Below are 288,358 nucleotides of genomic sequence, written 5' to 3'. Positions count from 1 at the left end.
TTCAGGCAACACTACCGGGTCCATTGAGAGACTAAATTCACAAACATTTCAGAACAACACTACCTGGGGATATCTTCCTAGACAGACAATTTTGCTGGACAGACTGAATTTAAAAAAAAAAAAAGACAAAAAAAAAGAAAAATCTCACAATGTCACTAGTGCTCAAGCTAGCTTTCTTTGAGTTAGTTCACATATCTGCCAATGCGCAGGTATTGCCTTGGCCTGTAAAATTCATGCACGAGACCAGGACCTCAACATTTTATTAGAATTGCTTTTGTAAGGTCAAATCAATCGGAGAGATTCGTATGTGTTTCCACCAGTTAAGAAGCGCTGGGGGTGTCTGGGGCACTTGGCTCTACTCTCCTAGCTAACATAACAGAAACCCAGTATCTGATCTTCCTAAAGGAACTGAGTCACGGTTTCAAAAAATCCATCCAAGCTTTATTGCACACACCTGCACTAAACACTCAGAGGTGTGTTCTGCATATGTACCTTTGCCATCTTCTCAGCATCTTACTCAATATACGCTTCCCGAAAATACCCAGCTGGCGCAAGCACATGCATTTGGAAGCCAGACCCTGATGCAGTGTGGCATCACTCCAGGGAAGACAATTTACACCGGCTGAGAGTCTGACCTATATTTACCTGCTTAACTTAGGGCACCCTATAACTCTCTGTGCTCATTTGCAAAAGCCTGACCTGTTGACTACATCACTGTGCTCAAACCTGCTAGGAAAACTCATTTTTAGTTCATTCCCACTGAGTACATAATCAAGTCTTTGCCTCTACTGTGCAATAAGGGGGGAAAGGGGGAAAGAGGGGATGTATTTTTTTTTTTTAAGAGGTGTGATGTGATTTTTATTGTATGACTATTCACCTGCTTTCTGTGACCTCCTAAGCATATTTAAGAGGGAATCTGACACTGGGACCAAACATGAGGCTGGGGGAGAAGTAAGCTAACAAAAACCACATGTGCTCAAGCATTTTGCTTTGCTTTGCTAATATTGAAGAGATTTGTTTTGCTCAGTAAAGCACTTGCATTTCAGCTCAGTCCTGCAGGGAAAAGCTAATCCTCGAGTTATGGCAATGCAGCCAGTTGATATGGGGAAGGAAGGAGGGGGCCAGAGAACCATGGGAAGGAGAAAGAAGATTCAGCATTTTAGCCTGTCTTGACTCCGGGTTCACATGAGAAGAGGTGAATCTGCAGCTGTCACGCTGAAGGGAAATGCAGTCATTTATAAACCCAGGGAAGTCTCCTGGGAAAGAGAAGCAACAACAACAAAAAAAAAAACTAAAAAAACCCCAAAAAAGAGCATTCCTTAAGACTAGAGTTAAGGACAGGTTTTTCCCACCACGAGACAGAGCCAATTCAGCCAGACCAAACTCTGGTACTATTCTCATTGCAGCTCTGGCCAGATTTCCTTCCTGCCCCAGCAGGGGCAGATGCCACCAGCCTTTTCCACATACTCTCTCTAGGAGAAGACCTCCTCTAGTGTGAGAAGTTCCACCATCAAAGCACGCAAATTTGTCCCTTTGCAATCTCTCTAGCTTCCAAAAGATCTCATGGGAATAGCTACTGTCCAAAGTGGCTGAACGCTGAGAAAAACAAAATACATCTTGTGCTTCCTTCCCTCCCCCTGTTCTGAACATCACTTTCACTAGAGGTTTGACTCATACCTCTGCTGTTGGTGAGCATGCGAAAATTTTTGTCTGTGCAGCTGAATGGGGAACAGTCACTGTGAATATATATGGTTTGATACTGGTAACTTCAGATATTTCAACACATCTCAGAGGCGAGAGAGAGAAGCAACACTGAGTACTCAGGAGGTTATCAACCACAGCAAACAGCAAATAACTCAGAAAAGCATTTGATCAACACAGAGACAGAAAATTGTATACCAAACTCGTCTGTGACCTACAGGGCAGAAGAACTCAACTTGCAAGAGGGGCTCATGGGGAAGGAAAAAAAATAAAATAGCCAGCAGGATTCCCAGACTAAAATAAAAGCTACAGCTGCCAGCTAGTTTGTTCACATCAAATAACCTAAGTGGGCTTTCTGGTTGTCTCTAAACCACATTTCATGAGGAAAAATAAAATTGGGATAAAAATACAGTTACTTTCTTACTGCAGCTCCTTGGGTTCATTGTTTCTGTGACCTGCCAGTGAGAAAGATGTGATGGGAATGCTCCTCCTTGTGCTAAGTGCACTGGCAGCAAGTGCTTAGCTTGGCAGGGGAGCCAGGGTTTCACCAAAGGGCAAATTATACCCTGCTAATTGAACCAGCATCATTTTAGAATCTCCCCATGAGCCTGTCAGGTTTGTGCATGGGCAACTGAGAAGATCTTAATGGACCTGGGAGGCTGAAGCAAATAGGAGGACCAGGCAAGAGCAGAGAATACGGGACACAACGGGAGGGTATCAAATCCTTTTGGGTTAATAATGCACCTTCCTGGGATGTGAGGCAGAAGCCCAGGACTCCAGGCTGTGTTAGTTAATTACTGTACAAGAGAAAATCTCAACAAGGCTCCCCCTGAGCGCAAGGCTTTTACAGAAAGAAAAAGAAAAAGTAAAAAAAAAAACCCTAACCCTCCCCAAGCAGTGCAATTAATACATTTGCTGCAGCTTTCTGTCACGTTCCCCACTCAGCTCCAGTTGCCAGCATCTGTCTGAAATGAGCCGCTCCGTGAAACCAGCAGCCCCGCTTGGTGAAGAGGCAAAGGATAAGATTTCAGGAAAGGCTGAAGCCCACTGTTAAGGGATTCGTCCCAGATAAATTGCCTGTCAGCTACAGCTGAAGTACAATGCTGGCTGCCCGTCTCTTGATGAGTAATAGCCGGACTTTACTGAGTACAGAGGTACCTGACTTCCATGGAAACCAAAGTTTAGTTCACATCTGAGGAGTAAAATCCAGTTCACTTACTCGTGAGAGGAGGTACCTATGTGAAACAGAAAAGGGGATTCAAAGGAGTAACGCTGCTTTTGCTTCTGTATTATCTCTGCTCTGTAAGGGTACAGGCTGAAATACAACAGCAATACCTGGGTTACTTAATGTTGGTAAAAGCCCCAACAAAATCAAGTATGTGCACAGAAAGGCAATTCCTGTTTCAGAGCACCAGGAATAAGAGTAGACAAAACAGATAAAAAAGATTTTTTTTTTATCACCTCAGATGTACCCAGTAGAGGATCTGAGGCCCAGAGAAGCTAAATGACTTGTCCAAGATGAAACAAGGGGTTGGAGGTGGATCTAGCATATAAATGCATATGTTATTTGAGCTTGTTCAGTATTCTGACCATGCTTTCTCTCTCATATGTTAACTCATAAATAGGCTTGGGCGTATACCTCATAATACCGTTTATTACATACATACATCTTCTAGCATATGCAACCAAGCTCCTTATGGGATTTGACTTCTGTGTTTAATTGGCAGGCTTGTTTGTGGAGCTAACAGGTGCATTAGAAATGAACAGAGAGCACATTCTCACTTCACGAAATATGTGCTGCAAACCACGTTACGAGAGACCTAAGCCAGGGAGCAAACGCAAAACCATCCAGCACCATCCAGTCCCTCCCGATCCCCAAGCGCCCAGTGACGAGCACCATGCCCTCCCAACCAACAGCCCGTGATGCCCTCAGGCTGCCCACACATGCGCTCGAGGAGGGGATGAATCATTTGCACCATCTTTTCCCTACCTCTCACACCTTTTCTGCTCAGTGCTTAATCTCAGTGAATAAGTAAAAGTGCTTTCATACTGGATTCACTTTGATTGCAGGAAAGAGAAACGTACCCAAAGAAAGAAGGAAGAATTTGGAGCAAAGTTGTGGCTGACATGGCGTATCTGCATCATTGGTCGAATGTTGTTCCTGACTCCCTGTCCCTTTCTGGCTGGTGTGTATAATGAGGGCAAGGAGCATCCCATGCTGCCAGTCTGTGCAGACCCACTTATTAACTCAGAAGATGCATGCTTGTGATAGGGACTGGAAGGAAGAGCGTCTTCACCTTTTAATCACTTCCTCCAACTCGTCTTGATACCGTTACCTTGTCCAAGAAATCTAAACTGAAAGTGGCTGATTCAAAACTCCTTTAAAGGAAGAGACGTGCTAAACCAGCTGAAAAATTCCCTTGTCCTCACCTTTCCAAAGTGATTTTTCTTTTTAAAAGTCATTGCTACAAAAAAAAGAGAGTGGCTGAAATGGAAAGAAATTATCTCCATTGATTCAAAATATTCTCCATGGAAAATTTTGGGCCAAAGAAAAGGTGACATCTCCAAAACATTCCTGTGACTGAAACCTTCTCTAACCAGCCCAGATGACAGTGATGCCTACAGCAGTGTTTAAAATTAGACAGGGTAACAGGAGTGCTGCTACTGTTGTTGGGAACTGTCCTACAGCCAAATTTATTTTACTCTCAGTATGTTTTTCCTGATGTTCAGCCAAAGTCTGCCCCTTTGTTTCATTGTTAAACACGCCTGTATCTCTTTGTACCACTTAATGCCTCCCCTCCTGGGAGTTTTTGCCCTCAATAATGTATAGTTTATTTATTATTATGACTCTTCTCACAAATTTAATCATGGCAGTGGGTGAAAAGGGTTGGGACAGGAGGATAAAGCTTATTATGTGTTTTAAGCCTCATCTCTCACTCCTGCTGAGAGGTACTTTCCCATCTGAACAGTAAAGATCACCAGTCTGACACAGCAGCTTTTCAACAGATCCAGGAGGGAAACCAGCATCTCATGAAACCTGGGACTACGTCCTACTCCATAGGATGAGATGATACACTCTAAAAGGATTTTGCCCTGTGCAGGACTCAAGCCCTTCCTTTTTCCCTCGAAAATAAGCTGCAGATAACTGTGTAAGCAGTCTCCTATTTCCAGGATATAGGCCAACGTACTTGGAGTTGCTCCAGTTCCTCTGCTGGAAGCTCACCTTAGATTAGACCCTCTGCACACACAATGCACAAAGAGAAATTGGATTGTTAAAAGCACAGAAAAGATAAACACCAGTTTTGGAAGGTCCCCTAGTGCTATTCAGGATTCCTTCCCACATTGCGGTGTTCGATTTTTAATACACATTCTTCTCTTTGCTGAACCATCCAACTGCTGTTCAGGAAGACCCAATTATGAAAAAGAAATCATGCCACAAAAATATATGGTAAATGCACACAGAAACCTTATCACAATGGTCCCAGGCTAGTCACATCTTCCCAAGATGGTATCATCTCTAACTGTATTACGGTTGTCCAAACCATACTGCTGGTCCCAGCTAGATTACAAACTCTTCAAGGCTTGAATCAACATCATCTAAGTTTGTGCAGATGCCAGCAAACTCTCTCCCTTGGACAGAAGCCTGACCACACACTTTATCCACCACTGCAGCCCCCAGCATTGTTTCTTTTGGGGTGGGCAGCATCGTCTGACCTCAATGCTCATTCACATCAGTAGATCCTTTAACCCAAGGCAGAACTTGCAGGATTCAGTCGACAAGGCCAGTCTTTCCTGACACTGATTTTCACAAGGGGGCCCTAAGACAAGGATAACATAGCTGGGCTTGCAAAAAGAACGGGATCCAACAATTGCCAGTCTCCCAGGCATTCAAATCCTCGTTCAAGAAAAGCATTTCTCAACCTTTTAATTATTTTTTTTCTGACTCAATTAGAAAGCTGCACTCATTTTTTCCCTGCCTTTAGCAACTCACTCTGGTTTCTCCTTCCAAGGTAAGTTGCAGCATAAGTTGGCAAGCCCCATTAACAGGAACAAAAGCATAGTCTGTGATCCGAGAGGGGTTTGGACTTGTGATTTACTCTGAACACCACTATAGAGAAGGTCTTTCCAGGTGGGTTATATTAGACTGAGAGATACTCTCTGCATAAGGAGGGTAGCTGGTATTTAAAGTGCTTAAAGCTACAGGATGGCACCAACCAATTGGTCAAATAACCCCTGAGTCACCAAGCACAAAGGAGAGGTTTGTCACAGAGGTGGAAGTCTCCTTTCTGAGTTTTGGGAACAGCTGTATGAATAGAGTTCCTCAAATGCCTCCATCGGCACACAGAAGCAGTTATTTGCTTTCTGGCTTTCTTAGAGGAATGCAGTTGGTTTTGGCTCCTCTGTCCTGTCTGCTGGGCGAGGAACCTGATGAGGAGCAAAACCCAGCCAGCCTGGAGCAGCAGCGCCCCAACCACCAGGTGGGCCAGCCCCAGAGCCACCTTCGTTCCTGCCAGCCTGTCCCAAAGTCAGCTTCCAAGGTTCATACGTACAGAAAAACTAGGGGAAGGTACCTCAGCGTAGCAAGGCTGTTCTGGATGCTTTTACGTTCTCTGTGAAGCCCTCAGGGTGTTGGTAGCCCAAGGATTTCTTCAGCAAATGGGACCCTTTTATGGGAAAGTCTAGACTTCCTAATGACCTTGGGAAAGCAGCCAAGTCCTCCTCCACCCAGCCAACACTGCCTCCCGGCTGCTGTCTCAGTCCCGCTGCCTGGGGAGCCCTTCTCCAACCGCTTCCCCATTCTGCAGCTGCCTTTGGTCTTCACTGTGGCAAACCACTTGCTTCATAGACCTTTCCTCCCCTGATATTCCTTACCTGTGTGGCTAACAACCCTTCCACACCTTCATCACCAAACTTGTACCCTTGGAGGTACTATGCTTCACTCTGCTGACCAAATACATTTCTTTAAAAAAAAAAAAATTCAAGTAACTAATCCATTTTCCGACTCATTTCTACATCCACCTCTTAACACTTCCTTTTTGCCAGTATTAGCTACACAGTCAGCCCAGCTTCCACCGCTGCTTTCCTCTTCACATAGGGCTCAGCCAGAAACTCACACCACTCCCTCCATATGCCCAGGTAGGTATATTTTATTCCCATTTCACCTCCTTAGCAGCACACTAGATCCATTTCCCAGCAACAGCAGGAAAACAAAAGCAACCAGAATGCAAATAACCCCTTTGCAATCTTCCCATCACCACCCTTGACATTTCTTTCCCTATCTATGGGCTTCTAGCACAAACCACACAGAGCAGAAAAGGTGTTGTGGGTGTTCCCTTCGCACATGTACAACATGACAGCATCCTCATGTAAACCCCTCTGCACTGAGTGGTCGTGACACCCACATTTAAGGAAGGAGGAAGCCCTCCCTGCCCTCCCCCCCCCCCACCTCCTGGCTGTGAGGCTGCTAACCACTACACACAGATCCTCTCTCTCCATCTTTACACCTGCTGAATAGCTCAGTTCAGACCAGGAATCCAGTGTTTGACTTTGGCATTATTTAATCAGAGGCGCAACTTTCTTTGGCTCCTCTGGCACTGACACACAACTCTTGCATTATGTTCCCTAATGAAGGCCACCTGAAGCCCCAAATGGTGTCTGAACACAACACAGTGCTCTCTTTTCACGATGGGCTAACAAAAAAAAAAACAAACCCTCTGAGTATTTCTCGCTCGCAGATAAACTTGGCCATCACGCTAAGGAAATTAAAACAAATAGAGCCAGTCTGTCAACTGGAACGCTCTGCCTGCTGCCTGCTCTGGCTGTTACTTTACATGGGTCTTAAATTAAATGTCAAATAGTGTTTGGCACAAGGGCCTTGTGGCTGCCCTTAGAGAAAATCTGACACCTTCACTAACTGTTTCCCACTGCTCTCTACTGCTTGGCTAGGGGTAGGGGAAGTACAGACTGTCTCATAGCTCCCTGTTTTTTTTCCTTTAGTTTTTTCCACAAAGAATGCATGAAAACAAAGAAATTTCTTGTATTTAATCAAAGCGACTGCAAGAGGTGCAGTGCTTAGTAGCATCAGGCACAGTTTGGGGCAGTTTGTTGGTTTTGGCGTCCTGGCACTTCCACCCCCCTTAAGCTGACATGACAGACGTCCAGCAATGCTCTCTCATCTCTGCCCACTCCAGTGCCAGTCCTTTTGACTCTGGGCTTTAGCATCTTATAGCAAAACAAAAGCGTAATACCATTACTTCATCAGGTCAGCCTGCCACCTTGCAGTGCCAATACACCTGTGCCAAGCTGCTGAGACCCCCCTGCCACAACTTTACCATCACCTGGCTCTTCCTTTCCACTGCATCCCCAGAAGATAAACCATGATAAAACATGCACAACATACTGAAGACCTCCCCGTGAACTGGCGTTCCTTACTAACACTAGGTTAGGAACAGGGTTGTCACTCACATTCCCATGAACTGGGCTTCGAGACAATGGTCAGGTTATTATAGCTAAACAGCAATGACAGCTGAGCCACAGTAACTCTCCATGAGCACACACGGAGCCAAAGGGAAATGGAAATGGGACTGCACTCAGCTCAGACCACCCAGGCTGCCTACACCATGCCAGTCTTCATGCAGGGGTGAGTCTGTCCCTCTCTGTCCTTAGCTCTTGCTATTCTCCAGGCTGAGACACCAATCCAAGCAAACCTATTGATCTGCAAAGATGCAGTATTCCCTCTCTCCCATCAGGAATCATTGAGAAACAGAAAGCATTTAGCAGGACTAAATATAAGTACCTACTCCCCCTGTGAGGGAGGAGGTGGGGATCAGCTGCCCCAGCACCAGGCACTGCAGGACTGTGGCTTACCCGTACCCCAGCTGGGCAGCCCTTCTGCCAGGGGAGAAGGCAAGAAATGTGCCGAGACGTGGCTGCTTCCTTGCTGGACATGAAGAGTTTGCAGCTGCAACAGTCACTGCTTCACATGCCCTCAGTGCCAGCAGGGCCAGAGAGCCCTGGGAGAGCTTGATTTTCCTTCTACCCCTCATCCCTTCACCCCTGGGGCACCAAAGTCCTCTCTTGACTATGCTACTTTTGAAGAATTTAAGCCAGCTCAGAGAGGAAAGTGTAAGCAGGCAAAAATTGTCTATCTGGCCCCCAGGGGCTATGGTTCATGGAAACAGAGTACTTGTTGTGACAGGGCCAAAGCAAAACTGAGTTATTCGTTATGTATCTGGACAACAGAACACACCACTGAGCTGATCTTGCTGCCTCGTGTTTGTCTCTTATACCAAAAATGCATTTTTCTCCCAGGTCTGGAAGTTACCAGCCACAGATACAGTGTGGAAATAGCCAACTGCCAATAGCCACAGCAATATACAAGTATATATATATTTTTAAACTTAACTGAGGACCGAATACACTGTTCTTCATACATACCTTGAACCCAGCTTGGGTTCACACATGCATCTTCTCCACCCCATCGCTTTACTCCCTGCAAGAGGTTCCTGGCAGCACCAGTGAGGGCTTCAGCTCCACCACTGTGCTCTGGGAGGTTCACACTGAGCTTGGAGTGCTGCTGTAAGGGCTGTGAGAAGATGAGCCTTTCCCATGGACTTGTTACTATTCCATGTCTGCACCCAGCTGGAGCCAAGAGCTGCAGAGAGGAAAAACAGGAACCAATATATTTATTGTTTTAACCCTTCACCTCCCAGAAAAAAAATAGAAGAGTAATTGCCTGTGGTTTGAGGTGAAATTTGGGCAAAGGCTAAAGGAATGTGAAGGGGGGGCAGTGAGTGGAAAATATGAGAGAACAAAGAATGGGTATTTTCTAGTATTCCAATAAAACTGTACTAGTTTAATTGAGTCCTGTGTTGATCACACTGGCTGACAGAACTCATACACAGTGATGCTGTTACTAGATCTGTCCTGAATTTGTCCCTGCCCCTGTGGAAGAAGGAAAAATTGTTAGCGATGGGGAGGATAAGGGGCTCCTCCTCATTCACCAAGACAAGAAATCCATGCAAAGCTAGTGACATTCAGAGGCTCAAGGGATGTGTGAAACCGAAGGTGCCTGCAGGCATAGGCATAAGAAAGCGGCTCCAAACTCTGCACTTGGCTGCAGCATGTTAACAGGGCTGCAGATTACAGCAGCCCCAATTCACTGTCAAGAGGGGGAATCTGAGCGCTTAAACTAAGCAGAAACACAGCTATGTAGTCGATAACAGCTTTCGTCTAAGCATCTTAGCTAATATGCGTATAGTAAGTATTATGCTCCAAATTGTAAAATTGATGCAGAAAAGTTAAGCGACAATATCTAAAGGTTCCCCAGCAAGTTCTCGGAGCTGAGGAGGGAGCACAGACTGGTAGTCACCTACCTGTGGCCATTAGCCAGCACTTCCCCGCCAAGGACAGGCTCAAGAGCCATACCTTCTGTTCAGCAGTATTTTGCTGTAATGGAGAGGTAGCACCAGCATCCTCAAGTACCACAGTGCTGGCTGGCTGGAAACACAGTAGAAAATAAATATTTTCTTCTTCCTTCTCCCCCCCCACCCCCCTCCTTAGCAGCATGTCGCTCTCTGTGATGTGCTCTGCTGATGGGTCAAGCAGAGCTGGAAAGACTGTCAGTACTTCCTATGCAAAAGGGAAGCCTAGTGGGATAAAAGAGATGCTTGATCTCTTTCTCATACTTACCTCTCCCACCGTATTTTCCAACACATAACTGCTTGTTCTGAATGAACTCCTGAACCACTGCAAGACTTTCTAATTAATTTCCTACATGCCCTTGAGGCCTTCCAAGGCTTAAAAGAAAAAGGCCTTCAAAAATGAGCAAAAATAGTGAAGGAGGACTTCCATCATATGTAGTACACTTATTTGCAAACTGTTGTGCAACTGAAGTGCTGCCTGAGCGCAGCAGGGACCGAAGGAAGTGTGCCGTGAACTGTACCCACTCTATTTGGTGTCAGTATGGACACGCACAGCTGATGTGCCCCCTTGCCTCGCTAGCCGACCAAGCTGCTGGAGCTCCAGCAGGGTCGAGACAGTGGCCACCTAAATGACTCCTTTTTGGGAAACAGTAGGCTTGTCAAAAACAGGGTTAGAGGGGCAGAGCTGTGGGTGTGCTACATAGGGGGTGGTCCATGTAACCTATCCCTCCCCACCTCCCTAAATGCAGTCTCCTCTTAGTTGAAAAGATCATCTTGACTCCAGGCACTTTGCTCAACCAATGACAGGACACTAACACAATTGATATTTTCCCCATAAAATCAGTTACCATCAGATATGCAATGCAGGAGCAGGAAAGAGCGCTCCAGCAGCATCCCCTGCAAGCCCCGCCGCTCCAGCTGCGAGGATGCTCTGAATGATGCAGCAATTTTCATATCACTTTTCCATGATAGCAGCGAGTGCTGTTGCACAAACAGAGGGTCACCACTGGAATGCAAGTGTGGGTAGAGGAAAGTTTGAAAAGGAAAAAAATATCTCTCCCGCCACCAACACTGTATCTGATAGAAAAGAAAAACAGGAAGAAGGATGCCAGCTGTTTGGATAGCTGTTCTCAGTTTAATGTTTCTTCCAAGGTAAATATACTCTCCTAAAGGAACAAGATTATAATAGGGTCTGTGAAAATTTGCCTCTCAAAGCACTAGAAAACCCAAAGTACTGTGTCCTGCAGCCAGGAAAGAAAGGCAAAGATAGAAAATGCTGCTTGAGGGCTACAATATATTAAGATCTGACAGGAGAAGAGACATCCCACACAGCCAAGGAAGAGTCATTGCAAGAAGAGCCAACAACAATTACTGAGGTGATGTCTCAGTCTGTAAGACACAGGACTGGAGAAAAGCTTGGAGAGCTCACTCACTCGTATTTTGCAAGAGAGCACCCCTGATCGTGTTTCAGCGTGCTCCATGGGACAGTTGGCAACCCACAGCTGGACCAGACTGGCAGAGTTCCACCAGAATTTATACAGCCTTGCCCATTGGCACCGGCCAGCCGAGGGCCTGGCCACGGGGACTGAAGGCATTTATTGCTGTGCAAGGTCAGCCCTTTTACCACTGCAACAACAGACAAGCTCAGAATCCAAATTCTCTCCTAGCACCTATGGGCAGCAAAGGATTTAACTGGAAAATGCTAATCCCTTTTAATAAGATGACCTTTTTGGACTGTACTTTACTAGTTTTAATGAGACCGCCTGCAAGGGTTGGTTGATTGATTTACTTGCCTGGTGCTCTTAGACTCAAATTTATTATAATTAAGTTGTTAGTTAAAGAAGCTTGCCTTGCTCACCATCTCTGGGACCTCAGCTCATTATTATTACACTCTCACATGCATCTCACCAATCATTCCACATCTAGAAATTAATGAGAGATTGGCAACGCTGCTTCTCTCCTCTCCGCCCCCCTGCACACTGTCCCTGCAATGGTTACTTTGGCAGGAGAGGGGCATGAGCAAATGGAAAGGCAGGACAGAGGACGGGTTTCTGTGCAAAAGCGAAGCGCCTGACTCACAAAACTGCTTGGAGCGGAGCGAGTACAGCAAGGGCAGCCTTCCAGATCTGCGCGCTGCCCGCTTTCACAGCACTCAGGGGCAAAGAGCTGAGTGGATGGTGACGATGCGCAGAGTCTGGACAGATTACTACAGGCTGGAGGAGGGACGACTGGAGAGTTATGCTTTTATTTACTTAATCAGTGAAACAGCTGTTTCCCCCTACCCTTGTCTTTAGAATAATGGGGCATTATGCTCTTAGTGCAATAAAGGGACTGCACTCGCACAATTACATCATGTCACCATGCAGCCAGGGATGAAGAATCATCTCAAGAAGAGCCAACAACAATTGCTGAGGTGATGTCTGCGAGGCACAGACCTGGAGAAGACATTGGACAGAGATCGCCCATGGTTTGCAAGCTCCACCAGAGGCCAAGGGATGGCAAAGTCAAACCTGCTTATGCTTCATTGCACTCCAGGGATGCAGTCCCAGAGCCTCTATCTATCGGGGAGCACCTGGTGTGTGTCTCAACCCCAGCTCCACTCTGAGCCGTGGCTACATTACCCACAGAGCCACAGAACCCCTTCGTTTCCCCACTGGCACCGTGTTTCTTCCACAGAGCCAACAGATGCATAAGCTTATCACTGCTGTGCTCAGCCTGGAGATACCTTGCTATCGAGTGTATGTGACATCCAGATTATAAACGCTTTTGGGCATACACTGTATTTTTGCTGGTCTGAGCTATACCTACCATAGTGCAATCTTAATCTGTGATTAGATTTCTTAGGCATTACAGCAAGCAAATAATAAAATTTTATTGTTACAATAATAATAATAACCTTATCTGCACAGATTTAAGCATGTGTTAAATAGCTTTTAATGCAACTATTGAGCCATTTTCTTTCTTTTTCTCTTCTCTCATCCTTTGGAGATGGAGTTGAAGTAGACTACCTGGTCCAAACTGTCTTCCTTTCACTTTCACCAGTCTGGGACTTGATTAGCAGTGGTCAATAGTGGAAGCTCCCCACTTGCAAACAAACCAGCCACCTTGCTGCTTTTGGCTGCATCAGAGAAATGGCCCCTACACACATACCTCCTTTCAAGCACTTGATTAACACTTCAGTAGGGCCTCACTACCACCAAAACCAACCAAACAAACAAAGAACCCATAGCTCTTTGTGAAAGATACACTTACATTAACACTACAGCCTTTTTTCAGAGACATTTGCCCATCTTCCAACCTGACCAGACACAAGCCAGTTCCAAAAGAGAAGTTGTATAACTGGATTATGCAGTGCCCTCTGCAAGCTAATAAATTCTGCTCGAGTTAACTGTGGCCACGTGGCATTTGGTCAGGTCAGCTCACAGCAGGTCAGTTTGGAGCATGGGTCGAGCAAGCACTTGTCGGAAGGAACTGGCTGGGTAAACCCTCCGAGCACACTTTGAAGGCAGATTAAGCCAAGCCACAAAAGGGCTTGCACAGTTCATCCTATGAGAGTCTGTTGGGGAAGGAGGACAGAATACACATGAAGTGTATGCTAACTTACCACACAGGGGCCAGACCAAGCAGTACCTTACAAAGTACCTGAAGAAATCAGATCTGGGGAATTGCCTGCAGAGGTGAGAAGCTCAAGAGCCCAGACTGACGTCCCTGCTCTGCCAGACCCAGCACGTTTTTGGTTTGGACATCCTCTGAATGAAGCGGTCAAAATCTTGATCCCCCTCTCTCTTCTACAATCTAGCCATGGGGCTACATAACCATTTTTCTGACCCTAACCAAGGTAATATTTTAATGAGACACTCTCGGCCATGATTAAGTCTGCAGACATGTTTATGCACCCTTCATGAAGAGACGGAAATGATCGGAATGAGTCATGACAGGTGATGGAATGATTCAGCCATCCATCCACCCGCTTTCCATGAACTGTATCACTTCTGACTGCAATAAATTGCCCATAGAAAAATAATGGGCTGTTAAATTCCAGGGCATCTCTCAAAGTCAGGGACTCATATTTCTAAGATGATATTTTCAATAAGCAGGTTAAAAACATTTGAAATTGGAAAAAGAAATCCTCTCTTGCACATTTAAGCCTAATGCAAGGACTAGTACTGCTATTTAATTAATTATATTTAACTTTATGGACTCCCAAGTCAGTCCAGCCTCAAAGCAGGCAAAGAAATACAGAGACCCACAGGCATGTGTTGCCAATGAATGTGGACAGGCGAAGTTCATAATTAGACTTAACTATCACACGTGTTAATGGCTGGAAAAGCTATAATTATGAGTTCATTTCTGTGCTTTATGAGATGTATTTACATGTTAATGACTATGACAAGTACAGGAATCAGTCTGGAAATGAAAATGTTTCTGCACAGAGGTAGTGAGGTACAACCAGGCTGACAATGTGCTAAGGACAATAAAGTCATCAGCAAGAAGGAAGAAATGTTTTACGGTCAATTATGTGATGAATATTCTGGATTTCAGAAGCTTTTATGGATGTCTCTTCTGATTCAAGATGAGATTTTGTGAGCGTGCTATAAAAAAGTAGTCACAAGTAATTAAATTTATCCTGACTGGTGATAGAGGGACTGTGAATGACTAAGTCTAGGGAAGGTACTGGCCCAACCTTTTTTGGAGTCAAAGAGGACTCATGCATTTGCAAGGGAGTAGGAAAACCTCCTTGGTGTTTATGAATGGGAAAAGAAAATCCAGAAAGTAATCTTCTGAAAACTATGACGGGTGGTGGTTCAAAATCCTCTTACACCATACTTGAGGTATATTTTTCAAGCCCTTTGTAGTTACGTCCCAGCCAAATTGTAACCTTGCTGTGGTAGCCTGCTTACTAACTCAGGTCAGCTCCTCATTTTCCTGTCAGGAAAAGCCATCAAATAGTGCTGCTGTATTTCTTTTAACAGCATGTCCTACCTGAGAAAGAGCAGCAGAAAAGATCGTGGTGCACCTCGGTGCCTCCTTCAACTGGATTCAGTATGCTTCACTTACAAGTGCAAGGCTTCACCGAGGATATGTCTGACCAACACCTCTTAAAGCCCCTTAAAATCTTTCATCTTATCTCAGGGCAGGGTTTAGCCCTTGCAGTTATTTCTTTGGTGAAAAATTCCCATTTCAGCGGTGGCTTTCACCTGAAGTCAACACATCCATCTAGCCGCTGTCCTCGCCACCCACCACTGTCATCGTCAGGTTTACGTCCAATTCAGCAGAAGAGATTTTCTGTTGACTCCACCACTGGAAGCAAAGGCAAACTTTATCTGTAGCAATGCTTTATTTCCATTCTGTAGGACAGGTTCTGCTGTAAGCCTGAACCATCCTCCCTTATAAGATATTTTTCAAGGCACACCTGAAATCCCTTTAATCTTACCCTGATCAGAAATAAAGCCCATGCTGTCTTTCCCTGACTATCTGAAAAGCAGCCTCACCAAGAGAGTTCGTGTCAGTCTCCCACAACGCGTGTAACTGAATTATGCTTTCAGAAAGTTGCTGTATTGATCTCTCCACTGATAAAAGAAGGTATATCTAAAGACATTTTTTACTGCTGACATGACTGCACAATAAGCAGGATAGGATAAAAAACATGTTCTTCCTTGCTAGCAGACAAAGGGAATCCCTTGACTACTCCCACAATGGAGAAAAGCAGATACTAATGTAAAACCAAAGCATTAATCATGTTTGATTAAGTAAACAGCAACTTTGCTACTGTGGTGGCCACATACCATTTGTAATATAGACTCTCTGATCCGGTTAAATGAAAACTAAATTGGGCTAAACAAGCAACTCTGCTGTCTGCTTTCAGGCAGATCCAATGGGGGAAATTCTGTTAAAGGTAGTTGTTTATCTTTCCAACCTAGCTGAAGTTAGTGTATATATTTGTATTTACACATAAATATGTATGTATATTAATGACAGACTATATGATGAAAACATGGGGTTGAACTGACCAACAAAATAAGCATGGGGAGAGGAGGGGAGGATCAGATCCCATCCCAGGAGGATCTATGACAGAATGGGATCTCCCTTGTGCAAAATAGAGATTGTGCCAACTTCTTCGTCTGCTGCCTAAACCGTACCGTGTCTTTAATCAATGCATTTATTTTAAATTCTCCCTGCACCTTGAACTGCACAAGTTCAGCCCCAACTTTGACAGATAAGAGCAACTCGGTACCAAAATCAAATCCAAATCGGATCCAAAACCAAGGTGTTTCTCTGCCCACAGACATGCTCACCCTTTCCTCCTCCAGCCCTTCCTCTATGACCTCCGCACCCAAGGCACCGGGGCACCCAGCAGAGGAGCGGCTTCCAGTTCACACTCAATGCCATGACTCAGAGACACAAGACATCCCACCTGTCTGTCCAGCTTCCCACACCGGTGTCCAGGCTTTGAGTCAGGGCTGCCACACACTCTCCCTCTACATCTTCCAGCCCCGGAGCAATGCCAAGGACTCCAGTCCGCTGAGGTCAGTGGAAATTTTCGCTTGACTTGAAGGAGTCTCCCAACCCTCAGTGGTGGAGCTGGGAAAAGAAGCCAAGCTGGAGAGACACTGACCAACTCAGGACACCTTCCCTTCTTCCAAAATCAGCTGCCAGTCTTTCAAAGAGTCAGCCATGTCTAGCTTCTCTTTCATCATTACTCCATCATTTTCTCCCTATTCTCCTCCACAACTATACTATCTCTTAAAAGCTTATAATCCTTTCATTCAAAGCCTGAAGAATTCCAGCTAAAGAAGCTTACTTCCCTATAAAAAATTGGGACCTGGAGAAGAAAGACTTTTTTTACAACAGGAAATGAAGCTATTAATGTTCTAATGACAAATTCACTTTCCCTTGAAAGCATCTACCTTTTTCTCTATTTTGACACTTCAGCATCATCTTCAGCAGAAAAGGTAAAATGCTACTATTCTAATTAGGAATTAATTTGTGGCTACTGTGCTCTGATGTAGGTGATTATAGATATAGCAGAGAACAATGAATCAAGAACCCACACTTTAATAGATGGACAGATGAAAAGCCTTCCTCCAGAACCTGGAGGACGTTGTGTTCACACATACTGGTCTTGATTATTTCTGCTGTAACGAAGGGAAGCCACACTGCCCAACAAGCATGGTGGTTTAGCTAATGAAATAGTTTTGGGCTTCAAAACAGGTTGAGAAGGACAAGTATCATCATATAAATAAATAATCCTCTTGGAAAAAAAAAAGCTGGCCCGGTTTCGACATCACTGATAGATAATTTCAGTCTCTCCAATTTTTCTAACATAAATTGCAGTTTTTTGGCAATTTTTTCCCCTCTTCATGTACATTCAGTTAAAGATGTTGTAAGATAAACTGCAAGACTTCTGTCAAGCTTTTCTTCAGCTGCCCCTCACCTCGCTGCCTGCTCTCCCCCTCCTATTTCTACCCTGCTAGCATCACCCTGGGAAAGGAGCTCTGATCTCAGGCTGAGAGAAAGTCAATAGCTGACAGCAAGGAAATAATCTGAGCCATTGATCGTCACTTCAGGCTTCAGATTCAATACAAACCAAAGGGGAGACACACGCTTATAAACACACACACAAAAGGGAGTGAATATATTAACTCCTGGTGTGCTACAAAGACTAGGAATTGCTAATGTGATTAATGAGCACAAGAAACACTGAAAAAGATGCACCCAGACAATAAAGAACTTGCATATTAAGTCATTAAAAATATATTTCAAAAGGCAGAGTCAGAGAACGAAATATTCATCTATAAGAATCAGATTTTCTATTCGAATGTCTAAATTCTCATGACAATATATAGGATATAAGAATGAAGTGTCTAAATACTCTCAGAGCTGGCCTAACTATTTCATGTCTGCCGAAGGGCAAAAGTGACAAAAAGTCAGTTTTGAGTGATACTCATCTCCTGAACTGAGCTGAAGTCTCTTACCAAGTTCCTGACCAAAAACATTAAAAAGAAAAGAGTTCAGCTCTGTGAAAGGATGTTGATAGCACATTTAAGCTTGCCAAGGATGCGCTGATCCTTGGCAACAGATTTTTTCCTGGAAAACAGCTACATCACCCGAGACGACGTGACTCATTTTTAAAAATATTCTTCATTCTATCATCAAATTCATCTTTTACAACTCTATTTTGCAGATTTGTATCTAACCCACTAGTGAGGCCTTTATTTTACATAAATCTCATTTTTCTATCAGATATTCATATAGAATTTCAGCAGGCCATCAGAAGCTGAACTACTACATTGAGACTATTGACTATATGAAGTATTCTTCATAATTAATTCACAGAGCATCCTGAAAACGAAGAGTCTCAAGGATATATTATGGTCAGGCAATACCCACCAACAGTGAAGATGAGTAGATCTTTTTTTTGACAAGAGTAAGCCAGTATTGATGAGGTAACACTCCACTTAGATACAATCGTATTTACTGAGCAATAAAAAAATATATAATTACTGGAATGATATAAAGCATCCTGAAATCACATCCATCATCCTAATACACATTGCCTAATTATCAGATCTAATTTTCAAAAAAACTGATACGTAAAGGACAACATGTTCTGTTCATTCTTTAAAAGTTTTTTTCATATGAAATGTCAACCCAAATATTTTTAATAGCATACACAAGAGGGGATAGCTTTAATGTCAGCTATAATTTATTATTACTTAAGTATAAAATAGTCATGTTTTAACTGGCACACAGAACTGGTAATGATTCTTCTTATCAATGATTAACTTTAATAGCTTAATTTATAAAATGCACCATGAAGATACTCCTGAAGTTGAATCTTCTATTAATTTGGACCATGACTGCAAAGTGTACACTAAATTAATCAGTGAGGGACATATCTGGAAAAGCCCAAGGATTTAGCTAAACAGTTCTGATATACTTGAAGTCTTTTAAGAAGTCTCTCCTGTGAGACTCCCTAATTCTTCCTGTTTCAGACTATGGTAAAAAGGAATAATAAGCATGCCTTGTTTCTGCAACAGAATTTACATAAATAATCATCCACATTCTGACTGAAGTTGAGAGAGAATTGCATTTCGGGTAAATATTTTGCCCTTGAAAGGGAGGCTGCTGGCAGCGTGGAGGGAATTGTACAGACCAAGCAGCAAGCAACATGAAATCCTTCAGAGCTCTTCCAAAGCGCAGAGGGATGCAGACAGGCAAACTAAAAGCAGTCAAGGGAGGCTCTCACATGTACTCAGCACCCAGCCAAAGCCCTTTCAGTTCCCTTCCCAACGAGGAAGCCTTCAGTGCTCAGGATCAAGTCCGGCACTGAGCTTCATGGTCAGCCACAGATGTGCTGCTCTCTTCCCTCCTCAGCCCCAGATTCCCTGCCCCCCGCCCCCCCGCTCCAGGACAGTCTCCAGTGGCTGCAAATTTCCAGATAAATCTGGATACAGGCCTAGCCCTTTCCCTTGGAACAGAGTTTCAATTAAATCCTACTTTCCAAAATGATCTGTGCGCGCATCTGTGTGTAACTGCCTCACCTGTGCTACAAATAACACCTGAAATTGAAAAAGATCATGAGTGATATTCTTGGCAGCGTTAATCACACCGCTTTATTGACATCAACTTGTATTATACTGATCTACACCATCTGGTCCCAAATCTAATTTGCTTTTCACTGTCTACTTGCCAGAGGTTTACTTTCAATATTTTTCTGAGCTGGCGGAATGAGAAAAGGCTGGTCTGCTTCATTTTTAATTTGTAGTCCGGCCGCCTCCTGTCAGCTTCACTTCTGTGAGTCCTGCCTAGCATAAAGTTGCTATATTTCTGATGCAATCAAGACTTATTTCTCCCAGTTAAAAAAAAGTAACATTAAAAAGAAGTAACTGCATTTTCACAGACCAGACCTTCATATTATGTTTAAGAGAAAAGGGTAACTTCCCAAAGGTCTAGCATGAGACACAATTTCCATCTCCCCGATCTTGGCAGCTGTAGGTTGCACTTAACTTTGACCGAGCGTGCTGGTTTCCGTGTGCGAGACAGATGTCATCTGATGCGACCCTTGACACCACTAACGTTATCTGTGGATTGAACCTTATGGAACAGGTTGGATATCCAGGCATCAGGGATCCATCTCTGAATCACCGTCCCATGAATCCACCTCTGAAATGGTCTCTAGCATCAGGAGTCTATGCAGTTCCCTGTCTGTTCATTTTCCAGTGTTATTTCAAATCTATGAGTCCATTATTAGTTACTGAACTCCCAAATTAATGCCTGCCAGTTTATCAGCCCAGAAGAAAGTCTATCCATGTTCTGTTGAATGCAACAGACGGTTTAGAAAACGGTTCATGTGAAATATTAATATTCCTTACATGTGAAGTGCTAGGATTAGGTCCTTCTATGCATATCTGAAGAGATTACAAGATAGCTAAAATATATTAAAAATTCAATTTCTTTCAGCATTTCTTTACCAAAAAAATCCACAATCCTTCTATTTATAGATTTTGTAATTGCTAAATCTAGAAGTAAGTAGACCTGTTTTTCAAAGCTAACTCAACCTCCTTCTTATGAATCTCCATCTTCTTTTGACTACAGTTATGTGAGATGACAAGGTTATGATCCTCGGTGCATTCCAACTCTCCTTCTGTAGGATATTATTAGCCCCTTTGTTAGCTAGGTCTTTCCTGTCAAAATGAGCTCATAAGAGTTTAAGCAAACTAGATCATCTTTATTAAAATGAGTTAAAATCACAGGAGCGAACCCACGAGGGGCTCTGTGGCAAGTAGCTGGGGACAGCAACCTCTTTAGCTCACAGACTCCAGCAGAAGAATGAATGTAGAAAATGGGCAGTTTAGTGGGGTTTTTAGAGGATGACTCATCTCCCAGTTCCAGCCTTCTGCTTGCATGGAATTGTTTCCAATTTGCCACAGCCTATCAAGCCCCTGAGCACTCCATCCTCCCAGCAAGAGCTCATTTAAAGAAATAAAAGAGCCAACCTCATAATCCTAGACATGCTATACAGTATGACTTGTCCTTGCAATACTGTTTTAATGACGCAAGTGCTTAAACTAGGCATGTAAATGCTTCTCAAGAATTAAGATGACAGGATCAGTACTCTAGGTCACACATCCAATTCTAAGCACCTCTCTACTGTTTCATTCTGTGGTGTATTGATCCTGGGCACTGTTGCAGACAGGGAGATTGAAAGCATGGCTTGTACTTTTCCCAGTGTGTCAAACATGCAGGGCTGTCTTCACATGGGACATCCCGTTTTACCTTTAAAAGCGATGCACAGCAACTCAAGGCTCATTTCCTTGCTCTTGGCAAAGCAATCAATTATGGGGCTGGCCAACATGCAATTCATCTTAGCAGTACGTGGAGAGGAAGGTGGGTAGTTGGGCCAGAGAAGGTCTGAATGAACTATCAGATTACAAATAGCCTGTGAAGACACACAGGTCAGCCTATCCTGTATTTCCAGCAAGCACTGGAGCCACCGGGCATAGCGGTGGGTAGGAAAGGGCATGCCCATAGTACCCTTAAAACACATCTGTCTTCAGGGCTGGGAAGGGATGTTAAACCTGGTCCAGCAACAATTGTAAGTCTCCCACCCGCTACTGAGGTAGTGATGTGCAGGCAAGACAAGCCATAAACAACCTCCTTTAAAGGCAAATCAAAGCAGGAGATGAAATCGGGGCTGTGAAATCCTGTCTGAAGAAGATCCTCTCCAAAAGAGCATTTACAGACTACCTAGCTCAGGCATCCAGGCATGACAGCATGAATAGGCTCCTTGGTCTGTACCTCACCTGCTCAGCTAACGATATCACTTTTAACTTCCACATTTAACACACCAGTTCTGTGGAACATGAAAGACCGAATGATCATATCTTACAGTAATAGAACCTGATAAGTGGGATCATTAACTTTAGTTTGCGTTCAACTCAATTATTCATGCCGCAGCTAAAATAATTCCTAATCTTTGGACCATCTACTAACTGAGCATTACCCAATAAAATCTGACCCTATTACACAGCCCCCTAGGGAAAGTTATTTCTGACAGCATTTTAGAACCATCTATGTGTTGCTTTTAGCCTCTAAGTTTAGAGATCAAAATGAAGCCTTTCCAAGACTACAGGATATATGCTGCTGTGCTTTGGGGTGAAGACTTAAGTGTTGTGGAGAAAAGCAGGTCAAAAATCTCATATCAGAAAAAGAAAGGAAATCTTTCAGGGAAATCAAAAACCAACACTAAATAGCAATGAAGTGAAACCGGCCTATCAGTTTTTTTTCTTGGCCCAGCTGAATCAAGGGTGCCCTGAACAAGTATATAGCAACTATTGCGTAAAGCAAACCTAACCTTAAAATTCAGTTCTCCTGAATAATTAGCAGCCTGATTAATTATCACCTCCATTCCGCAAGGTACTTAAACAGCTGAGCAATCCCATTAGCCTCCCTAGGACTACACAGAAGACTGACGTTAGGTGAACGTGTGTTGCTAGACCTTGTTGCAAAGTGAGGGTTTCACAACTAAGAAAAAGTCTGTAGGTTACCTATCCATCTTCCTAGGCTCTCAATCTTGTGAATATATAGGCACCCACATATCTCTACGCTAGAGTAGTGCCCTCCTAGTCAAGTAGAATAGATGTCCCTCAGTGTCCAAGTGACGAAGAAAGGAAGAAAAAGTGGATGAAGGAAAAACGTGGTTGAAAAGATCTCAGCTACTCAAGAGGTTTATCCAGCAGCAAGGAAGATCAATGGGCTTTACATCCCTCTCCTAGAGGCAAGATTTCATTTTTCGATTAAAAACTTCAACACCCACTTGCTGTATGTGAACAGCAAGTTTCTCCTGTGGCTAAAATTGATAGGATGCCATATGCTATAAAAGGTTAACACCAGTACTATTGTAATCCTTGGCCACAACTTTCATTTCCTTAATTTGCTGACACAGAGTAATGTAGGGCTGTGCTGTATGAGAGAATACTAAACAATCCAAGTTACAAATTTTCTCTGAATGTCTAAGTTGACCTTTGAAGCTTTCAATAAAAATATAATTTAAAAGAGGGGGAAAAACTGTTAACATGGAAATGGAATTACAGGAACAGGACCAAATTCATTCCTTTGACTTGGTATCTGCTCATGTTTGATGTCAGCTATATAATTAAACATCACAGCTTGAGCGAAAAAAAATATTTTGCTCCATGCTAAAAGCAGGCCACATATAAATGGTTTATTAACTGGAAAGGAATTGACAGCACTCAAGGGTTTGGGGATAGGCACAGTCATAGCACTTTGTTAATGATCTGAGCATCCTCCCTCTCACGCACAAGCCTAATTTCTCATTTAGGGCTGTTTTACATTACTCTGGGAGCACAAAGGGAACTTTGAGGGCCATTTTTATTTACACCTACCCTAGGATGCCATGCGTTGCTAGAGAGGTGAAACGTGGCTTTTGTGTACATGACAACCTGGCCTGTGGTATTTTAACAGAGAAAATCTTCAAGAGGAGCTGCCAGCACAAATGAGAAGTGCTCCCTCCAGTCCCACAGCCTGTCTTCGCAAAAGCAGAGCAGCAGAGGTTTCCAAATTAGGGATTAAATATGCCATATAAGAGGTAAGTATGGCTATTAATATTCTCCAGAGATCCCGGAGCAGACAGTAGTTGACATGAGTACTGTGCTGGTTTTGGCTGGGATGGAGTTAATTTTCTTCACAGTAGCTGGTATGGGGCTGTGTTTTGGATTTGTGCTGAAAACAGTGTTGATAACCCAGGGATGTTTCCGTCACTGCTGAGCAGTGCTGACACAGAGTCAAGGCCTTCTCTGCTCCTCACCCCACCCCACCAGCGAGCAGGCTGGGGGGGCACAAGAAGCTGGGAGGGGACACGGCCGGGACAGCTGACCCCAACTGACCCAAGGGATATCCCACACCATATGACGTCATGCTCAGCACATAAAGCTGGGGGAAGAAGGAGGAAGGGGGGGACGTTCGGAGCGATGGCGTTTGTCTTCCCAAGTCACCGTTAGGCGTGATGGAGCCCTGCTTTCCTGGGGATGGCTGAACACCTGCCTGCCCATGGGAAGGAGTGAATGAATCCCTTGTTTTGCTTTGCTTGCATGCGCAGCCTTTGCCTTACCTATTAAACCTCAACCCATGAGTTTTCTCACTTTTACCCTTCCGACTCTCTCCCCCATCCCACCGGGGGGGAGTGAGCAAGCGGCTGGGTGGGGCTTAGTTGCCGGCTGGGGTTAAACCATGGCAGGTACGCTTCCTCCTAATCCTTGTCAATTAGCGGCACTGCTTCAAGCACAAGGCGTGTGTGAAATAAGGTCAGAAAGAACAGGAAAAGCAAAGCAACCAGTCTTGTGACTCTTGTGATAAATGTAACAAAAGAGAGGCCCCATTTTGCTTTTACATCAAGCAAGAGGGAGCAGGAAGAAGAAAAGTGATGTTAATTCCCAGGGGCTGAGACCATGCCAGTTTCCTTGCAGGGAAAAAAGGTTTCTGCTTATTCAGGGAAAACCCATGAGTCAGGATGTTGCTGGATGAACCAAGTAACAGAGAAAAGCATCCTCTGGCCTCAACAGGGAACAAACAACTTGAGGGTCAATATCCCAATCTCTTCCTTTGAGCTCTTTGGTAAAGGCTGAATATGATCTGCTTGATTTTCATGACAAATTTTGCTGCTGTTCTCCAGTAAGAACAAAACTAGAAAGGGAAAGAAACACACATCGGACATCACGCAAGCAAGGGGGAAGCAACAGTGGATTCATTGACCCAAAGCAGCAGTTAATAGCTGTATTCAGTTGCTGCTGTGCAGAAAGGACCTGCCTTTATAGCAAAGAGCATCTCCATATTAGCAAAGCCTACTCTTAGCTGCTTAAATGCCGGTGTTTGTCAAACTTCCCTCTTGGATCACTGGTTATAAGACCCAGCACCACTCTTCTGAAGTTTGGAGATATTTTCTCCCAAATCCAGCCTGCTGCAGAAGCAATAAAGAAAACACGACTCAAAGCGAGATACTCACAGACATCCTTAATATTTGGCTTATGCAGGGGTCCACATTTTGTCACCTTTCCCTGACACCACAAGATGCACATGGTAGCACTCAGCTACAGCATGTCAAGGTACACCACCACACACTCTCTATGCACTCATACTGGATACAGACAGCTCCTCCAAATCCTCCCAGCCCCACAGCGACATATGGCAAGACAGTTTTTAAAAGCGCTGCCATAGTACTTAAATGCACCACGACTTGCTGTAGCAAGTCCGGCTTTTTATGTTCCAGTGGTAGTTAATTTTCTAAAGGTCAAATTTTACATGTTTATTTTGACTGGTGCCCTGCCCAATACAAAGACACAGCTATATTAATAGTTTACAAATTAAACACTCAGCTTGTTCTAGGAAACCATACAGAGTTTTGCTCTAGTTCATCCAGAGAGTGACATTTCATCCCAGAAAAGGCCAGGGCAGCTTCCCAGCACAGAACATCTGGTTGGCTAATACAATGGAGCACAGCACCTGCAAACACGCTCAGCGTTTGCTTTGTAACTATTTGTCCCCAATCCGTGTAAAAATATGTTTTTAGGCTGTTAAAGTTCATTCCTTGCCAGGGGAGTCTGGTGTGATAATGCAGCCTGTTTGTCTTGGAAAGTCCTCGTTTCTGGGCCATGTATGGCTAAGCCAAAATTTCTGGAAGGTGAAAGGGGGAAGAAGAGGTTTTCTTCCCTCTTTTTCCTCTCTACATCTTTTTTCCTAGTTTTTGCAGCTTTTTAGACAGTCTGCAGAGCATCTAGTGGGATCAGACTGAGCCAAACAGCTCAGTAAGAAAGAACAGAGATGGATTACAGCAAGGTCTGTGGTTTAAAATCCATCATCCAGGGGCTAAGGAAGCACAAACAAACTAATAAAAGCAGAAAATTATGAAATCCTGGCCTTAACGCCAAGCAAAATTTCTTTATTTAGGGCTCTCCTAATGGCTGAAACCGCCATCAAGTTGGCTCTGGGGGACAATCCCTCCTCCTGCCAGATCCTTCATTTGGAAGGGAGAAAATCCAGGACCCTAGCCAGCCTAAGGTGTTAGTGGGGGAAGGAGTTTTCAGGAGGGATAAGGCTGAGGGAATGAAAAAGTCTTATAAAAACTCCTGCCAAAAGGGAGGTGCAGGATTATAGCTGAAAGTTTGAGATATATTGGGTAGGCTTCAGTCTGTTGGCCAAATTCTCCACCAGCACATATAGGCTGCAAAAATACAACAGGGCTGACTGCTGAAAAATCCACCCAGTGGCCTAGAAGGAGCTTCCAGAGGTCCAGACCTGGCTGAAGATGTGGCTAGCACTGTGATATGTCACAGGCTGGAAAGCAGGGGACACACAAGGTAGGGAGAAAGGGACAGCAAGGGGGATGGATGAGCCAGCTGCTGTTACTGCTCCACTGCTGGCAGCTCTTGGCCACATCCCTTCATGGTCACAGCAGTCAAAGGCCAGTTTCAACCAGCCCTTCCTTGGTTTTATTTTCTGAGTTGTAAGAAACATTTTCAAATTAAGAAATAATGAAGAAATAAATCCCATCCCTTTTTTTTTTTCTCAATATAGGACATGGATTTAATCTGAGAAGAGAACAGACAACAGCATGGTGAGGATACCAGTGTCTGATGGCATCTTCCCAATGTGTCATTCTCAAACTGACAGACCATGTCCAAGAGGCCATTTCTCCTCCTACCCTGCTTCTTTAATTAACCCTAGGACTTGCTGACACTTTGTACCACTGAACACCTGAGTCAGCGGTGGCACAATGAGATTTTGTTATAATGGACGTTTAAGGGAATGAAACGCAACGCGGGATTTTCCTCCTGGCTCAGCCACTCACTTGCTGCATGGCCTTCAGTAAGTCAGTTCACCCCTTCATATCATAATAAGCCAACCCAGTTGAAAAATTGGGTGAGAAATAGGAATCCCATTGAAAACCAGATGCTACATTTTAGTTGAGATCCTTCTTAATAAGCAGTTACGTATGTTAAATAGGACAGCAATTTTAAGGTACACAGAAGGTAAGCTTGGCACAGCCTTCCCTCAAGAAGAATCCAGCTTATAAAACAGAGCTATTGAACAAGAGCTCCGGTTCGAGATGCCCTTGTGATAATATGAAGGCATGACCCCTCCCTCCTCATACACATGCAATAAGCCTGGACACCCCTCTGGTAAGGCCGTGCAACATCTGTGTCTCCCTGGAGGAAAAGGACTGGCTGGAGACCAGGACCTGCATAGATGACCATTAGAGCAGGAAAGAGCATTCACTAAACCACAGCATGTAGTAGAAAGCTTTAGGAGCAGCACATCATTTTCCCTTCTTACAGCCCATTATAAAGTCATTCTCCCTACCAGCAGTAAGGTTTATTCTGCTATTTTAAAGATCATGAAGAATGTTTCCTTCCATAGCTTTCTAGTTCCTTGTAACCGCCCTCCAACCCAGTCACACATCCTATCTTTTTTAATGTCTTTTTCAGGAGGTAAAAAACAAATCCCAGCACTCATGATTAAGAAAACCTAACAGAAACTGACCACACCAAATTCTGACATGACTTTGCATTAAAGGGGAATTCAGGGACTCCATTACCTTCAGGAGAATTCATGCTCACACAGATTAGATTCAATTCAGATTTTCACCTTCTGGATTCTCTCACTTGCTCTGTTGATGTCTTTAACAAGAGCTGAGGATTATTATTGCCATTTTCAGTCTGCATAGATAATTTGGAAGCCTGTGGGTTTTATCAATCAGGTAAAAAAATAAATACATGAGTAATCAAACCATACTAGTCTGCCAAAGTTAATCACACTTCTGGGATTGCATCTGGCTTTCTCCTTTATTTTATGCGGTCTCACTTTCCTCGCACCCACCAATACAGAAGCTGCAGCCATATATGAATGACAAAAAGTTTCCCCACATATACATGTACATCTGCCAGCACAGAGCGGCGGGTAGAGCTCCCTGCACCTAGCCATAATTCAGCAAAGCATCCATCCCATGGTTTCAGTTCATGGCATGGCACTGTCTCTGCTTTGTGTTGGGAGCACGAGCTCTTCTATGTGGATGGAAGACAAAACAGATTTCCAAGTGAATGCTTACTTGGGTTGCCAAATGTCACTTGAGATTAGATTCATACTGCAATTTGCAAAGACTCCACATCTCACTAGCCTGTCTTAAGCACTCGTTTCAATAATTGTAGATAAAACAAGGCAGGGTCAGAACAAAGTGCCAAATTAGTTGTGACATCCATTTTCAATTAAAAATAGCAGTAATTGAAATGTGTTTAGCTCCGCTGAAATATTCTGGGTTGGCAGCCTTCAGGAGAGATTCAGCATGGGCAATGACAGAGCTCATAGTCACGAAATTCCTACCTCCTTCCTAGCGTGCTTCAAACCTACCCTAACAAACCACATTGTTAAAAACAACGAGAAGATCCATTTAACACAGTCCTCGGACATCCCACAGAGACTGCTGGCCAGAGCGTCCATTAAAGAGGGCAAGGACAGAAGAATTACCCTTTTAGCCTTCTTTGTAACCTCTCTTTTTGTCTTGCCCCTGCTATCTTCCATTCTTCCCATCCCCTTGTCCCCAACAGGCAGGAGGAACTGACTTTTCAATTTCCAGCTCCTTCCTGAGCATATCTGCTGTTTGTCAAGCACAGGCATTAAAGTGTAGCACTCTTTTGTCTTACTCTAGTGAGCATGCTTTGGAGGCCTTATATGAAAGGTAAGTACATGTGTGCATTATACAGTCATTTTTCATAGCAAGAAAGACATCATAATTGAATAACATAAATCAGATATCATTAATTATATGGACAGATTCCCCAAACTACTGGCTGAAAGAAAGATGAAGGGGAAAAAAATAGTTATCCCTATAACAGAAATGAGTTAATGATGTATATTTCCTTCTTGTAATATTTTTCAAATTAGAAGTTTGCACAGAACTGGTTTTGACCTGTAACTGAACCATCCTCAACTTCCCAGGGACAGAAAACCTAGTTAAGGATTTCTCGCTGCTTCTTCCTTGTATTGTGAGAGAACCAAGCAGCTCTGGTCACCCCAGGACTTTACACATTACAATACAGAAAAAATTGACTTTTCCTGATGCACAGCATTTGCAGTCCAAGCAAACTGGAATAAAAGAAAGCAATTGTCATTAAAATATCTTGTATAAAACACAGCCTGGAGATGTAATGAGGGGCACAAATTTAAGAGCATCCACTCTCACTGGTACCATTTTGGTGAACTGACTGTATTTTATCTTTTGAGTCATGTCATAAAGCATGCCACACAAGGGAAAATCACTAGCTAAGCGGGTAAAGATAGACTTACATACAGTTCCAAATGCTGTGATAAATATTTAGATGAGTGACTATAGTGTTATAGAATACTAAAAACATATTTTAGGCTAATGTAAATGCATATATCTCTCTTCACTGCAGTACTACTATCTACAGATCCTTAAGCAGATAGACTGTATAGGTATTTTTCATGATGTACCTAGGTGTGGGTTTTGGCATACGTGCAGCTTTCTGAGTTTCAAAATTCCCCAACCTGCATTATTTCCACTTCTGATTTTAGTTTTCAGTCTCCCAGCCAGAATAAGACCAGCCAAACATTTAAATGTAAACTCCTCAAGATGCCTCATCTCTGTTATTTTCCAGTAAGATGTGGAAAATAAAACTCCTGTTTCTACTGGAGCCATACGGAGAGAGAAATATTTCATATCCCAGGCCTCAGGCAAAGCCACCAGACCAAGCTGGAATTACTAACAAAATCCATGGGCCAGGAGACAAGGTGGGGCGGAAAGATGAGAGCCCTCAACGTTCACTTTGATTCACCCAGTCTAAGGTCAAAATTTATTTCCCCTGCTGAGCTGGACACAAATGTTAGCAGATACTTTGGCATCGCTGGAACAGCAGCATTCTGAGGTCTCTGCAGCTGCAGGAGGTACTTACGAAAGGATTTGTCTCCCAGAGCAAGTGCAATGATCTTAATAGACTTTAATGCAGAGGGGGCAGAGAGGGAGTTCATGACCAGCAGAGATGGCGTTAGGGGATTTCTGTTAAAAAGATTAATTTAGGAGGTGAGTGGGGAATGGGAAGTAGCATACATATCCATATATCTCCGTACAATGGGGCGAAGATGGAAAAGCAGAAGTCCCTGACATGTTATTGGTGTGCTCAACGTTTCAACGGATTCATTCTGTTAAATCTTTTCACCCATACCTCCCAAGCAGCCAATGCACACTTTGGGGTGCCCCCATGATGGCCAGCCCAAACTGAGACATTAGAGGCTGCCAAAATCCTGCAACAGCAACTGAGGCAACTTCCTTCAGCCAGGAAAAGAATAATGTGCTTGTTCCTGGCCTTCTCATCCCTATCTCCCAGGCTCCACCTTCAGCTCTTAATCTGGACCTGGAAAATCCTGTGATGATGCACAAATCCACCGAGACATAATCCCTCCACCACTTTCTTCATGGGAAGAGATAGATTTGCACATAAAATGGTCAGAAATCACCACACAGACATAAGGACATGAGCAGGTCCATTCAAATCCAGTTATGTGACGTGCAAGCTAGTAATGTTAACTGCTATGTTCCTCACTAATGCAGGACATACATCACTAATAGTGTAATAATAATGAATAATAATGAATTCCACTGGCTGCAGAAGCATTGGAATAGCACAGATGGAAAAAATGTCTTCTTTTCCCCCAGGCTTGTTACACCTGCAAATATACCAAATTTAAAAACAATGATGATAATATTGGGTCCTAAAAGACATTTTTCTGATTCCATCTGCACAAAGAATGAAGCACTGAACATGAAGTTCACAGTTCTCCATTTTCTAATGGCACAGGAAAAAGATTAAATAGACCAAGCAGTGAAATACTACCTAAGCCTGTCATTTGACCAGTAGGGAACGCTGATATTTGCAGTGATCCTTCAGGTCTGAGCTTTCTAGCCCACTTGCATCGCGTTCCTCCTAAACTCTCTGCCTTGTTCCCTCCGGCTAAAAGGGCGGTTGCTAATCTATTTATGCAGGGCTGACAATGAAGGCAACCAGATCATGCTCAGAGAGAAAAGAGCAAAGGGCTTTTCAGCTCAAAGACCCAATATGGCGTGTTGGATGCTGTTGGAAGGCATCTGCAGCGCTGGCTGTATTTACAGAGCTGCTGAGTGTCGATGACCGGCTTCCTCCTGAACACGAGCCAAGCATCATGGGCATCTGCTATTAACGAGTGAGCAGACGATCCTAATGGGGCTCTTGTCAGGCTGAACAGTGCACAGTTTATTCTTCCTGCAGCCTCTGAGGGTGGTTACTGGATGCTGAAAGACCCTACTGAGCCGAGGGTGCCCACAGAAAAGGGGGAAGGAAAAGAGAGCATGAGGCTCTATTCCCTGTGCACCTCCACTTCAGGCAGGGTCCTAAATTTTTCCGTGTCTCCGTCTATTTGTAAAGTCAAGATGACACTGCACATTTCACAGAAAGGTGCAAGGAAGCCACTAGTGCCTGCAACTTTGATAAGCTCTTTTGACAGCAGGTACAGAGTAATATAACTCACCCTCCACAACTGTCTTGAAGCTCCTACACAGCATGTCCATATACAACACATTTAATCCTGCATTTTGATACGTTAGTATAAAGGAATGAAACCCTAAATAGAACAGAAGTGCAGGACCAATGGATACCTCCAGTTGTCAACAAAACTAAACTGCAGCAGGCACCTGGGAAGCCCAGAGGGACCTTCATGGTTGGCAACGTGAAATGTAATTTCTACTTAAGTCAACCAGTCGGTCCCTCTGGTCACAGGGGTTACTGGCATGAGGCCGATGTCACTGACAACCAATCAACACAGCACGCTCCCATCCACACGCCCAAAGCCATTTCCAAATAGAAATTACTATATGTTGTGCTGCAGGGATACGAGAAGGGAAACAAATGGCTCTTGCAGGCCTTCTGAGTGTCGTGGTTTAACCTCAGCCGGCAACTAAGCACCACGCAGCCGCTCGCTCACTCCCCCCCCGGTGGGATGGGGGAGAGAATCAGAAGGGTAAAAGTGAGAAAACTCATGGGTTGAGATAAAGGCAGTTTAATAGGGAAAGCAAAAGCCACACATGCAAGCAAAGCAAAACAAGGAATTCATTCACTCCTTCCCATCGGCAGGCAGGTGTTCAGCCATCCCCAGGAAAGCAGGGCTCCATCACGCGTAACGGTTACTTGGGAAGACAAACGCCATCACTCCAAACGTCCCCCCCTTCCTTCTTCTTCCCCCAGCTTTATATACTGAGCATGACGTCACATGGTATGGAATATCCCTTTGGCCAGTGTGGGTCAGCTGTCCTGGCTGTGCCCCCTCCCAGCTTCTTGTGCCCCTCCAGCCTGTTCAGTCAGTAGAGCATGGGAAGCTGAAAAGTCCTTGACTAGTGTAAACACTACCTAGCAACAACTAAAACATCGGTGTGTTATCAACATTGTTCTCACCCTAAATCCAAAACACAGCACTGTACCAGCTACTAGGAAGGAAATTAACTCTATCCCTGCTGAAACCAGGACACTGAGGAAGACAGAACAATTGTTAGCCAGTTGTAAAAACATTGGACCGATTCTGAGGCGGTTTCCCCCCCCCCCTTACACTTGTGTAACTCAGTAGTCCAAGCACAAACTTAACTGCATACTGGGCTCATACGTGGCCCGGTTCGTGAGCCATACATGGCTCATACACGGCTACTGCAACAAAACAGGGAAGTTACATGCAAGCCAGCAGCTCTGTAGCTAACCTCCAAACTGCATATCCACATTAGCACACAAGACTTTTGGCATGAAACTGGTTTTTAAGAAACTGGATTGTTAACATTTCAAGTTCCTCTAAAGAAACCAGGAAAATAAGCAAGTTTAAAAAAATAGCGGTGAATTTTGATCAGTTTTGCAGGTGTGAAGAAAACATAACACGGAAGAAAGAAACCATTAAGTGATGAATAAACCCCAGGCTGATAGAGAGGAAAGCAGAAGGAAGCTTACTACAGTGATGAAAACTTTTCTGCAGCTCCAGGAAAGGGCTTCAAATCTCTTAAGAGGAAGTTCTCTCCCCACACTTCTCAGACTACTCAGGTAGTTCTGTTAAACACTGTTTTAATACTTGCAAGTCCAACCTCAGCCAGAATTTGACAAAACAGGCAGTATTTGAGGCATTAAGAAACAAAAAGGGAAAAAACATTGACACATCGACTGAGGTTTTCAGAGACCTGAAGAACAAAACCAGAAGTGAAAAAGCCCCAATTCCTACCTCTTGAAAGAACTACATTTGATCATTAGTAGTAAAGAATGAAACAACGACTAAAGAGCACCTAGAATATTCTTAAAACGCGTATGCCAGCCAGGGGTAGTGTGGTGTATTCTGGGATTATTGTGCTGTGTGTGGGAACAGATTAGGTAGATTCATTGACTCTAAGGCCAGCAGAAGCAGCCTATTACCTAGAAAGCTAAATGCCCTCGCCAGTCATTAGAGTTCCTGCAGCTACGTCTAAACTTCTTTCAGGAATAGCCTTTTGCTTCAGCACCTCTTCAAAACTCATTTTGGGTTGGAGTCTTTGAATGTTTCACCAAACGTGTGGGAAATAATTGACTCCAGTTAAAACGTGAGCCCACCTCTGCTTAAGCTGACATCACAGCTGGGAATGAAGAACGGGAAAGAGACGCTTTATATTGTCTTTTTATTTGAATCCATTCAGCCATCCCAAATGACAAAGAGGGTCCAGGGAGGAAAAAAAAAAAAAAATAGAATCAGCCTTTATGAAAGATGTTTGAGTGTCCAGATTACATCTAAAGCCAGTCTCACTCTCACTTTCCATCGCGCATTACTGAAACATCCCTAGTTTTATGAGGTATCGACATTTCAGCTCATTAGTATTATTTAACACTGCAAAGTCAGCAAGGGCTTTAACACTAGCTCAAACCACAGAATATAAATAAGCAGCTTGCAGATCATCTTAAGGGCTACGTGGAGTCCTTTCCTTTTCATCCCCAGCACCTCTCGCTATCCACTGCTGCCGTGAACAGGGAAAATGAGTGCTTGGGATGGACCGAAGAATTTAGATTTATGCAACAAGCACCCATAACAGGGAACAATCCTGCTAATCTCTCCCTTTGGCCCACTGAGCCTCAAACAGAAGCACTAGGTACCAGACACTCTTTGTTCTTACAGGGAAAAAAATAGTTTGTTTTGTTTTTTTTTTAAAATCGAGTCAATCTTCACTTGCCTTGGCCATTTTTTTCCCCATTGCAGCCCTTTTACAAACTCAACCTTGTGGCTAACCGGAACCAGTCAAACAATTACACTTCAAATGTCTCTTGAAATCCACCTCCCTGGTAACCCAATAGCTCCCACTACTGACCTTCTAGAAAGAAAATTGATGTACTCGTGCTTACCCAAGGAAGTATATAACAGAGAAGGCAATGAGTCATTTCAACCCCCCACTTCTCATTCTGTATTTTGTTTCTGGAGCTAATTTTCTACCACACAGTTAATACCAACAGATAGTGGGACTTTCTTAACACCACCTTTCTTCACCCAAGCAAAGTGTTCTTGTAGAGAATATGTATAAAGTACACAGAAATTTAATATTACCAGTCCCACTATATTAGCCCATGGCTTATTTCACCACGTGGTTCCAAGCTCTAGTTAAAGTGCTGCTGATGTCTCACCAAAAGATTTTAACTGGTTGCTATCAGGACACTAAGAGAGAGGCACTTGTTCTAAATACTGGGTGTTTTTCAACCTCACAAAACAGTCCTTATTTTTTCTTCAAATTTTTTTTTCTGAATTTTGGACTTAATCCCTTTGATCTTCATAAGGGTCTGTTGGCCAACATTATACCTAGCAAGCTGTTTGTGGAACAATATACTAGCCCAACAAATTTAACATGAGAGAACTGGACCTAGAAAGGCAAACCACTCTCCAGTGATCAAAACTACCCTATATTTGCACTGTGAAAATAAAAAGAATCAAAGTGTTTGATACGGGACAAACAGCATCTATAATTCACTAGCTAGGCCAAGGACACACTTGCTAAAGAAAATAATTTCAGAAAAACGTTCATCTCATGTCAGATCTTTTCTATAAGAGGACAAATAGGTAATTAGATTTTTTTTTTCCCCAGCAGCCAAAGGGGACATCAGATTTTTCTTTTAGCTTCTAAAAACAATCAGTATTCTTCCATTGATGCTGGAGCTGTTCCACCGTGACACGTACCATACTCAGCCAAAATGTCAACAAATGCAACACAGCAGCTGCTAACATAATTTTATCTGTTATTTTTTCCTTCAAGAAATCTTAGTCTGTCTTTGTTTGTCCATCTGCTTAAAAAACCCCAACACAATTAACACCTGCCACAAGAGCATCCCAAACATTGTTCATTTTCTATGTTCCTGAATGAAGACCTGCCTGGAATTTGAAGGACAATCTTCATCTTTACACTGCTGCTCCACAATCAACCCTACCCCCATCTCTGGCCCAAGCACAGATGATGTTAAATACTATGGAAAGTACCTACGAAGGTGGTCAACAAAAAAAAAAACAAACACACAAACACAAGACACTGAACATGTCTTCCATCCTACACAGACTTTAGCTCCAACAAGGCTGCTCCTGCAACACCTAAAACAGGGTTACTGTTTCAGCTGGTGCAAGAAACAGCTTGGGTCTTGACATAAATTCCTCTGTGTCAGAGAGGATAAATAGAGAGAATGATCCCAGAACAACTCTATCAGCAGGTTGCAGCTGTGAGAAGGAAGATTTCATCTAGTCTGATCCCCACTGTACGTCCCTCAGCTGTGCTTGTTTATTTGGGCTCCACTCAGAGATAAGGAGTCAAGTTTAAATGCATATGTTTTATATAACCATAATGCAATGGGCCAAGCTATTTCCCTGTGGTTCAGGCCAGCAATCTGTTCCTAGCATATCATATTCCCATCCATATCCTCCAGCCATTTTATTGGCTGGTCTATTCCATATTATGCATTACAGTAAATGGACAGGGATTGAGGAATAGTGTTGATGGAAGGTGCATGGCACAGAGTTTCATGGCATCAATTGGAAAAGCTTTAGGAATGGCCCAGCTTCTTTGATGGAGCTGAGTTTACTTTCAATGTAGTACAGTGCTGTGTGATTCAGACTTGGAAAATGGCACCTATGAAACACCAGGATGAAGAGACAGGGGTTACTTGCTCTGCAAGACATTCAGTTTTACAATGTTTTTATTAGGAAGGTGGGAATTGGAAGTCTCAAGGACAAATCCCTCATGCAAAATGGCACACTTCTATCCAAGTGAGGAGAGGATCATCAAGGATGCACCTGGTTTCTCAAAGGGGCCAGATAAGTTATTTCACTACTTTCTGCCTCAACTCAGAGACTGGAACAGTGGACATACATGTGCATATGAAGGAAAGGAGAATTTTTTTGTTGTTTTTGATTAATGTTTACATAGCCCTTTCACATCCCACAGGAAAGGTGCTCCAGATTTGTAAAACAGTCCTAAAGACCCAACCACACAAACAGGAGCAGCATGTCAAGAAGCAATATCTTAAAGCACAGGGCTCACCAACCACTCCTAAACAAACCCATCGTAGGAAAAACAAGCAAAAGTGCTCTAATCAAAGTAGATTTGAAATTCAGCTTCAGCAGAGATAAGCCGTTCTGTCCAGCTTTCACAGCTACTGAATACAAACTTCTCTTGCATTCAGTTCCCTGCAAAAAAAAAAAGCCATAATTTCAATCAGCCACAATGACTTTTGTAAAGGTTCACAGCTTTCTATAGGAGGAAATGGATTCAGAAGAGATGCTCAGATTCCATTGGCCTCCATAGTTTTGATACAATTAGAGATGTTGAGAAGCTGATTGTCCCTTTGTTTCCCCTCTTTTTCTCTTTGTAGACTCAGAGAAGCATAATCCTGAATTGATAGCTTCTCCAAATGCTCAGGCTATGATTTATCAGTCCAGGAGGCTGCAGTGGAGAAGTAATTGCATTAGCACTGCCACTGATAAATAGTGCTTTCTTCAGACTTACGAGCCGCTGAGGGCTAATTACTCCTCAGATTCCAGATTCCGTTTGGCTTTAATCACAGGGTGAATCATCTCCTTCCAAAAATGGCAGATATTAATGGCAGCACATTTATCCTAATTAATCTTCCATGGGGAAGGCCTTTTCTTTTAATTAAAGACGTGAAAATGTGCAAAAATGACAAAAGAGCGTGTGGCCAAGTAAGGACAAGAATCAAAGCACCTCAGAGGATGGTGAGGATTGGTTTTACAAAGAGATAACATAATGAGCCATATTCATCCTTGGCATCTGGATTTTGACCTTATTAAGCTGACACATTGAGACAAATTCATCTTCAACACTTCAGCTAAGGGAAAGTGGTGTTGATGAAGGAATGGAGGGCCCACTTTTAGCATTTTTGGCTTCGTGGCTTAGCCATTAGTACTCAAGCCCCCCCAGAGAGCTACAGCTCAATAATGATATGCATAATGCAATATGATGAGATGCAAAAGCGAGAAAATCAACAGGTTATTTGGCTGCAGAAGCCTCCTGCTGCCATCTGTCTAAACATAAGACAAACACTAGAGCTCAAGACATAATAGAATCAAAGTTACCATCAAATCTAAGCAAAAGTAATGTTTCACTAAATGCTCACTAGTTCCTAAAAGATATTCTTGAGCCTATCAAACAAGTTAACAGGATATATTATATCAGCTCTTCTAAAGCTAAAGTTTGCTACTGGGAACATTGTTCACAGATACAGGCTCAGACGCCAGTCACTCTGCTGTGAACGAGATGCTGAGAATATGAGTTTCTCTCAAAGGCAGGCTTCACATAGGTTTTCTGTGGGCAACATGCAAAATATGTTCTGTGAAATATATGTTTCTGTGAATAATTGAAGATCCGGTCTTAGTTATGATGTTTTGCAGCATCAAGAATTCCTTTAAATTAGAGGTGAATCTAAGTGAATCTATGCTCATGGCACAAACCCCTCTTTGGACAGACATAACTTTTCCTATCCTGTGTCTCAGAGACAGGCTGTGGAGAAAAAAAAAAGTAGTCAAGAACAGCAAGAACAACTCATCAGTCAGCCTTATTACATTATTTGGAGTCAGTTGTCAGAGTGCTTACCACCCCTGTATGGTCAGCTGATAAATACTCAGCTAGGGTCTGAACAGTGGGGTTACAAAGAGGCAATTATTCTCACAATGTGAGCAGATAAGATGGTGGGATAACATTTTCTTTAAGATTTCTCATAGTATATTTAACTCAAGCTGTTTTGGTCTCAGCATCTCCAGTAATTGCAAAGACGAGACCCTTACACAGTGCTATCCCTGGGGATTTTACCTACATTTGTACCTTATGGCTTCCTTAAGCAAAAGGCCATTTGGGCTGCACGTGCATGTACTGCTCTTTTAGTTTAAAAAGAGCAGAAAACCCTGTTCAAAGACCCTCTGAAAGGAGACCAAGACATAAAACAGTTCTTGCCCTGACCTAGCATATTTTAAACATCACATCTTTAGTCTAACCTGCTGGTTAGATGCTGTTCCCAAGCACTGAGGAAATGTACCTGCTGGTACATTAAGTGAGACTGCAGTCGATACTTCTAAAGTGCCTGTTTATGCTGCAGCAGAGAGCTGATAAACAGCCTTGCTTCTAGTTTCTCTTAATTTAGAATTCATTACGTCTCTCTTTCCATGAAAGATAAACCAATAGCTGCCCTTGACAGCTGTTTTCTTTGGGGTCATTCTCTCTATCCACCCATCTACTCTTTCTTCAGGGGGTTTTGCTCACTGTAATGCTAGCTCTATCAATTTCATTCAATTCTTCCAACACAATCTACAGGGACTGAGGAGGACAGCAAAGCCAAATGCATTTAACCATTTGGGTACCAGGCATCAGTGTGAATTATGATAGTTAAACGAACTGCGGGCAACAGCAAGAGCTCTATCAGAATAAGGAGCATGAGAAAATGAGAAGATTATGCCAAAAGGTGAGACGCTCAGCAGGACGCCAGCTGGATTGACTTGAGATGCTTTATTTTGGTTCAGCTAGCGTTGCACCTGGCTGCAAACTCTGCCAGGTTCTCAGCTGGAGATTCAGTTGTGTTAGTGTGCCAGATATACACACAGGGCACATCCAGCCTTTTTAGAGCAATGATTACTTTCCAGGACTCTGATTTATACTCAGAAAAGGACAGATATGACTGTTTGAAGAGCATGAGAGTCCCCTATTAGATCAGTGGTTCATGTAGCCCAATGTTATTTCTCCAATAGCAGCCATAGGAGATGCTATTTACAGAATATGAAGCCTGGGTGATCCCTTCCTCAGCATATTCCACCAACACCCACAGCCATTGCACAAGGGATGTTAAAGAGAACATCCCTGCCTACTCCCTTTAGTATCCATTCAGAGACTAGTTATTTGTGAAATTATCTTTTCCTTTTCAAGCCTGCTGATGTTATTTAAAAAGCTCCCTCCAGTTGTTCGCTGCCTGAAGAAAGCTGCTCAGGTGGGATGCTTATGAAGGAAGGTAAAGATGAGCTTGGAAAACAAATAGGGCAATGGAAGATGAGTGGCTTAAACTATACCATCATCACTAGTAACTCAGGAGTATAGTAAAACGTTTCCCAGTGCCCAAAGTCTGAAAAACCAACCTGACACTGTACAGAGGGTTCCCAGGGGCCTGCTGAGGATTTAGTGTCTTCATTCCTATGGTGGCACCACACAGCTAAAACATTTAGACTATAAACACCTCAAAGAGGAAGCAGAGGCAGTAACTTTCATACTGCCCCTCTGAAAAATACCGTAATGTCCTTGGTAGAACTTTTCATGGTACTGTAAGAACATCGTGACTCCTCATTTTAGGAGGAGCATGTACTATCCATAGGTTTCTCACACTATTCATTCCTCAGCCACCTCTTCAGCATCACAAAAGATGGGATGTAGAAGAAACCCCCAAATTATTTTTCTGTTCACAGCTGAGCTCACTTCTGCTCATACACCGTGATCAACACTTGCTCACTGAAGCTATAAGACCTTCTATCTGAAAAACCCATGGTTAACAAGAAGTAATCTGTGATAAATTAGTGCAGAATGGCCAGAACAATATTGACAAACATTAGATGGTCAAAGTCCCAAAATGCTGATAGCAGCAATAGACTTTAATTAGATTTTTAAAGTAATCAGAAAACAGTGAGCATCAAAAGTCTCCCAACTACACTGGGACTTAAAAGAAGAACATGCTAGGTCTTGAAATGTGTTACATTCTTCAAGCTGAAGAGACTTCGATAAAACCACTACAGGCTTTATAAGCTGTTTTGTCAGCGACATCCCAGAACTCCCTCCTGCCATTCCTGGAACAGTTTATTCAAGCGTTTGTTCTCTGTCTGGTTGATTTAGACTGTCTGATGCTGGCTCTGTTCCCAGATCAGGTGATTTGAAATTTTACAGAGACACGGTGGACTCCAAAAAGCCAGTCCGTGACTTTGCACCAACAATCCCATGAGCAGTCTTCAATCTCAAGGGTTTATGGCTAAAGACAACTGGGGGAGCAACCTCGGAACTAATCCTGATAAAGTTTCTCTGGCAGCACTCAGTTCTGTCCCTGTGTTGGTCCTGACCTACAAAGAGGGGCACGGGGCAGAACATCGATGCGTCTGACTTGGGATCATTAGCCATAAATTGTTTGTGGCCAGATCAGAAGTCAGTGGGGAGTAGGAAAAAATCTTTTCTGGCCTGCCACTGTCTGTACACCAGTGGATCCACCTCTGACATTACCAAATCAGAAATGCTAGTCAAAAAATATCTGTTCCTCTCCATCCCACCCCCCAAAAAGTGAGAGAAATGCCACCAAATATCAGAATTGGGAATGGTATGCCAAACCCATCTCTGCAAAGCAAAATCCTGCTGCCAGAAAGCAACATGTGGGGAAAATGAAGCATTAACCGAGCCAAACCTGTCCACTCCCTCAATGAAAAGGGAACAGCTACTGTTTCTATGGTGGATGAGAAAGACATCTACCTTTGTATGGCACTGGAAGGAGACCGCATTCCCTGGCAGCAAAGCCTTCCCCTCTCCTCAGCTGTAACAAAAAGCCACCCCTCCCTCTCTCCTTACCAACCTCTCATTAAAGGTTCAAATGATCCCCAAGCAGAGAAATGTAATTAGGATCTAGCTCCTGGGAATTGCTATCAGTTTGCTCACACTGGCTGGCTGAACGTCTCCATCCGCCTGCCAGGCCATGATAGAGTTTCCAGTTTTTGCCACCGTACAGCACAGTGGCTCCCAGAGCTCAGGAGAAATACTGCCTGCGAGCCCCCAGCACAGCCCAGATTCTAGTGTTCTCCTGATAGTACAAACTGCCAGCCAGCATTTTTAATTAGAAAAGCAGCCACGATGGAAGAAAATTGAGATTAACCCCTTGAGTCACTGTCGTGGTTTAACTTCAGCCGGCAACTGAGCACCACCCAGCCACTCGCTCACTCCCCCCCCGGCCCCCGGTGGGATGGGGGAGAGAATCGGAAGAGTAAAAGTGAGAAAACTCATGGGTTGAGGTAAAGACAGTTTAATAATGGAAATAAAATACTACTAATAGTAATAATAGTAATAATAATACACAAAGCAAGTGATGCACAATGCAATTGCTCACCACCCGCTGACCGATGCCCAGCCAGTCCCCGAGCAGCGGCCCCCCCCGGCCAGCTTTCCCCAGTTTATGTACTGAGCATGACGTCCCATGGTATGGAATGTCCCTTTGGCCAGTTTGGGTCAGCTGTCCTGGCTGTGCCCCCTCCCGGCTTCTTGTGCACCCCCAGCCTTCTCAGTCAGTAGAGCATGGGAAGCTGAAAAGTCCTTGACTAGTGTAAGCACTGCTTAGCCAAAACTAAAACATCGGTATGTTATCAACATTATTCTCATCCTAAATCCAAAACACAGCACTGTACCAGCTACTAGGAAAGAAATTAACTCTATCCCAGCTGAAACCAGGACAGTCACCCTGTCCTGTTTCCCCACGGAGGAATAATCTTGTTTAGAACCTCCTTCCACTGACAAACTCTATCAAGTGCCATCATTCACATGGAAAAAGGAGAAAGGAAAATAAAACAGTGGATTCACACTACTGAGGCCTATTAGACCTCAAAAAGCACTGCACTGTGTAAACAATGACAATACTGTAAGGAAATGCTCTTCTTTTAAAGACAGGTGGTGAACAACAGCAATTCTAGAAGAATTCTTCAGTCCTCGATCATCCAGATGGACTGAGCCTGGAAAGCAGGAAATTTTTCCTTCCTTTAGAGCCAGGCTCTGTGTGACCTCAGTCATGTCATTTTGCCTTCTGGACCTCTTTCCCCACCCAAAGATGCAGGAATGGTTGTGAAAACTCAAATGTTCAGCCAAAGGTCCCAATGCGGTTACAGAAATACCATATCAAATGCCCAAATCATTAAAAAAAAAATCTCTATTTCTAAAAGCTCTTGTGTTGTTTGACAGAGAGCTAACCAGTCTACACTGTGGTTCCCTTCTGGCCTATTAATGTTTTTATTGCTATTAAAAAAATGCATTCAACCATGTCTCTAATACAGCACCATCATTGGTAACTGGGAGCACTGATGTCCTCCAGCTGTGACATTTTGCTCTCATGGCATGGATTTCATCCTCAGTTTCCTTTATCTTCAAGTCCTTGTGTCAGTTTTATTCCTCATGTTACTCCACTAGCCTGCCCTGTTATTTATGTTATCATGTGATCAACTGCTGCACTGCAAGCACTGTAGCGTGCTGATGCGTAAATTGATGCTTTTTGTTTTTAAAGGGTGGGCTGACTTTTCCTGAAATGCACATAATGAGGAATTGCCAGAAATAACCACTGCCCTTGCCCAGGTTCAAAATACAATTCTGTAAAATACTCAGCACGGGGTTTATTATATAGATCAGAACCTTGGCATTCACATCAAACCTTAATCTGAAGTGAGAGAAGGTTGTACCATTCTTCCATGGATCCATTTCTAAGATTGGGTAGAAAACTGATCTACAAAGGCTGTAGATCTTTTCTTTAAGAACAATTTTCTTAAGAGCAAGCTAGAATGTGTCCCACCATTGTGGGAGGTGAAGAAATGAGACTACCAGGATGAAATGTAGGTGGGGACATGCTAGATTGAGGATTGGGCCAGAGGTCAGGATGGAGACGTCTACTTGTCTACGGAGCAGTAGAGTTCCCATTACTGTGAACATTTTAAATCAAACTGCATGAGGTACTACAGCAAGCATGATTAGAAAAAACTCAGAGGGCAGAGAACTGACCCAGTTCATGCCTTCCTTTTGAAATGCCCATAATTAGGGTCTTCCCTTTACCCTATTATCCTTCATTTTATTATTTTAAACCATCACACCTATATTCTTCTCACTCATTCCTCTGAGTACAATTAAACTCTACTAAAACCACCACTTTATCTAACAAGAAAAACAAAAAAGCAACATTATCTGCACGTGCTACCCTCACTTGCTCTCTCTGCTCCAGCAGGTAGAAAAACACCACATTCAAATTGGCAGCCAAGCTGTTCACAGCTCTTTTGAACTATATCTTTAATTTCAGATGCATCTGGGTTCAAAGAAACATCAGATTCCCGTCTGCATTTTATATCTCAGGCTCAAACAAGAACTCTGGGTTAAGATGAGTAGATCCTTGCTCTATCTTTTGCAGGTATTCTTCAGGGCATCAAAGTTTCATTTGAACCGTTACCTTAGAGTCAAGAAATATATTGCTGGTGGATCTCCAGGGAAAATGGCACAAGTGAAAGTTATTAAGTGCACAGCCTCAATATTTGTCCATCCCTTCCCAAAGAGACACAAGACAAGGCTACTCACTTCCTGGACAATAACTGGTCAATCATTTTAAAGCCTGAGGGGGAGCAAAAGCACTAACTGTGGTATTAAAGCAAGGCATCGTTAACAGCACTGCGTGTTCATGGGAGCAACATAATGAAAAGGGAATATTTATAGCCAATATCAGTTTATGCAGTGAGCACGTCTGCACCTACCTCCACAAAGCCCGATTCTGAGGTTTATTATACTTAAAAAATGGTCAGACCTAGATTTATAAAACCTGAGGACCTTTATCAGACAGCGGCTGTGCATGGCATGTCAGTGTCTCATCCTGAACCGCCAGATACAACTGCTTCGCTGGCTGTACAAGATGGGCAGAAATCCTCCATTGCATCATTCCGGTCAGACAATAAACATGACTTTTTTGGTATTATTTTTCAAGTCTAACAGCTTTAAGCACACGCTCCACCCCTCCCCTTGCTCCCCCCCAAAAAAGAAAGCCTGCTTGTAACCCCCTACAGAATTAACATGCTACCTGCCTAGTCAGGAGACTCTTGGCTCAGTAGCAGCATGACCTCGCTCAGGAGAATTTTGCTAAGATGTGGCTAGAGAGCAAGTTGTCACCATCACCATACAATAGCATGCCCAGGTTCAGAGGGCTGCACAGGCCGGCAAAGTCTGAAATGCCAGTGGATTTGGTGATATTTTGCTGAGTTTTGGTTGTCAGAGGTGGAAGAGGCAGCAGGCACGTTGATGACAAGCCTGAAACCAAAAGCACAGCTTTGAAAGCACAAGAATGGAGAGCTGGTTGGAAATTTTATACATTTGGGCATTTATCACACCCGTAGTTGGTCGCTGGCAAGTTGTCAGCAAAATACAGAAGCACACTGGATTATTTTCAACCAGCTTATTTTTGCAGCCAGGAGAAGAGGACAAGCTTGACAATTAACAGCAATCATGTTCAGAACAGATACCAGCAAATTAACTCTGCTTATTTATTTTTTTTCCTCCTTGCCATGCAGTGCATCCTAAGGTCTGTGGATACAAGCAGAGAATAAAGTGGATGCTGAAGGGAAAAACACAAGGTCTCATTTACAGTGCAGTCAGGAGAACTGTAGGAAAGGGAGGATAAAGTATTATTGCAAACTAGCTGCAGCAGGGAAATGGCACAAGCCATAGCAATGCTGCTGATAAGGTATTTATTTAGAAATTATGGGAACAAGGAAGTTGGAGTTTTTTCTTAGTGGATTTTTGGGTTCTCAGCCTTTCATTTTATGTTTAAATGCTTTTTTTTTTTTACTCCTTTTCAGTGTTACTTCACAGACAGATTGAGTCAGTCATTCTAGCTGATCTGTAGCTACGTGTTTAGAGTTTCATAGGAAAACTCTTCCTTTAATTTGGGGGTAGGATGAAGGGAGCTGTTACAGGGGAACAGGATGGAAGAGGAGCTGGAATTTGTTCTTCACCATTGGGTCTCACGGAAGAGCTTCACAAGCTTTAAAGCCAGACATAACCACAGCTGTGCAACATGACAAACGCAGGCTTTGTTTCACTGAGCTCAAAGGCTGATCAGCTCATGCTAATTAGTTCAACAGCACAACTTTCCAGCTCTCAAAGTCTACCTGTCCCAAATGCCCCACTACCCAACATCAAAGCCCCAAATGTTTAAGGCCTTCAGGTGGACAATGCTAGAAACAACTGCAGCGTTGATTAACGTCGCACACTCCTAACACCCATAGGAGGGAGGCAAGTCTTAAAACAAAAAGAGAATCAATGCAACTGCAGTTCAGAGAACACCTTTCAATGTAGATTATCAAATAAGGCACTGTTCTTTGACTATTTTCAGCTGACAGACTTCCAGACCTCTGGTCATTTCCCCAGCAAGGACTTTGGACCACTGCAAGTAAAATCTCTTCACAATAGGCTGCAAGCTTAGGTAAACTGCTATTCCTTATTACCACCAACATTCATTCCTGGCACGTAGCACTTTTCAGTACTGTCTTCGGGGGAAAAAAAAAATCATGCACGATGAATCTTCTTGTGACCTTTAGTGTAAACTTCCCACAGCAAGAAGAATGCCTGAGCTCTCTTGGACAACGTGCGCACGCTCAGCCGGCACGGGAACTGGCTCAAGACACTGCTTTTTAGGCTTGCATCATTTATCAAGATAGGAGGCTGTCAGGCTCCTGCCTGACATGCACTGGCACAGGAAAGGGAAGCAGTGGCAGCTTACCTGAAGAAAATAATAGCATACGGCTGGGTATTTTGGCAGGAGAAAAAAATTCTACACAGCAAAATTCTCCTAATGAAAAATTGGAAATACTTGCTGAACAGAGGCACTCTGATTGAAGACCAGAGAGATCATTATTCTAACCCAGGGGAAGCATACCCTTGAGAGCAGTTTGGGTGGGGTAACTGGAAGAGCATAAAGAGAACACAGAAGCCTATGTTGAATACATTAAGAGATTTCAACCATTAACACCTCATATCCCCATTTCACTCACGTTCGGCCTCTCCCAAAGAACCTGAATTCCACCATGAACTGTAAGGAAGGAGGGGGAGTATCACCAAAGGACACACCTAGGTAAAAGTGTCCTTCCCCTCCTTGATCCTTTTTATATTTGTATAGAAAACCAAAGACTACTTTTCATATTTACTCAGGGAGTGAAGGCAGTAATCCTTCCCACAGCAAATAGCATCACCTGGAGCATCTCACACTACCATCTCACAAAAGCAGCATCAAACTTGGGAGGGATTAATGCTTTTCCTTTTTTAATTTACATTTACAATACAACATGAATCCGGAACTCCTTGGCTTATGCTCTGTACTTAAAAGGTTAAGTCATTTCCTTTATGAAGATGTTTGGGATGTGAAGAAAATAAATGGGTGCAATAAAAATAAAAAATAAATCAGCTCTTGCTTCACTGGTTAATGCATGTAACCTTTCCTACTGCCCCATTCAAACTCCATCCTCACAAAAGCTTTGGAGAGCAGAGAGGCAAACTTAAAAAGGGCAGTGGAGAGTGAGCGGAAGGGGAGAGGAAAGGAAGGAAAGATGAGTTTTCAGATGAGATCTGAAAACAGATGGGGAGTGACTGAGGCACAGACATTCATTGTTCTTGCAGAAATAGCTCTGAACAGATTATTAAAAGCAGCCCATCTTATACTGTCACACTGATGCACAGGAGTCTTTCCCAGAAAATCTAGTAGCTTTCTCCCCCATTCCCAGGTCACAGCTTTCTGCAATCAGTTCCACAAGTAACCACATCCTTTCCTTTGAGATCTTCTCTTCCCTTTTGCCCTGTCTTGTTCTGGACACAGCTGTGAGGGTGCACTCAACCTGCCTCACACCACCTCTTTACTACCCGACAGTTGAAGCAGTGGTTGTCCCAGGGCTTCTCCACTTTATTTCAGGACACCGGCTGGCAATCTAACAAGGTAAGCACATAGTGAAGCTTTCCCCAGTGCTTAGATGCACTGTTGGAATATAAGAACACGAGCATCAAATTTTAATTCTCTGTGTAATTGAGCACAATATATTTGACTCCTAAAGCATACTAACACAAGACTCAGATCTGCTTTACTAAGCGTGACAGCCTCCGATTTGACCGCCGAATCTTGCCTTGGCTTTGTGAAGGTCAAGACACATACATATTTTGCACACATGTGTTGTCCACCTTTCCTAAAACCAAACTCAGTTTCTCCTTAACTGGAAGCAGGGTTTTGATGGATTGCAGAAAAAAAAAAAATCAGAGCTCCTTGGTTAGGTTTGAGGGAACTCTGCAGATAAGACTTGAAAAATGTAGTCACCAGCAAGACCACGTAGACACTTGAGAGAAAGACATTCACCTTGCTTCATTAATTCATTCCTAAGGTATAGGTTTTGCTCAGATTCTTGATCAACTGCTCCATCAACCTGACTCTGTCAACCAGGATCTTGACACTCCTAAAAAAGAATAAATTATGGTCCAGGCAGGGAATTTGCTCACTATGCCTTCTAACATCCTGAGAAGGGAACACAAGCTGTGCTTACAAGTTGCTGAACTTATCACTCCCTGTGCCCTATGCTGTGCTTAGCCACTGGAGCACAGGTATAAATTATACTTAGTGGAACAAGGCCATGTACAAACATCACAATTTATTAATGGGGGATTTTGAAGTGACTTTCACTTGCTATAGGTGTAATGCCTAGGCCTGTTTCAGCCTTTCCAATGGAGGGCTACCTTTCTGAAAAGATTTAAAGCTTTTCAGATAAGATTTTCCTTCAACACAAAAGAGCAGAGCAAAGGACACATTCCCCCCTCTCCTCCCCCAACCACACTGATTATGATATATGGCAGGTGGTGAAAAGCAATTTCTAAGAGTATCAAATATGTTTTCACTCAGGTCCTCACTTGAGGAAAGCTGCATTGCCTGCCTACTGGCAATTGATTTGCCAGGTTCCAATTTAAGCAGCAGATTACCACAGTTAGCCAGGCATTTCACATGCCTTGCATGGTCACTTGTGTCAAAAACAAAGTCCTTTTTGAGTGTTCCAGAATACACTGAAGAGGTAACTTGGCAAGTATCAACAGCTTCAGGGCACCTTTGCTTGCCACATCCAAACATTGCCTTAGGTTTCTACTTAGTATCACTTCGTAACAATTTCAGGAATGCTCTACGGGTTTGAGTTTTAAAGCTCTCTGAGGAATTTTATCTTTTCAATTGGATAGCAAGTTCTACCACAAGATCTAGGGCTCAAGGTTTGCCATCGTGGATGGTGCCCTACAGCAGCCCTGGCACATAGCTGTGTACTACTAACTCATAGAAAAACAAAGGCACAGTATGTGGAAGACCAACTTTGGATATTGCTCCCTAAAATAAAGGGCTTAAATCCTGTCAAGACATTTGGATCTGCCAAGAGTGGCCTATGGGATCACAAAGGAATTGCCTCAGAGGCAGAAATACCATCCATATTTCTACCCTCTGTCCAAGCCACTGACCTCTCCCTTCATTGCATGTGTGACAGTAGGGATAAACAGAGCCACTGACATGTCCAGACTAACCCCTCAGATATCCAAACCTAGGCTAGGACCCTTTCAAGGACTATAGACACCTCAGGAGACATCTCTCTGGAGACAACACACTGAGAAAGAAATTTCAGCACCAGAACCTCTGTTAACTGCATTTTTCCTAGAGCTGCATTAGTCCGGGCCAGGACCTACCTGGGCAACTAAGCTGTGGAGCCTGCTGATCACCAACCATCTATGCGACTGACAGCCTCATACATAGTGCCAGTGAAGAAAGAGCTGTGACTGATGGTTTCTCTTGCTTGAAAATACATCCTAGCAGTGCTATTCGTTATTCATTGTACCATTTAGCTGCAGCTACACTCTGTATCTTGTGACCATCCCTGCCTCATGCCATCCACAGCTTTCATAGCACTACTGCTGCTTGACCCTGATAAAATCGCATCTTGCCTTTTCCCAGAGCATGTTGTAGCATAGAGCTTCCACTTCAATAGAAATCATCAGCCTCCACTTGAATAGCATTCATCACCCAGTCCCTTGGCTTAATATCACCCTATATTCCTCCAGTTCTAGACCTCTCCTCTCCCTGATCAAGACCCTTCTCAAGTACAAAGGTAAGAAACAAATTACTCTTAACTTGTGGCATCTCCCCAGAGATTTTTATTTCCAGAGACATTCCTGTGAGCATATGGGAAGGCTTTTGTAGCTTTTCCCAAGACTGCTGCTGTTCTTGTCAGAGAGAAGAAAGTCCTTCCCCAAGAAATTAGCTCTTCTGTAAATTATTGAATCCTTCACTATTTTTCTAAAGTCATTCAATGCTGCAAGTGCCAGCAATGGATTACATACCATCTCACGAACTGCCATAAAAATGGCTGGAAAAATCACCTTAAAATTGTGTCTGTCTGCCAGAAATCCTACTATCTGGCACCACTCAGCTGAGATCATCTTTTGCCTTAAGAGTTACTCTGGCTTTGTAGGGTTGCACAGGTACAGGGCATTTGCATATGGATACAAAGCAGTATTTTCCCTGGCTTTTTTTAATCTTGTTTTATTATTGACCCTGGTAAGCCTGAAAAATAAGGTCACACATTGCTCCAGATGCAGCAAGCTATGCAGAGGCCACCAAAAATCCTACAGAGTTCTACAAAGTTCTTGGCAGGAGGCAGAGGGTGTGTGCTCCCCCCAACCCAGCAAGGCTCCCTCTCCTCATGGTTTCTCATTTCTCACATCTTCACCTACCACCAGACTCAGTCCTGACTACTTTCACAGAGCCACCTTTGCCTCCTCTTCCTGACCACTGACTCTCCACTCTGAAGTGCACATTCCCACTGTCTATCAACCAAGCCAAAATGGCAATGATTTTTCTGCCATGAGCCCACAGAATTTTGAAGGAATTCTCCAAAGTCATGGGCTAAGCTAGAACTTGAACTAACACCTCTAAGAGCATGAGATCTGTGGACCAACATAGTCCTTCACACACCTTCAGAGCCAGGCAATCGCCACTTCAGTTGCTGACGACCCTTCATAACTGACATGTCATTAGGCGAACTCTGCAACTCTCTTTTCACCCAACCTGAAAGATTCAGATTTGTACAATGTTTTTTTTTTTCTCCAGCATAACATTTTAAATGCCTCCATAAGTTCTTGAAATGCATAGACAAGGGGGCAAGGTAGCCATCATTTTGGCATCTTTTTACTTGTTCTTAGAGAACAACAGTCTGTCTTCCAACAAAATAAACTGAAGAATGCCTGTATCTCATGGTGGCCAAACAAAAAAGCCACCAGGGCAAAAAAAAAAAATCATTAAAGCAATCTTCAGCTTTGCTGTGGGCAAAGCCTTTCATACAGCTTGCTGTAGACACCACTATTCCAGGGATCTTATTTTATGTCACTAACCACTCCAAACACATGCATGGACAACACATGTTGAACAAAATAGTCCATATGGCATCCCTTACACTCAAATGGAGACGGCTTTGCAGACGCATGCTCCAAGGAGGCAAGCTGGCTGCTGGGCAGGTCCATTGCTGACCTCTGATGGTCAGAGCCAGACTTACATGGCCAGGGACAGTCTCCAGGACAAGGTGGAAGGATCCCCCACCCTCATGTTCGTCACTCCTGTGGTTAAGAACAAGTAGCTCCCGAGCTGTTTATCTCAGTTAATCTAGTCATCAGTGACAAGTTCAGGGTGAAAAAAACAGCTTGGAGAAAAACACTGCTTTAACCCAACTGTCTCATCTTTGCAGAGACCAGTCTGAACAAAATCTTGGATCACAGGGCCAAGAGGAGGTTGTAAGTCAGTGGCAAGATCATCCTTGAAAATTGAGGGACCCATGCTCTGCTCAGACCTCACCCAACCACAGTGAATACGTTCACAACACACCAGTGCCCAGTTACAACACATGGGGGGACCTTAGCATCCAGTCTTCTGTCTGCTCAGCTACATCAAGTTCAACAATGACAGTACTGAAGCTACTGAAACCCTCCTGTCCCAGCAACCACAATTGGCTCAGGAACTCCAGTCCAGATACAAACACTCAAACTGGGATCCACCATGACTGATAATTAGACATGGCCATAATCAATGTTTCCTCACTGCAGAGCAACACACCAGAAGTCTTTAAATAGGAAATATGTTGTAGGGGGTAGGCACTGGAGAAGGGGTGAAGCATTTCAGACCAACTGCTCCCTCCCCACCCTGTTCCTCCCCCCTCCTCAAAAGTCATGGGAGCTAAAATAATATTTCTTTCAGCAAATGTCAGAAGGAGGAACTTTCATGACTCATCAGCTGTTGTTTTAGCCTGCAAGGGACTATAAATTACACTAATTAGAACATGGTATTTTTCTTGCAGTTATACAAAACACCGTCTCTTCCTGTGACATCTAAGAGCAGAACCATCAAGCAGGAACGTGCTCTGTACATGTTTTAACTAGAATCCATGATTCACTTGCATGAAAATCCTCCTAGCAGCAAATTGGTGAGAGCTGGCAGAGTGCATCAAGAAAGCTGTGCTGAATTATGAGAGGAGGGAGAGTAAATTAGTGGCCAATCAAACCTGTCCAACCAGAAAGGGAGCCATTCCTTACTGTCAGGGACTACAGCACCAATATCACTTTCACTCTGAGCAGAAAGAAGGTAATTTATGGGGTCTTCAGTTGCTCACACCATCAGTCTGTGTGGATAAGAAGTTTAGCATTTGTGACTGTGTGTTTTCTGGGAGCAGCTTATTTGCATTTAGTCACATACACACATGCACAATCTTAGACAAGTCAAACTGAAAAGCCTGGCTATAAGCTGTCACTTCAGTTTTCAAGCCTGAATTATCCCAGCAAAGTAAAAAGCAGAGATTTATTCAGAGCCCAACATCCTAAATCTGGCAATTACAACAGGCTCCTGCAGAGCCATTGCCCTGACTCACCTTCCAGCAAGACTCCTTCAGGGCCAGATGCAAAAAGGGTTTTTTCTGCCGCGCTTCTAGAGTGTGGCAGCGCATTATGGAGCCCCGGTCTATACATCCCCCAAGGTGGGCATGTATGTGAACAATGCACCCATAGAATAACTGTACTGATGAGGAGAGAGCTTCTTGCAGTGCCTTATTCATCACAACAGAGTTTGAGGGCTTTGGCTGATTTCCCCTTTCCAAGAAGGAGAGAACTGCCTGACCTATGAAGGCTGATGGGACTCAGTTGCCCACTGACTGGTGATGGTACAGCTGAGCCCAGGGCTATGGGGCAGGCTGGAGGTGGATCTGAAACAAGGAGAGAGACCACTATCCTTGGCCAACAAGTTATCGGCTAGATTTACTCACACATTTTTTTCCTCAAAAAGCTGTGCTTTTCTCCTGGAGAGAGAATGACCGTCCTCAAAACAGGATTCCCTGGTGTTTCACAACATTTTAAAGAGTTTATTAAGTTCAACACTAGTTTTATTGATTTTCATAAAAATCTCATGTGCCGCTGTCTAGAAGCAACAGAATATCTACATTTTGTATTGCCACCAGGCTTAACAATGTGAAAAATTTTGGAAAAAAATTTATTTTTTTTTTTTAATAAAAGAATACCATCTTGATTGCAAAGCCACCGCACAACCCAGAGCCCGAGGTGGGACTCTGCCTCCCTCCAGACTCCCGACACAAACACTACAGCAACGTTGTCTGCTTGTGCTTTGCATGGAGATTGCAGTCCAGGGGATGGAGGGGGACAGTGAGGGGCAGAGCCCTCAGATTAATGCTGTGCTAAGAAATAAAATTCTTTGGCACCAGCAAAACCCAAAGGAGCATTTCCCCAGCTGTTTGGAGCAGGGGCCTGCAGGGGTCCCTCTTACTGCTCCTTGCAAGCCACCACCGCAGCCAAAAGCAGCTGGAGAGCGAGTGCTTCAGGGCAGCTGTTATAACAACCTCCCCTCCCACCCCGAGTGGGGGGCACAGAGATGGACCCAGCTGCCTGCAGATGCCTCCCTTGGGACAGGCCCCACAAGCACTGGCTCCCTGCCCCTCCGCCCACAGGGATGTGCCGAGCTCCTCACCTGCACGCCACCTCTGCGGGGAAGAAACAGCCACATTTCCTTCAGCCTTTCTGCTGAAGTTAGCAACTCGAGGAGTTCAGCAGTATCTGGCGGACATCTGGCCACTTGGATTTCCAGACAATGACTCATACACACATCCTGGGACAGCAGAACCTGCAGCATTGAGAAGGGGTATTACCAAAGGTCCCACTTTCTCTTGATTGTGCAAGCTTTAATTGGCACCTGAGCTTCTTTTAGACCAGACAAGCAAGGGGCTAGTTTGGGTGTTAGAGTCACCCCCCCTGAAAACAGCCCCTCTGGCAAGGCAGCAATGCACCAGCAAGGGGAACCAGACAAGGGTCCGCAGGGGGATTGGAATATGCAGCTCCACAGTCCAGGGCATTACCAAGGGAGCAACAATATAAGCTAGAAAATGAATTCCTTAAACAGCAGAAGGATTCAGAAAGTTTGTTTCTGCTGTTTGCCATGAACCACAGCCCAGGTGCCACCCAGGCAAATCTCCTGGGCAAAAGAAGTAACCAGCAGCCTGGCCCAGGTTAGCAGAGAGCAGGCTCTTGCCCTTCACACTTTACTAACACAATACAGTTGTCCATGAGCTATCAAAGTTTGAAGAGCCCTAATCTAGAATAACACTTCTCAGCCAGAGGATTGTCAAAGACAAATAGGACACTGCTAGGTGCTGGAAATATCATTCCTTTAAGTACAGAAAATGTTGCTATTCCACTGCTGGCCAAGATCTACATCATCTTTTTGAAGCATGTACAAATGTAAATGGACCCAGCATTTTCGCACTAGGGTTTTTTAACTCTTAATTTCACAGTAAACATAATCAAAAAAGAGAGGAAAAATCTTTAGCTTCTGTTAAGGTACCATAATCCCAAAGAGACAGAGATATATTGCTCTGGAAGGTCTTTATACATTGTCCATGCCATGGCAGGACAGAGCAGCTGGAGGCACAGCCAGGTAAAACTATCTAAAACCCATGGTATATTTGTCCTGTCCACAGAGCTGCTGCTCCTCCTCAGACTTGGAGATTTCCAGCAATTCCCAGCAGTGCCTCTCTGCTCCTGTAGGCCTTGTCCCAGAAGAACAGAGCCCATACACCCCCTTGCTGCCCCCCAGTCCCACCCTGCTCTGGCAAGGGAGCACAGGTCTCCTCTGTGTGAGGCTTGCTCAGTAAAACAGACAGCATATGGCATCCCACGATCAGCCTCATGATCTCATCTTGTCTGACTGCTATTTTTACAGCTTGTTATTAATAAGCATAAACAAGGAATTTGAGGTGCTGTCATGTTGGATATTCACACGCTTACAGCCCAGATGGTGCTTTACTGAGATTACAGATTGCCGGGCAGAGGAGCACGCAGAGAGGAGCCACACACGGCTGCGCACGGGCTCTACTTATTCCCAGCTATGAGTAGGACATAGATGAGAGGAGAACAGAGCAACAGGCCCATCCTCAGGTGAAAGAAAATGACCTATTAGCAAAACCATAGCACTAGCCCTACCTTGGTGAACTGACGGAGGATGAACCACGATTTGCAGCTCCCACCAGACTCAACAAAACAAACAAAGCCCTCCCAGGGGGCTGGGTGGGTATATGTACTCCCTGAGCAGGAGCGTCAGCTCAACAGCTGAGCTGCATAACTTTCATTATTCCCACCCACCCTGCCAGCTATCACCTTCCCACTGCATTAGCAGAGAGGAGCTAAATCTAGGACACCTGTGGGTAGGCTTACCTGTGACTTTGCTCTCATCCTCACCAGACCTACTGAAAGTCCTCACTGTCTTCACGTCCTCTCCACCAGTAAACCCCAAAGCAGGGCTAGGTGGTAATTAGTGCAAGCTTCAGGCTTCACAGCGTGGATGGGAGAGAAGTCTGCTCCCGAGACCCAAGAGCAGGTCTGACCCACTGTTTCATGGGCTGAATAGACACATTTTATAAAGAATGTGAAAACATCAAAGACTTGTAACACAGATGCTCAATAGTGACTGCATCCATGCCACTAGCCAGGGTGTCGTCTGGAAGGGTTCACTCAGTCTAAGAGAGCACCAAGGTCAGATCATTAGATGAGTTCAAAGTCCACATTTCAGCCATCAAGTTCTTTTAGCTTGGATGGACACCAAAGCTGGTGTCCCTGGGGGCACTGCAGCCCTACCTTGACTGGTTTTCCCATTATACCTCTTCCTGCAGAGACTGCCCCAAGAGAGCCTGCAAGAAGTTCACTTTGACCGGGGAACAAAACTGGTCAGCTTGCTGACCTCGCGACCCACTGTCATTACAGGGGTCAGCCCTGCTCACATCATGTGCTCAAGTATTTTGACCTACAGATATGGAGAACAGAATCTCTTTGAAGTTAGCAATATCCAGAGGAAGAAGGAAAGGGGAAAAATGCCCTCCAACACATGTGAGGCAGCACACACGTGAAGGTGGCAGCAGCTTCTGGCAGCCTGACAGGCATGGAGGATGCACGCACACCACCGAGGCGTTGGGGTGGTTTCCACACAGATAAGCAAACCCCTCCAGTCACTCAGCCTGCAGACCAATCCATGGCTGCAGAAATGTCTGCTCGTGTGCTTCATACGACCTTGGCAGAAATATGGAGCTGGGGACAGAGTCATGAGGAAGGAGGCGAAACACTACTCACAGATGACAGCCAGAAGTAAGTGTCCTAGAGATGGGAATGTGTCCTTCTGACCTAACTGCAAAAGGGTGGGGAAAGAAAAAGTGCAGAAATGGGTCAGGGAAGGCAAAGTGTAAGAATAAGGCAATAGGAGGAGGAACAGGAAGAAGGTTTTAAGGTTATATATAAAGAGGAACAAGGCTGGCTGAGAAAGGCGGTGGGAATCGGCTGTTCCAAGCAGCCCAAAAATACCGTCCAGCTGCATGCAGCCACGGGGCCAGAGGCCAAGGCTGGGTGCCTGGCTGAGGGAGGAGGGGGAGATGTGGCTGGAAGGAGAGAGGAGGGGCAGAGAGGGCTGCCAATGCTTACAAGAGCTTTACAGACCTTATAAAACAGCCCGAGTTCTGGCTGTTCACTGGGCTCAGCCCGGCACACCGATGCCCAGGGTTGTTCCTGCAAAGCCAAGCATCCAAGCGTGATGGAGATGGGTGAACCCCCCCGCTCCTGGAAGGCGAACGTGCGGTGCAGCGGCTGAGAGCACATGTGTGTGTTGAAACCCTGCTAGTGCTCCCGCGTGGGCGGTTAACGGAGCGGTCCCTCCCTCCACCGCCTGCCCTGGAAGCGGCAGTGGAGGCTGGAAGGGCCTCTTGTCTTTAACGCCTCTTGCTGACCTTTACACGGGGCTGTGTGTGCTGCTGATTTATTTTACCCCACCAGGGACACTGCTGTAGCAATGCATTAAAAACCAGCAGCTTTCTGCTGCATGCAAGATACTCTGCAATTCGCTCTGACATCAAGGCAGCTTTGAGAAGGGGCCTGCATTGGTTTGGTTTGGGTTTTAATAAAACAGGGTGATGTGATTTTTAAACGGGCTCAGGGTTGCCTTTTTGGCACGTTTGGCTGATCTTTCCCAACTTCTACTAACTTCCAGAGGAGTGGAGGGACTCCGGCACCTTGCAGGACGAGGCTCCATGACTGCTCAGCCCCAGCTTTGGAGGATTTATGTCCCCTGCCTCTTCCCACTGGTCAGTCGGGTGCCTCTGCATCCTCTTCAGCCAATTCCCAGGCCTGAGAGCTGAATCCGCCTGAAGGGGTAGTTTCATCCCCAGCCCATCCTCCTTCTGCCTCCTCTGAGCCATGGTGAGGTTTGGGCTGGTTTCTCAGGGCAGCCATGCGTTGTCCATCCTTGTCCTGGGCAGAGGGAAAGGAGGGGGAGATGGGGACGTGGCAAAACCACATCGTGCTTTCGGCCAGCTGGTAAACCACCAGGGAAACTGAGGAGGGAACAGGACACAAGGACCTCTTGGCAAGAAGCTTCTGGATGAGTTTTGGCTATGGAGGACAGTTGAGGGAGTTGGTGGGCAGGGAGGAGACAGCATGGAGAGGAACAGGAATGATGAAAGGCTTGCCAAAACTGGGACCACAAGATAACCCTATTCCAGCTACCTGGCCCTAAAGAAAGGAGCAAACCTCAGAGGTCCCACAGCACTTTCCTCCCTTCCATCTCCAGCGCCTGCCCCACCATCCGGGGCCCTGCTGGAGAGCAGCTCCCTGCCTGCAGCTGGCTGCCTCCCCAGGAGGCCATCTCCTCCTCTCACCCAGCTGGAAAACACACTGGGGAGGGAGCTTGGTTTTGAAAACAGAAAGGAGTGTCTTAATGCACCATTGTTCAGTGGGTAATTGCTTCCTTTCTTTCCCTCACTCCTGGTAAAGCCAGGGGCGATTCCTTCTAGCTGGAGGCAGCCTCCTCCAGGCTTCTACTTAAGTCCTTAAGAGAGACTTTCCAAAGAAATAATTGCTGCCTTTCTACTTCACAGTCTTAACGAATATCTTTCGACCTCATTCCAACACTTAGTGGGTTTTATTTAGGTGATGAATGGATTGTCTTTTTTATTTTAGCTCCTGCAGTCTTTTCTCTTTCCTCCCTTTCTGATTCTTTTTCCTTTCAGTCCCAAAAAGGACATATACGTTTGTAAGGTCAATTCAGAACTATTCTTAGGATTCAATGTTGTGCAAATTTAAAATTACTTCCAGCAGTAATGTTTAACTCTGAAAAATAAGGTGTTTTGGATCAAATGAAATAAGACTTTTAAGTAAGAAATATTAGTTTATCCCCCAGTATATCCCTGCTTGATGCAGGCTAAAATTTAAATCTTCGCTCTCAAAGGATGAAATTGTCCATCAAATTCTTTACTAAAGCCTATAAACATCTCAGGAGGTGAGCAGGTCTCATCAGCTTAACACATCCAGCATATGAGGGGGAAACTTCAGAGAAAAATGGATTTAATAAAGCAAATATGGTTTCAGTGGATGGTCTCACTATAACAGCACTGACACAACCTTCTTTTTCATGCATGAAAGAACTGCACATTTGCATTCAGTGAGGACTGCAAAAGTGAAGATCAAGGAATACGTAGTACTTATCTACCTAGGAGAAACAACAGGCAGTAGTGATCTATGAGGTAGGACTGGAGCCCATCCACCAAAGCCAACCAGAGAGAAGCTGAAGCCTCCTGTACTTCCAAGAAAATCCCTCCATCAGCACATTATACCTTTAGTCTCCTAGTCAGAGTATATGTTTAATGTCTGGATTTTTCCCCAAGTTTCTTCTTTAGTCCCCAGGAGGCCAGGACTTTCTTCTTGCTGCAAACCACTGGATGATACCATTCCTTACAGCACCTGTGGGGTGCTCTGAAGAGAAAGGATGGCTGAGTGACAGTTCCTCACTGGTGACAGAGATGAGGAGGGAGAGATCTGGGGTGGACCAAAACAAGAAGAAAGTACAATGCAGACATACCGTATCATTTTGCTGCACAGGGAGATGTGCTTCTACCTGGTATCTAAGTACACAATTTGGATGGCTCCTTCACCAGAGGAAAGAGGTTGGAAATGAAAATTAAATGATCACAAGGATGCTTAAAAGAATGACTGGACTGACAGTCTCCAGCACAACTTGTTTTTAGGACTATCTTGGCACAGGACAAATAAGGACAGGCATAGTGACACCTGGCATTACAGGATTAGGTTTTTGGGAAACCCCATATGACATAAAGGTGAGAAAATGCTGAAGACATATATTCCATACAGTATAAGTAACCTAAAATCACAGATGCACTGAAGACTGAAAGGGAGAGATCTGTCCCAATTTTTTCCTAAAGCAGTCCTGAAGCCTGCATGCTATATGCTGTCACGGTGTAAGTGCTGAGCAAGAGCACCTGGGGTTTAGGAGCCCGTGAGTTGGCTAAAGCCTGCGTGAAAAGCAGGAAAAAAATCATGAGGATTCCCTACAGAGTTCAAGAAAGCCTCTGAACCCTTTCCAGCCAATACACAAGTTCAGAGTCAAGCAAATATTTCCCAACACCTCAGTCTGTCACTCTGGTTTTGCATCCTTATCGGCTGTGGATTGGCCACGTTGCATTCCTTCTGCTCTCCAAAAGGCCAGGAATAAAATACACAGGAATGGTTTGAATGCCTGAGATTTAAGCTCTTGCTTAAAGTTAAGCATGTGGTTAAGTGATTTGCTGGTGAATTTAAGCTCTGGAGCATTTTGCTGAATTGGGCCTAGTGGGTTTGTCCCAATGGAATAGTCAGATTTGTAGAAAAGCTAAAAAAAAAAAAAGTTCTTAAATAAATCACATTATTTCAGAAGTTCAGAAAAGTGTTGGGTTTTTTTATGCTTCAGGTATAGCTTTGCAGGGAGGGTGGTCTTATTTTATCAAGTGAACTCATCTTTGTTACATATACAGACAATTTATAACTGTGAATTGCACCGGCTCTTGCTCTTCTCCCTCTCCAATACACAACCATAGATAAGTGTTGCTCTGAGCGAATGTATTGGCAGAACAAAAGGTTCTTTGTGAACAATACATTTATTGTTCCAGTTTTAAAAAATAAATATCTTTTAAAAACATTAAAATTGAGCCAAGGGGTTGGGGGGAGGGGGTGTAAAGAAGGGATTTGTTTTCCTGCCATAACACCTTCTCAAATGAACATTATTGCTAAACAAAGACACATCAGAAGATGCTTTTAATTAAATTGATTTATGGGAGAATTCAATGGATTTCTGCCAGTTTACACCAGCAGAGAATTTGACCCTAGGTGATTTTGTGTGTGGGAGATATTTGTACTTCTGAGTTGGGGGCTTGAGGGGGATATTTGAATTTTAGATAGTCAACCTCTATTTGTGTTTATCATACAGCAAAACCTTGAGGTACCTTTACAGGTTGATTATACATTGTCCTTATTTAAGATTATTCTTTCTTTAAATAACAAGAACGTGAAAAAAAGCCAAAACTTATATAGCTTTGGTTGATATGTGCATTTTGGGGAGGCTGAGAGTGGGGAAGGGTACCACCAGCCTGAAAACTTTTCTTATTGTGAGCAATGTTGAGGAGATGCCAGTCTGGAGAAGAACATGAAAGCTTTGCATGGAAATACCTCTGCACGCCTTCTCTTCGAAAATCAGATTCAGTCTTCGGATGTTTTCCTCTGGCTGAGCATCTCTTCACATCTGGCAGCTTCTCTCACCCAGCCATCTCCCCAGGACCCTCCTGCTTTTTCAAAAGAATAAGGACTTATAATCCTCAGCAACCCCTCCCTCCTCCCTGCTTCAAGCCACTTTAGAAACCTCTGCCAAGAGCCTGTCTCTCTGGTACCGCAGCTGGCTAACAGACTGCGGGTGACAGCAGATGTCCTCTCATCTTTATCTGTACATCTGCAGGCTGCAAGTCCTGGAACCTCCTCTTCTTTGTGCCACTGTGAGATATTCATCTCATCCCAGGCCCATGGCTTGGGAAAAATGACATGAAAATGCAACCTGCCAGCACTGACTGGACTGACTGGTTAAGTCAATGTAGAAATTAGAAGAGCGGTTGCAGAAGGTCACACCAGGTAGGCCAAAAGCCAGCTGATGTCTTGAGGCGTGGGTATTTTCCAGCAGCTGCCTCCTTTCCTTCTGGTTGTCCTGTCTAACTTCTTCAGGAGAACATGAAATAACTCCCTGCTGCTCTCTATCCCTTGACAGTCATCTAAGAGCACAACACAGGTTTTAAGCAGGTACCTTGGTGTATTCCACTTTCCAGTCTTCTCACATATAGGATGCAGCTCGTGATTTGTGTCAGCGTCTATGTGTCTTTGCTGTAGACAAAGTTTTTTAAATGGCCAGTTAAAAGATTTAGGCTAAGGACATGTCTCTCTTTCCATAACCATACAGAAAGTTTGATCGCATATTTTCTCAGCACGAGAAACACTCCTCACAGTCTTCTGCCCTGTTAAGATCTTATTTTGATTGGGAAAAAAATTCTTTAAACCAACAGCATCTTCCTCAGGCAGCTAAAAGTGCCTTTGAGTTTGCTGGAGATTTACATACCTATTTATTACTACCAGCTATACAAACCATTCTTCCATTAACAGGAGCCCATCCATTGTTCTAGGCACCTTTTCACCATATCAAAATTGACAAGCCAACACCTATACCTAGTATAACAGTGGGCTGCTTATATGCTCATAAAGCAAAAAATACACAGGCTTTCTCCTTCTTACCAGCAGCCTCCTTTCTCCCCTCTCCTTAAATTTCTCTTCCTCTCATGCCTGGGAAAAAACCTGGGTCTGTGCATCACAAATACCTTTCCAGCAAAACATCCAAACAATCCATGGGAAGAGGCCCTGGACTCTCTTCTCGTTGCTGCAGCCAGGGTCTCATTAAATGGTGGAAAAGTAGACTTGAAAACCTTAATCTGTTGCTATACATGATTTGTGTATCACAAAGCAGAGAGAGCTACAGCTTTCAGGGCTGTCACAAAATCCCAGGACCTCCTCTGCACCTCCTCTTGGCACCAGCCAAAACATGCATGCACCAGTCCAGGAGGAAGAAGACAACGCTGGATAAGGTCTCTGCAAATGAAGGTCTCTTTTTTCGGTTGGTGTTTCTTCATTCCATTGTCCAGTTAACATGTCTCATCCACACAAAGAGGCAGCTTTGCTATTTTCTTGGAGTGCTTCCCAGCACGTTGGCTGCAATTCTCTGCTCTGTTTTTGTTCCCTTGTTTTGAACCGATGACGTGCCCCCCTGGTCTTCATCAGATACAACTTTTGTCACCCTATTTGATGGGGGTCTGAACCATGTGATCCTTTGCCTCACTGGAGTTAAAAGACTTTATGACTTGGATCAGTTCCACTCACTATCCCATGACTGATACAAACAGGGAGTGCGTTCACTTTCCTGATTTTTGGGCTTCTACTGCATGTCCGGCTCATTCACCTTCCTGACATTTAACTGAGTTTCCTCCCTGCATGCCGCAAAAGCAAGTGACATGATGACAGAAGACATACACACAAAAATACAGAAATAATCTATCGATCCTGAGGCTTTCAGAAATATATATGTGCAGAAGCAAGGAGAAAACGTTTCTTCTTTCCAACCTTCTCTGGAGCTGAGAGCAAGCACGCTGTCCATGAAGGAAGTACAGGCACCACAATTCTAATATCCCGCTATTGTCATGCCGCAGGGAAGCAGTAGATTTGAAGTACTCGTGTTTCTTTTTTCTGAATACTTTGTTGAGCCCTCTCTCTCTAGACGTTCACCTGCAGCTGGCAATAAGCTGAAAGCAGACCTGCATAGGTAATCTCAGCAAGATTTGTCGTGCGTGCACAGTCGAGTTTCGGGACCAATTTCCAGCTCTTTCACTCAGCTGTTCCTCTCTCCACATGACTGGATGTTCCCTCTCAGAAGTGACTCATTATAGAGGCATTTTACATTTTGGGGGGCAGACACAGCTTTTCATTACGTGTGTGTAAAACACTTAGCACAATGGGCTGTGATCCCTGTGGGTTGGCTGTAGGCTGCCCTCCAAAGCAAACATATAACACCACCACACATGCCTCCAACTCACATAAGAACCTGTGAATTTCTTTGGCACCAGAAGGTACCACGTTGAAGTGCAAAGCTCCAGTGTTTTAAAATGCCCCTGAATTTGGCCACGCATTCTCACAAGACCTCCACACATATGCACTTCAAGTTACACAGCCTGATCGGAGTCATATACAGTGAGGAAGAAAAGGAAATATGTCAGGGAGAAAAGTATAAATGTGTTCAGGACATGTATATATATATTATTTATATATATATGGGGTATGCAGCAGCCAAAGGACCGTTCTGCCTAGGCAAAGACCTCTGCTGGCCCATCCTACACCAGGTCTGTAACCCAGAGCCCAGCCGCCTTTGAAGATGTCCATGCAAGGTTGCAGGTGCTGGGATGGGGGTTTGGTAGATGCTTTCTTCTCCTGGTCAAGCTTGGAGGGGTCAGGGAGGAGTGGGGAACACTTCCCCCTAGATAAGGCACTCTATGAAGCTCTGAGGAGACCCCAGCCTGTTCTCCAGTGCCACTGCTTGCATGGTTCTTCCTAAACTACCCATTGAACGTACTCTGCTACCTTGCACGCTCCTAAGAGCTTCAGCGAAAAATGGTATTTTAGTTCATTTCCAGCCCGGGAAAGTTCGGTGCTGAGCAGTGCCAGCATTATCTTGAACACTATTCATCCTCCACCCCAGACACTGCTGCGTTTCCACATTTGTTTCTAAAGGATGATGTGTAAAGAGGATTTAGAGTGATTTTTACTGAATATACCCAAAAAGAGTGAGGCATCACTTTTGCTGAACCAAGTCAGGTTTAAATTATCTCACTTATCAATACCATTCTTATCAAGTGCTTAAGGATCACATCTCTCCTGAAAATAAGATTCAGCTTTACTCTGAGCCTTACAAATTGTTTAGTAATTTTCCTTTTTTTTCTTAAGGGCACAATAAGTAACTTAGTTTTTTACAACTGAGTACTATAAAAGTTTTAAAACAATTTTTTTTTTTTTTTTAAATGAAGCATCAAACTCCACACCCACTGAAATATTGAGTTATGCAATAATGCTGGAACCTCTTTCCTCTCTTTCCTCCAAATAATCGTTCAGTGAAATGGGCACGGTCCGGGAGCGCGCCGAGGCTGGGACAGAACCAGAGCTTTGCCAGGGGACGGTTCTGTCACGGTGTTTCAATCATCTTCACTTGCCAGTAACACCACTGTAATTGTCTGTTACATTTACATGCACAGGCCCTTCATCTCCCAGGACCCGAGAGTATTTTTGAGATTGTAAATAAAGAGATAAGCTCACCCTCCCCCATTGAAAGCAACCCTCTCTGCCCTGGATTTCTGCAGCTCATTAAAAGCTGTCAGCACTGCACAGCCCTCCCGGCGGCGGCACCGGGGATGAAGGGCAACGTGAAGCTGAGACCACAGATAGCATTTGCAGAGGAAGGGTATAGTACTCAGTACTGATGCTATGAAATCTCAGAGAAAGCAGAACCATTAAAGCAGAAGCAGAATTAACCAGGACTTCAACTTAAAAAAACAAGCTGTAGGTTAAAAAAGAGTTAAAGAGTATGAATTTTCATTTGGAGCAAATGATGTTCTTGGAATATATGAAACATCTATTACCAGGCATCAATTTCTACCATATGGCATATGTATTACTTTCCCTTCTAAACACACTTGCAGTTGCAGGCTCATACCTCGCATTCAGCTGTTGTATTGTGAGAGAAAAGTCCACTTTGATGAAATGCATCGGTCTGGCAAGTTGAAGGTGTTCAGATGGTGGTGTGGAAGTTCACTGAAACTCTCTGTTCTTGTTCAGCCTGTGTCTAAGTACTACAACACGCAGCCTGCAGTATATCTGAGAGGAGTGAACATCTTCAGCCAAATTATCACTAGGATTAGGCAAACTAATTCAACTCAGATAAGTTCTTCAAAGCTTTTCTAAAGCTCCAAGCAAGCTTTCAATGAGGATTTATTTTGGCAGGTCTCAGTCTCTTCTATCTCATGATCCTATGTTGCAATGGAAAAGAAAGATTTCAAGACTCTTTTTCCTGGCAGTTAAAATAGGAGGGAGGCCTCTCAAATTCATTTGCAATTTACAGGTTGAAACCATCTGATCTGTACGATCCAGTTGTTTTACATTTCTTAGCCTCAACAAGAAAATGCCTTGCAATATTGTCAGTGCAGCTGGAAGCAAAGACTGGTGGATTTTGCTTCTTAAGATACATCCAGTTTAACCTCTTTGAATGGATAAAATTAAGAAGAGTAGAAGTGAAGCAGAGCACAGAAATTCTGGACAACGGAGATCCAGCTCTGAGCAGGTGTTTTTGCTAAGTGAAAATACCACATCCAAACATGTCTCTTAGTGACTCAGTTTGGCCCATCTATACAGAAAAAATCTTGTGTGTTTTTCTCTGGATCATGCCTCTAAACCTGCTAAGTACCTATCCCTCGTTAATACGATCAGTCTTGTCTAGGACCCCTGTTACACTGAGATCAGATTCACAGTTTTGATGTGACCTCCTGAGGTTTAATTTCCTTCCTCCCTGACAGCAAGATCATAATTATTGAGGTATTAGCTGACATGCACTGACTGATTAAATCTAAAATAAATACTAATTGCAGACACATCATTAAAAAGGAGAGACGGTATCTGACTCAGATGCAAGCAAAGATCCACTCGTAGTTAAGGACGAACCCCAACTTGGTGATGAGTTTGATGGGACAGCTTGTTCTTGCTAACAGCGCAAGTCTGTAATAAAGGGGAGCCTGAAATCTATGTGATGGCACAAGTCTAAAAGCGTCCTGTCTCTGTGGGGCAACACACCAAACACATGCACATTTATTGTACAGCACAGCTGAATGAACTGCTGAAGTCCAGGATGACATAAAACAAGTCCTCTGCTTCTCAATCCATCACATGCCACATCCCCCGTGTACTGATACCAGGTCTATAAGGACAATATTCACCCTACAGGCTCTGCCCCTGCTCGGCTCTACCTCTGTACCAGGGTGGGCACAGGATGAAAGCCACAAGCATAATTTTATGTCACTTTTTAGACCTGTTTCCTCAACTCAAGTCTTGCTATATCCCTATGACATTTTCCGTGTAAATGTCAAGAGGTCCCAATCAGGAATGAAAAAAATCCTAGCACCTCTGACAGCTTGCATCTGGTCTTGCCTCATTTTTTTCCTGAAGCTTTTTCTTGTCTTTTGGTATGGAGTTCAAGCCCGTGTTCCCTTTTCCCTAAAACTGATCCAGCCACTTACGGGATTCTCAGTGAGATCATTCAGGAAATATTTCCAGTTGGAGGTCTTTGCTTGGGGATTTTTTTTATTTATTTTGTCCTGTGCTTGGCATCAGTTACGGGTGCTTTTCCTATTTTGGATGGAAAGGATATTAAGCAGTATTCCTAAAGGTCCTTTTGGCCTTTTTTTTTTTTTATTATTTTGCCAAAAAAGCTTTTGATGGAACATCCTCCCCTGGCCCCCAGTCTGACAGGATTCCCTGACCTGCCTAACGCTGTCCAGATTGAAGCATGAGAAACATTTCGAAAATGAACTATGCTGAAGTCTGGGAGTTATTAGCTGCCAAGAAATCCCAAAAGCTTTTAAACCTTGTTTGCAGCTGCAGAGTAGGAAACCTAGGTGCTATTCATAGAGGAATTCAACAGGAACTGTAAATTCAAGGCAACTTGCTGCTAAAATACAAAGGTAAAGAATTAAAACAGACTGAAGAAAAGAGCAACCCAAGCCACTACAATGCCAAAGTGACTGATTGAAAAGGAAGTCTGAAAACTTTCAGTATGCCTAGCTGGGATATAAAACTCAGACTGAGGTAAAGCAGCACATTCTCTAAAATCATGTGTCCTTTGCAGTCGGTTGTAGATCAGGGCTGAAAGAGGAGGCTGAAGAGCTTGTTAGCACTCCAGGATGGGAGATTTTTGTGACACACCTGGCACGGGGGAAGCGGGGCAGGCTGCGGGCAAAGACCAGACTCAATCAGTCAATAAACGTCTTTGTCAAGGAATCAAACACTTCTCAAGTCCCAGTCACTGCACTTTATTCGCTATAACATCAGAAAACTGCCTCTTCCCCATTAAAAAAAGGAAATGAGGGTGAATATTAGGTGGCTTCACAACTAAGAAGGGTTTTTGAAGAGTGTTGGCGCACAATAAAAAAGTCATTGGATTATGTTGGCTTAATAGATGGTGTTCATCAGCCAAGTGATGGCCATTAACTGGGTGTGTTCTCCCAGCCCAAGCTGTGAGGACGGGCACAACCACCGTGCCATGGGCAAGCGATCTTCATTTCACAAGGAGGCAGAGTAGGAGCAAGCGTACAATGAGTTACAGCAGGTCAACTTTCCTCTTCCAATGCAAGCCCCGTGCCCCTGGCCAGTGAAAAGCATATGTTATCCTCTTTCTCTGCTCTCCTGCATGCAGAACGGCTAGCAGCCTCAGTCAGCAAAGTAATAAACCGCGAACACCTTTCAGGGAATGATCTCATCCTGAACAAAAGTTAAATAAAATAACTTGATAAATCACTGTTCCCCTGTGTGCACAAGCACACAAAGAAATAGAGTCCTCCTGCATGCTGAAGTGAGCAGCTGCTTCAATTTTCGAGGCATTTTTAAGGGAAGAGGAGCTCGATTTTCAGATAGTGCCATAAGTGCAACCTCTGAAAAATCAGGTCCCGTCAAGTCGCCTTATGTTCAATCCCTTCAACAGAAGCATCCCGAATGAACTTGTCACTTGTCACCATCTCTTCCAAGGACTCCAGAAGGAGAGGCAAGACTCTCAAGGCAGGAGAATACTTTTGCACACCTGGCTTGTACTACTTTAAGGAAAATTACTCTCAAGAGCTAATTAAAATGCATTATTTTCCCCCTCTAGCTGTATAGATTAATCTATTTCATTTTCAAAATCTCGTTTTTTCCCATCACTTCAAGTATTCAGAAGAGATTACATTATTACAATCACAACTTGGCCTCAATCCCAGAATACAAAGATGAAGAGAGAAAAGGCTTTTGTTGAGCACCCACACTCACTCACACACACACATACCCCAAGCAGTCAGCGTAAGCGATTGGACAAAATAAAAGCACATTAATCAGCTAATGGGGGGGGATCTAAATTCTCACGACAGAAGCCACGAAAGTGAAAGATTTCTAGTGGAATGTAGAGTCAATACAAGAGAAAAAAGACCAGGGAGTCTGATGGAAAACTATGAGGCTTTTTTTTTTTTTTACCAGGGAAAAGCACAGATCTTGGTCTCACAGAAGCAATGAAATGGAAGAGACAATTTTTAATGGGGCTCAGCAGTGCCACTGGGCAGTTCAGGGAAATATTGCATCCAGGTGAAATCAAGGCCTCTGGGCCAGCCAGACCTTTCAGACAATCTGAAGCCCAAAGAGGTTAAAAAACTATTAATATAGTAGCTAGGTAAAGCAGTTCTGCAATGAAAGAGTTGCGAGGAAAAAAAATGAGAAAAACTACATCATATGTAAAGATGTTTCATTAGCGTGCAGCTACTCAAACTTCCCCTGGAAGAAACTAATCCCTGAGGTGAAGGGACCAGATTTTATGTCAGTTATGCCAAAGTACTTTCTTTAAAATTAACGTAAGCGCTGGGAAGTTCACACAGTTAGACAAGAGCAGAACTGCTGTCCCTACAGGATGCCTCCTCCCAGCGCTGCCGACCCCCCTCCACTGCAGATGTCTGGGGAGGCTTAGGCTGTGGTTCCACATCTATTAATATCACATCTGTTGTACGCCCAGATTTCGTGGCAGGACAGATTTGATCTGGATCATGCACAAACACATTTTTGTTGAATTAGCCTGAGCGCATGATATGATGTGCACCAGTTTTAAGTTAGTTGGCCACATTATGTCAGCCTGAAGATGATAGACAGTACTGGACTTGGCATAAAGGTTGCCAGGATAGAATTAAGTCACCAAAACAGTTGAATGCATTTGTACCAGCTTGTGAATTTGTACCAGATCAGGACTTTGCATCGCAGGCACCAAGCTCTTTTGATCCACTGCTGGGCACCTTAAATCCAGAAATGCCTCAGCTTGTGAAAGCAGACTCTAAATCCTAAACCAATGTGTGCAAGATAGTTGCCATTCTCAAAAACCGAGTACCCAGAAGTTAAGAAAGCAAGTTGGGGTTAGATCTAAGGTTTATAAGAGTCTTCATTTTTCTTGCTGAATCAGGGGCTGATCCCCTGTTGGCACAGGTTAAGGCAGGGATGCTGATGCCTGAGACATCATCGTGCCCTGACACCGCAGCTCCCCACGAGCCTACGGCTGAAGGGCTGTTCCGGGGTGGGGGCCGCATCTCAGAGCAGCAAAAATAAATAAATAAATCTCATTTTTATATTTCATCGGAAGGATTTGGGTTTTTAAATTATATATTTAGTGAAAACACAAATAATTCATGAGTGTTTTCAAATACATGAATAATTCAAGCTGGAACTGAAATAGCTAAATCATCAGGGCCATCATCCTCATAGAGGCATCTAGGATAGGTTATTTCAAGTACATTTCACTGCAGACTGGCACGTGCACAAATTCACTAATAAGCAGCTGCATCCATGCCTTTTAGCCTCCACAAAACCCAGCTAGTCACAATATCCCAGACTCGGGACGCCAGCCCTATAGCTGAGATGCATCTGAGCCCTAATTGAGCTATGGATTTAAGAGTAGGGACAGAACCAGTTTGAAATCCCATTTTATAGCTCCCCAAACCACATCTGAACCATGTGGTACGTGTGTGGCATTTAAAAACAAATTATCTGAACACCATACAAATGTTCTCTAATAGCTAACTCCAAACTCTAGCAACCAGCATTCTTGCATGCATATTTGTGGCTGACATTGTGTAGACTTTGAGGCATGTATATTTGTTAATTTGAATTCTGTGTATTTTGTGGGCAATGAGGGTGTAATACTGAAACCATAACTTCATTGTGAAAAAGTTTGCACTTTTTATATATATATATATATATATATATATATACACAGAAACCTGGAATGAGCTGGACAGTCAGATACATTAGCAGGAATTCTCAGAAGAAGAAAAGCTCAGCTTTTAAAGTACCTTTTAATGACAGTTTCCTTTACCTTGACACCAACAGATTTCACTTTTTTTTTTTTAACTACTTCTCTAATTTTGTTTTCAACATTTACTTTTAATTTCCAGTTGCATTTTTATTAAAAACTGCATTTTACATTTCATTTACCCTATTCGATCCAACAGCATCACTTAAGGCCACTCCTGATTTACTGATACAAACTGAAATCCTATGGATATTTTGTCAGGTAATCAAGGACATGTTTAGCCTCCTGAAAGAGCGGTAGTTTATCATTCAGGTTTTAAGCATAAAGCGTTTGCCAAAAACCAGTCCCTGCTTTGACATTTCACTTATTACTAATTTAATGCATAATGCCAAAACTGTATTCCAGTGTATGCATCATCCTACCTCCAGCCTCCCCCTTGCTCTGGCCTTTACACCATGCCTCATCAGCCTCATGCCAGGACGAAATTCAAAACTCAGAGAACTGCAAATTCAGCATCAGCTGAAAAGCCAGTAGCTGTTGTCACCTCAAGCTCTGCAAACTCTAACCCCAGAGGAAAACCAGCTCACAAAGAGCTCTGTGCAGGATCACAGCGTTTGTTCACCCAAAGAGCTCGGCCAGGACGAGGATGCTGTTAGACACCACAGTGCATAAAACCAATGGAGAGAGTCTCACTCTATGAAAATGGAGTTGAGCGTTCCTGGCTATAAGCATTTTGATAAAGGACAGTGTTCTGCTTACTGAAGTCTCGATGCATCATCTTCAAGATACCCTTGTCCCAATGGGGTCACGGTCCCTCTGCGCTCGTGGCACAGGGTGACATTGGTGCATCTGATGGGCAGCGCCCTCCCTCCACCCTGTGGCTATAGCCAGAGCCCTGCACAATCAGCGTGGAGGACGTGCAACGTTTAGAAAGCAATAAGTAAGTAAATAGCCGTCCCATATCCCCTCCTGTATCCCACTGCAGAGGAAAGCTGTCTGGGATGGGTTAAACAGCTATTCTGTGGCCAAAGATGACACTGACAGAAAGAAAAACTTTTTGGAAGGAAGCTATTAGCGTATCATTTCATTAAGAGGAAATGAAGGAGCTACATTATGGTATTGACTTATACCAGTTATATCTGATGGCATTTTACATTCTCTGCTTATCACCACAGCTATGTCTCTGCTTTGGAAAAACTTGGGGTTCAGAACAACCGACAGAAAAATGTTATGTTGTAAATGCCTAACACTAAGCATGCTGGAGCCACATCTTCTCTAACCCTCTGATCTTGGGAAATATAATGGCTCATTCATTCTCTCTCTTTTTTTTTTTTCCAGTTTTGTAGGAATTCTCCCATTGTAACGAGCCTTTGACCTAACCTCCATTTCTTCTAATACTGCCTGACATCTTCCCATCATATGTTAACAGTGTGTGTCTTCAGTGAAAAGCAAACCATCGCTGGTGCTCTCAGGCCCCAAAGAAAAGCAACGTGGAGGAAGAAAGAAAGAGAAACCTCGACCTTGCTGGTTCTTCGCAGCGATCTGTTGCTCCAGCAACTGAAAGTCAAACAATGATGTCAAGAAGACGGAGCCGGCCACTTTAAACCCTGTGTCCAGTTGCCACAGCAACTAGTTTTTAAAGTAAGTGATGCAGAGAGTTTTTCTTTTCTCAGTATTAAAAAAAAAAGAGGGAGTAAATGAGGGCAAAGGATGTTTACCTGGGGCTGGGGACGTTAATTTAGGGGACTGTGCTGTAGCACCCTGCCGAAGGGCCAGGGCAGGGAGGAGGAGGATGCTGTTCCCTCCCAGCGGAGCAGAGCAGCTGCCTGGAAGCGAACTGCTTTGCTCTTCCTTTCACCAAAGGAAATGCCAGAGAAGCAGACTCTGCTGCCAGATGCCACATGGACACCAAATGTTCCCCACCGGCTCACACCAGCCCGCGCTGCCGAGGCACCCAGGGGAGGGCTCGCCGTCTCGCTTTCATCCCTCCTGCCCTGAGCTCCCTCAGCTGTTGCAGACCCATCTGTCCCTCGAGCCACTGGCCGCGCTGGGCAGCTTACAGGCTTCAAAAGAGGAGGACAGGTGCTGGGGGGCACGGGGGGGCCCTTTGGCCACCCCTGAGCAGAAGCCCTTTTCCAGCCCCCGCTTCACTCCGGCCCTTTCCCCAGCCTCCTGGTTAGCTCTTTTGTTTGGGACCGTCAGTTTGTGGCTTCCTGAGAACTGAAATCCATGGCAAAAAGGCACAGCTTTGCAATTTCACTCCAAATCAAAAAACTCCCCCAGTCCTCTTAGCAGCACAGGCTAAGAGGGGTGGTGGGGTAAGAGCTGTTTGTGTCCCCAGGAGGACAGGACCTGTCTCATTTTGGAGGTTACAGCCAATGTTTTGGCTGACCAGACCATTTAGTCACGTTGCTTCTTTGCACTTGGAGCACATTGCTTCCCAGAGCAGCCATCCACGTGGAGCTGGTGCAGAACAGAGCTGGGAGACGAGACAACCTTCATCCATGCTCCCTGCTTGGAAAGACCTCACTAAACCAACCAGCCACACCGCAGACCTCCTAAGGAGCCGCTTATCCCCGCATGCCTGCAAGGAACGACGTGATTAACTCTTCCACTGATTCATTCTTATCCATTTATCTAATACAAACCATTTCTTACTCCATTAGGCTCTTGCCCTCACTGAGTAATCCCCGGTTGTATCATGCTTTGGAATTAGTCTGTAAGGTCCTCAGGGCAGGGATCATGCCTTGGAAGGTGCCTCACAGACTTTAGGCCATTGCTAAATTAATAAGAACGTAATAAAAGTATTAGAGAGCTCTACCGAGGGAGGCATTGTTATGCCCCAGAGGCAGCATATCTGGTTAACAACCCTGAAAAGAAATGCCAACAACATTAGCCTCTGCCCCTACATCCCTCTGCCTAATGTAAAATTAAATAGCTACAAATTACCTACCTATTTTTCTATCTGCCTAGGCAATTAGCCCATGCTCATTACTGGACATATGGGGATACATCCAAGAATGCAGGCACTCATTGAGACGGGAGGTACAACACACAACATGGCACGAGTGGATTCTCCCAAGCCTCTGCTCCGTTGTAAAATATACCATTAAACCCACGATACATTGGACCATCAGTAGAGGTCAGAAAAAGCCTGCTTCCTCCTAGGGGAGGGGAAAAGCCTGCAAAATCTGGCAAGAAAAGTGCCCAAATAGCAAAACAAGAGCCAACAGTGGCAAACAGGCTGCAAAAGTGCTATCAGAGTTCATGTAGGACAGAGACGAGCAGCCAGGGATGTTTATTCATATGGGAAAGACAAATGCCGAACTATGATCAAATGTGGCTCAGAGCATTTATTTGCAATTAAAGCTCACGCATACATCTCCATGAATATGAGGTGCACCCGACTGATTAGTGAGCCTGTTGCCAACGATGCATTGTCAAGAATAAATCCACAGAATTGCAGCAATGGGACATCTGAGCATCATGACAAATATCCTGGAAGAAAATTCAGCCCGAGGTTCTCTGGTCAGCAGCAGTGAATAGGACCCCCCTTATGCTCCGGCACAGACGTGGGCTGATTTGGGCACTACAGCAGCAGCCCCCCCATGCTATCTCTCCATTAAGCGAAGAATGCAGTCTTGAATGCGCTTTAATCCAGTTAAGTTCAAGCCCTCCGTTTTGCAGTTTGATGGTAATGCTATATTTTTATTCAGCGCAGGATCAGAGGTCTGATGAAACCTCATGCCAACATAAAAGTAGAAGGAGCTTTAGCTAATCCCAAGGAAAATGAAGTCCACCTCTTTCTCCCCGCACCCCTCCTGAAAAGAAAGAAAATGCAAACCCCACATTTGACTCTCTTGGAAGAGAAAATTCCCTGCTGTCCTCAGATGGTTAAAACATGCAGCTTTAGTGGGCTGCATAAGGAATAGCAATTACATACCCTTCACCTCTTGCCAGCTAGGGCTTTTTTTTGGTGGGGTTTTGTTCTAAATCTTTCAACTGTTTTTTTTTTCCCCAGTCGTTCTTCTGGGGGAAACAATCTCACCCTCCATGAGAAAGGGTGGTTTAGGGAGGAAGAAAACAGGAGAAGGGAGTTCACAGGCTGCTTCCATGTCATGTAAAAAAGAAAAAAAAAAGAAAAAGAAAAAAGAGAGAGAAAGGCAGGCCAGGTCTGCAGTGGAGTTAGCCTGGTCATATTAAAGGAGCAGGTGTTGTACTGAGTTAATTTATCTGGGAGGAGACCTGAGCAAATCCCAGCAGCCCCGCTGAGAAAAAAAGCTTTGTACGCTGACACAAAGCCCTCCCCACTGCAGCATTTCTCTTGCTGTCTTCCCTTCCCTCCTCTTCAGTTTCTCCTAATTGCAGGGCTAATGTCCTCTGACAAATGCCTCGGATGGTCCAACAGCAGCCCTATCACCCACCCTCCCTGCACCACTCCCCATCCCTGATTATTATTATTAATTATTATTTTCACAGCACCCATCCCTGCAAAGCCCAAGCTGCTCTTGATTACTCTCTAACACAACCATGTCTGCTGAGGAACTGCAAAATACTCATTCCACTATGCTGAGGACACAGTTGCTTGGCCGTTATGACATTGCTGCAACGTCTGGCACGAGGAACAGTGCAAACAGGGCTCTAAAGATTCCTCTTTTGAGGCTGCAAACCCAGGACCCACATCAAAGCCGGCTGCTTGTCTGATGTTTGCTTTGAATGATGGTGTCTGAGGGAGGGGGCCTATCTGCCTGCCATGCCATGAATATGTGCATTATTGGCATAGCCTCCAGCCACGCCACAAGCTGTGTGTCAATTAAAACGTGGATCTGGAGAGCAGTAAGCCCAGGCAAGTAAAGATGGGAAAGAAGGTGGTTGTTTATAAAGCTACTAAAATAGGTGGATGGTCTTCATATGGGGTGGAAGAGGAACAATCCGACAGAGTCTTCTGTTGACAATGAGAAGAGGTCCAGGTTCAACAAGCACAGTCCTAGCATTTCTCACTCCCAAACACATGCCCAGAAAACAGCACTTCCCTGGGATCCCGGGCTTTTACACAGAAATCACCTTTTCCGTCGGGCCACAGCATCCACCCTTGCTGCTGACCACTTATACAAAGCACAAAACATGGAGCGAATGTCTCCAGCAGTTCCACTGCACTTTGGGGCTTCTCTTCTTCTATTAGTAGGACTTTCCTCTGGGAACAGAGGCCAGCGTGGCAGCAGAAGGGAAGCCAACACCTTCGATAGCTGGTTTTCCCTGTGGCATAAAGATGTGCTACAGCTTCTCTACTGCTCATACCATTGCTAGCGCCATAGCAAGGCAGATGCACTGGGAAGAGGGAGGGAGCAGGCTCTTGCCCTTGCTACCAACAGCTGCAGAAGATGCACGCAGGGTTGCCTGAATAACCTCATATCCACATCAGCCATACCAACCCATGCATGGGTCAGACCACAGCAAGCTGTAGCCACCGCCAGCCACAGGGAGGGTGCGCAGGAGGGGACAAACAGGGTGGGAACCGTGTTCCCTGTCCATCCTCAGCTGCACCCACCCCTTCACGCTACAGGGACAGGCAATTTACAACGGCAGTTTGGAGAGAGAGAAGGTGCCCATCAGACAAGAGTTACCCTGCACTGAATAATTCAGACTGAAATCAGTTTCTTTGTCAGGAGCAGAAGGTTCCCTTGTGCATCTGGGAGGGAAAGGAAAATTTCAGGATACCAGCAAGCAGCAAAGGGCATCTCATTCAAAAAGTGCTCAGATGTTTCACTGCACAAAGTTAAAACAAAAGACACCCTTTAAGATACAGTAAAAGGAAAAGTGCGTTGGGGGGGAGAGGAAGTGGCTATGGGGAGGGATGAGAGCAGCTGGAGGGGAATTCCAGGGGGACAGATAGACAGGCAGTCACAAAGTCTGTTAATTATTTAAAAAATAAACTAACACAGAAAAGGACATCCTGGGGAGGAGGGGGAGGCAGAACATCAGGGTACCCATCAATTATACACAAACCAGCTCAGGGGCACTGCAAATAAGGGTCCTGTGGGCATCCTCGTGGAGGCGTCACCAGAAGCTGGCCCCATCCCATCACTCGTGACACAGCACAGTACCTTCGTGACCCTTCGTTACCCCTGATTTATTGTGTTTTGCCACTTGAGTTGAAATCCACAAGAGGAAACAAAGAAACACAAAGCAAGGCTTGGCAACAGTCTGTGTTTCTAATTGCACTGCAACCGGATTTTCACCTGGCACCACCCGTGGCATGCAGTGAACCAGCCAGCTTGGGAGCCTCCCTCCTTATTTTTGAAACAGTGACCACAACAAACGGTTGGGTGTTAAGCAGAAGCCAACTGCATCCAGGTTGCCACTTCCAGATCAAGGTAAGCAAAGCTACAAGGCAGGAGATCCAGGAAATAGATCTGTCCCTTGACGAGCAGCTTTCCCGACTGGAGCTTGGACTGACACGGAGCAGCATCTCCAGAGCTGCAGATACCCAGTTTTCAGTAGGATCAGGTCACACACACCACTCCTGGGGACTACACAAGATGATTTTTCTTTGCTGAACAGCCACCTACACTGTTGACTTTCAGATCTTTCTTCCCAAGAGTTCCATTAACAGACAACAACCAAAACACAAAGTTTAAGTGGCAAAGGTATTTCTTCCCATTTTTAATATTTTCTTATAACTTGAGCCTTGAATTGAGATCCCAATATCTTTAACACAGCTCTGGTCCAGAAAGTCTGAAGCTTAAGAGGGGAAGAACCATCTCAGGGTCAGAAGTGGTAATCCTGCATCCCACTTCCACTTCTTTTGTTTCTTGTTATGATGAGACTATATAAAGTATTCACTAGAAACCAAAAGCACTAACTAACTTGCTTTATACACACCACCAAATAACCAAACAATAACAGCTTTGGCTTACAAGTAGGTGAAGCTAGAATTCAAGTTTGCAGCCTACTAGTATGAAGACCCATGGCCCATTACAAAACCTGAACCCATCCAGGTTATCCTAATTCCTCCTACTCCGCTACTCTTGATTTACACATGAACTAATGTCTTTTCTCTGCATTGAAATCCTCCTTAAAAGATACAGAAACATGCAGCTTGCAAGCAAGAGCGGTGATGTGTGTTTGATAGAAACCACCCATATAAATGAAACCACAATTTTTACGATAAATAGGCAAATGGGCAAACATGCAGAAACTGTATCTGCCATAATGATTTATTTAAAATAAACAAATCCAGCTGCAGTAAAATAACGAGTTCTCTGCAAATACACACACAAATTCTGGCTATTTCATTACGAACATATTAAATCTAGTCCCTCAACTCCAGCTCTTGATGATAATTAAATACACATAGATGTACTGCAGTGAATTTGCTCCTGGTAATTTGCGTAGCAGAAAATAATTATTCTGGCAATTAGATATGGTGCAACATGCTGCTTCTTTACATGCACCACAAATTTCTTCTGATGCTTTTGCGTCACCCTTTAAGAAGCTAATGGAGCCCCCCTTCCTATTAATAGCATGATACAGTGGGTTCGTGGTGGCTTGGCCTCTCGTGTTTGGAGCTCTGCTTCGTTTATGTGTTTGGGATAACTTTTGCTTGCAAACCTCTTGCTGCATTTAAAGATTCAGCTCCTTCATTGAAGTAGAGTGTTTTCCATTTGTTATTTATTATATTGGTCATTTGTCCAATTGTGCTAGCCTTGTCCAGTGATTAACCAAACAGTGCCAGGGCATCCTTCAGTTCAAGGGAACTAATCAGTTCGTTCCCCTCCTGTCCAGTCTATTTGTCCTGTCGCACATGGGGATGATGCATCTCTAATTGAGGAGAAAAGGCACAGACCTGCATCCGTTTAGGTGAGACTCCTCATCCCAGGCTAAGCTTTATAATCCCCCGGTTTAGAAAGTAGTCCCCAGTCATCAGCACGAATGAAGGGAAGGATCAGGCAGAAGAGGAGCATCAAGGAAAACAAAGCCACAGAACAGATTTGCAGGGCTGAGTTTTGTACAGCCAGAAAGGCCAGCCTTTTCTTCTCTAAAGGCATTTCTCTTTGAACATTGGTCACAAAAGCCTGTGAGAAAGCCTTCTCTCCCTCTTGAGGCTGCTTCCTGAGCTACAGCTGGCCATGCTAGCAGCCTTCCCTGCATTTCAGCCCCAAGCCTGTGCTAAAGGCAGGAGGTGACTCAGGTTACTTCCCTGATCTCCGAAGGGTATCACTGCTCTGGTGACACTGCTCAGGTGTTTAAAGATTGGAAGTATATATGACAAATTTTGATCAATCAAATCAAGAATTTTGATAAATTTTTGAGAACCGGATTGTTGCCAATCCACATCTTATAATAAAAGGAAGAGAGTCCAGGGAAACGTCAAAGACAAAACAGACAGCAAGAAATGTGTCTGAGAGGTGAGACCATCACTGTGGGGAGCTTCTCTCCCTGCCCAGACAGCTCCCGGTCCCCAATTCCTCATGGTCTTGGAGCAGTTTCTGCTGGTGCCACCACTCTCACCCCACTACCCTGTGCTGCTCCAGCTCCTCAGCTCTGCAGCTCCCCTCCGCTCTTGCCCAAAGCCATTTCTCTCCCCTGAGCAACCCCACCTTTTTGTTGTCCTTCACACTATGATTTTAACTGAGATTTAGTCTACTTGCACAGACTGGTGAGAGAAAAGACGGCCTAGAAGTGAGGGTGATTGCCTGGGCAGGGGAGAGTCACATTTACTGCTCCCCTCTGCCACTGACTTCTCATCTAGCCATGGGCATGCTATTTCACCTCTTTCTGTCCACCACTGCCTTCTTTCACAGCACTGTTCAGAGAAATATGTTAAAGACTGGAAACACTTTGAACACATCAGCCACCAGCCATTTCCAAAAATCTTGTCCCTTATGGCTGGATGTTTATCCTTAGGTAAAACTGCAGCTCTACCAACATCCAGAGTCAGACTCTGTCCTTCAGCAGATGATGGGTTTCACTCTCCCTTCCCAAGGGCCATGGTCAACATTGAAGTCTGACCTTGCTCACATGCCATGTGGCACAGCCCACCCATCAGATGTGCTGCAGCTCTCCTACAACTAGCCCCAAAGCCACCTGAAAGTCAGGCAGAGCAGGAGGGGTGGGATACGGCCACCCAACACTCTCCAGCGCTGAGAGCCGCTGGCTGCTGCCAGGGTGTGAAAAGGAAGGGAAAAAATGCAACAAAAGACAAGAATAAAAAGACTTCCAGTCCAGAGCACGATTAGGAAGAACATACCCCTTTTTCTCAGGGTTAGTCTTTCTTTCTTTTTCTCTTTTTGGCCTGGCTTGCAGCTGCCTGCAGCTCCCTTTACTGGTTGCCTAGCAGGGCTAGCATTCATGGCAATCTGAGGTACACCATGGATGCTCCCTGGAAGCAGTCTGCTATTTCCTACCCAGATGTCTTATTTCGGTCAGTGTCGTTGCTCAAAGAGAAACAATAGCGCTTTATTTCCATCGCACTCATCTTCAGATAATCTAGTGACAACCTTGCCTTACCTTCAGCTATGTTGTGCCCTAGAAGAATATTGCATACAAAATAATTCAAAACAAATCAAGACGGCTGAACTTGTTAATCCTTCCATTCTGCAAGGCCGAAGGGTTATTTTACAAAGCACAAACACTCAGGCTACACAGTTCTGCTCAAGTGCCCTGTAACAGTCAAGAACAGCTGAAGCAATTAGCAATGCCCCATCTCCTCCAAAAGGCACAAACTCCAGGGAAGGAATCAACAGGAAAACTTCACAATACAGAGCCCTTAGCTCAAGACACGTTTTAGGGATAAAGCCTTTAAAAGGCAGGGAATAAGATGCTAGACTAGGACTTAGGAAAGGGCTGAACTCTATCCTTGCATATTTGGCCATTCCATAGAGTCTTGGGTTCTCCCGTGTAAAATGTAAGTTAACGATATTTGTTTCCTTCATGAAATCATTTGGAGTCCACTGACAGAACAGGCTAAATAAGAACTATACCTCTGAGTTATTTATACCATCTTATTATTTAACAGAATAGTTTTAACACTGATAGATGTGCCAGAACAGACACAGGGAAAAATGCTTCTGCAGACTTCTAACCACAAGCGCCACACATGCAGGATTTCTGACTGGAGATGCACCATCTCCTCCTGGTTAGTTTTTGAATGGGATTTGTGACATGTCCACTTGTCCAGGCAAGAGGTTCAATTTGCTGCCTCCTCCAGTCCCACATCTCTAAAAACTGCACTTTCTACAAACGGGAAAGGGAGAATGTTCTCAAACACTTGCTGGCTACGTGATGGATGGAGAGTCAGTTCCACCTCTCAAACACATTGCGTGTATTCTTGTTAACAGAATTTGAGTGCAGGTTTCCAAAATATTGTTTGAAAGGTGAAGCCTACCCAGAGCTTTCAAATTTAGAAATTTCACAAGTCTGTATTTCACCTGAGAAGATGCTTGTGATTTGTTTATGCCTTTCATCATCATATGAGCACCTAACACCTCAGTCACATAAAGCACTAAGAACAGGACTTAAATCAGTTTTATAATCAGAATAACTTTCTATTGTTTACTCTCACAGGCCCTAGTTGTTACTTCCACTGAAGTCAATGGGAGTTTTGCCATTGACTTCAATAGGGTGGAGCAGAGCCAGGGACTTTTGTCTGTTAATTCCTTGTGGATCATTTACAGCTTTCCAAGCACCACTGCAAAAATAAACTTCAGATTTTTAAAAAACCACACGCACACACAACAAAAAAACAACTGGAGTTAAAATGTGTATAAATACCCAAAGAGAACCACTGGCATAATATCCCTACAGTATTTCAGAATAGCTCATTATGTACTCATTAAATAAGTAAATGACAACTCCATTTTTCAGGATCAGCAGCACGTGCATTTCTCTCTTCAGGGATCAAATGATCCGCTATCCCTACGTAATTTGCTCTTGAATATAGACCAAGCCTCAATACAATGAATTGGGCTCAGAGCACAGAGACATGGCCAAAAGTGGGCTTGATAAGTGACATTGCTCTGGAGGTGCCAAGTGAAGACATCTGCGCATGGGAGGGGATTATCTCTTCCAGGTACCTCTCTGGTGCAGTTCAGTTGACCAATCCTAGATGTCCAAGGTCTTGATGAGGGAGAGCGAGCAAGCTACAGGGGACAACCAGCCCCAGTAAGTCAGATATTCAGGGAGCCAAAAAAGGGAGAAAGGGTGAAGACTCATGCATCCTCTATTTCTTCCACTTCTAATGTGCCTCTCCTATCTCAGATAGCACAGTGACAAAACTCAACATTAGGATAGAGTTTGAGCATTTTTAACCACATTGTCACATATTTTCAGGCAGAACTCTTTTGAAACTAAATATTTTCCCCGCAGAAGCATGTGAAGTGTCACTCTTGCAAACTTCCACCACCCAGCCGCTGAAAAGAGGCAAAAACTACAGCCTTGGACTAAACCACAGCAACGCTCCTGGATGAACCTCCACCATCTTGCTGAAACGATTCTCATGTCAACTGCTTGGGAAAAGCAGGGCTGAGACAAAGGGGAGCTGAAAGCCTGGGGCTTGAATTGAAACTATAAAAGGAACAAAAGTAGCAGCAACAAAACTCTACGGACTCCTTTGGCACCCAAGGAGGAAGCTTAAAATACAGCCAGCATCTCTCAGCGTTTTTTCCCCCCTATCTTCTTCTAAAACAAAAAAAAAAAAAAAAAAGAAAGAAAAAAGACAGCTCTTAGAAACAATCTCTTTCTGTGTAAGCTGCTGCCAGAGTCTGAGAGAATAAGCCAGCGTTTCTGTGCCAGCCCATTCACATGGCCAGGTGAAAAGAAACTCATTCCTTTACAGCCTGTGCTGCCCCACACAACATCTGCTGAGAAAGTGGGATGGGAAACACCAAAAAGGGGAGAAGAGAACAGCCGAGACCTTCAGGTTAGAAGGGCAGCCTGTTCCCACCAGGGAGCCCCTCTTTCACTTGCAGACAACTGCTGCATTTGGCATTTCAATGGGAACTGAGGCAGAGCAGGAGGGAGGGCGATGGAGGAGGGGGAGGTGGGAGAGCACACATAAAGGGACCAGAGTGAGAAAAGAGGAGACAAAAATTCTGCATCGCTTTCATTTCTGCTTTCACGTTTTTTTCCCCATAATATGACAGTCAGGAGAAAGAGGAGAGTTTCTTTTAAAATTAGACAGACAGGCAGAGGGTTGGTGCTGTTAAAAATTTCTTTGGGATGAATCAATTTTATGGGGCTTACAGAGCAAAATTCTTTATTTTCTGTCATCCCCTTTTTTTCTTTGTGTTTTCAATGAGAAGGAAGAAGGATTTACATAAAATAAACAAAAAGAATGAATAGCAGCAAACCCTGCCATGGGCACCAACAGTGGATGCTTTTAGAAAAGTTACCCGAATATTGTTTCAGTGTTCAGCATTGTCTGAGGGTTCAACACAGACACATTCATCCTGGGGAGTAATTCTGGAGTCCCAATCATTTCATACAAGCCCCTCAATGAGAGCTGCATGCTTTTTTAAATCTGCTTTATAGAAACTTTCATCCAAACACATTAGAGTATTTTGTGAAGGCTTCAAAGCAGCCCTGTGCCATAAAAGGGTATTATCTCCATTTTACAGAACAGGAAACTGAGGCCCAGAGGGAATCACACAGGCAGCATCCAGAAATGAATCACTGGAGAAGCCTGGAGTAAAACTGGTTCCCTGGAGCACCACGCTCATCTGCAGTGAATGCAGAAATGGCCTTGGCTAAGTGAGAGTCTTTCCGCTGGGCTTTAAGTCAAGCCCAAATATGCAAACCAAAAATACTACAAACAAGGCTCAAAACAAAATAGTGCATTCATATCTACAACCAATATATATGGATTCATAGTCACGACAGTCCATGTGTTGGGAAGCATGGAGGAACCTTTCAGCATTTGGTGAGAAGATAAGCGAATGGCTTAGGTGGAAAGATGACAGAGGAGAGTCCAGGAACAGCTGCCTTGAAGGCAGCACAGGAAGGTCAGGGGTCTCAAGAGTGAGGTACAACTTGGGTTCAGCTTCCACAAATCAAAATGGGAAATGAGATGTTACACCCACGGTCACTTTAGGTTTCTTCTTTCTCAGTAAGGATTCCCGTGAATTCCCCTCAGAGTCAGTAAGGAAGGCAAACAACCAAAAAGCTTGCAATATTAACACCACACTCAACATTCAACACACGCCATCCAACAGTCAGGGTTGCCTTGCTATTTGCTTGGGACTAGGGTCACACACAGGAGTGAATCTCCAAAAAGCCACAAAGCCCTGAACAGCTGAGCTATAACTCAGGAGTGAGGATTAAGAGGTTAAAATGCTTTGTGTTCAACTGGAATCAGTCTAGAAAGAGTTCAGCATCACTTACCCTTTTGCGTGATGAAAACTGCCAATCTTTGATCCTCCTTGACTGCTGTGACTCAATATTACCTCCTTTCTGTCTCTGCTCCCCATTGCATACATACACACAAACCCGTGGGTTCCTGGTTAATAGGCCAGTTTGCACTGGGACAGATTTAAGGGTGATCAAACGAAGCCACAGGTGCTTCCCCGTAACACCGGTCAGCGTGGCATGCACCACACATCATAATGAGCAAGTGCAACCTTCTGCACCCTCCTTCTACCAACCCAGCCTCGTGGCTCTACCCAGGGCTCTCGATGCTTTCCAACCTCCCCAATGTCCATTTTCACTCTGTTACACACAATGGGTATCCACAAGCAGATAGGTCTGAAAATCCATAGGGTCCATCAGAAGGCACGGAGGGAACTTGCTAAATGATTTTGGAGCAGTTTGCAGGGATCGTTGTTTTGTTTCAAGTCAGAAGACTGTCTACAAAGAAACATTTCTGCCACTGGCAAAAAATAAATGAAATCTCTATTGATGTTTCTTCATCTTTCCAGGTTAAAGCATGAACCCTGATTTAAAGGGATCCAGGAGCTTGTGTGCAATGTGTTTTATGTATTTGTCACACCCTCAGCAAGTCCAGCATCATGGCATAGCAGGTATTAGAGCCCCATGCAATCTTAAAACCTCTCTACCATACTCGGAGGAAATGGCAAAGACTTTCCACTCCATCTTTCCCTTCTCCCCACACTCCCAATGAGAGCAAAAGGGAGATTACCTCTGCTAGAAAGGAGACTAGTGCATCCTCCAAAACTGCAGGGAAAGCTTCAGCCCATCTTCTGAAGACTCCCATTTTTACCCTGGAAGAACATTTAAGAGCAAGATCTTACAGCATTTTCCCGGTACCAAAACTCCAGACTCACCACCAAAGTCCAGTACATGTGAATATCCTAAGGGGTAAATCTGGATGAGGTGGTGCAGGCTGCACCCTGTGCTGTACCACTAACTCACCCAGAGCCAGGGGGATGCTGGATTTTCAGCAAGGAGCTGTTGGCGCCTCTGAACTGCGTGGCTCTATTTTCCATCTGCAAAACAGGAATGAAAACTACCCACGCAAGCTAAGCACATTGAAACCCCGTGTGGAAGATAAAGCTGCAAAGTGCTAGTAAGAGGTTAAATCCCTTCCTGGTGCCTCACAACCAGCTGTCAGGGAGAAAACAGCAACAGATAGAGAGGGGCTTTTTTTTTTTCTTCTTTAACAATAATAAAGTTGCCCTTATTATTGCAGTTTTGGCAACAATAACGTAAGTTAGGGGACTTTCCTATAGCACAGTTTATCCCCTCCTCACCCTTTAATCCCCAAGAGAAGTGACTAATTGAGTGACAACAGAGCAGAGCCACCGAGGCTCTTGCAGCCTCTGAGGCAGGTGACAAGGACAAGTCCATCCACCTCTTTCCATATGGGACTAAAGCCACTTCCCCATGCCCAGTGCTGAGAGGTTTCACTGCTTTGGCTGCCACGTTTTATAACACATACTCAGAAACCAGATATCTATGGGGTAACGGTGAGTAATGCACTGGCTGCTATCTGCCTCACTGAAAGGGTGATAAGAGTCAGTCGGAGATAGTCATGCTTCCCAAATTAGATAGCTAAACAACAGGTCCTTCAAAAAACACCACCACAAGCCCCTCCCCACCATCACCTTTCTACTCACAGGTAAGTACCAAGCATTGCTAACACAACCTTAACTGGTCTTTAAAAAGTCGTGACTCACACAGACAAGATCATGAGATTGGTTTAGATTTAACATGACTTTTTCCACTAAAAAGCTCATTTAAACGAGCTTTGAGTTTTCTCCTCAATGCTGGACTAGAAATGGGTTTTAAAACCAAAAACATGATCAAGAGACAAGCTGCTGTTCCTACAGCAGCTGGACTTCAACGAAATCTTTCAATTTGCAGGAAAGGTACAACTTTCTCCCAGCCAAGAGATGTGGCAACAACGTGTCTGTCAAAAGCATTCCTCAGGCTAAGTGAGGCATCTTCTCTGCCCTTGGCTCAAGCCAAGTTTTTGAGCTCTAGTTCATACACATTCCCCCCCAAAAAACCTGCCTCAGAGTCACAGTTTAGCTCAAAGCACTGCTTGATGATGGGTTTGCTGTGCTGCAGTGGTTGATCCATGTATTCACACCACCAGCTGACAGAGGGTTCTGGCAGAGGCAGGGCAGGTACCCAGGTGGGTGATGAGGAGAAGCAATGATGCCTGGACCCATCACTGCCATTTCCTTCAGGGCACCAGAGCCAAGTTCCTAAGATGTTTGGACCCTACTTTGAAATCCCTCCCAGAGCCTGTGGTAGGGGTTGGCCCCAGCTGCACCAGCCAGCAGGTCAGGCAGGGACCTCAGATGATTCAGGCTGGTTGGCACGGGCAAACACACAGTGACAAAGAAATCTTGGTTATGCCCATGGTGTTGTCCCCAGCACCCTCTTCCACAGCAAGGAACTCAGAGATGCCTCAAGTGAGCACTGAGGTGGGGCAGGAGGTTTGTTTGGGGAGAAAAAAAAGAATCACCCTGCAAACACCTCTGAGAGAATGGAAAATCGTTAAGAACTTGACACTCAAATGTGGTTTTGGATTTGGCATTTTGGTGCTCTGTGCTGTTGTTGTCCCTCTTCAGCTTTATCTGCCCTGGGCATGAAACACTGTAGATTTCTCACCTCCCAAAAACAGTGGAGATGAAAGATCTGGACTTCAGTGCTAGTTGAAGACTGGGGGGACCACGAGGTTGAGATCAGACTTCAGCCAAACCTTGCTGTGAGCGCAGGAGCGTGTGTTGCACTGCAGCTCTGGTATTTGCGAGCTCCTGGAGCAAGGACCAGTTTTGTACAGCTCTTAACACCAGCTTAGCACCATTTAATTTTCCATCCCAAAAGGAAAGCTCTGGTTTGCCAGGTTAACTCTGGGCAGAACCGTGCCATTTGGAGACCCGTGAGCTGCAAGCGCTGAATTTGGAGCCTCCTCCACTTACCACTCCCCAGTCTCATTCTGTGAAATCGGGGGGGGGGGGGGGGGAATAATCAGAGAACAAATTTTGAATAAAAATATAATGAAGTCATCTGTAAGATGTACATGGGTAACTTACCTGCTTGCTGTTACAATTAGCAATTTTTTCAACTGAATTTAAAGCAGATGAAAGCCCTGAAGGCTAAAGTCTGCTAACTTTACCCCCCACCTACCCACCAGTTCCACAAATAAATCTTGTGGGTTTGGAAATAGGTCCTTCCCCACCTCTAACCACAGGCTTGACAGTCCCCGCCAAGCCCCTCTATTTCATTAGTTTCTGGATCTTTCATACACATACAAATACGCATACATACGCACACACACACAAAGAGCTGCCCACTTACAAACCTGACAGGTAAAATTATTCCCTCCTTCTACAGCCCTCCTAATTGCCTCTCCTGGGCTCTTGTGAAGCGTAAACGTCACTGGCTAAATATTAAGTTCATGCAGTGTCACCGTTATGCCTTTCATTAAAGCAATATCTGTCTCATAGCTCAGCGTGTATGTTACTTCTAATTTCACTGTTAGGACCCACATGTAGTGTGTAACTTTCCAGTCCGACTTTAAATCATTATGCCAATTCCCCTCACTTATTTAAAGATAATTTTCTCAGGAACCACTTGAAAGATGATGGTGATATTTTTTTAAAAACAAAACTATATTTTTTCTAAAACACATTTTGTCCCGGCATGCATAGATGTGCTTTCTCTTGACAATTTTCTCAGAAATAGTTGGTAATTCAAGACCTCATTCATTCAATGTCATTAAAATTGAGTCATGATATAAGGGTTATTAGCAGGTTTACAATATTTACCATTTTAAATCTCCACTGCTGGAGGCTTGTGATCACTCCATAGCCACCGCATTTTTTTTCCTTTTTTTTTTCTGAACAAAAGTGAATTTCACAGTAAATTTTCCCATCACAGAAGGGTCTTCTCCACGAGCTGCTGTTGTTTACATCTCCTGAAATCCAAATGAAGAAACATGCCACATGCAAGGAACAGCAATGATTTTAATTGGATTGCAGTAACTATCAAGAGATAAATAAGCAACAAAAATAATTAGTGTCAGCAGTTCCTTGTTTGCAAATTGGGACCTGTAACACTTGCTCAGGATGCAAACCAACTCTCCCCAAAGACCTTTTGAACCCCATGCCCAGAAGTGACAGGACCTTAAAAACTGAGGAGTCAGCAGAGAGACAGAAGAAACTGTGTAAGAACTGGACTTAACCAGAGAAAACTTCAAAATGGAAAAAATAAATAAATCTGACTGCTCCTAGCTGCAGGTTACTCAGAAAATAGCACTACCAAAGTAAGATTTATTGTGTTAACATACAGAAACTTTCTATAGGCTGATAATTTGCAACAAAGTGAATTAACAAACAGAATTAACTAAATGACTGATTTATAACAAAATGAACTACCTTCAAATTGTTTGGATTAATGATAAGTAGTGAGCAACACAGTAGCTGTTTTCTACTTTTTAAAGGTGCAGACAGCAGAAACAAAGTACACAAACCCAGATGCTTAAACCTGGGCTCCTGAATATATATTTGGGCATCTAACATCCTTGTTCTAATTTTCAAAATGTTCTTAACAGCTCAGCAGCTTTGAAAACCAGACCATACTGTTCGTACCCAACCAAGGATTTTTGAAGCTTGAGATTTGAAAGGGAATGACTAGAAATGTTGGAAATGAACCACTAAAATATCATAAAGCACCCACTGACTTCCCAATTGATTTCTTTCGACAGTTGAACCTGTTGGTTGCAGATTGAACAGGGAGTCAATAATTCCCATTTCTATTTTCAACTCTGTCAATAAGAATATTTGGGAGCATTTCTTCCAGGAAAGATCATCTTCAAGTCTTTCCATATGGGATATCAATTTGTCAATGTTGGTTTATGACACTGAAGTCTTTGCATTAATAAGATAAAGACAGGAGCCCCAGTAGCTCAGGGGCAGTTATTTTCCAGCACCCACCACCACTGAGCTTGGCCGTGGGTGATTCATACAGCCCCCCTGTGCTCCAGCTGTCACGGGCCAGGCTGCAACGTCCTCTTTCAGACTGTAAACCAGCACTTTGGTGACTGCAACAGATCATTTAGGATACAAGCAAGTCTAATAAGACCAGCCACTACATCTGTAATAGGTAGCTATGAATTTATATTCCTCCTTTGCATAAAATGCATGACCCTTATCCAAGAATATGGAAGCACTTTTGCTCCCCCCGAACAAATACCTAAACCTAGTCAAAGGTGCAGGTATGCATATATTTATTCCAGCTGTAGGCTGTATCTGCAGATTAAAGAACATTTTTTCTGGGTCTGACAGAAAAGGGAGCTGGAGAAAAATGTGTCAAAGAAAAAAAAAAATACAGTCAGGGAATGCCTAGTAACTAAAAGCTGATTCCTGCCGCAGGTGTCTCATTTCCCCCGAGGGCCACCCTCTTGCTGTTTGTCCCCCCCCACCCCAGATGCTACAACTCAAGAGGCAGCAGGGTGGGTTAATGCACTGACTGGAGCAGACCATGCTGTCCTTCCTTCCTCCCTCCTCTTCCTCCTGCTAGCAGAGGCAGGCCAGCCACTAACATGCCTGCAGCCACCAAGGGGTTCACAAAGCCACTTTCATCCAACACACCTTACTCCTTTCGCCATCCCCAACTGTATAATGATGCTTAAAATACCCCCAGAAGATGCTTTTCACTAGACAAAATTACATTCACTTGCAGGACGCTGCAATTAGTAGCTTACCCCCCCACCAAGGGTAATGAATTAAGGAGACACCCAGCACGGGTGAACAAGAAGGGGAGGCAGAAGTGAGAACAGGATTTTCAGCCTCAGGTGTTCAGGCACCTCGGGGTAAAAAAAAAAACAACCTCCTTGCTCTAAGTTTCTGGAGGGTTGGAGAAGGTACGATTTGTACAGAGACAAAGGGAGAGACACAGCTAGATCCAACGTGTCCGTACTTGTTCCTTTCTTGAAAGCACCAGGGGAGCAGAAACTTTTTTGCAAGTTGGTCCCCATCCCCCAGCACGGGTTTTTCCTTCCCTTACACCGCAGTCACACGTTGTCCACGCTGTCATATGATGCCCAGCCCCACCAAACCTGGACGAACTGCTAACGCACCTCCACGGAGAGGCTTTTGTAAAAACGGCTCTGGAGCACGCCCATCCCTTTTCTGAAGAAAGGGACAGAGCCGTGCACCGATTTGGAAAAGCAGAGGCCCCCCAAAAACCAGCTAACTGCTTTTGGTTAGTAATATGGAAACAGGAGCCTGGCCAGCTCTTACAAAATACACTTTTGACACTGATCTGCCAAACAGGAACAGACTTGTTCTGGCTGTACGTACGTGTACACACACCCACACACACAGATGCAAGAGGAAAACTCAGATCTTCTGGGCTCCAGCCACCAGCACTAACTGAGCCTCCATCACCGTAACCCACCGCTGCGGCTGGTGGCGGTTCAGCTCTGGCCGATGCTTGGAGACCAGGAGACCAAAGCGCTGGTCCTGCCACCAGGCTTGAAGGGGACCTACCCCCACGGGCTGCAAATGCTGGTAGGACCTGGAAAAGCAGGGAAGATATGAGAATCCACATCCATCAAACAAGGCAGCTAAATGAATTGCCCTTTTCAAGAGCTGTGAGTGCTCCATGTGCAAATCTTTCACAGTTTGTGACAATAAATTTTCCCCATCTTATTAATAAAATATAATAGCAATTCTGAGAATAATGGCCTATTATCTAAAGTCTTAAAGTGACAGAGCAGTCAAAAGGAAGGTGAAATATGGGGCTGGGGGAATCTGTTCTGGGGGGTTTGCAACCTCCTTGCCTGGCACACAAGCAGAGCACGATAGATTTAGTGGTTTCTCAGACAGAAAAACACCACCAAGAGTGGCTTATTCTTTAAAAATCTATCAAATGCACATTTTTAAATTGTTCACAGTGAGCATATGTCAATTGTTTGCACAGCTCAGAAGAACTGCCGTGATCTGCCATCTAAGCCTGCAGAAGAGACAGGTTGGACATACCAAACTCCCGCCCCACCTACACTACAACTGTTACGAGGTTTGCAGGCGCTGCCACCTAAAAGCAACAGGACAGGTGGCAACAGGGACAGCAAGGATCACACAGCATGTGTTGGTCTCTGCCACTATTAGGGCAGGCGGGAAACACCATTTTTTAATATTTTGCCCCATAGAAGATGCATAGAAGAACTGAATTTAACTAAAGGCTTAAAAATGTTTTGAGACCAAAAATTGTGCCCGATGTTGTTGGGGTTGTTTTCTTTAACCAAACTATGGCTAAGTCTACATTTTATTTTCAATTTTTTTGCTACTTTTTTTTAGGAATTTGAAATTTAAGAAATGTTGTCAAAAAAGTTAATGCTTTTACTCTTTTCCCATTTCTTCTAATGATGCCATCATTCTTCCTTCTTCCCTTATCTTTCTCTCCTTTTCTCTCATCATTACCCAAAGGTTGAATTCTCCAGAACACTGTCCTACTCAGTTATACAACCACTAACAAAAAAACCCCAAACCCCTCTGATCCCTCCCTTGCATCCAGCCACTAATGCAAAAACTGCTTATGACTTAATGATGCTCCTCCATGCTTCATTAGCTTTTATCAGCATGGAAACGAGGATTCGTTCTGAGTCCTGCAGGCCTGTCACTGGAGACGGGCATGGGGGAGCAGGGTAAGTTTCTGGCTTTCTCGGTGTCATTGGGCTCGTTGCCATCGATCTTGGGGGTGTCAGAAATGTCACCCATGGAGATTTCCAGCGATAGGCTGCTGATTCTGATCCAGCCCCAATTAGCAGCTGCCTGATAATTGTTGACATTGGAGAGCTATGAAGTAAATTGGGGGCCTTGATCCAATGAACCATAAAAATAAATAATAACCATAAAACTACATCTGCACTATAAAATCTCACACAACGATTGCCAGTAATGTTTCCTACTAATTATGTACACTACCTGACTGGGAAGGGCTCTGCGCTTAGATACATAACCGAATCTGCCTTAGCCATCTTTATGAGAAGGTGAAGGGTTGAGCAGGCAGTGAACCCGCACTATTATCCTGCCTTGCCCCTAGGATAACCCAAATCAGGGCTGAGATGTTGTGGGTAGATCAGTCATTGTATCTCTGGCCGTGGGGTCTTTCAAAAATGCAGATTTCAAGCACTTTTACAAAGTTCCAGGAATCAGATTCAGCCCCTCCTCAAGCCCTAAATGACCTATTAGATGTGGTGGCAAGTCCAGGGAATATCTTCAACTTTGCTTTGAGCCCATCTCTGAAACAAAACATGACCCCACTCAAACAGACTTTAGCTTTGATTCACATTTCCCATCACCTTATCGTCACTATTGCTTTAGCATGCATAAATATATTAAACATGTTAAATATATTTAAAAAGAATGTGTCTGCCAAAATAATTTTCCAATCAGAACCTCCTGAGTTATAATTGCCTTTTCCCAGAGAGCAGTATGTGACAACTCTCTTGAGTCAACCTGGGCTTGTAAAAATGATCTTGGTCTTTGCCGAACCCTGGCTGTGGCTGGTTCTTAAGGAACCACCAGGCAGGGAACAACTTAATACTCATTTAAAGACTTCAGTACTGAAAACCATGGAAATCTGGTCTTCTCTTACCAGCTCTTCTGCCAGTCCTGTGCAACTCAGTAGGACTGAGGCACCAGAAAGGCTTTTAGTGGTTTATTTAGAATCCAGTCCTACACACCTTTGCATATCAAACTCCCATTGCCTTTGAATTGCAGAGGAAAAGCCTGAAAATTTTCTTAGTGCTACTCTAGCTTGTACAAAAGGGAGATTTTAATGCTTTCCTACCTCTACCAAGCTTAATACATCAGTGCTTGCAAAGAACTGTGAGATCCCTACATAGAAGATGACAGAGCATAAAGTTATCATTCACAAACAGCCTATTGATGTTTTCTCCAGAGCAGCCAAATTAATACAATACCAAGTCCTTGCCCATGTTCTACGTAATTAATTCAACACTCAGAAGACATTTCATTTAATCAAGACATATCACATCTTCTCTTTCAGCTGAAAGAAACACTGAAGTTATAATGAAAACAGGTCGATATATCAACTACCAGCAATTTTCCTCTGTATTTCTGTTGGTCCCTGAAAGCCAAAAGAAGAGCTGATGCTTTCCCTTCTTGATCTGCTTGCTCCTTGATAGATACTCCTAGTGATATGACAGTCAGACAGGCAGTGAGCTTCTCAGAATAGGGACTACATTTTCATTACATTTGTTCACAGCAGAATTGGTTACAATTTTTTTCCCAACTAAAAGTGTGTTTTCATGTAAATAAAAAAATCGAATTGTCAAAGGAGATCTGACCGTCTGGCCCTGCATTCTGACTCCAATGGGGATCAGACCCAGCTGTTTCAGGGGAGGTTTGCTCCCAATCTCCTTCTGTAACAAGCCAGTTTGCATCCTCAAACAGGAGAGCTTCCCTCCCCTCCAAGCTTTTACGAGAGAATTTGCAGCTTTCCAATTATTTTATTTATTTATTTATTTACATTTTACAAAAAACACTCAAATCTTTTACGTTGGGCTTTCAGAAGGGTACTGCAGTTAATAAGGAGCTTTTGTGGGCAGCAAAAGAGCTGGCTCTTGCATCTCCCAAGTACTTACAGCCTTCTGTGACACGTTCAACAGAGAAAAGCTTCATGCTATAGCAGATACATCTATATTCACCATATCTTAGCCAAGACTTCATGAGATAAGTTCAGCTGCCTTCATATTGTACGCAAAATACCGCACAGCCCCTTTCCCAGGGGGCTGCTGGAATTGCCGTTCTGGTTTCTAATGAGGGAAGGAACTGGAACACTGTAAACTTGCAACTTTGTCCGCTTCGTGTAAATCAAAGCACAGCTGCAAAATTTGGGAACAGAAAAAAACTGAGGGGAAAAAAATCTCCCACCACACACATCCAAAATATAAATACTCCTGGCTAGTAAATGTCACTTGACACTCACATCAAACCTGTCATCAGCTCAAGCATTTAAAGGAAAAACACTGCTGGGGTTGGGTTCACAAATCTGTCCCTAGTACTAATTTACAAGTAACCCCTCTATATTAATTATTCCTAAGTACGCCGCAATGACACATTAAATTTGCATGCAAGAGCCTAGTTAAAGTCTGAACAAGCCAAGACCTCTGAGAAAGCACTGTACGTAAGAGAAATGCATTGTTTTAAATAACTACCTACTGCTGAGCTGGGGCACAGAACGTATTTGGAAGCGGTAAAACTGCTGGAGAGAAGCAAGAATATTTTGAAAACAATACATTTGGGTCCTGCTGACACAGGAACAAATGAACAAACATATATTAGGGTTGGTATAAGGTTTGGGGTTTTTAATCAAATAAATGCAAGTATATATTTGCCTAGTCTGCTGATCCCTGGAGGTGGGAGTTATCTCTGCCTCGGTCACAGCTGTAGCAAACGCATGGAAAATGCAGGTAGCAGAAACCATTCCAGTTCCCCAGAGGCTAAGCACTTGCAGGGACTATCTATAGTTCAGTGAAGCCCTAAATCAAGTTAGCAAGCACTGGCCCTGTTGTGATTTGCAGGGACCTTCCCACAGTGCACCAGGATGTTTTTACCTCATAACAGATACCATCAATGCTAAGCAAATTGCTTGCATAATTATGCATATTTGCACAGTGCCATCAGTTGCAGCTGATGTCACTTGCTGATTATCTTTCACCTGATTTTTTTCATCAATGGAAGCTTGGTTTTTTATTTGTGACTCATTCTGTAACACTTATTATATGCTGTGCCATGCCAGGTGTACTTTCAACACTTGCTTTATTGCCACAGACATGTTGCTTCAGATGGGGATGGGGTGGGAAAGGTGTCTGGCTGGACCCTTCCCACCCCATGGAATGTTGTTATTAATTATAATTTATGTTTCATATTAATCACATGGTATTATTATTTATAAAGCAATCAGTCATCCACATATCAGTTATAAAAGGATCAAATCTTATCATGCCCTGATGAATCAGAGTTCAGTATATTTTAGGTTTCCCATAATCAGCTGGCAAAGGCTTGCTTTCAAGCAAGATGCTGTTTATTTTTAGATTAGTAATGAAGAAACATCAGGAGTCCATAGGAGAGATAAAGGGAGAACCACTTCCCTGGGAAATGGAATGATCCTAGAGCAAAATGTTTGTCCTTAGTGTGCACTGTCACTGAAAGCAGCATTGCAGAGACAACACCTAACTGCTCATTACATCGCACCGTCCGACAAAAAAATGGCATAACATCAAGTTTGGCTTCAACATACCATCCACCTTTGGGCACGTTATCACAAAGATGCTTCCCCAGGGCATAAAATCACAGGTTCATATATAGGAGCTACACAAGAAACAGGTTGGCAGGGGGTGAGGAGGGCCTGTGGTATGTATTTCACAAGATGATCTCCAAGACAGGCTGCAGGAGATAGTGGGCTGATCAGATCTAGCATTAGGTAGAACTTTACCCAAACCACAACAATTTGGAAAGAAGATGAGGAATTAAGGAGCCTGGCTCTGGCCCATCACAAGCTGCGTGGCTTGCTGGTTCCCATCCCACTTTGTTAGCCTTGTGAAATGAAAATACGGTGTGAAAAGCCAAAGCGTGACAATAAGGGGACACTCAGGAGCTGCATACTTGGCTTCAAAAGCAAGCGGTCGTTGAAAGCCAGGCTGTACCTGCAGTTCCTGGACAACAATAGACTCGATTCTCCGGGGACTGAAGAAGGCATGAAGCCTTTGACCTGCAGGTCACTGGCTCAAAACCCAGATGGATTTTGTGAATGATCAAAAATGGTTCCCACCTGATTGTTGTTTGCATCTTTAAGTAAAATAAATAGGAAAGTCTTACTCCAGCTTAGCTGCCCGCAGCCTGACAGCCACCTTTCAGCACTCAACAGCAAGATTTTCAGCGGCAGCCCTGCGCCTTTGAGAAGAACAAAACCTGCAGTCCAAGCAAGAGACATGCTGGGGTCACCACACCCCAGCTCACTGCAACCACCAGCAACCACAGCCATGAAACACTTCCCTGGAACCAGCTTAGTATCTACAGTAGAAGTCTGAAATCCATCATTACAATGTTAAGGGAAAAAAAATCCAGGGAAGGACCCCATCTAGTCAAGGTGAAGCAGGATGGAAGCAGGAAGACAGGATGATGTTTGCACAGTCCCAGCCCACAGCACGTAAGCCTTCAGCCTGCAACATCATCAGGTTGGATCCTGCAGCACCCACTTCAATAGGGGATGCAAGGTGCTCTTTGTGTCCTGGGAACCTGACTCCTCCATAAATATCACAAACTTAGGGCTTTTTGCAATAACCACATACATCTGCCACTCACAGTTATTCTAAAACCCAAGGAAGAAAAAACCCTTGCTGCTCTCCCAGTGCAACCATGACTCATCCTTCAGAGAAAGGCGTGGACAATTAAGAGCATCTGTCAGTAAAGCCAGTGACAAATGACTCTCTCTCATGGCTCTGAACACACATACTTTGGTACACAGCTTTGGCAACTCTGGAGTGTTTTGGAAATATATTACTCCACAGCAGGCTCCCCCCCCCCCCCCCCCGCCAGCTTGTTTACCTAGCAAGCACACTTAATAAGGAGCCTGTTAAAAAGGCCATGGTTATAGAGCATTCCTGGTCTGTTGAGCAATCAGGCTGGATTATGGTGTTGATCATTAATTATTGGGGAGGGGGGAAGAAGGGCAGGCTTAAATTAAAAGCAAAGCCAGAGTTGATTAGGCATGTAGTAAACGGGGCATAAAGACATACTTAGGACTAAGGGATCAGGGTTCTCATGCCAGTTCACAGTGCTGCTCTTGCTCAGTGGGTAACTTCACATTTCTACTTCTCTGTGAACATCCAGGGCCCTGTTTCTTTGTCAGAAGAGCAGCTCTGTTATCTTTGATAATTCCTTCAGTCCGTGGCTGAAGATGATGCTCACACGTGATGCCGCATCAGGCATCAACGGCAGGGTTTGGGGCTGCAGGGTGTCTTGTGTGTGAGGAGGCTGTGAACCACCCCAGGCCAAACACTGCCTCTTCCCAATCACTCTTAAACCCATGGAAAACAACCCATTGCACCCCAAAACTGCAGCCACTCAGGGGAGCATGTGGTGCTGCTGCAAAGACACAGGGAGGTGAGACTAGGGAGGGGGAAGGAGAGGTGGGGACTGAAGCTGAGGCTGGGCAAGGGAGGAGAGGCGTTTCCTAAGTGTTTGTCTTCTCCTGCAACTCAGCAGCAACTTGCAGTGATTCTTCATAATGCTTATTATGGTGACTTTTTAGATAAAACATAAATGGGCTGCCCCAAACCATCCATTTTGATGCCTTACAGTAGAAACACCCCACACATGACCCCCACCAAGAGGTAAGAACCAGCCCTCAGAGCGTGCCTGCTTTGGCCTATTGCCTTCTTAGCAGCATCACAACAGTGGCACTGAACTTTCAGACCACTGCACAGATGTTGCAGCATCCCAACACAGGGGATGTGTTGTCTGACCAACAGTCAAAACCACAGGAGTAACAGTCCAGACATTTGAACCTAAACCTAGTCCATAGCAGCATACGTTGTTCAAGCGAAGCTCTATGAGCTCTCCTTGAATAATATTTCAGATTCAATTGCTTGAGAAATTTATCCACCGCTTTTTACCATCCTTGATGTTGCCTTCAAGACCTCCTTTACTCCAGAGATTTAGTATGGGATTAGCTGAGCTCTGAGGTGCAAGCATACAGACATGGTCTCTACAGTCTCAGCCAAGAGGTCTCATCCCCTTTCCACCACCCATTCCAGTTCCCTACCATCCAAACAAACTTGCCACTACTCAATTCTTTCCAGCCCACACGGGTGCAGTGCAGGAAAGTCCTTGGTAACTAAAATGAAATCTTTTTCCCCAAAACCTTCCGGGAGGAAGCGCTGCAGAGCACAGCAAACTTTTGGCACACCCAGGTCTTTCACAAGTGGCCAGGCCAGCAAGGACATTTGGCTGATGAGTAAGCTCAAGCTCACCTCTGGCCAACCCTTACACAGATGGAAACCACTGACACAAACCCAGGTTCCCTGACTGCTCTCCCCACCCATCCAAGGAACCCAGCCACTTTGTCATCCCCCTGGAGCCCTCTAGTACTCATTTCAAGCTTCCCACCCTGTTTTCCAAACCAAGCCGGGCTCCTCCTGGCTACCTCCAACAAAAAAAAATTTCTTCAGCAAAAGTCCCAATATCTTAGCATCTGAAGCCAAATCTCACTTAGCAAGTGTGGACGCCTCAGAAAAGGACCCTCAACCTTGGTAGACCTCATGGGAGATCTTTGCTGTCAAACTCTAAGAGAAGCTGCAGTGTTCCTCAGGTCAATGCAGAGTGCCATTCTCTCATACCACCTTTTCCTGGGGGGGGGGGGGGGCGCGGGGGAGAAGAGAAAAAAAAAAAAAAATCAAGAGCAAAAGCACAGACAGGTCTTTTGTCTCTGAGCTGCCTGTCATTGTGCAGCCAGATGCGAGCAGAGTTTAAAGGAAGGGATTTATATGACTGCCTTGCCAGACCAGGCTCAGATGCTTTTTCCAAGCTTAGGTAAGACATAAGAAAAAGGTCAGTTTCCCTGTCTGCTTTAACTCATGGAAGGAAAAAGAGGTTGACTTTAATTTTGCCTATAAAGGAGCTGCACTCCCTGGGTAAGGACTCGTAGAAACTTAACATAGGGTTGCCCAGAACAAAGGGAAACCCGACAGTAAGTCAGGTAAAACAGAGCTGACACCACTGTTTCTTATGGAGTCTTACTTGCAAAATAACCACAATTCACTGCACGTTGTCAGCTTGGAGGGGTCACTTTCCTCCTAGATACAGCCATGCAACCGCCTCACACCCTGCCCATACGCAAGTGGTCAGCAGAGACAAATCTGAACTGAAATTTAATGGATCCAGCTAATTCATTATTTGAAAGACTTATGTTTTTCAGTTTTGTTTCATCTTGGTTTTTTTTTTCTTCCAAGTCAAGAGCACCAGATGGCCAATAGTACTCTCATTGCTAGGTACTAAACAGGCACTTCCATATGATATTTGCCATGAAGAATTAATACAATTAGGTCAGGATGTAAAGACATCATATTATTCATGGCAATAAGCCCAGATTTACTTTTTATTCCTCCTGCAACTGCCTGCAGCCCGGGTGAGGTCAGAATCCAGGTCCCTTTTTGCTGCAGTGAGCTGAGCTGCTCCATGTCTCATTGCACCACACTTTTGCAGCTGCAACTCGTGTTTCTCTTCCATAAGAAATATAGTCAAATTCAGCTTCAAAAGGAAACCTTGCTAAGAGATCTGCAAGTACATGCTTAACAAAAGGATGATGCCCTTGTAATATCTCTCGCCTTTATTTTTCAAGTTTTATTTTCCCTTCTTGCTGTCACTACAAAGGTTGCAAGCAATATGAATGGAGAACTTGTGAAAAGGGCTGGATAGTCTTCAGCTGGCCAAGTCCTCAGAGCCAGGAGCTCACAAGAGCACAGGAGGGAGGACTGCTGCCACGCACTCATACACCCCATCACGGTGCTCCTCCCTGACTGACCACCCAGAAGTGAGTAAGTGTCAGCTATTTGTCACTGATTCATTTTTTTTTTTAATCATTGTTAGTTGTTCCTTCTTTTTATTTTTCATATCAAAGTAACTGAAATAAACAATTTTTCCTGCAGCAGAGGTTAGCCCGGTGGCAGGAGCCAGGTTTGTCTGGGAAGGATAGTTCCTTTCTGTTCCCCTCTCAGGACACATTTCCAATTCTTACCCTCATTAACTTTGATTTTAAGGGTCCTCTTTCTCAAAGTTTAAGGCTGTGAGCAAAGGTGGGATTGCCCACTGATATATGGGAGATCAAGTCTTGATTCTTCACTCTGATAAAAACATGCACGAGGCATGACTTTGGCCAAGTTGCTTGCTTTTTTTCCTCTGCCATAGATTCCCCACCCCTACCAAAAGTTCAAGCCAAAAATCAAAACCATTCTCTGTGCAGTGAGCAGGGAGGCACAAGTGGAGGCAGAGAGCTCCCAGACTGCAGGACAGGATGAAAGCCAACCTGGGACCTGCTCCTGGGCAGCTGAGGGGCCAGAATGATTGGCGAGTCTCAGGCAGGGCTGCCGTGCCATCCCCAGAGCTCATTTCCAAGTCGGGCTCTGCTGTCTCACACTGCGGCCAACATCCCGGCAGACCTGCCCGCAAGGCAAACCCTCTCCTGCAAACCACGCGATGGCTCTGCTCTGCTTCCTCTGGCTACTTACAATTCAAGACATCTGTGTTTACTCCGTGACCCATAATGGAGGGATGTTTTCCCTGGAAGGGCTCCATCACTGCCTCTCTCCTGGTGCCTACCATGTGTCCATTTAATTTTTTTTTTTTTTTCAAAGAAGGTCTGCATGCTGCTATTTTCAGCACCCTCCCCATGTGCTAGAGGCAGTTCATGCTTTGGGACACATGGCAAGGACTGCAGAAAAATTTCCTCTTGTTCCAAGGGGAGGCTTCTCTAGCAAAAAAACATAATAGGGCTTCAAAGACCCCATTCCCCACGCACAGCACACAAGGCAGATATGGTACTTGAAAATTTTGCTTTTGACAACATGCAAAGTGAAAACCCTACTGACAGCCAGAAAGCTTAACAAGTCAATCATCTCATCTACTGCAATGCAATTTCTAAGGCAAAATATACTCTGTGTTACTGCACTTCATCTTGTTACACAAGGGGAATATGACCTTCTTGCCCAATCCCTGGATGGAGCAGACTAGCCAAAATTAACTGGACATGGACCTAAACCCCAAACCTGTTTCTAAACGGGCAGCTCAGCCACAGCCTTCATAGCTGGTCCCATCTCCTGTTGTTATGCAGCGTAAGGCAGGCATGGTCCCTCTCAGGACTGCCAGCCCTCACTCCGGCTGCTGAATACCCTTTCATTTTTTCTCCTGCATGACAGCAGGATGACCGAGTTGTCATCTCATCACCTCCCTGTGGCAAGACACTAAGGGACACTAATTCACTGACCAGGACCAACCTCCTGAACTAATGTCCTTCACATTCACGTAAATCCTTTCTCATGCTCTCCCATTTCACTTTGTGACCCCCAGGGGAAAAAAAAAGACTAGTGTAAAGTGTTCATTATTATTAATACCATTATTATATAGTAGGGGAGATTAGAAGGCACAGGTAGCAATGGGGGCTGAGTGGAGCAGCCAGGTTGGGTGGATGGGAGGAGGCAGAAAGGAGAAGGGGTTTGCAGGAAACCTGCAGAGCAGCTCGAGGAGGAGGGTAGTGTTGGATCCTAATAACCCCTTCCAGTTTGTTCCCTTCCTACAGGGCCTGATTCCCTTTTGCCCTGCGCTGAGATTTCCTCACCGCCCTGACAGCTGGGAGGTGCTTGGCTGGGACTGGAGCCCGTTCAGGCTACACAGGGCCAAATCCCAAACCAGCGTGTGTGCACCCTCACTCCTCCCGGAGGAGTGGGGAGGGGGGGTCAGCCCAGGAGAGCAGGGGGTGCGGGGCAGAAGGGGCTTTGAAGGCTGACAGCCTCAGGTGCGAGCGTGTGACTGCAGACATTCCTGCAAAGCAGGAGCAAGAGATTTGTTACCTGGAGAAGGCTGACGCTTGATGAGTGATGTCTTCATCCAGCTGTCCAAGAGGGGGTTATTCTGCCTGCAGGCAGCTTCTGCTTTGTCAGGGCCAAGAGCCCACATGCAAGAGACTTTTTAAGGTCCTTAAGACATCTGTGAAAGAGGGAGAGGACTGAGGAAAAAAAAGAAAATTAGCTAGGGAAAGGGTGCCTCTCCTGTTTCCGTGTCAGCTGGTGGGGAGACATGGAAGGCCTTGCAGAGCTCCTGCCTCCCTGCTCCTCAGCATGGGACCTGCAGAAACATGTTCCCCCTCCTAACAAACTCATGTCACTAATCTGGCAGCCAGCCCTCAAAGAGGGGATTGCTGAGCAGCCACAGCTCTGGAGAACAGTGGGACATATGGAGTTTGCAGCATTTTTCTAATTTCCAGAACTCTTTTTTCCAGTGGAGAGGCATTCCTCTGGATAGAGAATGCCAGGCTAAGGACAATAAGCCTGTTTTTTTGAGGAACCTGTCAAAGATGACTAACAAGTACCCCATGTACTGCTAGATGAAAATCAGAGGGAGGATTTAGGAAGAAAATATTTGGGTATGTTGCGGTGAGGAGCAAGAGCCTGAAGGAAAGGCCATTGTGCAGGAGAAATGGGCTCCTAGATATCATCCCACCCATACTGCTGGATGGTCCTGCAACCTCAGAGAAATAAGCACATTACTCTGTGCTCCGCTCCCCTTATCTGTTAATTCAGGCTGGTTCTTTACCACTGCATTTTTAGAGTCAACACATGAGGTTTAATTTATGAGTGCCCATAAAATCCTTTGCATTCCAGGATGGGAGTTTTCTGCAGCACAAACCTCACCGCCGCCTTCTGCTGCCAAAGCACACCCGTCACTTCTTGGTGTTCACCAGACCACAGCAAGACACTTCCTGGGTAGCACCAAAATGAGATATTTTCCTAGGATGTAGTTCACTTTTCCTTCCTCTCACATGGATTTTAGGCTTCATAAAACACACCTCAGAGAACCCCACCTTTCCACCATGCAACCACAGCTACAAGACTTGGCACTTCGCAGATCCAGCTCTCGCTGGTGAGGATGCAGCCCAAAACATGGTACCTCTGCTGCAAGTGGAAGCAAGACTACTCACCAGTGCTGAGGGGTTACTTCTCATCCCAGAGGAGGCCTGGACATTGATGGGAACAGGATGACAGCTACTGACACCTCACAAGGGCACGCATTGCTTGGCTGTCAGATGGGAACAGTCTCCATTCGCTCCTTACCCAGCCTGGATTTCAGTTAGGGCATCACACTCACACCTTTCCCCTGCAAAGTCAGGATCAGAGAAGGAGCCCTGGGACATCAAGAGGAGGCAGGGAGACAGGCCAAAGACAAGTCAAGGTAAGAGATGGCAAACAGGCACTCCCTGCCTGCTCTGTTCAGCTGGAGCTGTTCAGGAATACATTCAGGTTTGGCTAATGCATTTTAGAAATACATTTCAAGCACTATTTCTGAAGGTCCTCGAGGCAAGATAGCTTCAGCTATAAACCTCTTGGCTAAAGAGTGAAACCCAACCACACTCAATTTACCTCCCCACCTGAGGTCATGTCAGTATTACACTGGCTTCTGGAGTTCCAGGTTTATGGCTCAGCAACATGGAGGACAGGAAAATGGATGATCTTGCTTCTTGTCTGAAAAATGCAAGGCCAGGGCGGTTTTCCTAGTCTACATTAGGAAGAGGATTGAAGATAGTGTTATGGGAAAGGGTAATTCTTTGTGTTTGCACTCAGACTTGCAACACCACAGGTGCTGGGAATTTGCTCTCCAACCCATCCCACCAGCCATTGCCTCCACATGGGGAGATGCAGGGGACTAGAGCAGGGTAAAAACTGGGTAAGCATCAGATGAAGAATGGGAGGAACCAAGGAGAGCCTTGTGCTCTACACCTGGATGCCAGATACAGGTCTTCTACTCCTGAACTCTCCCATTTTTTTCCAGCAAATGCATTTCCACTTGATGCAGTCCCCTCTCAAAGCCGTGTCTGGAGGCTCAAGCAACCCAGAGGACCTCAGGACTTGCACAACTCACCCCCCAGCAAGACTCACCACAGGCCATTGCAGAGGGGTTAAAGGCTTCGCATATGGCTCTCATTGCTCTTCCTTTTATCCTGGTCATGCCCAGCAGGCAAAGGAGAGCTGGAGGAGGTGGAGAGAAGGAAGGCGGGGGGTGGGAGAGGGTTAAACCTGAGGGAGGCAGGGAAATAGCCTGGCCATGGTTTTTTAGCACAGCCAGCAAGAAGGCTGCCTGCCTGCCTGGGGGGACTATTAAGGGACTATGGTGACTTTCATCTCCAGGTCACTAGTTCAAATCTGGTCCAAGTCAGGGACAACAAAGGTATTATGTGAAATTAACTGCTGGTCTCAAGTCCAATTCCTAGTACATGTGTGACCATTTCAGTAAAACTTGCACCAGCTAAGGCCACTTGAGCACAGGGGCAGAGAAGTGAAGGGTGATGAAGCTCCTGCCTCATCCCCAGATGGAAACCCGCCTTCGGCAGAGGTCAGCGTGATCAAACAGTGCTTGTTGTCCTGCTCCCTCCATTTCCAGAGGTATTGTTCTCACACCGCATACGCTTTTGTAGAGAAATAATTTCAAGATGTCTCAGCTTCACATACCCTGAGTGAATTCAGAGTAATGAGTAATCCCTAACATGATGCTGGAATCTTTCTTTCCCAAAGATAACAGGATGGAGTTAGACGGGGAGATTTATAGGGCAGGGACAGTCTTTTTGTTCTGATTTTGCACAGCCATCAGCACAGCAGCTCCTCACCCACGAGTGCAGGAATAAGTACAGGCTGGAGAACCCCTCACTGCTTTGAACCATAACTGGGCAGCACCACTTCTGGCTCCTGATGAGAATCAGTGCTCTCATTTCTCTTTCAAAGAAAGCAAATGAAAATGTTTGAGGGAAATACGCTCACCAAGGTGTTTAAAAAATAAAACTAAGTATCAAAATACTTTTAAACTCACATTCATGGAAAACTGACTCAGCTGCTTTAACAGAGCAGGAAACTACCGGACACAAACAAGAGGGTCCACAGCAAATTGTCCATGTTAGCAAACCAACAGTTCACACCAGTTGGGCTCCAGATGTTACCTCCATACCACTGTGTGGGACTAGGGGAAAACACACCATGAACCTGCCTTAGTTGTTCTTGGGGTGTCTTTAGGGCTGCCAGAAAACAGCGGTACTGGATACAAAAGGGCATTTTGTAGTCTTCCTGAAGAGTGTGCTCCCAGACAAAGGCTGAGCAGTGACTTCAAGAGCTCCCAGCATTTATTTTCCACCTTTAAACTGGGCAACACACAGCTCTGCCCAACTCCCACGCTGGAGCAGGCAGTCGAGGAAGGACAGCTCTCCAGTCACTAGGACAGACCAACCCCCCAGCCGATGCACACCAGCTCCCTCATGCTAGCCAGAAGCACTACCTTGTTTAATTTCTCAGTCGAAAATGACAGCAGATGGTCTCAGCTGGGAAATGTTGCTTGCCCCTGGAGTTACAGCTGCATCTCTCCTGACTGCTCGCCTCTCCCAATTAGAAGCAAATCTGCCTCCTGTCAGGCAGCAGTTCATTCTGCCCCTACAGCCCACCCCATACTGCCTCCCATTTAAAAATAAAAGATTGCCTTTTCTGAGCTGCTTATTGCTGCTTGCACTGACAATAATTCTGTGGAAATTGGTCGTTGCCACCACTGATGACCATTAGCATGCTGACCTGCTTTGACTTTGCCATCAGCTTTGAATATCAAATCAGTGATTAACGACTTCCAGTAACGACCCTGCCAGGAGCATCCCTGTGTTTCTCCAAGAAGGTACCCTCTGAACTGGATCATTATAGGAGCTTGTCATTTGTCAGCAATTTAAAAGCTGATAAGTCAGCAGTGCACACTTGGGGATGAGACTGTGCTGGTTTCCTTGATATCTCTGTTGTACTTTTCCTTTTTCACCGGCAGAGGCAGATAAAATTCATATGGTTATGGCAAGTCTTGTTTGGTTAACAGCATCTGAGAGAACAGCATGAGGAGAATCACTCCTTACTTGCCCCCTTCTGATCCCCTTTCCCAAAGCATTTAATATCTCTAAAGGCGATATTAATATATCGCCACCTAAGGCTGTGATTCAAAAAAAATGCATCAGGTCCAGCATTTGTTGCCCCAGTTATAGCTCAAAGCCATGACAAAAAAATGGTGTAGAGTACCATTCCAATAAAGCCTTATTCTTCCAGCTCCAAAAATGTCGGTGGATTAATTCTGACAGGTTAGGTGTCTGTGTTGCACTAAATATCATCTGACTTCCTACATGCCTACTTCCTCGGCATACAAGTGTAAAATCAGTGCAAGTTCTGTACATGCCAACAGGCGATCCAGATCAGATGTATCACTGTCTGGCCCAATGCACAAAGCCAGTACTAATAATTATGAAACTACAGCCTCAGAGGCAGGACGCTGGGCAAACTAGACCTTTGGTCTGCCCAGGTACCTTAGCTGCTCACAAAAGAATAAAGCTTTAACAATGCAACAAAGCCTGGGCCAGAAAACCAAATCAGAGGCAATACATCCACCCTAACAAAAACATCCAGTCATCCCTTTGATACTTTTACAAGGGCTTTCTAAAGAGCTCCCTGGAGCTGCATCAAGACCAAGCACTGCAAAGAGCAGGTGAGCCATGCTTGGAAGCTGCCTTCACATCTGCAAGTGCTTTATGGTCCTAGGGAAAAAAAAAAGAGAGAGGAAGAGGGGATCCTCTAATGAGGTTATTACCAGTGCCTGGCACTGCAGCAAGGCTGTCCAATGCCTGCTATACTCCTTCCTCCTACAGAAAAGGAAAACCCTTTGTGTGAAGGATTTAAAGGGCTCTGACTGAGACACAGAAGGTACCATCTCTCAATAGAGAGTCAGGGCCGTGGATCAATTTGGCAAGCAAAGGAAAAAATTTCTAGTATTTTCAGCAAAACAGAAGCAAAATAAACAGCAAAGAGTCTCTACCACCAGATGTGCTTGTGTGGTTACAGTCTTGATTTATCTAGCAGAATGGAGCTAATTTAGACTTGTTGGATTGCATTTAGTGCACAACCTCTCTGTGCCTCAGTTTCCTTCTTATTCACAAAGGGTTAACTCTGACAGACTCAAAGACAACCAGAAGTTCCTATTTCCTTTGGACCCATCTATTCCGATTGTGAGCAACAGCTGTAATAACCAGGTCCCAGGAGGAAGGAAACCATCTTATTTTAAGGCAAAACCTGTCATTCACATCAGTATTGCCAGCATGGTCAAAGTCATACAGGAAAAAAGCTGCTTTCCCCCGACCCCATTTCTCTACGCAGCACTGACACAGAGCCCAATACTTCATACAGCAGCAAGCACAGAACTATCCCAAGCTCAAATAGGCATCCTCATCCTAACATATAGATGAGCCATATCTTACTGCAGGTCTCTGGGGACCCTACCTTCCAGCATACACCAGCCCCTGCAAGCCATACAGACAGTTCTGCATCTTGCAGCTGCGACCAAGCAAGGAGGGAGCCAGAGCCGTAACACCACCTTCCCTACAGCCTGTAGCTTCCACATACTCCCCTCCCAGCCCCACTCACTTACTGGGGAAGCACCACAGCAGAAGCAGAAAGATGAAGCTCTAGTTTTTCCTTAAAAGTAGTTGAACAAGTAGACACCCATCAGGAAGCCCCGCCAAGGCTCCTTTCTCCCACCTGCCCTGGGAAACTTTCTTCTAAGCATTTTTGTTTGCTCCACTGCAGTCTCATTCCCCACCACACCCAGCTCTCTTGGTTTGGTTTTGTTTTTCAATCCTTCCACTTGCTTCGTAGCAAATTTCCAAATCATAATGACCAAAAAAAATCAATAACCAAAACCTCCCCCCTTTTAAGCAACAGCTATTTCCTTTTCCAGTCTCCCTTTAGTAAGTTCAGTGAGGAACTAGCTTCCTCCAAGGATCCAATCAGAGCTTCTTATCAATTAGGGTAATTGGCACCCAGCTGAGCCTGTCTCCCAGTTGGGACCCATTAACACTCAATTAAGACAACCCCAGGCCCTGCCCTCCTCCCCGTTACAGCTCTCCTCTCTATTAGTGCACACGTCTGTGCACAAAACCCTCTCGAGGCCATGTGGTTGTCCATCCATCGTGTGTCTGGAAAGGCACGGATAATGATAATGAGTGTAATGAGCAGGCCATGTTCTCAGGGAGCTTTGCACATAGCCATTCTCCTAGCATTCGAGCTATGCAATTAGCCTTGCCCCCATGTCACAGACAGGACACCACCAGCTTTCTGAGGGAAAGGCAGAGATTTGGAAAGCGTGGAGTGCCCCCAAGAAAAGCTAGCTTGCTTTTGGCGGCATCAGGTGGGGGATCAGTCCCTGCTGCCTTCTGCTATGTGCTAGGTCCAATAGCTCGTTGTTTGTGAGAACAGCACCTCCACTTTTCATGGCCCTGGGTAGTCCTAAGTCACCTTTTCAAGGGCTTTTTTTGTTTTATCTAATCATAAGGGTCAGAAAGCAAATAATAGCAACCCGACATGCGGGAAACAAAAGAGCTCGATAATCTTTAACCTTGTGCTTTCTTTAAAGTCTTGATTCACTTTGGCTGGCTGTTTGGAGCTGATGTCCTGGGACGCTTTCAGGCAGCTGGGCGAGGCAGGGAGCTGGCCCAGTTGTCCTCTATGTCCTCTCCTCCACCACTTCCATAGCAGCCTCCTCCGCAGGGTCCCTCAAGGCTGCGGCCCCTCTTCAACCACGGAGCCCTGGCGAATGGAGAAACTAGTCCTCCTCTCCCCTCTCCTTGCCACGAGCCCTCTCCCCACTTGAAGCTGTCAGCGTTGTGCTGAACCCCCTCCAGCTACTCCCTAAACACACTTTAAATCCCCTGTCAAACCCACAGGAAAACGGTGGATGGTCTTTTTGCCCATAGGGTTTGATCTGCATCCACTGGCCTGCCTGTTTGTTCGGGAGCTGTGTCTTGCTTGGTTGTGCAGCCCTGAGCAAACCAAAGCTGCCAGGGAGCAGCACATGTTCCTTCCTTGCTCTCCTCAGTGATTTATTTCTATGCCACACATCTCCAAACAGCATACCAACGTTTGGTCTAGTTTTAATATATACATTAAAATATCCATGTCTGCATTTCCATATGTATATAAAAGCAGGGGGACAGGGAAAGGGAAATTTGTCAGATGACCTAGCAACTCAAAGCCAGCCAGAAAGCATTTCTTCTCCCGCGTTTCTGAAAATAACCGGTGCACATTTGACTTCAAAGTAACACACAGTACAGACATTTTCCAGCCATATTTATATCACTGTAGGAGGACACAGCAGGAGATGGGGTTAGTGAACTAGTTTTTTCTCTCTGCTGCTCGTGTTCTGGATGAAACTGAAGCAGTACTTCCAGAAAAATCATCCGTTCCCAGGTGCAAATCACTTTCTTTTCCCCTTCTCTCATCTGCTGTTCCAGGAGGTTCAGGGAATTCACATCAGCATCAAGCAATAGTCCAACCATCTCACTGCTGTGGTCCAGCTCACGGGAGAAGGAAGAACTGGCATTGCCCTGAGAGACTGGCTTTCTGGCTCTGCCTGGCGCATGGATACCATCTGTCTTAAGTGTCTGAAGCAATTTACTTCCAATTTTCGAGGTGTTTGAACTGATGATACTAATTTATGTCCAGTGCATTAGACTCCTAGGGATTCTTGTTGGGACTGACCTTCTGATCACTCTCCTATTTAAGCCTGAATGTATTCTGCTCATGTTTCGAGATCAACCATGTTATGCCTGAAGCCTGTAATGACTGTTACTACTGCTTTTATGAGCAATCTCCTAATTGACCATTTGTCCTGCAGTCCCAGATGCCAGACATCCCACCAACATGGGCATCACCCTGCGACTGGTCAGTCACGGACAACCCACCCATGTCCATGATGCCTTGGTGTTCCTGGAGATGCTGTGAAGGTGATGTGGATGTGCTTGGGGTGTCCCAGACCTCCTAAGCACAAACAACAGTGAATCATTAAGTCAGAGAGCTCATTCACAGGGAACAGACTCTCCTCCGGTAAGATCCCTCTCAGGAATTTTGCACCAAACTGTGAATCAGGGAGCGCTAACTCACGCAAGGAGAAATACAGCACCTTGTACAACAGACCTGTGATCTCAACTGGGCTTCGTGGGCTCCACTTTTTCCATCCTGTACAAATAATAACAAGAAAAGATGACTAAGATATGGCCACACTGGCCTGGAAATAAGAACCTCCTGAGATCTATAGCCATCCTCAACACTTACCCTTTCAGCAATCCCAGGAAAGTCATCTGATCATCTCGTCTCTGGTTTCCCTCCTGTAGCACAGCTTATCTATCACACAAACAATCGTAGCAATTCAAGTCATCTTACAGGTGACTGTGAGCAACGTACTCCACTTTGCTTTCTCCTGAGGCTGCCTACATCAACTGCAGAGCGATCAGCATGGGAGCCTGAATCCCCCCACATGGCACATTTGAGACTTAACCTCTATTTATGGTAAAGCAGCAGCATCTTCTAAAAGTCATGTCCTAAAAGTGAGCCAAATTGTCATCCAACATGGCCGTAAAAAACCACAGGTTCTAGACATGGTTTCCTTCTATATGTGTATAGGGCGGGGAAGAATAATGCTACCGGTTTTGGATGGGAGGTAGAAAATTATGTGTATTCTTCCATTAAAGACTTTCTGGTATTTTTTCAAAAATGAATAATTTCACCTATTGCAGCCATTTCTAGGAAGAACTTGGCCAGAGAGCCGGACAAAAATGCATCGCACAGTTCCTCCCAAGGGAAGAAACAGGTGAAGGGGACATCTATCACCACATCAAAGCAGAGCTCGCTCCTTTGTAGTGCCCATGAATGAGACTCATTTTGTCCTCCTAACAAGTGGGTTCTGCGCGGAAGATGGCCGCATCAATTCTCCAGCCGCTACTTTTAACGGCTGCAGCAAAACCAATCAACTTGATGTCACCAACGGCTTTTGAGACGTTGACTAAGGATCTCTGGAGGGCGAAGGGGACAATACAACCTGGAAAGCCCTCCTTCCTTTCAGCCTGCCCCGCACTTCCCCTCTTGCCTTGTTCTCCCTCTCCTCTTTATTAAGCCGCTTTTGTGGGGCTTTCACCCATTCTCTCCAATAGTGAAAAAGTCCAAGTGAGTGAATCTCCTCCTCCTCTCCCCCCCCCCCCCCCCCCTTTTCTATCATCCTTTTTCAAAGTAGTGCTCGCAAGGGATGGCAGGGCTTTCAGTGCGTTGGGGTCCCTGCCATGCCGCTTTGTTGGCTGCCTCAGCATTGTGCTTCCCAAGGCAGTGCAGGTGCAGCAGGGTTTTGTCTGGGTGTTAAACGCGGGCTAATTAGCCGAAGGGAGGGGAACGGGGATGGCGGCGGCAGCATTCATTACACAGAGGCATTCAGGTTCCACAGGAACCGGGATTTGCCCGGGTAGCACAATCCCAGCTTGTTTCTGCCCCCGCTGCAAGACGAAAGAGACTTTGGGAGGCAGGATCACACCCCGCGTGGGTTCACTCACCTCCTCTCCACTTGTATTTGCCACTATCGGGGGAGTCATCTCTGATGGGGAGAATAAATTGCCATCAGCTCTCCACAGCACTCTCACACCCCGGGAATGGTGAAATGACACACCAGCTCAGGAAGCTGGGGAAAGGCACAAAGCCCAGTAAAAGAGACGCAAATAATCTGCACATAAAATACCACAGACAGCCCTGGCATCGAGGGCTAACGAGCGAGGGTCTGCCCTGACTTCAGCAGCTTTTCTTTGCAAGCTCTCATGAAAATAAATCTATAATGCACACCATATGCAGTTTATGTGGCATTCAGTCTGGATATTTATTTTGAAAGACAAGAGTCTTTGCTTGGTTTCATTTGTCACTAAAAAGGAGAAAGAAGAGGCATAAAGTAAGCAAAAACAGAAATACTTTGACCCAAACCCAGAACATCAATGGCAGCAATTTCACCAAGTAACAGATATGAGTTTCATCCCAGGTATTAGTGTGCTAGCTCCAAGGTGTTTGGCACCAGTACCCTTCAGAGCAGCGCTTGAACACACATCGCGTAAACCACACTGATGGCCCATGCCTGTGAGCGAGGGCACAAACCTCCATAAGCTGGTAGAAAGAAAAGGAGAAGTTGCTGGGAATTGAGGACTATACATCCCCTCGGGTTCTCTGACCTCGCATTTCCAGAGTGAGAGTTGCTCCTTATTCACATCTCCCGTTTGTAAGCCCAGCCAGGTCAGAGCAAATTCCGTGTTGATTTAGCAGCATTTTACATTTACTTTGGACTCACTTTGTGCTGGTGTGAATAACTGCATAAGTATCAGGCAATCAGGGGAGCAAAGATGTGCAAGTAAAGCAAAATAAACCATACAAAAATCTGTAAAGGAACAGTTCCAAAAAGTCAGTCAAGTATTTTTAATCTACAGAAATTATGCATCTACATTAAGCCTCGGTCTAGGTAAAAGTTGCTAGATAACTCTGACGCAGTTCAGGTCAAAATTAAAAATCTCACATTGTGTGTCCTCTGTCAAGCAAAGGACAGTTTTGCAAAGCCTGTGTTTGTAGGAGTTTTCCACAAAGGGTTTCAGGCAACATAAAATGTTCCTGGCACCATTTTCAGCTGTGTGTCCCAGAGACACTTAACTCTGTACTTAATTCAGGTTTAATAGGCTGCGATTATATTAAATAAATACCAGCTGGACTGATTATTTAATACATAGTTATAGCTGTTTAACAGCCATGCAATTGACTGTTACATCTCAATAAATGTATGTTTTTCATCGATCGCCTACTATTTTATTTCACATCCCATAATTTTCCTACATAACCCTTGGACCTTCAAAGCATTGCTGGGGGTCACCCCAGCCTGCCGCACTGATGCCTACAGTCCCAGCAGGAATGCGCCCAAGAGCCGTGGCCTTTCCAGGGACTCATCGCAGGTTAGGTCACCGTGACTGGCTTCCTTCCACCTCCTCCTTGCATTTTCAGGTGATGCAAAATGCTTCTTCGCATCCCTTCCAGCCTTGCCCAGCTGCTCCGTGCCGGTGAAGCAGCTGCATCTCTCCACCCCGGCGCTGGCCTCCTCGCAGGAAGTCAGAGATCATTCTGCTCTCAACAGGCTGTAAAGAGTTTAAAGCTTCAAGAGGCTCTAGAAATGTATAATCTGGATTTTATACTTTCAAATTCATAGTCCCCTGCCCATTGATGCTTTCCAACCGATATTTGTGTTTTCCCCTTCGCTATCGGTTTGCCTGCAGCTCCTTTGAAGACATTTACCCAGCTAAGAGGCATGTTTATTGCGGCGCTGTCAGGCGTTCAAAAGCATCAGAAGATGTATAAATAAGAAGTTGTTTCATAAAACCTGCGACTACTCGCAACCCAGCAAACTGAATAACAAGCTGTTATTAAAAGCACATTTGTTGAGATCTGACAACTGCACAACGGCTATGTACAGTTTCTGCTGCGGAGTTGTTTACCTTAACTAATCACTTAACTTCCCAAAAGACACCGTCAAAATAAAAATGATACATACCTGTATTTAATTACTTTCTGGTGTTACTACAAACAAAATGTGTTTTTAAGGGATACATTTTACAAAGGCTTTTATCCAAGCATCTGCAGAAACTGCGAGCAATGCCATTTCCATGTATTATAACAACTGAATTTCCATGCTCTGCCAGAAATTTTAGGGTGCACAGTAAATAACAGGTTATTTGTCTGATTTGTGTATGTCAGTGTAAGGTCTGCGAGCCTGAAAATATAGATGTCATTTGAAAAGTGGCGGAGGGAGGGGGGGAAGAAAAAAACCAGGGTGTTTTTCACTATTTAGTGCTGCCTACCCTTTCAGTATAAAAAAGACAAACCCTTCCACATTCCTGGCTGTCACGAGCTGCATTTTCCTATTCAGACCCCGGCCCACTGAAGCTGGTGGTTATAAATGCTCAAGAGCTAATAAGCACTTCTCGGGATTTAGCACTGGAGAACCACATGGTAAGGAATAGACAATTCTTTGTTATCATCATACATAGCCCCCTCCTTAAAAATGCCCTGACACGACTTCTCAGGCAATAAATCAGCTTTCTTTTGCCGATGTGGTAAAGCCCATCTATATACCATAAAAGCTTTTTTTTTCTCACCATATTCCATATCCCTGTGATGGTTTTATTCACAAGCAGGCACATGTACACGTGAAAAGAAAATGCAGATCTTGCATTTTTGAGACACAATTCTTTTTGCAAGTTCATATTCCTCAGAGCAAGGGGAGAAGTCTCGTCCTCATCCAGCCAGCATGTTCTTTATTTGCTCTGTATTTTCCTGACACTGTCACAGCTCTGCACCGTTCCATCATATGGTAGAGGTATTAATTCACTATTTCCTGCATTATACAATCCCCACTTCCTTTCCAGTTTTCTCACTCTAATGATGCTATAATAAAAAACAGAGGTAATAATGAAATTGGAAAATAGAGTAATTTCTAGCTGGCAAAGGGAGTTGCTGGAATAGACTACAGCTCTGGAAGCTGCTTTGCTACTAGCTTATTAGACGAGGGTTTTGAACAGCATTTGAATGACTACTCATGAACTGCCTCGAAAATCTGCCAAAGCAGCATTACTGGATCTTGAGAACAGCAGACCCAGGACTGACTAGCTGATGGTCAAAGCCAGGTACACCAGAGAATCAACAGCTGGGGGTTATAGTCAATATTGACAGAGAAAATCCTTCAAATGAGGCTTTTCTTGAGGTCGAGTTAAAACTGCTGTGTGCTCCAAAACAATAAGGAGTTCAAGATGCTGCTTGACTCTGCTCCCATGTTCCTCCTGCTGCAACCCTGCTGGCTGGTACTGCCGTATCGCCAGGCACGGGCTTTGCTTCAGGGGAGCTACTCCTGATAGCGCTGGAATAAACAGGATCTGAATCAGGACATTAAAATGAAGTTTTTAATGAGCAATTTGGAGATAACATTTCCTTTCAGCACACCTAGAGACACACCCTCCCCCCATACACTTTGCCCCTCAGCTGATTTTTCAACACTTCATTCATGTGCCTATGACAATTCGTTATACAGATGCCTTTTCCCAAAAGAAGTCCTCATGATACGGTTAAAGATACTGATCTTCTGGCTGGCTTCAGCTTCCAGAACTCCTAATACCAGGGGAAATGGCATTTCAAAAGCCGGGCGCTCTTGGGAAATGCAGTAATATCCTTCAAGCCTTATTTGTGGTCTGAGCTTGTCACTGCAGATGTTATCCAGCCTACCTGAAATGCAGCAGGTTTGTTTGAGCTCTGGACAGCGGGTGCCTCAAAGTTGCACAGACAGTTACTGCAGTGCTATCTGGATATCACTGAGAGCAGAGCATTTGGTGATTTAAAGAAAATCTGGGCATTTCCCACCCACTGCATCCATCAGCACTCTTCGGCCATATGAAGGAGACAGTAGCTTGGATGCTTTTCTCAACCAAGCAGAAGAAATACCCTCCTGCTCCTACTGCATGGAGCAAACATGAAGCAAACATGAGGAAGGGAATGCCATCCCCAGAAACAGCGACATGCTATGAAGGCTGCTTCTTTGTCTAAACTAAATCGGGAACGGAGAAGCTTAGCAGGTACTGATGGAGGGCAGACCACGCAGGAGGCTGTCCCTGCTCCAAGGACACCTGTTTCAAGGGCTCTGCTCCACAGGACCCTCAAGCTGAACCCACGAGCTCACTCGAATCTTCCATTAGCTCCCCCAGTTGCCTAATTTTATGCCTCACCTTCCACCATGGGAGAGCACTCAGCTTCAGGACAGGCCTGGCCTCACTCTTCTCCAGAGGGACAGTGGGGTTTTCAGAGGAAAATTTAACTCTTCAGCTCTGTAGAGAACAGGACAGAAGCACAAGATGGAGATATCTTTTATGGATACTAGCTGGAGCATCCCTCGTGTCAGGGTGGGGTTAGCCCCACACCGCCCGCAAGGAAAAAGCAGGCAGAAAGGAATGAGGGACATGGGCTCTCGCGCAAGCTTTGAGAGCTCACACTGAGCTGCCAGACCTGTATCTCATCCCGAGACACAAAAATCCTCATGTGGAAGAAAGCGGGAGAGAATTACTGCTGCACCCACCTGCCTCCGATGAAACAGGAGGCTGCAGCCAAGGCCTTCGGTCAGCACTGCCTCACTAGCTCCTGCAATTAGAGAGCGCTTTGGGGGCAATAAACAGCACCCAGCTGGTTGCAGCACAGCCCTGAGCTGTCAGGTTTCAGCGTCTGGAGTCTTTTAAAGCTTTGCAAGCATGGACTTAACCAGGAGCTGCATTTACACAGGTGATGGTGGACTGCAGCTGGGAGGAGGGGGGGGGTGGCTGGCTAGAGTGCATGATGTTGGACGGATCCAGAGACAGCAGATCTCTCACTGGTCAAAAAGCGGTTGGAAATGAGATGCAGCCAACTCTGATTCCCAGCACAGCTGGAGCCGAGTTCCTGGGGAGCCAGAGGGTTACGTACCTGGTGTCAATGCAATGAAAAGTGGCACCGTGCACCCCCTTCCCACAATAAGGGAGGAATGGGTGTCCTGCAACCCATCATCTGGACCTCCTCGCCTGGCTGTTGGCATTCTCCAAAGGTCTATGCACCTGCAGCAGCGGCTACAGGAGAGAATATTCCCTGTAACAGAAAGCAGATCCCGGACTGCATCAGGTACTCAGTACAGTGAACAGAAACGTGCATCATCCATCTTTCCTCCGAAGGGAATTTTGTGCCACCGCTTCTGCTTTTTGATCCAATAGCTGTCACCTGAAACTGCCAGCGTTTCCAAGCACGACCGTGAAGGGAAAGGCAGTTGCTTGATGCAGCACTATTCAAAGTCTGCCCAAATACATGATGGATCCAGTGCCTGAGTGTTTTGACCTTCAAATCCCCTCCTCAGCTTTTCCATAGTCTGTAGTCAGATATGATGGTGGTTTCATTTAGTCAAGGTATGTGGGCAGAGATAGGTGTCTGTTGACTGATGGTATCAGATTGCATAATTTGCTTTTAATTTATATCTGTCCTCCCAAAGAGTGTCTAGTGGGGGAAACAAAATAGATTTGAAGATAAAACAATGGCTTCAGGGCAGGAGGGATGTACAGAACATATAGTCCTCTCCTCACAGCACAAGTCAGCCTCCATTAAATCCCTGAACAGACATTAGCAGCTCCTGTGGGCTTCAAACTATCAGTTAAGCTAGAAAAGGATGCAGGTAGCCTAAGCGGTTAGAGCCCAACTAGAACTGGTTTTGGAGCAGATATTAGGAAACAGAAATCTGGGTTTGTACTAAACCACAAGCCTGGGCTAGAGGGATGCTCAGGGATGCCAGGAGTCAAGAAACTAGAGACAGGGCAGGTACACTAAAGCCAGAGCGAGGTCAGAGAAAGGCTCTGTCACACCGGACCATCCTGCAAACTCCTGGAGTTTTTTTGGGGGGGACCCTGTACAATGGAGGCCAGCCTGGCATGGTAGGGCAGGTTGGCTGGGAGCAGGGACAAGGACAGCCATGTCAGGAAGCAGAAATTGGCCATTAGGAAAAAACAACCAGGAGCAAGACTCAGGAGCTTACAGTAAATGGCACATTGCAAAGGCAAGAACAACTGGTGGGATTGCCCAACGTTCTGCCAGCAACAGGGACTGGCTAGTCCCAGGCCTGACAAGATTGGTCTGAAACTAGTTCACCAATCTTTTCCAGACTTCGATTAATAAGAATCTCTTCTCTTCATTTGTCAGCCACACAGTTTGCTTTGTTTCATTTACAGTTCCTTCTACTCTGCAAACACAAGAGCAGCTTGTGTTTGCAGAGATTGGCAGCCCGTGTTAATTAATCCTGAGATGTTGAGAGTTTTCTCAGCCTTTGCAGACAGTCACACCTGACCTCTGCATCTGCAGAAAGACACCCCCTTTTAATGCACTTATCACCAGATTTCATCGCAGCCGTATTCAGCCATCCTGCCTGTGCAGGCTTGGCCCTCTGGAAGCAGGCACTTGCTGTCTCCTTCCTCTGAACTCTTCCACACACATCAGCAGCTCGTCTTCCTCTGCATGGTAGGAAGGATACAGGCACTGCCCTGCACCTTCATGTGTGTGGCCACCAGTCTACATAGGCATATGAGTAACATTAAATTCAGTCACAACGGTAAATGATCTCTGTGCCTTGTCCCTTCAGCATTCCTGCCTGCTCACCACAGCACTGACTGCAAACAGGAGAAGTATCTGCGTCTTCTCCATCCTGAGGCCTGCTTACATTGCAGGGATGGTCAGCTGGCTGTTTACTTTCTCTATAGCTGCTTTTTAACAGCAGTGACTAATACATAAAGTTTGTTAGCTAGATTTAAGTTGTCCTTGTGCACAAAACAGCACTAGTGCATTTAACCCACCTGGATTCCCCGCTTTGCCATACAAGGCTTCCCTGGACTCGAGATTCAGTGTACAACTGGCAAGAACCCTATACTGTTTTGGACTGCAGCATTGTACCAGATAATCATTCACACAGTGGATTAACTGGTCTGAATCCCAGTAAAGACGGGGAGCCAGTATGGAAAAAGCCCCATGTAAACCAAATGTTCATCCAGTTTGATTTCATTGTAATGCCTCTGCGCACATCAAGGCTTAGCTGGGATCCAAATGCTTATTTCCAGTGCAATACTAATTAGGGTAAACCTAACTATCTTAAAGAGTCAGGGAGAAATATTCAAAATAATTTTAATAGAACTGCTGGTCACTCCCAGCTCCATCCCTCACAATGGAAGGAAGAAGGAGCCCTTTTCCTTGCTTAACTCCCCCACTGTTCGCAGGCACAGCCTGGTCCTGCGAGCAAAGCATGGCCAGCAAGGAAAAAAAAAAATCCATCCCAACATCTGAACCTCTCTGTGCCTTTGATAACTAATTTGACTCACTACCATATTACAAAGCACAGCAAGACTATAGGCAGAACTGAAGGGGAGCCTAAGACCAGCAGAGAATTTGAGCTCGAGAAAGTAACTGCTGCTTAGAAATAAAATAAAAATGTTTAGAAATAAAACAAAATACATAAAGAAACAGTAAGATCCGGAGCAGGATCAGTACCTTATGAATGCCCATCAGACCCTGAATCCCCATCCAGCAGGTGAACAAGCCATCCAAGGGAGGTGGCTCTGCAAGAGGATGGGCAGCCCCAGGAGTCCAGGACAACACTCAGACGTAGAGAACAAAACTGGAATTTAAGCAGAGCTAGCCAGGAGGTCGGACTGGATCATATAATAAAGGTTCCTCTTAGTCTTGCGCTTGGTGAATGTTGGATCCTGACAGTGGGTCTCCCAATGTGAAGGACCCCCAGGCTTTCTGGCTTGCTTCATACACAAGTGAGCCTCAGGAGAGGTGGGATGGGGTAAGCCACACTCTGTGTGAGATAAGGTTGATACCCGGCACATCCATTTGGTTATTCAAATCTAGCAACTGTGGGAAACCCTTAGAAACTTCTCCCTGGGGTATCTCCACTAGTTACCTAGAAACCCAGACTGAGTTTTATGAGCAGAAAATATGTTGGGAGGCATGTTTGCCTCATCTGCTTTAAAAAGGAGCTATTTTCCCCACCCAGCAATTTCATTAGTTGAGAACTATTTATGGGCTTTAACCACCCCTCTTCTTTGCAGGCTGGATTTCTCAGCCACAAGAACATCCCAGCCCCTTTCACTTCCAGCATTATGGCCTCACCAAGAAGTAATCTGTGCAAGCTTCTGCAGTATCTACAGGGCTTTCTGTGAATAAGAAACCCTTTATGAGCCTAATACCTCTGCATGCTGTCCTGAGACCTCAGAGAAACCTATTTGCGAGATGGATTTTGCCTGGGGGGCAAATGGTTGGTGGGGAAACCCTACCAAACCTACTGGGATTAAATTCCAGACCATAATTGAACCCAGTGAGTTTTTCAGTTGATTGTCCTCTCCTTTTGTCCAGGATCTTGCTGAGCTTTCTTTGCAGCCTGTTTGCTGAATATCACAGAGCAAACAGCCCAGCAGCCAGCACATTATCCCTGCGCACTGAGCAGGGCTTTCTCATTTCATTCATCATTTATGGGTTGCAGGAGTGATTTCCTAAAGTTAGTGCATCGCCTTAACAAAGCAAAGGGGGCTCAGTGGCAGGGAGGGAGGCGAGCGTATTAGCCTTTCACCTTTGGAGGCCTCAGCTCAAACCCTGGCTCAGGTTACCAAAGAAAGTGAGTCTGATGGGCTCTAACCACCATCTGCGGGGTGAAGCTGCCTCCCCCGGCAGCCAGGCCAGCAGAGATGAGCATTACACACCACACTCAGCTCCAGCATCCACGCCCCCACGTAGGGTGCCTGTAGTGGGGGTCCACTTCCAAGGGACCTTGACCGGACTGGTAATTTCATCTCTTGTGAGCGTTGCAAAGCCAAGCAGCATCCAAGACAGCATGGTGTGAAGGTAAAGGCAGGCTGGGTAACGTTTCCCCATTTATCTGCTTTCCCTCAGGTTAGCTGATCCTTGTTCTCCAGTCTAACTGGAACAGCTTAAAATTTACTGACCCTTTCTCTCTTTGTCATTCTGCTTCCGTGACAGACAATGCAGCTAAAGGTACAGGGAAAAAAAATTATAGTTTAACTATAAAATAGCTAGGATCATCACTTTTCTTTTGAGGGCTCTGCTCTATGTGGAGCTGAGCTGCTGGGGGATTTATTTCTTTAATTACACTAGAAAGAAGCAAAAAGAATTGATTCTGGAAAAAACCCAGGACCCAAAAATCATCTCAAGCTCTTCAGACTGTTCTGGAGATAAGACTGAGCTTGACACTCAGAAATGTATTTTTAGAGAGGAAAAGTTTTACTATTTTTCCTCATATTTAACCATAACCACCAGCTGTGAGTTTCTGCAACAGCTTTCCAGGAAGAGCATCAGGGACAAAAATACAGCTTTAGAGATGGAGGTGGAGCAGTTTCATGAAAGTTTAGGAGACCTCCATTAAGTTTCCTGTAGCTGCCAACAGGAGAGCTGGGGTTTTAAATTTATCTAAGATGTGGCCTACTTCAGGATCTGAAGTAAGTTTAAATTGTTTGCATCTATAAAATGCTCTGGTTTGGTTCAGAAAAGTGAAGCTGAGATGTTCTTCCAAACCAGCTGATCCCCTGGCACTCTCAAAGAGGACATCTCCTTCCAGGGACAGCAGACTTCCTGGCACTTCCGAATTTTCTGCTTCCTGACTTCAAGAAAAGCAGGGTCACTGAGGTTTGATGCGTGGCGAGGGTAAGCATTCAGGTGCAAGTAGCTGCACCAGTGAAGGATGGGGTGCAGGAGGACAGCTAGCAGTGGGCTGCATAATTGAGTTACCAGCCAGGTTTGTCTCTTGACCTATTCTCGAGGCCAGGCTCAGCCACCATTCACAAGATCAGTTCCCACACTTGTGTTTTAGGAGGAACCAGTCAATCTCAGACAGATCAAGCACACCAGAGGTTTAGCCCTCCCTCCAGCGCGTACCTCCAGGGGCTTAGCAACTGCTCCTACAAGACCTTCATGCCCTGTGCAAGCTCAGACTTTACTCACTCAACCCACTGTAGGTACTACTCAGCAGACCTGCATGTTGGATACAGACAACCTAGAGCCAACCAGTGTGAACAGAAGGTCTGAGTTTCGGGGTCCAGGCTTTTGAATCCACTCATCTGGCCATGAAGGCACCCCATCAGGGCTGAGCACAGACGAGTGAGTTCTCCCTGCCGTGGCTCACATCGCTGCTGTTTTGCAGGAGGTAGAGACCACCACGGCTGTCAAGCAGATATAATCCACTGGTGCTATTTTCACTTTAGGTATTTCTTTTCCCTTCATGGAGGAAAAAACAAATACAAGGCCCTTTGCACCTGGTGAGGAACGGCTGTTTGTTTAGACAGCCAAATGAAGTCATCACTGAGAAACTATGCCCTCACACACCCTTTAATACTCACTTGCCAGAAACCATAATGGAGTGAAATGACCCATCACCATCTGCAGCTGTCTGATATAACCAGGAATGTTTCTGCCTCCACTTCCATCTCTTCGAACCATACAAAAGCCAAACTGTCCTTATCACTGTCATTTAAAAAAAAAAAAAAAAAACACAAAATATCTCCCTAGGATGAAAGGGAGGTGGAAATTACTGCCTAACTAATTTTCCCTGCAATTTGCCCTGGGAACCTTCTAATGAAGTCTACAGCACCTGAGCCCGCCCTGCTGTGGGGTCTGGCCAAGGACTACACCAACTCCCTGCCTGAGCAAAGTTGCCTTAAAGAAGCTCCACACTTTAACAACGCTCTGCTCCTCCAGACAAATGGAAAACTAAGCATTTTTAATTTGCATTTTAAAGCAAAGGCTTCTAATATCCAGACCATTAACTTGGCTATGAGGCTTTCACAGCAAAACTTGTTACCCGCTATGTGTTTTGTTGTCATTAAGATATATTAAATACTATTAATTGTGATGCCTTGCTATTATGGTATTTGGAGACTTGCCACAAGCCCACTTCCGCCCAACCTGTATTATGCTGTGAACCTTGGAGGCATTTTAAACATCTCGTGCAAAATTCATGAATGTGAAAAGGAGCCTGTCTGTATTTCCAAGATCTTGAGGGGCTGGGGAGCCTGCCTGAAACCCAACTCAGCTCAGGGCTGATCTCTAGCAGCTACTACATCTCAATCCAACCGGCCAAGCCCCCACTCAAACCCAGATGATTACCACACTCCATATGCACCTTCCTTCTAATGAATATAGGCTTACGGACACCTCATGCATTATTTACCAAGGTGTGCTTATTATGATTGCAATGATTTAAGGCAGTTTGTTACAGGCACAGCTCTGAGTGATTTGCGATCAATAGAAGAAACAAGAACAAGCCAATCTGCATGGAACAACAGTCCTGGTCCTTAGGGGCTGTGCTTCCCTGATTAACCCTTCCCAATCTGGCAGCAAAAGATGCTAGCACTTGTTTGATAGACACAAGTAGTTGGTTACCCTCCCTCTTGCCCTCCCCACCTCAGTCAAGGGTGAATAGGCGTTCAAAGGGGTTATGCAGCTCCTCCAGCTGTTTCTTGGGGCAGGATCCCACATGCTGGCACAGCATTCCTCATGGTATTTAATGTGTACCTTGGATGTGGCTATAATCTACCCATTAGCATATGTCATGCCTCCACCTCCAGGCCCCATATACAAAGCCTCCATCTCTTTCCCCAGATACAGATTTAGAAACAGTGGCTTTTGCTGCTAGCTGTGGAGATCCCAGGTTCAACCCCTGAGGATGACTAAGGTAGCAGGTATGAAGCAATTACTGCAAACAAGTAGCTGACCCTTCCTGCATGAAAGGCAGTGGGAGCTTTCTCGGCAAGAACTGGAAGGAGGAAGGGAGAGGGACGTGGAGCAGTTTTGTGACTTCCCAGGTTTAAAGACTGAGACGTCTCAATTCTTTGCACCTGATACCTCCTAATATACAGAATTATGGTTCAGCATTCACTCTGTGCACCCTGGGAGCTGGACCAGATCTCTGAACCAGTCAGGATGACACCGTGATGTTGCTGTAATGTCCCACCACAATAGCGTGAGGTCTCAAATGCCAGAAACTTCTCCCCTGTACCACAGGGAGCAGGTAGCTATAACCTCTGGACAGGGTAGCCCAGGGAGTGTGGTTTTAAGAGCAACCAATAAACGCTGCTCTAGATTTATCTCAAAACTCCTCACACAAGGCGAGTCTGGAGACGTCTTTCCCACTGAGCACGCGACTGATCTCAGCTCGGTGCCCTGCTTTTACAAGGTGGGAGCTTTGGATCGGACCCGACACACAGGAAATATATTCATTACTTCAAAGGGGAAGCAAGCAGGATGTCTGGACAAAGCACCAAATAAAAAGCTAATGACACAAATGGATATTTAATACAATGACTTCCTCTGATTATCCTATAAGGAAACACTTCAAATGCTGTCCATTTTGTACATCCTGCATCATCATAATATGCTTCAGAGTCTGGGAGGGAATTTTCCACACCACGCACTGGTAAGGTGGGGCCGTCCTCTTCCCTGCCTTCTGCAGATGAGATGGTACAGCACACATAACCTCCACGAGCTGCTCAGGGTCCCGGGATGCTCTGCCAAGCAGCAGGATGGCAGCCCAATGGGGCAGCACCCTTCCTCCTCCCCATCACCTGCTCAGCATCCCCAGCACGGGGAGAAGGCTGGCAAGGCATCGCTGTGGCAGCTGTTCACGTTACAAAGCTATTTCTGATACAGAGGGGACCAGAGTTACATTTTCCCCTCCGGTCTATCCCCGTCATAGCCATCAAAGCATCAGCAGCTGGAGATAACACTAGCACTGGGATACCACCACTTGCTTCAGCCCCCAGACTCAATCTCTCCAGGACTGTCCCATAGCCTGAGCCATCCCCAGAGCACTCCTGTGCCGGGGGGGGTCACTGAACAAAGAGTTTAACTGAAATCCCTGCTTAGATTAAACCAAGACAGGATTTCATTAGTACAGCACTTGTTCCGCACGCTGTTGCTGTCGTCTCTGGAAAAAAGACAACTGAAGCCTTTTGCTTTATAGCAACTGGGGGGGAAGAGACAAGAACAAAATAGTTCAGGTTAAAAAAAAAAATTGTTTCCAGAGTCACCATGACCTGATGATTGCTTTGGGTTAAACTAAATCCAACCCAACATAATTGGCCAAGAGGCCAGAGACAGTTATATGTAGGAGAATTTAGATTAGATTCCTTTTTGCTGGAGAGAGGAGCCTGAAAACCTTCTCTCCAGAAATTACTTTTGATTTCTCTTTGATTTTTGATGTGAAAAATTCAAGTGAGGATTGAGCTTTATATGGTTACTGAATAGCAAAATAATGACACCATTAGGAACACAAAGGTGAATGACTGAGAAAAGTTCCTTTCTAGTTTAAACTCGTAGGTTTTGTTAACAGTTATTTCATTCCAGTGCCTAGCCAGCACTTTGTTTAAAAGAGGTTTTTGTTAATATTTTGATTACGTTAATAAACATTATTAAGCAAACCTGCCTCTACACAGCCAAGGAAGACCTCCTAGCAAAATCAGAAGAGCACATTTGACAGTCCTAAAAATTCTAAGATAAGGAAATATGCAGAAGAAAAAATAAAAGGAAATTCCCTCAACCTGAGTAGTTTTTAACCATTCCAGCAAAATTAAATACATATATAAAATGAAGACTAATTAAACAGCAAATTTCATTACAGGCTGTTTCCAAGGCACTGCTTCCAATAAAGGAAATCTATAGTCTGGGGAGGAAGAATATTTTCTAATGCCTTTTGAAGTCTGACTTTCTTCCAGCAATTTATACACTGCTGGGATGATTCCACCAGAAAAAAAAAAAACAACACCAAAAAACCAAACAAACCCAAACCCTCCTCTTCATTTCTTAGCAGCATCCTTGGGATAAAACTTATTTTCCTGATGCAATAAAGATAGTTTTGACTGGTACAGCCATCGCTGTTAGTAATCAGACTCTGGTATCTTTATACATGGTGTGAATTATAGTTATTTCTGTATCAGTGATGCAACAGCAGTTTTCTACCCATCTTGAGTTGTTCCTAAGCTCAAGGGAAAGAGGTTCATTCAATCCCATCTTTGCTGTACAGCTGCTTTAGGAAAGAAGCCAGTTAATGTTCCATTCCAGGCCAAGAAAAATAATTTTCAGGGATGAGATAAGACAGAATTTGATCCTGTGCTTACAGCTCCCATTGCAACCAAGGCCAAGTTAACAGACCTGTGGGAAAGCCTCGTTGTCTCACAGAGCATAGGTGTCACTGAGAAGACAGTTTGCCCCAAAGAGCTAACATTCCTCCCTAACGCCTTTCCTGGAGCAACACAAGGGATTAACTGGTCTCATTATTTGATAGCTCAAAGCTCCCCATTGATTCCCACCTACTGCTGACACTAAGAAATTACAATTAGTTGCAGTCGGTTTTCACACTGGGACAAGACTGCTGGCAGCAATCTTTAGCAGGCAGAAAGAAAGCCTACAGTCCCATTACCTGCTCAAGTAGACCAACACCAATGGAGAAGTCAAGATGCAAAATAGAAAACCACCTTCATTCAGATTCAAGGCCACCTCCTTCTTCCCCCACAAGAGCCCTAGCCTCCATCACCTCCTCCAGCCTGGGAAATAAGCTCCTCTTCCTTCACAAATGACCCATTTCAACAGGCAGCAGCTGATGCTCGGCCACTTATTAGCATCCACCTCCAGCTGCTGGCTGATTGCACAGCAGAGGAGGTTAAGTGTCACTGGAGCTTAGCAGCAAGATTGGACCTGCCCTTCTCCAGCTGCATCCGTTGTGCTCTTGGGGCTGGGCCAGGCTCAAGACAGAGGATCTGACGGGGTGGAAAAGGAAATTCTGTGCATTCCTCATCCGTAGCCTACATGCCAAGTGAAATGCAGCGATGAGCAGCCAGACCAGAGCACTTGTCTGAGGCTTCATTCTAGCTGCAAAAATTGCAATGTGTGTAAAGCAAAGTTATTGAGTTGGGTCCAGGGAAACCAGGCTGCTAGGGTTATGAAATCATTTGCCCTCCAGTACTAGTGCAACAGGTGAAATGTTAGGAGGAGCATAAATTCTGGGATACACCCTCCAAAGACTGAATTCTGGCTTAGGAAAAACACCTGCCCTGAAATGTTCTGAGCATGTGATTTTAATTTTCTTTGACCTTTTTGTGTCTCTCCTTAGGCAGGCACAAAAATATCCTCCTCAGAAAAATTTCTGCCTGGAAATGATGGTCCTTTTTCCCCAAGTCCTTTTAAAGGGAAGAAAATTGCTTGTCTTCCAGAAATATGCTGCTACGAACAAGCAATGCATGAACTGCCTGTTTGAAAAAAGAGTGTGTTCTGCAGGGAGAATTCTCTTAGTGCTCATCTGTGCTCATACCATCTATATCCCAACAAACACAACTGTAATGAAATTAAAACACAACAGCAGGAAAATCCAACAGAAATGCAATGTGACCTTGATAATTAACAGTTGAAAAATCCAGCTTTTGGTTCCCTGCTCCCTCCTGCCAGTGCATTATTAACTTTGTAAATGGAAATCTCCCACGAGCAGAGTCATGGCTGCTAATCACAGCGTCCTGACAAATGCTGGTGTGAGTGGTTTCCCTTCATTGCCCCATTTGCCTTGAGGGTTTGGGGGGGACTACTCCATCCCCATAATACCAGCCTCTCATTTTAGCTCCTTCATTTCATCCCCTAAAGCCCTGTGCAGTTTGCTGGGTTGCCCCAATCCCAGGTCACATCCCCCCCAGAACTGTCCACCGCGGTTAATTTCAATCCCACAGTGTTGCTGGGGCTCTGTGGGCATGAACAGCATAAAAGACATACGAAGTGCATCACTGTTACAAGAAGTGCTGGAGAAGGGTCTGCCCAATGTCCATGCCCAGGGGTGCCTGTCAGGTATCCAGTGTGCAATCAGACCTCTAAAACTTTCAGCATGAGGGAGCTGGAGCCAACAACACTCATGCCACGGGGAGAGAGCTCACAGTCAGGTTTGAGTCCAGGCATTTCTGGCAAATCTACCTCTGATTCAGCAACAACGCTGAGTTTGGAGGCCTGGCTTTCGAAAACTCAGCTAAAATCACTAGCGAACAGAATATGTCTGGGAGATGGTGCCAACAGCCCAAGTGAAACAAACTGCTCAGAAGAGTCTTGCAGGAAGCTGGTCGAGCTGTATTGGCATTGTTCACACAATGTTTTCTTCACCACAAAACCAGTGTTTCTGCCATTGCTACCATTAATTTCACTCCACCGCTTGTAAAACAATTCCTGTCTTTGTAAATCTGTTTCCTGAAAGGGTTTATAACCCTCCCATTTGCACCATTCAGTGTGGGGCTCGCTTCAAGCCATACGGCAGGTGCATGTCCCAGATCCACTCAGTGGTCACCTCTAGTCACTGCTAGTGTCACATCTGCTTGAAGGAAGGTGCAACACTCTTTGGACACCGATCCACTCCAGCACTACTGCAATCCAGGAAGGAGGATGAATTTGAGGAGGGAAAAGCCAGGAAAAGCAATATGTGAGGCACCATTACAAGGGGACTTCTCCAGAGCTCTCCATACTATACGTACCAAACTAGAAGTACCATAGCATAAATTATCCCCAAGCAGTTGACCTAAAAACACTTCTGCCTCCACATGAGGAACAGTTGCAAGCTGAGATGACTCTGAGCTCGAGTGGGTCAGGCTGGGGGCAGAAATGGGTCACAGATCTGTGGGGAATCCAAGTGTGCAGGAGGTAGTTGGTAGAGAGGCCACATGGGACCCTTTGTTCATCAACGGACTTAGTGAACAACTATCTGATGCCAGCGGCAACGTACTTCATATATTCATGCTGGCTAAACGGCTTTTGGTGTTTAAACTTGCCAGCACCGATGCTTCTTTCAGCTGGGTATGATAGTCTCAACATCCTTCCTAAACCATCCCATAGTTGTCTCCTGCAAACTGAAGTTGGTCTCCATTCAGTGCTGATTTCTGCTGAAACGCTGCTCAAACTCAAGTTCATGTTCCTCCAGCCTAAATGGCCAACATAAAACTCTGGGATAGATATCAGCAACAACTTCTGTTCCCTGCATAGAGTGGAAACCTCCCCAGGAAGGATAATGCCTGTGGGTGCAGGAGGCAGAGCTTGCGCTGAGTTGGTGCAGGGTTTGGTCTTTTGTTGAAGGACAAGTGACACAAGACCCGCAGCTTTTCTTCCACATTTCTTCACAGAAAACAGTTGTAACCCAGGAGCAGCCCTGCAGCACATGTGCTGAGGGTAAACAACTGCACTACTTTTAAAACAGTGCAAACAGGGCTACGATAAGATGGACCGAACTCCACGTCCTAAAAGGGTTTTTCCAACCCTGTGTCCTATGGTCCTGTTCCTTTGACCTTGCCTCTCTAACATTAACACATACCACACATTTTTCAAAAAGCAACCAGCAAAATGAGATCTTTCACTGCATTTGATCCTCCCTGGGAGAGATGAGAACAAAAACTCCTAATGCACGTTAATCCCATCACCAGAGCACTGCTGAAAGATGGTTGATACTTGGGATAGGAGCACTTGCAAGGGATAGGGAAGCCTACAGTCTTATCAAGGCTCCCACATCCCACCCCAGCAACGGCTGCCTAACAGCAGCTGATGAAGCAACTCTCAAATATAATTTGTCCACCATAAATAAGTCCATAGCAGGGCTCATTCATGATCACAAAGCATGCAGCACCATGGTTCAGACTCCACGAGCTGCCTGTGTAATGTGTGTCGCACCGGGCAGGAAGGCGGCCCAGCGGTTTTGGTGATGGACAGCAAACGCACACTGCTCTGCCCGTCATGGGTCAAATCCCCTCCTCAGCAGGAACCCTTGTGCCTCTGGCTCAGAAAAAACCCAGGAGGACACAAGTTGCATCCATGAAAGCTTCATGAACTCCTTGTCTAGGGGAGAAGAAGCCCTCTAACAAATACAATGAATCATTTTTTAGCCCAAATAAGCAGTCTAGAGAAAGGGTGACACCTTCGACGGGAAGAAGGGAGAGTCAAGCAGCAATTTCCATCCTGGGGCTGGGGCAGGTGGCAGCAGCAGCCACCGGGGCTGTGTACAGACTTGTCCTCATTTTTGTCCTTTGACCCTCTCCCCCGCCAGCAGCTGAGCCTTGTTTACTGGCATTTCAGCAGCCCATCTCCTGTTTCCATTAACCCTCAGAGGAGGTGGGAGGGAGATCAGGAACGGGCTTGTCACGCCGGGCGGTTGGTGCTCTGCACGAAGGGCAGCGAGCTGCTCGCAGGCAACACCACGGGGAGAGGCTGAGCCAATATTCATCGATGGGGGAAGCATGGAGACAGCAATCTGACATGAGCTTGCTGCTTTGCCTGGTACACAGCACACAGGGAGAGACAGAGCATTTGTAACCACTCTGAAGTCGCCAGCTTTGCCTCCGATGTCGCACATCTAGGCGGCCTTTCGCTGTTCTGATCATTAGACAGACGGTGTCAAAACTAGCCCCGCTCTGCCTTCGGGCTGTGTTTGTTCAGCACAGAGATGAGACATTTTCAGAATTCCTCCACCGAGTCTGACCTTGTAAGAGAATAAAATCCAAAGGACCTGTCCCCCCCCAAGTGACACCATGGAGACTTCAGTGCTCCTGTGCCCCATGGGTTAAATCCAAGAGTTTAACACAAAAACAAAGGGGAAATACTGTCCTGCTGACAGTCAGAGACACTGAATCCAACTGATCTGAGCTGCTTCTGGCCAAACAGATCAGAGATGAATGACACCTGCTACAGGCAAAAAGGCACATCGCCCATTCTCCTTGCTCCCTCTGATAACCCTGCAGTTACTACAGCACGGCTGGTACCGGGGCTATAGCTCGGGGGTTTTTGTGCTGGGACAGTCCTGAGCCATCCCAGCTATGGGCCAGGCCAGTGCTGCACTGTGAGTGCCCAAATAAACCCTGCTCCAGGGAGCAGGCATCTAGGAAAAGCCCTCCCAAGTCTTCACATTTTCAATCCACAGTGAGAAATGAGCTCTGCTTACCTGCAAGATCAAGTTTTAGATTTGCGTTATTTATATTTATGGAGTATGGCTTTTCTCTTCTTTTTTCCTTTTTCTTTATGGAATCTGTTGTTAGCAACAAAGAAGAAATTTCATCTTTGCAACACTGCCAACTGCAAGGCATCAGCCCTTGGTCTGGAGAAATCCCATTAACCATTTTACAAGATAAATGCTGAGCCTAACGACAAGCTGCCATACAGTTGTTCAGGATGGATAGACAGACAGACTATATCTCCTTCTACTCCGTAAATGTTTCAGTCCAACTGCAGTCAATCAGCCTGGCTTAGCCGTAGGTATATTTGTCATACAGGGACCTGAACAATAGTGAGGGGCACAGATTTATCATTATTCCTGCAAGCACAGGTTCAGCGTCTCCACCCTGTGCCTGGGAATTACCAAATCCCACAAAGAACAAATTGAGGATTAAAAGGACCCCTCGGTCCCTGCAACGTCCTGCTTTGCTGCTGGTCCTGGGGACTGAGTGCTCCCCTTCTCTTTGTCTCTGATCCGGACTTGGGCAGGTGGCGAGCCACTCGACGGACCAGACAGCAGCCTTCCCTGCCACCCCGCAAGCGTCAGGGTGCTGATGAATATCCATCTAATTGGAATTAGGGATTCTCCAGACCAGCCCTCCAACTGGAGAAATTAGCTAGTTTATTCCAATAAAGATGCTAATATGGGGGGCTTTGCGAAGGGCGAGAAATTCCCATTGTCATTCAGAAGCAATTTGTAGCGGATTTGAAGCCTTTGAAAAGGTGATGTGCTGGTGGCTGGGTTTGTATAATACCCGTCCCCGAAATTCACAGCTGAGCATTCTTCCCCTCCATATGCTTCAGTGCTGCCCAATTTGTATTCCCCCGGCAAGAAGGCGCTGGAGCGGAGCAGCGAGCAATAGCGAGCCTCCGGCAACAGCGAGGGGAGGGTGGCCGGTCCCGGGGAGGGGGACATTGCAGCCGTGCACGGTGGGGGTCCAGGCTGGGCTGGCGGGCATGGGGATGCTGGGCTAACCTCTCTGCCGGGGCGGGCTGCACGCAGACTGAAAAAAGCTGCTTTGGAGGAGAAGGGTCTTAGATGCCTTCACCCAGCGGTAGTAATCGTTTAATGCTTTTTCAGTGTCTTCATGCCATTTTGCTGGCATTGAACTCCTCCACGCAAGTCCTTTGCTTTTTGGAGCGCCAACCTCCATTACTCTTTATTTCTAGATTTAAGTCGTCAACTCTGGAAGTGATTGAGACGGAACTTAACAGCATCCCTCCAGAACACCACCAAAATCCTTAACTGAATTTTCCAATTGAATTTAATTTTTCCCCAACACTCTCCCTTCAGATGTAGCCTTCTGAACTGAAGATTACACAGGCTGGTGTCTTGCGTGAGGCACCTAATGGGACTGAATTATCTAGGGAGGCTTAGGTTCTCCAAACTGCTTGGCAGATGACTTTCTATGGATCTTCTAGCCAGACTTGCCTCTAATGCACCAGTCTCTGCAGGAAACCTAGTCAGCATTTTAGGAACGAAGCACTTTTGCAAACTGCGACCTAAATTCACATGAAAACCAAATGTCTCCCCAAGCTCCTCTTTGCAGATTGCTCTAGGAAATATAATGATATAAAAATGTTTCTCTAATCTAACAGCTGCCTGGAAATGGAGGTAGAGCTCTGTACCACAGCGAGGGACTACTTTTGCTGAGGGGGCATCCTCTTGCCACTGATCTTATTTCCTTTGCTTTTTCCATCTTGTTATGTAAAGTCGAGGAATGACAGCAGAAGCCATGAGCAGCTGGGGTTGCTCCCCAGAAGCCCAGATGCACTTGACTCCTGTCCATCTCTCTGTCTCTGTAGCTTTATCTGTGCAAAGCCTGGCACTGAATTTAATGTTTTCTGTGGATTGCATCGCTCCATTGAGTCCGTATAACTGACGGGGGCTGTTCTACTATAAATGTTACGCTAAGCCCCCCACTCAGCCAGGTATTTCAACTCGTGCCTAAATTTAAACATGGGATAGCCACGCTGAACCCAAGGGATTACTCCCATGCCTGCTGCAAATACCTTGAGGTCAGATGGTTTAGAAGCACAGGCGAGGGAGGAGGAATATTTCCATCTGCTCAGGATCCTGCCTTTGCCCATGGGCCACTGCCCCACTCAGGATAGGACACTGTTGACCAGGTCAGAGCCCATAAATGCTCACTCTTAGCCGGCGAGGAGGACTCCCTGGCTGCAGCCGCTGATAGGCTCGTATCCAGAGATGTGAAGCTCAACAGCCTTTTCCACGGTATCTTTGCTGGACCTTCACATTTTTCACCAGGGATACTGGCAGACAAGCGATGTGCCCACATGCAGCTTTTCAGCAGTGGTGAACTCCTTGCGTGGCAGAATTATAAATTCTCTGTTGAACCAAGGCTTAAATATTTTCTCTAGCAATACCTGGCAACAGAAAGGGCTTCTGGTGTTTCTCAGTAGCCATGCTGTGCATTTACTGCTCAGGCTGCAGTTGAACCAGTATCAGGTTTTGATGCTTAAAGCAAGCGTCAATTCAAAAGTAATAGATAGAAGAACATTAATAAATGGCTGCATAGGAAAAAAGGAGGCTTGGTCCCCAGCCAGGGCAGCTGATGCATCTGTGAGATTTTGCTTGGCTGTGCAGCCTGGCTTGCCACGGGTCTCTTGTGTGACCAGAGCACAGATGAGGATCATACGGAGTAGGAGAGCAGTCTTGGCTGAGCTCAACTTTATGCTCTGAAATAAGCTAAATTCAGCTCTAAAACCCCCTGAGTAGGGATTACAGAATCTGTTTGCGATCACAAAGTACTACATAATTGTAACTGTACACTTCTTTTCTTATCTTATTTGCAATGTTGATATGAACTTCAATGAAAATGAGGAAAAAATGTTTCTCAGACATTTTGGCCAGCTCTGAAGCAATGCTTTGCATTATCTACCCAGAAAGAATAGCTCTATTAGCACAATAGCTTTTTTTTTTAACCTCTTGAAAAATGGAGTGAAGATAGTATTTTATTTTTGGTTTCCAGTTGGCTCCATTTTCTACGTGGGGCTCAGAACTGGGGAGTTGTGCCTTTTCCCTGGTCCTTGATCAGGATGGGGCCATGGTACCTTCCTCCCAAATGCAACAGGGAAAGGAGCAGAAAGGAACCAATTTCACTGAAATGTCCCAAATAGGTAGGTCAGGCCCAAGCCAAGGAACAGTGTAAAGATCAGAACAGCGACCCAACAGCACATGTTGACGGCACCTCCACACTGAAGCGTTCACAGGGGAGAGGGGAAAGGAAAGGCTGCGTTGCTCCAGGCAGCAAACACGCAGCCTTGCAGTCCATCCCACGCTGGTCCACTGCCGGACTCCAGTCTGGAGACATCCATGTCCTCCCCATGGTGAAAAAACCCCATACAGAGCTAAATGCAACCCACAAAACACAGGCTCCATCACCTGCCTGGAGGTCAGGTCTCACCTCCTTGTGTGGATAACACAGTGTAGATGTCAGTGGCTTTGTGGCACTGGAAGGATAAACACATCTCTCTGCTCCCCAGTCCTTCCTCTCCTCGATCGTTCCACATGCTTTAGCTCTGCAGTTTAGGCTCTTGGGGACCCTGTTGTGGTTTAGCCCATGATGCACTGAATACAGGAAAGGGGCTGGAAGGAAGGATGCCCTTCCCCAGACACACGGTCCCCACGGGGGGTTTCTCAGTGCCACCATCAGCCCTACCAACGCAGCTGGGTCCGTCACCTCCTGAATGGTGCCATTGTTCCTGCCTCCAAAATAAAAGAGACACAGGAGGCGTTTCGACCCAAAGAAAACCAGTTTCCACTAGTGACTTCTCCCCGTTTGCTCAAGAATCCTCCCTCCCTCCTTTTCAGGGCCCCCGTAGCTTTCCTTTGTGCCTCTTCTAGGATGAAAAGAGGTAGTCATTGATTGTATTAATAATTCAGAGCCTAATCTCACGGATGGGTGTTCACGGCCCGTGAGGTGGCAATCTTTCATCTTGAGATCAGGATCAGACAGATCTTTTAGAGGTCAAGGAAGATAGCTGCAGCGTGGAAAATGCCTTCAAAATAATAGGTTTAGGCAACTCTTGTGCGTGGATGAAAACGGCAAATGAAAAGCTCGTGTGTCTCATACTCTCCATTGCCCCCACATCTCAACCTGGTGATGCCCACAAACCCTTGAAGATGACTTCCATCACCTTCAGTGAGCTGTGGAGTTATGTCTGCCACGTGCCCCAACCCGTCAACATTCCCCAGGTCACCTGAACCCTCCTGCTCCTCAGGACAGCCACCTGCCTGCTGCTGATGGATCTTGCACTACCATCCCTCTTCTCCCATGGCCAAGCTCCTCCTTTAACTGCCTACTCAGTTGTGTTGTCTTAATCATTTCTGGAAGGACAAAGTGTACTGGCACTATTTGCTTTGTTTCGTGGCCAAGCAGGTCCCTGTGCAGGGAGAGGGGCAAATTCGTCTTCAGTACAAATAGGTGAAACTGGTCACAGGCACTAAATTGGGGATTCCCAGGACAAGCAAAGAAAAGGGAAATCTGAATATTCTGGATTTAATTTTCACCTGGCTGTACTTTACACACTGAGAGCAAATTCACACCACTGCTCTTGGAGCCTATCTAAAAGGCCAATAGTCCATTCTCCATCGAGTCCTTCTCTTCTCCCATGATCCGCAGTTATCTGCTGCATCTGCATTAATGCCCTGTTAGCTGGGTGTTGCTCTCACCCTGGGGCGAAGCTCATGCAGAAGGGTGCCCGCAGAGGGGTGCCGTTACACCTACACCTACGCTCTACACCTTGCTGGGTGTTTATAGGCGGAAATGGCAAGGTCAAAGACATGCACCTTGCACTTGGAACTGAAGGTGCCAACTCCTGTTGCGATGCCAAAGATTAACAGCGCGCTGATAAGAGCTGGGGGAAGTGGCCGACGGAGACTTCTGAGAGTTCCCGTGAATGCGGCTGTGCTTTGCTGGGAGCCTCCCGGCTTCAGGGGTCCCCGTTCCCAACAGGAACCAGCCTCAGCACCAATTTGCTGCTCCCGCGATGCTCTGCCGCTGTTAACAAGGCACTTCCAGCGCCCTGTGCATTAGCATTTCTTCTTTGTGCTTTGTCTTCGCAGGGAAGCACTTCCACAGTACAACCAAAGATGATGTGTTTGAGGTAGCGCTCCCCCCCCAAACAGTGGTGGCACAGTCCCCAAGTGCTCAGATTAGTAACGCTCCAGCGTACGGTATTTTACAGCCTGGGACTCGAGCCCGACCCACTGTGCACACCTGCAGGAAGGCCTGGGCTTGCAATCACTTCTCCCCCCCCCTCCTCTTTGTCTGCTGCATTCACTTGGGCTTCTCTGAACAAGCAGTTTACCTTCTCTCAGGCAGGGTTTGTGCCTGGTTTCCTGTCTGTGCAGCATCCCAGGCCTGACAGAAGCGGCTCTGTCTGTACTATAGTATCCAGACACCGCAGCATCCAGAACTGTGAACTGATTTGCAAATAATTATTACAGAAGGAAGCCATTCCTTCTATAGCTGATAACTTATCTGGTATACATCAGGCTTTCCCCAGTCTTTTCTCTGTTCTTGCTTTAACAATTCATCCCCAAACACGTTGTTCCTTTGTCAGGACTATAGACCCGTAGTATCCACATTTAAGAAAAAGACCTCTTTGATGGCAAGGTTTCCGTAGCAGGGCTGTTTAGATTTGTTGTGATTAAATCACATCCATTTTCTAATTTGTACCTAACACACACTCAAATCCCTCCTTAAGCCTGAGCTGTACAGGCACATTTTGTCTTCGCTGCTGACTTAATCAAGCAGCCTAGAGCTGCTGTGTGCTCTCTGCAATTGTCTCTTGCACTGGAAAAAAAAAGAAGAAAGGGAAGAAAGAAACACTTTGCAAAGGGCTGCTATTATCCACACACTACGGCGACAGCATATTTAGCGCGTTTGTGGCTCTGGGGCTGCAGTAATTAATTGTGTGTCTGACACTCTGGCTGGCACAGCCTTGCACCCAGAGCTTTCCTATCACAGCGGCAGAAAAGCAAGCACCCTGGTACCCATGCATGCCAAAATCAGTCCCCCCAGGCCTCTATGGGAGATGGGTGCTCACCCCAGGCTCACCCCGATGGTGGGGGAGGCTGGAGGGGGGGCTGCCACACTGCCCAACTCCAGGCAATGCTGGGTGCTGGGGCAGCTGGGGTGGGGGGGCTACACTGAGGGGCTGTTAGGGCACCCTGGGGTCTCCATCCCTTCCCATTGCATGAACGAATTCCTGAAAAGGGTCCTCTTCCCGCTCCCAACCCCAGTCCTTGCCACAATCCCCCATCAACACAAAGATGCTCTCAGCGCCGATACATGCCCCAGTCGCTGGAGAGGGGGTACCCCCCCAAATCCCCTTTCCCCTCCATACCCTCCGGCTGCAGGTAGAGCATCCCCACCCCTCCGGGAGGGAGTGTACCCTGCAAGCCCCCCTCCACCTCCCCCAGCCCTGGCTGCCTGCACAGGGCGAGGGGGTGCCGGGGGTGGGGGGGAGGGTTGCAGCGGGGACACCCCCCCCCCCCCCCCCAGCTCCCCCTCCGCCTGGCCGGGGGCTGCGCCTGCCCTCCCTCCGCCGCCGCATGCTAACGACGCTGCTCAGCGTGTGCGGAGGGAAGGAGGGAGGGAGGGAGGGAGGAAGGAGGGAGGGAGGGGACCTCCCTATCTGGCTCTATCTCCTCCGCTGCCTCTCACATGCTCCGGGAGGGCGATGCGGCTCCCCGCGTCCCGCTGAGCGAGGCCGCGCTGCACCCCGCCGGGGCTGCCCAGCGCAGGGCAGGGGGGGCTGCCTGCGCTCTGCGGTTGGCCTTTCCCCCCGCCCCCGCCACTCCTGCCCTTGCGTTTTTCACTATTTTATTTTATTTTATTCAGTTTTATTTTATTTGTGTTTTATTTTTGTTTTATCTCCCCCTCCTGGGATAAAAAAAAAAGCCGCCGCTCCCTGCACCGACCCCCGCGGCGGGCTGGAGAGGCTGATGCGGCCGCTAAGGTAAGCGGGGGCGGGGGGCTGCGCGGGCCCCCCCGGCCGCATGCTGCCCCCGGCTCCCTGCATGGCCCTTCCTCCGCGGGACCTGTTGAGGCTGTCCCTCCCGGTCCCCGGCTGCCTCCTCCCTCCCGAGCCGTTTTTATAAGAAACCTCGATTCTTCCCATTTTCTCTGCCCGGCTCGCTCCCTCTGTCCGGCTTGATACTAGCCTGGCGTGCATGCGGTTATTCATTTATCCTCCCTTCTGATGGTTGCCACTAAAAACGCACCCCGCTGGGCTAAGTCAATCGAGTAATTCCTGGCAGACCACTTATGAGAACTGAAAATACCCTCCCCGATATTTTCCCCTTTCCGTTGGAGAGCTCATCGCGGGGCTGATCGTGATTATCGAGACCGGAGCGCTTGGTTTGCGGAGACACAAAGCTTTCCTCTAACTCCGGTGGTTGCAAAGCGCTGGGGTGTTCGCAAGCTCCGAAGGAAAGAAGGGGGGGGGGGGGGGGTGTGACAGCTGGACAGATGTCGGACGTGGGCAGGGACGGCCACATCTGGGCGCAGGGAGAGGATGGGCAGCTGGAGCACGTCTGGCCGCGGGGAGACTTTGCTCCTGACGAACTGAGCCTGTAAATAGTCCATAACCTCAGCCAGGAGCCGGCGGGGGTGGGGGGGGGTGGGGGGGTAGAATATAGCCCCCAGCCAGGACACTTCAGAGGCACCAGTCAGAGCAGCCCCTGTCGAGGCTTGCTTCTACTCTTGGGACCTGCACGTTGCCCTTCCTAAATATTACATACATTTAAGGAAACCGGGCTGCGTTTGCAAGACAGGTGCTTTTTGTTGTGGTGGTGGTTGCAAGGCAGGAGATGAAAGTTTGGTGGTGTTTTGATGTGATTCTTGATTGCTGCCTGTTGGAGTAATTGCATCGCAATTGCTCAGAGGTAGAATCAATTTCCCCAAATTGAGATTTTAATGGGAGCTCGCAAGCTGCTGTTATGTCATGTGGTTTAAGGCGGCGTTGGGTTGCATTTATGTTATAAACTGGATACTTTTGCAGACGGCGCAGGGATAACAGCACCACCCAGCGGGGCCGCGGCCCCAGCCCCAGCCCTAGCCCCAGCCCCCCCAGCCCCAGCCCCAGCCCTAGCCCCAGCCCCCCCAACCCTAGCCCCAGTCCAGTCCCTCCAGCCCAGCCCCAGCCCTAGCCCCAGTCCAGTCCCCCCAGCCCCAGCCCCAGCCGTAGCCCCAGTCCAGCCCCAGCCCCCCCAGCCCTACCCGCAGCCCCAGGCCAGCCCCAGTCCCATTCCTGTCCCAGCCCAGCCCCGAGCTGGGCACACCCGGGGAGGACTCCCAGTGCCACCTCCGAGCTGCTCTCCCTCCACAAAAACTCCCAGCTTCCTTTGCTGAAATATCACCTATAGAGATGCCGGATTAAAGATGTTTGGTGGTGGTTTTTTTTCCCATGAGAAGGAATGTCTCTTTCTCAGATATTCAGGAAAAAGTTTTAGATCGACTGATGACACTGTCACTTAGTGTTTCATGACCAAGAGCGCAGGAAAAGCGTCCTGCAGTGGGTTGTATTTCTGGCCATTGCTGTCAGGAATTGACAGGAGGGGACCTAGGAAAGGTGGTTGGGTTTCACAGAGCTTTTTCCATAGGATCCTTCAAACACCCCTTTCTCAAAGGGCTGAAGATGTAGATTTGCAAACACTCGGTGCCATCTCCCACCTTTAAATGAGCTCCAGGAGATGTCCTTAGCTGACCTGTTGGTTAGAGGGGGGAATTAGGGAGCTATGTTTGCACTTTCTCAAGACACCAGTAGTTTTTAAAAGCAGCAGAGAACAACTGTCCCGTTACAGAGACTGGTTTCTGTCTCTGCTGATAAACGTGTGGTTCTCTGCAATTCTTCTGTGCTGTTTATTTTTTGGCAGTTCAGATTTATCCATCTTTTCTGCTGAGCTGACATTTGGCCATTCGAACTTGCTCTTGGGAACCTCCCAGCCCACCTTTTATTTTTTTTTGACGGGAGCCCAGATGTGAGGAAGATAGATACACTAAAGAGATACTGCTTGATATTTACCCCAAAGAGGAGACTGGGCCAGGAAGACCCGCTCCCTGTAGAGAACTAAATACACAGATGGTGAATTCCAGCCAGCCCTCCAAACACTGCCGAACAAGGGATGGTTACATGCTCCCATGTGTAGGAGTCAGGCCTCACCCCACAGGGCTTTGCAAGCAAGGGAAAGGGAGAGAGACGAATGAATGCCACCAGTCAAAAAAAGTTGACGTGATGAACTCTTATTTGCCTGAAAATATCCCTGCTTGTTTTGCTTTCTGTCATGGGTGAGACTGGAAGTTTTCCACCAGCCCATCTTCCCTTCCCCTTGTCCAGCCTGGCTGGTTGCGAGCATTTAGAGGTGATTTTTATGGCTGTGAGCTTGGAGCAGGCGTTTCAGAGAGAGAGCCCACAGCAGCCATACTCACAGCCACTTCAGTTGGGGCTGCTGTTAATCAGTTAATCTGTGGGTGCAAAGATGCAGGTCAACAAAGCATTCTTACTATTTTATTTATTGGTGTTACAAAGCTGTATTTTATTCCACCTTCAACGCACTGGCCTCTTTTTACACAGCCGGATTGGCGAGCCTAACGTTCACAGGGGCAGCTGTGGGGAGGTGGATTTGCTAAACCAGCAAACTGTTCTCTGCACTTTGCTACGCAGGAGCGGGTTGATCTTCAAAGTCCAGCTCCGTGCCATCGCCGTCGCCTGCCCCTGTAACTGAACTACTTTCAGTTACTGTGAAAGTTCAGTGCAGGGCACTAGTGAGACCTTGGTGGGACACTTTCCCTGTCAGCTGCTTTACGAAGTGTCGTTAGTAGGGTTAGTAGGTTAGTAACCCTACAGATTAGTAGGGAAGGGGGTTTGGATGTGTATTTGGCAGCTTCGAGGTGCACAGCTCAGGGAGAGCGTCTGCTCATGCCGTCAGCCAGGGAAACTGTAAAATGATTAAAAAAATGATGAGTAAAAGGAGGGTCTTTAAAATGAAACGCAGCGTTTTCCAGTATTGCAAACATGAGGGGTGTGGCTGTTACTGCAGAAAGATGAAGGGGTTTTTTTTTGGTTTTCTTCTTCTTCAGAGGTTTTTTCTTTAATAAGGGAACTGTTCAGAGCACAGGTGTTTGGTTTTACTTCAACGAACATTTTGGAATCAGTTGTCAAACCTCCGCAGACAACAATTTGAGGGGTTCCACTCCAAACTTCCTTTCTTCCTCCTTTAAGGAGCGATTTCCTTTTTGCTGCTCACCCCAAACACATATCATTACAGAACATTTCAGGCAATCACGGCTTATCCCAGCCAGGCCACGAGCAGTGTTCGCTGAACGCCTTGTCCTGAGGCAGAGCAGGCAAAGGCACGTGCTGAAGCTGTGCGGAGATAGCTGTGTGAAGAGTAGCCACGCAGAAAGTTCATGGGAGAGTCAGGAGCAGACCAGGAGCCCTGACATCCATTCCTCTAACTACTAGTTACAGTCCTCAGAAATACCCATGTTTACTATTTTAGCCATATAATTACAGGTAGTGAATAATTCCATTAGGAAGGCTGTAAGGGGAGGTATCATCTGTAAACCTTAGGGTTCAAATTAGACACATTCATTCAGCCCCACTGAAGCCCACAGCCGTGCACGGTGTGACACAGGGCAGAGAAAAGTGAAGTTCAGATGAGTGATCCCAGCTGAGTTTCCCCTGGGAACCGGGAATCTTCCTGCTCATCTTGCAAATACCTCGGAGAATGCTGTCGGCATGTCGCCCCTCCGTAATGACACCAAACACGAGAATCAACGTGTAGATGACCACGGAGGTGCCTTTGCCTCCGGAGCTGAGCCGCTGCACAGCGTAACTCCGCTGTGCCTCAGAGGTGTTTGCATTTTAGCGGTGGGTGGTTTCCCACATACTGTTTGCAAAGAGCATTGGGCTCGGCGCTGCCTAAACGGGGAGCCCTGGCCGGGCTTCAAGAAATAAAGAAGCAGGGGAAAACACAGTCACTCCACGTTTCCGAGCCTAGTTATCCCCATTAAGCAAGGCAGAGATCCGTATTTCATATAACCTGCATTTCAGTAGGTGATTTAAAGTCCAGATCTTTGATTCAGCTAATCAGAAAGGTGAAGGTTATTCAAAAAACATGGAAGGGGGAGCAGGATTTCAGAAACACACTTTATTTGGGGCCTTTTCCTGCTCTGCAGTTACAGTTTGGACACATCTGTTGTTTTCTCCAGCGAAATCCACTGCTTTGATCAATGCCAAAAACAGCAATCCCATTTGCAATGCGTGATGCAACTGAGCAAAATCAAGGAGAAATTTTTACAAACTGGAGTCAGGGGCATCGGACCGTTGCTTTATGGCAGCACAGTTTTCCCGACACCAAAGGCAGAAGGTCCAACAAGGATCTGATTTTAAAAATAATGCTTCAAACTGGATTCCAGTCTATCGTTGCAATGTGTCAGCTTGCCACAAAACGGCAATACCAAAGTGGCTCTTTAGGACAAACAATCAAACCAGCCTCAGAGCAGCTATTTAGCAGCTGGATTTTAAAAGTTCATAATTCAGATGGTTTTTTGAGTTAAAAATAAATAGATCATGCTATATGTCATCAGCTGGGATTATAGCAGAAGTGATGTTTTTCAGATTGAAATAAGAGCAAAAGTTGCATTGCAAGAGGACAGGGTGGGAGCAAGAGGAAGGGATTTGGGACCTGAAACCCCATCCCCTGGTTCTCTCCCCGCTGCCTGGGCTCTCCCCAGCTCGTGGACCCTCTTCCTCCTCCCCCCAGGCTCCTTCCAGCCTGCCCAGGCCCCTTCCAGCTCCAGCTGCCTACACATCCCATCAGCAGGCATTTCTTCTTGGGTGGTAGCAGCAGCTGGCAGGGGTTGGACATACTTGCCCCTGTTTGACATCCCCCACAAAGAGGTGCTTCGAGTAGGCGTTCCTCCCACACTGCCTTTGCTACAGGTCTGGATCCGGCCTGCCAGCTTTCATCTCCTGCCCAGCTCAGCCCGGTCTGGCAGCTCTTCTGCACACAGAGCTCCTTCTGACTTTAGTGGACATCATCTGAGTGCAGCTGTAGGAAGATCAGGACCAAGACAGATCTCCAGTCAAGCAGGCAAGGCCTCAGGATTTTTGGATCCCATCTGGGTCCCAGATGGAAAAGCTTCAGCATTTTTATTCCTGTTGCAGCCTGGATAAAGCCCCAGTGAAGCTCCTCCTTCATTTGGAGGCAAGGGGGCTCAACCCCCCCAAGGAGAACTAGAGAGGTATTAATAGATATCTTTGCTTCTTGGATATTTAATCCCTTCTCCTTTTCCTCATCTCACCTTCCATGGGGTATTTGTTGTAGCTGAATCACAGATTCAATCCGCGACAGGGAGGAGATCACAAACTCTTACGGGAGACGTTAAGCTACCATCACTCCAAAAAGCGTCCTGAAGGCTGTTTGTGAGGCGGAAGAGAAGGGGGTTTCCAAGGACAACTAGAAGCAAAGTCAAGGAGCATCCCAGGCCTATACCAAGCTGCAGGAGGAAAGACCTGTTGTTAAAGGGCATTTACAGAGTTGGGAGAAGGGTTGTGTAAAACAACCAGCATCCTTTTATTCTTTGTATAAGATCCCCAAGAGAAAAGAGATGAAACATTAGGATGGCAAGGGGGCACTCAATCAAAGGAGGGCTAATGATCTAAAACAGGGAAGTTAAAGCATATTAATTAAAGCTTATTACACCCGTGGGCACTCTCATTCAGAAGTGAAGTTGTCTTAGTTCACTGTGGCTAAAACACCCTTCAAGAGAAATTTTAAATAGATCCAAGGGGGCTGTTAAGGGGATGCCTCCCTCCTGGCCTAGCCCTTTCCTGGGTGGAGCAGCCCCCTGGGATGGTGGGGCTGCAGATCCAGCCTGCTCACCTCTTCATGCTGAGGCATTGCAGGAGGTGGAAAAGAGCAGGATTTTGAAGCCCAGCAGGTAAATGCCCGTGTGCTTCGAGCTGCTGCTCCATCTACAGGGTCTGTGAGCAAGGGAGGGTGCTCCCAGGACTGCCATCTGCCCAGGGGCTGCCCAAAGGGTCTCTAAGGGGTGCTTACAAAGTGAGACCCCCCAGGACAACTGTACCAACACAATGGGTGAGACTTTCCCCCGGTGAAAGCTGAACTTCCAGGTCTATATGTGGGCTGGTGGTGCAGACTAGGCTGTGGTGGAGGTCCCGAGAGAGCGTAGGTGCACCTTAGTCCTCTCCATCAGTCCTCAGTGCACTGGCAACTCAATTCGGGGATCCCCAACAGTCGTCCCCCTCTCCGAGGAGTGTCAGTGTAATGATAAGGATCTATGAGACTTGCTGTTTCTGAGTCATCTGGGCTTACTTCACCACTGCCAGTGCCAGTGCAGGTGAATGACCTGGAGAGGTTGTGAAACGCTCACGCCTACTGCGCAGCCAGGGCTGGGGCGGCGTGGAGGAGCTCCTTGTGCCGGAGGGGCCATGCCCCAGTGGGCCGGGGGCCACAGCATCGCTCTCACAATCCCTGCCCCGCACGAGCTGCCTAGCGCCTCCCTGCCTCAGTTTCCCCCCTCTGTACAACGGCCCCTTTACCCCAAATTGCTTAATTTTGGAGAAATCGAAAGCGCTCTTGTTAGGCCCAAGGGAAAGAGGCAGGGAGGGCACGCTGGGTGTCGAGACCCCGATGGGGTGGCAGGACGCCCCTCTCCCAAATTGCAACCGAGCTGCGATGCATGACGGCAGGGAGACTGGGCAAAATCTCAAGAGCTCTTCCCGCAGCCCATCCTGCGTGGGACCACCGCCCCCGCTCCCCCGACCCCCACCCCCACAGGGCACGGGAGGGTTTGGTGGCTCGACCCACAGCAATAACCCCCTTGTCGGGGTCTCCCAGGCTCTTTCTTCCCCTCTTCCTCCCATGGCTGCGGTGCGCTGCGCTCCTTCCTCCGCCCCTTCCACGCCGCCGGAGGAGCATGGCCGGGGAGGCGGGCGGCCGCGCTCCGGCGGGGAGGAGGCGCAGGGAGAGGATGCAGACATTGGAAGGCAGCCGGGATGATTGATGGTTTGGGCTGTTTTGTAATGGGAGGGGAAGGAGAGGAGGAGGAGGAGAAAAAGTCTGTGTAATCTTTCAGTGCGGAGGCCACCGGAGCCCGGAGCTGGGGCCGCCCGTCCCTGCATCGCTCCGCGGAGCCATGTGGGGCTTTTGATTTTATTTTTTTTTCCAATTCTTTCTTTCGATTGATTTATTTTTCCCTTTTGTTCCTCTCTTCCTCTCTTCCCTTCTTTTTTTTTTTTTTTTTTTTTTTCCTCTTTTTAAACTCTTCTTCCAGGGAGAGGATAGTGGTTAAAGCTCGAGCTGGATGGATGGGTATGGGGAGAGGGGCAGGATCCACAGCCCTGGGACTTTTCCAAATCCTCCCTGTCTTTCTCTGCATCTTCCCTTCAGGTAAGGAACAGCCTCTTTATTTTGAAGAATTTTTTTCCTGTATTTCTCGCAGCCCTTGGATAGCCGCCTCAGTTCCCCCTGTCTCTGGGCCTCTTTCTCTCTCCCTCTCTTTGGAGCAGTTTGCCACATGTTTAAAATAAGCAAGTGGGGCTCAGTTTTGGTGTGTGCCCCCCCCCCCCCATCCCCTTTTCCCCCAAGCAGTTGCGGTGGGTGTTTTTCCTTGACCTCGTCTTCTTTGTCTCCCCGCTGCCTCATCCCACAAGGAAGGAGACGGTCGGAATCAAAGCAATCCCGGGCGAAGGCAGCCGGGGGTTGTTGCTGACAGCGTCAGGCAGGTTACGTTGTTCTCCCGTTCCCGGGTGTGTTCTGTACCTTGAAAAGGGGGGGGGGGGCGCGACCCGCACATTAACACCCCAGACGCCAAATTTCTGCCCTTGAGTGCAGGGTGGGGGGTCCCCGCTCCGAGCCCCCCGAGAAGGGAAGAGCCAGAGAGAGGTTGCGGAGGGGGTAAGGGGGGTCGTTGCTTTGCGATTTCGGGAAGGTCGGGTGTCCGTGGGGGGGTTGCACGGCCTCGCGGAGGGGGGGAGCACGGCCCCGGGGCTCACCTGGGCCAGGCAGCGCGGCGGGCGGCGGAGGATGCGCGGGCGGCACGGAGCGGGCTCCCCCTTCTCCCCGCCGCCCCCCTTCCCCGGCCTCGGGCCGGGGTTTTTTGGGCTCGGCAACATTATTTCGTCGGAAAACTCGCCCCGGCCGGGCCGGGAGGTGTTGGGCTGTCCGAGGGCGGGATGGCAACCAAATGGTCCCGCGAGCATCGGCTCCCCCGGCCGAGCCCTCGCCCGCCGGCCCTTCCCCGCGCACCCCCGGCCGCTCGCACCTATTGCTGGTCCCTGCCTCCCCCCTCCCCATCCCCAGTTTGTTTGTATTGTGTCAGAAAAGGAGAGAATTTCAGAATTACAGCTGAAAACGCCATCTGTTTCCAATGAATCCCCCATAGTTTTTCACAATGTTTTTGGCAGATCTCTGCCTGCAAATTCCTTCAAGCCCTGAGTGCTTGTTTTTGTTGGGGGAGGGGAAACCCAGTCCACAGAGGCGGATTTGTTCCTTCCAAAACTCTCCAGTTTCTTTACCTCTTTTTTTTTTTTTTTTTTTTCTCTTCTTCATTTGCAAGGGGGAGGAAAAAAAAAAAAGGAGAGAAAGCAGGAGGGAGAAAGCAAAGCCCTAACGCTTAAATCTCCCTGTTTATCTTTTTAGGTTAGTAAAACTTTCCTTTTTTTTTTTTTTTTTTTTTCATTTATTAGTTTTTAAATCGCCTCTGCCTTTCTTTTGCATAACCGTAGGTGAAGCAGTCTTGCACACACATGTAGTAAATAAATAAATAACTGCTTTACGCCCTTCCTCTCCTCTTTGCCCTCAGCCCTATTGCAGGAAAGCGAGCCTTTTCAGCGCTGCCCTTAGCACTGAGGTGTCCCTCCAGACCCCACTTCTCCCAGGGGACTTCCCAGCAGGCTGGAAGCTGAACCCCCTGTTTTTTCTGGAAACTCTGGAGCTGCTCCCGTATGTGTTGCTTAATGCCCTTTTTGGAGCGTTTGAGTTGCGAAGCGTTGAGGCTGTGAGATTTACGGTGCAAGAAAGAACTTGATAGGAGATCTGGCTGGCTGCTTTGTTTGATTCTCCCTTCAGCAGTCAAATAAGGTGCAAAGAACTGGCAGAACGAGGCGATCCGGAGCCCGCAGAAGCGGGGCGCAGGCGGAGACGGTGCTCCCCGTGCGCAGGGCTGGGAGCACACCGGGGGCTTTCGTTGAAAGCTTTTGGGGTGGGAAGGTAGGAAAAAGGGGGGGATTTATTCCCTGGCATATCCTTTGCTCCTTTTTCCCTGTGCTTCCTGGGAATTTGTGGGTTCCCAGGAGGTTCCCAGCCCTGGGGAAGCTCCGCACCCCTCCTGAGAGCCCCAGGTGAGCGGCCCCGCTGGAGGCTGCCAAGTGGGTGCTCGGCGTGTCAGATCAGTGCCTCGCCGAGTCCTGCCCTACTTATTTATTTGCTTACCCCCCCCCTACTATGCGCACACCCCAGGCTGGATTCCTGCTTATGCTGCTCTCACACCGATGGCTTCACCCCGCTGCCTCCTGGGCAGCCCCCGCTGTCGAGCACCCTTGGGCTGGGGGCACCGGCGTGGGTCCCCCCTGCGTGGGTCCCCTCCCCGCGTGGGTCAGGGTGACCTCTGAGCGTGGGGCAGCTGGGGAAGGAGGTTTGGGCAGAGCAGGCCACTGCTGACAGTTTCCCTGGCAGAAGTCCTGCTCAGGGCTTGTGCCAAGTCCCAACGTCGGATGCTCACGGGTGCTCTCCCCTCCCGGCTGGGACCCTGATTTCCCGGGGTGCTCGGCTGATCCCCGCCTGTGCCTCCCTGTACAGGCTGTGCTGAGTTTTCTTGCAAATCCTTTTGTACCCTTTCGTACTTTCAAAATCTGGCCCTGGGTGTTTTGCCCCAGATGTCAGGCTTTGCTCTCCCCCTCGTACTCCGGTTTGCTTTGGCTTTCCCTGTTTGTCTTCAGCTTTGCCGTTTTGGCTGTAATACACTCATGGCTCCAACAAAAAAACTGGGATTTTCTGCCCTTGGTCCATCTGGGCAAGGCGGTTGATTCCAGATAAGGATCTGTCCCTACTGGAGGTGTATCGGATCGGTTGATAAATAGCTTTTGTCTCAGTGGCAGGGAGGGACGTGATCGCAGCATTAAGCCGAAATTGAGAAGGGGGGCTTAGAGGCTGTTAAAACAACACCTCCCCAGTGCTGCGGATGGGGAGCCGGGCCGGGGGCCGGGGAAGGTGGCAGCAGGGGAGGAGTGCGCCTGTGCAGGATGTTGTCAGGGCAGAGAAGAAGGGAGGGATTCAAACGTAAACCTGGAAATATTTTGGCTTCCCTGTTTTGTTGCTTGCTCGGAGCCGGTCTTGCACTTGGAACAGGGAGTTCTCTGCGATTGCCAGCAAGGCTTGTTGTGGGGCTGGAAGGAGGCACCTTGTTTTTAATGCAGATGGGGTGGATATGTTGCTTTTTTCCACAGAAAATCCTGAAATTCCCGGCCCTTTATTACTGGAAACGGGGGGATTTTAAGAGTGACTTTGGGTTTCTAATGGCAGCAGCTGAGGTTTCCTTCTTTGTGGCCCAAACAGCTGCGCAGAGTCAGATGTGCACATGGAAGTGCTCACAGGGCTGGGCAGCCATAAAAACTTCCTAACCTGGGGGCTCTGCTCTGTCTCTGCACCAGCCTACTGTCCCCGGAGAGCCAGGCTGCAGCGCTGCATCAGGCCCTGGTGACAGTGAGTTCTGCGGTCTCTCTTTTGGCTCCCTAATGGGCACATCCCATAAAGCAACCGTAGGCTCTGGCAGGGCAGTGCACGGCCAGAGCAAGCCCCTCCTCAGCCCATCAGTCCTTCAGGGGACTCTCCAGCCGAGTCCTACAGCTCCCAAGCATTAGTGGGACAGCAAAGAAGGTCAAAGATGAGGGAGGTTGGCCCAGATGGATGGGTTTGATTTGGTTTGATTTGCTTTTCCCATTGGAGCAGACACCAAACTTGGAATAAGGGGGAGTGTGGGAACCCAGGACCAAAAGAGCATCGGGGTCCCAGGTGGTTTGAAGGGGGCCGGGGTGAACTCAGGGCTGCTGCAAGCCAGGAGTGATGTGTGCTGGGGCGACGGGGAAGGGTTTTCAGGAAGGATGGGGGATGCTCAGAGATGTAGCTGTGGTGGGGCTGGTGAGGGGGTGCCCTGGCCTTTTTCTGGCTGTCCGGGCAAATCCTGTCCTGATGCTGCAGATCAGGAGCGAGCTGTGCAGACAGGGCCCTGCCTGACCGTGCACGGCACCCGGAGCGCACTTGTAAGAGGAGTGCCCCTAAATGCCTTTAAAAAGCTTTGTACCCAGCACTTGGCAACTACTGGGATGAAAAGAAGAGGATATTTATTCCCTTGTCCATGAGCTCTCAAAATAACAGGGCGTTCGATTGTAGCCTCAAGATTGCTTTGCACTCAAGTGCAGCCCGGCTGAGTAAATCACTGCTTCACCAGCTGAAATTCCTGCAGCAAGGGGGAGAATTGAATTATGGCCAACTGCAAAACCAGATGCCATCCCCTTGATGAAGTCATCGGGCTCTTACTGCGGAGAACAAGCTGGCTCCTACACACACGCAGCCCTCGTAGGCACAGACTGAACTGCTCTGTGTAACGGCCCGGCCGTGGTGTGCAGGGCAGCCGGAGGCTGGCGTCCCTGCAGATGAGAGAACAGTAAGTCCTTCAGGGTGGAGCACCACAAGGGTGTCGAGTCCCACTTTCCGCTGCATAAGCATCCAGGGGAGTTTGGCCATTTAATTTCCAGCAATCAGAGCTATCCCTGCATATACAGCGTTTTTATGGGTCAGGCAGAGAGCAAGCTTCACTTGAGCCCAAAGTATTTTCTCCTCCCTCGGTTTCCTTTCCTTCCTGGACAGCTGTTGACTTTGGTCCCCAAAGCCCTAGTAATGATCTACGGCATTTTGGTTTTCGGACAAGCTACCTTTTTTTCTTGCCTTATGACACACTCCAGCCAGCCCTTTCTGCGATGACAAGGACATGTGGCAGGACAGTTTAGGGATGGATCCTGGCTCCGGACTTTGCTCTTTGTGAGAGCATCACTGTGCTGGGGATGGGAGGGTGCAGAGCAGTGGGACTCGGGGGGGTGGGGGTGGGTTCCAGTTAGAAGGTTAAGTTTTCTCTTAAAACCTGACCCCAAGGGGGCCAGCAATCAGATGCATTTAAAAATAAATAAACCTCTGAAGGTCTGTGGCTGTGAAGGGGGAGCAGATATTGTGGCTTCCATGGGGCATGAGTGATGGGGGAGTGAGTGTGGTGCTGGGTGGGAGGCCAGCCCGCAGGAGGGATCCACTAGATCCCTGCGTGTCCCCGGGTGCAGCTCCAGCATCAGTCGGGTGCCCACGTGGGTTTTCAGTGGGCTCGTGGGGCTGCTGTCTGCCAGCCGGGCAGCTGCCACCCCACGCCCTGCATGCAAACCAACGCCTCCGATTGAGATGCCGCAATTTTTTGGCAGGCATTTAATTGTATAAATTTGCCTCATCCAGATTTATGTGCTCCGGGCTTTTCTCCATCTCCTCGTTTCGTGTCTCATTTACCTCTGCGTTTGAAGGGTTGAAATTTCACAAGAACACGGCAGGGATGATTATTCCTAGAGGGAATCCACACCTGGGAGCAGAAAGTGTTTCCCTGCCAGCCCCGCTGCGGCCCGGGCGAGGGGGAGGAGGGTGAGGGACCTGCTGCCACACCTGGGGGGCCCCCGGGCGCTGGTGGGTGGCAGCCGTGCCTTCAAAGGCACCCTGGGAAAACAGCTTCGGCAGAGGAAGAATGATGTCTGCTGGAAACCCGAAACACTCGGTGATGGGGGTGGCTGACGGAGGTGGCCTTGTCCGGGTAGTGCTGCTTCAGAGGGATGGGGACATGGGTGGTGTTGGCCAGGGGAGGAAGATGAGGTGATGCTTCGTGCAGGGGATGAGAGAGCAGATCCACCTCTCTTCCCACCGGGCTCATCTTGGGTGAAACCCTTCACATCCTCAGTGTCCTCATCTGTAAAATGGACCACTCCCCTCAAGGAGATTTACCAGCTCTTGAGAACTGTTGGTGAAAGCGGCTGGGCGCTCCCCAGCTGGGAAAGCCCAGGTGTGCAGCTCCAGCACCGCTTTCCAGCCTGCGGCATGCCGTGGCGGGGAGCCAGCTTTGTTAGCGCCCTTCTGCAGATGGAGAATTGGAGGAGATCGCCTCCCTCCCTCCCTCCCTTCCTCCCTCCTTCCCTCCTCGTCCTCCATCCACCAGCTCACGGTATGCGTCTGTGGAGCAAAACCCACATCCTCTGAACCATCCACCAGCGCTGCTGCTTCCGAGCTGGTGAAAGCTCAACGGTTGCGGCAAAGGCAATGCTGAAGCCTCACTCCTAGGATGAAGTTTTTAAGAGCAAAGTCTGTGACTGTTGCTGCTTTGGCTGTAAATGCTGGTTCCTCCTTTCAGCCCATCGTGCCTCCTGAACTTCCCAAGATTTGCCGGTAATTCTCAGAGCAGCAGCATCAGCCGCTCATGGCCGTGGCTATGAGCTCCATGGTTGCTGCTGTCTCCCATGGTGTCTCCTCGCCGTTCTCCCTGCATGGGGATGTCGAGGTGAGCGTGGAGGACCAATGCTGGCCGGGGGGGGCCGGGGAGAGACACATTCGTCCCTGCTAAGCATGCCGGGTCAGTGGTAAGCTGACTCTCTGAGCCAAGGGAGCTGACTAAGTGACAGGAATGATCAAGGGCTCCTTCAGCAGCATCCAATGGTTCGTGCTGTAGCCGGTGAAGACACTGACTCCGCTTTTTTCCTGCCTGTGCTTGCCCGGTGTCTCCGTGACGCCAGGAGAGGAGAGATGGGGTCCGTGAACTCGGCGCTGAGGACAAAAGGGAGTTGGCCGTGGCAGGTCCTCCAGATGCTTTAGTGATTGACACAGGTTGAAACGCGAGAATTCCTTCTGTGTCCCTCTTTTGACTTAAGAAAACTGGAGAAAGCCTTTCCCCAGCGTCCTCTTGAGAAAGACAACGACTGGGTTAAAAGAAGCTGCATGGTTTGAGGTGTGCTCTCGGATACATCTAGAGCCACTCTATCAGCACGTCCTTTGCCTGGATTTAATGCATCTGCTGCTTTTGCCAGTGGAAGAGAGCACAAAACCCAGGCCCCGGCGTGGAAGGTGGCCCCTCCGAGCCAACCTCCCCATGCACGCCCTTGCAAAATATGAGCTCCAGCGCTTTAAGAGAGTCAGGTTTATTTTTCTCCTTCAGTTCGCTCCTCCTGGTCCTCCTCCCCCCACTTCAGTGCAACTGAAACCTGATCTAATCCCTTTGCACATGGGTAATTTATTGGTCTATTGGGCTTTTCTTGATGGCAAATTGCATTGTCTTTCTTCCTGGGTTGAGGCTTTGGAGCAGTTTGCTGCATTCCTGCAGCTCTTTTCTCAGGGCTGATCTTTCACACCCCCTCTGAGCACAGTCAAATCAGTTTTATTGGGCCTCTTTGTTATGCAAACAAGGCAATAATAACCAGGCTATTATTCTGCAAGATTGTGCTTGATTAACAGTTTAAAGTAGGTCGCTGGGAGAGCCCTGCACTGCCATCGAGCACAAATCCTTTCATGAAGCTTGGGTCATGTGGCCCTTGGGTCTTCCTCACCCCACGGTGCCCTTTGGGGCTGCAGGAGAGCTGCCCCTGCCCAGGACACCCCATCCATCAGGGCTGCAGATGGCACCGATGGGCTCGTTTCTCTCCCTGGCGTGACAAGGCACTGGCTGATGCGTGTCGGCCCCGCAGCCCATGTGGGCGCCAAGACGCGGGTCCAGAATGGTCAGCATGTGGGGTGTAGACTTCCCCACTGGGACAGGGACAGCGCGACGGGCTGGATGCAAAGGGCTGATGTCTTTTCATCCCCTCTGGTTTTGCTTTGGACTCCTGAGATCTTGCTGGAAGGGATCCTGTCAGCTAGGTTTTTGAGGAGCCATGTGGGTTTTTTGACTCTGTTGGGATTGTTCTGGTGCTGGTGGTGACTGCTGTCCACCCGGGAGCCGAGCAGCCCACATCTCCTTGAAGCTGGTATTTAAATATTGAAGATGTTGCTGGTATTTAGCACCTCTGAGAATCGTGCCTTTCCTATTGAGGTGTCAGCATAAATATGTTTATTCAGATTACTTAAATAAATATGTGTTTAGGAGCCTAAGTCTAGGTGCTCAGATCTGAGGCCAAAGGTAATTATGTTTTTACTGTGTTCTCCGAAAAAGCCTTTTACTGCATGTGTGAGGCTTGCACATCTACACTTCAATCCATATATTTGGAAGGACACGGGATGATGTATTTGCATCACATGTGGGTGATGAAATACTTTCCAGCCCGTTAGTAACCAAGAGGATATTAAACAACATCTCTTAGCAGTGAACGCTTTAAATTTAACAGATCTGGTTAACATGCAGCCAAGAGTCTTAGAAGAATTGGCTTTTGCTTACTGAAATTAATTTCCAGTAATTCTCTTTGCTAGAGAAATTACAGGAGAACAGATGAATTGTTGATTTTGTGCTAGTTTTCTGGAAAAGCATGATTTGGGTAAATGAAATCCAGGTAACCTGACACCAGCTGAAGGGAAAATAGGGGGCACCGATAATTAAAAGGCTGTTAAAGTTAGATGCGTGCATGTAATACGTTTGAACACTTAATTTAACAGCGTGTAATATAATGTACCAATGACGAGGGCAGAGCAGTGGGACCTGGGTCGTGCGATACCCCAGGCTCCCGACCACGTGGGAGCTTGCCGGGGCAGGGGGACCACGGGATGCCTGCAGGATGGAGGACCGGTGCTTTGCAAACCAGGAGCTCTGGAAAAGGTCACGGCCGAACAGCACATCTTAGTGCCCACTGCGGTGCAACGCCCCGGCGAAAGGGGTGACCTCGGGAGAGCGGCGAGCGCGTGTCCCGCATTGGTATCGCCCGTCCGGGTGGTAGGTTTTGCGGGAAACAAGCCTGCTGGAGGGAGGTCTGACGGTGGGGCTGGGCAAACACCTTCCAGTGAGAACTTAAAAGTGCAAACCGTTTAGCTTATCTAGAGGATTGACAAGTGACTTGATTGCAGTGTGTAAATATCTTTGTGGGAAACATACTGGTTACTAACGGACCTTTTACTGCTTTGGAGAAAATCACTGGTTCTTTTTATGTCCTTACAATGAAGTCAGATAAAATCCACTTAGAACCAAGACCCGCGTTTTGTAAAGGTGATAAACTCCTGAAACAGCCCACTGAGGAAAGGGGTGGCTTTTCAGACTGCGCAGACTGCAGAAGTCCTCATGGGAGGTATACCTGAACAAACACGGGGCACCGGGCTGCGCGGGGGGGGGCTGTCTTAGTCCAGGTGATTTAATGATTTCTTCTGGCTTAAAACTTTCTGAAACCGTTGGTTTCAAGGTACGGAAGGAAATTTTGTCCCTGGTTTGAGTGGCACCGAGCCCTTGAAAGAAGAAGTTGATGGGGAGGTTGGGAGGTGGCTGGGCTACCGGGGGTTGAAGTCACCCGTCCCCAGGATGAAGGACCCTTTGCGATGAGCAAGGGTGGTGGCATCACCCAGACCCGGGGGTGTCTCACAGATCCCAGGAGAGCCTTGCTGGGTTCCTGCTTGAGAGGGGTTTGTTTCCGTGCTAAGTCATCTGCGGTTGAAAAACAGATCCATTGTGAGTCGATGGAAAATAGATTATGCGAAATTGAATGAATAAACATCGTTTCTTGGCCCGGGTACAAATGAGCCTGCACCGCTGTGCCAAAGCTGCTGCCAGATGGGACAAGGCAAGGCGTGCTTGTCGGGGGCGGGGGGGAGAGGGTCGTGTCTGCTCTCCTCCGCAGCCTTTACCGGCCGTGGTCCCTCCCCAGCAGCACGAGGGGTTTGCCAAACCCACTGGCCACCAGTGCAGTCGGAGAAGCATCTATGGGAAAGCCCAGGCGTGAGCGGCCGGGCAGGGCGCGCGGCCCCACTCGCACACCGCCTCTGCGGCACCTGGCTTTGGAAATCTGGCCTTATATGGGGCCCTGAGCGAAACAGCAAAAAGGGGATGGGTGCCAAGACTGGAGCGATAACATCTTAAAGAAGAACGCTCCCCCTTCAGGCCCAGGGAGGAAGGAGATGGGCTTCCCTGCCCTTGGTTTTGTTTGTTGGTGTTTTTTTTAACTCGGTACCTTACAAAGTCATGCATGACCCTGGGGCTTTGCGGCGGCGAGGGATGCTCGTCACAGGGATGCGTTTAGCACTGAGTGTCGGGGGGGCTGTTTTGCAGCAGCCCACTCTGTCAGTAGGCTGCCACAGCTCACGCGTGCATCTCCTGATCCAAGCAAATGAAGCATGTCCTTAAAGAGCAACAGGCTACAGCTTTATTCCTACTAAAAAAATCCCATCTACACAGCGGCTGAAGGGCTGGAGCAGCCTGGGCTCTGCAAGCTGCTTGCTGAATGGGATGCTTTGCGCGGTGCATCCCGTTGCCTTACCGCGCTGTCAGGTGAAGTGGGGTGTGGGTCCTGCATGTCCAGGGACGTGTCCTCCAGATCCTCCCGGGGCTGTGCTGGCAAGTCTGTCTGCAGTGACAGGGCGTTCGGCTGCATGCAACCTCAAGGCATCCTCAAACTGTACGTTAGCATAACTACTAGGAGAGCAATGATTTTAATTGCCTGATGCCACAACTGTTTGGGATAACCGGCAATCGTGGCACTGGTCACACTCCTGCATAGTTTTTTGACTCCTGCCTTCCACTGGGAGGGTCCTAGGGGATCTGCAAAGCTATGCTCGCAGTCTCTTGTCAGAGGGAGTGAAACGTGATAAACCCACGCCCGCACCGTGAGCGTCTCACCCCGGAACACCCCTGCTTGCACTCCCTGGGCCAGCAAACTCACTTGCTCCTGTCACTCCCGACTGTGCTACCGTGTGCGATCGCCTGCATTAAATACCATCCCTTACTTCTCCCTCTGAGTTTAGGCACTGTGCTAGCTCTGGCATATTGCAGCAGCCATGTTTGAATGTATAGCCTCCAGAGCCAAGGCGGGCAGCGTTGGGGAGCCAGGCTCTTCTGCATGCTGGTAATGAGACATCATTTGCATCCTGTCTCTCGTCCAGGAGAAACGCCGAGCGATACACTCCATTGCAAGCCAGTGGCTGTGATGGGAAGCCCACTAACAAGCAAAGTGTCTTTGGTGGAAAACCACTCTTGGGGCTGAAAAGAAAGGGACATGAAATAATAAATATTTTTAAATTTGACCCATAATGCAAGTGGCTTAGGAGAAACGTGAGCCCATGTCCCAGGTCGAAAGCTTGTTATCAATCAAGTCACCTCTGGTCAATGATGTGTGCTTCTTGCATGTTTAAATGGGATGCTGCCAAGACAAAACAGCTCCTGGGCTCTCGGTGCTGTTGCTAGCATCTGAGTTTATTAAACATGAATTTTAAAACTGTGAGGAACCTGTCACCATTTCCTATTTGCACTTCACTCTACTTGGAAAGGGAGAGGAGACAGGCTTGTTTCTTAAAGCTGGACTGCTTAGTGTTTTATAGCCTTGGTCTCCCTTTCTGATTTTCCAGCACCAACTATGTTTAGGTTTCCAGCACTGCAATGTTTAAAACTAAAACATACTGTTTTCCCTGAAACAATACTGGGGTTTGTAACTTTCTTTTTAAACAAACCTGAAACGGTTTTGGCACAGATGCCTTGCCAGCCTCCTTCTAAACAAACTCTGAGACAGGAATATACGTGTATGCCTGCGAGAGGCACCACAAAAGCATCTGGAAATGGTGGGGCTTTTCTTCTCGTCCTTCTGCTGCCTTTTGTGCCTGAGCCCCTCCTGTCTCCAAGCCCTTCAAGGGGGTCGATTAAGAGGAGAGGAAGGAAAACACCATGAATTTTAAGTGGTGTGAGCCTGGGTTCACCCAGCAAGACTCCAGATCGGCATGGGCAGAGCAGTGTCTGCGCGATGGTCAATGGTGGCCATGTGCTTTTTGCACAGCTGCTTTCAAGTCTGCTTCAGGGAAGCCACCCTGCCCCAGGGAGCAGATGTTGGCGGGGGGGAGGAAAACAGGATCTGAATTTTTTTTGCCTTCCTCTGTCTTGCCAGCGAGCACTGGGGCTCTGGCTGAGCCTGCCGAAGGCCCTGCTGCCTTTGGCTTTCGCCTTTGCGTGGGCACTGCAAGGCGGGTGCGAAGGGGAGGCGGGGGCTCGGCTGGCATCCCCGCACCCTGCCCCACCGGTTTTTCTCCTCCACCTCTTGTTCTCTCTCAGCGAGCCATGGCGGGGAATGGGCTCCCGGGGCTCGGCAAAGGCGCACGGCAGGCAAGAAAGAGCTTTTTTTGGCTCCCACTTCTTTCCGGGAACACGGGCAAGCGCTGCTCCCGGCACTGCTGCAGCCCCGAGGATGGTGGGGTGGCTGCTGGCTCTGCTGCGCAGGGTTGGTCACGGCACAGATCCTGCTCTAACCTCTGCACATCGGCATGTGTCTGGGGCACAGCGGTCATGCTAGGGCTGGTTTCCCCATGCCTGTGGAGGAGGAAATGGAAGGCAGACAGATTTTTGCCCTGGTAGAGCTCGGTTTGGACACAACAGTAATTCATGCAGCACAGAGCTTTGAATGTCAAACCCTAAAAAGATATTAAAAACCACATTGCATCTCCCCCCACATTAATGATACTGCCTTATCCCCGCTAATGAGTATGTCCCATTCTTCCCCACCCTGGTTTTCCCCTCCAGGAGCATTCATCTAAAGGCTGGATCTCTTTCCCATCTTGGCTTAAATTAGGGCAGATCCTGTTGGTTTCTTTGGCTTTGATGCATGAGATTTGGGTCATGTGAGAGGGTCATGTCTGGTGAGCGAGGCCGCATCACGCGGTAGAGCCAGTGTCACGAGTCTGGGCTGTGGGAGGAGGACGCCAGCCTCTTGGTGGGGGTAGAGTGGGATGTCCCACACACATGCATGCAAGCATTGACCACCTTGTGTTTTCCTCCCCCTCCCCCCACAGTGACGTCTCCATGCAAGATCCTCAAGTGCAACTCTGAGTTCTGGGCAGCCACGTCGGGCTCCCACCACCTGGGCACGGAGGAGGCGCCCGAATTTTGCACAGCGCTGCGCGCCTACGCGCACTGCACCCGCCGCACCGCCCGCACCTGCAGGGGCGACCTGGCCTACCACTCCGCCGTGCATGGCATAGACGATCTCATGGTGCAACACAACTGCTCCAAGGATGGCCCCACGTCCCAGCCCCGCCTCCGGACATTGCCCCCCGGGGATAGCCAGGAGCGCTCTGACAGCCCCGAAATCTGCCACTATGAGAAGAGCTTTCACAAACACTCAGCTGCTCCCAACTATACCCACTGTGGGCTCTTCGGGGACCCCCACCTCAGGACTTTCACAGACACTTTCCAAACCTGCAAGGTGCAAGGGGCTTGGCCGCTCATAGACAATAACTACCTGAATGTCCAGGTCACCAACACGCCGGTGCTGCCTGGCTCCACAGCCACCGCCACCAGCAAGGTGAGCCTTGGGCACATCCCCATGAGCAGAGGTGGGCAAGGGCAGAGGTGCTTCTGAACAGCCTTTCTTTCCACCGTCTCTCTCCTCCACCATTTGCACATCTCCTTGGGGACGGTAAGACCGGGTGGGAGCTCCTCTGAATTTGAGTGTTTGGCCCTAAATATCAGACGCCCATCCTTCCTCTGTCCCCACCTTCACTTAAACAGCCTGTGGTTTCTTCCGGAGTATGTCCAGCCTCATCACGGTTAGCAGGCTGAGATGCTGCAGCTCAGAGGGCAATCGTGGCCAAAGTTGGGAATGGCAAATTAAGAGGGCTCCCACCTGGGGGACTCCAGGTTGCTGTGAACAATCAGACCAGGAATGATGGTGGCACCTTTTGGGGGACACCCGAGGTCCAAGCAAACCTGGGACTGCTGTCCAGGGAGGCTCCAGCTTGCAGGGGAAGGCCTGGAGGGAGCTGAGCTCCTTGCACTGCCTTCCCCTCTGCTCAGGCTTGTAATTGTCTCCCTGGTTTGCAGCGGAGTCAAGGCATTTTGTGGAGCACAGTCTGTTCTGGTGGTGCTTTGACAGCCTAAATAAACATCCTGAAGGTACAGGGCAAACACTGAGAAAACCCAAGTGAAGATGTGCTGCTGTGATACAGCAGGACTTGTGTGACATGGCCTCAGCTTCAGGAGAGACCTGGAGCTGATGAACTGTTGTGTCGCTCCGTGGTGCACAAGCTCTAAAGCTAACAGGCCACTTTTGTGCCAAAGAAAGGCAGGCTCAGCAACAGGCATCCTCTTGCTTTTGGAAGATGTCCTGTCCTGCCATGTCTGAGAGATCCACTTCTCCTTACGTGTGGGGAGAGGAGAGAAGCATGTGTAGGACAGAGACTGCTTTTCAGCTCTGGATGTGACCTTTTTAACCTGAGCTGGAGCTGGCATTTTGGTTTTGACCTGTCCCGAATAAACCTCCTTAAAGATACTTAATGATGCTCTCAACTCCTTACCTACCAAAAGACATCAAAACCTACTGAAGCTTGCAAGGAAGTCTTGCTTGAGGAAAGTGGTCCCTAAGGACTTCATGGACCTGCAATTTCTAGGCTGGATCCTAGGATCACTATCCTAACTGAGCCTTTTCACCCGTTATCTGCCTCATGGGCTTGTGGTGAGGAGGGATTAGTCATGAGTTCTGCAGCATGAGCTGTGGAAAGCATTGCTGGGTCATTGCTGTTGGAAAGGATGGGAGCCTCTTGGTTCATGGGGTTCTTTGTGTTCTTGCATGATGTTCTCTGGTCTACCCTTCTTCCTCCAGCCAGAGGCAGGGCTGGACCCAGAGGAGCTAGCAGGAGGTCCATGTCAGGGGTAGTGCAGCCTGAAACCCAGGGCACGGTGGTGCCTCGTGACATGGTTGAGGAGGGGATGGCAGGGCTGCCACGGGGCTGGGAGCATCTGGGCACTCAGCAGAGGAGTGGGTGGGAGAGAGGGACATTGCCAGGGCTCTGGACAGCTCTGGGCTCCTCGCCAGCACCACTGGGAGCAGAGGTGCTAGGAGCCACCACCATGCTCAGCCCAGTCCTTGGGGAGTCTCAGTTTTTCCCTTCATACTCGGCCCTTGGGTGTATCTGCCATGTAGCTGCTGGAGCCATCTCTCCTCCAGCCCCACTCTGGCCAGGTCTCAGTCTGCCCCTTCGTGGGGGCTATGTGGGGGGGGAGTGGCCCCCCTTACTGCTCCTCCCTCATGGAAAGCGGTGCAAGAGGAAGAGCAAGTTTGCAAGAGGTGAAAGAGGAAGCATAGAGTTTGCATGGGAGGAACAGCAAGTTGCTCTTCCTCCCATGCGAACTCTACTCTTCCTCCTCCTCATCCAGCCTTCCCCTAAAAGCCAGGTCAGCAAGGGAAGAGCAAGTGCTGTCCCCTTCCTCCAGCAAGGGACCCCTGTTTGAGCCCAGCCAAGGATGGGCAGCCGTGTTGGGCTCAGTCTACGCCTGTATCGCCCCTAGAAGTGCCTGTCCACTCGAACATGCTGAACACGTGTGTCTCTGCATGGTTGAGATGGAGCACGGCGTGTTCTGGGGCCCAGAGGAGAAGACTCTCTTGCTCTGGGAGTCGCCGGGGAAGGGAAGAGGTGCAGCCCTTGGGATGTAAATGCCGTGGGAGCTAGAGGAGAAACTCCACCACCTCTAGGAGAGTCAGGGCTCGTCCCCCTCTGTCTCTGCCAGGCCCTGGAGGCAAGACAGTGCTGCGTGTGCAGGCATGCTGCCACAAGCCTGTGAGTAGTGATGCTCCAACTAGCTCCAGCTACAAGGGAGCTCCTGTGTTGGGCCTGGAGATAACAGCGCAGATCCAGGTGGTACATTCAGTCCAGCCTCTGGGTCTTGACTCCATACATGGTCTCTTCATCCCTGTGCTGAAGCAGGATGGCCATGTCTGGGTGCCTAAAAGTTGGGGGGCGACTTCTCTAGGTTGAAGCACCTGCCTGTGACCTGAAGGCCATGCTCCTGGCCGGGCAGAGCAGACAGCTCCTCCACCTCCCATGCCGCTCCTGGTGGTGGCTGTATGCTCTCAGGTGGTCATCGCTGGTTGTAATCCTGTTCCTTTCTTTCCTCCCCCACAGCTCACCATCATCTTCAAGAGCTTCCAGGAGTGTGTGGACCAGAAAGTGTACCAGGCAGAGATGGACGAGCTCCCCGCTGCCTTTGCCGACGGCTCCAAGAATGGTGGGGACAAGCATGGAGCCAACAGCCTGAAGATCACTGAGAAGGTGTCAGGCCAACACATCGAGATCCAGGCAAAGTACATTGGCACCACCATCGTGGTGAGGCAGGTGGGCCGGTATCTCACCTTTGCAGTGCGCATGCCAGAGGAGGTGGTCAACGCCGTGGAGGACCGGGACAGTCAGGGCCTCTACCTGTGCCTCCGTGGTTGTCCACTCAACCAACAGATTGACTTCCAGACCATCCGCTCGGCTCAGGCCACAGAGGGTCGTGCTCGTAGGAAGGGGCCCAGCCTGCCAGCCCCCCCCGAGGCCTTCACATATGAAACAGCCACAGCCAAGTGCAGGGAAAAGCTGCCCGTGGAGGACCTCTACTTTCAGTCCTGCGTCTTCGACCTCCTCACCACGGGGGACGTCAACTTCATGCTGGCTGCTTACTATGCCTTTGAGGACGTGAAGATGCTTCACTCCAACAAAGACAAGCTGCACCTCTATGAAAGGACACGGGACCTGGCCCCAGGCAACACAGCTCCCTCAGGGACCCCCCGCACCCTCTGGGTAGCACTGCTGTGTTTGAGTCAGTGTTGGTTGTGCTTGTTATAGAGGTTTGCTCCTTCACACCACGGAGAGCAGGTAAAGAGGAGCAGGAGGGAAACAGGGATGAGATGGCCCTGCTGGACAACAGGAGGTTGGATGTTGGAGCCGCATGGGTTGTCCTCAAACCTCAGCCTCTCTCTTTGGCACCAGGTCCTCTACCTTCCCAGCTCTTGCCTGGGAGGAACGTGCTGCCAATGGGACCAGTCAGGAGTTTTTGCTGGACTGTACCTTGTCTGGACCTTCCTCACCTCCCCCTCTCTTCCTTCTCCTCTTCCTCCTCCTCCCAGTAGTGTGGGTGCTGAGGAGCCCCCACCTCCTTGTAGCGCTCCCCCAGGTCCAGAAAATGCACACGGTGACTGTGACTTTGGCATGCATCAACATGGCTTTGTCTTTGAAGAGCAGAACCTGCAAGGAGGGCGCAGAGCAGTGCGACGGGGCCAAGCCTGGCCAGCACAACGGGGCTGGGCTTTCTGCTCGCCAGGGCCGTGCTCCACTTTTCGGGCATGTCTGCAGCCCCGTTGTTGCAGAAAGTGGTGCAAGGGGACAGAATGGTGGGGAATAGTCCCACGCTTGCCCAGCCGCTGGTGCCAGGCATCTTCTGGGTGGAAGGAGGACACGTTCCTCAAGCCTCAGCTTATGTTTGCTGTGGTTCAAAGGGCATCTCCTATTTTAGCCAGTTCATTCGGCTGATTCTCTCAGTAGTTTTATTCCTGGCTCCCTTGTCTCTGCCCGGACCCACCGAGGAGTCTTGATGGCAACAGAAGAAACCTGGCCAGTATTCAAGCGGTTTCTGCAACTTCTGCCCAGTGTTGGACAAGTTCCTCGCACCATTTGCTCCCCAGTCCCCTAAAACTGGCAGCGGAGAAGCTGCCTAGTGGGAGACCCGATCCACACCTCCCTCCACCCCTGCACCCACTCGCCTGCCTGCAGCTCGGCCAGGCCTTGGGATGGAGCAGGAGCGTTGCGCTCTGTTTGTTTGCTGCTAGGTCTCTGCTCTGCTCCTCATCCTGGGGCCACGACTTGCAACCCCATTGCAGACCAGTTGCACCTTAAGCCCTTCTGGGCTTGAATCAGAAATGGGGCAACGTTAGAAATCCAGCCAGGAGATGGGATGCAGCAGAGGACCCCCCAGCTGCCTCCAAATGTCTGTTCCCTGCCTCAAAACTGTCGATAATCTCCTTCCCCCACCACGTAGTGCTGCCCGTCTCCTCCTCTCCATGTTCCTCTGTGGTTCACCTCATCGCTCACTGAACAAACAGCAAGACCACCTTTGGTCTGTGTCTTGGAGACCTCCTGATGGGTTTCCCCTCCTTTCCTCAGGGGGGAAGTTCCCAGAAACAAGCCCCAAAATGTGTCACTCTTGGGGGCACCTCCTGCTCTCAAGGGAGGTCTCTGGCTGTGATGAGGCAAGCTAGCACCAAAAGAGGTGGGAACAGGCTACGTTTGGCAGTCTGAACTGGTGCCAAGAGGCAGCCTGGTGTAAATACTCAACGTGACTATTCATTGTGTCCTAACAGCTCTAGAGCTCCATTTGTAAAGCAGCAGAGAAATGCAAAATTGTGTCAATGGATGTAATTTATATTGTCTCTTTAATATATAGAGCCCTGGCATTGATCTCGTGTGACTGTACAGATGAAGAGATGTAATTGGTTTTTAAATGTTTAAGGAAAGAAAAGAAACAAAAAGATGTGTTTACTACTTTGCTCCTTGCTTTGTTTGCTGGTGCCCCAGGTATTCTGTTTAGGGAGATTTTGAAATAAGGATATCACAGTGTGGAGGCGCTGAGGAGAGCAACCACTGGACCGCGGCACAGGACAGTTTAGTTTCCCAATGCACTAATTGCTCAGCCAGGCTGATTTGGACTCTTTGTTTCCTTTGTTCAAGAAAGAACCAAGTTTTTGTCTTCCCTAGAAATTCAGAACGCAAGTTTTGAAAGCCAAAATTAGTCACTGGGTAAGAGGAAACATTTGTTTCTTGCTGTGTTACCCCATAGATAACAGCAGCTGTGCAAAGCATCCCTCTGAAGAGACAGTGCTTCTTGAAAGCGGTCTTAGCTGGCCAAGCCACAGCATGCCAACAAGTCAATACTTCCCTTAAGAACTCCCTTTCCTATAAACTGATCGCCCTACAGCACGATGCGCTGTGGTTTAGGGGTAATTTCCAGCCAAGGAAAGTCCATTTGATTATGGCATGGCTCAGTCCCACTGTCCAGGTGAGCACTCCAGTGGTGGCCGGCTGTTGTACAGTGGTTGGGGCTATCCCTATTTTAGAAGCAAACAGTGAAGCACTTTATTTTGGTTGTGTTTGACCCAGTCCTGGTTAAAGGTGAAGTGTGGCCAAGAAAGACCCGATACTTGGAAACAAAAGAAATCCGTAGGCAAAGGGGGGGCGTTACAAGAAGACCCCACACACACCTCCACCCTGTGTTGAGACCCACGGGAGTGTCGCCGCGTGTATATACTGTAAATTATTTATTGAGAGAAACACAAGTAAAGTTTGAGGTTTTTTGACAATAAATGAGTGGGTCTCATTTTGTTCCCAGTGTGTTGGATGGTGCCGTTCACCACTCCAGATGGAAATGCTGCCCCATTTCTGCATTCACTAAAGCAGCTTTCTTCTATCTGTAACCCAAGGATCCTTTCAGAGCTGTCCTAAATTCTCCTGAGAGTTTCACTCTGGGCTTTTATTTATCTACAGCCAAATGAGAAAACTAAAGAGGGGGTGGGGAGAGACAATACAGATAATAAACTATTGGAGCTGAGCCTTGCTGGGAAAGGAGATGCGCAGCAATGGAGTCCGAGCAGGTACCGTCACCCTTCCCCTGCTCACCCTAGCAGCTGGGATGTGCACCCCAATGATTTCCCCTTTCTTGGGCATCGCTCTTGGCCCCAGTAGGGTCTGTTACCGCCCTCTAATGAGGGAAACCAAAACTGCAATTTTTTTTGTTCATTTTCCTTTTTTGAAAAGCTGAAGGGCTCCTTGCCCCTGCAGCTGGGGCCAGGGAGATGCTGAGGCCGGGTGGGACAAGGGCATCAACTGAAAACACGTCATTTGGGCAAATCTATGCAAAGACACCCAGCACCAGAGGTTTGAGACCCGACCTCCCCCTCCTTCAGAGCCCTGAAGAACTGGCAGCTTTTGGAAAGAGCCAAACGCATTCCCTCTGCCACCACTTGCACCAGCTCACAAGAGCTCAGCTTTAGCCAAATCTGCAGCGTCATATTAAAACTGCCCAGAGAGCAGGGGGCCTGGGGGTCTCCCTCACTTGCTGCCCTGCCAAGACATCACCGATGGTCCCCTGCTCACCAGCCTTGGGCAGCGAGCAGGCAGCAAGAGCACACCTGCATCTCCCGGTGGGACAAAGTGCTGGATGTACGGGGATGGTGACCCCCGAGTGACCGGAATGCCCCCATCCTTAATCACACCTGGCACTGAAGCTTCCTCAGGAGGCGAGTAGGGAAGGCACAGGCCATGCAGGGACACCAGGGCACAGGGGCGGTGGTGGCAGCAATGACCCTATGGCATCTCTGAAAGGTTCAAATTGCTCTCCAGGTCATGCTCCGCAGCCGGTGAGGGTGCAGCCCCAGCCTCTGCGGGCAGCCCCTGGGGGCTCCAGGGTCCCATCCCATCCCACCCCTCTGCCTGAAGCACATCGTCCTGTAGTAGATGGCTGCTGAAGTGCCACAGCCTGGCGTCTCAGGTATGGTTTCAAGCCCCGTTTTGGCCGTGCCTGCCCATCCCCTGGCCTCGGGCCAGAGCCTTGGCTGCTCCGAGCTTTGCATCCGACCACGCCGGGTGAGCGGGGACACCGCAGCCGCCCGGCCGCTCTTCACACCCGGCTCTCTGGGAACAACCACAACTGCAGAATGCTCTTCACCAAAAACCGGCTTTTTGCTGGGAACCGGCTGCCCTCTAGAGGGTCCGCTCTGGCACGGCAGAAAGCAAAAAGCGGGGGCTTCTCGGCCTCCCCGTCCCCTCACTGGGGTGGGTGTGAGGCAGGGCTGGGGGTCCTGCTCCCTGCGGCTGCACGACGGCTTTGCCCACCACCTTGGGTAATGGGTCCCCTCACCCAGATAAGCCAGCAGCAGTGACCACGGCTCCATGTGCAATGTGGGCACAGCCCAGCCCTGGCCCCCGGCCCTGCCCAGCACCCTGGGATGGCCACAGCGCTGCATGGACCACGTCCTTATGGAGGAGACGCTCCTGTGGGACCGACTGGACCTGCAGAGGTGCGGGAGGTTGCATCATGCCAAGGGGTCATTTCCCCATCGGTTTTGATGAGGCCTCAGGATTTAACTGTTTGCAGCATGGTGCTGCGGATACAGGCTGGCAGGGCGATGCTGGGCTGAGCTGTGCCAGGGAGCCAGTGCCGATGTCCCCCGGCATCAGGGTGCCCATATCCTTACCTGCACCACTGCTCCGGTTCCTCAGGCCCCTGCTTCTCAAGCTTTCCTGTGGGTACCCCTGGATAAAAGATGAGTCAGCGCTGAATTAAAAAGATCACCTGCCTCAGGTAGATTCACACCCCTGTGCTCCAGGAGAGCACAGGGACACCTGGACCAGCTCCCCATAGTCCCTGCACCTCCCTCCAGCCAAGCCCCCTCTCCCTGCCACAACCCCACAGCTAACAGCAAGTCACTCTTTCCATTAGGAAATCCATTTTTCAGGGGCATGTAACTCAGCTGTGGAATTTCACTCTTGGCTGAAACTTGGCTCAGCAGCAGAGAGGCTGGGAAGGGCTGGACCCAGTGGCTACAGGTGTGAAAAGCCCTTTTTACAATGAGCTCTTACAACTTGGGAGAAACAGCTTCAATCCCTGCACCGTGTCTTGCTGTGTGGGCCTCAGTGTGAACGGGTGGAAGGTAAAGGCCAAACCAAAGCAGCCTGCAGGAATGCCATCGCATCCCACCTGGGGAGAGGGGAGATGCATATTCTGCCCAGGAGGGGCCAGGGACAGAGCAGAGAACTCCACTGATGCAGCAGGAGAAGCACTTCTCCTAGAGAAAGGGGAATTCTCCCTGGAAAGGGTCAAAAAAAAGTTTACACACCCCTAGAGATCCAGAAAAGACAGAGGTTGGATAAACACAAACATCGGTACCATCCCAGTAAAATCCTGGTGCAAATGGGTGAGGAAATGCATGGCTTCTCCTGATCGGGTGGAAATTCCCATCCAAAAGGGGTTTCCAAGTCTCTATCACCACAGACCGCAAAACTATGTAAAACAGTCGAGAACAACATGCTTATTCCTGCACAGTGAAAATACCCATCCCGGCATGCCCGTGGCTGGCAGGAATGGGCCCTGTGATCCCGTAACAGCCCCGGTTTTAGGCGCTCGTCCTGTGCTTCCACCAGACCTGCCGCCGTACCGGAGGGCTGCAGGATCCTCCCAGACACACTACGCTGGGGCGGTTCTGAAAATCTCAGTAACACTTTTTAATATACAAGAATCAAAAGTACAGCAGTTTTACAATGTAGGAAAATTTAATACATACTATATAAACAACATATTTACATCAGAAATCACTAGGACAGTGGCATCTTTTCACAAATATAAATTAATATTAATTACTGGTTTTAGTCAACAGGTTTAAAAGTCCACATTTTTACAGTAAGAGTCCTTCTCTCCCCAGAGGGGAGGCGGAGGTCAGGAGGAAACGGGTGAAAGCAGAATAGTATTTTTGTGTGGATCACTTAAATTGTTCACGTAAGGACTTCAGAGAGCTGTTAAGTGTCCACTTTGGTTGGGCACTGCATCGCCTGTCCGCAGCAGGTTTTAGTCTGCAGGACTTCCATCATGCGAATTCACAACTTTACACCATTTCCAAAGGGGTCAGGCCGAAAAACTCTTTTTTTAAAAATAAAAACCCAGCAAGTTGCTACTTTTTCCTGCAAAGAGGCTAGAGGGAATCCTGCAGCTGGTTTGGAAGGAAGAGCTGTACCAGATGTTGACACAAACACCGCAGTGAAGTTTATGGCTGTGGACCTGTCCCCCTCTGATCCCACTCACATCCAAGTGGCTGTGTCTGGTTATGGTCCCTGTTGAGGGGACATAAAATATGCGTGCGTGTGTGCTTGGGGAGGACTTTCTCCCAAATCTAGTTCTCCAGCTTCATTAAAACCAAACCCAGTGAAGACCCACCCACCACAAGTGAACAAAACTATGCGACTCCAGTATCAGGCTAACGTGACAGCGGGGACAGCTCTTTGGTGGATAAGGGTAAAGCTTTTGCTGTTGCACAAGAAGGAAACCCCAACCAACCTCATACCTGGGACGAGCAGAACCACCCCCCACCCCCCCACACCTGGACACAGAAAAAGCCTCTTGCTGGGGTTCAAAGTTTTCCTGCACCAACCGTAACACTGGTCTGGCCAGTATTGCCTTTTGCTACAAGTGTATGGCACAAACTTTCCATCACGATAGCACCGCTTGGTGAACAAAAAGAGCAATTCTCTTTGCCCCTCTGAGGTTTCTTCCATTTTCACATTAAAAGCTAATACCTCTGAAAAGAAAGGACCTCTTTGTTGAATATCACAGCAAGTGTGCCTGCAATCACAGCTTAGTGAGAAACGCAGCGGAAACACGCTATCTCAACACCTCCCATCACCCGGCAGCTCCAAGGGGGACTGTGGAAGACTCGCCTTCACCTCCTCCTGCACAAGTAAACACAAGCGTTAACACTTTCTCGGGGCAGTACAGCGTTGCCCATACCGGTTAGCCCCTACGGAAGCAAAATTGCCCTGCATTTGGTGGAAATCTTGCAAAATAAAAACAAAAGGGGAGCAAAACGCTTCCCGTGTGTCCCGTTAAAGCAGCGGGCTCAGAAAGGAGTGAGTGCGGATTTCAAGGGATGCACTGCGTGGAGGGGGGACATGGGGGTATTAGTGTCGGTTTGTGTGCGCCTTCCAAGGCGCTGGCTGGAGTCAGGAAGCCAGCCCTGAACACCCATCTCCCTTCAGTCTTTCCGGGAAAGGACATCACAGCTTATTAGGGTCAGATACTGGCATCTTAACAGGAGGCCCAGCTTCTGTCCCCCACCAAAAAGAGGAGTCTGGAACAGCCTGGTCTTTAATACTGTGCTCCGGGAGATGACACATCCCCAGACACCACGCTCTAGGCAGCCTGGCTGTTGGGAGAGCTTTGTGGTCTCCAGGGATGTGAATCTACGAACAAAGACCTAGGACCTGAAAAATAATCACCCAAGCTACTTCTAGCCAGCAATCTGTGCGCAACCCCTCTCACCACACCACGGTCTCCAGGCTGGACACTGTTCTGCATCATACGCTGTGGCTCGAATACTTGGAGGAGTGTTTGCTCTGAAGTCCACTGAGCTGGGCTGCAGACTCCTCTTTTCCCTCTGCCATGCTGGGCTCCTCAGACATTTGCTCCAAGGATTTTTAAGGACCCAGTCCTGAACTCCTCATTCTCTCCCTGCTCACTTAGGTGCTAAGTCCCCAGGCACATTTCCAATTTAGACACAGAAGGTTCAGTGCAGGTACTTTTAGCAATTCAGCGTTACTGCTGACTGCTGGAACGGTGGCAGGAAGGCGACCATTCGCTGAACAGCGATCAGTCCAATGGATTCCTATTTAATTCTGCTCTACCATCCCTTATCTTTTGGTTGCAGTAAAGGTTTGTGATCACTGTTTCGCAAGGCGCAGAGAGAAATGACTTGCCCGAAGACTAGAGCACTTCAGTGACAGGGAGGTTAGGAGCTTCAGGATCCCCAGATGCCCAGAGCTGTCTTTTGACCTTGCAGCTCCCAGTCAGCATCTGTATTAACTCCTGGACCATCCAAGCTGCCCATGTCAGAAGAGAAGAGGAGTTTTGTTATGAATTCCTGAGCCCTGTCCACTGGGAAATACTGTTCTCACCCCAATTTCTTTCCTACTGGTTAGAAGTGAACTAAGCCTTTGCTAAGGAAGTCTTTTTTCCACATATCCCAAAGCCTCCCGGAGTCAAGATTTGGCAGTTCCAGCCCTGAGGTGGGAGGAGGATGGCCAGCACCTCTTCTGTTGCAAGGGACACAACAGCACTCAAAGCAGAGCCAGTTTCTTGAAATGGATAAAGACATGAGAAATGATAATGTGGCCAGAAAAGCGATGGATTGTCACCAGCACAGCTCCAACTCCTTTGGAGTCACTCTGCAGGGACGTCGAGTCCCTCTTTCAACCAAAAGCTTGGCTGCTGAGGGACTCTCCTGTCCCTCCTTGAATACCCTCCCGTTGCCCTATGCTGGTTACACACAAAGCCCAGCCCAACCAGTTTATATCCCCAATCCCAAAGCAGCATCTGTCACGTAACATCAAGTCAGAGCAGGCACACAGCCTTCTGCACAATCCTAAGCAGCATCAATCCGCCTTCTCAGTTTGGGGAAACACTGGCTGGGGAAAATTCCCTTGGGTCCATCGGACTGGGGAAAACAAAAACAAAACAAAGAATGAGGCAGCAAGGCTGGTTCCAGCATTCAATGGTAGAAGAGGGGAAAGGAAATGGGAATCCAAACCAGAACCGAGAGCTAGGGAACATCTTCCTCCACCTGCTCCCCCAAAATCCTCCTTGACCCAGCAAGATGATAGCAGCATGTTCAGAGTTTCTGGTTGCTGGCTTGGAGAAACCAGCCACTGTTGCATCAAACCAAGTATTTCAGACGTGCGCTTTCCCCCTCTCAGTCACTTTATGTTTTCCGAATGTTCCAGTTATAATCTGGATTGTTTTTCTGTTCTAATGACCTATCCAGAGGTGACCTGTGATCGAGAGGTGACTTGGAATCGTGGGGGGATTTCTGAGAGGGGGGTGAGCGAGGGTCCGACACTGCAGGGTGAGGTGGAGGGAGAGGCTGTTTGTAATCTCCCGATTTGTCTGTGTGGAAGGACCGGTAGTGGTCCGAAGGTCCTTGGCCATGGTATCCCATGGGTGGCCTGTGATCAGACATCCGTCGGAAATCCTGCTGGTGGTAGTTCTGAGGCCTGAACTCATCGGATCGTCGACGCTTGGAATCGTGGTGGTGCCTGCAGAAAGAAGACGAATGGATGGAGATCAGTTCCCCAGGGAAAGCCTGGCCACTGCAGCCAGGTGCATCGTTGCAAACTCCTCCCAGCCTTTCTGAGATGAAAGGGAATTTACCTGTCGTAATAATCTCGGTGGCCTCTGTGGTCTCGGTCACTGTTGTACTGTTCGTATGGCCTCTTGCGGGAGAGGTTATTTGGTCTGTAGTTCCCAGAGCTCCGGTGGGGCTCTCCACGAGATCGCCGATCCCCATAGTGGTGGTCCTTGTACCAGTGCTGCTCATACTGGTGATGCCGCTCCCCACCCCACATCTGGTTGCTGTTGCCACCGTAGTTGAACTTTCGATCCCTCTGCCATTCTCCTCGGTCTGCAATGAGGAAAGCACCAGTAAGTGTCTTTCATACTTTAGTTTAAGCCCATTACTTTGCTGAATTCTCAAAAACATGGTAACTATTGCTGTGCCCCTTTAACTTTCTCCTCCCTAAACTATGTGGGCCCCATTTTTTTCTTTTAATTTCTTTATCATTATTCTAGCAAATCTTATTCTGTCCTGTTCTTATACTCTTTTTATCACTGTATCATCATGTTTTCTAGTCCAGCAATAAGAACGGTGATAATACATGTTCCATCCCATCACCTTTTAAGCCTGACCAGCCACAAGTCCCAGAAGGATTTGTGTCCAAGAGCAAACAGCCATTAGGTTAGAAGGGATGGGTTTCTCCTGGCTTGCCAGTGCTCACCTGTGTTGCTGAAATGTCTCTTGTTTGGATGGCCGTAGTTGTCACGTGGGTGCCCGTGCATCTGCTGCTGGGTGTGGGAAGGGGGCAGGTGGATCTTCTGGGAATGAGGATTGTGAGGCACATGAGACTGGGACATCACAGAATCGCGGCTGGAGCCTGAAGGCTCTGGGCGGAATGGCTTCTTCATGCTGGACATGTCCTCCTTCTTCTTTTGTTCCTGCAAGGTGCAAGAGAGCGTTACAGCTCAACTGCTCTTCCACTAAAAGAGTCAGACTATGTGAGCAACGGCCTCATCTGTCAGGCTCTGGATTTGTCTGGAGACTCCCCACACTGTAGGCCACCCACCTCTTTGTGAGGGCTTTGTGACTGAACCGTGCCCAAGCGTGGTATGAATGGCAATGGTACAAGTGTGGTGGAGGACAGGCGCAGTTCTGCCCCACGTGGCTCTGCTTCTACATCCTATCTCTACAGGGCAGCACTTCCAGGCTTTTCACTCAAATGGTCAACTCAACACAACATGCCACACCAAGCAATGGTCAGAACAGCCAGGACAAAGTGACCAGTGGTGTTATGCAAGAGGAGAGATTTCACATGAAAGAGGAGGCAAACACAGCCAGGACTGTTTAGATGCTAAGAAAATGTCAACAACAATAAAGAAAGCCCACGATAAGAGACGGAAAGTATTGATGCTTCAAGTGCAACAAGTTTTAAAGACAGCAACCGGAGGGAAGGCACTTCAGATCTCACCTCTTCTTCCTGCGATCTTTTCTTATGAGCCATCTTGTAGAGTTTGTGCAATTTTCTGGCATCAAATTCTGTGAATTTTGACACAAATATCCATAGGTTCCTAGAAGGACATGAACGTTTTCTGTTAATTGCTACATCACCAGTTTAACTGCCATCTGCTTTCAAACCACCATCAAATCAGTTCTACCCTCTCTGGAAAACAGTCACAACCCAGCTCAGGACAGGATGATCAGGAGAGTTGGAACCAAGTTCTTCAAAGTAAAATAAAGAGGTTTGCACTGGTTTATCTAAACTAGCTCTGAAATCAATTTAAATAAAACCAGCACAACTTGCAGACAAAACCCTCACCTGAGACTGGTCATGGAGTGAGTGGGCTAGAGAATGCAAGATTTCACAGGTTAAATAAGAGGCAAATGGCACACTCATCCACATAAAACCCAACAGCCTCTGACTACCATTTTTAATATCAGACCAGCCAAAGAAAACAAAATGATCCCTCACCTTCTCCATAGCTTGATATGATCCTGGTCAGTGTAGGCTTTAAGGCACTCAGAGATGCGGTCCCCAATTTTTAGGAGGCAGTTGCGTGTGTGCTCCAGCTGTTCTTGAACCGTCAGTCCCTTATCAGGCTTATCGAGCTGCTTCAGTGCTTTTTTCACTGGTCTCATCCTTTCCTTGCACTTGAAAAAGCAATAGGGAGCAGAAAGCAATTCATTTGCCACAGGGCTCTACACTGTTCCCTTGTTAATCAGACAGAGCTGGAAGAAGTTCATTAGCACAAGATATTAGCTTTATCTGACCATTAGGCAAGGAGAAATCAGCTATGAAAATAGTAATTTGTTAGACACGCTGCAGAAAATAATCAGGAAAAGACAAGAGTCTCCCCATCTCCACTGCCCCCCCTTTTAGAGGGGAACGGTTTGCAAAGCAAATTGTAACTGCACACGGTCTGCTCTTGCACCGATCCCACGGCAGGCAGGGAAGCGTAACCGAGCATCGACAGGCTGAACCAACAGCCCCAGCTGAATGAGTGCTCACTCAATAGCCTCCCTGTCCATCCCCATCTGTGGCCGCTTTAATCTATAGCTTTTACCAAAACTAGAAGACATGAGATGAAAGCACCATCTTTTCGGCTGTGCGCATCAACACAGTGCACAGACAGTAAATCAGACAGGTTTCTACTGCCTGACTGGACCTTTCATGCACCACAGAGGGAAAGTTAAAGAAAAAAATAACACAGGACCTGCAGGGAGTACACAGGTCTTAATTTAGAGAACTGTTTTTAAAAACTGCTATTTCAGCATTTCCCTGTGCAAGTCAGGCCAAGAAGAGTCTGTCATGACAACTTTTACTAAAAGGCTAATTTTATAACAAGCTCTTGCAGCAAACATTCTCTTGCAGCCATGTTTGCTGCAAGAGCATTTACGCAGCTAGAGAAGCGCTTACAGCTCAGACAACTCCGTACCTCCCACGGCCATACAAGGTCACCCTCAAAACTCTCCCGTATTTCCCCGCCTGGAAGAGCCCCAATGGCTCCTTGCCTTCTACAGGAGAGAGACTGCCACATAAGGCTGCAGGGTCGCCTTTAATCCAGGGCTGTCAAATGAGCGGTGGGAACTTATCAGCTGAAGAAGAGAGCCCTTCTGCATGCTCTGTTGACATGCTGCTCTCCTCTGCCCTGGCTGGCATCCCTGGCAGAGGGAGGGGATAACATGCACTCATGCAAAGCTAAATTTTGAAGAGGGTTATCTGAACCCTTTAATGGTGCAATTGCTTGGTGAGAACTGGGAGCTGGAAGAGCTTTGAAGTTTCTTCCAGTTTAAGTGCCATTTACAGCAGCCAGCTGGTAGGCGCAGAGGAGGCTGGTGGACAACTCTCGTACAAGGTGGTTCTGCCATGCTCTCAGACCGGCCAGAGGTAATCACTGTGGGGCACTAATGAGGGGGCTCACACCCTGACACCTAAAACACGTCCTCAGATAACATGCAAGCAAACCCCAGCTACCTTGCTGGGCTCTCTGCCACCGCCCTCCCATCTCCTGAGGAAAATACTCACTATGCTGAATGTTTCTTGGTCCAGATCATCGTCCTCGTCTTCTCCAATGGGGATCGGTTCACTCCCTGCTGTAATGTGGACGGGACCTTGCGATCTCTTCCCTTTACTTCCAGATTTGGCTTCACTACTTTTAGGCTTTACAAGGACAAATTACACACATCACATTCGATGAGCCAGACTGCAGGATCCCAAGTGATCCAACTAACAACCTCCACACTATTGTTACTGGCAGTTGTTAAACCCCGGGCACCGCTCCTACAACCTTTCTCCCAAGATCTCAAACTGTTCAGCTGTAATGCCTCTATTTAGCTTTACGTCATCCCTGAGGGAGCAGAGAGACATCAGAGCCAACATTTTGGACACGAATACGATGTTCATGCTCATGAAGAGAAAAAACAATGTTGAAGACTTGGAAGAGAGGTTAAGCTAAAGAATATATGTCCCTTGCAAAGGACAGAGCTCAGAGTAGTCTCATGTCTATGAGGATCTGCAGCTTCATGTGATGTCACCAGTCCTCAGACCCTCTGGAAAGCAACTTCAAATCATGGTCTGTTACAGTGTAAATTTTGTCTTATATGGCTTATCTGCAGTCAAAGCCCTTTAGAGTCAAAGTCATACCAAAAATCACTGGAAAGCAAACTTTCCCCTACATATGTAACAAAGCTTCTTGGTTTGCACTTACGACCTCAGTGTCAAAACACTGGGCATGCAGTACATACCTGTTCCTTGGACAGGTACTTCAGGTCATTATTATAGAAGCTTTTACCTCCCTTCCAATTTGAATCCAGCCTCAGGGCAGTTGTACCCAAAATTCAAGGGACATTTTAGTCCACAACATACCATTGATGTTGAAACACTCATTCTGGTGAGTCCTGAACAGTGACAAGGACAACTTACAGTCTTGATGGTGTGGACAGTTGGGTTATTTGGGGTGAGTTTAAATTAGAGGGGAATACAGACAAGGAACTGCCAACCCTGTGATAAATCACAGCTGAACAGAACTTTGATCTGAGTGCTCCAGGCTCTTTCCCCCTTTCTTCCTTAACATCAGCTATTTGGCCATATCACTGTCACAGGGACAGCTGTACTTTAAAGGCAGTCTGACAAAATCTCTTCCTTTTTGCTCACATTCCATCAAGCCTTTTCTACTTTTTATTGCAACTCTTCACAATAAGAATTCAGGAGGGCTGAAAAAGGCATAATACCTCACCCCACAGTGCTTCATTGATGTCTCTTCGCAGAGGGCCTTTAATGAATCATAAGTCTCATAGCTTGCCCTTCTGCTCAGAGACTCCTATCTCTTAAACTGTTCCTGAGAATACCACATACCTTCTCTTTCTTGTCTTTTGTCTTCTTTTTCTCTTTATCGCTTTCCTTTTCTTTCTTAGTGGTTGTCTGTTTTTCCTTGTTCTCTTTGTTCTCTTTCTTCTTCTGTTTCTTTTTCACTGGGCTCTTTTCCAAGCCATCCTCCTAGAAAAATCAGTCACAGCACAGTCAAAGTTGGAGTCCCTCACCTCACGTACACTTTCTTCCATAAAACTTACATCCTTGAAATGCAGGCAATTCTTGAGGTCTATCCAAATTTGTCCTCACACCTCCTTAACCAGACAGCAAGCCCTGCTTAACCAGCTGCAAACCACCCAACCATTGACAAAAGGGTATAAAAAATAGACGAGCCCCAGTCTGTAACTAGCTGGCAAACTGTAGATAAGCACTGCTTTCCTATGCCAGCTGCGCTGGAGAATGCTCAGCCCCTAAGGTAGATACTGATCAGCACATGAACAAAAACCTTAGACTACAAGCCAAACCACTCAAAGACAGAAGGTTTTCTAAGCAACAGCATGACCTTGGTAAACTCCAGCTTCACCACTGGCTGACATACTGAAAAGGAGAGGGAAACAATTCTTCTTTCTCTCCTTTATAAGGGTAACAGACTTTGTCCTGAGACAACCTTTCCTCCAAGTCAGTATGTGGATGTGTGTGGCCATTTTAGGATCCCCAAAACACTTAAAGCACTAACCTAAAAGAGCGGGTGGGAAAGGTCCTTCTTTCACCCCAACAGTTATATATAAGTTTTTGTGAGTTTGCCAATCTCCTGTGGGAATGCACTCTTGTAGTGCTCCCCCAACTCCCCAGGGTGTTTGCTAGGGGTGCTTCTCAAGGTGAGCTTCTGCAGTAACAACACAGCTCAAAGAAACCTGGAAAAGGCGCTATCCACCAAGTTGACTCACCTTGACTTCACCTTCTTCTGACTGGTTGTCTGAGTGCCGAGGAGAGGAGAGTTCATTCCCATGCTCATCTTTGACTTTGGGAGCCTTGTTCTCTTTCTTTACTCGTGGTTTCCTCTTCTTTAGCTTGCCCTGGTGAAAACACAGAACAAGTCAGGGCAAGCAAATAGCTACAGCTACTTCCTGGGGACATACCCCGTCTCCTGAACATCTCGCAAACAGCCGCAGGTCCTGCAGGGTGGCAGGAAGCCCGATGAGCCCGAGTCCTTCAGTAAGTGTAATAATTAATTACTTGTCCCTTACTAATTATCATTTCAGTATCACAATGCAATCAGACAACAGATAAGTCCATATTCTTTCACGTAGATGATGTTCAGTGACCTGGGAACACAGGCTGTCTCCTGCCATCAGCCAACCACTCATCCTGAAACCCCTAGAACCAAGCAGCCACATCTCACCTCTTCCCCATCTTTCATGTTTTCTTTCTTGTCCAGATCTTTCTTCAGCAGTTTCAGCAGATAATCAACTCGGGTCTGGAGCTGTTTTCCCTGAGGTTTCTTATCTGTCTCAACAGGTAGGATCTTTGATAAAGAAGAGAGAAAAAAAAAAACACCACCCACATGCATCTATCAAACCTTGACAAGAGAGATACACACACTAGCAGCAGTCCTTCCAGGCCCAGCAAAGGGTTGGAGATGCTGCACCTTCTAGGGGGAACAAGAAGGTTCAAGCATTTCTTGCAACTCCCACACAGACTCTCCCTGTCTAGCCAAAAGCGAAGCTCCTAGCAAGCATCCCTCACCTTGGCCTTCTGCAGAAGTGAAAGGACCCCTAGGCAGCTCTCTAGACTCTCTACAATCTTTCTTTTAAGTGTGCAAAAAGAAAAAAAAAAATTTGCAAAATATATTTGGGACCTTTCATTGCAAAACTGAGTCCTCTCTCCTTGACACATCAGATTTGTTTGTGACAGCCTTGTCACAGCAGGCTGGTCCTTTTTGGTAACCCGAGACGTCGCTACAGCAATGATAGAGATGCAGAATTTTTAGCAGAAAACAAGGCTGCAAGGTGCCACTGTGGAGGAATTATCTCAGCTTGCCAGCTACGGTTATCTTCATACTTCACTGGAAATTGGGTGGTGTGTCTGAGGCGATTGTTTCCATTGTAAAATGCCTTTCTGAACTTCATGTAGGAGGGCTCTCAGCCAGTCTGATCTTCTCTAAAAACACTAGCGGGGATGTCATGGGAATGCAGCAAATTGGCAGCAAAGCTGGTGTAGAGAGTCTCGATGTTCCTGAGCCCTGCGTTGCAGTTCACTCTCTTTCCATTGTGCTGACACAACGGATGGTGGCTTATTTTTAACCTGGATCATTTCAACATGGCCCCCATAAACAGTTCTTATGGGAATGACTGAGGAAGGAGGAACTAGATGGAGGTTTTCCAGCTGGCTTTGCTGCCATAGCCAGTCATGTAACTATACCCTCAAAGCCAACACAGACCAGTCTTGACATAAGCAGTGTCAAATCTGTGAAAAATTATTTCCACACAGAAATTCACACTCAGCTTCTTGTGCGATGCCCAAGGAAATATCAAGTCACAATTATGCAATGCACTCTCTGTACTGTGCATGTAATCACATATGTCAGCATTACCATTTTCTTCCTGCATCATTTCAGTGTGGTTCGTATGGTACTGTTCAGACAAAATTTACTGCCAATCAAATAACACAACTCCACTTTCCAGCAAGCACGCAACATTCCATGGAGGTCACCGTTTTCCTCATTATTATTATTTATTATTATTTTTGGAGTGGTTACAAATGTAAACATCTGTTTCTGGAGTAAATCAAACATGTTCTCTACAAACACTGCAACGGACCCAATGCAAGCAACAAGCAAAGCGACCTACCTTATCAGTTAACTTCAGTTCCGGATCTGTTTTAATTAGCTCCCAGTTTCCATAACCATGCTCGTAAATTCCCACTAACAAGCGAGAATCCTCCTCCACTCCCCAGTCTACATCAAAATGGGCAGCTTTGACACGGCATGTCAGGCGGTACCTGAAGGCATTTCAAACATGAGCTACTTTTAATGCTGCAGAGGATAAAGCAAATCCACATATCTAGGCTATTCTCTTCCCACTACAAAATCCAAATTCCCTGAGCCTCTTTCTGCATTGCCTACTTAGCCAAACTCACTTCTTCCTTTCCTCTGGGTCCGTGGGAATGGATTTATGCAGCATTTCAAACTCCTCTTCATGCTGGATGATGGATTTCACGTTGACTTGGACACCAGAAATCTTGATAGTAGGACCTCTTCTTTTTCCAGGTCCTTTCCCTGCTCAACAATAAAACACAGCAACTAAGAGAACTCTTAAAGAAAGAAGTGCCTCTAAAAATGTCTAGACACACAGAGATCAAGACCTTGCCTGCAACCTCTTATTTAAACATAAGGCTGTCTGCTAAGGCAGGCCCAAAATACAAGTTTTCTTTCACTAACTCACTCAGATCTGCAATCCAAACACCTCCCAGTATAATTTTCTTAAAAATACATCTAAGTACGCTGGAGCTTTTGCTTCAGTAGTTTTGTTCAGCTGCAACAGGCAGAGACCCAGTGGGAAATCCAGCCCAGACCCCCAAAGCAACAGCACAGAACAGCCATACATAGAGTGGTTGATGATGCCAGCCCTGGGAAGTGCTAATTGTGGATCCAGCTTCACCATGGAGTACACAGCACCAGTTTGATTCCCAATCCCAAGAGCAGTTAAAATATGATCTGCTTTGCCTTGTGGCCCAGCATTAAATAAGCTGATGGCTTCAGCCTCTCCCCATGAAAACTCATGTTCAGCAGAAGCTAACAGACCCAAATGGCACTTTCCAGTCTGAGCAGAAGACTCAGGGGTTTCTCACTGTTGGTGAGAGCTGCCTGGCAGAGATGGGATGGTTTAAGCGTGTGCTTGTTCTTTGCTTTTAAGTCGCAATGCAGCATGCCTCCCCATCCAGCAAGGGAACGGTTTTCTCATCAGCTCCATGGAACACCCCCAAAAACATCATAACAGCAGCACACAACCCTCTTGCTTACCTTCACCTGGATTTTCTTTCAGCTGCTCCTCGTATTCTTGCATTGCTGACACACAGCTATTGTGGATGAGTTCCCCTAACCGTTTCAGATCAGCCACAGACTTATCCACCAGCTCAGCATCCCGAGCAATACACTCCAGCCTGGGAAAGGGGAAAAAAGAATTGCAAGATTTGTATTTGATATGGTGTATCTGCTCCCAGTCACTTCCAGAACAATTGTTTCATAGCTTTTAGTAGTCAATACTGTGTATGTATGAATGTACGAAACCTTCACGAGTGGAGTTCATGCAGGAAACAACACAGTTTTAGTCTTTTTTTAGGTCTAACAACTGCAGTACAGTGCTAATGTAGTAAAACTGATCTAATCCTCTGGATTTTTTAGTATTAAAGCAAAGGTGAGAACTGTCTATCTTGGGCACAACAGGCACTCTCTGTGACTGTTCAGTGTTCCTTCATGCCTTCCCAGTTCCATATTAACTCCATTTGATGGTCAAAAGCTGCCATCTGCTGTCCCTGTTGCCTGGCTGAGTTAGTGATGTCAAGGCCCATACGCAAGCCTTGTGTTTCACAAGAGAAGAGTACAACCAGATGAAAAAACAGTCATTTCTCATACAATATATGCAGGGATCCCTGCCTCAGCTCTGAGACCTCAGCAAGGGCCACAGCTTTCCAGACCCAGCACACGTGCCCATCTCCTTTCCTCCCTCGCTTATGCTGGGGCACAGCACTTGTGCAGGGCTCTGCAGACCCACGCTCAAGGACAGTGCGTGCCTCTCCTCGCTTCCCTTCAAGAGGGATGTGGCAGCGAGAGAAAGATGCTCTGAATTCAGTCTTGAAACTAATATGCAGAGAAGCTTGGCAAGTGTTGTGGGTAGCATTTGCTGTTCAGACAGCTGCTCTCTCTCCTTTCTAGGCAGAGTGGAAATGCCCCAAGGGCCAGACTCTGCCAGCAGGATGATGCTGTGTACAGCCCGGCGCCACTACTGCTCTAGCTGCTTTTCGGCCAGCATTCATCAGTGCCCATCAACTGAGACATGAGGGGCTGTATGGCAGTGCTTGGGTTACCGATCACATGACAGCAAGGCTTTGTGCTGCCCATGGAGGTTGTATCAAACACCCATAGCAATGTGGGTATGGCCATGCTTAGAAACAATGTCCCCCCGTGATAATCCTCTGGAGCAGGGCCAGGTTGGGACTTACCGTTCAAGAGGCAGTCCAAATTTTTTGTAAGCCTTGATAAACCTAAGCAAAAAAAAAAAAAAGAACAGAAACTAAACCAACTGCCATAAAAAGTGGGTCCAGTATCACAAATACACTTGAATATATTAATTACAGCCTGCCACGTTATCAACTTTGCATTCCACACTGATTAGCTAAGCATCACTCAGGACTGGGAAACTTAATCCATTAACCCCCACAAAGAGTTTTGTGACCTTGGCTGGAGAAAGAACACAACATTATTATGAATGTCGGATGTTTGATGAGGAAAAAGAGAGGAGAGTCCTAACTGTAGTGTAAAAAAAATTGAAAGAAAGCATTGGCTCACACCATGTTGGTAATTATTAACTTCATTTTTCCAAGGAGAAAAGAGGCATTAAATCAATGTCATTAGTAATTTTAACACTCAGGCTATGAGTGTAACAACCCATCACAGAAGAGCCAAATGTGGTGCAATCCATCACAGAGGTTTGCAGACAAGGATTGCGATTTATTTTTGTGTCTTATTTTTATTGTGAAAATCACTGCCATGGCTAACACAACTTTAGGGCAAGAGTCAGACACCGTTGCTGCAATTGAACAGTGCCTTGTGCTGGGAGCAGACCCAATGGCTTCAACTACAGATTATTTTTAAAATGAGTAATTTTTTTCCCTTCTTTTTTTCATCTTGTGCTCTTTCAGCCTCTTTCTGCTACATCACAATAACCTAAATGGCTACTGTAGTTCACATTGCAACACCTCCTTCCTTCTCTATGGTTTCACGGCTGGATATGGGGCAGCTGCCACAATCCGAAAAGTCTGACCATCTCCTGTTTAAAAATACGTCAACTCGGACACAGAGTGTCAAGGAAAACTCACACCCCCCCTCTTTTCCATCTTTGGCTGAACATCTGGGCAGAGCCATAAGACAAAGATCTTTGAGAAAGGCTCAAGAGTTAGAAGATACGAGAAGAAAATAATGCCCCAGAATTCAGCCCCCAGCTGACTTCAGGGACATAGTGCAGAAGAGGATACACAACTGCTGGGATCAACTGGACCAGTGCGTCTCATGGGGTTATTTTGCTAGAGCCTGCCTTACACTTAAGCTTATATCAGCAGGACTACTGCCAGAAAAACGTCAGGAAGGCCAGAGTCCTTGGCTTTTCCAGCTCTGTATCTCATGGTACTTAAGACCTCACGTGTAATACGGAATTAGCTCAAGCCACTTGTCCCAGGAAGGGCAGTTACAACAAGGATTAATTTTAGGAAGGTACCAGCTTCACTGCAGCCTGGCTAAAGACAATCCAGTCCATTTTGCACAGACCTGAATGTTAAAGTCATCAGCTGGGAGCAAACTGGATTTTACAAAGGTGCAGAATCTGGCCCAGTGAACCAGCTCCACCTAAACCACTGACATGCTTACAAGTGAACACCTCCTGGATTAATCTGGGGTTTTCTCCACCTGCATGGGATTTCTGTATTTGTTTTCTGAACTGTCTCCTGTGCTCAGCACTGACCTCCTGATTTCAGCATCAGTAAATCCTTCCACAGTATCTTTTCTAACACTTCGAGGACGCCCCCTGCGCTTTGGTCTCTTCTCGTCATCGGTATCATCAGTCTCACTTTCTGATCCAGATGATCTCTGAAGCCTTCTCTTAGTTTCTGCATCTGATTCGCTGTCATTTGTCTGAGCCTGTATGTACCAGAAAAACAGCAGTACAGTTAACAACTGCTAATCTGTCAACCTTTTCTGTCCCTCCCATGCACTGGCACTATTTCACGCTCAGACTGTAAAACACCTTGGCATCTCTTCCTGAAGATGCAGAAGCCCATGTAATCAACCCAGAGGCTGCGCACCCTCGCAGTTTCCAGCTAGCTAAGGCGCTGGTGATCATCCTCCCTTTAGAGCCTTCTAGCCAGAAGTTTCACCATCGCATTTTGATTTACTAAGGTACAAGATACATTAAAACACATTGATATCGTGGTTTTGTGCCGCAGTCCTTTAGGCTGTTTTGAAAACCAGGGCTCCTCAGAAATTAATCTGGAATCATCCAATATCAATTATCCTTCTCTCTAGTTTTCCCTTTAATGTTTTTCCCCAGCTTATCCCAGAGAACAGTTCATAACCCCTTAAAGTCCCATATCCCAGAAGAGTTTCCTTGCACAGTCTGCTTTCTGTTGGATTGGGGTAGATCCCATCACCTAAAAAACAACGTGGGAAGACACTATCTCTTTTGCCTGCAAGAGCCACATTTAGGCAAGAGCAGCCCAGGGAGCTAGAGAGCCCAAGGAAAAGAAACAGCCAGAAAATGGCATAAACTGCAGTAAAATCTGCATTATACAATTGGATGTTTTGCTCTGTGCTCACTATGGGTTCTCTTTATTTTGTCTGCTGAGACAAGATGAGTCGTACCAAATCCAACATGGGCCCTCACACTGCATTGCAAACCATGGGCCCAATGCGCGATGCCAACAAGAGGTCAGTGTGCTACCTCTGTGCTTTACTCCTAACCAGCTTTGGAGGAGGGAAAGAAGCACTCAGATGGCAAGAAGGCTTCCCCTGAGCATTGCCTTTGCCAACTCTCGCCTCCTGCCTCTCAGCTCCTTGAGATGGGCCATACCTTTTTAGTTGAGCTCCGGATTCGAGGCAGCATGTAGATTTCCTCCAATTCTTTCTGCCTTTCTTCCTCCTCCACCTTTTTCCTCTGCTCCTCTGGAATGATATCATCCCAGTCCTTCTGGGACCGCTCGTCCAGCTCTGTCTCTTCCTCCTCCATGGTTGCAAAGTTGGCCACCTTTTATAAGCAAAAGAACACTTAGAAATTCCCTCCCCTGGCAGAAATACCCCAGAGCTGTCTGCTAAGCCTCAACTTCTTCCCCATAGGAATTTTGCCAACATTTCCGTAACTACTTTATAATTGATCCTTATGTCACTACATTCCTGGTTCCTTGCCACATCTTTGGGCTAACAGCTTTTGAGGAAGTACGTGCAGTTTAAGAAGTACTGCTGAGCCTCTAAGTAATTGGTTTTGTTTCCAAATTTGGTAAATTCTGCATTTTATTCACAGCCTTCAAAACCACTTACTTGAAATGAAATTAAACCTACATATCTCCCCAGCTACCAAACCCAGACAACCCCTCAGCAGACTGCTTTGTACAGGTCACCTCTCACCAGGCCCGATTTGTCCTGTCTGTTACTGACCTTACCATCAAGCCACATTCCCGCACTCCACTACAGAGCCTGGGGGTCCGTACCTTGAACTGGGAGAGGAGCTCGTCGGTGGCACTGGTAGACACTTCATTCTCTCGTGTTTCAGCCAGACGCAAAATCTCATCAATGTCCATCTCCTACCAGTCAGAAAGGAAAAGTGATAAAGCGGAGCATGTCGAGCACAGCAGGAAATAAGAGGCTTTGAGAACAGACTTGTGGGGTGCAATAGCTAAACACGCACTGCGCTGATATTAGCTAAATAAAGAGCAAACATCTGCAGGGTGTTATCACCAAGGGCAGGGATGAACTATCTCAAGTGGTAAAAAAGAGTACAAATAAGGGTGATAGGACAGAAGAAAAGGAACATCAAGGCTGAGCGGCAGGGAAAATTTCCAGACAGTGAGATGTATTAACTGTGGACTGTTTCCCTTGGGGGAAGCTCTGCTACTCGGGCCATTAAGAGAACTGGTCAAAGCACTCAATACTGAACTGTCAAGCAATGCTGCACTGAGGCAGGAGAACGATCTATTCGACTTCACTGCGCTGACTCCTGCCTCCCTATGAGAGCAACCAAAAAAGGATGGTGAAGAGGTGCTCAGAGGAGGCAGACTGTGCTATAACTAGCTAATGAATCCTCGGGAGCCAAAGGACTCTTTTGGTGACCATTACTATTTAACCCCAAACAACAAGGCTCTTCTCAACCCCTGATCCCCCAACCCCAGAGCTCTCTTCCTTCAGCTTCTCTGGACTCACATGTGCCCTATTCACCAACCTGCTCTCATGCACGGGGCAAGTACAAAGAGGGAGCAAACACACACGATCCCCCATGCAGACCTGCAGAGAACTACAAACAGCTATGTGATTTCAATTTCAAACTACCTGAGGCTCTGACTCTTCCCCTTCAAGCTCCTTGAAGAGATCTTCAGCTCCAAACTTCAGAATAGCTGTCAGCTCCTCTTTGTTGAAAGGATTTGAGCTGCAAGAACAAACGAGAAGGAAAATGTATTTTGAGCTGTTAAGTCAGCACTGCTACAGCACAAAACCATACCTAAGTTTTTCCTAATTAAAGCAAGAAGTAAGTTTTCTACCCAGCACTATAAAAAGCTTTTTTATTCATCTCTTTCTTGCCCTAGCACAGACAACTACTGTAAAGGGAACAACCTCTATCTACTACTTAGGGGAAATGGGGAGAGTCTGAGGTCACTGCCAAACTGCAGCTGTTCCACCACCACCAGGTTCCCTTAGACCAGGATGATCTCTGGGAAGAAGACAGAAGGAAAAACAGGTAATGCATTAGAACTAGTTTTTTATTTCCGATCATCTTTATCCTTTGTGTCCAAATTAACAGTTGCGTAAGCCAAATCAGTGGAAGCTGCCATTATTTACTAGCCTTCTGCCCTGTACCCTATCACATAAATATTGGGAAATACCAACAGGTGAAGCTGACTATGCCACATGCTGTACCAGACATCTCTGCATCCCGACACAATCACTTACTTGGATCGCCCAGAGTTGTTGTCCAGAACAGTCCGGCCAGTGGTGTCCATACGCTGGATCACCAAATGATCCAGCACCATTTTCTTCTTGGCCCTCTCAATGATCTCCTCCTCTACCGTACCCTTTGTGACCAGGCGGTAAATATTCACCTGAAGGGCAAAAAAAGAACAGAGCTATTTCCTGGACCTGAACATGCTCTGCTAACACAGCGATGCATCACTCAGTTGTTTTGCAGAGACTGGTCTGCTGACATTGTCTCTTCATATACAGATGTGGTTTTTTAGAAGAAAAACAAGCGCATTCTTTTTCTATCTCAAGGGAACCAGTTAAAATCAGGTTGGTTAACACAGATCTTGTAGTGTGCCTAAGCACAGTGTGAAAACCTTCTGAAACAATCACTCTAAATCCAAACTAGCATCAAACTTTTCACAGATCTAATAAAACCCTAGTAAAGGTGGATGTTCTACTTTCTAAGTTTTTCAGGGCAAGAAAGAACAGAGTTCACAAGGCCGAGAACTGCCATGCCACTGTTTGGGTTCTTGATTTTGAACCATCCCAGAACCCAAAGCCAATAGAATGACCTGGCATCTGGCAAATTTGGGCTGACTTTTTGTTTCCTGGCTTTTAAATGAGCTGCCCTTGGGTTGGCAGTACTCTCTGGAGTCAGGACCGGGGGGAAAAAAGACCATGGTTTTCAGAAGCTCTGATGAGGTGGGAGCCCATGTGGATGCACACACTGAAGCCACAAAGAAAATGACCCAGGTAACTCTTCCGACCTGCTTCTTTTGTCCAATCCGGTGAGCCCGAGCCTGAGCCTGAAGATCATTTTGGGGGTTCCAGTCCGAGTCGAAGATAACAACAGTATCAGCAGAGGCCAAATTAATTCCCAGCCCTCCAGCTCGTGTTGACAACAAGAAACAGAAGTCCTGGGGGGGGGGGGCAGAAAAAGCATCCATGAGTTAGCCAGCCTGTAACCGTGGATGTAAAATAGCAGTAACTTCAAAGCCATGCAAGGAAACGAAGGGAGGGCTCTGTTGCAATCGTGCCTCTTAAAGCAGAAAAAGGATTTCCATCCCACACACCCTGCTCACGCAGGCTAAGTACCGCTGGTCTTTAAGCCGAGGCATAAGGTGAGGCAGTGCTGGCAGGGGTGAAAGGTGTGCTATTCCAGGAAGGGCTCGGCATGCATCGTTATGGGAGAGCAATGCAAACAGCTCAGGGCAAGGGCACCTTGGAGTCGCTTCTGAAGGTCAGACCACGCTGCCCACCAGACTCCTACAAAGGCAGCAGGCAAATACATGCGCTTTGTTGCCTGAAGCCTGCTGGGGGTGAGATCAGCAACTAACACAGACTGTTTGAGTCACTGCCCAAGGGCACAGGATACCAGGTTAGAGCCAGGATGCCTGAGCCCCCATGGATGCCCCCAGGAGAGGGGAAAGGGCAGCTTCTGTGGGCATTCCTGCTCCTTTCCCACCCACAATGCTGTCTCCTTCTCGCTTCTATTTGTTAACTTTCCCATGACCATGAAACACCTTGCTGTATTTCCTGTGTCAGCCAAGAATCTCCCTCCAGTCCAGGCTTCTGGAGTGAAGAAAGGTATTTCTCACGGCTGGGCTGACTGTGGCACAAAACAAGTGCCTTGCACCAGTCACTGTGAGTCAGCAAGCCCAGATGAGAGGTTTGAGATGCCCTCTCCTATTACGCTGGAGCCTTTCATCTCCAACACCAGACTCCACTGCCTGCCGACACTTAAAATCCCCCTTTTCCCTCTGCCATTTCATATCCAAAACCAGTTTCAGACTGGAAGAATCATTTAGCAACCGTCTCATTCCCCAGACTACGGGGAGAGAATTGCTAAATTCTGGCTCTTTCCAGCCTCTTTGGGACTTTCTGGAGATGTGACGTGCAGCCCTGTTCTTCGGATGTAGGACATTTAAAATAAGCAATACAGCTAGTTGCAAAACCTGCTATATCTGTGTCTTTAAAATTACCTGGGGTCCTGTAAAAAGAAATGAACTGAACTAATCCCCTCTTGGCAGTCACAACCTGCGGCTCAGCCATAAACGCCCGCTGCTCGGGCAGCCCACCCGGACCCCTCCTGAGGCAGGACAGCCCCAGCTGCGGTACCTCAGAGCCGTCAGCGTTGAAGTGGTCCAGCGCCTGCTTTCGGATCTCCCCTTTGATCGAGCCGTCCAAGCGCTGGAAAAATCAACAATAATGATAAAAGAAAGAAGGTAAAGGAGCCCTGAGGAACTGCTGCACTCAAGTTCTGGGAGCCCTACAGCCCCCTTCCCTGCCTGCAGCATTTAATCATTAAAAATAACCGCCAATTAAAAATAACTGCACTGCCTTAGCCCGCTGTGTTGCAAGGGCAAGGGGGGGGTATGCTCGGGCACTAGTCACACAGCGGGTGACACTGCAGCTCCCGTTACAGGCTCCCAGCCAGGGTCTCTGCATTTGCTATCCTCTCCTCGGGGTTTATCACAGGACAAAGACCAAAGCAGGGGCCTGTCAGAGGAGGCATTCTGCAGAGATGGGGCCGTGCTGAAATTAAGGGACTTCCCAGTTCCCTCCAGTGTACTTCATTAAGTGCAACCTGTAATCCCAGCCACCAACCTCTGGGAAACTCAGTGACTCCCATTGCCCAGGCTCCCTCTGCATTTTCTTGAATTTTCAAGTGAACCCCACTGTTTTCCATGCTGATGTTTCTCACCTGAAAAGGGTAGTGTTTGATAGTCAGGTACTCTGCCAAGATGTCCAGCATCCTCACCATCTGGGAGAAGATCAGCACTCTGTTGCCTCTCTCCCGCAGCCTGGTCAGCAGCTTGTCCAAGAGAATTAGCTTTCCACTGCTCCTGATCAGAGACTGAAGAAGTAACCGTCATTCCAGCTGATGCTTTCCAACCTTACCCTTATGTACACTACACAGAGACATGCAGAGACCTGGTTCTTTTGGGGTCATGCTTCTCCCATACATCTCTAATCAAATCATCCGGATTTACACAGTAAAGGCCACACACAAAATGAATCATTCAAGATATATCTTATATTGAATGCAACTCCCACTCTAGATGGCCACAAAACTTTGCCTACAGCGGAAGGGGAAGGCAGGAGATTCAGTGGCTCAGCTGTGAGGACTATTTCTAAATGGAGAAGCAGCAGAAGCTAAGGCTTCACCAGATCTTACCTTGGTGGGAGGACAAAAGAAAGGGGAAAGTTAAGGAAAAACAAACGGTAACCAAAGACACTGCCCACCTGCAGTGTCTCAAGGCCATTCTCTCTCTCGTTTTCCTCAGGAGGTTTGATAAGGTAGCAGTGGTTGCAGCACTTTTTCAACTCCATCACAATGTTCAGGAAACCAGATGTGCTCCCCCTTGTTCCCTTTGAAAGAGCTTTGTAGTTTCTTGTCAAAATCCACCTGCAGGCAAGAAAACAAAAAGTCCAGATCATTTCACAGTGCAGGCTGGGCATGCTGGAGCCTGCAAGGAATAAAACCTTCAGGGACATCTTGTTCAGGCATCAGACTACTCCCCTCCCTCCACCTCTCTTCACTTCTACAGGATACTGCTGTGTCCTCACTAGAAACCCTGATCTTACTTTCCTCTTGATATTATTACAGTTTAACATCAAATAGCACCACAATTTTGTGGGATGCTTTACTCCCCCCCAAAAAACCCCATTGCTCCTATCCTGCAAAACTGGCCGGCTGAACTGTAACACACTAAAAAAGCATCTCCAGACTACTACAGAGGAAAAGATACCACAAGACCCTACCTCAGATTCCTACCGTGAAGCCCCTGCTGCTAACAGGTGATGGCTGTCACACTGCATTCTGAAGGACAAAGTATACTGAAACATATTCCCAAGGCACACAGAAAGATGTGCCCATTTCTACTGGCACTCCCAGTAACTTAATGACTCACTTGTAATACTGTTTCTGCAAAGCAGACATTTCCACGCGGAGGATCTGCTCCACTTTGGCTGGCAAAGACTTCTCCACATCCTTCTTCACTCTGCGTAGGAGAAATGGCTCCAGGACTTTGTGAAGGCTCTGGTAGCCATTCTCTCTACCTTTTCCGTGATCCTCTTCAAAATCCTCCCAGAACTCAAATCTAGCAACAGAAACAAGGAGCAGAGAGGGGTCAGAATACCTTTTGTCTTATTGCACCAAACATCATCTACCAGATATGCTCCCGATGCAAAACAAGACAGGAGATCATCAATTTGATGGAGATACAGTGGAGAATAAAAGGTTCACTCTACTCTGGCTAACTAAACAGACTGGTGGTAAAGCGAGAAGGCTGGGCTTAGGTGCCTTCCTAACATCTTATCTTTGAGCTCCACACTGACTCCCAGGACCCAAAATCCCAGGTTTTCCAGAATTCTGCTCTGCTGTCTCCTGCTGGCGTTTACCTGGCAGCAGTTTCTGAACTTTCCACAGTGCCCTCTCCTAGGCAGGGCTTTGACAACTGGACTATGTTTTACGCTGCTTTGAAGGCTTTTTTTGATTGCTGCTTCCTCCAACAGCTCCTTCGAAATGCAGAGATCTGCTCTTCTCCTCCACTTGGGAGACCTCGAATCTTTCCTTCACTCTTTCTGTGATCCAGCAAAAAGAATTTGGGGGACAGCTCTTTTTGCAATCAAAGAATTTTGGCGAGTTTTGGGGCTTACTTGTCTCAGCCCATTTTGTTTTAAAGAAAACAAAACATTTGTTATAATGCGGACACACGAACAATCACTAGACAGCACCATCCTTGAGCAATACTCCTAGAGACTGCCATAAAATGGTTGGCGAGGGTGGCTGAACCGCAATGTACTGGAAACCTCAGAAATGGTTGAGATGATTGCTTAAAACAAGTTTAGCTTTTTAGAGATGGCTTTAGGACAGCAGACAGATTTGAAAGACATGTATTAGGTTTCCCCATTCAATTTGCTGCCAGAAATACTCCTTGTGTTAGTCATTTAACCTCTGATTTTCCCCACCAATGTTTGTTCCCCTTTCATTGCTCTAACTCCACTGAGTTTAATTCAGGGATTTCAGCCATTCTGCACTCCCTTGAGTCCATCTAACGGACAAGAATGGACACAGAGTTATTTTTTGAAGGACCAAAAGGAGACTTACTTCTCTGGCATGATGAAATGCAGCAGGGACCAGAGCTCTTTGAGTGAATTTTGAAGCGGGGTGCCGGTGATCAGCAGCCTGTGGTTGGACTTGAAATCAATCAACGTTTTGTACAGCAGAGAGTCATCATTTTTCAACCGATGGGCTTCATCCACGCCTAGAAAGGCCCAGTTAATACTTCCCAAAACAGCCTGGAGGAAAAGAAGGAAAAAAAAAAACAGGCCCCAAGGAGACGCTGGGTCAGACAAGCCCCACCACCTTGCACACACCTCTCTCTCCACGGCCAGAAAGCACTGCAGCGTGTGCTTTCCAGGGTGTCCTGCCCCAGCCCTAGACTAGTTTTGCTTCCCCAGAAAGGAAAGGTGAAAATTAGCCACGCTGTATAGCACTCCTGCCATATCTGAATAGCCTTTCAGCAAGTATACCTATCTTAATCCACCTTTTCCATGCCCCCGGGGCCCCACTGTAGCACTAGTCCCACTGGAGCAGCAGCAGGAGAGCAGATAACCAAGCCTGTAAAGTTAAGGTAACCTGAGAGTTTTGATTTTTCTTTTTTTTTTTGGCATTAGTATTAAGCTTCTTGTTTTCTGCTAGGACTCAGTGATGCACTGACAGGGCTGATGAGCATTTCCTAAGCAGACAGATTTCTCCTAAGTGTAAAAATCCAGATATTGTTAACAGTGTGGCCAGCGGTTCAGTGTAATGTTTTGTCCTCTTAACTAGCCTAAACTAAACCAGGTAAAATCCAACTACTGCCCTGCCTGGTGTCTTACAAGTATAAAGAATAACACAAGTGCCACAGTACAAGAGTGAAGACACTGCAATGGGTGTCCCACATTCCCTCTGCATTACTGGCAAGCAAAAGCAAATAGTAGCTGTACGTTCTCCATCACCACAGAGGAAAGAGGTGAAACCCACTAGTTGGGGGCTGGCTTCCCCCTTTGCGAGAGAAAGTCTAAATAAGAAAATCCTTGGACCATTACCCACCTTATCCTTGAGGAGGATCTCGTATGTTGTGATAAGTGCATTGAATTTCAACCTTTTAGACTGAGAGTGGATCCACTCATATTCACGTATCTGTGAGAGGAGACAAATGTTAACTTCAACCAATCTTATTGAAAGGAAAGAGTTAAATGCTATAGCCAGAGACTCCACCCAAGTCCAAAACCCCTGTTGTTCAAGGTGCCGTTTGCTGAGCGCAGGGTGCCCAAGGAGCAGCTTGTTGTAGTGCACACGTGGTTCAACTGCCCTTGCACCGGTAACAAAATAAGGTCAAAACAACTTGCTGTCGTGACATTACCCCTCATCTGCCAAATGAATGCATCATCTCACTGGTGACACCACTAGACTCAACATTTGTGTGCTTCGTTGCCCGAATAATTCAGAACACAGGAGGCAAGCACTTTTACACTGCTATACTCCTTACTGCAGCATGTTTCAGCCCAGCGCAGTAGTGGTTTCCAGACCCTCTGAGGGAAGCCGGTACTCCTGTGCTCACTCTAAGAGGGGAAATAAGGCAGAAAAGTCCCTGCAGCAGTGAATTATACCCAAGTGCTCAGCTGCACCAGCTCTAGCTGCCTGCAGTACTGCCAGTACTATCCGTCAGCCTCTCCAGCAGAATGTGTCACACACGTTACACAGAAGCTGCTGCTTTGCACCCAGTGTTTCTACCCAATCCCACATCCTTTGCTTTCTGATTACACACCATGTTCCTGCTCATGAGGTCTCCGATGTAAACCACCACATTTATCTCGGGTGCCCACACTTCAAACTCTCTCTGCCATGAGGTGAGAGTGGACAAGGGCACCACCACCAGGAAAGGGCCATACAGCTGGTGCTGATGGAAGAGGTACGACAAGAATGATATTGTCTGAATCGTCTTGCCCAGGCCCATTTCATCAGCCAGGATCACGCTGTTGTTCCTGAAAAGGAAGAGAACAAACATAAATCCTGTCTGAGTGCGTGTTTCCGCCACTACTAATTTACTGTGCACCAGCATGAATAGCAATCCACGACAGGGACAGAAAGGGGGCAGTGCAAAAACATTTATCTGAACACTTCCAAGAGGATCCCAGGGACATCCAGACTGTACAAGGCACAACAACTTGTAAAAAGGAACAGACTATGATTACTCCAAACTGGCAAGCAAGGACAAAGGCAAAAGGAGAGGGGAGTCAGTAGCCTAATTTTAAGAAGGACACTTCTCAAAGACTTCAACAAGTGTGTAAGCATGCCAAGCCAGAACCCTTTTTTTCAGTTAGGGCAATGGAAAATTAGGGCTGACATGCACTAGGCTCACACAGCAGCCAAGTCCAGCACGTGAACAGGCCCAGACAGGGAAAATGCTTTTTGTTTTCGCACAAGGTTTCTTAAGTTCATGCTCTAGATAGTTCCTGCTTGCGGTGTCTGCAATGCAGCTGGGCATGATAACATTTGAAATCCTTCAAGCTGCAGAAGCAGGACAGGTAAAGGCCTCACTTGAAAACAAGAGGGTCAGATCCTACTGGGACAAAAATCAGGAGACAAAACAAACACCACATAGCATCGTACTTGCACCACGAGTGAGCAAGCCAGTTGAGGCCCTCCAGCTGGTAATCTCGCAGCTCCAGGTTCTCACCGCCAATGTAAGAAGGTTGTTTCTTCAAGGCAACGAACCTCGGTCTCTGCTTCAATACCTGGAAAAGAAGATGCTGTAAGCCCACTAAAGAAAAAGACAAAGTAAGGTTGAAAATTCAGCAATGAATGTATATCTGTTCATTGGTTAAAGTCCGTCCACATTCTCCTAGCGCGTGCTTACGACTGCAGTTCAGAAAACCACTCCACAGTGTTATGTTTTGCCTGCTGTCCTCTGGGTCTGATGACCAGGGCTGTGAGTCCCCCCAAGCGTGCAGTAAGCTGTACGTAATGCACACTAGATGGAATAAGCTCCACTTTCTTCTTTGTCCTCTTGTTTTTCCTCCCATTATCTCTGTCCCTCTCCTCCACTGTATCAGCATCTTGCAGGTTTTCTCTTTTCCCAGGTGTGCTGTTTTTTCACCATACTAAAACTTTGCATTTCTGCAGCAGCTCCTTCTGAGGAGGAAGCACTTTGCAGGGATTAAGCAAGCCTCCCACTCCCCAGGGCGACATGACATTCTCACTGTGCACACAGTAAATGAAACCAAAAGGGGGTTCACATCCCTGCCTAAAGTACAAGAGCAGCAAACAACCATTCAAACACTGGTGGGAGAATGGGAAAATGTTCTCTGACATTTGTCCTGACAAAACTTCACATTCCCACTGCTTGCGTCATCACCCAGCCTGCAGAAACCCAGCAATAGGCGATAAGAGAAGCAAGCAAACCTTGCAGTCCCGGGTAGGAATCGTTTTGGAGTTGTTACGATTGTTGAAGCTGTCAATGCAGTGCTGAAATTTCTTGCTTATCAGAGCCTCATCTTCCCAGCTGCACTCAGCATAGGGCAGCCCCATCCATTTACACAGGTATTCAGGGTCATTCGAGGATGTTTTGCGATTGTTTGCTGCAAAATATGCAAAAAAGCCCAAACCTCAGCAATTATGGTTCTGTGGCTGAACCACAAGCGTGGTTCACAGGGGCAGTCTGAACCACCCATACAACCACAAGACAGGTCTCAGCTAGAAGAAAAAGTTTAGAGGGACCAAAAAATGCTCCTTTACCTGGGAAATCTGAATGTCCCGTTGTGGACTTGCTGGTCTTCACAGCTGTGTTTGGAGAAAGAAGGGAAAGAAGGGCTTGGAGTGCTGGCATCCAGCAGAGGGAGCAGGGCAGGCAGGCTGTCACTGCCACACACCCCATGCATTTTTATAGAAATTGTATTGGAAATAGGTTAAACAGTTCTCCAAGCCAATTCCCAAAGCAACTGGGTGCCAGCACCTCTGACTGACATGACTGTGATAATACTGAAGTGCTCAGTAAGTCCTGTTTTTATTTTTAATAAGTAATCATGGAAATCTAACCCCTGAGCTGCCTTGCAGCCTAACCACACCCTCAACCCACAACGTCACAGAAAGTGGCCCTCACAAAAGCCAGGCCTGTACTGCTGCTTTGGATGCAAACACCTTGCATCCAAAGGGTGGAAGTCAAAGAACTCCACCAGCAGCAGCAACTTCAACATCCCCTTGGAAACTAGTGTACCATCCCATGCTCCAGGCAAGGAGAGTGATTGACTTGTATTGCTTGTAAATACAAATCCGTAAACATGGATTTCTACTTTTCAAATCCCTGAATTTCACACACTGAAATACACTTAACACTAGTTCTATTCTCAGAGATACTGGAGGGCAGGGAAGAAGAGAGTGCTGCACACTCATTCTGCTGTCACTAGAGACTAAAGTTCCCACATCTTTCTTCACCCCTTTACAAAAGTGTTGAGTTCACTTACCAATTACTCTCTCCACTATTTGATACTGTTTGTTCAGCTCTGAAGCTAGCTCTTGTTGGCAGTTGAAATATTCCACATCTTCAGGTGATACCTTGCCCAGCCTAGATGCAAAAAAAAGCAAAAATAAAAAAATACTATAATGCTTCTGTCATAATGCTCATAGAGGCCACATACAGAAATTCTACTTTCCTATATGGTTCTGTCATTCAGACAAGTCACTGAAGCAGACTACTGCTTATATGACATGTTTCTTGAAGCTTCCTATAATTATAAATCATTACTGAGAAGCAAATGTCATAGATGTTCATACTGTCTCCCTGTTAAATGACGCCTTATTCTGCTGCAAGAATCTGTCTCAAAACCAGAATCAGAGATGGAAGCTGCTACTCCAGCTTTATCACTTTGGAAACACACTGTAGCTCCCCTTATAGTTCCCGGGGAGGTCAGACATAAACCGATGCAAAAACTTGCATACAGACAAGCCCATAATTAACAAGGGTTAATAAGGCTGCAAGCCCTCATGTCACCTCCTGGGCCAGGTGAATCTGTGCAGCATTTATTTGTTATCAGCTACCCCAATTCTTAAGCCTGGGAAGTGGCAATATTGTGGAGTTCATGCCTCTTCCTCTTTCTTTCAACACCATGGCCACAGACATAATTTCTATGAGGGGAGATGTTCATCAGTAGGGAAAGAGAGACGTGAGTGTTGTGCACCAAAAACAGCTGCTTTGGATGAAACATGCTTTGCAAGAAGAAATCAAATGTTTTCGGCCTTGACTCTGCAAACCTCTGGCTAAAAAAGATTCACCCAAGACCAAATCACTGGTTGAAGTAAAGCATACCATTGCTTGATCTCCTCCTCTTTTTTCTTGAAGTTTTCTAGCTTTTTCAGGCCCTTCACTTTCTGCTGCTGCAGGGACTCTTCACTCTCCCATGTGCTATGGATGTATGACCAGCCTTTCCATTTGATCAGGTACTGAACTTCTCCCTCATCCTTTTCAGGATCAAAGTCAGCGCTTGGGTTGCCATTGGCTTCAGTTGCATACACTGTGGTGGAAGCACCAGTGGCTGCAAAAGAAATCAGGCTGCAGTCGGTACCTTTGTTACCAAGCACTGGACTTGAACTGCATTAGAGCAGAAAGTTATTTTTCTAACACATCTTTTGTGACAGCACAAAGAATATCCTACAGATTCTGCAACCCAATAAGACAGGCACACAAAAGTTTTCCATACAACAGAATCTTTTTAAATCTCTCGATCATAAATGCTTTAAGTATAATTCAAAAGTCTCTTGAAAATGTTCACGACCATTCAGTTTTACAAAAACACTTTTGTAAGGCTATGAGAACAAAACATCAGCTTTATTTTCATTATGGCTTCGTCAATAGAGCTATGAAAACTGACTCTACCGTTATGAAAACTGACTCTACTGGAAGATCTGTTTTATATTTCAAAGAAGAGAAAAGCAAGAATTGCAGAACAATGAATGCATCTTTAAAATGCGTGCACGCTAAATGAAAGCTGCCAAGCACATAAACTTGACATTTTAGGTTTTTCAATACTAGATTTTACAAAAGCTGCTAGAAGACATAAATAAGAGGCACAGAGGAAAGGGTGAAGAGCACTGAAACAACCCTTGGCTCCACTTTGAAGTTGCAAAAGCACTGCACCAGGTCAAGAGAAACTGTGAGTGCACATGATTGACATCAGAAACAAAGGCTTTTTCCAGAACTACGCACCTCCTTTTTTTCCAAGCCTGATGTCCAAGACTTTCTCAATAGTTTCACTGTTGTCTTGTTGTTCATCAGCTCCTTCCCCAGTCATCTCTATCAGGTCATCAGAATCCGTCTCAAAATCATCATCTTCTTTGTAACTGAACAAGATCAAAACCAAACTGATAAAAAGTCCTTGACTCTTCCCAGTCCAGAAACACACAGAATGGCATGGACTGGAGGCAAGCCTTCTCCAGCATTTATCCTGGGGTTCAGTGCATGTTCAGCACATGCATTTCTTAAGTTAGCCGTTCAGTATTTTTTCCTGAGACACTCAGATAGCTACACTTTATCAGATTAATACTTTATCTTGTCCATATACTTTTTCTGACCATGGCCAACACCAGATGCTTCATGAGGAGGTGGAACAATCCCTGCAGCAGAAGCAAGACCATCAACAAAGTCTCCTCTATCCGGTGAAAGATTATTTTATGCTTAACAATGGAGGTTGCAGAGCATCGAAAGGTTGCATGGGTGCCTACACTGCCCTAGGAACTACACTTCCCATCTCTGATGAACATTTAACCACCAAAAAATATTCTTCGGGTGGCTCTTTGCAAGTCCCTTATTAGGGCCACCCAAAGGTGAGAAGGTATATTGGGGAATGGATAATGCTTTACCTCCACCATGTCTCAACTTTCTGTCCCAAGGCATTACCTATCAGCCACTCTCAGAAAATTGGTCCAATCTACCACAGCTCATTTTACTCATTTTAATCTATTATTTGCAATTCTTAATCTCATCTGAGAGTGCTTTAGAAACATTATGCAAATCTCCTCACATTTCTCTAAGAGGGACTGGTAAATATTCCCTCCTTTACAGATGGCAAAACAAGGTAAAGAGAAGTCAGATGTTCGCAGCATGAACCTCTCAAAAGCACCACACCTCAGCCAACGGCTATCTGCAGGGCAGAGCAGGGTGTCTCTGCAGGATCACGCAGGGATTCAGGGCCCTCTGGTGCTCCCTCTTCCCCAGCCAGCCAGCTCTCATCATCAAGCAAGCCTGCACTTCTCAATACCTGACATTTTTGGCTGCTCTTCGTCGAGTTTGTCTCTTGGGGGTCTCATCATCTTCGTCATCGTCGTCATCTTCAGATGAGTCCGGTTTCTTTCTCTTCTTCCCACGCTGGGGTTTGTGAGGCTTTTTAACACTGGTTTTAGCCACTGTTCTAAAATAAGAATTAATAGAAAGCCATAATACAGCATGTTTTACGTAAACATCCATTTTTAGTAAGTCTTTAAGAAAGCATGAATCTCAAATATTAGACTCCTAGGGATTTAGTCTGCTCTAACTACCATGGAAACCACTGCATCACTCACTGGAGCATGAAATGGGCAGACGAGAGAGTAAGTAGGTCCAAGGTTTACTAGGTCGTAAACAAGGGCAATATTGCAGAAGAAAACCATTCTTTAGCAGCAAATAGAAATTACCTCTCCACCCAGCACAGGCAGAAAAGATATATGCAGAAAAAGAGACAGACTGAACCAACCGCTCCTTACCTTCTTTGGGCAGGTCTTCTTGCTTTAACTTTCTTCGGTTCAGGCTCACTCTCTCCACTGGTGCCTTGCTCCCCTCCATCTTCATCCTCTTCTTCACCAGAGACCTCTCTTTTCCATTTATTTCTACGGTCAGAAATGTAGGTCACGAAGGGCAATCATATTTCCACACAAATACTTGGCTAAGCAGACATCCAAGTCATCTAGGTTAATACTAGCAGGCCATAATTGCGAGAAAAAGTTCAAAACTGCATTCTTGGTTGTTCAGTGAAATGCATGGGGGATTTTATGGCATGATTCTCTGCTTTTAGAAAGAGGCCTTAGTCACCTAGGTTTTAGTTCACATAGGGGCAGTATATCTTGAGTGAGAGTGGCTCTTAACATACTACAACAGTGCTTGTGGGCAGAGCTGTACATCTCACAACTGGGTGGGCAAGTGCTTTAATTTATTTATTTTTCATTTCCACTACTGCATTTCTGAAATGAGCTGGAAAAGTCTTAAGAGAAGTGCTCACTTTCACTTACGGAGTACGAGCCACAACATGTACAGTTACATGATTTCCTTGTAGCCCAGAAAATGGAGCAAGAAGTCTCCTGCCATCTAAATTCAGGCAATCAGGTTTCCAAGTGTGAAGCCAAATCACACTGCACCATTAGTGGAAGGAAGCAGGTTCTCTGTGAGCAATTCAGAGCAAAGCTGCAGCTCCGAAATGCCCTTTGAAGGAGCCTCTCTTCTCTCCAAGGGGTGGGGAGTCCACAGAGATTATTCCCCTTGCCCAGGAAAGGTCCATACTACCACAGTCCTCCCTGTGCTTTATTACCTTCCATCCTGTTCTGCACTGGTGTGTACAACTGAATGAAAATTAAAAGACATGAAACAGGAGAGAGAGAGCTGGATCATGTGGCTGTGTTTAAGTTTTCTCCACCAGGCAGCCTGTAGTTCCCTTCAGTTCACTTCAGTGTTTGGAAAAACTAGAAGGTACTTATTAGATGGAAAAAGGCAGTAAAATATTACTGTAAGTGAACTCAGTTATGGTGATCAGACATCCAAAATATCCTTTATGGAAGGTCTTTTGTTGTAGTAGAGGGTTATGAACGATACAGGAGGATAATCTGGCATTTTATTCTCTATTAATCAAAAAGGAGAGAGGAGCAGGGATTAAACTGTTTTTTAAGTATCTCTGAAGGAGAATAAGTAACCTGATGGAGAAGCGAAAGACTGACAACAGAAAGTGAACCCGATTTGTTCGGATTCTGTCACAGGCAAAGTGGGAAAACATAAACAAAAGAAAAGTTGGGAAACTGCATCCATCTGTAGATCCATATTCATACTTCAATTTTAGTCATCCAAAGTATTATTACTGGAAATACTAATTTTTTTTTTTTTTTTTACAAGCTCTCCATGTTGACAATGCCTATCAAACAATCCAATACTACTGTTCTGAACAATAAAAAAAAAGACAAAGTACCACCATTCAAAACCCTTTCCCTAGAAACTTACGTTTTTTTCATTTGCTTCTGGCCTCTTCTTTTTGGGCTCTCATTTTCAGATTCACTACTTGCCTTTAATTGAAAAGAAAGAGAATCAGGTTGTAGGCTTCACTCTGGACTGTCTCCTCAAGGACACAACTGAAACGCATGCACGCGGTCTGAGCTCAGACACAGCTCGACTGCTCTTTCACTGCAGCGCTGGAAGGATGCTTTGGTGCGACGGGGCTGCAAAAGAGCGGGCAGCTCCCCGGCACCGTTCCCTCTGCGCCGCCTCGGCTGCAGGGTTAATGCCGCTGTGCTCTCAGCACGAAGAAGGTAACTCTGCAGAAAGGCTGGAGAGCTCTACTACAACATCTGTTCTGGAGTCCCTGAGCTTGGAATGCGCAAGGCTGCAACCCACCTACCCCTCAGCATCAACCTCCAGTACCTGGCAGATGCTGTCTCAGCAGTGGCCAGGCAGACCTGCAGTGTGTGCAATACCCCATGGATTACAAAACCACGGGGTGAATTTAACCCACCAAATCTTGTGCTGCCTGGTGCTGGAGGGAAAACGTACCCCAGAAAGAGAGAGGGAGGGCAGCTCAGCTGCTGCTACCTCTGCCTGCGGTGCAAGGTGAGCATCGCTCCTGCCTGACGCTCGAGAATCAGGCAGCAGCGTGACTTTGTGCTTTCTGGACAGCACTTTCAGGGCCTGCCGCAGTGCTAAGGCTCAGCTATTTTACAAGGTTTTTAACTGAAAGTGCAGTGGCTAAATGTACTTTCATGAGCACCCATACTTGCCATTTCAGCAGGAATCCTGCAATATTTGGGGGCATTCAGGCTTAGTTTCTGTGATTGCACAAACTTTCGCAGCCACACAAATGCATTATGATCTTTGCCTTCATTAGAGAAACTTCCTATAAGGAAGGAAATTCTTATAAAAAGACAATATTCCCATCACAAGAGTGTCCTTGCTTTCCTGAGTCACTGAGGACCTGACTGGGTCAGAGCCATGCCCTGCTACTTTCCTTCCTCCTAATCCTCCAGTCTCCACCAGTGAAGTCTCTCTGGCTAAATATATATAGAGATATTCTAACTACTTGATGTACTAATTTAAAAGTGGGCATCATTAACTCCTACAGACCAAGACAGAAAAAAAAAAAATCTTTAGGCGGGTTGTACACAACCCCATTTTCGTAAAAACTAGTCAACCGTAGAAACAGATTACCACACAAATAACACCCCTCAACCAACAGATGACTTCGCCTTATACACTTGCCCCAGAAAACACAAATCGGCAGGGAGAAAACTGAAGAAACCAATGTGAGATTTCTAAAAGAATATTAAAATGATAGAAGTAGTCTCCAAGACTGCTTGCTCTACACACTTACTGGAAATCTTCCATTTCATACTGCTTTTTGCTGTAGTATTCAGCTTTAGCTCTAGGTAATGTCTGTCCATCACCACGGGTACTTCAGTTTGCATCTCCTGGTACACCCACCACCCTCCTAGCTACAGCTAGCAAAGCTTACAACTGAAAGCTGTTCACACAAGAATTTTGTGAAATGGTGTGATCTGCAACATGAAAAAGTTGAGGCTCTGGAGAGCCATGGCCCACCCCTCTTGCTTTCTTTCTGTATCCTTTATTTCCATTTTCCAGCTTCCCTTCCACCAACAGAAATTTCCTTCTCGCTTGCATCAGTGTTTCCATTAAAATATACTGAAATACTGGATGCCATGTTAGACCAAAAGCTTTGCTGAATTTCATCGTGGTTTGGTGTCAGATTTAGATGTGACACAACACCACCTTTTGCACTGTATCTTACTACGAACACATGTTCATTCACCTGTTTCATGGCCCTGCATGAAATCCCTGTCTCATAGACCAAGCATCCAGGAAGCAAGTGACCGGCAAACACCATGGAAAGCTCTGCCTACCCTTGCAACATAAGCCAAGCATTCCACAGATTTCAATTTCGACACAGCTAAGTTTAAAAGTCCTCATTTTCTTTTTCTCTTTTAATCTCTTATACGCTTTCTGAAGCGTGCCGCTTTGCCACTCCAATTTTGGCATGTTTTTCGAGAGCTGTCCCTAAATGCACGTTTACTTTTTGTTGTCTTTTGGCAAACCACAGGTAGAGAGAGGTGGATTTTTCTTCTGCTCTGCGTCAGAGATGATCACATTTGGAGAAAACCAAATACAACCTTTGGTTCTTTGAAAGTAACTCCACTTCTTTGCCAAAAACCCGTTTTTCAAGTTTCTAGTGTCCACTTCCCTACTGCCTCTACTCTTCCCCTGCTCTGTCACTGTCTCTACAAAGCTGATGCTCATCTCTTAATGACTCGTCTTGTCCTCATCTCTTTCTGCCTTGAAAAATGTAACTTGTGACTGCAATTCAGCCGCCTTCAGTTACGTTTTTCAAAGACACCATTGTCTTTTTTGGATATGTGTCAAGCCCAGCTCTATCTCCTCTGACACTGCCAGTCCCCAGCCTGAGTCATCTGCCTGCCTTGTGCTCCCACATCCTCCCTGCCCAAGTGCCGGGAAGCACCGTGCCTGCAGCCCCGCGCGCAGTCACCGGTGACTCAGCCTCTCCTCCCCGCTCCGTCGCCTACCACCAACCCGTGTCTCCTTCTCACCAGCTCCTCCTGGCATCCTGACCCTGGGGTGCCAGGCTCCAGCCCCTGGCTGAAAGCTGCTTTCTACCATTTTATACATAAATAATAATAAAATTTATTTTAAAAGCATAAGCACATTTTAGCAACCTCTTAATTCCGCTTAAATCCACATTTCAGGACCCAGCTGCAAAACTCTATGCTGACTTGCTCAAATCAGCCCAAGGGTGAGATTTGCACCTCTGCCCTGGACTCTGCAGCACAAACAGAGCTTGTGCTTGTAACACCCCGTTATCAACATCAACCCACAGGCTCGGGCTGGTGGTAAATTCCTCGGTTAAGGAAGTGCAGATGATAACCAGGGAGCTGGGAGCACACCAGGTCCAGAGCACGCACCCGAGGTCCTGTCTGCACTCCAGCCTGACACCCATTGTCATCAGGAAGCAGACTGGTTGGGAAATCGCAGGCAACTTGAATTTTAATAACGTCACCTCCCTGAATGTCACAAGCTAAGCTGACAAAATCTGTTTCCAGTCCCCACCAGGGTTTCTGTCGACCCAGCAAGAGATGCTGGGTGCACACTCCTCACTCTCAGAGCCTGAGTACCAGCACTGGCAAAACTCTGCCGGGCTCAGGCTGCCCCTCCGGGGTGCTGCTGCTGTGGCCAAGGAGAAAGATGACTTGCCTTCCCTAGTTCCCCTTTCCCCTACCAAACACTATAAACATGCCCAACTTATTCTGGCACCACTACTTCCAACTGGACTAGGAACTGGCCTCTTACAATTTGCTTTCCCCACCTCCACCTGAAGGGATCAGCCTTCCCTCTCCATGCCTCACTGATGCCTCCCATCTAATTTATTCTTTCTCTCTCCCAGCACTTAAAAAAACGCACACTTTTACTAGATTAAGTATGCTGTATTTTGCTGTGGAACAGTGCTGTACAAAACGTAATGATGCTGCGTACGCAGCACCAAGCAGGGCAATGCAGCAGCAGCTTTAAAGTTCTGGTCCTACAGATGGTCCACGAGCGTCCTCACTGCTAGCCTAGGGCAGGAGAAGCAGAGACTCAAGGCCATTGGCATGGTCAAGGGGAGCCTCTTGAGCTCGTGCTGCCTAGTAGGAGAGATGAAGACTTGCTTAAACAGAGGCAAGAAATATTTCAGACTAAAGTCAAAGGGAGGATTTGCTCATTTCAGGCTTAACAGAGGCCAAGCTCTAGTGCTCCAGAAAAGCTGGAGAATCTCAGCTTGCCAAGTTAGTTTTCTTGTTTGCTGAAGTTCTCTCTCCCAGTGATACCAGTAGTGTTTAAACTTTCCGCAAAGACGAGGCAAAGCATTAATCAAAATACAAATGAGCAGAAATTTTTTTCAATAATAAAAACAACTGTATTTTGGGAACACCTCTGGTGCATGACTTGTGGCCTCTCTCTCACAGAAAAGATGCCATTTATTACTAACTCCAATCTCAAACCATCCTTTTTATAGCAAAAAGACTGTGTCTGTTTTGGGCACATTTATTTCTCGACTGCCCCAGAATACTCTGAAAGGCACCTGGCTCTGCATGTCTCACTTCCCCTGGCTGAAACCTGAAGCTGATTTATTAACTGCAAAGAAAATGCAAGTACTGTTTTTACTAAAAAACTCATATGTGCTCTTATTCCTGGAGACAGCTCTAGTCCTCTGAGCAGCTCTGTACCCCTATGCAAAACTACACTTTCGCTTCCTGATCTTTCAGCCCGTGCCTCAGTATTGATCGCAAGTTATCACCCTCTCTGATTGCAGCTCAGAGACCTACACAACGTGCCCGGTGGCCTCCGGGCAGTTCCCACAAGGCAATCATTTCTAACACAGAAATAACCCTGCCCAAACTGCTGGTCTCAGAGGACAGACTAGTGATTGAACCACCTCCACCTACGCATGATCTCCCCCGAGTAGGGCAAGTCACGGGGCAGCACACGGGGAGGTGTGATGGCTGATTCTTGTTCTGCACTCTGAGCCTGCCACGCTGCCTGGGCAATGCTGTTTGCTAATACCGCAGAGAAGTGTTAGGGAAGAAGGCAATTAAAAGCTCCTAGACACTGTGCTGGAAGTCCCAAGCAGCAAGCGACAGGAGCAGGTCACTGGTGACAGGATTAACCCTGTAAAGGTAAAAAGCAATCTTAAGAGGTGTCAAGCGCCTTGGGTTTCTGCCAGCTCCAGCAGCAGCAAGGAGTGCTCAGCACCATGCAGGCTCGAGCTATGCTATTTCCTCTCTCTTGGTGTTTAGGTCTTCCAAAAGCAAGACTTTCCATCTCCTCCTGCTCTTTGCGAGGCCCCAGCACTGTGCTCCTGAAATGTCACACCCTCCATCGGACTCTGCTGCAGATGGGAGTTGCCCTATGGGGACCAGTCAGTGTTGCTTTGGGGAGAGAGGGGGGGAAAGGGGTGGTCCAATTTTGTTAATTTTGGCTTTCCGTTTCACGAAGGTGGCAGTGGGGTCATTTGGAGGACTTTTTTTTTGTTTTTTACAATATTTTGTGGTATAGCAAAGTTTTTACATCTTGGATTTTTTTTTTTTTTTTTTTTTAAACTTTATCGTACCTTAAGTAGTAGGAAATAAAGATATCGAAAAAGAAAACAACATTTGCAAAACCACGTAATATTGTAAAACAAAAAAAGACGGGACTTACCTGAGCCCCTAACAGGGCACTCGGGTCTGCAGCGGAGGTCTGTGGTGGGTGTGACATCGCCAGCACAGTGCATGCCGGGGCATCGCACAGAGAGGCGGCCAGCGAGCCTGGGCTTTGCCGAACTTGAAAAGGAAAACAAAAGCTAAGTCAATGACGTGCCCCAAGCCCCTTCTTAACCTGCTGCTATGCGGGACATCCAGCACAGGAGTCTGGGGGGGGGCAGGTGGTGACACTGGGGGTGCCGCAAGGCTCAACGATAACGTATCAGAGCAAGGAGCCAGAGACCTGTGTTTGCCGCGCGACTTGGACCCCTTGAGCATCCAAACACACATTTCGGCGGCGAAGCACAAATAGCCTGACCATCAGAGAGCACCACTGGGCTCCGCTCTGCTGAAAATCTGGCTGCTTATCTTCAGATTCCCAACCACGTGTTTTTGTACCTAGGTCTAAGCCCCACGCTCTACTTTCGGTCTAAGCCTCTCTCTAGTTTTCTTTCCCCTCTGCTACAGCTACTCAACCTTCCTGAAGACATGCAGATGAAAAGCTCTATGCAGAAAGCCTGTTAGATGCAAATGAAGGTGGCAGCTAATTCCCACATCTTCAGAAAAAAACCAATGTTCTGAAAAAGGAACAATTAGAAGGTTTGTCTGCTAGGCTCTGACCACTGTCACCTCCAACTGAAGCATAAAAGACTCCCCAATATTCAACCAAAGAAAAGTGATGGTTCATAAAGCTGAATACACACAAATGCATTTATCAGCGTGATCCATTCCGGGATGGGCAACGACTGTTTTGTTGTTGTGAGGTGCTTCTGGGAAGTTTCCTTTATTCCTGCTCAGATTTGTGTTGTGTTTTGTTTTGGTTTTGTTTTTTTATACAGTCTCATTCTCTCCAGGACATTTCTACAGCAGAGCATGACTTGCATTACGCCCCATTCCAGCAATCAGATCAGTGCATGCAGATCTCAGCCCACGCAGTGTCTCGCTGACTCCAGAGGTCTCGGGCCAAGCGGATCCAACTGCAGGACTGGGACCTTAACTGTGAGCTCCAACATCCACACACCAAGCTAGGACTCGGTGTTTACAAGGCAATGCAGACGAGACCTGCCTTTGCTCTTTGGGTTTGGTTGTGTTTATATGTTCAGTAATCCCTCATCCTTTTTTTTTTTTTCCTTACCTCATCTTTTATATTAAATCGCGATGGTTCTTGTCTGCTTCGGTTTGACCTCCTAACCCCATAAACATCAGGATATTCTTCCCACATCTGCAAAATAAACAGACCATCAGAAGGCCTGCTTCACCCCAATTATTTCTGACATTTTAGAGAAGTTTGATGGTGAATGTTTGTTTGTTTTTAAAAAAATCAACATAAAACCATTAGGGAATTAGCAACCAGTAGATGGACACTTTAAAAAACTGGCTGAAAAGGATTATAATTATTTTGGGGTATTTGGTAACACTCTAAAGCAGCATGTTTTATCTCAGCATTATCTTTATAGTACCCTTTATTTCCACCAGGGTACAAATTACTCTCCAGCTCATTCACGCTGAAGGACAGAGCGTTGAGATAGCCAGCCTCTGCAAGCAATGGTGCTGAAGGTAAGGAGGCAACACCTTGCACATGGAATGAACGGACGTACCAACACAAAGGGACAATTCACTGTTGCTAACAGCTTCCACCACAATTCCTTTCCATAGGGAAAACCCCACCAGCTGCCTGACAAGCCCGGTGAGGAGACATCGCCAGCAGCAACTTCCAAAGTGAATTGTGTGGCCCAGCCTGGATGGCAAACAGACCAGGGCACCCTGTCCTTTGGCGAGGCAAGGTGGCAGGACTACCGGTTCTTCTCCTGAATGCACTGATGCGAATGCGGTTTGGCAGCGCAGGACATGTGGATGTGCAGAGCCGACTACTGGGAATGGTTGTGCTCTATTTGCTGTAACCAGGCCCTAAATAGTTTAAGACACTGTATAACAGCATGCATTTGTTCTTGCTGGATGGACAGGAGGAGAAGGGGGACACAAGAACTGATGCCCTGAGGGACATGAGTGTAGAGCTGTGTTGGTGACACAGGACACCAGAAGATTTACAGGGCAGATACAAACCACCAACATGCCTTTCAAACACCTACACCAACGATCCCTCTCTCCCTCAGCAGAGCTTATCCTCTTAGTTTTCTAAACCTATTCATTCTCCTTCTGCTTCTCTCTCCCTCCAGTCCTCAAATGTCTCTGCAAGCCACTGGCAGGTAAAGGAAATCAAAATACACTGCCAGATGCAGCAGCGACTTGGGTTTGAGCGCGTGATGAATACAAGGCTGCAGCCCAGCAATTTTTCTGCTACTGTTAAAGGAGTAATGGGATAACACTGCAACAGACAGATTGTGAAGGTGTGTACCTGTTGGGCATACAAGTACAGAGATAAATTCACATGAAAGAAAAACTCAAAATACTCCTCAAACCATCTGAAGAACTTGTCCTTTCATCTTTTAAATGGCAGAGTTGTTGGATGAGGGATCGACTCCTGTGACAAATCTGAATAGCACCTAACGCAAATTAACCTCACCTTCATGGGTGTATCTAGACAGAAATACAAAATAAACAATAATATAATAATTAATTGCATTGGTTATTCAAGCGGAACAGGTAGCAACACGCCTAGGTTAGACCTAGCTAAGGAAAACACCCATTAACAGAGAAATTAAGGAAGGGAGAGGCTTTCTTATTAGAGGGTGCCCTGATCTTTGTGTTTCATCCATGCTAATTATCACCGTGCATATGAATGTGCTCCCTCATAGGATAATTTTAATGTTTATTGTTAGGGACATGCTCTTAGAAGCCCACAGAGGAAAACTTCCTTCAGTCCCCACTTATCAACAACATAACAGAAATTTGAATACTGTGTTACCACAACTGCCTTATGAACGCATCCTTCCTTGCCAGTCTAAACACAGGAGATTTGGCCACCACCTGAGCCAACAGCCTAGAGATTTGCGAGAGGGAGAAGCTGGTAACAAAATCCTTCACTTCTCCCTTGCAGGTAGATGGGGAGCGCAGGCTGCAAGCACTGTCCTTCTCAGTCTTTACATACATAGCGACTTTCTTCATAAAACTCACTCTCATGAGCAAGCTGCGCAAAGTGCAAGCCACAGCTAAGAAGAACAGGATAGTTACACACCACAAAGAAACAAAAAAATAACTGACCTAACCTGATTTTCCTCTTTCCAAGTAAACTCAGTTCAACGAGTTCCTGTCTCCAAATGGGTATTTGGGCTCCTCTTTCTCACCTCACACCACACTGTGTTACTCAGGTGCCTCCATTCCTCGGGTAAAGCAGGTATCCAAGGCACAGCTTCTGCACTGGGCAGCAGCTCACCAACCAGAGGGACACCACATGCATTAAACACCTGCAATCCCCTTTCCTCCTGTGCAGCAACAGGTGGAGGGCAAACCTGGTTATTTGAGGGGGGTATTGCTGGGGGTAGCTAGGAAGCTGTAGAAAAAACCACAAGAACCACTGTTCTGGACATAATAAATAATAAAAGTTAAATAGCTTTTTTTTCCTCCTCCTCTTTTTTTTTTTCCTTTACTTTTTTCAAAGAGGAAGATAGTGATGGAAACAAACCAAAGTGGCCCAAATCCTAGACAAGCATTCTCCTGATTATATATCACATAGGGAAGCTTTACTACTTCTGAGGGAGAGGAGAGACAGGAGAGAGGAGTGGAAAGACGGGGGGAGAGGATGAAATGACAGGGTCGTGTATTGATGACAGGCGCCTGCCCCTTATTCGCACCAGTCAGCCCCATCGCTACCTATGTGGTGCCCAAAGGGTTGTCCCATCAAACGCACAAGCTCCTGCTCACAAGGATGACACCAGCAGGGCACAAGCACACAGACCAAACAGCCAACGAGTGACGTGGGGACACCAGAGGTCAGAGGCTGTTTGGTCAACATGCAAAGTGGTAGGGAAGTTGAAGACAGCTTCGTTAAGGTCCTGCTTTCTGCCTTTTCGTGGTGGGTACAAGGGTAACATGGCTATGCAGAGCAGCAGGGGCAATACCTTTTTAACATCTGCTATCCTTTCCTTCTTAGAGGCCGGTTTTTCTTTGGTTTCAGGAGGGGTCTGCTGGGATTTCGAACCCGTTGATTCACTTTCTGATTCAGACTGACTTTCAGAGGACTCCGAGCTGCTGTTTGACTCGCTGCCCTGCTCACTTTCAGACTGGCTTGCAGAGTCAGAGCCAGAGGCTTCTTCGGATGCTGAGTGACTGATGGTAGAGAAAGAAGAGATTACAATTTAACTGTACTGTCACAGCTTTCAAATAACGCAGCAAGCAAACCTGAGCCAAGCCCAAGCTACAATAATAGGCTTGGAATAGCCTAAACGCAAGCGTGAACCGCATTGTCCCAAACGGACACTCTGCACTGGCATACTGAAGCAGAAACAATTCCTTCCCAGGACAGGCACTGAACACATGGGCAAGAGTGCAGGCTCCAAATCACTGTAAGTAGTATCTCCTGCTCATCAGCCAAAACAAGAAGAGTGGCGGTACCATGAAGAGAAGCATTAGCAATACCAGCAGCATAGGTCCTCCAGGGAGGATCTGGCTTGCTCAGAGCAAGCAAGAATAAGATATATTGGGAGCTGGAGTGCCCAGAGACCACCCTTCTATATTAAAGATAAGCAGTTGCTCCAGCATGGCTCTCCACTACACCCTAGTACGGCCGGTGGTTCAAAAATCCAACATCCAATTTCTGAAAGAAGCCAGCACCAAATACTGTATACATAATACTATATATTATAGTAAGTATCGTGTTTCTTGCAAAAAGAATAAATTCAGCAACAGAGCAGCAGAAAGGAGCTTAATACAGGCATGTGGCTGGGGCAGTTCCTGTTTAAAGGATTACACCAGTGCTGTGAAGACTGCATTTCTCAAGTAGCCAATAATGGGAGAGCAGAACATCAAATAGGTGTATTTCTTTTTTTTTTTTCCTTTACATTAAAATGGGTTAATATACAGAATATTCACTTAAATGCAGGCTCCTCAGCAAAACAAAGAGAGGTCAAACTATTTTAGGTGGCCAAAATACTCAAATACCTTTGCCCAATCACTCCAACTTCTATTTTTCATTTAAAATCCAATTAAAGAAAACAGAAAACTCATTACAACATATAACATACATGCTAGTACCACGGCATTACAAATCCCACTCTGTCACAAACCAAAAAGCAGTGCGGCAATAACAATACTACAAACGTTTTGAACAAGGAGCATCTCTTTCCAAGTCAGCTCTTGATCTGCAGCTAGATGCTTTCATAAAATTTAAGGGCATGCTGCAGATATAACATCATGAAGAGAAGAGTCAGGAAAACTTTGCAGAGGGAAACCATATTTTTAATTTTTCTCCTTCTGTACAAAACTACAAAAGTAACAAGATACGTCAAAAGATCTGCTCAGATTTTACAATTCAAGAAAGAAATAATACAAAGACAAAAAAGCAAAAGCATGTGTGCAATTACATACAATTTTACAGAAATCAACCCACGCTATAGAGACGGGATCACTAGAGTCAGCTACTATTCATAGGTATATCCACCTACAAATAGGGCTAATTTACACCATGGAAAGTTTTCTACTCTCAGATAAAAATTCTTAAGGTATGTGTGAAATCTAACGGGGCTGGCCCCCAGCAGCTCGTGCATCAGCAGAGCTGCTCCTGCCTCCCCGCGCAGCGGCTCAGCTCCTGGCTGCCGTCTCCCAGGGAGCGGGCAGAGGGCAGCAGCCGAGCGCCGCGGGAACCTGCTCCAGAAATCCCTCCAGCACAGGGCACGCAGCCAGGCTCCCAGCCGCCATTTTACAGCCATCCCTCTTCCACCATCTTGCGATTTCATTGCTGTGGCAGCTGCTGCTCTGGGTCTGTCCCGAGTCCTAAAATGGAAGGGTGCAGCATGCGCAGGGAAAAAAAAAGTGATGAGCGAGAATTTCTAAGACTGAAGTAAGAGAAACGGAGCCTTTTCAGGAAGGATCGGAGGGTGAGTCGTCACCGATGGTTGCTGGTTTCATCGTCCCAGCTTGGCTTCGAAGGAGATGGGGGTATCGCATCGCTCCCTCCTAGCAGGGCTGGAAAATCGAGTTGAACTACCACCCTTCCAGGCCGCCCGGTCGCTCCTGCCTGTCCCACTCCTATCCATGACAACCAAAGGCACAGCCCCACGCGCAGCCGTCTCGCTACGCCCTGCAGCTGCCTGTCCCTTCCTCTACGTTTTCTGCAGCTTCCAGTTCCCTCTTCTCCACCATCGCTGTGCTCTCCTGCTATGTCCCACTGCCAGCACCATCCACCACATCTCTCCCTGCTCACCTGCTGCCCTGCAGCTCTCCGCACCGTTTCTCATTGAGCACATCCATGGATCTGCCGACATCTGCTCCCAACATCCTGCTCAACCACATTGCTTTGCAACCCAGTCTACTTAGAGCGAGTGATGAAACTTCTCTGTTGGAGAATTTTCAGGAGTTCCAGGGTTTTTTCAAGAAAACCAAGGGAATTTTATTAGGAAGCATTGCCACACCACTCATGGAAACAACGCTCCAGCAGCTCTGGGGACAGCCAGTTTCCACAGGCAGGGCTCGGCAGGACACTGTCCCACAGAGCCTCCTGTGGGGATGGGGACTCGACCTCCACAAAAGAATGGGATCTGGAGGCATCCAAACCTCTACTGTCATGATGCAGGCCCTGGTTGAGTCATGTTAGCACCCCATGTTCCACAGGGATGCACGAAAGAGGAAGACACTTTTCTTCAATCAGATTTATTAGCAATAGCTGGAAGAAATTATAGCCACCCAGGCTAGACTGAGGCCAGACAGTTTTGGCAGTATTTGTTTAAAGGCAGAACAGTAATTACTGGCCTCCTCCCACTCTGGAGCTCTTTGCTTCTCAAGGCCCTAAGCTTTATTTCAAGGACACAGCCTTTCTGCACATCAACAGCCATAATTCATGTGCTTTATCCACAACATTATCTGGACACTATAATTCTTTTTTTTCAAGATGTGAACTGTGTCATCTGAAAAGAGGGCGACTTCTCTAGTGACAGAGACAGATGACATACACATCCGCATGTACAGGTATGCACGCGCTTGCCCTACTAAGGAAAGAAATGTAGAGACAAAGTGGTATGTCCTTTTGAAGGCTGTGGCAAATAATTCTTTTTTAATAAACAACCTGTTATCAAGGAAAAAGGATACGTCCTTGTCTTTATTTCTACATTGATAGAATAAAAAAAAAAGAGAACTGAAAAGGCTAATTCCATAAAATAATCCTTTCTAACTATCACCAAGACAATCAGGAAGTATTTCTACCTGTCAACAGAGTATAATGTTGCTAATCCTTTATATGTCAAGCCAGGCCTTACACTGTACATAACTGGAGATTTAAGTCCTCTTTTCAGAAGTTATTTTTGGAATATGCCCTGCTTTAATGCCCCTAAGTTAACATCCAAACAAGACCTACTTTCAATTAAACTGTAAGTGGGGGATAAGCTACGATTGTTGCAAAATCATGATTCAACCAGTCCACCCCCCTCCAAATTCAGCAGAGAAACACCCGTGAACATCAAGAAAGCTACAGTTGGACCGTTAGTAACTCCCTTGAAGTGAGAAACTCCTATAAAAATTGACATCTGCTAAGACTCGGCCAAATATGTTCCCCTGGTTTCTAAGAAATACTTCAGGCTATAATTCTGTATTAATTAAGAGCCTGCTCCTGACTTGAGGGGGAAGAAAACCAAATCATCCCTTACCAAGAAGGACACGTTTCTTCCAAGAAATAAGTAGCTGAACAGCAGCGATAAGACCCTTTACAATCAGGCATCTAAGTTTACAAGGCAATTACAGCATGCCTGAAGTCTCCAGCCTTAGCGTTTAATATTTCACATATGACTTCATTTTATAGGGAATCATCTTTGCTAACAGCAACAGAACATTTTATAAGCTCCCAACAAGTACAAACAGTAGATATGTTTCCAGAAGGTGCAAGACAAGCTGAAAAAATGACCCAATACGCTGTTTCTGGAACCAAGAGCTGACATGGGAATGGCTCTAACTGGGACCATTCTGCCCCAGACTTTAAAATTTGGCTCTTGAAGGACAGAACTTGAATTCAGCCGGGGGATAAAAGAGGATTAATGATCCAAGACCCTCCCACAAGCCAAGCTCCTCCTAGCTTTAAGAACTGTTTTGAACATTTTGAATCTAAACAAGTTTGAATCCAAACAGCAATGTTCCACTGGACTTCGCAAGCTCAGCAGGGACTCAGCACCAGCGAAACTGCCCCATGCAGGCTCGAGAAGGTCCTTGGCACAAACTCCCAAGGCTGAATAATATCAAGGGCTGGATAATACCAGAAACCAAGTTTATTGTTCCCCTCCAGCAAACATACACTTAATTCTTATGCGTTGTCGGACACGGCTTCACGTGTCCTGTGGATAACTGACACCCAGGTGTCCATCCACATCTCGGCTCACTGCCACCAAAAGGCCAAAGGCAGGTAGCTGGGAGACACCTCCTCCCCTCTCCCACCCATCCTCACTCTACACCCCATGTTCCCAGTACTCACCTTGTGCTTATGCCAGCACTGGCTAGGCTGCTGGACTCCTCCATGAGCCACTTGAACTTGATAACACATCAGAAGACTAGCCCAGAGAAACAGCAAAATAGGTCTCTGCTGGCTTAGCAAGTAAATGAGGACCAAGCCTTTACAAGAATCAGGAACATTGGAAGTATACTACGTTTGGTAGCATAGATGAGCTGCAGAGGAGAAAAGGGGCAAGCAAGACCCCAATTTTGGAGCAGCAGCAAGCCAGCTGCAAGCCAGCCACTCAGTTTGGCCACCCCTGGGTCCTCAACATCCCTCTCTGGCAGAGCCAAGCAAACGGTCTGCGAACAGCTCAAACATTCCAATTCCGTGGCAACCTTCAAACATACACGAGTGGGGTCATGTGCTGGAACCCCAGGTCAGCCCACCTGACCTGCTGCCATATGGTGCTACTGACCCACGACACGGCAGCGGGCAGCCGAGCTGCGACTCTGAAGTGAGCAGGATGTCTTCTCCAGACCAGGTGTATCTGTCAGATCCAGCCCTATGAGTACAGAGGCTTCTCAGCCCCCGCAGCTCTTCAGCAAGGGCTGCCAGCCTCACCCATCCACCGGTGGCACCGACTCCAGATTTACTCTAAAGGACAGATCAGCAAAGCCAGTGGAGGCCACCAATTTAAAACTATTTAAACAGATGTGTCTTCCTAAAGTGACCTACACACAAACTGCTGTACATGCAATGGGACAGTGACAAACCACAGAAGATGCTAACACACTGACCCAGCTGAATACTGTGTTGCTGTTTAACACTTCCTTTGAATATTTGATCTATAAATGTGATCTTCCCTATTATATATAAACATGTATCGCAAATAAAAACATGCACCATCAGTTAATGTTAATGCATGCACCCAAGTCACACAGTAGCTGTTAAAAAGCACCAAACCACATTAAATTTCACCTCTAGGCTAAACAAGTCAGGGATAACAACACAAGACAGATTCTAGCCATAGATGATCTGATTAAGAGAGGACTGAGAACTTCATGGGATCTATCCCTTGCCTTGGGATAAAATATGACCAAATGCTATAGTAAGCATAGCCAAGGCCATACAGACAGTACATGGAGCTTGCAGGAGAGCTAAGTGAATGACACTCAGATTGTGATACTGAAGATAAACTCATTCCTAGCTTTTTTAGTTCCCTTTATTTTATTCTGAAAGTCTATTAAAAAGTGATTGGTGCTTGCCTATCTCTCAAGGCAAAGATTTTCTGAGTGATAAAAGTTGAGAAGGGTCAGTCAATGCAAGAGGTTTTCCCAACTTATTTCCTGCAGGCAGAGGAGGGAAGGGAGGGAAGAAAAGTATTCCTGCTCTTCTACTACCATGCACGGTATGTATTTCTAACCATGATCTGTCTCAAAGCAGGGACTTAAACTGAAATATACTACTAAACGCAGCCAGGCTCTTCATACTGCTTAGAAGCCAGTCTCAAACAACTTTGAACACTGACAGTATAATTTGAGCAACTCTGGGCAGGCTTTCAAGGGGCACAACAAACACCCCCAAGGTTACAGGGTTGCCCCTGCCAGATAACAAACATGTCCTTCAAAAAACAGAAAAATATTTCCCCAACCTCATTTTGTGACCAGCAACTATTTTTTCTTAAATAGGCAAGTGAGAAGAGTTACCATGGAGAACATACACATTTTCCACATGTGACTGCAAACCTTGCTTGCAGAAGATGGGTGTTAATTACATTTACACAGCACTAGGCACAATAGGGCCATGGTGCTACCGTAACAACTGAGGGATTATGCACTCAGCAGGTATCCTATCTAAATAACCATCTGAATTGGGTTGTGCCGGGTTTCCAGCCTGGCTCAAAGGAGGGGAAGGGGAGGAGGCAGAGGGAAATCTTCACACACATTCTGACCACCGCTACTCGCCCCAGCACAGGACTCCCAAACGCCAAAGGCAAAGCAATCCTGAGTACACAGTGAGCTAAATATATCCCTCGCTGCTCTGCTGCAGCTCCCTGTAAAGCACATTGGGCTATCTTGAATGACAAGTATTTTCCAAAAGTGGGTTTTTTTTTCTCCACTACAAAGACACCACATTATGCTTGCATAAGCAAGCAAAACGAGCAGTTCATTCATGATTGGGAGAGCTGGCGCTCTCGCTCTCTGATCTTTGAGCCAGAGGCTGAAAATGCCTGGGATGTTTAGTGGGAAAAGAGAAAAAGAAAAGAAAAAAAAGCACAGGGACAAAAGGAGTCAAAACCTGTCTGCTTCATTAAGAAGCCCCATTGAGAATCCCCAAAGGCAGCATCCTTCCCCCTCCCTGCACAGAAAGGGAAGGACAAGGAAGGACAATTGCAGTTCTCGGGATTTTGAAAAGGGCCCATCTCTCTCTCCCCGGGGAAGGCGGCAGAGTGTTTCAGCCCTCCACATCCACCATCCGCGGGAGGACCCAGGCTGGCTCCTGGCAGCACCCACCGCTGGGCACCTCCTCACACCCGCAAACAAGAGGAGCCCAGGGGCACACACCTTCCCCTAAGGCCGAGCCAGGGCAGGAGTTAACTGGCTGTTGCCCTCTGCCATTCCAGCCACAGCTTCTGCTTTGTCACAGCAGGGGACAGCCAGGCTAAAGCTCAATGGCATCACAAAAGGAACTCTGCACACAGGCAGCATCCGACTTTTTGTAAAGGACATGTAGAAACATGGCGGGGGGGGGGGGGTAGGGCAGGACTGGAGTGCACACAAATTTTGGTTTAAATCAGTACAGAAAGGGTGGTTGTTTTTTCTTCCTTAACATTTGCAAACTTCCTTTAAGACCTAACAGATTAAAGAAATGCAGTAAAATATGGAAATTTAGGACCCAAAAATCATTAACAAGAACATGAAGGTGCACAGATTCCTTTCTGGTTCCAGATGACCTGCAGTTCAGAAAAGGGAAGCCTGACCTGGCCTGAGGGTTTTATTCCAAGTGACTGTTAAAAGCTGTTTTTAACCAAGAGATTTAAGGCTCATCATTAAGCCTCCCTTTTACAGACAGCACATGGCATTCAAAGCTCTCAACTGGTGACAACTCTAGTTAAGAGCAGAGGTTTCTCCCCATGAAAGAGATGCAAATGACTCCTATAATATATTAGCAATTCTATTAAGTCATCTATACCTAGCAATAAAACTTGCAAGAAACACAGTTACAACACAACTTTTTCCTAAGGAGCCAGGTGTTCTGGAGTCAGTGGATTCTCGACATTGCAACACACGTGTTCACAGCCAGGGTAAAGGTTCATGAGCAATGAAGTGTTCAGCATCCCGTCTGTGAAGCACCCAGTGCTTGGCAAACATACTCCACAGAAGCCCTGCCAAGATGAAACACCATGCGAGCATTACCAGCACAATACCAGAAGGGAATCAGGGATCACTGTTTCAAACTTTTTATTTTTTTAATCTTAGAAGTCAAGGCCAGAAAAACACATACTACAGCATAGATCATCTCAGTCCACAGGTAAATATAAAGCAAGCTGTATATTGGAAATTATAATTTAGCACCAGTGCTGCACAAGCAGTCATGTAATAAGAGCTACTGCACATATGGAAAGACTCATCAACATTTTGCTTCTTATTATACCCAAAAGACACTCCCAGCTCCAAGTAAAGGAGGCATTAACCGTGTGACAGACTTACAAAAGTTTATTGCAAGTCACTAGATGTGAATTTTTCATCTAGCCTTTTTTGCTTTCATTTCAAGGATCCTTTACAGGATATAGAGGCAGACTTTACAAGCACACCACCACCTGTTTAAAGAGCATCTTCAAATGGCATTTCAGCACACATCTTAATAAAAACACACCAGAAAAATTTATGTAAGACACCATGTCAGTAGAACAGTACATCCTTTGCTAGAAGGCTGCTTATATCTAATTATGGTAATCCAGGCCATCCCCTCCCCCAGTGCCATTCTGTTTGTATTTATTTTTCTTGAAGGAGAGATAATGCAGAACAGAATCTTTCTCCATCCATCATCACCCTCCTGAGCTGGATTTCAGCTAGGGGCAATGGGACATTTAGAAGGGCTTCTCCATCTTCAGAACTTAACAGCCTAATTTAACATTGCAATTCCTGCTGGAACTGTTGTCTGCAACACGAAACAAGATACAGTGGATATACACACCTCCAGGTTATATATCAGGAGATTCAATTTCAGCATAAGCTGCCAAACCCACCTAAAGTAGGTTTACTTTGGCTGTCTCGAGTTCAAAAGAAGCAAGGCCATAGCATCAGAAGCTTCAGTTCAGTCTCTACACTCCTGCTCACAGTCCCAGGTACTTAACCACATGGCTAGTCTCACTGCATCTGCCACCGGTACCCTCATCTGCTCCTTAAAACTAACAGTGATAAGCCTGAATAAAGAGACATGCCAGTATAAAAATTCCTCAGAGGCAGGCTTAACAACTCAGTAACCTGCTAATCATATGAACAGCTTTCTGAGATGAGGGGTGAAACATGAAAACAAAGATGGGAACTTGTTTCTCCCCATACCGTGTTGGAGAGATTAAAATTAAACATCACTGCCTCCCTGGCCCTCCCTCCGAGCCCTCTCAAAGCTCTAACACAAAGTTAACAGTGGAAATGTTTGTTCTAATGCAAAATGCGAGTGTAGTTATTGCAGCCCAAATGTGGACAGCCACGCTGCTCCCAAGACACACACGTGATATCCCGTGTTCTCAGAAGTGCCATCCCCTACGAGCAGTCGGGGCATGCCCCTGTGGCACTGCAACACGACATTATTTCTCCGAGCCGTGGGAGAGTTCGGCTTCAGCTCATATAGGAAATGGGGGAAGGTGCAGATAAGGGCAACTGTTGCCCTCAAAGTACAACAGGTGAAACATCAACCCAACAGAAAGCGGAACAGGCTCTAATCTACCATCTCAGCCACATCAACTTCTCTTGGCTGAAGGCACTAATAAATTTAGGCAGGAGTGGTGTGGGAGCATGCATGCATGCACGTGCACACAAGTATAGCAACGCCCCGGCAGCAGCACACGCTGTGTGCCACAGAAGCGTTTTTGCAGGGTTACAGAATTACCCAGGTGAGCTCTTCATTCCTGTTTTTCCATTTTTATTCAGCAAAACAGTCATGCATTTAAAGAATACATAAAATTTGATTAATTAGCTTAAGAAGTTTAACTAAAAAAAAACAATCCAGAAGAGATTAAATTTCAGCTAAACGTAGCTTCTTGCAGTTGGTGAGCCTTTTTTGTAGCACTGTATATATTGTATCCATTCCTGGCAGCAATCACAAAACAGGAAACTGAGAAGTTGAAAGTCTCAGAATTGTGCGTTTGAAATTAGATGAGACATTTCCTTCTAATGTGAAACAGAAGTAACAAAGCAAAACAAGAACAATCTCCTTTGTGCTGCACACAGATTACATCATTATTCACATGAATTCCTTGCACATTATTCCTTTTGTGCCCTGCACTGATCAAGCATTTTCCCTTTTCAAAAAAAGCCTCCGGACAGTTTCATAAAGGGTTAAAGCTTAAAAAAGGGAGAAAAAAAACCCATCCTTGTTAAAGAATCCAGCAGTGCAAATGAAACCGAAACACTCGGTAAATACACGATGGCCACAACAGCTAAAAAATAACCCGTCAGCCTGGATGAAAAGTTGAAACCCATAGTTAGAGGCATTTTAATAAATGTGTTTAACGTTTCCACTCAGCTCAAAGACAATCAGCTGCAAAATGCATGTTGAAAGCAAGAGTGAGTTTTAGTGATTTAAGGATGCTGAAAGCCATAATGCTATAAAAAAAAGGCCAGATGTTCCAGGAATACTACAATATTCTGCAATTCCTTTTGAAGTTTAAAGAGAAAAAAAGAAAAAAGCCGCACCAAAAATAACCCTGCTCCTTTTCAAGTCACTTGCTTCTCAAAATAGCCTGCACTATTAAAAAAAAATAAAATAAAATAAAAGCCCATGCCCACCAGATGAGAGGAAGCAAGGGAAGGCAGCAGCGGCCACGCGCTCCACGGCCACGCTCCCAGTACAGCCCAGTACAGCCCAGCAGAGCCCGGGGCTGGCGTGCCGGAGCAGGCGTGGGAGAGGCCGTGCGGCGTGCGCAGCCATCATGCGCAGGCACGGCTCTGCCTCCGCACGATCCGCCGCCGCCGTCCGCCTGTTACCAAGCGAGCGCAGCCAATCGCCGTCCCCAGCGAGCACAAGATGGCCTTTGAACTCCCCACCAGCAACTTCCTGCTGTTTTTAGAGTACACACAGTGCAATGCAGTATGTCTGTCAGCTATGCGGCACAAAGGAACAGCCATTTTGTGACTGAACTGGACCCGCACCAAAATGCCAGGCAGTGCAGCCTTCCCCTCTCCTTTCACAGGGAACTGGGGCTTCCTGAGCACTACCGAAACGAGAAGGGGATGCCCTCTGCTTTCATCGGCAGCCAGGGAGGGCATTTTTTGTTTAACGTCTTCGTTTCCCGCTCCCCCCCCCCCCCCCAAATCCTCTTTCGTATGTAACTACATCTTCATAAAATGGCTGCCACGTAAAATGAGGGTGTTCTGCTCTGCAAAGGCTGCAGCACACGCTGCAGAGCACTCTGCCTCTGTAAGGTGGCTGCTGAGCAAAAAAAACGCCTTTTCAGACCCCAGACTCCCAGCTCTCTGAATAGAAAACAGGCTGAGATCTAACCCACCACAACCTTTTTTTTCCCCCCAGAAAAATGATGGTTTAGTGCTAGAGAAGCCAAGAGCTGGATACAGATGCAAGGGTTTGTTCAGCCCTGCAGCTTCGGTAGCAGAAACCATTCCCACACCGGGATATTTAGGAGGTGCAAGAGCAACTGCAATATATGCAGGCTGGGGGAAACTGGAGGAACAACGTATCCACCATGTGTTACTTGCTATCCCCTACAAAACTCACTCCTGGACTTCAGGGGGATCCCAGCCTGCCCCTCACCTCTGAAGTTCACATTAGGGTTGCCACCATGGATGTACCCTCTCACCACCTGCCTTTCAGAAATGCAGCATAGAAGATGCTAGAAAACACACCAGGATTTTGTTCAATTATTTAATGCAAGTCCCAGATACACAGGTGGTGGTTACTAGTAACTGCAGCATCACAACTCTTATCCTAGGTGGAGAAAGTTGCATGAAATCAGCTTCAAGTTTGGAAAAGATTTACTGTCAATATACAAAGGACAGGTGTTGCTGTTCATCTAGAAAGGCACCGAGTACACCCCTCAGTTTACAAACTGTGAAAAATTAACACCATTTCCCTTCCCAAGAATAATCATCTGTTTTGGGACAATTCTTAGTTATTTTTGGTTATTCAGCATATGCCTTTGTGCTTTCTTAGGACTGGAAAGGTAGGAGTCAATTCCAAACATATTCCCCAGTTTAGGACACTAAGGTGGTGTACAGGACTTTATTTTCTTCTGCTTTAACACCTTTCTCTAGTCCTGCATCTTTGCTTCTCCAGCCCAGGTGAATGGCACCGGCCATATCTGCCTTTTCCACCCGTCTCCATCACCCAGGCCTCCCACCAGCGTTTATGTAACAGAACTTCACGTATTTCCACGATGCCGAGCTGGTCTCACAACCAGGAAGAAAGCTGGCCAGCAGCACGTGAAATGCAGACATCACTGCATTTCTGGGCTACAATAAAGCAAAGTGGTGGCTTTACTTCCTAGAAATCATTTCCCCTACAACTTCAAGTCAACCTCAGGAAGTAAAGCCCATTTTACGACATTCAGCTGACTCACAGCTCAGAAATAAGCTCGACAGGGCTCACTTACAAATATCCTGTGCTCAATTGTTCCCACACTTCAGGTGAGTGGATGTTACCCACAGCAAGTTTATTCTGAGAAAAAAAAATTGTGAAGGGGGAAGAAGGGTAACCCCACACAACAGGTGTTACATGTAAATTGATCAATTATGATAAATAACCTTTCAATGAAAACACCAAAAGCACACATGAGACACTATGCAAATATAATACCCCTAAGGACAAAAAACCCAAAGGTCTTCTTTCTGTGGAACTACTGCTAGATGTCTCCAATTTCACCTATTTAGCATAATATTTCTAACATCAATAAAATACCTTAATTTAGATTTCCTGAACAAATTATACCTATTATTGCTCTTGCTGATAATCCGCTCTTTAAAAAAAGCAGAGACTTAAATAAGCTGAATCATAAGTAATTTTTTTAAAAATCGACTTTTTAAGCAATATTTTGTGTGCAGTATTCACAGTAATATAAAGATAGCACGGTTTGAAAGTCTGATGTGTTTTTAAACTGCATTATTATAAAAGCTCTGTATAGGTGCTATATGTAATGCTTCAACAGTCCCTGAGGCTAATTTAGTTGTTAATAATTTCAAATTAAACAAACTTACCCATATCCATTTTAGGATTTAAAATTTGACTGCAATTTTAATACATCCAGAATACCATCCAAGTTTATGCTAGAAGGTTATAGTACTTTGATAATATATATATTCCCACAGTATTTCAAGTTTGTGTGTTTAAGGAAGGTTAAATATTGGACATCAAGAATACTATTCAAACACCTGCAAACATCACATAGAGCACATGTGATACAACAGACAGTTCAGAATTCTTTTTTATTAATGTTGGTTAAAAATTACTGAAGACAACACCAGAGAAATAAACAGGCCACGATTCAATTAAAATTAACAAAATGCAAGACTCAAGTGTATTTACAAACTAGAAAACAAAAAATGCATATAGTTTAATTTCCAATTTTCAAAAAAGCCGACCCTTTAAATACAAAATGAGCAATTCCGTAATTATACTTCTGCATTCCTAGCAAACAAACATTTCCAGTATTTCATACTTTTCCCACATCAAGGTTAAGTTTATAAAAATCTGTAAAGAATCTCATTACTCAACAAAAGTAAATAAAAACACTCTGAGCAAAAATACATTAAACAAACAAGCAAAGCATTTGAAGCCTCTTGTTAACAGTCCCAGTGTATATTTTATGATACAAAATGCTATCACCAGCAGGAGAAAGTCTGGTTAATTTGTATAAAAATATTCTAAAATACCTAAACAGTATCAAAGTTCTATAAGCTCAAATAAAATTTGAAGTAAGGGGTATCAGACAAACAGGCACTTTCCAGTTTATATTTCAAAATGAGCTTTTTTTCATTCATGTAACTTTTTCTTGTGTCTATTTACTATAATTTACTACTACACCAGGCTTCTGTATGGCCCTCGGTTAAAGTTTAGACTTCTGAGATTCTTCAAAGAAAAATTTGCCTTGTATGTAAAATGGTGCAATGCAGCAATGGCTAAACCGACAAGGTCATTTTTCACAGCACAAAAAACCTAAAAACTGAAATTCAAAAGCTGGAAAAACGTAATACAGAGGAAAGGGCTCCCCTGAATAAAGGTACAGTACCTTTTGACTATGACATGGGCCCTTAAGTCACAACACAACTTTCAGAAATTGCTACCAAAAAAAATTAGGGTGTGGCATGCTAACAATCTCAAGGTCATTCCTTAAAAAGGAAGCAAAATCAGTAAAATGTTTTGTATTAAGCACTAACAGTAACTCAAGGCTGTCAAAGTAAACAGGGTATTCACAGGTTTTACAAAAAAAAAAAAAGAAAGTTGATAGATCATACCTCGATGCATTGCTGTGGACTGAACCCTCCTCTCCTTGGCTTTTGTCTTTATTTCTCATCATCTTTTTATTCTTAAATATTAAGAGGGGGTCAGGGGTGTCTGTTTGCTTTGAAGTCCTGTGCCCAGGTATTTACTGTCAAAAGTTGAAAGAAAGGTAAGGTCCCAGTTCGTTTCACTGGCTTTCATTATCAGGAACAAAGTCCTGACGCTGCAATGATATTGTTATAACAATACACAACACTGATCAACACGGCAAAACGGAGATTTAAAACAAATAATCGTTTTTAGAAGAAAATTCTGAGAATAAACACAGTAGAGGAGCATCCTGCAAACTTTCCCAAAGTAACACTGGATGCAAATAATCTCTGTATCTTATTGCGTCATCCCAATACAGCTCAAATCGGTCGAAAATCAAAGTACTCAAAACGGCAGAAATCTAAAAATTATTATTAATTGCTCACCTACCTGATCCATGCACCGCCGCCAGGACCAAGTCGATATTAGTTTCAGGTAGTGGAAAAACATTAGATCCAAAATATTTAGAGTTATAATGATAAAATACGAATTTCAGAGAATGAAAAAAAATATATATTCTAATCCCAAAAATATGCTGCCGATAAAGCAAAAGAAGCGATAATTAGTACAAAAATGTCCGGGGGAAAAAGCTCATTAGGAGAGCGCACAAAAATGGAGGTACGCCATGGCTTCTAAGCTGGAAAAACAACGACCTGGGCTCTCTCCACGGCTTCTTCTTTCCAGCAAGGCACGAAAAGGGAGCCCTCAAAAGCTGCTTTTCTGCCCGAAAAAGGTCCGCTCAGCCCCCGATTAGTGCCTAGGAGAGGCAAGGGGCTGTGGGGGCCCCCTGAGGCTGCCCGAAAGTTAGGGAAAGTTGCGTAAAGTGTTGGGGAAGGCACGGAGCTGAGCGCGCTCTCTCTAAGGCACAGCCGCCATCTAGAGCTCCTTCCCAGCTCTGAGCTCTGCCTTTGATTGACACTCTCTACATTTACCCCACAACTCAGGTGATGTACCATAGACCCACCCCTTCATTTCTACCAAAAAAAGAGATAGCCTCCACCTAAAGGGTGCCTGCTACCCCCACAGCCCTGGCTTCTTCCAACTACCCCAGCTCAAGGGGCACCTTAACCCCATGTGGCTCAGGCACCCTTTTGAAACCAGAAAGAAATGGAATTTGTGCCTTTTGTTTTAAAGATTTGCTAAATATTTCAGTGCCTGGGCTAAAATTACTTCCTCCCTGGACAGGAAGTGGTGCTGTTACAAGCCATTTTGAAAGAATGGAAGTGGAGCTAACAGCCATGCAGCCAGCAACAACCCACCTTGGGGCTCACCCCACCCAAGGGGTAGCTTTTTTTCAATTCAGTGGCAGTATCCCCAGACAACAGCTCCACCACTTGTCACCCAACACTTGCACTTAAAGCTTGGGACAAGAGCGTCACGCGCTCCTAAGAGAGCCCGGCATTGCTGATAACCCCCTCCAGCTCGACAGCGCCTCCCTAGTGGTTTTCCCCAACAACAAAAATCCAACAGCTACACAATTTTCATCAGTTAGGCGAAGGCACTACTGTAAAATAAGTCTGACACCATTAAAAGGGTTATTTTGAATTCACATTCTTAACCCATTAATGTTCATTAACAGATTTTAACACGACAAATGAACGTTAAAGCCGTATAATAGCCGAGCTGTAGAACTGGAAATCAAGCAACATCTCAAATACAACATCCTAGTATCGAGAGGATGCATCACAGAGGAAATGGAAGAGGTCCAAGCATCCCCTAACCTCTTGTATTCTGACTACCAGTTGTCTTCCCACAAGCAACAGCCTCCTTAAAGTGCAAGGACATCTTGCATATTCGTAAGCATCACAACAAGACAGAAAAATCGGACACTGGGGGACTGCTGGGGGGGAAGGGGGTAATGGGCTAGTTTGGGCTTCTGTGGGGACATCCATGGCACAGCATCCCAACAGCCTGAAAACACTGGCTTCTACCAGTGGAACCAAGATAGTCCCTGTCAACTCCTCCACACACTTGCCATTCACATCCTCCAACAACCTCTCATCTTTCCACATCAAGAGGTTTGAGTAGGTACGCTCTGTTGCCACAGTCCATTTTAAAGAATTTCACTTCACTGATTTACAGAAGACCCCTCGCACCTAAACTACAAGAACTAAAAAACACAATGCAAGACCATTCCAAGCAATTTTGGGTAACGCTAAGAAATCCACTCGTCTGAATGGGGATCCCTTTAGGTTGGTCCCAGTATCCAACTCCACCATGTAACACATGGCAAAACCAAACTTGAATACGCATGTATCATCAAAATAGCCAGATTAAACAGGTATGAACAATTCATCATGGTAAAAATGGATATTTACAAAGAAGTCTGAGCAAGCCAAATGGTTAAACACACAATGGGGTTTTGTTTGTATTTTTTGTTTGTTTTTAAAAGAAAACACCTAGGTTCTCAGCACCAGGTTTGCCATCTTGGCCCTCCAGCTTAAAACAAAGACAACTATGAATTTCAGGTGAAACATACATAGGAAGGTGGCTACAGTTTAACTATTTGATCCACAAGAAACTTGAAAAGAAATTGTTTTTTGAACATTAGAACCACTTTAAAATTCATTTGTAAAGGTTAACATGTCATCTGTAGCAATATCAAAAATAACTCCATTTTTTCTCATCAAATACATGGTACAGTATCACGCAGCTAAATCCACATTAAATAGCGGTGAAGCAGATTGGACACTTGTACAGAACAATTTCAAGACAGAATAGACTGTTTAGGAAGTATATTGTCCAGGAAATCTGTTTAAAAGTTTCTGTACCCATATACAACCAAAGAAGCATACCTAAAAAAGTTACACAAAACATTCAAGTACTCCTTTATTGACATATTTGCCCAGCCTTCAATTGGTATAAATTTCAGCTTAAAATAACTTCAAGAAAGTTCAGCAGAAGCACCCTGACAATAGGCCAAGTACTGAAAAACCCCTAACATTAAGCACCTGAATGAACAAACCAGCAAATAAAAATTCATTGGAAGTCATGGCAAAGTGAAGATAACTTGCAAATGAAAACCACATTTTAAATCAAGTATAGCACAAAATTTTACCTTGCCTTTAGTGCTTAGCAGCTAAAGTACTTCTCACTTTAATAGCAACCAAAAATGTAACCCACTTAAATATCAACACAATAAAAAAATATTCAGCCAGAAAGGACAAACACAAAGTGTGAAAGAAACCAAAACCTTTTATTAAGTCACTTAAAAAAAACATTACATTTTCTCCAAAAGGGTAGCAACAGATCTCTTACCAAATGAATTTGCCTGTTATGCATACACAACCCAAGAGTAAAATTTTGCCACCCAGCCCTCAATCAGATCCATCACTGGATAAGTCACTGATACAGTCCCCTGATTAATTCAAGTGCAAAGTCCAGTTTGATAGGATGATCACAACCCAGATCTTCTCTGGTTTAATAACATGAGAGTCCACGTTTTAACATCCTTTTCTTGGACAGACATATCACAGCACTCATGCATTAGTCCATTTCCTCAACCTCTCAATCAACAGTGGAAGTGCCATCTTGGTGTCTCATTCGTAGACTCCTTTTGACACGCTTCATCTGATTGGATTCTTTATGGAAAATTAAAAGAAAAATGCTGTTGGAATACAGATCATATCTTTAAACTAAGACATTCAACTACTGTACCTTGAAGATAGTTTAAACATATAACTGATGCTTCATTCCACATTACACATTCCAGAACATCTACTTTTATCATGAACAAACAAGGTCAAATCATCAGTTCAAGAGTCAAAAATATAAACTTTAACCAAAACTATAAAGAAGTAGGGGAGGAATGATTAGAAGTTCAAGAACCTTTTCAGGCTCCATAAATTCCATTTGAAATTTCTCTATAGTGTTAAAAACACTAGAGAAATCAATAGTGGGAAATCTGAGATATTTGCTCTGGCAACCATCTTTATTGGACTGACCCATCTACCAAAGCTGACACTGCTTAGCGGAAAACCAAGGTTATTATAATAAGCCAAGTTTTTTAACTACTGTCCATGCTCCCTTCTTCAAAGAGCATCTTCCATCAAAACCAATGTAATAGGCATGAAAACTGGTTTCCTATATACAGATGGTGGCTGGAGACAAGACATTCCACCATCTTAACCCAGTTTTCCAGCTCATGAAAGACATACAGCACAACAGCAAACACACATTTATAAACAAATGGAATGACTGGTTTAGTTATTGGTGGGAAAGGACATGTCAGAAGTCAGATGAAAATGGTAACAAGTCACACTAGTTGTCTTTGGCAAGGCCACCCTACTACTCCTGATCCATATTCCAACTTTACTCTTCATATAACAACCAAGCCCACAGGTGAGTGACAAACCAAACTGATCAAATGACTTCTACCCAAATGTCCCCATCTTTACATTTTCTTCCAAGAAAATAAGTTCATGTACTTAAAAAAAAAATACTCCTCCTCCTAACGTGCAAAAATCAAGTACAGGAAGTTACTAAGTGTTAAGAACATCATTTTAAAACCAGTGCTAACTGTAGAAGAGACTGACATACAAAAAAGGTTTTAAAATGTCTTCATGATTTTGAGTATCTGCACTCCAACATCAATTTATTCTTCTGAACGTGTATAGCTTTAACCTCACTATAGTCTGAAAGCCAACTCCACCACTGTGGTGTTCCCCTGATAATCCCGGGCCGATTCTCACAAGTGTTGCAGAAATTACCCACAGTACAGTAAAAAATCAGTGGAGCCATCTAGTGGTCTCTGCCTCATCGTTCCAGTTTCCCCATTCTCATTTCAAAATAACCAGTTACAGCAAAGCAAACAGCAATGGAACCAGTGCAACAAGCCTCAGTATGCCTTTCATAACTGCCTGTATGTCCTGTTTCATATTCCTCTATAGACTTCCTTGTTCTAAATACAATGGAGAAGAAGTACAGCACATAGAAGTGGAATGCAGGATCTGGTAATTCACTTTGCACTGTGCAACGTGCATAGTTGTAACAGTATTCAATCACGGGATCTTCACATTTTCAGAACCAGAAATTGAACATTCAAGTCTGCAGAAATTCTTCATTTCAAACACTCAACTCATTCTCAGTTAAAATGGGAATTAAATATTTCGCAAGATTTTTTTTCCCCCCACACTAAACTGAAGAAACAGTTTTTGGGGTTGTTTTGGTTTGGATTGGTTTTTTTTTTTTTTTTAGTTCTTACTGGTATACTAGCCTAATTCCAAGTCCATTGAAGATAAATTAAAACTTTGAATATTGTTTTATGCTAATGCCTTCACTGAGGTACCAAAACATGAAAAATAAACCACCACAAAGTTGTCCATTATTGTCACAATCAAATATTCAGAAGTACTAACGTGAGTGCAGTGGAAACCCCATAAAAAAGACCTTTACAATAACTATAAAAATTATTTTAAGAAACTTAACATAAGTAAATTTAATCACTGGCATCAGCTTTCTCCACCTCTCAAAAAATTTAGTTACATATTAGTCAACCTTGAAAGGCCCTTTTCAGTTGGGTTAGCCTTCTGCCTTAGACACTAATGAGATCTGCCAAAAGCAATTTAAGGGCAAGTTTCCCTACTAGGTTCACCTACATTTGGTTGTACCAACAACTTTGCAAGTAACCTCACCACATTCATTTTAAACTCTTCTCTTGACCTTGGAAAATAATTAGCAGTAAGCGGAATGATGATATATTATAATTAAGAACATGCTACAACAGCCCTTGTTCTAAAAGTTGTTCATACATCAAAAAGATGCCACAGTAATGGCCAAAATATTAATAGCAATCTGTACACTTTTTCACGTGAAATCTACATTTGCTTTAAAAGATTTCATAGCATTTGCTTACTTATGAATTAAGGCACATTTTACTAGGAAGTTTCAATAAAGTTGCAAAAATATACTCCTTCTCCACTAAGACATATGCAGTGATGCTACATGTAAAGTAGCCATTGAATAGCCCAAATTTTTTGCTAGATGACATAAATATTTAATTCCTTCTGTAACATCAGTTAGGCATCATACCATTTTTCAAGCTTTATTATATACTATTTACTGTATTTGTTTCCAAACACAGTATTTTGGTCATAGTAAATAAGGGACCTGGGTAGTCATGTAAAACTTTCAAAGTTTCCTTCAAATCACTGGTAACATATTGACACTCCGTATCAACAGACAGAAAGCATTCACAACCATGTCTAAAGGTTTAAGGCAACAGTTTTGAAACATACGAATTTACAAAGTTTTTCTCTTCAGTTTTTTGTAATTCCTTATTTGTTGCTCTACCTATAGAGACCACAGCAATAAAAGACATCTCTTACGGCCAAAACCATAGCCGCAGCAATTTCATGTCTATTGAAACCTTGCTTTTCTTAAGTATGAGATTGAAGGCCAATAACATGTAAAACACCCATGCGTCACCGCAAGTGCGTAAGACACTAATGCATTTACAAAGTTTTCCAGAGTGAAATGTCTCACCCTGAGGCTTAAACTTAAAAACCAAGGTGACATACTGCTAGTAAAGGGAATTCACTCCCAACAGAGGGAGCTGAATGGACAGAATGAGGTTCTGAGCAAACCAAACCTGAAGTTCTACACTTCAGAGTTCATTGAACCAAGATTTTATTTTCAAAGACACGTCTCTGATAACTTTTATACTAGAGAAAAAAGCAGAGGTGCCCTTTATTGACATCTAAAGTCCATAATGATGTTCTGTCCAATCTTTAAAAGTAACTGAGTACTCTGGACAGTCCTAAGTCTGCTTTTACCACTATTAGATGTTCAGTAAGCACAGCAGTAAAAGCACAACTCATGTAGGATCAGGTATTTTTCGCTAAGAAAGGCTGTTTGCCAGGTTTCTCAGATTTAGAGATTAATTTCAGGTAAGATGTGACTTTATTCACAGAAGCACTCTTTTGTGGGTTTTATTTTTAAATAAATTTTATTGCATTAAGCAAAGTATGCCAACTTCAATAAAGCTCCTGGTGTTTTCAAGTACTTTCTCCCTTCTATTGAAAAAAAAAAATAATCAGTGTTTCAACTAAACACTATCTATGTTAACCAGAGAGGGTAATACCAGAGATTTCAAGATCCATACATTTGGATGTTTTACAAATGCATTTTGAATCAACTTCTTTTGAAAACAACTGTTTCTAAGTCAGTTAAGAGTTTCACATTCATCCCTTCCTTTAGGTAAGGATTATAAAACAGAAAAGGATGGAAGAATTACCCAGTGTGTAACTGAAAAGCCAAATTCCTGCTCAAGAAACCAGATCTGACAACAGCTAATTTACAATCCAACTAGAGAAAACAGTAAAAATGCACATAGAAAGATGTAGGAAACAGATGAAGATTAATATAAAAATGAAACGAGTCACATGTTTAGAGATTATAGCAGGTGATTGAGAAAAAACAGCAACAGTGGACAGCATAGGAAGAGTTTTGAGGAATAGTTGGAAGGAGTAACATTCACTTCTAACATAGCAAGAAATAAGCTGTTCTACACATACCTGCAGCATGAAAAACAGCTTAAGACTTCTGAAAGAACAAAGTAATAAAACTTACAGTAGTAGAAGAGATGAAACACTAATCAAAGAACATCAAAACTGAGCACATGTACACACAATAAGAACCAAATTCCTCAAAGTTGGTGAATTCTACTGTTTTGCTTCAAGACTGAAAACTCAGTGATAAAATTGGTCCAAAATGAAACGTACCTAAAAGCAGCACGAGGCCACAATAACATGGCCTAGCGAGGTTTGCACCTTACCCCCACATGCTCCTTTTGCCTTTCAAAAGAGCTCTACATTAGTCTCCACATTATGCAAGTAGATGAGAAGAAAGCATGGGACTTTGGAGTAGCTGCTTTTCTAGCACCTGAGGCAGCATAGATGGCCATTTGTACAAGGTAAGCATGGTTGCTGAAGGTCTCTGTTAACATACGTAGCCATTGGACAGTTAAAAATCACTGTCATCTATCCACTGAAACAAGAGAATATTTGCATCTTGGAACAACATTTTCTCAAGCTGTCTGCAGTCTAAGGAAGGCATTACTCAATCAGGTAGCATGTCATACTGAAAGAACTGTCTCCAAGAAACTGTCTCTTTTAAAGAAAAGCATACATTCCAAAGCATAGTTCTACAGGAATAGAGCTTCCCGCTAAAAAAAAAGTTAATTCATGTACACAAAATGCAACGGATGCCCTAATTAAAGACATAGAATCAAGGAGTCTGAATTTTAAGCAGACAGGAAGACAAAAGGACTTGCGTCTTTCCAGAGACAACTCCCAAGAAAGTCACAGAACGTGCCAGAGACAGCAAAAGGTCATCAAGACCAAATTCCTTTTAGTAAAGGAAACTGGAGAGAATTTTATCCCCATATTCATCCAGTACAGAACTGAATGAATTTCTCTACTCAAGCCTGCCAATTTTGCATTTTGACTATATGGGGAATGATTCCTAAATTAAGCCTATCAGCTAGCAGCTTAATACAGGGAACTGTATCAGCATTACATACCATTTTCTGCAAAGCTGAAGCTTTATGAATGAAGAACAGAAACAGAACAATCAGAACATAGAAGACAGTGACTATCTGCTCAAATACCCTCACTAATCCTGACAGAAGCATAAAAGGACAACACGACATGCTTGTAAGACAAGTTCTTCCTGCTATGATACTTTCCACACCATTTGTTATCCAAATTTTGTGTAGTACTTCTCTGTAGAGACTGATATTTGTGTACCAAACCCTTCTGAACAAGTCTATGATTTAATAGTTCTCAACAAAATACGGAATCAAATCACAGAAGCAGAAGACCAAAGAACTACAATTAGATATGAAAGCTGTTCTCCCGCGAGACAGGTTGAGAGTACTATCCAAGCATAGCTTCATTTCCTAAAAGCCCCGCAAGAATGCTCCTGTGGTCCTTCCAACTAAGCCTTCTAGAAACACACATGCACACACAGACACACTTTAAGGAACTTCAAGATGTACTCAGCCAAAAACTTCAGCAAGTTAAACATTATAGCCATGTGTGTTTGTTGGGGGTTTTTTAAAGCTAAAAAGTAAATGTTATTAGGAATAACAACTTACCAGTGCTTCAACCAAGAGCAGCTATTTTGCTTACAGTGAGTAAATCAATTCCTCAACACATCTGTAGGGAAAATGATATATTAAACACTTGAATTAAAAGAAAATTAAAAAATGAAAAAAAACCTTAAGGGTCTAGAAGACCAGAGCACTAGCCTAAGACTATTACAAAAGCGCTATCCTCAAATGAAGGAAAAAAAAAAAAACCACATTCCCAGCAGATCACAGCATACGGTACAAAAGACATTTTTATAAAAAATTTGAATTATCACTAGGCAACCTGTTATCAGAGAACCCGTGCAAACCACCCAAGAAATTCAGACCTAGTCCTGTACACAAATCCCTCGAGAAACAAAGCAACAACAACAACAAAAAAATCTTTTTTGAAAAAGATCAATCAGGCATCAAGTGGAAGTATGCTGAAACTAACTCATCTGCCCTTCACATAAAAATAATTAAAATACTCATTTTACTAAGAGGTGGTATCAGCTAGATGCAGTGGACTATTTAACACACTAATATGGAACAAGTTATCCCTATATGGGCAAGGCCCAAATTTGGAAACTCAACTTTGAAAATGCTTACTGGCAATCCACATCAATAAACATTTAATCAAAATCACCTTAAGCAGAGGTAGCAAGATTAAAATAAGACCTAAAACTCTAGAACTCATGAATCCTTTTTTTCCCCTGTAAATTTCAACTGCATGAAGTCATCTACTATCATGAGCCATACAAGTTACCCACCTAACATGTACAAGCAAACTGCTTCTCTCGTGATCTCTCAGAATCTACTTATATTGGAATATAGCCTCAAATACATAAAAATTAATGAACCTATTCAGTTATGTCATACTATGCATAGTTTTCTACAATCTTCTAAATTCTCCTCTTCAAACTGATAGCTACTCAGATGTGCAGAAAGCAAGCTGTGACGAACAGAATTGTAATTTGTTGATGTAACTTACTTGAAATGATTAATATGGAAAAAGATCCCTTTAGAAAGGGGAAATGAAAAAATTCTAGTAGTAAACTGGCTTAAACACGCAGAATATCCAAATGAACATGAAATAGAGAGGTTTAAAACATGCGTTTATAATATAATTCAACAGCTGCTATTAAATGGAAGCACAAAACTGAAGTACTTCTAAAATGGTGGACGGGCACTTGTAGAAGCAGCACAACATGGTTGCTGAACTTTGATCATCCAAGAGGCATCTATCAGTCATGCAAAGTGAAGACACAAACTAGGTAAAGAGGTTTACTTATGCTCTTTAAATCTCCTTCTGTCCTATATGTACCATTTCACTCAAAAAAAAGCCACTTAGAAATGATGATTTAATATACAAAGACTAGGTAAAGTTAATGATTGAAAGATTTTCAGCTCACAACTCAGCCATTTTTAATAATTTACAGGACAGTTAAACATACATCATCTGCATTCAAGTTGGTTCCTGTTTTAATTCTAGAGTTAGCATCCAGTTATGGTAATTCCACCGAAACTTTAATGAGGATACTTAACATGACTTCGTATCACCGCAGAGGAACAGCTTCCTCTACTGAAAGAGTTACTAAGACTTGACCAGAGCGCATTCTTCTGACCTCAGCAAAATTTTGCAAAAGGAATCTAGTATTTGTCAAGGTGGTATCACTTAGTAGTAGTAAGACTTCTCTACTCTGAAGTGAACAAGTTAACCAAACAATGAGTTTTGTAAAAACAGCACCAAGATGTTAACAACGCATTACATTTCATTCATATGATCACACGAGTGATCATTTTTCCACCATTATAAAATATACTACCGTATTCTGAGTTTTTGAATTTTAATATCCAAAACACATTCACGCCTGAACTATAGAATGTATCACAAACTAGAGCTAGCAAATACAAGTTTCCGCTGAAAAAAATTTGCCTTTCAGATTAACACCTGTATTTCCTATTTAACATTCAATTTATTTCATAAATGTCAAACTAAAAATCTTTTAATCAGACTACTTGCAGTAATTGCTGTAGCCCCTATGTGATTAAAAAATCCACCCCCTATTTAAAAATAAACATGGATTTACTTTTTTTTTTTAGGTAGTCTTATAGTTGTGGCTTGTATTTATTTTTAAATTATAGAATGAGATGTCATAAGTACAGTACGGCCTACGCCACATAAAACATGCCTTGCATCATAGGTCCATGACTCCACCAAAAGACTGGCACTGCTAGCTCTAAGAATCAGGAAAGCGTATCTCCTTTTACAGCATGAGGTGAGGTCAGACACTCTAAAGCTATTTACCTGACATCAGATTCTTTCTCAGGATAAATTAAAGCATTTCGGCAAAGATGATATATATCACAACAACGTTTTTCCTTATAAGCTGTCAATGCTACAAAATGTATTGTATGAGAATACTTAACATGGCTTTGTTATCACCACGGAGGAACAGCTTCCTCTACCAAAAGAGTTAAGACTCAGCCAGAGAGCATTCTTCTGACCTTGCCAATCCTCATTAGTACGCTGTAGGGTGGTCACGAACTTAAAACTTTCCTCAAGTCCCCAGTAGTGTGCATCTAGCCTACTGAGGTCTACCTAACCTAAAGATCAAGCTGCCATTTACTTGATGAAAACATGTTGTTCTTACAAGAAAAGGTAGCTCCAAAGGGCTCACAAAAGTAACAAGGGACATTTAAAACTGTTTTTATTATAATATCTGTTCAACACAAACAGCATAATGACCATATAGGAAATATGTAAGACCATTAAGATCAAAGTGCTTAATTTCGTATTCATCATAAAATGATCAGGTCAGTCAAGATGACTCTGCTCTTGAGCACTGTATTTTTTTTTTTTTTTAAGAGCAGGTCAATTAAAAGTTGCAGCTTTAGACATTTAGGGATTTAACATTAGGAATACAAGTCTTGAGTTTGAGAAGTCCAGTCCCATCATTACTATCAGACTTTTATATGAATCAGGCTAGTCTTGCCTTTATCGTAATAAACTGTGCAATATCTGGTGATTGAAAATTCACGTGGGATTTCAAATATGTTCTGCTGTTCTTCTCAAGGTACCGGATAATTTCTAACACAAACTTCTAATTCTCAAGCCTCACATCAGACAGTTACACAATGAAGTTCTAGAACATACCAGCCTTGTTTGTTAGCTGTGTTTTGTTGCAGGACATCCACGGTGTGTGGTACATGTCTATTATCTGTAAATATTATTTGAATTCTGTCTTGCATATTAGCAGTGACTTACTGCAGATAAAGGTTTATTACAACCTAAAGAGACATTTTTAAAAAGCTTATGCAAAATTGGTATATGACTTCTCTTGTATGAACAGGCTGAAGCCTTCATCCAAGCCAAGGAGAACAGCTGCACTCAGGTAGGGGTTCATAAGATCTGTATTCTTAAGTTATCGTGATAAATTATGTAATTTTTAAAAGCAAATTATCAAGAGTATTTTTGAGAATCCTGATACACGTCTTCATGAAGACACCTTACGCTTTGAGGTCCTGAATATGTACTGAAGTACATTAGCATGGTAAGCTGTGAAAAAGAACCAGTTAAGACAGGCAAACAAGATCCCCAACTTTTAATTACACAGCGGTGAAAGCATGACTCAAATGTAACATGTTACTCTGCCTCTAAATGCAGAATCTTAAAGTGTAAAAAAAAACCCCATCAAACATTAGAAAGCTGATTTGTTTATACTGCAAGAAGGACAGCAAGATACTTCTTAACGACTGGGTGCAGGTTTAGACTTTTAGAAATTCTCTTTTCAGCGCAAATTTTACTCTAAGTTTATTGTATAAACACAATTTATTGGAAAGGAAAAGCTTATGAGTGTCACTTGCTAATGAACCAATACCTTGAACTGAAGGAAAGACATTTCTAAAGTTTGATTAGATTGAAAGTCCTTAGTAGAGATGGCAATCCTCATAAACACAGCTTTATTTTACAATATGTTGACATGGTCATTTCAGATTCTTAAAAAAAGTCTTATTTATGAGTGACCATAAAAATCTTAGAAGATGTGTAAGGAGACATTAACATTACTGTATTTAGTACATACTAACAGTTTTCAAATGTACTAAAACTTGAAAGAAAATTCAACAAGGTAAAATATTGTAGCTTAAATGTTCAATGTTTATTTTGCTAAAAAAAAAATTACTTCCAGGATAATTTAAAAAAAAAAAAAACAAAACAACAACAACCACCACCACAACACAGTATAACATACCTGGTATGCACAGTACAGAATTTTGCTCAAGGTCTTTTACCCAACGAGCCATCTGAATCTTTGGAAGTAAGAACAATATCCAGTAACAGCCTTTAAAGAAAAAAAATAAAACCACGTTTGTCTGAAAACAAAGGTACATACAGATTTTACCTACAGTTCTAATGTTCTTGACTGATATAAACATGAATATATAAGTATGAATACCTGAAATCTAGGGTTATTACTGTCATATAAAAATTCTACAATATCTCCAAGCATTAATGCTACAAACTCATTAACTACAAAAACCAAACATTTTTAAAGTTCAATACACATTTTCACTGGTGAAATGGGACATACAGAACTTCTAGGTTTACATGAAAATACTGTCATTTCCCACCAAATACAATGCATATGTATGTGTATACATATATTAAAAAAATAACAATCCACTTAGCTTTAGTAAACTAAAATTTATACAGAAGTAGCAGCATAAACACCACATTATTTTAAGAAAGTCTACCCATATCTGCAAAAAAAGGCTTTTAAGAAGTCCAGATAATTTAGAAAACGTGTCCCCTCCAATTTAAAAATTACGTACTTTTTTCCCTCATCTGCACAGTAGCAAAAAGGCAAATCCCCAGATCAAAAAAAAAAAAAAACAAGGAAATGAACATACTACCACAAGTTATAACCACTCTTACCTAAGAAAATAAGGTATGAACGATTCTTCTGGAAGCCAGTCAGGAAACAAGGTATTGTTCATGGAATTCTACCTAAAAAAAGAAAGTATGGAAATTTTTAGCATTTTGCTTTAGAAAAGCAGAACAAGTCAGATGCTTGAATTTTATTGATGTTTAGGTAATTATTAAGTTAGGAAAAACTTATGATAGCAGTAACTGTACCTTTGGAACTCAACTCTAAAAATAAAAGTATGGGTGGCTGTACATACTTGGCTGAAGAAAAACACTGGAGATGAAGACTGACTGACATACAACATGCATCATCTATATTTTTGCATGAATAACTGCAACCTGCTCTTCTGTCTCCCATTACTTTAATTTTGAATGACTTAAAGATCAAATGTCTAGTCAATTTAAGATTTTTTCTTAAGAGTAATTTATCACAAAATACCTCTCAGTCCTTGTACTTTTTTTTTCCACATTAAAGTCTTTAGAAGAAAGCTATGCAAAATTAAATAAAACCTCTAGTAATAGCAAAGTAGTTTTAAAATGGCTTCTGCCATCAGCTTCTCTGAATTTTAAGTCAGAAGTTACTTGATCTCCCCAAAAGAGATATCTTTTTTGCCCTTCAGAACACAGTTTTAAAACCTTCAGCTTCTTTAACCTTTAATCAGATCCCAAACTATGCTCTTTAACACAAGGAACACCATATTTGCACTACCTCTAGCCAACTTTTCTCGCCTTTTGTGAAAAGGCTTAATATTTTATTTTGCAGCATTTATATTTATCACCACTATTTCATACTCTAGAACAAGTCTGGAATAATTCTGTAAATACGTGGGTAATTTAAAAAAACATTTTAATGTTACATTAAAAGATATCTAAATATAAATTAAAAACCCTACACCTTATATATACAAAAATGCAGAAGCATTAAATAAAATACGTTAAGAATTAAGAGCAATTTATTTTCAGAGACACTTAGCTGCTATTTTATTTTCAGTCGCTGAAAGAAACAAGGTCAAAGCTATTTAAAAAATTATCCCCTAACATATTAAAAAAAAGAAAAATACAGCAGACACCCACCTAAAGCTAGAACTTTCTTTTCAGCAAAGTGTGTATGTCAGAACCTGTTCTACACTGCAGAACTGTTGCTGGGGTTATAAAACCACCATAATCCAAATCTAAAATAAAGATTCCAAACACTTTGCATAAAGGTGATAGCAGTCCAATGGTTACTGAAACTTGTATTTATATTTTCAAAAAAAGCCAACTTTCATTGTTGTAATGACGGATTCGTATTTGCAGAGGAAGTACCGAAAAAATGTAGATTTACCTCCAACTGCAATATTTAAAACCTGCACGGAGTTTTATAATCCTGTACAAGTGCACACCAGATAAATCCAACAAATATGGCTATACACAATCTCCAATTAAAACTAAAGTTCTTAATATTTACTTTTTGCTCTACTACAGTGACTTTTTATACATTTGGAATTACAATTTTACCCTTAAATTGGTAATTGCTGAATGCGAGCCTACGCAAAACAAACATCAGGCATTCCATTTAGACTTGCATTTTTAGAAAGTCTTGCAATAGGTGTTGTACAACTTCTAAATTATTAACCATCGAAACAACGATAAAAATGCTACGTAAACAGAAATGACTGCAAGCTCCCTGAAAAATGCATAAACTGAATACTAAAGCCAAAACTGACACCCAATAAACGCTTTTTAAAAGCTTTTAACGTCACACACAAACCCACTTGTTTCCTTATCATGTAATTCATATTTAAGTAACTACCTTTTCTTCTCGTAGTGTCGTCTAAATCACAACTGTAGTATTTTGCCAACTTTAAACTGTAGACTTGGCATGACCGACCTTTGTTTTTTTTAAGCTTGTAAGTTTTTGTATTGCCGTTTTAATTGCAAAATCATATTGCCTGTAATTCTTAAGAGTTTTCTTTAAAGTTCTAGACCTGAACTGCTGTTTTTCAAGTGAAGTAAATTTCTATCTATTGTTTCAGTAAAGTACTAAGCTGTCTCATCCGCAGCCTGTTTTTTTCTTACTGGTTTAGAAAGAGTTAAAAGCCAACACCCCACAAAAAAACCACCAAGTTTTATTTTTAAGAGAAAAGGACATGGCGTCTTTGTTCTTACAAACTACGAAAACATATCCCCATCTGAGCAGCAATGGGCAACAAATGCTCTTTAAACAGATACGGGCTCGGGGCGAAACATTTAACTGATGATGTAGTAGAGTCTTCACCTCTCCCCCCCCTCCCCTTACTGCTGCATTGGAGTTATAAGCTGGTTTGCAGATGCCCCCCTTCCATGCTGCACTGGAGGGGAACAGGTCTGCAGCCCCCCCTCTCCTCACTGCTGCATTGGGGAACCCGTCTGCAGCTGCCCCCATCCTCCGTGCTGCATTGGGGGACGGGGTGTGCGGAGCCCCCTCGGTGGTGCATGAGCGAGGGGGAGGGGGAGCGCTCTGCAGCCCGGGAGCCGACGAGTGTCACCGGGGCGGTCGCCGAGCCGGGCTCCCTCTGCGGCACCCCTTCTCCCGCCGCTCCCTCCCCAAACCGCGCGGCTCCCCCCTCACCCAAAAGGGGCCACGGAGACGAACGGGGGTCCCCAAGGCTCCCCTCAGGGAGCGGCGAGGGGGGGCAGGGAGAGGCAGGCACCCCCTCCCCCTCCCGGCTCCAAGGACATTTTGTTTTTCCTCCCAAGGACAAAGGACAATGAGAAGCGAGGAGACTCAGGCACTTACCCGGCAAAGAGCAGCCCGTTGGCAGGCAACGGGGGCCCTGAGAACGGGGCGCTGCTCCCCTCCTCGCCCTGCCCGCGGCGAAGGACGGCCCCGCGCCCGCCCGGCGACGGAGAGGCGCGGGCAGAGCTCCGGAGCCCGGCGCCATTGCCCTCCGCCCGTCGGCAGCCCCGCACGGCAGCCCGGCTCGCCGCCCTCCGTCTCCCCGGAACCCCCAGAGTGCCGGGCCCGACTCGGCCACCGAGAGCGGCACCCGGAGGTGCTCGCCGGGCCTCCCCGCTCCGAGCGGCGGGGAAAGCGCCCGGGAGCCCGGCTGCAGCTGCGGCTGCTTCCCCGGCCATCTTGTGCCGTGTGTGTGAGAGACTCTCTCCCGTCTCCTCTCAACTCCTTCCTCCCCTCCCCCCCGCACAACATGGCCGCCCGCTCACTACTCACTGCGGCGAGGAAGGGGCGGGCCCGCGCCCCTGCCCCCTACCCACGGCGCGCAGCGGCCCCCCCCCCCTCCCCCCGCCCTCGGCTGCGCGCGCGCCGGGCGCCGCTCCCCATTGGCCGCGCCGCGCCCTCCCCGCCAGGCCCGAGCGCGCGCACCGCTTCCATTGGCCGCGCCGCGCCCTCCTTCGACCTCCCCACCCCGGGCCCGCGCGCACGGCGGCCGCGGCCTCCCATTGGCCGCGCTCCCCGCCGCTCCCCCGCCTCAGCGCCCGCCGCTGACTATTGGCGACCGGCGCCGGCCGCTCCCCATTGGCTCCTGCCCGCCTCCTCGCGCCCCCGCCCCGCCTGCCGCGGGCTCGCGCTCCGTCCGCACAAGCCTCCCCTCAGCGGGAGGAGGGCGGCGGGAGCGCCCGCCCCGCCGGCGGCCCTGGGCCCTGCTGCCACCCCCTCCCCAGCCCCACCTGGCCGGGGCGATCCTAGCTCCACCCCGCCTCATCTCAGCCGTGACCCCGCTTGGTCTGAGCACCGCCTTCTCTTCTAGCCCACGCTTCAGAAATCTCTTCATACCTCGGCCTGCCCCAGGCGTCCCTCGCCAGCCTGCACCGATCTACAATGAGGTTCAACCCCCTAACTTGACTTGTAAGAACCCCTCACCTAACGGCCCAGTTTGCCATCGCACCCTATGCTGCCATTACTACAAAAAGCACCTCTGTTCCCATTAGCCCTTGATAATGCAGCAGCCCGACCTGGGCCCTGGCACAGCCTACCCACCAGCCAGGCCTGGACACCGGCCCCACCTCACCACAGAAAGTGGTGCCACAAAAACCTTTGTTTTCTTGACCCGAGTACAGCCAACTGCCCTGGGCTTCCTCTGCATTGTACACCCTCAACCTGCTCCTAAGCCCCTCCAGTGGAAAGAGCCAGAGTGACCATGTCACCTGCCTGTCTGCCACATCAATCCCAGTTCTCATTAGAACCTCTCAAAAACACCACAGACACACAAATAAAACTAGGTATCTGCTTTTTTTAGCCAACACCATAGAAACTGTCTCATATGCCAACCTCACCAGGACACCGTCTCCTATTTTGACTACTGCCATGGAAACCACTTCAGATATCAGCACAACAGAGGGGCATGCCCCACGTTCTTGGTCACCATCATAAATGCCTGTCCCCAGCCAGTCGGTTATGATACTTGTCTGGAAGAGGCACACCCAGCAAACCTGACAGAACGGCATAATTAATATTGACATACTTCAGCAGTCACTTTGAATGATATGCATGCCTTTCTCCTCTTATTTGCACAGCTTACTCCATTAAAAGCAGAGAGAAAGGTGTCCCATTCTTCCTTTTTTATACCAATAATGTGGGTAGTTATGGCAGCAGTTAAACCAACAATGCTTAAAATGATTATGGAAGGTCTCAGGAGCTAGTCTGGTACTTGAAATCATGCAGTTGGACTTTAGCAGCGATCTGCCGAGCTGGGTCCCGGAAAAGTCAGAAGTACCTGGTCAGCTGAAAAAAATCGCTCGCTAATGTCCCTGAGGAGAAATTATTTTGAGCCAAGAGATGCATTTCCTTTAAAAATACAGAGAAAAGCCAACCTCCCTGTATAGGATAGCAGGGGAGGAACACACAAATCTACTGGCTTGTAGACAGTGGTGCTAAGGTGGTTACAGTCTTCAAAGAAGGGGTGGTGGTGGCCTGCATAAAGGTACCACAGCATGGGAGCCTCCAGCCAAGGAATCAGTGGTGGAACAAAACAGCAGATACTGCGTCTCACTGCAAGAGGGCAAAAGGCCTTTCCTCCCCCCCCGCCCCACACACACAAGAAGAATTGAAGTTCTAGTCTACGGAGACTATGGAGAGCAGGAAGCCTGTTCTGCAACTTCATTCCCATTCAGATTCTTGCAAAGGCTAATCCTCTTGCTCTCAGTGGAACTACTCACGCGTAACTGTATGTAAAGCTGTTTGCATGGACAGAACCCAGATGCTGTCCTCCTTGGAAAACTACCAACAGTAAAGAAAGGGGAAAGGCAACCAAGGATAAGGCAGGAACTAGATAAAAGTAGGGCACAGTCAAAGCACTTCTACTTATGTCGGCATTTTTAGCCGACGCTGCAAGGTATGACTTCACAGCAAGGACCAAGATGAGAAGTTCAGTGTACGATTTCCAGCATTTCTATTGTTTCTTCCCAGAATACAAGTACATTTCTAGAAAAATATATAAAGTGTGATCACTTGCAATAACCACATGAAAGGGAGAAAAGAGATCAGGCATTTGAGACATAATTGCACTTTGTAAGAGTAGTGTGATTCCAGCCGGAAGAGTTTAAGATTGTAACTGAACAAGACCTAACCTGTATGCTCAAACTGTTACCTGATTTTCTCTGACTATACCAGACTGTCTAGTATAATAGACTATTCCTGTTTAAAAAAAGTGTACATTTACAGACAGAAATGTTTTTAAAAGTCACTTACTGTATTGCTGCTACATGTAAACAAAAAATTACTGGAAGTCCAATATCCTCATTAAATATATTCAGTGCTGCTTTTCTGCTTCCTGGCCACCAAGGCCTAAAGCAGCTCCAAAAAAGCTTATGCAAGTATCCATTACCTCTTCTGTTTCTTGGCTTCAAGTGAGTTATATATGTATGTGAACATAAGTACAGTCACTCTCTCCAGAGCCACGGCACTCGGACAACTTTGCTGTTCACGTACCAGTAAGTTTATCTGTTTACATTCTTCTTTCCAATGAAACAGTAGAACAGTGCTAGTCTCCTTTTTCACATTTTTATCTCCCATGGTCAGCTCTGTATAAACACAAAATTCTCATTTCTACTGCCTCTGCGGTTACACCAGTTTCTTCCTTCTGAATTCAGCATTTCTACACAACTGCAAATTCCTCCATACAGTTTATTTCTTCTGTTTTAGATGACGTGTTTTCTTGCTTTGTGTATCATTAGACCAAATACTTCAGCCATGTTTTATGAACCACATGTCTGATAATAATGAGACAACTTAATGTTTCCATTACTAATTTGGGAACTATTTTCTGAGACTGCATTTGTGGCTAGAATTCCAGATAGAGGCACACAACCTCACTTTCTGGTACTCACCCAAACTACAACTTCTTCTACAACTTTTTTTCCTTCCCCCCAGCTCCCATGAAGATTGTTATTATCCCTTAGGGACAACGTGCAAAAGCACACTGTCATTTCACAGGGCAGTGTCCCTTCCCTGCCTGCCCCAACATGCCCTCTGTACCAGAGGATACCAAAAGATTGGTGAAGAAGCTTGTTCTTTCTGACACATGAGGTGCAAATGTAGCATACGGGTCTTTGGAGACGCAAATATAATGGAGAGGCCAGAGATCTGACACCAATATTTCACAAAATGGATAAGTATTGTATCTGCCTTTTGAAGTGGAAAACAGGAGTCTAAACAAGATTGAGAGATGTGCAATGTCACCGAACTTTTCTTCAACCAAAACTCTATCACTTTTCAGGAGAAATCAATAACAATTTTCTAGGCCCTAAGCCAAACATAATAGTTTGGATTAGTTCGATAGAGAATATGCAAACAGGATATCAAATGCCCTTTGAACACAGCAAGCTGTTTTGTGGTAGGCATTTAACTTCCTCCAAACCGGGTGTTCACAGAAATTGTCGCTTTGTCCTGAATAAAGCATAGCTCTATTTTCTATTTTTGTAGGTGACCTGTAATATGTTGCTAAAACAAACAATCTGCTTTTTTCTCCTTCTGTTTCCTTCCTCAGAAATTCACTATTAAAATCACAGTAATTGTACAGGCAGATACACATTACCTTCTATCACACTTCTGAAAACCTGGGATTTTGGAGCAGCGTGCACAAAGATGCTGTAAGAGTACGGCTATGCCTGCGCCGCTGTCATCTGTGGGCTTTTCATAGCAGTGACACAGAGTAACATCAACTGACAGAAACGTAAATAAAGACTAAGTTCTTCTAAGCATGGAACCAACTTCCCCCTGTGACTGGTGAAGATGATTATGGTATATTGATCCTAGCTAAAGCTTCTTGCTACTGTCACAAGATAAGCAATAACAACAGCAGCAAGGATAAAAACCAATTCTAGCAATCAGCTCGTGCTATTCATTCTGCTCTGGGTCTGGAACTGGAATTCAAATCCAGACTTTTGTTCCAGCCTGTAATGAATAATTGCAAACACATCTACATACATAGAGAGAGCTTTTACATACACCCTTTTTGTTTCTAGGATTTAACACTGAAAACTAAGATTATGTTAATATGGTGGTTTCGCTAGCACTTTTATGGTGCTCATGTTTAGAACGATGAACCTTGTGAGCCGCAAGAAAAAGATTTATTACCATGAATAATTAGAAACAAATTCTTATCAGTGTCATAAACATATGGTAAAGAAAAAATCTTTCAATCTGCTCAGCCAAACTCCAGTGCTTTTTCAGTTTATTCAAAACGAAGCAATTTTAACCAAGATTCAGCTCTTTTTATTCCTGTTTTCAAAGAAAAAATAAGTTATCAATAAAAAGTATGAAGAGGTAATGGAAGTGAGAAATGGAACCAATATCTTTTGTGGGATTTAACTGTCTTTCCTAAGCAAATTTTTAACTTGTTGGTCACAATGCATCAAAGAATCAGTATTGTTTCTGTACACATGATCTTGTGGCCTGAGCTCAAATTTTAGATCTAAAAGCTCCTGAACAATCTACTCACCTCGCTATTTCAGTTTTGCATGAGTTCCTGTATGCAATAAGGCAAATAAAAGACCAGTAACTGTTGTCTAGTGAGAGGATTAATTATTGTGCTTTATGTTAGCTTGACTATGGAATATACATTTATTTTTCTTGAGAAATCAAGTCCACTTTTCTTAAGGAGGTCTGAAGCTTGAAGTTCTGTGTTATTATTACAGATCATCTTCAAATTATCCTTTGTTGCCATCTTAACTGTAAGAAATAGTAACCATCTCAGTCAAGATATACTGATACAAGCAATACTCATGCTGTATTTGGCCAACTTTTAACATACAGCGATTGCCTTAAATGGCAGTCTTAGAGGTATAAGAAAAGTGGGAAAGATACAGTAGTCCTTATTTTGATGAAATCTTATGACAGTTTAAAACTCTAGACTGTTTCAAACAAAGAATTTGGGTGATTGTTTAATAATATATTTAATTGCTTCTTAAAGTAAGCCACTGGAGCTTGGAACAACAAATCTGTTTCTTTACCCATTTTTTTAACCCCTGCTACTTGTATGAAATGATCTGGTTTTTTTAAGGTCAGCTTTTAGGTAACAAACTATTTTGCTTGGCTTGGCAAACTTTTATAAGAGGACTGGGACATGGTAGGAAAAAAAATACTGATTGACCATTTTGCCTGTACCTACTTAGACACTAGAATTTATACAAGTGCTAACAAGGTATTACATGTCTCCTTACATGAAAAAGAATGACGCAACTTTGCTTATATACTGAAATCACCTTTGAAAGCAAGTAAGAAACTAACGTGCACTTTCCCAGGAACTTTAATACCTATAGCTACAGCATGCAAAGGCAGGTTCTGTGACTTGACTTACATGCTTTAACTTCTCTGTACCGATGAAGTATGCTTCTTGGAAACTTCCAGAACTAGAAACGTGCAAGGATTAGACATATTGGTAGGGTTTATAAATCCCTTTAAAAGGTAGAAGCTGCAAACAGCGTTCTTTATCTTACCATTCTGGCTGTAAATATGGTCTGCAGAGTCATAGGAGTGTTCTCTATGACTCCCAGCTGAGCTGGGAGATGGTCATCGTTTTGTCAAGAGTCTGTAAGAAAAAAAAAAAAGCATTGACAAGATTAAGAGAGCCATACCCAATCTGATGTTTCAAAATAAAGATACTGTTCTCCCATTTTCCAATATATCACACAATTGTTACGTAAAGAGTCAGAAGAGAATATTTTATAACTTTTAAGCAAAATCTTCAGAATATTTGGATTTTAAATGTAGCTGGGAAAAAAATACATTTTTAGAAGATCTAGACAATTAAATTAATAATAATTTGGGGTTTGTTTTAAACTTAGGTAATTTGAAATTCTAGCATGATTACATCCTTGTGCAGATTTAAAGTTCATTTTCCAAAGGCATTCAGCTGTCCATCCTTGAAATTTATTTGCTGCAAACATGAACCAGTAAAGCTTGATTGCTTAAGTGTTTGAGGAATATGATCAGAAAAGGGAAAACAGACTTAGCACAAATGTGTTTACACATCAAAATCAAGGACAAAAAAAAACCCCAACTATAATTATGCTCTAATTTTTATTTTTTACTAACTCTCCATTTGAGTTCTGGAGACTTTGGAAAGTTTAGATGACGAGCATAACAAGAAGTATACTTTCTTGGTAAATCTCCTTGGAGGTTTGGAGGCAAAGGGCTTCATACTAGCCTTGCAAACATGATGAATTTCACTCAAATTGAACAAGATGAATTACAGCTATTCTAGAATGAAAAGAAAAACAACCCAGGCCTCCAAAACCACAAGTATAGAACTGGGATTTTTATTTCAAGCAAGTTTCAGGCCTGTTTCCATAACGAACTTCATTCTTGTCTCTTGTGTGCAGGTAGCACTGTAGGGCATTTTATTGATTGCTATGTAATAGTTGACAAAATGATGCATTATTCAGCAAATTGCCACATGCAGTGAAAAGAAACTGTGCCTTTTTTCTGAAATCTTACAAGCATATACTTTTTTTGTTTTATATACAGTCTGACGAAGCACTGAATCACCCTGTTGTAACGTACCATATATATAAAAGAGAAGACCCCTTATATTTGTAGCTCAGAACAAACTTCTTCATATTTGTCAACACTTGTTAGATGTGGAGTTCAATCAATTTTTGATGTAGTGATACTATATCAGGGACACACTTGGATTAGAATGTCACCTGAACAGAAATAGCTTCTGTGTCAGACCGATGTTTCCCATGAGCTTTTATGTTTTCTTCCTACAGCCGATTCGCTATAAACTGGCTCCTGCCAGCGCTTTATCCAGCTAGGAGAGCTCATCAGCCTAGGGACTAGAGCAGTTTTGTGCATGTCAGGCATGTCGTCCATCTAAACTCCAGAATTAGCAGCTTTAACTGTTGCAGGCAACAGATTTGCATGCTGAAACAAATACTCTTTCTCCCTGACCAAGCCATTAACAGTGATATCTTGTCTCAGCTTGAAGGCATTCACAGTGTATTATTTTTTTTTTTATATTTAATCAAAGATTAGTATTAGAAGGTGAGCTGGTGAGAAAATGTAAGCAGCCCAAGAAAACACTGTTGGTACAGTCCTGTCGCAAAATGAGGTCAATGGCTTTTTGTACAATTAAAGCAGCAGAGGGAATGCAAGACATCCTGGGTGAGACATCCACAGCACTTGATCACTGTCTGAAAAATCTGACTGCAACTTGCATTGCAATTTCACCCGGTGGAAGACCCAAACAAGGTTCTACGTGCCCAAAACGTGACTTATTTTCTTCAAGATTTAATAGTGGATTTAACAAGAAGCTATTAGCTCTCTCTACAAATGCATCTTGTTTTAAGGTCTAGAAACATTTAATTTAATGACAAAAGCTGAGATTTTGATCTCTTCTCGTTACGCCAAACACATGGGTCTTAAGTTATGTGCCTGTGCCTTTAATTCAGCACTGAGTAATTACATTTAGGTCAGTGGAATCACTCCAGGTTTTTCTTGGTGTGTCTAAACCAAATGTTGTCCTAAGGATTTGGAAGCATATGAAGTGAATTTAGGAATGAACATGTATGTCAGGACTTGGAAAATGCAGCTGAAATGAACTAACCCAGTCTGTAGAAGGGAAAGAGAGCATAAAGCAGAGGTCTAAATTTCAAGAGTAAGAGCAAGTATGTAGTTTTGTACCTGCAGGTATAATTGCATCACTATTCTTTGTATTTTCCCCAACACTTCTTTTTCTTGCCTATTTTTATTAATAATGGCAAAAGGAATAATATAAATTAAATCATGCTAGGTACTTCACCTCTTATTCATCTCCTTCAGTATACCTTTAAAACCTTTCCATAAAACAGAATATTGACTATGAAGAGACCAAACGTTAGACTTAAGTAGAAGCAAACAGGTCAAAATAAAATGCATTTAATTGGGAAACTATCTAAAATTGTCTTGTAACAAGCCAGACACGTTACTGGTATTAAACAGTACATTTGAACGCTCTGACCTAGTGTATAAGATAAAGGAGACCATAGAACACTTTGGAGGAAAAAATGCATGGGGAACATGAGTTTGTATGTGTAGGGGAGAAAGTCAAATGCTTGAATAATTTAGAATCATAACATGGACAAAAATGAAACACTGGGACTTCAATAACTGGCTTTTTTTTCTTAAACTCCAATTATTAAGATATTATGGTCCTGGCTAGCATATCAGGTGCTGATAATGAATATTCAGGGACAGTACTTTTGCTGCATGAACAAAAATTGTTCTGTTCAAAAGATTGATAAAGGATTATCTTTTTATATATCTATATATACGCACACAAAGATAATGAAAATTGGAACCAAAAATGAAGTTGAAGTCCACTCAAGTGATGTTAATAAAATGGAATTAAGTTTAGGAGGAAATATAACCTAATTAAGAGGTTCAGAGAGGCACATTAGTATATGCTGGAAAAGTAATTTTTATATAGGAAAACTATTTTATGCTTCATATTATCATTATAATGCAGTCTTACACGAACAAATCAAAGATGTGCATGAACTTCATACTAGAGCTCTGTACTATATGTATTGCTGATCATCGGTGCACACTGCATTCAAGTTACATTTGACCTGCGGATTTAACATAACCTTAGCAGAGTCCAAAAGGGCAATCAAGAAAATAATGATCTTCAGGTGGCAAAAAGGTTTCTTTACATTGCTTTTCTGTAATGAAGGAATCACCGTCTCAGAGAAGTCTTTGCAAGTGACAGGCTTGAAAAGGAGACACTCTTTTAGACCTAGAGCGAGGAGGTCAAAGACCTCGTAAAATTCAACTGCAGCTAACATGGAGGAATCTGACTTACTCTTGGTTTTAAATATGGCTAATACTTTTTGCAATCCTAGTTTGGATTTGAATATCATGGTTAGAAGTTATCGAGTCTTTTGTGAGCAGCTGAAATAACAAGGCCTGCTTTCCTGACAGTCGGCTGTCACATACCCAGCTAGCACTGCATTGCTGCAGCATCCCCACTCCTGCGCCATATTCAGGCAGAGGCTGCGATATTTCTGAGCTATACATTACTGACTGGTCAACTGGCACATAGATGCTGATTGCGTGGTCAGCAAGGAAAGCAGAAAAGATAGCCTTTGCATTCATTTTGTAGTTCTTTCTTTAGCGGAAGCACTAATTTGTCTCTATAACTGCAGCCTCCCCCGAAATGCAGAAACACTAGAACTGAAATTTGTTGAAACTGAACATCAGATCAAAAGCTCAAAGCCTCTAACAGCATGATTTCATAAGCCCTGCCTCCTTAAGAAGCCAGGATAAAAATACAGCTACATGAAAAATAAATGAGCAGCTTTTCCTGACTCTGAAACCAGAAAATAATGACACAAAACCAAAATCAAATGCAACAATATAACTTGTATTCCAAAACACCAGCATTAATGCTCCCTCTCACAGCTCCCAGAGACTGGTTAAACAAATGAGCCTTATAATGTGTTTTGCAAGTGAAAGATCCTGGAGTGGAAAAAGTCAACTCCAACACCGAAGACCTTTAACAAAAATGCTGTTGCTTGCTCAAAGAGTTTTGCACTGAAGGGGATTCAGTCTGACCTCGCTCCTGCCACAATCAGTATTTTCTCTTTTGATCAAATGAGCGGTTCTGCGGCACTAGCGGTAGTCTGAGATTTTAGATCAAAACTAATATCTCAATACCTGGAAGTCAAGTCAGCCCGTGCAAGTCAAAAAGGGCTGGTATCATGTGTGGACAGACCAGTCAGACATCTTTTTATACTAGAACCAAACACTGTTTAAAACATACCTAATATACTACATTTTCCCTGAACACCTCAGCTATGCCTCTGCGATGCTGGGTGCGCAGCCATGTTGTCATCCTGCTTATCCTCACTACGGGCTTGGTGACATTTTTGGAACCACATTACACCTCTAAAATTTTTGAAGTCTCCTAGAGAGACACCTGATTTTGGTTGTACACTGTGATCTCCCCGGCAGAACTTTTCCTGTTTTTTCTTATTTGTTGCCATTTCTTTCTTGCTCTAAGTTTAAAAATGAAAGCCTTTGGACTGAGAGAGGGTGAAGGTGGAATGAATAAACCTCTTGATTAAAACCAAAGAGAAAATCTTAAAACACAAACTCCCATGAACACAACATGTCTCCTCCTGCTGCGTTATTACCGCTTCACAAAATGGCGACTGCCTCTGTAGACAGCTGCCTAAAAACGCACACGTCCCTGCAGGAAACCAGAAATGCAACTTTTTTTTTTTTTTTTTTTAAAAGCTTTCATTTTTCTCTCTTTACACTCAGTCCCTCAGGGACTCCTCAGAGCCCTCCACAAAGCCGTAACCTGACAAACAGAGAAGCGACAGGGAGCGCACAGAGCTCTCCTTGTGCAGCGACCAGCCTTTCCCATCTGCCTTCAGCTTTTGGAAAACACGGGGACTCTTCCCCACGCTGGCGTGGAGCAAGTGGGTGTGTGCAGCCTGGGCTGGTATGCGGGGCTCTGGACTCCAGCACCCTGTACAGTGCAAATAAATCTGCTGATTCAGCCGATAGCACCGCGATCTTGCATTTCCAGAATTTTCTCCCTCTGCTTCCCAAATATAAAGGGACTTTTGTGCTAAATACTGAGCTGGAGCACTGATGGGCTCCGTGTAGGGCGCCATGTGGTATTTGGTTTCTCGCTACAGTACATGTTTTTATAATGATGGGGGAAGGGAAGGAAGGGAGCTGCTCTTACCAGCATGCCAATAATCTGTTGTAAAGGACTGGAGCTCTCCGAGCCAATTAGTCCTAAAGTTAACCATTTAACTGCTGAAAAACTCGAGTCTCAGACACAGTCTTAGCAAGATTAGGGACAGAAAAGACAGCGTGGGTACCCCGGGCACCGAGCTCAGTGCAGAGTTGTTCACAGATACATTTTTCTATGCGTTAGTAAATACTTTTGATATACAAACTGACCACTGAAACTCCCTTTGGTTACAGCACGCAAAGGTGGGACAGCTATATCCAGAACACATATACCACACAATTTTAATAAAAGCTGGATTTGTTTCAGGATTTGTGCCAGCCTGTGGTGGAACCATGAAAGCCACCCACAGGAGCTGCATTTCCAATACGGATTTTGGGTGGGTACAAGTCCCTGCCACAGGAACAAGAAACCCACGCTGCCCACCACGGGGTGGGAAGGGTCAGGGTGCTGCCCTGGCAGAGGATTCCCAGCTGTGTCACTGCAGCATCTCCCAGCAATGCTGCTATGGACAGAAAAACACTGTAAGGTGGGGCAAGCTCTAAGAAAGCGATGGCATAGTCTGTCTCCCTCTAAATGTATATGTCTCCATCATCCCTGGGCTGTGCCCAGACACAAAGACATACTTGGGACCTCCCTGAACCAGTCTTGTTTTTCTAACCCCTTAACTGCATTAGAACAAGACCAAAAAATTTGTTCTTTTTATATGCTGCAGTTTAATTTGTCATAAACTTTTAATGCCTGAGACAGACTAGCTCATGGCTTGTTGTGCACTGCTGAACAAGCCAGGGAAGAAGATGCACGGGGAATTCCCAGCCTGGGTCGTCTTCTCCAGGGGCAAGTCTGAACACGGCTGGGGAGTACAGACAAATTAGTCCTAATGCAGAGCAACAGTAACATGCTCCCACTTGACCCAGCGGTTGGGTAAACCTGTTTTTGTGCTCTTTTTTTATTCCATGACATACCAGAGAATATTGGATCAGACTCTCAGGGATGCCAAGAAGACCACCAGACTTTGCACGGCACAGTGAAGTGCCCTGGCGTACTGAAAGCAGACTGTCCACCCCAGCTCATCAGCCCTAGCAAAAAAAGCAGAGTTTATTTGCCTGGGAGGGGCTGTGCTAGTCCTGCAGGGCTGCTTCCAGTCCAAGCAAGTGTTGCAGTGTGCATGAAAGGCATATTCCTACACCGCTAGCCTCTCTAATGGGTGAAAATGAAGTCGAATCTCCCTCCTCGCCATGGAGAAGGTCCAGCGCATGTGGAAGGTGCCTGCTGCTCCCCTTGAAGGGCTATAGCAAGGCTGGCACCGTAATGCATCTCACTTTTAAGCTCCAGGAAGAAGCCTGGCTACATTAAAGTGTAAATTTACATTCAAATTAAAAACACTGGGGGGGGGAGAGAATGTATTGCTAAGAAAATAGCAGATTATTTCAGCATGTGAGCTGTCAGAGCTCTGGCAACACAAGAGCTCTCTTGTTCCTGTTGCCTCCCACAGCTGCATTCACTAAATATATCCTGGGCAGAGAACTGCATTTCTCCACCCCTTTCTCAGCCCAATCCAGCCTGCACAAACATCATCAGGCTCACTCGGGACATGCAGTCAGGCAGCATCAATGCCCTAGTTACAGGCATCATGAAGGACAGAAGAGACTAATAATGTCTGCAACAGGGTGAAATTGTTACATCTTTTGAGAGGGAGTGCGTGCAGCTGATGGATATATAACTGTTAAAAACAGGGTGGTTTGTTCTCCATAAGGATACACCCCATTTGTACATCAGAATCAGTTGCTGGATGTTATTCCCATCAGATGATTTTCAATAGCTTGTGGAAAAAAGAACTGGTGATCTCAGAGCAAATTCAAGCAGAAGAATGGCCACCTCTATAAAAAAAAAATTCAGCTCCTGGCAGATTTAGAGGTGAGCAGTTGTCTTCAGTGCCTCAAGGACTGGCTTGCCAACAGAGAGCAATCCCAGTTTTACCTTCCATCAGGTCAAGGCTCCGTGGCATGTTGTTTGATCATATATCTGCCTCTGGGGAAAAAAAACCCTATGACTAAATTTCCACACGGCCAAGGTGCTTCCCCCATCACCTCCATTCTGCTCTCCACATTTCTCCTGTCCTCACCTTGCGTCTGTTACTTGCAAGGACACAGATTCTTTGGCCCGGCACAATGGAGCCTTGGTCCCAACTGCAGCCTTGAAACACTGCTGCAATCACAGCAACAAAGAGGAGGAAGAGCTTCCCCTTCTGATATAGTTAATTCTATGGTGGATCAAATTCTGGCAGAAAAAGTCATCTTGGTGGCTTTCCTCGCTTTCAAGCTGTGAGCCAGCAGGGATTTTGACCCTCCTGGTCCCCGCTTCTTCCTTTCCTCACAGTTCCCTATTTCTTCAACACCTCCAGCTCCTCTAGCAGAAAAGCAAATTTGACAGAATCTGGTCAATTTTTCAAGCTTTCTCATTTTAAGAAGTCAGTGGGAGCCAACTGTATCTTGCAATCGAACCTCACAGGAGGAAGAATTAAATATCTCATGCATGACCTTAATCCATAGGATTTTGTAGATAGTTTTTCTTGTAATATCAATATTCAGAACTTATCATGCATTCAAATCATATATGTAGCCCTAGAACATTTTGCAACAAAAAGAACCCAAATTAATTTTGATATAATTATGCAGTCACACGAGTCACATGCTTGCTGTGGAATAAATATAAATACTGAGCTTTTGGGAATAACTGGCAGACTTAAATCAAAATGTAAAAAAAAATCCCAAGAATGAAAGCTATCTATTATATAAGGAAAAAAAGATCAGTTTTAGATGTCAAATTGCAGTAAAAGAAAAATGGCACAATGTATGTATGAAGTGTCTTTTAATATCTCCTTTTTTCAATCTGCAAAACATAAAAGAAAGAACCTAAACTCATACTTAAGCATCCACATAAAGTAAGGACCTTATTTTCAAAGGTAGTAATATCATGAGGTATTTAAAACCTTTGAAATCAGATAATTCTTTCCCAAAATAGCCACAGGTCCCTAAGCTTAATCAAACAGTTGAAAGCTAGAAAAGTTAGAAAATTGTGCTGTGTTTTTTGTGTCTTTCCTACACATTCTCTCCTTCTCTGCTTTTCTTGCCTTCTTGAAACAAATTGTCCTCAAAGACTGTTCTAATTTCGTATTTGGAAATTGCCACTATTTTAATTAGCAACGTTGCTGCAGAACTACACCCTGCTGCACCGGTTGTGCTGAAAACGAGCCTTGTTCGCTGGGGACAGAAATGGTTTTGCCTGCTCTGATCTCATAAGGTCTGCTGGATCCTATGGATTTCTGAGCGCACATAGAAAGATGTAGTCTCATCTATGTGCTTTTAAGAAGGAAATACAAAACATGAAACCAGATGTTAAGACTGAGCCACAGAGAAGCCACGGGAGTGCGAGTTACCTTCAACAATACTGCAGTTCTAAAAGCAAACAAAGGCATAAGAAGCTGGGATCGAAGGTTTCATTCCTCAAACAAGGCAGTGACTCACCCACATTCCCAACTGCTCAAACAAGGGAGGCAAATGCTTCTCCTGGCAGACTGGATCCTCTGCGTTTTATTGTGCAGAGCAAATCCCAAGCAAAGGCAAGCGGTGGTGGTGGCACATTGCAGCAGACACAGCACAGGGCCGAACATGCAAGTGACCGTCCTTCGCAAGCCGCTGTATTAGCTTGCCTCCTTGAAAAAAATTCAAGAGTTCACAAGTTCTGCTTTTCACATCTGAAAACGCAATGAAAAGAAAAAGGGCTACTACTAACAATTGCTTTTCAAGAGCCAAACTCATCTTTTCTTAGATACCAAGGTTTTCCAGAATTGCTAAGAGGCAGCAGTTGACTTTTTTTTTTTTTAAACAATCCAAGGACAGATAAGACAAGTAAAAAAGGTGACTGAACAGAGAGCCAAGCAGTGTATAAGGTGGATAAGGTGCTGTTTCTAGCCATCAAGTTATCCATCTGCGAAAACGTGACCTAGGGATACAGAAACTCACTGTTCTAAACACCTGCTCAGTCATTCCCAACATACAAAGCAGACTTCATTGATGAAGGACAAGCATGTTCCAGGTGAGAGACAACACACAGCCAAGCTGCTGAACGTGCCCAGCTCCACCCTTCCTACCTGGCTGTCTGGGACATGGATAGTGCTGTGCAGGTCCCCAGATGGCAGCGGCATCAGCTGAGCTGCTGGGTGGCAGCAACGGAGCCATCAGCAGCAGGGATGATGAGGAGGTGGTAGAGAGGCTAGATGTGAGGAAACAGGACCAAAAAGAAAAGGAGCACAGAAAGCAGAAAACATTGCTAATTTTCTAGAGAAACTCCAGGAAGCCAACAACTTTAAACTATAAACCTCAAAGAGGTTGTGGTTAGAAGACAAACATTGCAGGGTGACGGAGCTACAGGGAGGGCTACAGGTAGGGCTATACCTGTGCCCAGGGAGAGATGTCTCAAAGCCACGATTCATCTGGAGCCTCCCAAGGAGCAGGGCTGGGTAGGTGGTCCCCTCTGTAGCTGTGCTAGGGCTCTGCTGGGTGAGGTTTGTTCATCTGTGCAATGAAGGATGCCAGATTACGAGTGTAATATTCCCCTCTGGTTTCATATTTCGTGAAGCAAAATTAAGGCTGACGCTCAATGTGTTCCACACTATACCAAGTTTTTCAATTCTCAGGTTTCCAGTGGTAGCCAGACACCCCAAAACGACATGTTCATTCATTCCTCTGGGGGGGCAGCTCCCGAGGGCACCTGGAGCTGCTGCAGAAAGCAAATGGCAGCATTACCTAACAGGGAGGACTTGTTTGCTTAACAGTTATCAGCATAGGTTTGGCTGCTGACGGAGGGAGAGTCCTTGACAGCACAGGCTGCTAGCAGAGGAACACAAAGCTGTGTTATTAATGGAAATATCAAGCTTCACACAGATAAAATAAGCTATCCTGGAGCTGAAGCCATGCCCGAGACATCATGAAAATGCCTGTTGCACTAACACTGCTGCTGTACTTGAAGCCTAGCCCCAACAAGCAGGGAAAGCACGCAAACCCGATCCTCCATGCTGCTGCAGATTTTGCCGGTGGCATTTGAAATATTTCAGGCGTTTCAGACAAACCTCCTCAGACTGGAGCAGAGACTCACCCATCGGGACTCCAGAGCTTAACATTAAAAAAAAAAAAATCCATTTATCAAGTTGCAGAACAACAACTATCCATCTAGTTTATTAGATGGAAGCAACAAAAGCAGGGGGAGATTTTGCTGACATGATTTCTACCCGATTCAACACGCTGCCTTGATTAAGTGACTATTATGATCAGTGCAACGGCAAACAAACAACACAAGCTCATTGTAAGGTATTTCCTCGTGCAAAGGCAGAGAAACCATCACAGGAGATGGACCGCGAACATATTATTATTACTGAGTATTTTGGCTGGCTCGTGCTATTTGGAAACCCCAGTTCTACCAGGCTGCTTGAGAAAGGCAGCATTTGTCCCCTGCCTTTGGCATGAAAACACAACTCGAATCCCTTCTCGGGAACAAAGGTGCTTCCCAGGAGCCTGGCGAGCTGCCGGCATGCCGAGCGCGTAGCCAAGCAACGGCAGCCAGATCAGGGCTTGCGCCTCACCAGTGATGCTCCAGCCTCCACAAACAATTCTTGCCACGTAGACAAGACCGTGCAGGGTAGTGGAAAATTACTGCAGGCTTTTTCTTAAAGGACAAGAATCTCTGTTGGTGGAGAAGGTTGGTCCGCATCCTGCTTCCCAGCACGCCCCAGGGTAATTTTTGTTTCCTGCGAGAAAGGCTGCAGTGCGTCACTAGCACACTGGGGCGTTAATAAAGGCAGATATCATTTGCATGATATTTCAACTGACTTCCGTGATAAAAAAATGTAAAGCAGAGAGCTAAGCAGCAGGGGGGGGGGAGGCGGGGGGGGAGAACCGAGCAGCCAGAGGCGGGAGGTGAACAAGCTGGCAGCCACCTTTCTAAAACTGCTTTCGACACAGCCTCAAACATGGCGACCTTAACATGGGGCGGTTAATATTAGCTGAGAGCCGATGCCAAAATAATCCTCTTGTGCTTGGCAGGCGCAATGTTTTAACAACTGCCTGGCAAATCTCTGCCTGCAAGGCTACAGGAAGAAAAAATGCCTTTAAAGAAAGAGCAAACTTACTTTGCCAGTTGTTAGACTATTATCAGGGCAACAGCAATATTTAAAAATTACGGCCATGTTTACCTCCAGTTTCTAGTGTAAAAGAGAACTTATTTCTTAAGACAGCATTGTGCCTTGCTAGCTTAAAACACCAAGCTAAAGAGCCACACAAATAGCTACAGTAGCACTAAACAGCCCATTCAAGCTACTGCACTTTTGCCATGTGAAAATCGGAGTTTTGCAGGCTTACCGGTTGGGCAGGGCAACATCTGCCTGACAGGCACACAGCTACAAGAGCTGCCCAGCAAGAGGGTCACAGAACAGCGCTCTTTGCAGGGTTCAAAATTAGCTCCCATATCCGTTACAAGTCTCATTTCATCTCCTCGAGGGGCAGACAACACTGCCTGTTCCTCAGGGCACCTATGGGGAGCAAACTGTGTCTAACCTGCTCCTCTTCTATAACCTCTTTTTGCTCACTGCATGCAGCTGTGGCTCGTGATGGCCCTGGTTTGGTTAAAGATGGCAGCTGTGCTTTCTGCCCTCTCTGGAGCCGCCTGCAATTTAAGGTGTTGCGTGTCAGATGGGTTCTAGGTCAGCTCCTGCAGCAACGTGGCTTTTGCTCTTCCCCATCTTCATGTTTTAATTCATCTTCTCCTATCTGTTTTCTCAGATAAGCACTGGTTAAAGTCTTAACCCAAATCTTTCCATTTTGTTAGCCAGCAAATGAAAACGAAGCCCCTGCACCCAGTTAGGGGACTTCTTTGTCACAGAAACACCCCCTCCCCCCCTTAAATAGAAACCTTTGTTGTGAAGCTGCTTTCATTGCAAGCTCCACAGGGAAAGTCATTATATTTAATAGAGGTTGACCTCATTTTGTAGTCTTCGATATTAAAGCTTATAAGGAGGGAATGTAATTAGAAGCAGTGACTTCTCAACAAAGGTATACAGTACTTGTTGCACCCTCCTTCTTACCTAAGGATTCATTTAACGTGGCTTGGAAAGAGTAACTTGAAACAGCTTTTGGCAGATAAGCGAACTCAAGTAAAATGCGAAGATCTGGTTTCCAAGAAGCCTTTTACAAGCTGTACAGAGAAATGAAATTAAACCCTTCAACAGTACACAAGGCTTCCTCCTTGAAGAACTGCAAACGTGCATTCCGGGTGAAAGCTAATCTCGGTCTGAGTCTGGAGTTACATGAAGACGTCTGATGGTGGAGAGGACTGGTGGCCATGCATGGACCTGCCCACGTGGCAGCCTCTGCTCGGCTGGAGGGAATTGCTGGAATTTTCTATTGCATTTCCAAGGCCGTGGTCTGAGACAAAGAAAGCAGAAGGGTTTGAGCTCAGTAAACATGCACAAAGGAGTGAATGCAAAGATGCCCCAGCTTTGTTAGCTTTCTAGCTTTACTAATGCAACCTGGGTTTCCACGCAGTGGACACCGTTGTCACAGGGGAATGGGTAAACAAAACCACTGCTGCCACTAAATAAATACATTTTCTGAAGCGAGGCAGTGCACTGCAGTGAGGGATGTGGCACACGTGCCAGTGGCCTCGTTGAGCACGGCTGCATTGGGGCTTTTCACCTTAACATGTTTTGAATTTAAAACATCTGTTCATAGCCTGCTTTCCAAGTAACCCCTATGCTTTTCCAAACCGCAGAAGTCCACTTGAAATACACATTCTGAATTCATTTTCCCTGCTCTTGTGATGTCCCCATTGCTCTCCCACCTCCTGAGCATCCCTTGCCTTTCCGGTGCTCTGGGTCCTGCTGGCTAGGTGTCACCTCCCTGCTGAAACACTGGTGCATTGCTATGAGAAACTCTCATTATGTAAAAAGAACAATTTCTTGTTAAAAGCCCCAGGCTCCTTTAAATTTCCCTTTAGATTTTGCGGTTTGAACAAGCGTTTCTGCTTCAGCGAGCCTCAGAACTTCCTGATTTTTGCACAGTTCTCCCCACTGCAAACAACTGAGTTCAGCTCTGCTTGAAACTCAGCTTTGGAGTTCGTTTCTTGAAAAATCAAGATAAATGGTGGTGTCCCCAGCTGAAGCACTTTCACATGGTGTTAAATAGCAACTCGTTTTCTGTAGTACCACCTCTCCCGGGTCTGTGTACCCTGCGCCGAGCAGAGCGGTTGCTGCCTACACCTGCAGTCAGTTTGATCTGCCGACTGTTTGCCCTGTGGTTTGTGGCACAACATGTGTTTCAATGGGAGAAAAGAGAAAGGTGGCTCCTCCAAGAACATAATCAGAAACTCCCTGAAGACCACAGCATGGTGGCTTAAAGCACCCAGCCTTTGTTCCTCCTCCCCAGGATAGGGTTTCCACTCCACACAAGCGAAAGGGATGACGGTCATGAAAAACGGGTGAGGAAGCCCAGAGCGGGACCGCACCAGCCCAGCGCAGCCCCGGAGTGCTGGGGTGTGGGGCTGGGAGGACACTTGGTGGCCAGCAGCTCTCCTCCTGCAGTCCCACAGGGACAGAAGGACACGGTGTAGATAAGACACCTTTAGTCTTGTGCACTACTTCGCCTCCACCCTCGGCAAGGCCAGGGCTATTCCGGCTTAGCGAGTTTTTCCTCTCTCCTTCAGGTACCTCTTATATCAGATACAGAGTGTTAATAAATCACACCCAACAATTCCCACCACACCTCAAGCAATTAACCCCATCCTGTGGCAGCACTGGCTGGGGAAGCCCTGGACAATGTCCTGGGACTCCAATAAAGCCGAGAGCAATTTTACCGCCCATTCAGTGCAAAGAAAGTTAGTCTTTTTCTGTTTATTTTTAGAGCAGTAACTTATTTTCAAAGAGCCTTTCTGTCAGGCTTCGCCCCGTATAAGCTGCCAAATTGGCTCCTCCAGCTCCGCGGGCATTGTTAGCAGGGCTGCCATGCGGTGAAGTGGTGTCAGCGCTTCCATTACAGCACCTTTCCCCTGCTCCAGCCCCGTTATAAATGGGATGTAAAAATCCAGTCCTGGCAGAAGCATTCAAGAGCCAACATGGAAAACAATCACCACCTTAACCTGATCCTTGCTAAAATTCATCTGGCTGGGGAGAGAAAGTGGGGATTTAAAATATATTTTATCCCTCCCACGCCTAAATCCTGAATTTTAAAATCCAGCTGTATGACACTCAAATTACTTATGGGGATTTTTTTTTTTTTTTTTTTTTAAAATACATCCATGGTAAATATCCACGGATCTTATTCCGCAATCCTTTCCCTCCTCCGCCTCTTCCGCAAGCCAAACGCTTGATTAAAAGTTGCCATTGTCAATCCTACTAACGAAGGCCACAGTTAATAGTAATTTTAATTGGGCACAAACCTATGGTAGTGTTGAACGGGAGAGACGGATGTCCTTCACACCACCCTCCGCCACACATGGCCACCCGGGATGCTGGGTCAGGGAACTAATTTAGCTGACAACTAACCAGGACCTTCCAGCCAGCTCAGATCTGGCTGAAACCACCCATCAGCACGAGGCGGGGACACTGCCGTGTTGGGAAACAGTGGCTGGGGCTGGAGGAAAGCAGGACTGCTCTTGGCATCAGTGCTTCTGTCTATGGAAGCTGTTCGTCTAGCTACAGCTTTAGGCTGTTTTTTTAACAACTGGCTTCTCTATCAGCTGCTGCTCAAAGAGAAAGCGGCCTCTTCTCTTGAGGAAATGCTTGCTATTGAGTGGTCATGCTGTCAGCCAGACCAATGAATTAATCCAGACTCAAACTCAATCTTTTTTCTTTTCCCTCTACTTTTCAGCTGGGTCAGTTCCCTGAGCACAAGGGCCAGCACACAGAGAGTGGGAATAGGGCACTGGGACAGAGGAATGCAAGATGCCTCCTGCCAGCAGCACCAAGAACTTGGGTTTGTGCACATTGACCCCGAAAGAACCCCGTAGTGGCACAGCTCTCGGCTCGGCCGGTTCCTCTCTCCTAAGCCAGCACACACTGAGTGCACTGTGAAATCAGCAGGGGAAGCGAAAGAGCCTGTAGCTTACTCTGCATTGTCTTAACGCTGGGGTAAATGACCATCTAAGGGGGCAGGTAGGTATAGAGGAACTATAGGAAGAGGAACTATAGGAGGGATCCTACCAACTCTTTCACTCTTACAAAGAAATTCCCCCACTTCTGGTTTCAATATTTATACATTTTCTAACTCCAGCGTGTATTTCTGTGTTACCCCAGAAAAGGCAAAGTTTGGAAACTGCTACAGGCTCTACCCAACAGGAGCTTGTTCTGGTGTGACGACATCTGCAACTCCAGACTTGCTGTGGATGTTTAGGAGATGCAGAAGGTAGAGATTTTGTGGAGTCATGTGAGACAGCAGCCAGCTCAGCTCAACCCAGCCCTGTTGTCCCACTTTCCTATGGAAACACTGTGCTGCAAGATCTGGCAGTGCCTCCTACAATGCTTTGAGCTCCATTGCCGAATCCAACCACGCTTGAAAGACATGTAGAAGAACCGAGGAGACGTTTCTGTGTGTCTCCCGAAAACCCCTTCCCCCACCTGACCTCCAAACACTCGAGCTCGGGGTAGGAAGGCTGTGAGCGTGGCCATCTGCCATTCTGCTCGGTGGCAGCTGCCCGGCCAGGCTGCATGTGCATTTTAGCCTGCAAATTAGTGTGCATATCATCACAGCACATACTCTCTGCTTGGTGTGAGTGTGATGGGAGACATGGGGAGGGAGTTGGGATTTTTGCAGTAATACAGGACACAAATTTGCAGGAAATGAGGCTTTACTTCCTGCTTATGGAGAAACACGTTCCGGTTGTCTGCTTTATTGTGCAAATCTGGAGGAATATGCTAGAGGATGCATACTCCTTTGCAGGACACACATAATACCAATCTAGCACCCCTGAGAGCACTTGTAAGGAGTAACTGGTATTCTGGCTGATGCCTTCCATCGCAAGGGCATTAGAAGATGGGGAGGTCCCTCAGCAGGCTGGGTCAAACATCGGCATCCCAGCCTTATCCCTGCGTCCTGCTGATAGCATGGCTGTGCCAGTAAATACCAGCACCAGGGCCTCTCCTCTTCCGCCGAGGAACTGCAGTTTTCCCTGTGTCATCAAGCGCAGTGCAGCGGGTCATTTGGCAAAGCAGTGCCATGACTTGCACTGGCTAAAATTTGAGCTCCGCTGGGAAGAATGATACATTACCCTGGGTAAACAAGAAACCTTTAATGAACAAATGAATGTAAATACCAAAGGTAGGCGAGAGATTAAAGCAGTGCTCAGAGGACACTGGGTTTCGCAGGGACTCTGACTTTACCTCTAATGCTGTGGTTTGGCTCAGCGCTGGAATTTATTCCTGTTAAATATGTACCTAATGAGACCACTGACCTGCTGGCAGAGTTCATCAATTTTCGTCCCTGCTGTTCCAGCTTCTGCTAAAGCTACCATTAAAGAGAGAGGCAGTCACTCAGCGTGGTGCTGCCCGACACACATCTGGAGCCTGGCCTACGATGGGAAGATGTGTGGTGTCTCCTCGCCATCTCACCTGTGTGCATAAATGCAGGTCTTGCGCATGCACCTTTGGAAACTGGTGGACTTCTCTTGAGAAGGGTTTGCCAGGAACTGGTTAATATGTGGTACGCTGGCCCCATTTCCTTCTTCTAGGTGGGTCTGGGACTGCTCTAGCCCCAAGACCCTTATCTGCTGCTGGCTGAGGGAGACTTGCACAGGCAGGTCCACATCTCAGTCCTGTTGTCACTGTGAAATGCTGAGGTCCCCTCTGTGCCTCATGGAAGTAGCTATGAAATACGGAGAGATTAAATCAGTCCTGAAATGCCATTACTCTGCTAGGAATTTTGTGACCAAAGCCGAGAGGTGAATACGGCTCTCCTAGGCCAAGAAACAAAACAAACCCTATGGTTTTCCCCATCTGTTTATAAGACTGAAGCATAAGTCATGGCTTTAAGGGTATGTACCACAGGCTTTCTTCTTTAAATGCAGAAATATTCTATCAGTGAATGAAACTATTTCAGTAGTCGGGCATAAGCTGACTCCAAAGGCTGTTGCAATTATGAGTTGTTGCACTTATGAGTTAAACAGTCATTTTGGTTGCCTAATTTCCTAGTGCTTGAGAATATCCCAACAGAGAAGAAACAAAAAAAAGAAATAATGATAAATGTTCCGTGTTCTTAATCAAATTGATACCAGCAGACTTAAATACCTCCTGTTCTGAGCCAAAGATAAAGCCCTTGCAAAAGAGGAAAAAAGAATGTCTGCTTGTCTGGCAATCTTCCTCTCTAGCACCAACCACAATAGTGCATAAACATGTAGTATATACCTACATATGTATAGGGAGAGCTCAGACCTGAAATCCAGCCAAAACCAACACAGTGTGCAAAACAGAAAAACATCTTTACCACGCACTGCTTTGTCCATAGCAGTAAATTGGAAACTAATTCTCATTTACGAGTTCATAGAATCATAGAATAGTTTGGGTTGGAAGAGACCTCTAAAGGCCATCTAGTCCAACCCCCCTGCCGTGGGCAGGGACATCTTCAACCAGATCAGGTTGCTCAGAGCCCCGTCCAACCTGACCTGGAATGTTTCCAGGGATGGGGCATCCACCGCCTCTCTGGGCAGCCCGTTCCAGTGTTTCACCACCCTCAGTGTAAAAAATGTCTTCCTTATATCTAGTCTATATCTACCCTCTTTTAGTTTAAAGACATTCCTATTGCAAAAAAAAAAAAAAAAAGAAAAAGAAGTAATTAGGAAGTCAAATGAAAGGCGTGCTAATCTGCCATACTTGCTCAGTGTGTTAACAGCCAGGAGAATTAAACTACATCTGATATTCAAATGGACAGGATGAAATGAAGCGCAAAATATGAGAGAAAATACAACTAACCTCCCACAGGTCGTTTAGGGATCCCAGAGGACAGAGGTAGGAGAGACCTATTTTACCAGCCGGCAGGAGCAGTGAGGAGTCCTTAAACCCAGGGCCTGCTAAATCAAACCCTAACCCACCCTAACACCCCCCCAGTTGTTAATACTACTGCCCTTATCAGCGACGCTGGAGCTGAATCACGCTCCGGGCCCGTTCCCAGCCCGCTATAGCGCGCGGCGAAGGGCCCTCATGGGGGACACTGAGGTCGGGGACGGGGGGGGGGAGTAATGAAAAAGCATCTTTCTCTAGGGCAGAGGCATCGCTGCAGCGGCTGGACGGCGAGCGCGGGAGCAGCAGGAGCCGCCGGCGCCGCTGCCCGGCCCCGGCGCCTCGCCCGGCCCCGGCGGTCCCGCTGGAAACCGGCTGCTGCCACCTGGTGGCGTGAGAGCCCCGCGCCCCCCCGCCGCGGCCCGGGCGGGGGGTCCTGCCGCAGGGCTGGGGGGGGGGGGGGGGGGGCAGTGAGAATAAATTAAACACGCGAACCTGGAAATTCAGGAAAAACTCCCGGAGGAAGAAACGAGCACTTCGCCTCTCTGGAGGATGCAGAATTGAGCCCAGTGTGGCACTGCCGGTGGGGTTGAACCCGGTTGAAACCCGCATCCCTAAGCTCTAGCTTTGGTTTCAGACAGCTAAGGGGGCATAAAGACGTCTGCCTGTCCGCCAAAATGGCAATGCCAGACAGCGCGGGAATTCAAACCGCTTGGGCAGTGGATTTCCGCAGGGCAGATTTTTGGGAGCGTGTGCGTGGATGTGTGGATGGTCGGTATTTTGCCTCAGGCATACAAGACAGCGAAAAGTAAGAAGTAGTATTACTGAAAGTGAGAAATAAGGGGGTTCCAGAACAGCCTGAACAAGACATGGTGTGCGATGCTGAAAAAACTGATCAAGATCTGGGCCAGGAGCTCTGAACAAGGAAACTGCCCCAGTTGTTTGAGTCCTCGTGTTCAGGAAACAAGGATTTTGTATATTTGTAAATGCACAAAACTGAGTCAAAGAAATGAATCGTTCAGCCTCTCCTCTCCTCTCCTCTCCTCTCCTCTCCTCTCCTCTCCTCTCCTCTCCTCTCCTCTCCTCTCCTCTCCTCTCCTCTCCTCTCCTCTCCTCTCCTCTCCTCTCCAAATAAATTGTGAAGTCCTTGATTTTTTTTTTTAATTTAGGTCAAAAGGGCAACAATACTTTGATCTGAGTTTTTGGGTTTTTTTGTTTTGGTTTTTTTTTTTTAATAGGAAATTCAGATATCAAGTGTGGCTGTGTCTCGCACAGCTTTTAGCATTCTGTAAACTTCTTGAAATTATAAGGGAAAGGTTCTCACCTACAGACCCCTACGAGATGTGACAAGTGTACTCTCCCCTTCCTGGGCCAAACTTCTTCAAAAACCTAAGCTGTTGCATTTAAGTGGGTCCAAATGGTTCTTGGACCAAATGAAAACACACTTTGCATGGAAGCTTGTTTTACTATTAGATTTATGCACTATTACTATATATATAAAACCAAATCACTGCAGTTAAATAGCCTGTGAAATTCTTGCAAACATATGAGAACACGTAAGGAACAAAATGGTGAGCATAGATTTTCCCCTGCCATTTTTTCTGCCTGAAGCAAGCAGTGTTCCCCAGCAGTTGGTGCAGAGAGAGCTCCCCCTCCTGTTGAAAAGCATCTTTAGCCCCATTCCACGCTTGGGAGACTTGTTGCTATTACCCAGCATTTCTGGGGATCAGGCCAACGGCAACGTGAGATGCTATGAATAGAAAATTTTAAATGGATATAGATACACAGCACTGATAATTTATGTTCATCTCCTTTATTATTTGCAGTGGCTTTACAAAACAAAAGGTCATTTGTTGATTTTTTTTCCCTACTGCAGCAAGATTATCCTTGTCAATGGAAATCATCCAGCCCGCAAACAATTCATCTGAGTGTCTGTCACTCCACTAAAAAAGCCAAAAACCCCTCCTATCCTGGAATAATTTTATTGTCTGCTGCAAGGGATCAGTAATCCGACAGTTTTTAAGAGGGTGAGATGCTCCTGTCTGGCAGGCAGATGATCCCGTGCTTGTGCTAAGGCATCACGTTTGCATTGCGAACTGCAGCAGCTGACTCAGGGAGGACTTTCCAGGAGCACCAGGCAGCCACCACGTCAAACCTCATCCAGAGTCTGCACTGTGTAGAAATGTCTCCTATAAATAGGGTAAATGCTCATAATAGGTAGCAAAGCCAGTGGCCTTTTCAGACCAGTTTGAGAAATAATTGAGCCTGCACTGAATGGCTGTATTATGCCATGTACCAACCTGCACCGGCAATTTCAACTATTATGTACTATTTATACTTTTTTGAGGACTTTGCTTTTCCCACTTCTTTTCATTTAACCTGATTTGTAACGAATAGCCCAGGTTTTATAAAATGGAAGGTGTTGAGGTTAAGAAATATTTTAAAAAGCTATATTTTCCAAGTGTCAAAAACATCTCTGGCTGTCCAAAACACGGCCATGCATGTAAATGCACTGTTCTTCGATAAAGAGGAGGAGTTGAGAACAGCAACTTGGGGGCAGCAACAGAGCTGGCTATAACACAAGGTTTCCACTTTTTAGGGACTTAAAAAGGAGCCAGTGACAGTAACTGAATCAGGCTGAAAGCAAAAATGCTTGATTTTTTTTGTGTGAATTAGCAATCCAAGAAGAGGATGCTCCAGGGCAGGACTCGGCGGCATTCCTCTGCCTCCAGGATGCAGCTCAACCCTCTGGCCCACCTCTGATGCAACGTACAACAAAATGGAGAGACCTGGGTGTTGGCCTCTGGCAGGTCTGAATGCTCAGGGTTTGCAAGCAATGAGAGTCCCATTGCTGTAGTGCAGAGCGAGATGTGATCCTCCAGATCCTACCAGGGCTTCTACCCCGCTCATCTGAACCACATCCAAAAACCCCAAAGCTCTCGGCTCCCTCGAAGCCTCTGCCGCCCTGCTCTGTGACCATAGCTAGCTTGCCCTCTGGGTTAATCCATGCTATAGGAAGTATTTTCCATGTATTTAACAGATGGGTAAACTGAGACGGGGGATGAAGCACGTCGTTTGGGGCAGAGGTGGAAAGGGAGGTTTGTCTTCCCACTCCTCCCTCGTGACCATCCGCTCCATCTGTTAACACTTCAGCACACGATGCCAATCTCCAGTGTGATTCCGATTAGTCTGCAAAGTGCTGCATGTTGATGTTTTGGTTTGATACTTGGAGAGCTCTGTGGAGATATTTAATTAGACAAAATTAATTCCTTTGAGAACAACCTTCTGGCAGCATTTTGGAAAGTGCTAGGGAGCTTCTGTTGTTCTGACACTTCTTAAAAATTGGCATTAGCCATTTCCTAATTCATTTTTAAAAGGATAATCAAACCACATCGCTCCTCAGGTCAAATGATAGCTGTGACTTGCCTGCCAGCATCGCTATCAGAAGATGAGGTGCAGACCTTCGCACCAGAAGTCACTTCCCACAGCTGCCAAGCCCTTGCTGTTGTCATCCTGAAAGGTTTCCCCTCCGCCTGAGCTGTCAGAGTCCTCTGGCTTCTTTGTTTTCTGTCCCTTTTTTGCCACCTTCACAGCGACTGCAGGCTCTCATGATGACAAGACAGGCACTGTAGGAAGGGGGAGCATCAGTGGTGACCTTGCTGGCCAGCCCTGCAACGTGACATCCCTTACAGCCACCTGATGAGGAGCAGGAGGCAAAGCAGGAGGTGAACGGCTGCCCCTCTTCATACCTGCCTTCTCCTGCAGTGAAACAGGGATACTGGTATTTCTTGCGGGACCATCTGCTGCTAATTCTGCAAACCTCCCACAGATGAGGGCACTGAAGGGCAAAGTCTTACTACGATTAAACCTTGGGAGCCCCAGAGGTCTGTGTTTGTGGTCGCACCTGGGTTGGAGCAGGGAGGGAAATGGCACAGGCTGCAAGTACTCTGCAAAACACTCACTTAAAACCCTGAACTATCCCCGTAAGCCTTGTCCCTTTCACACTGCAGCCAACTAGGCTCCGGCTGCTTGGGCCCAATTACATCATGGAAGAGACCTTTGGGGTCAGTGGCTGGCAGAAGGGCCATGTGAAACCGCGCATCCTCCTTCCATAGACCACTTCTCGGGCATTTATTTTCTGAGGTTGCATGGGGAGCTCCAGGCTCCCACGCAGGTTTCTCAGCCTTTTTGCTGCCTGCATCGTCCATCAACCTCTGTGCAAAATAAAATTCTCCTTTTTGAGGTTTTCCTTGGCATCTGTGCACTTACATTGGGACAGAGCATTTCATGGTTTCATTGTATGAAGTGAAGGGTTGAAGCAGCATCAAAAGGTACAATGTTTAGCCCTCTTCTGGCATAGCCTGAGCAATGCAGCAGTAACAAAGGGATGCGCGGCATGATGTCCATTTTATTCAGTCTCCTCAGTTCCTTTAAATTGTCTCCAAATTAAATTAGGATTTATGTGAATCTTTAAAAAAATCCACTCATATCAAGCCATAAGGGAAGAAGGAATCTATACTTAAACACTTAATTAGGGGATGTCTGCAGAGTGCTCTGCAAATGGAATGGTGCCGGAGTATGCTATGCATTTGGTATTTAAATATAGCTGTACACACACCCTTGGCCTCCTGAACTGCTGCAAACCTCCTAGCAGGTGATCACAAGCCTTTCTATAATTGAAATGAACTTAATCCTGACAAAAATGTAGCATCAGCTGCTGTGAAAGCTGTGGCTGCTCTCCAAGTACTTCTTACATTACCCTGGTCTGTATATTAAAGCAAGACTGATTGCTGTGTTGCAGAATCCTGCCACAGAGTGTCTCTTACAAGAAAGCTGCTGTGTTTTAGATTTAAGGGCTTTGTTGTATTTTTCATAAGAACACTTTTCTCTTGTGTGATGATTGCCACACAAGGATCTGAGCTGCTCAGATATTAATTACTTAGGGCCTGCAACAATACTCTGAAGTAAAAGGTAAATATGAATATTCTCTCTCTTTCTTACACACACACACTATAGTGATACATATTGGCAGTTGCCCATATGGTGGGCTAAAGAAGCAGAGCTGTATTTGGAGGTAAAGGAGGTGAGCTGCCAGCCCTGAGGATGTATGCAGGACATTGAGAGGAGGCAGCAGCCAGACAGAAGAAGATGAGAAATTACTGTAGCTGCCCTCCTAATTTAACCTTTATGCCACAAATCTCTGCCTGAATCCCAGTGTGCTGTGGAGAAGTGGGACAAGGAGCTCCCCCTGTAATTCCTGATTTTTCGCTGTGGTACGAGAACTCCCCAGCCTGCCTTGGCTCCTCCGAGTCCGTCCTTCCTCCCTCTGCCCTCTCCCTGCCTCCTCTCCTGTCCCTGGATCTCTCTGGGCTCTGCCGGATGGGGCCTGGCATTTATGCAGCACCACCAAAGAGCAGCCATCAAGCAACTTTTCTGGTAAGGAAGAATGTCTTCACCTCAAACCCTAGCAAACGGAACAGCAAAAATCCGGGGAAAGCAGGGCTCAGCGAGCGTGCAAGATGGACTGTGCAGAGCAGGCACTGAGTTCCCACTCCCCCGAAGCCACTGCAGTAATGAGGGGGTCACAGCCCTTGAAAAATCCTATAAACAGGAGTACAACCACCAAAGTGAAGGTACGTCACCTGGGAAACCACTTGACTTGGAGTGATTTGCGAGGTGCCGCTACGGACAGGGCTTACCAGTCCCTGCTGCCTGCCGCAACCCCGCTGCCTCCCCGTCGGTCTGCAAAGCTGGACTCACACTTCCAATCTCTTGTGCTATATCTGTTTTATGGCTTCGACTCCCAGCATGGAAAACATTAACTCAATCTTATTCAAACTGTTCTTTTGCCCCAAGCTAGCCGAGGTGCACACACTCATTTTTCAAGTGTGACGTCTAAGGCTGTTTAAAGGGCAGGACAGAAGATGGTGCTGCCGAGCCAACTTATTTTAACAAGAAAACTTCCTGGAGCTGCTGGGTTGACAGCTCCAGTTCCAAAATAATCTTTGTTTAAACTAAGGAGTTGTCAAGGAGATAAGTTTGAGAAGCACGTGAGCTACAAAGAGGCATCCCACAGCCTGTGCCCTCATGGAGCAGAGATGCGGTGAAATATTGATGGACCAGACTCCCTAATTATATCACCTACTGAGGGGCTAGCTTGAAACCTGGAGCTTTCCTGCTTTGTATGCAGCACCGTTGGGATAAAGCAATGGGATCCCTTGCAGAGCTACATGGGCAATTGGGTTGGGATGTATGTGGCTAATGAACGGGCGTCTGCTAGACAGCTTTGTGGGAGCTAATGAAATGTTCAGTACAAAACGCGTCACCTCCAGGTATCATCTGTGCCTCACTCCTGGAGTTTAATCCTCTTCTCTGCCGCTGCCTGGGCAGCCTCGCTCTCTGTTTACTGAAGTCTTCTCCGTGTAAAACAACAGGAGCAGCAGAAAGAACAAAAGCACTTTTGATCGTCAAACTGGGCAAAATGGTGTCAAGCTCTTAGGCTGTATTTTTTTCTTATTAAGACTCATGTTATTCAAAAAAGTAAGGCAAATAATTTCCACCCACAGTGCTGGCAGCTACATATTTTTCATAGGGAAATTTTAGCTCAAACTGAGAACAGCAAAAGGAAACTGCTTTATTTTTCACATCCAGGGTACCCTCATGCCTCCACAGTTCACCTGTCTGGGAATTTCAGTGGTTTGGTGGAAAGAAACATCCTAAATTCAGATGCCTCTTCAAAATCCAATTTACTCGGCAGCTGTAAATGAAGTGGCTGTAAAAGAAGAGGCTGTCTCACAGTATTTCATTTTCTAACTCACATGGCACCTGTAAATGCAGCTGAGCATAGACAGCTGAGCACCTAATACACAGTGATGCTGAGAACGGGGACCATGATCCGCTTTGTCCCTTCTGGCAACTCCATACGTGGTGAAGCCCATGTGGGTTACAGGGCTAGAAATCAGAATTCGTGCTGCATTTCGGCATATCACTGTGATGACAAATGAGGTCTGTACTGTTAATTCCTCTAGAAAAGGATGCCACACATACATATGCCTGTGGCTGCCATCAACAGTCCCGGGTTTTCACTACTGGCCTTAACACAATTTTCTGGGATAGCTCGGTGGAGCCACTGTATCTTCTTGTTTTCACTTCCCTGGCTCCAGAGCAAGAATAATATTTACCTCTTTTACAGGCCACACTAGAAAGATTAATTAGCTAACGCTTGTTGAGTACTTTGAAGACATAAAGCAACAAATGCATTTAAGGGGCTGTGTTCAGTGTGCCTGAAATCAATAGATACTTGGCAAAGAAACTAGTGCAGGGACCCAGATGGCGTGGAAGCACACAGAGACTTGGATACCCACGTCCTGGTCCTGACCCACAGGGGAGAGCACACATGTCCATGCACGTACCCCTGCACCCCCCTGCAAGTGTGCCCACTGCTGCTTGCAGCAGGATAAAGGATATGTTGGTACAGCCTTCTGCTACACAGATAATAAATTCGAAAGCAACAGCAGTTCTCCCAGATGAGGGAAGAGGGTCATCAGACCGTTCATGCCCTGAAGCTGTCTGGGCTTGAGAGGGATGGGTGGATCACTCCAGGAGCCCAAGCCAGCTCATGGCCTTCCCTGCCTCAAGCAGTTTCTCCCTTCCAGGCAGTGGATGCAGCGTGTAGCAGTTGTGAGCCAGCACAGTGGGAAAAGTTTTAGTAGGCACAACAGAAGGAGAGAGAAGGAGGGAATGTCTCGGGCTCCTGGGAAGCAGCTGGAGGATCAAGAGCCATCAGTGCTAAAACACTGTCCCAGACCTGGGCATCATGTAAGAACTGGTGGCTATGGCTGCAATTCAAGAGTGAGCCGGTCCGCAGCTGCCTGATGTGTAGCTTATCAGCCAGCGACGACTTCACTGGCAAAAAAAGAAAGCTGTCCATGATTAAACAGACTCGTTAACTGAACTCTCCCCTTGGCCATGGATAAGGTCCCTTCAGGTCGAGGCTGAGGGATCCAAACACAGCCCTGTCGTTCAGCAGCATCCTGCTCCCTATGCTGTTCCCACTCAGGAGAAAGAAGAGGTGGACAGGGTGGCACATTCCGCGGCACGTCAGTATGAGCTTGCCAGAGGCAAGGCAGGGACAGGCAGCAGGAGAGGGCCTGCAACCCCACCGGCAGCTCGCCCTGCGCAGGCAGCCTCCTGCTCCTGTGACTGCCTGCTTTGCACCTTCCCGGCAAGGTTTAGAGACCGTTCCCTGCAGTAAGAGTCTCCTTTGCACATACCGATTTGTGGCCTGCATGCACCTGTTGAGATACTGGAGTTAAGACCCAACAAATTTACCATCTGGTATGACCAAGGACATGGGCTTCATTAACAAGCACAGGGGAAACCTAATGTTTGCTCTTTTTAAAATATTACAAAGATAAAGACAAGGTTGGGAGGCCTGAAAGCAGATTGCAGAGATGACTGGAAGGACTCTGACCCTGCTGCTTTCCGTCCCCTGACAGACGGTGCACACTAACCTTGTTCCAGCACTAGGAGCTGGAGGCTTCCCACGGAGAGGGGGTGGGTCACCAAGTGATGGAGAACCTCCCTGCAGCCTAGTGCCCAAAGAAGTGCTGTGGGCTTGTCCGTGCATCCCCGGGGCCTCTACTGGCTTACAGAACTTGGTCTAAGCTTGACACTAGAAAAATCAAGCAACTAATTTCTTGGCTTTCCTCCACTCCACATTAACACACTGCTACCTTCCCATACACGCTGTCTTGAGGACATCATGAGAAGAGCCTTTGCTTGAGAAGAGGCCAGAGAGCTGCACTGCCCTGGTGTTGCTCTGCAGCTTTGAAAGCTCAGGGGGAGTTACCAGACACAGGCTGAAACAGCTACTGTCCATCAGTGTCGTTCTGCACTGCTGAAGTATCACGGATCAAAATTTGATTCTTTCTTTCTCAAGCAGAAATACTAAATCAAAGGTTAGAAAAAAATGTTTTTGGTCCATTGACAAAGATTCAAGGCAGATTTAAAAGGTTCCCAGTGTAGAAATGTAGGGACTAGGAGTAGTGAAGTCCTCAGCATCTTCCTTCAAGAAATCCTCATCCGGGCCTAAATCCTACATCTTCTAGCAAACAGAAGTCTGGCACTGAATACAGAATTGTCTGAAATACCAGCTCATTGCCTTAGTTTCCCAGTCTGTATAACTTACCCATTGTGTCTCCATAACTGCATTAATTGGGACACTCACAGGCTTTCATTTATTATTCTTGTCCCGGTATTTATGAAAGGTATGGGAACGGGTGTATGCACATCAAACACAGACACCAGGCTCGGAGACTGGCCCTTGTGCCTGTAATCCAAAACCACTTAGCGGGAATCTATATTTTTTAAATGAGACCATTGGTCTTCAGCTATTCCTAGAAAAGCTGCAAGGACAGGAAGAGGCAGCGAATCTTTCAAAACCATGACAGCGTTGAGGGGCCGCTTCTTCCTAAAGCTACTGCATTTCTTTTGCCATTTTCCGTGCAGCAGGTCATTATGAATTACTAATTACCAAAGCAGGTCAGTCAGGTCCATCGCTGACCTGCTGTGTGAGCTGGGCAAAAAAATGGATCTGTCCCAATTTGCATTGACTTGATGCAAATGTAAAATAGGTGCACTGAAGAGACTTGAAGCTTAATATAGGTCTTGTTAAGTGTTCATAAAGGATACTGAAACCCTTAGATTAAGAGGTACACCAGAGGAGAATGACAGGGTTATAAAATCCATTTCTACAAATAACTCATATAGTGTCTTTCAATCTAACAGATCCCAACACTTTTTTTCAGCATAACACCCTGATATACTGTGTTCGCTTCATCTACCAGTTCAAGGCAACCTCCTCTAAAGTGAAATGTGGCAGCTGTTTAAAAGCCCTGAGTAGTAGTAACTTTAATAATAGCAATGCATTTATATGGTCTTACAAACTTCAAAGAGTTAATTCTCTGCCCCTTCAGGAGGCAGAAAAGGTTTATTATTCCCATTTCACAAAGGCAATATAACAAGAGTGGACAAGAGTGGAGAAAATCTGCACTCCCACAGATTTATAAAGCGAAATTCCATGCGTGAGCCTAAAGTGCTTTTAATCCCACATAGAGAAAACATATCAACATGTCTTATTAAAAAAGTCCTTTACTAAAAATAATGATGTGGAGAGAGCTCTGATCTGGATTCTAACACCTGCCAATTCTGCTGAAAAAATTACCTCCTCAAGCACATGTTGACATAGAAACATCATGGTCCACAAATGCTTCTGTGCCATGAAACAAATTGGGCGCTCAAAATATACTGCCACGAATCAGACAATCTGTTTTAAGAGGACCCAAGAGTTACTAAAAACCTCTTGAAATATAGCAGAAGAGAAAGCTGCAGCAACACCAATCTCCGAGGCAGGCTGGCATTGTTCTTCCACCACATGCGGCTCCGTGGTTCTTCCCAGCCTGCCTGCATCGCACGGCAATGATGCTTTCAACGAGGAGGAAAATTTCCTTCTGTTATCCCCAAAGGTTCCGCAAGATGGTCCTGAACTTGGGAAAAGAAAGTTACAAAATTGCTTGGATTTAACCTCTTGTTTATTGAGAACTGGAGTCCTGTCCCCAGGTCATATCATTGTTCTCATATTGTTTCTTGACTGCATCCTGATGCAGAATGAAAGAGGAGCTTAAAAGGACTATCTTATCCCTGGAGTCCCAAACACCTTTTCACAGGGTAGAAGTCTCCAGCTTTCATTCCTCCTGTGCAAATCCCCACCGAGGATTTGCCCTATTGCAACTTCCACTCTTATTTGCAGTCCAGACCAAGAAACACCCTCTTCTAGACCCCTTTGGTCCCTCGCAAGCTGCTTATCTAGCCCAGACTGCATAGCCTGTGGCATAAAGTCACTGCAGCCTCCCTATAGCCGTGGGCAGCTTTTCAGTGGGGACTACAAAGCTGTTTTCAGCCAGACTGCCGAAGCTCCTGAACAACTCTCAGCTGCCCACAAATGGATCTGGACAACCCCCCATTCTTCCAATAGAGCCAACCCCCTAAGATGCCTTCAGTCACTCCTAAAACCTGAGCGATGCTTAGGGCTGGTGGAGGGTGAGCTGTGGTCTCTGTGTCCTGCAGGATCTAGGGCAGAGGGGCAGGGAACCAGGAGAGATGAACTGACCTATGCTGAGCATCATCAATTCTCCAGCAAAGTGATTTCCATCACGGGATCACATTGGCTACATGAATCACATCCCATTCATCACCGCAACTGCCTGGATGTAACTTTGCCAGCCAGGGCTTGGCTTCTCTCTCCAAAAAGCCCCCGATGTGCTGTACAGCAGCTTCACAGTGCAGGACCTGGATCAGTGCTCCTGTCCAACTCACTGTCCCCCTTCCTCATTTCACAGAAGCTGCTCCCTTTCACCCCTCTGGCTTCACTGTCCTCAGAGAAATCCGTGCTTCTACAGTCCTGCTGCAGCCTCTGCTGTGAAAGGATGGCCAGGGAAGAAAGGATGTTTTACCGCTGTTGTCACTAAACTGCAGGCAGGTCCTGTGCCCTCCATCACCTGCACGCCTATGAAGTGGTGCCGTGCATGGGAAGCCATGCAACTGGGGAAGCTGGTCTGAGAGCAGCATGTTATTGAAAAACTGTTGCAGGGCCCTGGCAAACACGCCCTGGCCTGAATCCATAGCCTGGGGCTCACACTCATTTAGGCACATGAACAAGGGTGTAGAGGTCTGGTACTCGGCTATAAAATGTGGGCTTTTCTGACACTGTGAAACCCAAAACCAGGAGCAAAATAATTTCCTACTGCTGTGGCACTGAGCTCACAGCAGAGCTTTTTCACCTTCTCCGCTTTTGGAATAATTCATTTAACTTTATGGCATTTCACTACCATGCAAGTCAAACACATCGGCAAGCGTCTAGATGATGGCCCAGGGGAGAAATCTCCTTGACATGTTTGATGCCTTATGAGACAACACAGATGGTCGTGGAGGAGATCCTGCGACTTTGCTTCCTTGGCAACCTCGATGCCAGGGAACCGAACACACCGCCGGCTCTGCACGGCATTGCAGCCGGCTGCCGGCCATGTTCATCTAATGCTACAGCCCAGGAGAGGAAGCATCTCAGCTCTGCTGGCTGCCTTGGCGGTGACACCAGGTCCGCGGGCTCCTTACAGGTGCTGTGCTTGTCCTGCTTTCTGTTTGCTCTGCGAGGTCTGAGCTCTGCGAGCTGCGTGGGAGTTTGCTTCCGACCCTGAGTAATGAGCGTAATGAAGTGTGTTCTGGCGGGTCTGACTGACGACATCAGTTGATTTCTCTGGATGATGGGAGATTTACAAGCTTAAGATAGCTTACAGGTCCTTATTTACAACTCTCAAGCTGAAGCCCAGACCTAGACACCCATATATTTGGACTCAGAGGTTGAGCAAGTAAAGAACACGTTTAAATATCTCTCCCTCCTCTCGATTCCCTGCCTGTGGGATTACTATTCATCACAGGTACGAGTGTGAGGAGAGAGCTGCCTGTCTCACCTCCACCGATGGCTCTGGGGAATCCCTGAATCCACATCATGGCAGGTGAGTCACTCTCCTGCCCATGGAGAAAGGCATGATGCAGCCCTTGTTGGCTGAAATGAAAGGACAGGCTGAAGCCTAGATCATCCTGCCCACAATTTATGGGGTGAGGCAGTGGAGCACAGGCACAGGATGCTCCCAGTCTTCAACCGGTGTAAGTCAGCAGAACTATCCTCAATTATACCACCTGAGTAGGAGGCTTTTTCCATTAAATAAATCCTGCAGCTCTTTCCTTTCCCCCCCTTCCCTCTTTAACTCTGAAATAATCCCATTTAATCTGTAGGGAGCTTTTCCTGAACAAAAAACTCCACCAGGCTTGATCCTGACCTTTGCAAATGGAAATATGATGTAGTGAGAATTGAGACCTGAGAGTCAACTAGCATCTTCGGTTCTGCTGCTGAAATACAGCAGGTCGTTTCACATTTCTATTATGAGCCTCAGATAATGGGGAAGAAAATTAGGTAATTCCATTTTTGGATTAGTTCGTTTTCTTGTCAGCTGGGAGATGGGATCTGAGGTATGTGGAGAATGACTGGAGGCACAGGATGAACAGCTGGTCGTAGATATTGTTTGGGATGCTATTTCTGCATGACCTACTCCAGAGATATCAAAAGAGATTGTGTCTGTCACCCCTGACATTTATACCTGTTTTCCATCGCTGACTTCAAAGCAGTTACTCTACATTTGCCCACATTTGAGTGAGTAGGGAATCAGGACCACTGTTCAAAGATAGTCTTGAACCTTACCTAAGCTTTTAAATGATTGAAAATGAGTTGTGTATGGAGGGATGAAAATTAAAGCACATCAGGGAACCCACAAGTGATAGCAAGATGTGCAGGAAAGGGAGCCTTGCCAGAGTTGACAGATAGCTGTTTATGGGTAGAATTAGAAACTCTAGTTCAAAGTCTGCAAATTGCCCCGTGAAAGCAGATTCTCCTCATCACAGAGACTGACTGACTTCTACATGCAGGTACGCATGAAAAGCAGAGTTTGCAGAATCAAGAGCAGTGTTAGTAAGAAAAAGAAAAAATCCCCAAAAGATCACCGCATGAAACATCAATAAGCATAGCGCGAAACAACTGGGTACTAGACAATCTTTAATCCAGAGAAAAAAGACACAAAAACAACGTCTAGAAGGCAAAGCCTGATTAAATTTAACAATAAGTTTTTTAAAACAAAAAAGCAATATGTGTGATTTCCCATCTCATGGGGTCTTCAACTCCAGACATTCTGGAAGAGATGCTTTAGTGATACCCGTTAGCATGCTCAACCGAGGATTGAAAGGAGCAGATTTGATGCTCTCATGCTTCTTTCTGATCTTAAAAATCTGTGAGCATGTTTGGATTTGGTAAAGCATTTGATATCGTATCATAAAATTTAGCTCTTCGGATGTTCTGAATGCAATAGCCCATGGACCGAATCACAGCTGAGCGGCTGCAAACAAAGAGGAATACTAAACAGGGATTTATTGTGTTATAGAATTATGTTTATTAGGGCATCACAGAAATCAGGTCTTTGGTCTTTTTTGACATTTTTATTGATGACTCTAAAGAAGGATTGACAAAAGGATGACAGGCATTCACAAAAGCGACATGAAGTTGAAAGGGATCACAACCAGGGAAACCAGAAAGATAATGCAAAGGAACCTGGATAGACTAGAAACTCAGAGTGAAAATATCTCAGTGCAATGAATCTCAGAGCCGGGCAGATTGGAAGTCTTGTATCTGCTGATGCCTATAGGCTTTAAAGGCAATGCTCATTAAGATCATGCCATGGGGGGAAAAGCCTAAAACGTGCAGTGTATGGGGAGATGCCCCATCTGAAGCCCTAGAGATATGTGATACAGCGAGCCAGAAGGAAAACAACAGAGAATCCTTTAGCACTTTTAGCAGGCCAGCCATTTAATAAACATGTCTACCAAGAATCTTCGATAATAAAACTCGATGTATCATTTCCGTTCACTGAGCTAGTGTCATGTCTGCAAACTGCACAAGGCTTTGTCTCCTCAATGCATTCATTTCCATCCAAATGCCCAGGCAGAGCCTCTATTAGCAACCTCTGTTGACAAGAGTGGATTATTCAAGGAAGCGTAACTAACTCTCTCTTATTTCTCTGAAATCTACACTCATTCCTCTGCTAGCAGATGAAAATTCACAAGTGAAAATGTCTACTGTATTTCCTTTGTTTTAGGTGTTTGGGGCTGGATTTGAACTTAAACCCTCTATTTAAGGAGGCGTTCTAGAGATCCCAAACAGGGTTTAGGACTCGGAATCTGCTGTGGCATGCAGGTAGTCTGCAGTTCCCTTAACCCACCGCCCAGCACCTCTTAGCTGGAGGAGAAGGGGACTAGGAGCAGGCGGAGGACTCCTAGGGACACTCTCAGCTGCAAATGGATCATTGATCTGTAAACGCTAGGGAAACCGGGCAAATTTAGCCAATCTAGACCAGCTCTTCTGTGCAGGTTTCCCCGCCATGTTGTGGCATCCCTCCCTTCAAGAGTCTACACCAGCAGCCAGGGAAGGATGTTTTGGAGGAATGGTAGGACGGAGCAGTGCAGCCAGGGAACTGGCACAAGAGAACCCAAGGCCAGATTGCTTCAGGTGGCCCCAGAGCACCCAATGCTAAAGGATTTGTATTAGGTGGGAGTAGAGGAATGACCTTTGCTTGTAGGTCCCCACCCTATCTGGCATTAGCTAATGCCCACTGTGGAGCAACTGTCTGCATGATTTCATTTTTCTGTGACCTAGAAGCACTTTGCAATTTACCACTCACATCGCTCGGCCAAAGCGCTACGTACAGATCTGCATGCAGAGCATACTGTGCCATTGCACCTTACTCCATCGGCCTGCACTGCTCCCAAGCATGGCTTTATCTCTCTGTAAAATAAAGGTCATTATGGTGTTGTGCAGGTAGTGAAGGCTTTGAAGAAATGCTTTGAAGTACACTATAGAAGTAGACATTATTACCCACTGCCCAGGGATTTGGAGAAGGTTTAGTCTGATAAAAAGGCTTTGCATTCTGCTGGCAGGAAGCATGACATAAAGTGGAAATTTTTCCAAGCTGAATTCAAATGAGTTGATTTTTCTATCAGCCCTTCTTCTAGAGAATAGGTATGCCGTTCCCTGGACTGTGTGAGAGCTAATGCTCTAACAAGGTTCATCCTACCAGTAAGGATTCACTGGGTAGAGCTGTGCTCAAAGTTTAGGACTGAAATTTTAAGGGGCTTGATTTGAGATGAAGCTTATGGTACACTGAAAGACGGTAAGTACATCTGGCTCAGGAGAAGTGCTTGTAGGGGTCTTGGTGCTCAGGATTTAGAGGTACAGCAAATTTAGCAGGGGACAGGAGTTAAGAGTAGAGGCTAGATTAGCAAATCCTCACAGCTAGGACCACGGCGAATTAGCTTCCTTAGGGAGGATTGTATGTTATGTTTGGCTCCAAACAGTGCTATTAGACTCCTACCTTCATAAACACTACATTGTTTCACAGGTGTTTGGATTGGGGAAAGAAAATGGGGAGAAACAGGATAGGCTTATGGACCAGACATCTTTCATCTCAACTGCAATAAATCTATTAGCATCCCACAGGTGAGGAAGGGTTTGTGGCACTGTGCTGATAACAGCACTGACAGCAAATGTTTAGTGCCAGGCAAATTCTTTATAGCCAACCTTATTTGAAATGCTTGCTTCCAAAAATCATCAGCTGTATTTGGTGTGATGCTGAAAATATTTTAAATGGTGTTTCAGGCAGCAAAACCAAGAGATGGGTAGAAATTGCAGCTCACAAAGGCTGGTTTAAGTGACAATTTTTGTAGCGGGAAGTGACATTTATTTAGTTGATTTAAAGGTGCTTTGTAAAGGAAACAAACATATTTTACACCTACTCTTCATGTGTAACAGAGGCTTAAAAATTTTGTTGAAAAAATGTGTTTGTTATTTGAGAACTATCAAGACATTTTCCATTTCTGCTTTGCTTTTTAAACAGAGTGGAAAGTAGGTGTGACTTTTTTTTAAAGTGATGAGATACCTGAATCTTCTGAACATCCGGATTCTTACCCCAGGTGTCTTTCCGATATTTGAATTAAACAGATGATAACAAGCAACAGCGAGTTTCTAGCAATTTAAGGAATAATCCTTCCTTTCCTGATTGCTTATCTTCTATCTTTTGACCTAGTAAGGTCATAATCCTACTATTTCTCCACTGATCCTTAGAGACCCTCCAGCCAAACAAAAATAAGGCTTCATGTTTCTAAAGTAAAAACAGAGAAATCCTTCTCTGGAAATCACAGCAAACCCAACCAAACAAAAACTCCACTAATGAGCCACAGCGTTCGGCCTTTTTTGAAAGCAACAAACCGTAGCAAGAGCTCATGGATTTTCCCCTGTCAGTACCCCTTTCGGGTTGTCCTCCTCCTGGTATCCATCTTGCCATGAAACAGCCTTAGGTCCGGTTCACACTGGGGATTTGGAAGCCCGTCTGCAGATGTTAACAGATGTTTCTCTACCTTCCCCAAAGAGTGGGTGCCGCTTGCGCCCCTATAATCCTCTATCCGCTGATTCCTGTAACAAGATGCCACAAGGGTTTAATCTCACGGCTTGCAGGGGAGCTGCTCCACCCGGAGAGTTACTCGAAGCAACTGAAGATCACTGTCATTCCAGGGGAAAGGCCGGTGCTGGGATGACAGTTACAGGCATTGCTCCGTTAAACCAGAATTAGTCCACTGCTGCTTAAAGGGGAATGTTTCAGTGGAGCCAGGAGGCAGTTTGCCTCATCACTGCTCCATCGAGTGTTGGGATCCCTATGAACTGCAAGCAGATGTTTGGCAGGGCATGTTGCTCTCAGTAACTAGCTCTTCTGTAGCGCTTTGACATGGTACATGCTTTACAAAAGAGCACCCAGGATCAGCGGGGTCACTCCAATCCACAGGCGCGGTGCGGCATGGGGAGAGCACATAACCTCTCCAAAGGCACCCATAAAGGTGAGATGTTCCACCATGGGATAGACAGGGAAGTCACAGAGCAACTCTGTGAGCTTCAGGCGTTCTGGAGACCAGCTACACACTCCAAAGGGATGTCTGCACGACAAACAGTCTGCAGACATCCCAGAGTTGCTTTCACAGGGGTAATGAACATGACGTGTTAGTGCAGCATCCTACAAGGGCTCAGGTGGATTCTCTGCTTCTTATACCTGTGCAGTACTTTTAAGACATAGGTAAGCGGTGCTGATGGATGAGAAATACTATTACAGCACACATATATCCCCTTTGACCTGATCTGACTTATCTCTACTGAGATGACAAAGTAAGTGCCATGTCTGAGGGCGACAATAGTTCAGCTGGACCAGGGGTATGCGTAGGGTTAAAATCCAATTCTGTTTTTTTCACATCCAGGTCACTTGTAATTCTGGATGGAGTCCTGCTACTTGGCAGTCACTTTAACATCATCAATAAACCTCCAAAGCCATCTGAGGCTGTAAGATTAGCAGCTACCACCCCGATGAGTTTATTTTATGCAGCTGAGATGAAGAAAAACAGTCTAAGGACACAATCTGCAAATTATCTTAAAAAAAAAAAAAAAAGACTTGAATTATTTGTTGGCTTCCTTCAGGTTGCACCTCAGCAGGCCGGCCAGGACATACTGCATGAATAGGCAGCGAAGCAGCGGGAGGCAAAGTCACAATCGGCTTTTGTGTTCTTTGATTATTGTTATCCAAAATAAACAAAGATTTGTGGTTTACTGGTGTCCTTCCTTTCCCCGTTTTTTTTCAGATTAACTGCTACACTGTGACATAGTGTATATTAGCGATATTGTAGGAACCTGTTCAAGAGAGAATCTCTGCACCCCAGCTTAATGATTGCACCAACCTTTGTTTAAAAGAAATCTGCTGCTTATCATAGACTTGAATTGCAAGCCTTTTGCAGCAATAACACTGGCTTTTAAGAGTCTGTAAAAAGCCATAAATGTTTTACAGGGTTATAGGAATAATAGGCTAATATAATGTGCTAACTAGGAATGTGCAAAGGAGTCAGACTTGTCCAAGTATATCTGAAGCTACTGCTTGCTCTAGATCACTGGTCTTTAATTAGCAATAGGACTTCACAGGAGCCCTCAGACCACTCGTAATAGATGAGGCACTGCAGTTTCACTGCACTGCTGGTTGAGGTTATCTATCGATAGTCACTGGAAGAATGATTAATCCTTGCAATTAACATGTGCTCTCTTGTCTGACATCCAAGCTCAATGACTCTCTGATTGAGACCTGGTCGCTCCTTGAATTTGTATCTCTGGGAGTAGCCTGGGTTTTTAGTTTTGAGATGTCAGAGGTGTGCTCATGTAGGACTGATCCCTTACATGTTACACTTTATTTCCTTCCTTACTGGAACTCCGGTCTTTGCCCAGAAGGTGTATTACTCCTGCAGAAAATCCTTGGGAAGGTCGTTTGCCTCATTTTGTATACATTTCATTTCTCGTGCAGAAACACGTATTCATGCCCGCAAATCCAGCTTGCCTAAATCCAACGGCTGAGCCAGCTTCAACTCCTTTGCTTATTTCTTCTCTGCACAATTTCTTGCAAATTCTCCCCTATTCTGAGAGCTAAAAATACATCCGGGTGCTGCCTGGAGACCATCAGAGAGCACAAAGCAAAGGGCAGCCTGAGCTTCATATGCATTGCTAAGCAATGCATGAAGAGCCTTCCCCACAAATGGGGATGCTCTTGTAATAGGCATCCATAAATACAGAAATCTGCCATTCCCAGAAGCAATTGCATATAGAAACACTCTCGCTCGTTCTATTTAGCCAGCACCAGACTCTTCTACAGAAAGTGCAATTGCTAGTGAGAGCTCAAACTTACAATGATACTGAACAGGTGTAAACTGGAAGAACAGCTCAGCAGGGAGAAAAGCTACACCAACTCCCACCCCTGCAATTAGCAAAGCCTTCTCCTCGAGGTTCGTGTTTGTACCAGGAAAGAAAAGCAAGGGAAACCAGATACCTTCTGCATTTTTCACTGACTCTGAATTTCTTCTCGACTTCTCAAAGTCCTGCTCTTCTACCAAAGCTCTCGGGAGTGCAGGCTTTCACATCAACCACCGCTAAGGGGGAGATGAAACCAAGATGTAGTTTCCTCGTTATCCAAGTGGGACTCTTTGTCCTACATACACGGAAAATGTGACTTACTAGGTAAAATCTAAACCCCAGAAATTAGTTCAGTTCCCCAAAAGATGGCTATTCAGATAAAATGTTTATTACAAAAGGGTTGGTAAACTCCCCTTGCTCTTATTTATTACTGCTCTGTTCAGAACAAACTACATGATGTCATTGAGGAACAGAGTTGCGAAATCCCACATTCCAGACCAGGAACCAGGAATGATTCCCAAATTAGGCAAATGACATGCGAAATATCAGTAAAGCAACCACGAGGGGAAAAAAAAAAAACACCCCACAAAAAAACCCAACCCAAAACAAAAAAACCTGAAGCCACATGAAACAAATTATGTTCTCCAAAACTGTCATGGTAATGACTCTTCACCTCAAATACCTTTACTCAAAAAGTCCTCAGTATCTTGAGAATATGGAGCTAGGATTGCAAAGTTAATTTAAAATTCAGGAGCAATATTTACAGATTATTTATACAGCAACAATCTGCAAGTATTTCCTTTGGGTACTGCTATTTGACAGAGATTTTGGATGTCTTGCTTTCCACTTTAATGGCATTTTTAGGGGTGGGACTGTAAAAAAGCTTCCAAGCTTCCTCTGCTCCAACAGCCTATTTACTTGTTTGAATGTTAATATGAAAAGCAAGTATAATGTTATTCTGAAAGCTGAGTCCTTGAATGGCTGCAGTTTATTGCAAGGTTAGAAGATCCTACTCCACGACCATCGTTGAGATGAGGGCTCTTTTTCCCTTCCGTTACAGTTTTGGGATCCTTTCCAGTATAGCATTTCTTGAGGCTGGTTTAGTACTTTCACTTCTGGGGTAAAATTTCCCTCTTCTGGCTCCAAAGGAAGTTAAGACAGCAAGGACAGCTGGATCAGTTTATGTTGTCTAAAGTTAGCTGAGATGCTGGGAAGTCCTCAGGAGATACACTACCTCCTGGGGCTTTATGTCTTATTCTCAAGCAAGTTGAGCCATTTTCTACTGGTTCAGCCTTTTTAACATCTGAAGGGGAAGAGATTACACTAAATACCTTGTATAGCTCATAAAAAAATGGATCTGAGCTTACATATTATTTTCTTAAGAATCAGTCGCTTGAGATTTCTATTGAACAGATGGGAACAAAGCCCAGTGTGGCCTAATTAAAGAACAAAACCAAATTAAATTGTAATTGAGCACTTCCTCAGCATCCCACACAACGTGGTGGAATATAATGTCCCATTGCACTGCAGAATGGAGACACCATGGAATAAATCTAGGTCCTCCAGGCTCCAAGTACAACATTTAAGGGCAGCCACGGAAGGAGGCAATCCTTTGCCAAAAGGAGCAGCAGAATTGCAGGGTGCTACACACCCACCCACCCACCCCACGTTGTCCATGTGAAGGGGACATTCTCTGCGGTTTACTTGGTGAGCCACAGGACTAATGCTGCAGAGTGCCAGCCAGCAGCTCTGCTCCATCTCCTCGCAGGAGGTCACAGACACCTTGAAGCACATGCTCAACTCCTCAAAGCAATGCAGAGTTTGATGGAAGGGTCACCTAAGCCAAGAGGAAGATTCCTCTTTCTTTCAGAGAGCTTCAGATGTGGCTCCAAGCACCGCTGACGTATAATCTCAGCACCAGCCTCCTGAAACGCTCTGTGTTTGGTCACGTCTGCATTTCTCTGACATCTTCCAGTGGAAAAGACACGCAGGGTTCATGCAAGAGGTACACAGGGGTACGAATTATGGGACCCCCCCACTCTGCAGGTTCCATTTCCAAACACAGTCAAGCCTCTACCCCCACGTGTCTAGACATTGCTGATCATAAACTAACTGAATGCAAGGAATGCAATAAAAAGCATCCAAATAATTAACCACCACCACCACAGTGAGGCTGGTTAAACCCAATTATGTTCAGACCCAGGCAGAAGAGGGCATAAATAAGATCCTTAGAAGGCAGGGGACAGAGCAAGGGTACAAATGGAATTAATTGCACTTTGCACATGGGTAACACCTTCCTTTTCTTCCTTCTGCTGTGCAGCTTACCTAAGAACCAAAAATCCCAACAGCATAAGCCTACTTCTTAGGGGAATCAGAAACAAGCCAGAAGAATCCTGAGCTTTATCAGTTCTAGACTGTTTGGAATATGTTTGACACCACACGTACTGGTACAATTGCAACTTGTCAAATAGAGGAACTCTGTAGTGACAATAAATATTAATTCCCTGTGCTGGCTTTCAGCCTAAATCTTAGTAGATTGAAATACCTGCCACAGGAACATCAAAAAAAGCCAAAGTAGCAATAAAAGTCAAACAAAAGTGCCAGATCCAGCATCCACCACTGCCCAGTTTATGCTAGTCAAGTAACAGATGTTTCAGGCTGTGCATTTCAGAGGAAATTACACTGACACTCATACAATACAGCAAATCCTGTTGCAAATTTGCAGAATATTTATTTCAGGAATAAGTCTGGCTCAATTAAAAAATGGATGTGAAACAAAATGACTTGGCTTACAAAGCCTACAGTGCCCCTTTGCCAGTTCAGCACCACAGCAGCAATGCTGAGATAAGATCAAAGACGATCGCAGGAAAATTGTAGGCCCAGCAATGTCCATTTTTCATGCTCAAGAAGGATTTTGTGCTGCCCACCCATCCTGCGTCACCCCACGGCAAAGCTGGCAGTACTCGGCTCTGAGCAAGCTTAGCAGGAGTCTTTGCCATTCATCTCTCCTTGCCCAAGGAACACCAAAGGAAGGGACGTAAAGATCAGTGTGGGACCTCATCTAGTGTTTACTCATCACTCCTGCCTAATGGCTGAGCACTTCAGGTAGAATCCCAAGCGGATTCACACCCAGGATTCTCATACAGCGATTGTGAATATTAGTTTTTGAGGGTGAAGAGTGTCTTTGACTAGATATGTGCCCAGTACAGGGCACTGCGGAGCTCTCATTTCAATATACAAGTAATGGCGTCCAGCTGATGCGGATTTGGACCCTAAGCTCTGTGATAAGCCGGAGGTGGTTCTTGCTTTGGAAGCCCCTTACACCTCTTCCTTCATCCTGTGGAAAAGCACTGCACTGCGAGAGGAATGGCAGGGTATGACCAAGTGAAATCTGATAGAGGCCGAGCAGCAGCTGGCAAACATCTCCAAACAGGCAGGGCCAACATCAGGGTCAGTGTTTACAAATAATAAATCATGTGAACAGTGCTCACACCAATGTTTGGGCAATTGTATCACCAATTTGACCTCCTGCCCAGCTGGATTTTTTTTCTTTTTTTCCTGAACATAAATAAACTGGGGCCCCATGTTGGAAACTGGGAAGCTACACAAAAGTAAGCAATGAAATAAAGCCGGAACAATGACCAATTCAGACAGTCTAGGGGGCCTTCTGCACATCGTCCACGTCAAAATTTCCTCATCCCAAAGAACTTCCTGCAAAAAACACAGGATGCTTTTATTACCAAGTGGGTGGTATTTGATACAGCATCCCAGTTGGCTGGGAAAGTCAATGAAACACGCATTATTCCACTGCCACCTTTCCAATGGGACATAGCCAGCAGGAATACATCTCTGTAATCTTTTTCACAGTTTAGTCACACGTTCGTATAGATTATACCCTGCCATGCCAACCCTGAAATATAGAGTTAATAGGAAGGAAATTGGGTCACTCTTCTTTCCCTCCTTTCTCCGATTCACTTCATTTTGGTGGCAACGTGCCCCTCTCCGCAGACACAATTATTTTGCAGTGGTGAAGCTCATGCTAATACAAAACATGGAGAGCAAAACCAAGTTATATCTTAGCAGTATCCTAGTGTGGGCTCCCCTGCTCCCCCATTTATTCTCCCTGTCTGGTTTAGTTGACGGCACTGTTCACATGCTCAGCACACCTGGCAGGGTTTGCAGAACTGGTCACGATTTCCACAAATCTTAAGATTTTTAAGATTTGAAAGATGTGAAATATCGGTAGATAAATTAACCTGGAAGCAAAGCCTAGGTGACCAGTGGAAAGGCAAACAAAAAGTAAATCTGATCTAGAAATTGTCGCGTTTAGCCGCTACACCATGCTGAACCAGCACCACAGAGCCGTCTGTACCATGTTTGATCGCAGTTTGAACCCTGTGATCGCCTCGTTCAGCATCAGGGCAGATGTCGCGCGTTGTAACTAAAAGCAGTCGTTATCGGCGAGGAAATGGCGTTGGCTCCGGGCGCGGGGGAGCTCCGAGGAACCCGCTGGGCCGGGGGGGCGGCGGGAGGAACCGCGGGGCGGGCGGGGAGGAGACGCTGAAGGCCGCGGTACCGGCCGCCCCCCCCCGTCGGCGAGCCCCGGCCCCCGGCCGCGGGAGGCGGCGCCTCTCGGGGAGGCGGGCCGGGCCGGGTCGGCCGGCGCTGCCTTCCGGGGCTCGGCACGGCGGCGGCCGGAGCCGGGCAGGATGCGCTCCGCCGCCTCGCTGCTGCTGCTCTCGGCCTGCCTGCTGCTGCCGCTGCTGCTGCCGGCCGCGCCCGGCGCCCGCGGCAGCCAGGAGCCGGCGGCGGGCCCGGCGGCGGTGGTGAACGGCAGCCGCCTGCCCGCCGAGCCGGCCGGCGCGCCCGGCAACCACAGCGGGGCCCAGCTCAGCCCCGTGCCCGCGCTGCTCCGCGACCTCTCCGCGCTGAAGGCCGCCGTCATCGGGGCCTGCGCCCTCACGGCCGCCCTCATCGCCTGCCTCCTGCTCCGCGTCTTCAGGTAAGGCCCGGCCGGGCCGCGCCGCGCCCTCTCCCGGCAGGTGCCGGCTGACGGGCCGAGGCCTCCGCCCGCGGCCTCGGGGCTCCCCTTGCCCCCGGCCGAGGAGGAGGGGGGAGGCCGGGGGTCGGGTGGGCTCCGGCCGAGGCCTGCCCGCCGGCCGAGGCAGGCGGGAGGCGTTAAGCCCCGTCAGTGGCGCGACCTCCCAGCGCTTCCCCGGAGAGGCGGGAAGCCCTGGCGGTACTGAGCTCCTCGCCTGTTAATAACGTTTGTGAAGCCTGACTTCAAGCACAGCATGTGTAAATGCCTCATGAAACTCCTGGGGAGTCGTAGGGGAGTCGCTGGCCTCAAAAATCTGCATCTTCCTCCACTTCTGCAGAAAAATAGGGCAGGAGTTGGGTTTCAAGTGGCTTTTTTCAGGCGTGGGTTACACAGGTCCCAGCTCTGTGC

The 288,358-nt window shown here is 45.8% G+C and overlaps 3 protein-coding genes across 14 annotated transcripts in view; 2 read left to right on the top strand and 1 right to left on the bottom strand.

Moving 5' to 3' along the window:
- Nucleotides 1–136,638: 136,638 nt before the first annotated feature.
- RGMA (repulsive guidance molecule BMP co-receptor a) lies at nucleotides 136,639–163,156 on the top strand. 2 transcript variants are annotated; one of them, XM_076347984.1, is made up of 5 exons: nucleotides 136,639–136,799; nucleotides 141,789–142,090; nucleotides 144,146–144,261; nucleotides 156,841–157,352; nucleotides 159,949–163,156. In XM_076347984.1, the coding sequence occupies exons 3-5, from the start codon at nucleotides 144,180–144,182 to the stop codon at nucleotides 160,648–160,650; spliced, it is 1,296 nt and encodes a 431-aa protein (XP_076204099.1). In that variant the 5' UTR covers nucleotides 136,639–136,799; nucleotides 141,789–142,090; nucleotides 144,146–144,179; the 3' UTR covers nucleotides 160,651–163,156. The 2 variants fall into 2 exon arrangements, with proteins under 2 accessions (XP_076204099.1, XP_076204098.1); XM_076347983.1 differs by lacking the exon at nucleotides 141,789–142,090.
- A 2,901-nt stretch (nucleotides 163,157–166,057) lies between these two features.
- On the bottom strand, nucleotides 166,058–257,648 carry CHD2 (chromodomain helicase DNA binding protein 2). 11 transcript variants are annotated; one of them, XM_076347973.1, is made up of 44 exons: nucleotides 257,586–257,602; nucleotides 254,601–254,722; nucleotides 245,196–245,287; nucleotides 236,289–236,360; nucleotides 235,606–235,695; nucleotides 231,380–231,440; nucleotides 222,207–222,340; nucleotides 208,007–208,214; nucleotides 205,123–205,209; nucleotides 198,694–198,755; nucleotides 197,196–197,318; nucleotides 196,715–196,864; nucleotides 195,664–195,797; nucleotides 194,767–194,992; nucleotides 193,925–194,025; nucleotides 193,200–193,244; nucleotides 192,867–193,042; nucleotides 192,075–192,199; nucleotides 191,230–191,446; nucleotides 190,512–190,601; nucleotides 189,525–189,715; nucleotides 188,326–188,514; nucleotides 187,658–187,820; nucleotides 187,116–187,268; nucleotides 186,530–186,601; nucleotides 185,179–185,328; nucleotides 184,403–184,551; nucleotides 183,785–183,881; nucleotides 182,950–183,042; nucleotides 182,316–182,489; nucleotides 181,212–181,387; nucleotides 179,698–179,739; nucleotides 178,499–178,638; nucleotides 177,616–177,754; nucleotides 177,327–177,477; nucleotides 175,880–176,002; nucleotides 175,425–175,553; nucleotides 174,523–174,663; nucleotides 173,194–173,328; nucleotides 171,640–171,818; nucleotides 171,139–171,238; nucleotides 170,392–170,608; nucleotides 169,769–170,018; nucleotides 166,058–169,653 (listed from the first exon to the last, which is right to left on the bottom strand). In XM_076347973.1, exons 7-44 carry the CDS (start codon nucleotides 222,266–222,268, stop codon nucleotides 169,320–169,322), a joined length of 5,493 nt encoding a protein of 1,830 aa, XP_076204088.1. In that variant the 5' UTR covers nucleotides 222,269–222,340; nucleotides 231,380–231,440; nucleotides 235,606–235,695; nucleotides 236,289–236,360; nucleotides 245,196–245,287; nucleotides 254,601–254,722; nucleotides 257,586–257,602; the 3' UTR covers nucleotides 166,058–169,319. The 11 variants fall into 11 exon arrangements, with proteins under 11 accessions (XP_076204088.1, XP_076204089.1, XP_076204091.1 ...); XM_076347974.1 differs by lacking the exon at nucleotides 257,586–257,602 and adding an exon at nucleotides 254,905–255,140; XM_076347976.1 differs by lacking the exon at nucleotides 254,601–254,722 and having other exon boundaries at nucleotides 257,586–257,648.
- Nucleotides 257,649–287,618: 29,970 nt separating this feature from the next.
- Nucleotides 287,619–288,358, top strand: part of FAM174B (family with sequence similarity 174 member B) — a 20,348-nt gene continuing 19,608 nt past the window's right edge. Inside the window, exon 1 of the mRNA XM_076347969.1 lies at nucleotides 287,619–287,911. Coding sequence (XP_076204084.1) covers nucleotides 287,619–287,911 — 293 coding nt within the window. The remainder of the gene's footprint in view (nucleotides 287,912–288,358) is intronic.

The sequence above is a fragment of the Aptenodytes patagonicus genome, chromosome 10 (assembly GCF_965638725.1).
Source record: "Aptenodytes patagonicus chromosome 10, bAptPat1.pri.cur, whole genome shotgun sequence".
Lineage (NCBI taxonomy): Eukaryota > Metazoa > Chordata > Aves > Sphenisciformes > Spheniscidae > Aptenodytes > Aptenodytes patagonicus.
Note: the sequence above shows the minus strand (reverse complement) of the source record. Positions and strands in the feature narration are given on the sequence as shown.

Bases quoted from the DNA above. Each gene is read 5' to 3' on its own strand.
- RGMA (XM_076347983.1), top strand. The intron at 144,262-156,840 runs GTAAGGAACAGC...CTCCCCCCACAG, and splicing joins TCTCTGCATCTTCCCTTCAG to TGACGTCTCCATGCAAGATC. The intron at 157,353-159,948 runs GTGAGCCTTGGG...CCTCCCCCACAG, and splicing joins CAGCCACCGCCACCAGCAAG to CTCACCATCATCTTCAAGAG.
- CHD2 (XM_076347971.1), bottom strand. From the start codon at position 210,395: ATGTGGTTGAGCAGGATGTTGGGAGCAGATGTCGGCAGATCCATGGAT. The intron at 186,602-187,115 runs GTGAGAAACATC...TGATTTTTCCAG, and splicing joins TCAAACACTACCCTTTTCAG to CGCTTGGACGGCTCGATCAA. The intron at 179,740-181,211 runs GTCAGTGCTGAG...TTTTTTGCTTAG, and splicing joins ACTGATGCTGAAATCAGGAG to GTTTATCAAGGCTTACAAAA.